Source organism: Anabrus simplex, chromosome 2 (assembly GCF_040414725.1).
Source record: "Anabrus simplex isolate iqAnaSimp1 chromosome 2, ASM4041472v1, whole genome shotgun sequence".
Lineage (NCBI taxonomy): Eukaryota > Metazoa > Arthropoda > Insecta > Orthoptera > Tettigoniidae > Anabrus > Anabrus simplex.
In genome coordinates, this window is record NC_090266.1 from 827,723,155 (window position 1) to 827,931,440 (window position 208,286).

Genomic DNA, 208,286 nt, shown 5'->3' on the forward strand with positions numbered 1-208,286 from the left:
CTTTACGCGATAATTAGGTTAATTTATTTTTATTATTATTATTATTATTATTATTATTATTATTATTATTATTATTATTATTATTATTATTATTATTATTATTATTATTATTATTATCCCTGGCCGCGCAAGATCGTACATGCGGAAGCTACTGCACAACAATATCTCAGATGACTCTATCGCGCTCGGAATCCAACCATACGTCGTATAATCGAGGAATGAACTCTGATATAATGGAATCCCCGAAATTACTGTCCCATCTGATCTCAATTCAAGTATAAAAATTATTCAAATAATCCTAGTTTAACGTTGAGGTCGTGTTACTTTTATTTCTCCTGCCACAAGGAACTCGGGACAGTTGAAACATTTCTCGATGACATTCACTCAAAACAAGCTAATAGATTTAAAACACACACACTCATCATCCCAAACTACCTTCACCAAGAAAGAAGAGGCGGAAAAAATTCTAACTAATAGAAATTCTTCTAAGCAAATAAGTAGAGGCTATATCATTACACTTTACATTTTACAAATAGGAAGAAAGAATAACAATGTTTAAATATTACTTGGTGGTGACTGTCGATCGTAGAACTCGGGCTGATGACCTAGTGCATTACCGCGTTACGCACCATCGCTCCTGGTCTCGCCCGTCTGAGCTGCTTCACATTCTACCCGTTCATTGAGGACATGCTGGCGCGCTGGAAACCACACCATTCATATCGTAGGAGGACAGGCATCCTGACTTGCACTCGAACCAATAATCTTCTCTGTAGAAGTTCTTGCGAAAGCTGAAACTGAAAATTAAGTCTGAGACAAGTCCAAAACACACACCGCTGTTTGACGAGATGGAAAAGCAACTTATCTTTTAATATCTTCAGTTAATTGTAAATAGAATCTGTAAATGTCTGAACTGCTATCTGTAACATGTTGGAAGCTCTAAATAAGACGAAGTTCCCCAGTGAGCAAAGTGCGTCTTTTCACGTCTGTAGTTGAAGTCAGAATAAATCCCCACTCGTCGCGTTCAGAGGTAGAAAATTCAGAGTAAAGTTTCCTTAGGAAAATCCATAATTCACCGTCTTAAGAGAGGGGTGCGTCTTTTCATTATACACGATTGGTCACTTCATTAACTTCACACGAAATTTATCACCTGACTGGCTGCCATAGTCAGACGTCATATAACTTTGCTAGTATCGATCCAGCATTAGACACACATTTCGCCTGATCACGTGGTATTCACGGCTGATTTGAAGGTTACCTGGCTAGCGGTATCTGCTCGTTCCCTCTCGCTCGCTCTTAGCTGGGATTTCCATACACCTGGTAACTGGTTCTAGTCGACTCAACGTGCTAAAACTCCCTTCCTGGTTCACGAAATAATGTTCCAATTCACAGTAGAAATAAAATATTCTCCCTTAAATGATTTTTACCACTTTTGAAGGGGACAGTACCGACTTCTTGAGTTCGTTACAGTATATTGATACTTGTTTATCGCGGCACACAGTGGTGCAGCGGATCCATGACCTGTTGGCCGGAATTACGTTTCTGTGGCTCCCAATCCACATGGAGGTAGCAGACAATAAGTTGTTTTTTAAAGTAATTACCGTTTTGATATAAAAAAGTAATGCCGTTTCTTAAACAACTCTTTTTTACATGTAAGCCTATACCTTAAACCACTTCTCAACGTAAATTCTAGCCATATTAAGGTACTTGTCATATCGTGAAGCCAGCTTCTGAATTCCATTCTCATAGTAATCTGTCGCCTGATGCGCCAGCCACTGCCGCGCGGTCGTTTTTAGATCATCATCATCGTCATCTTGGCGTTGACTTCCTAAATGCTTTTTCAGGTGCAGGAACAAGTGGTAGTCCCCAGCCACTAGGTCACGACTATACGGAGGATGATCAAATAGTCCCCAATCAAATGAATTGATGTGTCGGGTTCGATTAGCCGTGTGAGATCGCACATCGTCATGAAGCAAAAGAATCCCCCCTGTGAGAATAACAAGCCGTTTGTTTTGGATTGTGTGAGCACAAATTCTGATAATCGAAGCAACCTGACAAAATTTGATAAAGAACACTCCTTGAAATTTCAAGCAACTCATAACTTAATGACGCAATCTTAAAGCATCTGTTTCCTCGAACCTTTGTATCAACATTTTGCACCAAGTCTTCAGTAGTGACAGACGGTCGATCTCTACGCTTCTCGTCGTGGAGATTAGTACGACCTTCTTTAAATGCTCTAACCCATTTTCTTACCATTCCTTTCCTCATAGTGTCTTCTTCATACACTTCACTAATCTGCCGATGAATTTAAGAATCGAATCACAGCGCGTATTTCATACTCAGCGGGACCGTAAATTATCAGAGGCATTTTCAATACGCACAAAAAGGACGTAAATATGGGAGAATGCTTCCATAATGGCGTTTGTGGCTAGCCTACAGAAGTACGTACTGAGTGCACATGCTCTGAACGACGATCGAAGCGCTTCAGCGGTCATATTTCCAAACGGTACTTACTTCAAAAACATGCTTCGCAGCTCATAGGGCTGCCAAGGGGGCAGGCCCATTGCCCCAGTTATCTTACTAGGTTCCAGCCAGTGGTTTTCTTTCTCAGCTGAGACATTTGGTAATGTCCCGTCAGGAGCTGGAGTGGCAGGCCACTTATCTTTCAAATAAGCTGAGGCGAAGAAAAGAACTACGAATGTATGGAAGACTTCCATTAGGGTTTCTAGGAAAGAAGCATTGGTGTTATGTCACCCTCGGATGGCATGGCATAGCAATGAATTCCTACATGCCCCCGCCCCCGGTATGGAATTTCAGCGGTCATCTGACCGTGGTTCATATCAGTATGGCGTGCGCGGACCAGGCCGATTTGCGCCGAGCATCAGGCAGTATTCTTGGCATTTGTGGTACCGTACAAATTTTTGTAAAAATTTATTTTTCCTTCTTCTTCTTCTTCTTCTTCTTCTTCTTCTTCTTAATCTGTTTAGCCTTCAGGGTTGGCTTTTACCTCGGGCTCAGCGAGGGATCTCACCTCTACCGCCTCAAGGGCAGTGTTCTGGAGTGCGGGACTTTGGGTCGGGGATACAACTGGGAAGGATGACCAGTATTTCGCACAGGCGGCCTCACCTGCCATGTTGCACAGGGACCTTGTGGAGGGATGGGAAGATGGGAAGGGATAGGCAAGGAAGAGGGAAGGAAGCGGGCGTGGCCTTAAGTTAGGTACCATCCCGGCATTTTCCTGGAGGAGAAGTGCGAAACCGCGGAAAACCACTTCGATGATGGCTGAGGAGAGAATCGAACCCTCTCTACTCAGGTGACCTCCCGAGGCTGAGATGACCCCGGTCCAGCCCTCGTACCACTTTTCAAATTTCGTGGCAGAGTCGGGAATCGTACCCGGTCCTCCGGGGGTGGCAGATAATCACACTAACAACCCCACCACAAGTAAACGACCAAATGAATAAAGTTTTCCTGAAAATGTATGCCTGTCGTGATTTGCGAAATCCTTCATACCTGACAGTGAAATCGGGAAAGGTGCCCGGAACTGCTTTGCACCTGGACGCTTTGACCTGCAATATATATGAAAGAATATGACCAGTGTTGAATAACAAAAATGCTATGAGCGGGACTCGAACCAGCGATCCAGCAATTACGGAGCTGGAACGCTAATCACTCGACCGTCGTCATCTCGTGCTCGAGTCCACAACGCACCGGTACATATTCGACGCGAAAATTATCTTGCGATTTTCTCAGAAACGCCTAAGTAGTACACCTTAGTGATGGGCCGTCTGAGACGAGGTCTCGAGATTTCTCGAGACTAGCGCAAGCATTATTTCTCGCGAGAAATTTCGAGAAATCTCGAGAGCGCACAGTGTGTCGAATCCCATATCTAGGTGGAAAAAATTCACTGTCGCCAATCAAAGCGCAACCTGGCTCATTCGATAGTAAACAAACCAGATGTTGACCTTCAGTCTTTCTTTTCGCTTTCTGGTACGTAGGATGGAGGGGGCAGGTGCTGAAACATCTTCCTTGCAGTTATCAACTCAGTTGATAGGAGGTATCGGAGAGAACCGAACGTTGTGTTTCTAGTAAGTTCAACAAGGTGTTGTATTCTGTGGTTCATGGAATAGTGAAAAGAGGTATGTGTTCTCATTTTAAGCATAATACAAGCGTTCTGCAGTAAACAAGTTATTTACAGTGCGTTGTAAAAGGAAGCAGTTGTAGAAAATTAGATTGGTTTTACGATTTGCTCGAAAAAAACTTTATGAGTGCCTCATAGTGCCACTTTACTTTAAACGTCATTCGATGGGAAATTTAATGTAGATTCAGGATCTGTAGTGGTTTTGTTGCGCACGAATGTGCATGATGGTTTATTTTCTTATTTTCAGTGACTATGTGGGCGTTACCGCGAGAAGAATATTTCAACGCGTGGCGGTCCTGTCGTAAAAAGGGGCATTTAGAAATCATATTTCAATATGTTATGGATAAATTAGAGCCTACAAATCTTACTGACACTCAATTTCTGGAGCTAAGAAACAAAATTAAGTTGATATCCCGTAATATCAACAAAAATGGGAGAGTTCAGGAAGAAGAGAACAACGATTCCGAGAAAAATTCGGTGATTAGGGAAATGTGACGGATTTCATCGTGTTAAGTGAACAAGACGACATTGATCCAGCGTATGATCCAAAAACAAGTTGTGTACCTAACAAAGCCGGCCGTCACCCTAAGGAATTTAAGGACTCTTCCATAAAGACGAAGAAGCAAAATGTTTGTGATATTACCGAATCGCGTAATTTGGAGGAAGTCGCGTTTGCTGCTGAAGATTCTTTTCGATCAAGCGGGAAAAGATGAAGGCTTAATAAAACGATATCGTGTATTACTAGCTGCTCTTTCTTCTGGCTCTGAAATAAATGTGAATAAATTCAAAGAATTTCGTGCGCAAACTGCGGCTTTGTATGTCAAACTATATCCATGGAATTATATGCCCGTAACTGTGCATACCATATTAGTACACATTACTCAAGTAATTAAACATTTTCTTGTGCCAATAAGAACTTTATCTGAAGAAGCTCAAGAAGCTAGAAATAAAGATTGTCGGAGGTTTCGTGAACTTCATACTCGAAAATGTAGCAGCTTAAGATGTTGTTGATTACATCAAATCCCTTAATAAACAAGTACCGAACAATGCCACGTAAAACTCCTGGTAATCTACCTATGGAAGCTATTGAGTTACTTACTGACTCCCAAAATCCTTTCACATCAAATGAAGAAGACCAGTATAGCAACGACTACGATTCTCTGGACTCTACAGACGAATCAGGGGACGATTGAACATTGGACATGTTGTTATTATGAACAGGATGAGATTGATGAGACAATTACTTGCAAATACTGTGATATGATCCTTTCACGTTTTTTATGAAATGTTTCTGAGTGTAATCTTAACCTTTTTTATATGGAAATATTATATATATAATATTGTTTTCGTGTGTAAGGTGTGTTTTACTAAAACTACGTATTTAAAATACGTTTTCAATCTGGAAGAATTTACATACAATTCCCTCAAATAAGGTGTAACAAGAATACTGGACTGAAATTCTCATTGTTATTCATATTTTATCCAGTTTTAAATAGTCTGTTTACCACTGTTATAAACTATAATATACACATCCAAATCGTGTTTTTACTCCCGTAAATGGACGATTCTTTTGTTGCTTTCGGTCATTTTTTAAACCTCCCCTTGCCCCTCGCCCCTATATATTTACCCCCGAACATCTTACACTTTAGACGATGCCAGATATGAATTCAGCGACCTCGAAAACGGTATAGTGCCAACTTTTAATAGGATCCCAGGATTATTAACGACGTTATTAATTTTTTCCACCTAGATCGGGGATTCGGCACACTGTGGAGCGTTGTCCCCACAATGTGCGGCGAGCAGCGTGTCGTAGGCCTACAGGTAGTCGGAGCTGAATGTTGTTTGTTCCGAATATGCGAATAGCCAACCACAGGCCTCCTCATTTTCGTAAATACGTGTCAACAAGCGACTAGGGCGTTCATTTATACCGAGGTCTATTTTGACGTAGTATAACATAATTATAAAGGATACGCATTCGGGCATTGTATGCACTGGTAGGTACACGAATGAGTAGTTTAAGTACAGAACTTGACGGCTACTGTAGGTACACGTAACTGGGTACTAGAGGCGTGCTTTATTCGAACTCAAGACGAGGCAAGATGCGCCTTGCTGCATATGCAACCACCATTAGGCATGAGTGGAATGTGCAATCTAAATTTCTATAGAGTAATCGCGTCATAATTAGGTAGGTACTTCGATATATGGCGGTCCAATGTGAACTGTGTCGAATTGTACGCGACAACTTGAAGACGATGTCCGAAACGCAACGTAAGTCGTGGATGTCGGTTATTTTTAAGAGATGTCATATAGTACAGCCCACTGTGTTGCTTATTCAAAAGAAGTAACATACTTCTGGGATGATCCGGCACTTACAAACGCTTAATATCAATGAAGAGGAATCGTCACAGAACACTCCGGCCCGGTCTGAATCACAAGAAACTATCCTGCCGACAACGATTGTGAGGCACCCAGGTAGGATTACATCCTAATAACAATTATTAACAAATTATACGGGTTATTCAGCTAAGAAGTCCACCTGACATAACTCGTGAACTGTTTAAGTACTGGCATTCTCCATTCACTTTCCTTAATAGTAAGGAGCTCATAGTTCAACATGCAGTGCTTTCATAGGATTTTGACAAAAAATTTCGTCACACACGTTTCCATGTGAGAACTGCTGATGATAACTATCAAGCTTACACTCGTAGTTACTGGGACGTCGCACAGCTCGCAGCACACGAGAGTCGGTCTCGAGAGCGTTTCCCATCACCCCTGTTACACGTTCCACTCATGTGTAATGGGGGTTGCGTATGTAGCAAAGCACATCTTCCCCGTCTCAGGTTCGAATAATGCACGCCTCTAGTATCCAAGTAGGTGCACATCCTATCTACAGTTATTCACAAATTATGCATTGTTATTCACCTAAGATGTCCACCCGAAATAAGTCTTGAACAGTTTAAGATACTGACATTCTGTTTCCACTTTAGTTAATGGTATTAAGGGGTACATAGTTGAACATGCAGTACGTTTCCAGGCGTTTGACAAAATGTATTGGCTCACACGTTTTCATAAGAGAACGTTATTTCACGCAATAACTGTCAATGATATACTATCAAGTTTACAGTAGTAGTTACTGGTACGTCGCACAGCTTGCGCTACAGGAGGATCGGTCTCGGGATTCTCGCGAGAGTCTCGAGATCTGCGGCGTCAGTCTCGAGAGTCTCGAGCGAGAGCGTTGCCCATCACTAGTACACCTTACTACTTGCACATTATGTTGTCCTAACGGACTACTAAAAGTGTAAAATGTTTGAAGATAATCCGTAATCGGAACGTCGTGGTCTCCCCTTGTTAAACATGTGTCGTACGCTACACTGTGCTCTGGTCCTCCGCGAGTACTTGCAGTTGTAAGCGGAGGGAATCGGTGGTGTGCTCTACCGCTACAACCGGATTACTCATCGGTATTACTCGCTCCGCTCCCAGCTCTAGTCAGTAGACCGCGTCATCCATTTCATGTCTGATAGTGACCTGTTTGATCGTGTTTAAAAGGGAAACTTCTATCAGTTTATAATTTTTATTTTGTTAACTATGTTTTGACTTATATTTGTGTATTTGTATTATATTTCTCCTTTAAACATTTAATTTAGTTGAAATATATCATTTCACTTCAAAGGTAATGTCTCATTTAATTGTATTGCATTTCAATCCAATTTTAAGTAATTTTATACGAAAATAAGGCATTTAACTCCCTTATACTGTATACCTGGCTTTAAAATACCTATGAAAAAAGATGAAACTTTCATCATCTTGTCCCAGGTATTTTTGAGAGACGCTGCACTCGCGCAGGCACATTTTGAGTTTTCGTCAGGGGTTTAAATTTAAAAAAGGATTAAACATATAAGTACACAATACGAAGTACATACATCTTCATTATAGACCGTCATGCCTTTCAGTTTTCAGTCTGCAAGCCCCTGTGACTTTACTAAATGCCACCAAAATCCTCCATTTTTAACTAATTCTGTGGCCTCCTTTAGTTCTATACCTCTTATCTTTACATCGTTAGAAACCGAGTCTAACCGTCGTAGTACTGGTCTCCTACTTCTCTTAACATTCATAGGAGAGTCCATTAATCTCCGAGGTAACCTATCCTCCTCCATTTGTCGCAAATGACCCCACAACCAAAGCCGGTTTATGTGTACAACATCATCCATCACGTTCACTCCTAACTTAGCCTTTATCTCCTCATTCCGAGTACTCTCCTGCCATTGTTCCCACCTGTTAGTACCAGCAATCATTCGCTACTTCCACGTCTGTTACTTCTAACTTAAAAGAAATATATCCTAATGCACCCAGATTTCACTCCCATTCGGCAATATTGTTCTGGAAACAGCCGTATGTAAAGATAGTTATGTCCGGGAGCTTTGTTCTTGATCGCAACTGCGAGCTCACTGTATTAGCTTTACTACACATCGATTCAATCTCGCTTACTGGTAGAACACACAGCCTGAAATTATCTACCTGTTCCAGCTTTGTATCCTCAATCCAACATTCAATTCTCTTGGATTTCTTACATACTGACATCAATTTAGACTTGACAAGGCTAATTTTCGTATCATATTCATTGCACCTATTTTCGAGTTCATAGATAATAGACTGCAGGCTTTCGGCACAATCTGCCATTAAACCCAAGTCGTCAGAATAGGCAAAACTGCTTACTGTATTTTCACCCATCTGAATTCCTCCCTACCACTTTATACAGTTGATCCATATGAACTATGAACAATAAATGTGAATGATTACAGCCTTATCTAACACCTGTAAATACCTGGAACCAAGAACTCATTCTACCATCAATTCTCACAGCAGTCCAATTGTCAATATAAATGCATCTGATTTTAATAATCAACACTTAATCCCATAGTCCCCCAGTAAAACAAACATATTTTCCCTTGGTACTCTGTCATATGCTTTCTCTAGATCTATGAAACAACTGTCTATTCAATTGTAGCATTTTTCAATTACTGGATGCATACTGAAAATTTGATCCTGAGAGTCCCTCTGTGATCTGAAACCACATTGCTTCTCCTCCAACCTCCTCTCAACCATTGTTCGCACCCTCCTTTCCAAGGTGCCAGTGAACACTTTGCCTGGTATACCGACCAATGTGATACCCCGATAGTTGTTGCAATCCTTCCTGTTCCCTTACTTATAGATAGGTGCAATTACTGCCTTTATCCAATCAGAAGGTATCTTGATAACACTCCATTCTAATTGTATCACTCGAAGCCATTTCATCCCTGCCTTCCCACTATATTTTTCCATTTCAGGTCTAATTTCATCTATTCCTGCTGCTTTACTACAATGGAGTTTATTTACCATATTTTCCACTTCACCAACATCACTGTCCTCCTCCGCATGAGATTGGTTGTTCGTGACGTCACCAGGAAGATTTCCTTTTTCGTTGAGAAGATTTTAAAAATATTCTTTCCACCTCTCCAGTGATTCCCTGGGATCTATTATGAGTTTAACTGAATTACCCAAAACACTGTTTCCTTTTCCCCCTCCTTTCCTAAGATTCTTGACCTTGAGCTAGCCTTTCCAGGTTATTACCAAAATCTTCCCACGACTTCTTTTTGGATTCAACAACTATTTGTTTCGCTCTGTTTCTTTCATCTACGAACAATTCCCTGTCTGCATCAGTCCTTGTTTGGAGCCATTTCCGATGCGCCTTCTTTTTACGTTTACAAGCTGCCCTCACTTCACCATTCCACCCAGATGTTTGCTTTTTACCATCCTTACACACAGGTGTTTCTAAGCATTCCCTTGCCGTTTCTACTACAGAATCCCTGAATGCCACCCATTCTCTTTCTATATCCTGAATCATGTTGCTGTCCACTGTTTGGAAAAATTCACTAATCATATCCACGTACTTCTAATTTGCTCGCCTTGGAGGGTTTCTACACTTATTCGTCTGCATATAGATTTCACTTTCTCCATCCTAGTCCTAGAGATACTTAGTTCACTATAGATCAGATAGTGGTCTGTATCATCGACAAATCCCCAGAAAAACTGCACATTCCTAACAGATATCCTGAATTCAAAGTCAGTTAAGATATAGTCAATTATGGGTCTAGTGCCCCTACCCTCCCATGTGTAGCAGTGAATAGCCGTATGCTTGAAGAACGTATTTGTAACTGCTAAATCCATACTAGTGCAGATGTCCAGCAACGCTTCCCGTTCCTATTAGCTTTCATATCTTCCCCACATTTCCTAATCACTCTTTTGTATCCTTCAGTTCTATTTCCAACTCTAGCATTGAAATCGCCCATGAGTACTATCTCATTCTTGCTTTTGACCCTGACAACAATGTCACTCAGTGATTCGTAAAACTAATGAACTTCATCCTCACCTGCACCCTCACACTGTGAATACACTTGAGGCAATTCTCGTCCTAATTCCTGTAACTGCCAAATCTACCCACATCATTTGCTCATTTACATGCCTAACAGAAACACTGTTGCGTGAAAAAATATTCCTGATGAACAGCCCTACACCACACTCTTGCAAAGTTGCAGATCCACTGCGGAATATTAGTTATTTATGAACAGAGGGTTAGTGTAAACCACATTAATCTGTAATTCAGTTTCTTCATCTGCATCGTAAATTGTAATTCAAATTTATTTTGCTCGACCATTGGAATCTGTAAAAGGAAAGAAGTAAAGCAGGCTAAGCAGTTTTACACAAGACCTCCAGAATTACATGGAACTGAAACAACAGTAATATGAATTTTCATCTAAACAATTCCACATACATTGAGAGAAAAGATGTTATCTTCCAAACAAAGTAGCGCAAGATAATTTTATAGCATCATAATAATGTTATTTGCTTTACGTACCACTACTTACATTTACGGTTTTCGGAGACGACACAAATAAACAGTCTGCAGGTCTGCAATCCTTGCACTGAAAGCTTCTGTTGTCATGTACACAAGGCACGAAGAAGTTATGTCCAACAGGTGCACTATACTTCTTTCTTTTCTTCTCTTGAATTTGAAACCTTTCCTTTCTTTCCGGCCCCTTGATTAGAATCCCCTACCTTCACAGTACCGTCAGATTCCATAATTACTAATTATGTTTGTTTATAAAGGCGAGGCTGTGATCGAAAATCCCACCTGTCTGTTCATAAGAAAGAAAATGTGTGCCACATTATGAGAAATCTTAAAGGATATGAGAGTCATTATAATCACAAAAAGTCTAAGTGCGTATATTTATACTCTTCGCTTAATACAAAAAACTGGAGAATGTACAACAATGGTGCAGTTATTTAACTCCAAGTCATCTTCGCAATGTTTCGTTGTATTTTTCTGATGAAATTTAACCTAGGCTTTAGATCACCAGCAACAGACATATGCAGTTGCTGTACTAAATTGAATTTCTTCATCAAAACAAGTGACAACGAAAGTAAATCACGGTACATGATACGCTCAAATGCACTTTATGCATTTTATCACCTTCTTAAAGAAGAACAGCCATCAGATACTATCTCTCTATGCTTAGACTTACAGCAAGTGCAACCACTTCCTAGCACACCGATATAAGAGGCATATTACTCTCGACAAATTAGTTTTTACACTTCTTGCATCATGTATGTGAAACAACAAGGCAAGCCTTTTTCCTTTGTGTGGACAGAAGACCACGAGGTGACATAGAGGTATGAAGTGCTCTTCTGCACCACCTGAATGCGCTGCCCAGAACAAAAAACCATCATGTGTTGCATACTTTGATGTATTTCCTGCTAAAAACAAGAGACATTGAATTTATTCAAATAACATTTCCTGTATGGGGACACAACTACATGCCAGAAGACTGTGTGTTTAGACAAGTGGAGATGATGAGAAGGAAGTCAAAAGAAGAGCATATAGAGGTACACTGACTGACAGTGACAATGCAACACCAAGGAGGAGTGGTTCGAAAGGGATGAAAGTTGGGGAAAAAAACAGAGACGGCACGGATGAATAATTGATGTTTATTTCAAACCGATATGCAGGTTACACAATGCGCACGGCATCGACTCAGTAGGATGTAGGACCACCGCGAGCGGCGATGCACGCAGAAACACGTCGAGGTACAGAGTCAATAAGAGTGCGGATGGTGTCCTGAGGGATGGTTCTCCATTCTCTGTCAACCATTTGCCACAGTTGGTCGTCCGTACGAGGCTGGGGCAGAGTTTGCAAACGGCGTCCAATGAGATCCCACACGTGTTCGATTGGTGAGAGATCCGGAGAGTACGCTGGCCACGGAAGCATCTGTACACCTCGTAGAGCCTGTTGGGAGATGCGAGCAGTGTGTGGGCGGGCATTATCCTGCTGAAACAGAGCATTGGGCAGCCCCTGAAGGTACGGGAGTGCCACCGGCCGCAGCACATGCTGCACGTAGCGGTGGGCATTTAACGTGCCTTGAATACGCACTAGAGGTGACGTGGAATCATACGCAATAGCGCCCCAAACCATGATGCCGCGTTGTCTAGCGGTAGGGCGCTCCACAGTTACTACCGGATTTGACCTTTCTCCACGCCGACGCCACACTCGTCTGCGGTGACTATCACTGACAGAACAGAAGCGTGACTCATCGGAGAACACGACGTTCCGCCATTCCCTCATCCAAGTCGCTCTAGCCCGGCACCATGCCAGGCGTGCACGTCTATGCTGTGGAGTCAATGGTAGTCTTCTGAGCGGACGCCGGGAGTGCAGGCCTCCTTCAACCAATCGACGGGAAATTGTTCTGGTCGATATTGGAACAGCCAGGGTGTCTTGCACGTGCTGAAGAATGGCGGTTGACGTGGCGTGCGGGGCTGCCACCGCTTGGCGGCGGATGCGCCGATCCTCGCGTGCTGACGTCACTTGGGCTGCGCCTGGACCCCTCGCACGTGCTACATGTCCCTGCGCCAACCATCTTCGCCACAGGCGCTGCACCGTGGACACATCTCTATGGGTATCGGCTGCGATTTGACGAAGCGACCAACCTGCCCTTCTCAGCCCGATCACCATACCCCTCGTAAAGTCGTCTGTCTGCTGGAAATGCCTCCGTTGACGGCGGCCTGGCATTCTTAGCTATACACGTGCCCTGCGGCACACGACAACACGTTCTACAATGACTGTCGGCTGAGAAATCACGGTACGAAGTGGGCCATTCGCCAACGCCGTGTCCCATTTATCGTTCGCTACGTGCGCAGCACAGCGGCGCATTTCACATCATGAGCATACCTCAGTGACGTCAGTCTACCCTGCAATTGGCATAAAGTTCTGACCACTCCTTCTTGGTGTTGCATTTGCTCTGTCAGTCAGTGTATATAACACAGAAGGTGAGATGAAACTATTAGGTCCAGACTGGAAATTATATAATGTTAAAGAACTGGCACAGTGCTTCAAGAGGTTGGCTAACATCAGTAACATGAAACGAGTGTTTATTGCTGACAAACAGAGCAAAGGTGAAAGGTGTGAGGTCCAGGTTAAAGCTTTGGAGTATCATAGAAATGAGGGTTCCACAGAGTGTCCAGGTTAAAGCTTTGGAGTATTATAGAAATGAGGATTCCACAAAGTATCTGACACTCCTCACGAGGGGCTGGAATGCAGATAAGTGCAGAAGATTCCGCCCGAAAGATATTCAGCCATCACATACTCTTTCAGTTGAGAAGAAAGAAAATGTGAGGAAGCTACTAGTCAAACTCTTTGGTGAGAATTGGCATAACAAGGAAAATCTGAAGTGGTATAAAGAACTCTTAATCAGTGTACCTAGTATTAGTGTTCCAGATGAGGAGGATAATCCAATATTATGTGACTGTTTGGAATACGATAGCAGCTTTCACATTTACCTTATGGGGTACTATTTTGACCAATAAGTTACAGTTGTGATCTGGAGATTAAATTTCCCCATTTTGTTAGTCCTCCGAGTTATATCATGGTTGTGTCTACCTATTTCACAAAATATCTGCAGGTATCTTTTACCATCTATATCCATTCAAAATGCACTATGTCCAGCATTATGACAAACAAAATCAACCATGTTGAGTGTGTTCAATCAAAATCATCTCTGTCCAAACTTTTATGTTAAATTCCTACTATGTGACATAACTAAGATTTGAATAGTTTGACAACATTCTAGACCAACAGATATTCATAATTAAGTATCCTGCAGACACTTGTACTTGTAACATAAAACATATTTTTGTTTATATTTTAAAACTTTTTTTACAATTTGTTTTACATCGCACCGACACAGATAGGTCTTATGGCGACGATGGGATAGGAAAGGGCCAGGAGTGGGAAGGAAGCGAACGTGACCTTAATTAAGGCACAACCCCAGCATTTGCCTGGTGTGAAAATGGGAAACCACAGAAAACCATCTTCAGTGCTGCCGACAGCAGGGTTCGAACCCACTATCTCCTGGATGCGAGCTCACAGCTGTGCGGAATTCGGTTTGAAGGACAAAGTCTCTTTTGAATATTTGATCCTTATTAGTGTGTGTGTGTGTGTGTGTGTGTATGTGTGTGTGAATATAAATATGGGACTAGCGATACATGTGAACACTAGAACCACAGCTGGGTCATTACTGGAATGTTTGCTAATTCATTTATACAGTTCTTTTTATTTTACATGGGTTCCCAAATTTTATGACTTTTCATCAATAATTGTAATAAGCAGACCAGAACTTATCTTACTTTAACTCTTCTGTGCATGACAATTAAGCAGAACAAGAAAGTAAGTTTTTTTTACCTTGCAAACTTATTTAATGAAAATCAGGCTGTACTGTACCATAAACACAAAAAAGTTAAGATACAAGCAGTTTCTCGCGGGAGTGACCAGGGCCTGGTTGACTGATAATCAAGGTGTTGCTGATCCTCAACCTTGCCCTTCTTCAAACTTGTCTACGAAGGTCCCAAGTATTGACCTACCTGAAAAGCTGTCAGGTCAGGTAAAGGATTGTTTCCTTGTGGAAATTCCAGCTAGAGGAGTGAAAGAGAATCCTAAAAGTTTGTACAGTATGTCCCAGCAAAGGCAAATTGAGTGGAACGAGGTATATCGTGAGAGGCTGCTGTGTGCCCCTTCACAGAGGTCATTGCTACATAGCCTACCGTACCAGGAAACCTCATTAGGCATCTTTCAGAAGGTCTGAACCATGCTTCCTTAGCATGTTTCTTTAATTCAAATGTTTTGTGTTGCTAATGCAACGGTTTGATATGCAAATTAGTTCTGTCTACCTCTATTCAAATGACTTATCTACTTCCATGGCTGCACTAGAGAGCGCAGCACTGTTCATAATTTGTACTAGAGATAGTTCCTTTTACGAGACAACTAGTTTCATCTTCTTAGGGCCTGTACTACCACTGTCAGGTAAACAGCCAGATACGTAGGCTGCAGTTTTGCAAACTAGAAGTTAAATATTTTCTTGCGTATTACCAACGGATTTTAACAACGGTATTGTAATGCGGAAGATGTAGTAACATTTTTATTGGGTTGGTAATAAGGTTACTGAAAATATAGTGAAATTTAGCGCGGTGGTATACGTGTTCCCTGGTGTTTTCGTTTGTTTAGCTCTATTCCTTTTGAAATTGTATTACTAGAATCCAATATCAGAATCTTATTAAGCTATAATGTGGAAGTTCAGGTCAAAAACAGAATTAGGACTGAAATATACACATACGAAGGAATGTTAAAATTAATTAACTGTATAACGAAACTGAAACTGTTATAGAAAATAAAACGACTGAAAATGTATCCTGGACGCGAAAGTTAAGATTCAGGTTATGTATAATTTTTTTGTCTAGTACTATTTACGAGGTTGCGCGTTACGGTGAAAGTAAAGTTTATATTCGTAATTAATGCCACTGATGCAGCGTGGGATCATTAATTTTATTATTAATTCAATTTATTGTTTGCTCATTGAATAAGTAGTTAGTTTCTTTCTTTTCAATACAATGTGAGAATAGTAACTGGCAAGCATTTATCCCACTTTAGCGTAAATACTTTAGTAGCATGTTGTTATGAAGTAAAAGAAATATAACCTCCTTAACATCCTCATTCGACGGACGTATCGCCATGAACAACGTCGTATACCTTTACTCCATAATGTGCGTCGCGGATGGATTTGGGATAGAACCTACGCTTTTGACATGCATTTTAATGATCAGGAAATGTGTACTATCACCTCTAGTACCCTACCGAATAATCACCAACACTCATTCTAACATTCACACTGTCAGTATCGGGAAGTAATTATGCAAGCGGCCGGTCGAGTTGACAGTCAAACACCAATAAAAATAAAATGACTCACCTTGTCACACAGTTAGGTCTCACATATATCAAGTAGTAGCGTGCACACTGCACAAACATTTCACACCGGAAAATCAGAGAGAATCACTTACCAAAACCCATCAGGTCCGCGCTTCGAACGACCCAAAATGGAAGCTTCTAGTCGACTCGAAGGGCGTACAATCATTGATGGCGAAGTGCAATAAACGTAGTGCACGAAATATGTAATCAGTCGGAGACCAAAGTTACCAAGATATCATGATCATAATAGCGACCATACGCACTCACACAGATCGTTTCACGCAGCGAAGCAGAAAGAAGCACATCGATCAGTTATCGATGACCGTGAAAACTGTTTTACAAACCTTCGTAAAATCAAAGTTAAAAACTAAGACCAACATATCTAATATGCATACTCATCTTACCAAAAGAATGCTGTAAGAACTTGTTTTAAAAACATCAAATATCCATTTGAAACATAGGAATGCAATTCCGGTCCGTATGGGCAGCATTGTTAATCAGTCTCATGTAAACAAAAGCAAAGATAAGACGTCCCCGATAGGAGCGAAGTCCCAGATAAGAGCGTTAACTGCCTCTACAAGTTTGGCATAGCTAACCTCGAGAATATTCTCCCAGACTGCACATAAACGGAAGTCGTAGTACGTGTTTCCAACCGAACTTCCAGATAAATGTGCAAAAAGCAACATAAATTTAAACCGCACTTTTATCTGGCTGTCGTAGTAGCCTACAGGCCCTGAGTATATGAGTTGCACACAAGCAATAAACAGCAAGGTTCATGGGTAGCCGTGGTCGTTAGGGCATTATCGTTTGCTGCTATGCAGTTTTCGTGGTTTCGAGTCCCATGAGCCGAACTTACTACGACAACCAGATAAAAGTGCGGTATAAATTTATTTGGCAGTTTGGACATTTATCTGGAAGTTCGGTTGAAACCGCGTACTACGACTTTCGTTTATGTGCAATCTGGGAAAATATCCTCGAATATAGCTTATCTGGGACTTGGCTCTTATCGGGGACGCTACTGTAAAGAATCAAGATGGCTACTCATGAAGATGAATCAACATCTGCATGATGCTGTGCGAAATTAAGTTGTTACAATGTAATTTATGTATATATTTATAAAGTATGTCATGCTTCCTGTCCAGCTATCACAGAATTCTTAAAGATTTCCCAAGCTAGCAAGTTGTTGCTACTGAGTATATGACTAGCACACAAGCAGCAAACCGTACGCTTCATGCGTAGCCGTGGTCATTAGAGCAGCATAGTTTGCTGCTAAGTAGTTTTTCGTGGGTTCGAGTCCCAATAATCTTTAAATTTTTTACCTTGTAAATGGTAGTCGGTAGGGTACTAGAGGTGATAGTACACATTTCCTAATCATTAAAATGCGTGTCAAAAGCGTGGGTTCTATTCCAAATCTATCCGCGACGCACATATGGAGTAAAGGTATACGACGTTGTTCGTGGAGATTCGTCCGTCGAATGAGGATGTTGAGGAGGTTATATTTCTTTTACTTCATAACAACTTGCTACAAAATTATTTACGCTAAAGTGAGATAAATGCTTGCCAGTTACTATTCTCACATTGTACTGAAAAGAAAGAAACTAACTACTTATTCAATGAGCAAACAATAAATTGAATTAATAATAAAATTAATGATCCCACGCAGCATCAGTGGCATTAATTACGAATATAAACTTTACTTTCGTCGTAACGCGCAACCTCGTAAATAGTACTAGACAAAAAAGATACATAACCTGAATCTTAACTTTTGCGTCCAGGTTACATTTTCAGTCTTTTTATTTTCTATAACAGTTTCAGTTTCGTTATACAGTTAATTAATTTTAACATTCCTTCGTATGTGTATATTTCAGTCCTAATTCTGTTTTTGACCTGGACTTCCACATTATAGCTTAATAAGTGTCTGATATTGGATTCTAGTAATACAATTTCAAAAGGAATAGAGCTAAACAAACGAAAACACCATGGAACACGTATATAGTAATTGCCACGTAAGGTAATACCCCAGAAAGTAAATATCGCCGCCCGATGCTCTTCTTTTCTCTTTTTTGTAATGGCTGATCACTGCTGCCAACATGCCTGGTTACATATTAAAATCATCAGACATAACCATAACACACTAACCTCAATGTAAACACCGATAATGAATGTTTCCCTACCCTAGTAAATGATAAAAGATAAGATGAAATAAATCAAGATAATTATGAATATCTCCTCAATGAGGAATTAAGGAAATAAACACACTTTCTCACTCAAATTATCTGTCTTTATTTCGATATACAGTAGGCGTACTATAACCATATTCTTGATAAGAGGGGCGTGTTTAACGATGCAATTTATTTAATAAGTCTTTGCAGTGTGATTTTCGAAAGTTCCAGACATCCAATGACTTCCCTTTCTTTTGCGCGAATATTTCCTTCTCTCTTCAATACCGGTAACCAGTAAGGAGAGAGATTATTGGGCATATTTTCAGCCTGCAGGCTGGTTATATCTTCAAGTTTATCAGGAAACATAAAGGAATACTAATGTGCCAAGCTCCGTGAACGGAATTTAGGTCAGCTTTCAAGTTCACTGCGGATTTGAAAATAATAATGTTATAAGTTATACTGCCAAAATTTCGTCCCGCAAGAGTTATTTCATGTACCGGTAGATCTAGACATGAGACTGGCGTATTTGAACACTTTCATCTTTCACACAAACAATGTTATTAAATGCATTATCCGAACATGCCACAATTTTACTTACCTGGTATTAGTCAAATAGATTTACAATCACACAGAAAAAGAAAATATGCTTTAAATATTCTCGCAAATGTATTACTAGTGACTTTAACGGCGATGCGGTGGCAACACGCAATTCACGCTAGAACAGTGATTGAAGGTTGCCAACGTGCCAGATTAACGGTTAATGTAAGACGTCGAATCGGCAAGTAGGATCCCTAAACTGTATGGTTACCGACACTGAAAAAGACCCAACAGCAAGAAAAGTAACTATAAATCGATACCTTAATATTACAGGGGAGAAAGGGTAAGGTTGCACCCTTAGGGTACGTCCTTACACGGAGAGGACTATACCACCGCGCTAAATTTCACTATATTTTCAGTAACCTTATTACCAACTCAACAAAAATGTTACTACATCTTCCGCATTACAATACCGTCGTTAAAATCCGTTGGTAGTACGCAAGAAAATATTTAACTTCTAGTTTGCAAAACTGCAGGCTACGTATCTGGCTGTTTATCTGACAGTCGTAAAGGTGGGCCGGCGTACGGTTGCACATGACAGCTGCGCACAATATTGGTCACACTGCAGTGGCGCACGAAGCGATGTTGCCGCCGTAACAACAGCTGATTGCACGACACATGTGTTTTTAAAAACATGGGAGAAATGTTTTTAATGTCATCGCGATGATACACAATACAAATGAAATCTGCCGACAAAAATTGAACTTTCAACTCACCGATTATTCATCACACAAAATTATACGAGATAAATATACTACGGAGTTCTTATTATCGCGATGTTAGAAAACACGGAAGAAAGCGGCCGACAAGGATCTTACTTCATATACAACTTCACCAATAAATGTTAGAATAATATACACCGGTGCTAACACAAAATGTTTCAAGTAAATTCTATAAAATTTACGAAAATTCAGAAACCTTATTTTCATACCTGATTCACAAAGGCAAAGGCTCGATACCCTCCAGTTCACTGCCATCACTACCGTCGCCTTCGTTGTCACTGTCATCATCGTCTAGGCAGATCATCAACTTCTGAGAGTCACTGATGATGCCATGTATTGCCATTGCCGAATTAATGAATGCTGCAACATGGCTAAATTTCTTCCTGCACAAAGCCGCATCCATTCGAGCAATACTCTCCCGGAACAGTCCTTCCACTTCAGTAACTGTGAAGGACGTGTTATAAGTGCGTACGTAATGTTTCATTTCACCCCATACCGTACCAACTCAATGAGGTTGAAGTGACAGTGGTACGGCGGCAACCTAATAACCTCGTGCCCTTGTTCCTTCGCTACCTCGTCGACTATTTTTTGCTATTTGCTTTACATCGCACCGACACAGATAGGTTTTATAGCGACGATGGGACAGGAAAGGCTTAGGAATGGGAAGGAAGCGACCGTTGCCTTAATTAAGGTTCACCCCCAGCATTTGCCTGGAGTGAAAATGGGAAACCACGGAAAACCATCTTCAGGGCTGCCGACAGTGGAATTCGAACCCACTATCTCCCGGATGCGAGCTCACAGCTGCGCGCCCCTAACCGCACGGCCAACTCGCCCGGTGTCGACTAATTTAGTCATACACATATGCGCTGGGATCTTTCTTTACTGCAGCCATTCCACTTACAGTTCTTTACGGGCGCTCGAAGAAGGGGTCTTGTCCATTATTACGGAGTTGTAACGTGCATTGTCCATAACAATGACAGAAGGGACTTTGAGCTATAAAAATCGTACTCGTGTCTTCGTATTGCATCAGCCTGGAAAGAATTAATTCCTATTACAGGAGATAGCTTAATTCGTTTCTTTCCCGGAGTGCTGTGAAACAAGTCCCTACTATCAGCCCCGTTTTCGCTATTGCTATGTACACCCGTCACTTTTTCCTTCTGTTCTTGGTGGCTAACACCTGTTTGAATGGCAGTACGCTTTGAAAGCCCTAATGTTTGAGATTTGCGATCCACAACATGATCTATAGGAACGGAGAGACGGCTATACAAGCGTACGAATTTCGTCTCCCTCTCGTAAAATTCACGAGTTCTCCGCACTAATTCTAATGCCTGACTATTAAGGGACACTCCCCGGCTCAAAGGATTATCACTTCGCGCTTCATGACTATGTTGTCATTTCCGAGACATCGCACTGCATTCGTTAAAATAAAATTTCACAATTATCTCAAAATGAAAACAAAACCTTCATAAACGCGCGAATCACACCTGACCACGTGCTAGCGGCGACAGACAAAACGGCAACACTTCAATACAGTAGTCAAGCTACTTATAGATGGCACCACTATACTACCTATATTGCCAACAACAATCAACTGAAAATAGTTCGTATTTATTTTGTAGCTCGCTTAAACCTAATAATATATTTTAAATGCTCATATTTGTGTAGGCAAATAAAAGATTATGAACACTATACGGAATTAAATACGAATTAACATGAATAAAATGCGTAACTGTATCTGACATAAAAAGTAGTGGATTGGTGATTCTGACTGACGGGTGACGTTCTTCATTTCATTTTTGTAATGGTGCCAACATGACTTACAACTGTCAAGTGCAACCTTGTGCCGGCTCACCTATAGTACAGGCCCTATCTTTGCTTTTGTTTACATGAGACTGATTAACAATGCAGCCCATACGGACCGGAATTGCATTCCTATGTTTCAAGTGGATATTTGACGTTTTCAAAACAAGTTCTTACTGCATTCTTTTGGTAAGATGAGTATGAATATTACAGGTATGTTGGTCTTAGTTTTTAACTTTGATTTTACGAATGTTTGTAAAACAGTTTTCACGGTCATCGATAACTGATCGACGTGCTTCTTTTTGTTTCGCTGCGTGAAACGATCTGTGTGAGTGCGTACGGTCGCTATTATGAGCATATCTTGGTAACTTTGGTCTCCGACTGATTACATATCGTCGTTGCCGTGACAAAATCTCCTATGTGATAATATTTTGGAGATATACTGACCCGCAGCACATACATTATGAAGAGCGAGAATGCCTTGACCATATTCACACAATATTCCACCTTAGATGACAGAATCTTACCGGCCAAAGTTCTAAGCTAAAATATTTCACATAGGAGGTTTTGTCCCAGCAACGACGATATTTCGTGCACTACGTTTATTGCACTTCGCCATCAATGATTGGTCGCTCTTCGAGTCGACTAGAAGCTCCCATTTGGGTTGTTCGAAGCGCGGACCTGATGGATTTTGGTAAGTGATACTCTCTGATTTTCCGGTGTGAAATGTTTGTGCAGTGTGCACGCTACTACTTGATGTATGCGAGACTAACTGTGTAACAAGGTGAGTCATTTTATTTGAATTGGTGTTTGTCAACTCGAGCAGCCGCTTGCATAATTACTTCCCGATACTGACAGTGTGAATGTTAGAATGAGTGTTGGTGATTGGGCGAAGTGAAAAGATGGCCATTCGATTAGTTTTATTTTCTTTTTATTCTTGTTCTGTACCTTATATTTGTTCGCGGTACAACATTATTTATTTTTGGCCAGGTCTTTAACTTGGATTTTTCGTGCCCGAGTGGCGGCCATGTTTATCTTCTTACATTTTGATTATGGGCATGCCCGTGATCCCCTTTGTTTATTATTATCTCCGTGGTCCAGAGATCTTCCTCTCTGCTCCGTGTTCATACCTTCTTTAATTTCTTGCCTGCCTCTTTTTTGGGTTCTCCTTGGACGTGTGGGCTTTGATCGAGTGTAACAGAGCTATTATTGTGTGGATAGCGGTGCGAATAGAAATATGAGATGAATGAAGTTATTCTCGTAAAAAGATCGAGCTTAATTCAGCCGTGTGCACGGCAGAGGTATAAATCCATGATGTAACGAGATCATTACAAAAACTGTGAGCTTGTTATAATAGGCTACTTCTTGGATATTAGAAAAGGGAAATGTTTAGCTCACACCTCGACTTGAAGTTGATCATTCGTGAAGGTACGTTATGTTATAATCCTTTTATTTTGGTTTGATTACTGGCTTTCAGTTCTTTTATGTTACGTATCTACTTTTTCAATCAACTTTCATTTTAACTTTAAATGATTTTCATTCAGGGTAGTGCTTGGTATATTTCCTTGTTCTTTAATAACGAAGGACATCTCCAGTTCGGGGCTGTTTTCTGTCTTTCCTGTTCGAAGTCCACGCCTCGAATCTCCCGATTTGCGTGTTGTTCTGGGTCAATTACCAACGGTAAAGGGAGGGGTTCGATACAGATCTCAAGTAAATTTAGTCACAAACATTGCATTTGATTCTATCCATGCACTTTAGGATTAAGTTGCTAAGAAAATGGCCAGGCACAGGGATTTGTAGTATGAGGAACATCCCGCAAGCAATATGTTAAAAAATGTCTTTGGATTTTAATACAATCTTCCCTTTCACGAGGGCATTCCATATTCTTAAGCACTTCTCAGTTTTTTTTTTTTTTGCTAGGGGCTTTACGTCGCACCGACACAGATACGTCTTATGGCGACGATGGGATAGGAAAGGCCTAGGAATTGGAAGGAAGCGGCCGTGGCCTTAATTAAGGTACAGCCCCAGCATTTGCCTGGTGTGAAAATGGGAAACCACGGAAAACCATCTTCACGGCTGCCGATAGTGGGATTCGAACCTACTATCTCCCGGATGCAAGCTCACAGCCGCGCGCCTCAACGCGCACGGCCAACTCGTCCGGTACTTCTCAGTTTACACATGCCTTTTAATCTTAGTTAACAAAAAAATGTGTCATCCTGGGGTGGCGCAGCTCTTTTCAGGCACACCCACAAATGGAGGTGAGCTGCATGAACCACATACAAGCCTTCCTGTCATTCTTAAATCTCTGGTAGTACCAGGAATCTAACCAAGGCCTCTGAGGATAGCAGCTAATGGTGCTAACCATTATGCTACAGAGGCAGACTTGCTCTTAGTTAAGCAGGAAGGATGCAGTGGTCACTGTCCTTTAAAAGGATAAAAGCATTTCCAATTACATGGAGTTCAGAGAGGGAAGTCAATTAATACTGAAGAATGTTATGACAATGAAACTAGGCCATTCTCCTTTTCTAAACAAAATTATAAGCCCTTCAAACCACTTAATTATATTTAATCACCGGTTTGAAAAAGCACATTTCTTAACGCTTTACACACACAAATCTTTGACTATACAAATGTCTGCAGAGGACATTTTTGCATTCAGCAGAAGACAGAATCCATTTCCTTAAAAAGCTCTTTTACTTGCAGTGGAACGCCCACCTGGATCAACATTATGATGACAGTTCTTCTCTACATTCCATGAAGACACTTTTCAGTAATTTTGTGTCTATCTAATGTAGTTTTAAATCTGTCACTTGCTATTAATTCATATTAAGACATCCTACTCCAAGACAAGTTTGTTTTACATTCAGAAATGACATACCTGCAATGGTCACATATCCTCCTTGAAATTTTATTAGATGCTAAAATAAACTTCATTCATCAAAAACAGTTGGACACACTTCAGGTTATTTTATTTCCTGGAGCAATCCATCAATTCACAAATTGGAAAGGCATAATTTAACTTGAAATTACTGTTAATGAAATGTTTCAATCTTATAGAATTAGCAAAATAATTCTTTTTCTTGCCAGTTGTTTCATGCTGCACCAACACAGACTCACCTTATGGTGACTATAGGATAGGGTAGGGTAGGATAGGACAGGGCGAGAACTGTGAAAGCAGTGACCGTCGCCTTAATGTACAGTCCCACCATATGCCAGGTATATATTCTACATGTATAGAAATTAATGGCATATATTTATTAATGGAAAATTATATAAGGTACAGCTCATACAGGCAAGACTGAATGTAATATAATCTCACTCATCACAAAATCTTATCAATAAATATAAATAAATGGTTGTTATACTACCTCTAATCAGGGAAAAACCAACAACATTTGGTAAGAGAACAGTCTCAAATTACAACTGTTTATACCAGGTATTGACCTCAATGTTGTTTCCAGAAGCAATATGGCACACTCTAATCAAACGATCAACCAACCAACAAACAAAATTTGAACCAAGTGAAAACTGACAACCAAGAAAAATTATGAAACAAGATAACCATAACATTCTGCATGAATATTTCTCTGAATGGTTCCATCACCGAAAACAACCATGGTATCCACTTATACAGGAAACAAATACACATTCATTTTATCTACAGAACATATCAGGTAGGTAATCTGAACTTGGAATTATGTACATGCATGTAAGAGAAAAAAACACCAATTAAAATGGTTTGTTTACTTCCTGTGTATGAAGAGACTAATACAAAATTCAATAAAAAAGTAAATTTTTTAAAATGGATCACTTACTAAAACAATATCAATTACTCTAAAGGAGATTCTGTTGAAATTATTAAAAGCAACAGCTTTCTTCCCAAAATTTAGGAAGTTGTTACTACATGATCTTGAAAATGTAAGAGAACAGCTTATTTCCAGAAACTCGCTTGATCAACAGGGTGCAAGAAAGGACTATTCGTTATGAGAGAATACTGTGTTCATACCTTGGTAGCATTATTTTAATAAAGATTTGAGACTTGTAGAAGGCCTGTCACAATCTACTGGTTATAAACCTCATAGGATGTAGAATGTAATCAGTAACAAGGGTGAAAATCAACAACTGATATTATGTTTAGACATGCTGCGATGTTAAATTAGGACGTGCAAATATGTGGTTTGTAGAATAATATTTAGCTGAGGGAGGATCTCTTAATGATTTACCTGTTACTGTCCTTCATAAGAATATTACTTCATCTTTTAGAAAAAGTATAAGATAAATATAGGTACATTTTGTTACAAAAATTATCTGAATATTTGTGAATCTTTTACTTGTTTGAATAACAAACTCAGGTCACACTGTAAATAATTAATGAGTGATCCATTTTTCTATTGCTGGAATGTGTAATTCAAATCGATATAATCAATTAAAAACCATTAACACAAAATCATGAGCAAGGGTTGATTTTTTTTTCTAGTGCCATAATGTCTTGGAAGCACTTATCTCAAGAGTTATGATACTGCTGATTCTTAATTAAGGAATACATAATAAAAAGTTGTGTTGAAGTAGATAACAGCTACACTGGAAGTAACAGTCAGTTTTGAACACTACGGCACTAACAAAAATATCTTTCTTCTTGCTGTGATATTTTCATATATATATGCATGCCATAATATCTGTAATACACTTCATGATGTAATATGGATTTACAGTATGCTTTCTGGATTGAATGCTATACAATGCAAAAGTAATTCAAGCAGCTCTAAAAAGACAACTAATTTCAGTGTCTCATACTTTCCAGGATACACTGAGAAATGAAATTTTACAGCCAAGCAACTACAGCAGTCAGTACTAATGTAATGGTATCTACAAACCTGTCTAAGAACACTGTACTCTTCCCAAAATTTTCTTCTTTTACCAAAAAAAGTGGAAAGGAAAATCCTCAGAGGAAGTACTTTACAGACATTTGGGTCACCACATGGATTCATGACATGCATATTCCACTGAACTGAGATTATTTTCCAACCAAGGAATAAAAAATAGCCTTTTCTTTTTCTCCATGTCTATGAGAGAGAGTTGTACTAATAAATTTCTTGACTCACTGTATAACTTCAACATTAAACAAAATTAGTGCAAACAGATTGCTCAAAACCCTCAATTAGGCTTCTGCGAAGACCTATCCCAGAGTTAGAACTCAATACACATCAGCCAGCAGCTACCACTGAGCGCAATGGGCATGATGAATAACATAATTCTTTTCTTCAAAAATAATAAAATACAATGATATCCAAGGGAGGTCTACTCCAATCTCAAAGCATTACACTGATGAGAAAAGAGAAAGGTACATGAAGAGCAAATGAGTAAATACTGCACTGCATTATGAGTTATGATTACTTCGACATGAATCTAATACAGAATGGGTTGATAATAGCACTTAAGTGGTGTTCATCAGAAGATCATTCACGTACACCATTACATCTAGGTTATCCAGTGTGACCTACCAACTTCCAAATTGTGACAATGTAATTTTATTAAAGAGTAATACACAATCCCATACTGCACAATGCATAATGGTTTATGTAACAGGCTTAATCCTAACTTTGACGAGATCAGCACGATGTACAAGTGTGTGCGCGCGCGTTTGAGAGAGAATATAAGTATGTGACTAGTACGAACTAGTCCACATGAACACTAGAACCGCAGCTGGGTCATTACTGGAATGTTTGCTCATTATTTTATACTGTACTGTTCTTTTTATTTTACTTGGGTTTCTGAATTATTCATCAATAATTGTAATAAACATCCACGTGTAATTTCATATTTTTGGGGACAACCCATTAAGAGAAAAATCTACATATATCTAGAACCACGGCTGGATCAGATTCGACCCATCAGTGATAGCGATATATCAGTCCATACAATTTTGCATTTTGTGTACCATTTCTTCCTACTTTCTCAACAATCGCACAACTATGACTGCCAGCTGTGCAGGAAACGAAGCAGCCTCTGATATTTGTTACATTATTCGTACTTGAAAATCACAAGTGTTGATGCAAAACTGCTGGTAACTCATTGTTTGGTGGAATAAGTATGAATGTGCAACTTTTCTAGCAAATTATAGTTGTGACAAGGCTGTTCGATATGGCTATGTATCGACTAATGAAAGAACAAGATACTGACACCCTAAATGACTTTTCGGACAATGACTCCGAGGGCGTGTCTTTGAACATTACGTCTGATGAAACATAACTTTTAGATTCATCATCAGAAGATTATTCTATGTTAGCTATAAGTTTGGTGAATGCTAGTACTTCAGGTATGTATATATTTTTATTTAATAGCTTTTATTCTACTGAGCACTGTTGCAATGGCAATCTGGACTACAATCCCAAAGATCTCTGTTTTGATTACTGGTGCGGCAGTAAATGAGCTGTAGTAGGAGTGCAGGGAACAGGATTACACCTTCCTTGTGATGCCGAGGTTTCAATAAAATTCGAGATAAAAGAAATTGAGCACCCTGTCTCCACAAACTCTTGGCTTAGTTTATCTCCTTGAGATTCCAACCAGTCTCCTTCAGGGCTACAACATATGTACTTTTCTACTGATACGTTCATTTAGAATATTTCAATCACCTAGCAATGATTGATAGAAATTTAAAAAAGGGTTAAATTTATTGCAATACTGATTCCAGTTTACTTTCAATCATACCAGGTAAGGAGCAGGCAGCGAGAGTTCCAGTTCCTCGATGGCAGCGGAGTAATTCACTCTTCCAGCGAGGATGCCATTATCACATAAGTTTATTTCCAAGCATAACTGATATTGTCACAGGTACTAATATTTCAGCTTCAGATGGTACGACCTGGGTAACTGGTGGCATATGGCAGATTCAGGGAAACGACACAATTTGAGAATTGATGTTAAATCTACAAGATTCAAAAGGATAAAAGAAGATAAGTTTGCTTTGATATCCAATATTTGGTATGATATGATTGCAAATCAACACTGTAGCTACATACCACGGCCATGTATAACTACTGATGGGCAACAGTTTCCTCCTAAATGTCGCCGGTAATTTACTGATTTTATGGCCTCATAACCACATAAATATGGACAGAAATATTGGACGGCAGTAGATAAAGACTCAAAGTATATTGAGATTGCTTTCCCTATCTTGGGAGAGATGACACTAGACCCAACGATGAGCATCTTGGTAACTTTGTAATAAAGAAATTGATGGGACCTTACATGAACAGAAGAAGAAATGTCACACATGAAAGTTTCTTTACCTCCTTGTTTCTAGCTGAAACCCTGAAATCCAATTCAATTACCCTTGTCGGTACTATGAACGGAGTTCGTAGGGAAGTACAAGTCTGTGTCAAAAATGTAAAGGTAAGTTGTATACCACAGCAGTGCTGAAGACCAATGATGCTAACCTAATGGTCAAAGAAAGGCAAACAAAAATGTTCTAATTCTGAATACTATGCATACAAATGTTCAAATAGAGGGTGGTAAAAGAAGAAAATGTTATTGCTTTAATTTCCCACTACCTACTTGAATGGCTTTTTGGAGACACCGAGGTGCCGGAATTTTGTTCAGGAGTTCTTTTATGTGCCAATAAATCTGCTGACAAGTGGCTGACATATTTGAGTAGCTTCAAATACCTCCGGAATGAGCCAGGATCAAACCTGTCAACTAGGGCTCAGAAAGCCAGCGCCTTAATCGTCTGAGCCATTGAGCCCAGAAAAAAGAACAAACCAGACACTGTCACTTTCTACAACGGATGCAAGTATGGAGTTGATGTGGTCGATCAAATGTCCCTTAAGTACTCAGTGAAAGCAACATCCATTTAACACTTTTTACAACTTATAGGAATTGGCAGAAATAAATTCGTGGGTGGTGTACAATGCATTAAATGAGACTAAACTTGAAATTTGTACTTTTCTTCGTATGAAGTTTTAAATTTTCTGTTTAATATGTTATAATTCTCTAGAATTTAATATTTAGTAATCAATAACTCCATTCCTTAATCAAAAGTCACATAAAAGCAAGGTAGGTCATAATTGACCCATCCATGGTTCTAGGGGTGAGCCAAACTGCGGCAGTTCTAGTTTTAACAGTAATGTATGGGAAGAAATATAGCACTAAATATTGTTTATAAAAATACATTTCAAAATATAAACAACTGTGCGAGACCAAATACCAATACTTGGTCAAAGAGTTTTATGAAGTAAGAAAATATTCTCCCATTTAATATGCAGTTTGTAACATAATATTGAAGTTTTACACAAATTCTGGGGTATAAGACAATCAAAAATTCTCACTACAGCAATTTTTTTCTTCATGATTTTATGAATACTTTAATGTTCATAGTATTTGAAATTATATTGTTGCCACCATGAATTATTGTATTAACTATAAATTTTATTATTTTAGTTCACGTGTATGTCCTTATATTTTAATACTCCTTTGAAGCAGATTAACACATCTTTTGATCAAGGATAATATAGGCAGGCAAATATTATTTAGAACAAAGCACAAAATCAATTTTCTTATGGGAGTTCCTTTTCACACAGTTAAGTATTTCAGTATGTACCTTTTTCCTCGTTAATGTTTCTTTAACGTGCATATTAAACATTAGTGTAAGAATTGGATGATGCAATCTGTCCTTGGAAGAAGACTACAGAGGAAGTACCTAGTATCTATGTATTTTTAAAAGACTAGAATAAGTTGTTCAAAGGGAGATGTCTGATAAGAGGCACGAGACAGGTACACTATAATGCAAATCTACAATGAGCAATCTCCTCAAAACCAGTAAGCTGATGAACAGTAAACAAAAACTATTCATGGCCTCTAAAATCAGACATCCACTCTCTGAAAAAGGATACTTGTTAAATACGTCACTATATTGCATGTTTCTATTTCTGGGCAAGCAGCAATGATCATAACTCTCAATTTAAATTGTGGAATCTTAAATGAAATAGCAATAGGATGCAATTCTCTCATTATAATGAAATAATCTAGGACTAGTTAAAAAAGTAAGTATATTTTTTAATTCTAACAAAAACAGAGTTCACAGTGTGGTGCTTGAAATTATTTTGTCACAACTTTTATTTTCAAGACTTCCTTCAGGATTTATAATATTTCTATTGCTTCCTGTCAAGAATGTCATGTACTTCTGGCAAGTGGATACAGTAAATGCCTTCCTCAATAACATCTTATTAAATTATTTTTATCAATACAGAGGAAAGGATGCACAAAATAAATTCTTCTACAAAAAATCTGAATGTTACTCTGGAAGAAAATGCACAATTCAAACAGTCTTTCCCTGAGACACATTTCTGTCCATGGCTTTGTTTAAGACAAATAAGCAGAAAAATTGAAAAAGGAAAATACTGTTCATTAACACAGAAAACTCACTTTATTTTCTGGTCAATAACAGAAAAAGTCCATTGAAGAACATGCTAGAAGATGAATAAATTCCACTCAAACTTAAACTAAAATAATAATATAAACGCAAAAAATGCTACTATATCAATACCACAGAACAGTAACAAACGAAAATCGCATAACACTGAATGTACATAGGGGCATGTGAGAATGAGAAGAAAATAAATTACATAATGGAATATAATTATAGAATAAAAACTTCCCTGAATGCCTTATCTTTACACTTTCAATACTATAAATCAGAGTAACAATTACAAAGAATATAATTATTTCTCATAGTATTTCAAACTCAATCACCACTTGTATGAACAACCAATCAATCTGGAGCAACTATAAATGCAAATCATACTACACTGTAAAATGAAATAAAAATAAAAAAGACATTGTTGTCAATCACTTACAGTTTATATTACCAATATAATAGAACACCATAAGGAACTGGCATTCCCATAACATACTTTAACCATAAAAAGGACATTCTTATGAATGTATATATCACAGTATTTAGATTGTACATATCTATGTTGCCAATGCAATGGTCATCCACAATAGGTAACATTTCAACGAATGTACAAATATAAAACTTTTCCATACTTTATACAGTTCACCACAAAATACATACTAAATGTTCAGTCATTCCAATGCAAATCAGACATCTTAACAAGAAACTTCATTCCTGAATGCTTTATCATTTACCAAGAAGAAACTTCCACACCTGGAAGTTTTCAGTACTTAAAGAGACTGGGCACACTAGTGACATCTAACAACACACACTTCAGAAAAATAATCTGCTAAATATTCTTCAACCACAGTAGAAAAAAGTAACATTCCTTCTTTCATCACAAAAATCACCCCTCATTCTCAGCCAACCAAGAATATCTCACATTACAGGCCATTATCAAATTCAGTTTCTTTTTTTAAATTTCACATGGACCCTTTCCACCTGAATAGAACTAAATATGAAACAAAATTAATTTAGTTTCTTTACTTCTTTTTGCTCACTCAGTGGGCGAGTAAGTTCTATATTTTTACCATCCCCGTGACAATCTGTACTCTTCGTGACCTCACGTCTAGTGTCAGTCTGAAACAAAAGAGAAGCTCAGTTTAATTTTTTAAAATTACACTTTACATATTCATATAAACAAAGATCAGTAAGTACTTTTAGAGTACAGGCAACAAAGCAGATAATCTTTAAATATATTTATATGCACTAACCAACACTGCCTCACAGAAAGAGAATGGCTAACTGTGAAAACCTGAACAAGCCTTGTTTAAGTAGAAAGTGTGTGTGTGTGGTGTCTTTGGATCTGCAAAAGCACTTTCACAGCTTTTTCTGTATTATCATTGATTACTACTATGATGATGTGATTCAAAACAGAAAGAAGGAACACAATACATTTCTCACTGTGTATAACATCTTGTGTAATATAATTTATAACTCAATAAGGAATCCAAACCAATGAACCTGACAATATATCAAACAAGGGAGAAAATCCAAATACGTCACACCAACAAAATAATGATGCGGTAATAGTGCATGCTGCAGTTAAGATACCACTGATATGGCAAAGACAGATAAAAATAAATATGGTTAATGCAGACAAAAAAGGACTGGAGAGTGTATCATAACACTGACAGTAGAATGAGTGGATGAAATGTACCAGGGGAGTGCACGCTGTGTAAAAATAGGAGAGAGAAAACAAACTGATTTGAGCAAATGAAATTGATCCATGTAACAAAGCTCACTCTCACCTCTACCCTTCATTGTAGTTATGAATAGAATAAATGACAAGGGAGGCGTAGCTGAAGAAATGGACCGAAGAGATACTGATAGATGACCTGTTATTGAAGGGAAATAGCGAAGAGGATACCCAAGAGCAATTGGACTTGTAGGACTGCATCAAATGAAGTTTAATAGTTAATGATTTTACATCCCACTAACTACTTTTCTGATTTTTAGAGATGCCAAAGTACCAGAATTTTGTCCAGCAGGAGTTCTTTGACATGTCAGGTCAGGAACACTCAGCTACTGTACTGAAAATAGACAATATTACTTGCAACTGTCTGGCCAAGGGTTGGGCGGCAAGTACCAAATCCCATCAACTAAGGGAGAACTAACAGCTAAGGGCAGAGGAGTTCTCCCTTACACGACTTCGTGAAGACTTTGTGTAGGAAATGACACACATTCACAAAAACGCTGCTGCCTTGCAGGTGTGGCAGGGGAATGCCAAAGTTTATGGGTGATTAACCTGACAGAAAATCCTCTACAGTGTTAGGCCTACCAAGCCAACTGAACAGAGAGGAGTTTGTTCCTTTCAAATCCGAAACAAGCCTCATCTGCAAGTGTTAAAATTACCAGACATGACAACTCTTCGTGCAACTCACGAACTTATGATGGGCAACTACCCTAAGCTCAGAGATGCAGGAAGAGACCAACATTACACAGGAAGAAACAGCTCAGAATTGGAACCCTCAATATCCTCTCTCTTATTGGTAAATGTGAAGAAATTGTAGACCTCATGGACAGATGTACATCTGGGATTTTACAGTTGAGCGAGATGAAATGGAAATGTTCAGGGAAGAAAACCTTACAATATGGTTATATATTGTACTGGAGTGGGAACCCTAATGAACCCAGAAATGGAGTTGCCTTCGTTCTCCATGATGATTGATGGACATAAGTTATATGAGTGACAGAAACATTAAAATGAAATTACGTGTTGCCCAGACATTCCATACCTTTCTCCAATTATACACTCCACAGGCAGGCTGTCCTGAAGATGAAAAAGATCAGTTCCTTGTAGATCTAGAGGATCAAATAACAGAAGACAATATCACAATTATGGGAGACCTGAATGCCCAAGTTGGGACAGATAGGCAAGGCTGCAAATACACCATAGGCCCCTATAGCTACAGTGGCAAAAACCAGGAGGGAGAAAAGCTAATAGATTTCTGTGCACGGATAACCTGAGCATAGGAAACTCTTTGTTCCAGAAGAGAGACAAGTATAAAATCACATGCTACAGTTGGGATGGAAAGCAGAGGACAGTAATAGACTAAATAATAACTGACAGATGTGCTAGCCAGTTCATCACCAATGTTAAGGTTATTCCAAGTGAAAGTCTTGGTGACCACCGGCTTTTGATCGTGCAAATTGGGAACATCCATGTGTAGAGTGTCAAGCACAAGAAAATGCCGAAGACCTGGTTGCTACGAGAAGATGGGAAGAAAAGCCGAATACCAAAGGAAGATCTCAACGAAATTACCAAAGAATGAAAAAGGAGGGGCAGAAGAATGGCTGTCATTCAAGAACACCTTGGTTTCAGAAACCAAATCATTGTCTGGAAAGAAGTGCAATATGCAGGGAAAAAGAAACGCCATGGTGGAATGAGAGGGTGAAAACTGTTGCAAAAGAAAGAAATGCAGCAAAGAAGAGGCTAGGTAAAGAAAAACAGAAATCTGTCCATCAAAAAGATGAAATTCAGCACCTGGCACAAGAGTACCGGAACAAGAAACTATATGTGAAGAGGCTGATTAGAGAAGAAGAAAAGGAAAAGTGTCAGGAAGTTGCTTCATAAAGTAGTCAAGAACAGAAGGAGTGAGCATTGCAATATCCTTGTATTAGAATCAGATGATGGGAATGTAGTGAAGACAGATCAAGGCATCATAGAAGAAATGAAGAACTACTTCAATATTTTATTAAATGGAGAAAGTCTTTGAAACAGTATCACTGAAGATTGCAGTTTAAGTGTGAGTGAGGGAGCACAACACCAGCTAACATGGCTAGAAGTGGAGTCTGACAAGGAAAGTATTTGGGCTCAAACATATCTGTATGAAATTTTGGTGACAGGGCCATTACGTACAGCTCAATGTGCTGGTGAGAGTCTTTTCTCCAAAGACTTTGCAAACGTGCTATAGATGTCACAGCAGATGTCACTGTAGAAGCCAAACGCAATGCCGGTATCTTAACTATAAATGCAGGACTTTCAATAAAATGCTCAAAGCAATATGAATGACTACGAAACGCACACTGAAGAAAAGCAAGTTGAACACGTCATAAACGCACATTCCATAATATCAATTCTGAATGCCACGTCAACAACAATTTTGAAGTTGCCCACAAGTTCACCAATATCGTAGCCGGCATTCTGCCACTCATAACGAAGCAGTTGTCTATGTATGTCTGCAGATAATTGATTGCAAATAACAGAATGCAATTTCATGATGATGAATCTGTCAAGCAAATTGGGCTGCAAGTTACTGGAACGTAGTTTAAGAAAGTCTGTTATTCTCATGGCATATATTTTATACTGGCTGAAGAAATACACGTCCAGAGGTTGTGCATAATTATAGTTTTAGGGGGAATGATTTTTAAATGTACATCTTTTCCTCCAGAGGCTTCCAGTAGTGCTTGTTCATCCTTGTGTCCAGAACAGTAGTAGCGACTGTTGGCAAATGTGAATTCAAAACGGACCGGAAATCATCTTCGGATGTTCTTATAAGTTAAGAACTTCATTTTTCCCGTATTGAACTGAGATTCACAATTAGAATTGAGGAAAAGTTCAACCTATTCAATACTACGTATGTCGTATAAGATGTTTACAACATGTTACTTATTGTTACTAGTACCGGTTTCGACGCTTAGTGGCGTCATCATCAGCTAAAAGTTACAAAGTGGGCAGGGTACGTACCACAAAACTGTGTACATAATACAACAATGCAAAGTACAAGTGGTTAATAATTTTTTTTACATTTAGAGCTAAATGAACAATGGGTAAAATATGATGGAGTAATGTAAGGCATAACAGGCGTTATAGTCTAATATGGTATATTGGTGTTATACAATAAAATTGGTCTGATGAATGAGAGTAAAAAATCTTGGAATATATAATAAAACAAAATGAGATAAAATTGATGTCCACTCTTCTGTTATTATCGATGTAGATATGTAAGTTAAGGTCCAGTGTTGTGTGTGGTTGGCAAGGCCATCAAATATTTGATTTATGGCCGGTACGCCTAAAGTTGGGTGGTTGAATAAGGTTGAATTTTAAATTAAAGTTGTCTTAGCTCAACATAGGTAGTAAAGCCTAAAAAGAAAGAAAAGGTAAGTTAATAAAGTGGATTGCTTGAGATAGGGTAAGGTAAGTAGATTTTCCAAAAACAAAAGAATATGTGTTTCTTTATATTTAAAGAAAATTACAAATCCAAATTTTCATGTCTGTAACATCTTCAGTTTTTGAGATATAAGTATCCTCATAAAAGGTACACAACCCCCTTTTCACCTTTTTTTCACACCTCGTACGAGGATTTTCCGAAAACAAAAAAAGCAAAAAAAATGTGTTTCCTTATTTTTAAAAAAGATTCCAAATACCAATTTTTAAGTCTTTAAAATGTTAAGCTTTTGAGATATAGATACACTCATTTTAAAAAACCACCCCCCTTTTCACCCCCTTAGCAACGGAATATTCAAAAATCCTCCCTTAGCGAGCACCTACAATGTAAGATAAATGTCATTTCTTTATGTCCAGTAGTTTTGGCTCGGCGATGATGAATCAGTCAGTCAGTCAGTCAGTCAGTCAGTCAGTCAGTCAGTCAGTCAAGACATGTTATTTTATATATAGATAATAAAAGTTATGTTACATTTTACACAAATTACTACCGTACTACATACATTTATTCTACACTAGTGTCCAAAATTTAAGCATAAGTTAAGAGTAAGCAGGGCAACAGGAAATACACCGCAAATTGCACGATATATGCACCTACCAACCTTACGTGTTTGCTCTGTATAGGAAAGGAGTGTTCCCTGCTTTGACTAGCGGCGTAACCGCAAGGTAAACACAGCCAGTGCCTGCACCCCATATTCCCTCATATGCCCTGTTACAGTGTGCGGAGCGTACCATCGTGGTGAACGTGAAAACATAATGGCACAATGACGCCACTTGGATCCCGTTTTGCAGGGTAGAATACTTGGCCGCCTGGAAGCAAGCCAGACACAAACTGAAGTCGCCGTATCCTTGAATGTCACACAAAGTGTCATTTCCAGGCTTTGGAGACGATTTCGAGACACAGGAGATGTTAGCCGTAGGCCAGTACCAGGTCGACCAAGGGTAACCACCCCACAGCAGGACCAATATCTGGCCTTAACCGTCCGATGAAATCGGAGTGAACCTACAAGACAATTGTCGGCGGAGCTTGCAGCCGTCTCAGGGATTGCCATTTTAGTCCAGTCAAGATGTACATCCGTGCTTGCAAAAGGTCCGGTCGTTCTGAATTTTTATGTTGTTAGGACCTAAACCAATATTAAAAAAACAGATTTGCAATTTCCAAAGTGCTGTGCGAGCGGCGGTGTACCCAAAAAACCATGAAATTTTCAGACTTTTTTCAGTTTTTGCTCAATATCTCAGTGAAGGAAGGGTTTGATCGGTATTGTCACTCTATATACTTTTAAAGTAGACTAAATATGCTACAATTTGAGACCAGGGGGAGCTCTATACAGCCATTGGTTCCCAAGATACAGTTCTTCGAAAACAGGCAACTTTTTTTAAAAAGTGAATTTTTTTCGAAATGGTCACTTATTTTGTGAAATATCTTCTAAAATACGCATCCCACATCAAATATTATATGAAATGAAGTTGTAACAAATTGAATTAGCTTTCACTTGAGACCAGACTGGTACCTGTAGGCCCAGCGGTTCTCTCAAAAATTGCAGATAACAAAAAACAGTCATAAGTGGGTTTTGGGGGGAAATGCAAATAAACTGTTCTCAGGTGTTTTTATGATTTTAGTTATCAAACACTTAAATTTTTTTTTATTGTTAAAAAATTGTTTGATGAAAAAAAAAATAATATACCTATCGGGAATTACGTCATCATCAAACATTGTTTTATATACCTACAAACTAAAATGCTTGTACAAACATCACGGTACCGACTATAAGGACAAATTACATTTACACAAAAAAGAAAACTAATATAAATCATGTAGGTATTGTGTTTAGGTTGCCAAATCATGCCTTTCTTTTTATCTTAGATGGCCCGGGCTTGGGCTCGCGCGAAGATGGTGTCTCGATGGCTGTGATGAATGCTGGGAGAGGCGGCCAGTCTGTAGTCGGGTCATCTTCATCGTCCGAGCATTTCAGCTCTACATCCGGGACGTTAATGCACAATTTGCCACTGCATGATTGGCAGAGGACTGAGCAGTGGAGCCCAGCCTTTCTGCACGGGCAGCTCCCAGAGCACTCTTTCTTGCATTTACATGAAATTTTTCGCAGAAGGGCAGGAGGTGCGGGATCCATGGTGGTGGGGATGGGGGAGAGTCCCCGAGAAGACAGCTTCCACTTCCAATCAGTGGGATTCAAGTTTACTCCCCACCACTTCTGCACTTGAAGGTAGCTTTTTACAAGTTGCTTTACGTCATACTGACACAGATAGGTCTTATGGCGACGATGGGATAGGAAAGGGCTAGGAGTGGAAAGGAAGCGCCGTGGCCTTAATTAAGGTACAGCCCCAGCATAAGCCTGGTGTGAAAATGGGAAACCACGGAAGAACCATCTTCAGGGCTGCCGATAATGGGGTTCGAACCCACTATCTCCCGAATACTAGATACTGGCCGCACTTAAGCGACTGCAGCTATCGAGCTCTGACTTGGAGGTAGCACCTTGCTGCATGGTGGCCCTCGGCATCTTCCGTCGGCGGCAAGCGGACGAGGTTTATGCTCGTTGAAGTGACAAACGTCTTATACCTCAGGCAATCCAAAGTACCCCTTGCGATATCACCCCCATATAGAGCCACAACGCACTTGATGCCTGCTTCTCTCACGGCTTGTGGGGTGGAGTCTGGCCGAAGGGAGACCTCCACTTGCTCAGCAAGTGGTTCACTCTTGCTCAGGAGTGTGGTGATTTTGGTCTTTCCTTGGCCAAAACAGTGCTTGGGGGGGGGGGGGGTATCGCATCCGGTAAACGCGTGGGTGAATAGTACCATCCCTGGTGATCGCTGGGAGTCCTGGTGGTTGTAGAAGGTCGTAGAGTATTGACAGCAACCAGCTTCACCCTTCGTGCTCTTCTGAAGGGAGACTTTTTCCTCTTCAGCGCCTAAACCATTGAGAAGAACGAGCAGGTCAATGTCTTCTCCAACTATGACGACTCGATTGGCTACTGCTCGTTTTGAAAGCGCCGTCATGACGATCTCTCGATCCGCAACTTCTTCGGCAACAGCTACTTCTACTACCTTCTTCTGAAAGGTGTCACAAAGAAGAGTTATTAAGCGCGTCTTGTTGTTCTCATTGCCCAATGCATGCTCTTGAGCAATTTGAATTACTGTGGATTCATCGAACGTCAATTCGTAGCTGGAATGAGCTGCGTAGCACCGGAGTCGTTCCGGTGTTTTGGTGGGGTTTTTTTTTGGTAGTATCTTCGGGGTAGCCGTCAGAAACGATGGAGACGTTCTTCCCAAAGTGGTTATGGACGTAGGTGGTATAACACGCCAAAAGTGCTCAAACTGTGCTCTTCTGCTGCCACACGACCTTGTGAAAGAGGTAGCCACCGTCCAAAACAACGCGAGTGCTGGCATCTATCGGCGTGTCTGGAAAGAGGAGTGAAGGCAGAGTACAGAGTAGACTTTGTGCCCTTGCGCATCCCCTGTTCACTGAACACAGACATCGGGAATGGGGCCAACTCATACTTGAAGTCATCCTTTAAATCCTCAGGACCTGTCAGTAAACCACTACTGATAGAAAGCAAAATGTCAGTTTTGGGAAATGGAGGGTGGAGAGCAAATCAGTTTTTGAATTTTTCCACATCACTGTTATCTCGGACGATTCGAGAAGGTCTCATGTCTACATGCTGCTCTCCAGTAGGATATGAGATGCTGCAAAAACTTTCAAGTTCTTCACATATGTTCACCATAAACACCATTCCTGTTGTCCACCTTGCCAGCACACTGTCGGAGATTCCCCTTCCTTGGGTCAACCCACCATAGGTCTTCATGGATCGCATCAGCTTCTGTTCAGTTGTTAGGTCTGACCACAACCCAGACCAAAACTTGTCAGACCGGCGAATGGTGAATGATCCTTTTGTGAACATGTCTTATTCTTTATCCATCCGTTCTTGTAGAGTCATCATATCCTGAAGGTAGAGGTGCGCGCTCTTAGCGTACAAAAAATGTCCAGCTGCGTGGGCAGAAGGGAGCATCTTGTGGACAGTGTACAAATGAACGTTCCAATAAAAAACAGTTTATTTGCATTTCCCCCCAAAACCCACTTATGACTGTTTTTGGTTTTCTGTCATTTTTGAGAAAACCGCTGGGCCTACAGGTACCACTCTGGTCTCAAATGAAAGTTAATTAAGTTCACTATAACTTCATTTCTTGTAATATTTGACGCGAGATGCATATTTGAGAAGATATTTCACAACATAAGTGACCATTTCTAAAAAATTTCACTTTTTGGAAAAATTGCTTATTTTCGAATAATTGTATCTTGGGAACCAATGGCCATATAGAGCTTGCCCTGGTCTCAAATTGTAGCAACTTTAGTCTACTTTAAAAGTTTGTAGAGTGACTATACGGGTCAGATCCTTCCTTCACTGAGTTACTGAGCAAAACCTGAAAGAAGTCCAAAAATTTCATGGTATTTTGGGTACACAGCCGCTCGCACAGCACTCTGGAAATTGCAAATCTGGTTTTTTAATACTGGTTTAGGTACTAACAACATATACAAAATTCAGAACGACCGGACCTTTAGCAAGCACGACTCCCTTTTAACGCTTAACTTGACTGGACTATTTCCCGGCAAACTGTGTACCGGAGGCTCAGAACAGCAGGGCTGTTTGCCTGACGTCCAGCGGTGTGTGTTCTTAGACAATATCAAAACTGGACCATGAATGAATGGAGGCATGTGCTCTTCACAGATGAATCCCGCTTCAGTTTGCAGAACGATTCCCGTTGCACATTAATCTGGAGAGAACCGGGTAGCCGATACAAACATAGGAACATCATGGAACGGGACCAGTATGGTGGTGGTGGTGGCGGCGTCATGGTGTGGGGCGGCATCATGTTGAATTGCTTTACTGAGACATTCCATATATGCCTCATTTAATCATTTATTGATTAAATACACTGTGGTCGTTATGCATAGGTTTCAAATGGAGAAACTAGGCGAGGTCAGTAGCCCGTTACAAAATCGCTGTGGGGTGAGGTGTCACCAGCAGTTTTCCACTACGCCACTTCAAATATTTTTTTTTAACCAAGCCGTTGCCAGCAAATTCAAGTAAGAAAGCCTCATACCACCGTTCTAGCTAACCAATTGCGAGCTGGGGGCCATGTCAGAAACTGGCCAAGCCCATAACAAGGAAATCAGAGGAACGAATTTCGTTGTAGCAGAGCTGAAATCCTCTGAATTCGATCAGCAAACTTCGTTACCTAGCTGATAATCCACAGGTCTAGGAATACCAGAAATTGAGTATAGATTTATTATTTACTGTCTGATAAACATTGAGTATTTGAGCGATTTACATGTTTATTAGTTCAAAATGCATAGCCGTTTTTACTGATCCAGACATCTGATCAGTGTTGCCAACTTATATTTTCAAGACCCACTAAATACTACTAAAAATCTGCTAAAATTCCCCCAAGAAATCCGATCTCAAATAATAATAATAATAATAATAATAATAATAATAATAATAATAATAATAATAATAATAATAATAATAATAATAATCTGAGGAATATTCTCGGCCCCCGAAAAACAGAAGATGGATATAGACTGAGGTCACGCAAAGTGACACAAGAGCTCTCCAACATTGCAGCAGACACCCGCAAAAGACTTCTGAAATTTTATGGCCACGTCTGCAGACTGCCGGCAAGTAGACTGACAAACAAGATTCTCACCTACATAAAACATCCAAAAAAATATTCCATGGGTACTGGAAGTGAAAAAGGATCTGGAAAAAGACCAGATGAACTCAATTGACACCGCGGATAGAAACCTCTATAGGAAAAAAAATTAATGGATGGAAAGTGCAACCACAGAGCGAAGTGAAAAAGAAGACTGGAGCAAAGTGGACAGAAGAACGAAAAAGGATCCACCGAGAAAGGATGAGAGCAGTTTGGCAACTCAGAAATCAGAATCATTAGAGCTTTGCGTGATCCATTGGGTCCATACGCACATAATAATAATAATAATAATAATAATAATAATAATAATAATAATAATAATAATAATAATAATAATAATAATAATGTCTGTACTCACCTGATCTGCGAGTTTCACTGGGATTAACCCCCTGCCTGCGAGCCGGCGAGCTAAAACTTGTAGGCGTTTTATTGCCAGGTGCAAACTAGGTGAATCCCCTACCTCAAGGGTCACACACAAAACAGGCCAGTTCATTAAACAGTCTTCCTTCACAGCATATAAATACTACTCTCTCCCAGTTTCATTATCTGTCGTCATTCGTCAACTAAGAGATAAGTACCCTTTCCCCGCACATTACAAATTTATGATACCATGATCTCATAACATCAAATCCAAATAACATGTTTTCCTCATGCGACTGCTAGCTCCTGACAAGAAATAAGGAAAAGCTCAGAGACAGACTGGAGTACATTTTTTAAAAAGTAAAATGGATAAAACGCTAAATTCTGCTATAATAAATCTATAATTCTGCCAAAAAATCCACTGTCCGCTAAATGGTATATTTCTCCGCCGACAGTATTCCAATTCCACCAAATTTAGCGGAAAATCCGCTAAGTTGGCAACACTGCATCTGATTGGCTGTGAACTCATGCAGACGGGGAACCCCCGCCAGACAATGAACTTGATGGTGTTATAGTAAAGTAAAGTAAAGTAAAGTAAAGTAAAGTAAAGCCTTTATTTTTCTTCCAGATCTACAGCAATGAGGCCTTATTGATCCATTAAGGGAGAAAAATAATAGTGCCCAACCTAGACAGCTTAAGATGCTATACACACAAAATAATACTCGTATAGTAAACATAACTAACACCAAATGTGGAAAAACAAAGTTGCTGGAAATAATAATAATCAAATGTCCATGAGTCAATGTTATCTTTTCAGATATAAACAAAACCAAAAAATCTCGATATTGCTATTAAGACCAAGGATAAACGAAAGCTAGTAGTACTGAAAATAATAATAATAAAATGTAAAAACTCAATATTGTTATTGAGAAAAGGGATAAAACGAAGACTAAAAGAACTATTGCAACAGGGTAATTCCATCTATAGACTGTATGGCATTAATGGCAATGTGAAAATAAAACTGGCAACATATAACTGAGCAGAGTACAGTGCTGTGTCAGGCTGAGTCTGCACTAGACCACAGACTGTTCCACTTCCGGCCGGGTTCGCACTCAGCACATTCTCTCTTAGACACTGACCCTTCTTATATTTTACTTATATTGCTAACCTGACTACGTGTTATCTCCACTGTAGTGCCCATGTGCAGTTTATTACACTTTACATTTCTTTCTTGTTGATCACTCTTCAACCTCTATTAATTCACTATATTTGTTAACTTTAGAACCCATGCAACTCACCACCTTAAATGAAGCCATGTTCACTCACTTATAACTAGGATAACTAGGACCCCAGCTCATAAACCAACCGTCACCAGATATTATCTTTCTCCTTATCATCTGACCAATTTGTCTCACCCTCTTCCTCATTCACTACACACTTGACCGCCTGGAAACTTGCCTCTTCTATCACACCTGTCGTTTACTCGCTCTTAACATAATTATGAATAACACGCACACACTCCACTATTATCGTGAATACAGCCATTTACTTCTCACTACACATTAACTTTTTGCTTCTTGTCACTATGCCTTCGTCTACTCTGTTCTTTTTGCCCCATAACTCTCTTAGGCTCAGACTTCTCCCTCTCACTAGGGCACCTCTTGCTTCTTCTTCTTGCTTCCCAGTTGTGTTTTCACTTCGTTTGCTTGCTCTTGTTCCGTCATGTGTTTCTACTCCCACAATTTCTCCCTGTATCCTTCTATCTTCTCTCCCACTGGCCTCTGTCCTGGACTCCTTCGTTAATGCCCAGGTCTCCCTGGTTTCCTTCCTTATCACACTCCTCATCTCTGCCATTACCTCCCTGTTCGCTATGGCTAACAAATCTATCAAGTTCCTTCCTTAATGCTGCGAGCTTGGTTCCTTTACCTTATTTTCCTCGTTTCTTTCTTTGCCTCCATGTCCTTCATCCCCCACTTTACAGTCTCTGGCTTGTCTTTCCTCCACTCTCTTTCCCACTACCACTTCGTCATTCCTGTCATCTTCCATTTCTCGTAATTTCTTCGCAGTCCACATTCTAGTCCAAGTACCGTTGGTCACTACTAATTTTTGACCCTTAATATGAGCTCTTAACCCCTGTAATTTAGCCCTGGCCAAATGTTTCTTCAGAGTGTTTACCCCTTCTCTACCAATGTCCTCTTTAATCCAAATTTTTGTGCTCCATATGTTATCTGCACTTCTTATCACTACTTCCGCCATCAAGGTGGAGAATAGCTTCAGTTTTATCGGTCTATCACCCCGTTTTTTACCTATCCTTTCTACATCATCAATATCGACTTCGCTAAAATTAATTCTCATCATTTTCTGGATGACTTCCACAACTTTGTATGTTGTCAGTACTTTATCTTCTGCTTTGTCTTCCGGTACTCCATATATGAATAGGCATTTCTTCCCCCGTTCTCGGTTACAGTCTTCAATTTCCGCTCGCAACTTCACCACCTCTCCTTCCATCTCCCTTATTTTTGACTTGAGTGATATGGTCTCTCTCTCGTTGGTTTCTACTCTACTCATTATCTCGTCTGTTTTTCCCTGTATCCACCGCCTTATATGCTCAAGTTCTTTCATTTGCTCTTTCATCATATTCATAATCTGGTCAAACGGGCATACTACTTCCACCACTTTTCCAATGACCTCCACGTCTTCCCAGTTCATGTTGCCACTAGAAGTCGGGCCGGGGTTTACATCTACTCCTCCTATAACTAGTAGTATCATAATCACCACTGCCGCCAATATCATCTCGTCCATCATTCTTGTTTCCATTATACTTCCTTTATTTCTAGCTATCTCCTTTTTCCCTTTCATCTGCCATCTTCCAATAGCCACACGATATTGATCCACGCCAATCATCTTCCTCTTCCCTCTCGAATTACTTTACTGGCCACCGTTCACATTCCACGCCAGCTCTCCTGACACCTCCACACAATACGTCTGCCACCGAACACTGACTAGGTTAGACTGTGATGGTGTTATGTAAGCTCACTGCTAGGAAGAGTATAGTACGGACCTGCACATCTTCATGGGTGGTCCGAGGAACACTTAACGCTTGGAGATACAGGCATGAGATACTGAGACCACATGTGCTGCTCTGGTGGATGAATTTCTGGCTGGGGAAGACATACATCACATGGACTGGCCAGAGAGGTCCGCAGATCTGAATCCTATAGAACCCTGGGATGCATTGGGGTGGCGAACTGCATCCCGTCAGCCTCCACCAAGACCTTCGCATTGCCCTTTTGGAGGAATGGGATCGACTGCCACAAGAGCTCTTGGACCATCTGATAGAGAGCATGCCACGTCACTGTGAAGCATGTGAGGCCGTTAGGGGTAACCATACACCCTATTAACAGCATATTTTGTTGTGGAAGACCTTGCCAAGTTTTGTTAGTTGTTGTCAAAGGTATACCTTAGTTACCAGCTTTCTGACACTATTTTTGGACAAGTTGTGTGACATATGGTGTGTGATACAGCTTCCATTTGTTCAGCAATCAGTCTGACATTCCGATCAAGCGGTATGGCCTCGTTTAGTGATTATGCTTAACTTTTGGACACTAGTGTATTTGGAGTGCTATGCCATAGTGAACTATGTGACTATAGCAAATTTTCAAATAAACGGCAATGAAGTTTACAACTTCGCTACTCTGTAAATAAGATATATATTGAAATAATATTTTGCACAAAGATAACTCTCTACAGGGGTGGCCTGTATATTATAAAAGCTGCCTCTACATTTACAGTACTTATACAAGTAATAGGGCTTTAAATAAACCTATGTAAACACTTGGTTCTGTGTGGTTTAATACAATATAACAAACATGTCCGCATAATTCACTATGGCTGAACACAGTCTTAAAACTTTTCAGTTGAATGAATAGAAGGAACGTACTGTTATAGTAAAAAGTTTAAATATAATACATATAATTTAACACAATATACAACTGAAAAAAATCTGCATGTTATTACTGTCCCCTTCAAATTTGGCCTACAATAAGTATTTATTGTGTCTGTATGTACAAGGCTATTATTTCATTAGCAAGGGCGATATTTTTCCAATCCTGTGTTGTAGAGATGTTCTCATTTGTACAGAACCAGTCCTACCAGCGAGGGAGCAGAGTATTGATTTTTTTTTATCGAGCTGTCAGCTGTCCCACGTGACCCACTGAGAGTAGTCAAGGTCGCCCCGATCTGAATTACGCATGTCCAAGTCTTCAAATGAAAGGTACTTTCGAGAATTGTAATGGCCTATCAGGTGAAAGACGACAGCCAATTACGAACCACTGTGGTGATGCCCTCATTGTGAAGTGCTTAAATACCCCAGTTTTCAGAAGGAACACACACTGATTCTCGTACTCTTACTTACAGATTTTTCTCACGCTCTTACTTGCTGCTGCTTTCGCCGAGCTCTGACTTACGACGCAAATACTCAGTCATTGGACTTAAATATTTTTATTTGGCAGTACAAATCAACTACCTTCATTAACACCTTAGTCAACGAGTCTGGCAGATTTTCACAAGCAAAGTTACGTGTCATTCATCTTTAAAACTCATCGCGTGTGTGTGTGCAGAATATCTTCTAAAATTGCTTGTTAGTTTCAGCTTCTTCTGTGTTAGAAGAAAGAAGATCGTCACGTGTTTGTTCGAGTGCGTCAAGATGTTTCTACACTTTGAAGAGAAGACCTACCACAACTCTGCATTGAACATCACGGCTACAACGGTGTGTTAAAATGTAGGCGACTTCTGACATGGGGAGATAGCGACGGGACCAGATAATCCACTACCATCATTCATTTAAATACCATTTTTCTAATGTTTATCTGTTCATCTTTGTAGAAATAATGCTTACTTATTCATTAGTGGTAATAGTTCTTTTAGCCTTGCAGTAGTCTTTAATATTTTCATCCTTCTTTCACATGGGATATGGTAGTATTGTCATATGTGCGCGAGTGATTATTGGTCTCTATTGGAATAGTTAGAACGTGCGTGTGTCTTCTACAATTATTATAACTGTCCCATTTAATAGTCTAGTGTGGTTTAAAAATCATTGCCCTCATCAATAATTAATAATTTCATTTGAAATATTTTTTCAGAAGTCGTGTGGGACAGATTTACGGCATGTTTTGTTATGTCTCAAGTATTATTACAATATTATGAGTCTACCTGTTCAATACAATACAATATGATCCACTATTTCATATGGTCAAATATATTTTTTTTAATACATAATACATAAAAGTCAAAGGTACATGTTTTACCCTCCTTACGGGCATCATCAGCCTATATCAATCTTAAAAATAATACATATACTTATAAATTATAGGTTAAAATGTTGAAAAATGATTTCGTAAAACATTATACAATAACATCTAAAACAACGATAATGCACCAAAGTATGTTAAAAGAGAGTGAATTAACAGTTTTGAAGATTAAAACGTGATTAAACATGAAATTTTCAGAGTTTAAAACTAAAATGGATCCATATTTTTATAATATCATTAAGACTGTGATGGCCTTGAGTGTAAACACAATCATCAAAGGGGGATGTTTCTTCAATTCCCAAGTTGAATCCAAGGTGGTAAAATCACTGTCAGTTATTTAAAACGGAAGTGTGAATGTAATAAACAAGTTAAAATGTATATGTTTGGGATATCTGAAAGTCGAGAAGAAAATGGAACTTCTGTAGAGGCGTTGCTTATGATAAAACGTATGTCAAAGCTAGCGGAGTTCGGAAATTATGTGGTAGTCTAATGGATCTAAAAGGTAGTCAAGTTGATGTTATGATTCCGTTGAAACATTTGTTGGAAGAAATGTTCAGGATTTTCTGAAACAAAATGTAGAAGAAAGTTGGTGAATAATACCGTACTGTACAAGAGACTTCCCGTAGCATGGCATATTGAAAAGGCAGTGGCAACACAAAGCGAGACAGCTGGAAATTGGCTTATATTGATATCAACTTTTCTTCAGTTCGCTTGTGTAATGAACGCCACAAAAGAACTGGAAAAGCTTAAGTAAAGATCAAGAACTGGGATAGTACGGAAAACATAAGCAATTGTAATTGAATCGGTGTGTTGGAAAGGTTACACATTCCAAAATGCTTACTTTTCAGGAGAAAGGAAAAACCGTTTTGTAGATAAAAGAAAGGTTTGATCAAAAAAGTTTCTATTAGGTATTTATACATCATATATCTGCGTATTCAACTACAAAGTATGGAAATCATATTACGTACGGTTTTCAAGTTATACCTTTTTTTTTTTTTATGTCAAGGAATATGTCCCTTTTTATACTCAAATTTAAGAAAGATCTTTGAAGAGGCAGATAATGTATAATAAACTCGTCATTTCAAAAGTCTATTAAGCAGTAACACATTACACAAAAATTCGCCCAACCATCATTTCTTTTATAGTTATTCATTGTCATTCCGTCTCTTTAAAAGTGTTTTATTTTACGAAGATGTCTAGCCTCCATAACCCCTAAATGGCGTATGTCTTCTATGTTTAAAATATCGTGAAGATCATCAACGTTAACGTCCATTCCTTCAATGTTGAATAGATAAGTCGAATATTTCACCACGATTATATTAGTGCAGACAGTAAATACCACAAAAATACACTGTTCACTCGTTTCTTTTTCCACTACTCGCTGCTATACAACGCTTATGCACGGGTCCTGGTCTGTATAAGCAATTCAATGAATAACTATAACAGATGTATACACAGGAGGTTTATAGGTTTATACACGGTTTATTAGTAACGAATTTCACATGAACGATTTATAAACCTTGTATAAAAGTTATACACCGTTTATTAGTAAGACGGGTGGTGTGTGGCGAATTTGTAAGTAAATTAGGAGAGGACTCTAGTGATGCAAGAGACAACGAATCTTCCTATCTACAGGGAATCGAGCCTATTGCAAGTTCAGATTAATTAAATACCTGTCACGTAAGTAGGCCTACATGCTTATTTTCCTGGAAAATATATTTCATAGCAGTGATAATGTATTTTTATAATATCAGGCAAAGCAGCTATATCCGTAAATTTACATGTTCATATTTGCGTAAAGACCATGTGGACCTCGCGGAGTGATACAAAATGTTTGTTTATGCCTACATTACTCTTTCGATGGAAGGAATTTTAGTTCATTTAATTTTTTTTCAAAATGAGCCTTCCTAAAATGAGGGTGCGGACATTATTCAATGACGGGGATTATTTGGGTAAATAGGGCATAATAATTTTAATAAAGTGGTCAAAATGACTGCATGGGTGGTTTCGAGTATAAAATATACTCTGATGGCTCCACGACTAGTGATTTTCACCTCTACATTATATAATAATTAACATAATGCAATACATGACAAGGCATTGATAAAATAATCCATTTTAAACTTATTATGCAGATACAATACTACTTACAAGATCTTTGGTACTATCAGACATCTGTGCAAATGACCTAGCACGAGTGACCCACGGGATCAGATATAAATTCTGAAGGAAATCTGTGTTCAACTTCTGTGTAATCACAAAAGATGTTGTGATCAAATTTCCCGCAAACAACAAAGCAAACAAGAAGGCTAATGCAGGAACCTGAAATCAAATAAATAAATAAATAAATAAATAAATAAATAAATAAATAACTACAAACAAAGGGGCAAGAACATATAAGACTATAATACAAGTTAAAATTTGAGGAAAAATTATGGAGTTGGAATTTAAAATTAGAATTTGTTTCTACGCTCCTTTAAGGAAAAATTGTGAACTACGAAGTGATCATACAGTCAAGGAAATTAAACTTAACCCTACGTAAAATCTACGTCAACATAAATTTTACTTGTTTTTATTTCAGAAATGATGACACTTTTGAGATTTACATTTAACTCAACTTTAAGGAAGTTAATCAAATATACTGTAGAATGTTTATTTTGCTCCTTTTGTATGAATGGAGTTAATATATTGACCAAGAAACCTCATTTTTCAAACTGAAAATTAATTTTAATTGTCATCAACTATGAGAGACCAAAATATTTTATGATCTAATACCACAATTTAGAAATTTTGAAGAAAAAAAATTAAAAGACTATTACACGATATTACTGAACTGTTCAAGAAAGACAGAAGTAATCGTTGCCTACGCTATAATACAAGGCCTTGAAATGCACTAATGAAAACGGGTGCCACCTTAGTTCAACGTTCAGCCACTAGGATCGCGCTGTTGCCCCCTTGTGTTCGCATGGCCGTGTATGTCTATAAGTAAATTATATCCTAAATAAAGAGAGCTGAATGTTGTAGGTGTCTACAGTTTTAAAACTTTCCTACTCAGGGGCTTCTTATCGAGTTTCAAAACTTTCTCACTTCTACTTGAGTGGCTCGAAGCAATGTTGTCTAATAGAGGTCTCAGAAATTTTTGGAGTAGAAAAAGAGGTAGTTTGTCGTCTTTACACACTCTACACTTAATTTCACTGATGAACCTGGTTTTCAGAAAAAACGTACACATTTTTAGTAACTGTCGTCGAGGTAAATACTGCACAGTAGAGGTAACAAATTCCGTCATGCGCTGCAGAAGAGCTACAAACGATGATTTCGGGTATCTGAGGGCTCCTCGATCTTGAAAGTGAATAAGGCACAATGTTGGACTTTCACTAGCTGGAGAAGTGATATGTTCTAAACAGCCTTCACAGTCTGTTTGTTCTTCTGCCACACGCACTAAGTATCCTGCTACCATAGCTAGAGAAATACCAGGTATTGTAGCTGTTGAATCTGAAACAAATTAATCATATTTATGTACTAGCGAACACTTAAATAAAAAGGTATTGTTCACACAGATCTGATGTAATTTACCTTGCAAGGGTTTTGTAATGATAGACATTACGTGTTCAGGAAGCTGCGGAATTTGCACATCATCGCGACTTTCATTCCTTCTATATCTTTCATCCATCTGGCACATTCTTGGTTGTAGTAAACTGGTTCGTACATTGCGGATCTTATTTTCATCCCTCAGCTCAACATTGCCATGTTTTGATGCCGCAATAATTCCTGTATGGAGCGTTGTTTCGATTGCATTAAGGCATGACCTTGCGCCCATTGTGTCATAGTATCCCGCTTTGCGTCGTAGGTGGCTAAAGAAAAGCTCGATATCATCGCTTGTTAGATTCCTCGTCAAGACATAATGAAAATTTATACTTATGAGGTATTTCACGCAGGCCACAGTGGATTGGGTAGTCAAGACCAACGCCTGATACGTTTCCCTCGTGAATCTTTTCTCTTTCTCTAGATGCATTTGAATGTTCTTGATATATGACAGGAAATCATTTATTAACCAACTGAGGCGTTCATCTTCAATGCTGTAAATGCCAGTTTATTCTCATTCCTGGAATATGTCCCATACGAGGTGTTGCAGACATCATGGGCATCAAACCACTTCATAAAATGCTCCATGAAAGAAATTGTTTCTTTTAAACTGTTCTTGTCTTTAATGCTCTCGGGACAAACCACCTCGATACCCTTCAAACCAGCGATTGTTTCAGGGGAAAATACAATTTTGGCTCTTGCTACATTCATTTTCTCCAAATTTGTAGGATAAACTACTTTTCTGGTTAGTTTCCTCACCGGCTTCATAATTGAAGATTTCTGGAGTTTGAAAAGAACTCTCAAATGAGCGCCGGTCACGATAGCATTGTTTACAAAGTCTCGTGACAAATGTTGGGATCGCACGTTTTTTATGACGTGACTGGGATCGAAACTTAGGAACAGAGGCCTAGTTTTATCAGCTGGATGTTGTATCTCATGCGTAATGCTTCCTCCACATAATGTTTCGAACATCGAAACATTTACCTGAGAATTGTCGGTCACAATTCTGATCACTCTGAAACCACACTCTTCAACAGCATTTAACGCATCCAAGGTTAATTTTTCAAGTTGTGAGCCCGTAATGGATGAAGTGAAATAGAAAGACACCGGTATTCTGTAATATGTAAGAGAGTCCCTTGAACAAAATGCAGAGTAGTTTATTGGCCAACCTATCTTCGATTCCAAGAGCGTCAATGTCATTCAGTCCAATAAACATATCTAATTTCCTGTCATACACAAGTTTCGGCTTTATGGACATTTCATCTATTATAAGGGAACCAACCTTTTCGTTATCGTTCACTAACGACAGTTTTTCTACCAGTAATCAGGCTTTAGTTAGCGAAGTTATGCCGGTCTCCCCTTTTGAGTATCCAACATACGATTTCAACGTTCTTGGATGAGGAAGATGCAAAATATCGAGTGTTCTGAGAAGCCGATAACCAGTTGGCAACCTTGAAGATAATAGTACACAAATTTTAACTGTAGTCTCCTGGTATTTACATTTCTTTCTTCCAAAGCTCTGAAGTTGTTCTAACAAAAAGTTTACTTTCATATTACATCCCTCAACTTCCTTCTGAATTTTAGAAACTCGACTTGCAAGATTTCTGGGATCCTTCTTTACCTTACTAAGTTCTGCTTCCAAGTCACGAATTTTTACGCGCAACCTCTTAATAATTGTCACGTGCTTTCTATTTCTTCTGATCTCCTTCCTTAATTTCCTGGTAATGTATTTTGGTACTGTTGATTTTAGGACGGGAGAAAACTGTGTACCTACTGTTGTGGTGCCTACATTTATCAGGTCAGATTCTCCAGTATTATCAGGCACAGGAGAATCCGATTGTTCCACACATTTTCTCTTATTTCTTATATACTCATTTTCACTGTCCGTTTTTTCAAGCTGTCTTTTCTTAGGAGCTGTCCTACATTTTAAAGTGACTTGTTTGTGTTTGGGGAACTCTGTAAAAACTGAAGGGACTTTATTAGGCAGGAGCGTCTTTTTAGATGTACTTATACTAAAGTCTTCTTCTCTGAAGTGTTTACTGCACACCCTCGATTTTTCTGTAGGAACCCAGAGAGATCCCGGCTTGTCTCCTCTGCGAGATACAGCAACAAGCCACCGTTCTTTTAAAGCACTATTCACTGGAAACTTGTGAAATGAAATTCCACAAACTTTAATTTGTCGTGAATGACAATAAGGAACACAGCAATAAACCACGATTGAACCTGCGAGTGCTTATTATCACAAGATTACACACATTCACAACCAACTCAATACACACGTTTAAAGGCGCGAACCTGGTAAACAGGGGGCAAGGTAGCGATCCTAGCGGCCCGCCAATGAACTGCAGTGTGACCACTTCTATAGCGTTTTACGGGCTCTATTTCCAGGCCTTGTATTATAGTGTAGGCAACGGAAGTAATACATAATCAATGAATAAACCTCCAGCCATTTATTATGTCTGTCCACTGCAATACAGTACGTGACAAAAACAAACAGAACTGAAATTATAAACCTGATCTGAACATCAAGAGAAGTTATAAGTTGCAAGGCAACAATGGAAACTCTTATCTAACTGCATTGGTAAAGCATGATTTCAAAGTGTGCACCCTCATATTTTGTGTATTGTTCACAATGGTCCTGTATATTGTCGAACACTTTGACAAACAAAGGCTACTGCAAGGACACAAAAATTACTCTTCTCTCATAATTCAGGGCACGCCGAGAGATGACCCACTTAGGAATGTTCCTAAAATGAGGAAAGATAACTATTATCAGTGTTCTTGCAGTGCAACAATCCTGCTTACCAACGCCTGCGCAGAACGTTTGCCTCCATGACGTTCACGTTCTTCAAGCTGTACGTCATGGCTGCCTAAACATACATCTGTCCTGTGGCCTGGCATGAATCATACTACTTGGCTGTACTTCAGGGTCACCTTGCTTGCATCACAAGGCATTAAGGCACGTTTTCCAATACTGTTCTGTCCCACCTATTAGAAAATGCTGATGTGAGTATTCTCTCCCTGAGAGTATAAAATGGACTTCATTTCTTCCTGTAACTGGTCCACAAGGTATACCGACTGGTGAGAGAAAGGGACACAGTTGAAATTTCAGCGCGAGACAAAATACTGGTTGTGATGCAACTAACCTGCAAACCACTAAAACGTTTATCTGAGGTAAGGGAAACAGAAACAGAGACCTAAAAAGTTATCTATGCTTTGTGGAATGGTGTTATAAACTTTCAAAATTTCTCATATCGTGGAAGCATTCCCTGGCTATTTAATCCAACTCCCCCTTTCAAAACATAAGTAGGGACTTTGTATCTAATCCTTCACAATGCAACGATCCCAAGTTGGAATAAGCGATCATCATGACAATATCACTTTGCACCGTGGAACTAGCCAATTCATATACATACACAATCATTATAGACTGTTATGCCTTTCAGTGTTCAGTCTGCAAGCCTCTGTGAATTTATTAAACGTCGCCAAAATCCTTAATATGCAACTAGTGTTGTGGCCTAATTTAGTTCTATACCTCTTATCTTTAAATCGTTAGAAACTGAGTCGTCTTGGTCTACCTCTACTTCTCTTACCCTCCATAACAGAGTCCATTATTCTCCTAGGTAACCAATCCTCCTCCATTCGAATCACATGACCCCACCACCAACGCCGGTTTATGCGTACAGCTTCATCCATCAAATTCATTCCTAAATTAGCCTTTATATCCTCATTCCAAGTACCCTCCTGCCATTGTTCCCACCTGTTTGTACCAGCAATCATTCTTGCTACTTTCATGTCTGTTACTTTTCTAACTTATGAATAAGATATCATGAGTCCACCCAGCTTTCGCTCCCGTACAGCAAAGTTGGTGTGAAAACAGACCGATGGAAAGATAGTTTTGTCTAGGGGCCGACTTCCTTCTTACAGAATACTGTTGATCGCAACTGCAAGCTCACTGCATTAGCTTTACGACACCTTAATTCAATCTCACTTAATATATTACCATCCTGGGAGAACACACAACCTAAATACTTGAAATTATCGACCTGTTCTAGCTTTGTATCACCAATCTGACATTCAATTCTGTTGAATTTCTTACCTACTGACATCAATTTAGTCTTCGAGAGGCTAATTTTCATACCAAACTCATTCCACCTATTTTCAAGTTCCAAGATATTAGACTGCAGGCTTTCGGCACAATCTGCCATTAAGACCAAGTCGTCAGCATAGGCCAGACTGCTTACTACATTTCCACCTAAATGAATCCCTCCCTGCCATTTTATACCGTTCAGCAGATGATCCATGTAAACTACGAACAGCAAAGGTGAAAGATTACAGCCTTGTCTAACCCCTGTTAGTACCCTGAACCAAGAACTCATTCTACCATCAATTCTCACCGAAGCCCAATTGTCAACATAAATGCCTTTGCTTGATTTTAATCATCTACCTTTAATTCCATGGTCTCCCAGTATAGCGAACATCTTACCCTCGGTACCCTGTCATATGCTTTCTCTAGATCTACGAAACAAACACAACTGCCTATTCCTCTCGTAGCATTTTTCAATTATCTGGTGCATACTGAAAATCCGATCCTGACAGCCTCTCTGTGGTCTGAAACCACACTTGTTTTCATCCAATTTCCTCTCAACCACGGATCGCACCCTCCCTTCCAAGATGCCAGTGAATACTTTGCCTGGTATACTTTTTTTTTTTTTTTTTGCTAGGGGTTTTACGTCGCACCGACACAGATAGGTCTTATGGCGACGATGGGATAGGAAAGGCCTAGGAGTTGGAAGGAAGCGGCCATGGCCTTAATTAAGGTACAGCCCCAGCATTTGCCTGGTGTGAAAATGGGAAACCACGGAAAACCATTTTCAGGGCTGCCGATAGTGGGATTCGAACCTACTATCTACCGGATGCAAGCTCACAGCCGCGCGCCTCTACGCGCACGGCCAACTCGCCCGGTGCCTGGTATACTAATCAATGATACACCTCAATAGATGTTTCAATCCTTCCTGTTCCCTTGCTTATAGATAGGTGCAATTACTGCTTTTGTCCAATCTGAAGGTACCTTACCAACACTCCATGCTAATCTTACTACCCTATGAAGCCATTTCATCCCTGCCTTCCCACTATACTTCACCATTTCAGGTCTAATTTCATCTATTCCTGCTGCTTTATGACAATGGAGTTTATTTACCATCCTTTCCACTTCCTCAAGCGTAATTTCACCAACATAATTTTCCTCCTCCTCCTCCTCATGAGCTTGGCTGTTCGCAACACCACCAGGAGGATTTCCTTTTACATTCAGAAGATGTTCAAAATATTCCCTCCACCCCTCCAGTGATTCCCTGGGATCTTTAAGGAGTACACCTAAATTACTCAAAACGCTGTTCATTTCTCTTTTCCCTCCCTTCCTAAGATTCTTCATTGCTGTCCAGAAAAGTTTCCCTGCTGCTTGACATAGCCTTTCCAGGTTATTACCAAAATCTTCCCACGACTTCTTTTTCGATTCAACAACTATCTGTTTCGCTCTGTTTCTTTCATTTACATACAAATTCCTGTCTGCCTCGGCCCTTGTTTGGAGCCATTTCTGATAAGCCTTCTTTTTAAGTTTACAAGCTGCTCTCACTTCATCATTCCAGCAAGATGTTTGCCTATTCCTATCTTTACACACAGTTGTTCCTAGGCATTCCCTTACTGTTTCTACTTCAGCATCCCTGTATGCCACCCATTCACTTTCTATATCCTGAACCTGCTTACTGTATACTGTTCGAAATTTCTCACTAATCATATCCATGTACTTCTGTCTAATTTCCTCGCCCTGGAGATTTTCTACCCCTATTCGTTTGCAGACAGATTTCACTTTCTCTACCCTAGGCCTAGAGATACTTAGTTCACTACAGAACAGATAGTGGTTTGTATCATCGAAAAATCCCCGGAAAACTCGTACATTCCTAACAGATTTCCTAAATTTGAAGTCTGTTAAGATAAAGACTATTATGGATCTGGTACCCCTAGCCTCCCATGTGTAGTGGTGAATAGCCTTATGCTTGAAGAATGTATTCATAACTGCTAAAACCATACTAGCACAGAAGTCCAGCAAACGCTTCCCATTCCCATTAGCTTCCATATCTTCCCCACATTAACCAATCACCCTTTCGTATCCTTCAGTTCTATTCCCAACTCTCGCATTGATATCGCCCATTAACGCTATTCTATCCTTGCTGTTGACCCTGACCACGATGTCACTCAATGCTTCACAAAACTTGTCAACTTCATCCTCATCTGCACCCTCATATGGTGAATACATGGAGACAATTCTAGTCCTAATTCCTCCAACTGACAAATCTACCCACATCATTCGCTCATTTACGTGCCTACCAGAAACTACGTTGCGTGCAATGGTATTAATGATAAAGAGCCCTACCCCAGATTCTGCCCTTCCCTTTCTAACACCCGTCAAGTACACGCGTCCTCGTTATCTCCCCTTATCCGAATATCACTTACTCCTAGCATATCCAGATGCATCCTCTTTGCAGACTCAGCCAGTTCTACTTCCTTTCTTCCATAAGCCCCATTAGTATTGATAGCTCCCATCAAATTCAATTTCGTTAGCCAAGTTGTTTCCAAGGAGTCCCTTGCCTGTCAAATGGGAGTGGGACTCCGTTACTCCCATACGTCCGAGGCTTGATTAAAATGTTCTGAGCTCGGTAAATTCATGAAGCAAGATGCTACCCTACTTGCACAGTCCAAGTGAGGATCTCTCCTCTAAAGGGTTATGGACCTCCGGTAAATTGTATAGTCCTAGCCGCCTGAGCACAAGGAGGTCCACGACTCATATGTCGAGATGCCCACTCCCATTCCTTAGCAACTGGTATCCCGACTCTCAGGACCACTTACTAGGCCACTCAGCCGTTGCCCATGGTTCACGATCTAGGACGTGACTACAGTAACCCACAATATTCTAGCAAAACATTCGGCATTTTTAGGTATTTTTATAAATATTATTTACAAGTACTGTGTGGTTTGCGCTGTGTACATAGCTGCCAACTTTTAGAAATCAAAAACAGGAAGATTTTTTAATTCTTGGATTTCATCACACATATTGTGCCAGGGTCTAAGTGAAAAAAGGACAGGATAAAAGGCATACATATCCAGTTACAATGTGAATTGACCATTAAATTTAAAATTTTTAACTTGAAAAAACATAACAGCGGTTACAAGAAAATATACCTCATCGCTCATTTTATGACACACGCATACGAATAATACAGTAGAACCTCGACATCTCAAACCTCCATTACTCGAATTTTCAGTATCTCGAACTAACTTACATTTTCCGGTCATTTGTCCTATTCTTTACATGTATTTATTTCTCTCTTACTCGAAATTCGGTTACATGAATTTCTCGATTTCTCGAAGAAACATTTCCTCTCTTGAAGCAAAAAATACTCACCAACTCTAATTTTGTACAACATTAACTGTGCAATACGGCATTTGTGGTTTGTGAGGAACAGTTAAGTAAAGAAAAGGTTACAGTGAAGCTGGGAACTAATATGATGGGAACAAAAAAACTCAAACTTCTATTGATCAGAAAATCGGCAGAGCCTTGCTGTTTCTCGGGTGTCAAATACCGGTCACGTTCGAAAGCAAGCCTAGAAGTCGCGGATGACAAGCTCCATTTACGAAACTCAGCTGCGTGATATTGACGAGAAGTTTCAACGTGAAGGGAGGAATGGTTAACCGCAACAAACAGAAGAGACTAACCGATTTTTTCCGAAGGTATTAACGGAGCTATGTTTCTTGTTTCACTACTGTATGTACTCTACCCTGTTTCTAAAAAGTTACTGTCGTGGTCTGCGTTGGCGACGTGTCTGCTGTTGATGTTGCCGGACAGAAGGTGGTGACGGTGGTTGCAGGCCTGTTATCCATCTGGTCACCGGAGCCGGAGAGGGTCCCAGGGTGGACGAGTAGGTCCTGGGATTGGTCCGCGCTGCCCTCTGTCGGTGTTGCTGCTTCATTTCGCCGCTAGTGTTTCTGAGGTGGCCGCGTCGAGTTGTATTGCAGCTTGCCACCCTTTGTTTATCGCCACGTAGAGGAGATTTGCCCGGGTGGCAAAGTAGCTGCGTTGTGCATCGTCCAAGTGATGCCATAAAATAATGTATTCAGTAAAAGCCCGCAGATACGTATGATTGAATTATGTGCTATATATACATGCTCAAAAACGGTGTTCTTTATATCTAGAAATTTCGACAACTTGAAATAAAATTTATCTCTCGAGGTTCCACTGTATATCACACAGACACTCGCAACAAAACGCATAATAAGTTTCCTTTATTAGACTGTAAAATGAACAAATATAATTTTATAGGTTTCTCTGAACACTTGGAGATAAAGTTTATGATTTTTGGCCATAACGTGAAGAGAAAATACCAGAAACTCTCACCGACACAACTCCCTGAAATACATTCAACTCATTAAAATTATGAAGGGGAAATGAACAAAAAGGCACTGAAATACGCGAAGCTACCACATGCAAAACAGATCAATATGTCTCATACATTATTAACATACGACTTTGACATGGGTAAAAGCACAGAACCGCTAGAAAAAACATGTGGCCTACAATTCCAACGAAATTATGCACAGAAAAGATGTTAATAGTGCGCGAACCACACAATAAGAAACTCATTCTTGCGTCTCGAATAACTGAGTCGCTAGCGCTCGTTAGCCTCTCTCGTTTGTAGGACGATTGCCATCCTGAATCCCCAGCCGGAAAGCACACGTGTTGCTGGACCGAGCAGGAAACACGATACACGGAAGGCGACGGACGACACACTCGCGAAATAAAGCATCAAATAAACACGCTTGAAAACGAGGTTGGTAAATTACACAAGCACATAAGAATACCTTTATCCTGGACCATACTGGAGGTTATTATTGGTCAAAAATAAGAAGAATTAAAAATAATCGGAAGACGAGTTAAAAAACGGAAAGTTTCCGGGTATATGGGAAGGGTTGGCATGTATGTGTCGTGTGCAAGAACAGAACACAAAAAGACAGAAAATCATACCATTATTTAAAAAGAGAAGGCTGGCTTTGTATATATGGTCACAACAAAAGAATGCCACCAGAAAGAACAGCTGAGAGAATGAGATGCGAGGCTAAACATTTTGTTGACGTTGTCATCTTCTATGTTATAATGATGTTCAAAAGCATATTTGTAATTTCAGTACTGTCTGGTTTGCTCCATACCGTATTTCACTGAAACTTTCTTCTATTGTAAGATTTCCTTTTTGTTTACTTCTGTTAATTTACTACACTTCAAGACTTTTATTCATTTTCAGAAGCGTGCATTCCCATCTCTTCCTTTAATTATGCTTTCCAATCTCTCAGGATACTCCTAATAATTTTTGCTATCCCTTCCTGTGGAATTTGCTTCCATTCTCTCTGAAGAGCCTCCTGTAGGTCCTGTAGGGTGTCAGGACAATTCTGGCACTCTTCTTCCCAGTTCATCTAAAGAATCCTAACTTTATCCATGTATTGATACATGCAATGGGCAACATGTGGGTGGGTACTGTCATGCATTAATATCTATGAATGGAGCAAAAGGGAAAACATACTTCGTAAGTATTTCATCCACTTAGCATGCTGTTAAGGTCCCATACTCCAAGAATATCAGGTCTGTCCTTGTCGATGTTATTTCCATCCACACCATCACAGTATTTCCACGAAAAGCTGCCCTGGCTGAATATGTGCAGCAGGGGGAATTTATTTTCCCAGCCCCACTGACTCTCTCTGTCTCTCTTCTGTCCGATGTTTGGAGGCAAAATTGAGATTCATCAGTGAACACCACTTGCTTCCACTAATGAACTGTCCATTCACAATGTTCTGTTGCACGAGACTTGCAAACAATGCATTGATACATGTAATTAATCTCATAATAGAACCGTATTGAGGACAATATATTAAAATTATAAAATCCTTTTATTAACAACCACCTACTCAATACAATACATAACTCATTGAATTATAAAATAATCATGAGGTGTCTTAAATAATGGAACATGTTTCGTTCGACATAGCGAACATCATCAGCCGTTAATTTACAAAGATTAGGTCAGGGCCCTGAGCTGAAATGATAAAAAATGTTAAAAGAGTGATAATGCCGTAATAAAAAGTAAAATGATAACATTAGACTTGAAATTGTAACAATATGTACAGATTAACAGCAAGTATTTGTAGTGGAATACATTGAACGATGGTAGTCTGTAAAGTTAAAACGATCATGAGGTTGTTAAAGTAAAAAAATAGATATAGTGGACCTTAAAATATATGTCAATGCGTGAAGCGTGGATTAATTATTGACGATGGAGTTCTTTAAATTGAGCAAAAACAAAAGTCGAAATAGTTTATTGAATAGTACGAGTCAAACTGAACCAGTTAAAAGGCGCATGGCGACGAAACTAAGGCCGATATGACGTGAACTCCAGTAGTTAGGAATTCTGTAGGAGAGCCAAACACAATGCCAGAAGGAAATACAAGTTGAACTAGTCCGTATTTACACGCTAGCAGTAAAATTAATCGTATACAACGTAGCACACCAATGGTGGACTCGTTAAAGAGTAGCTATAATCTTGAAAGTAGGGAGAGTTCCAGCAAACCAGAGATGGATAGAGCAGATTATGGCACAATTGGAGTTAGAAATCTGGAATGAAAGAAAAGGGAGGAAAAGTGAAGTTATGTTATAACGGGGAAAAAAAGAAAAAAAATGAAACAGGAGGCTTACCCTTGGGACTAGTGTGGGGTGTTCGCTAGCGTTGGCTGCGTGAAGCAAACTGGCGAGTAACCTTATTGCTGCTTCTAGTGTTGTATGTATGTATGTATACGTAGAGGCGGGGAGTGAGTCATGTGAGGAGGAGGGGTGACCGATTCCTTGGGCGGGTCGGGTATTCGTGGAGGGGGTGTCGTATGAGAGGGCAGTAGAGTAGTAGTAGTTGTATTATTAACAGTTGTATAATTAAAGATTCTCGTAAAGTCATTATTATTTATATTGAAAAGAGAGTAGTTCTGGAATTTTCTCTATTATTGGACTTTTAATTTCTGAAGTATCATTTAAATTTTGATTTCCGTTAAAATGCTGGTCTAGGAATATGTAAATGTTCTCAAACTCTGTCGTAAGTTTACTTTTATTGACGTATTTCAAGATTTGAAGGTCATTTTCAATTGTAGTAAAACTGTGGCCAGTCTCTTCCATATGGGTGCTCATGGCGGAATACTTTTTATGTTTCGAAGCGTTGTCGTGTTCAAGGTATCTGGTCAAAAAGCTACGTCCAGTCTGTCCGATATAGGAGAACCCACAATGGGTGCATTTAAGCCTATAGATACCAGAGTTCGAGAATTTGTGATTAATGTTAACTATTTTGAATTGAAGAATATATTACGGTTCGTGTATCGGGTTCTATAAGCGATATTAATATCGTATTTCTTTAGAGGGTTAGTAACTTGAAATAGGCCTGGATTCGCGTAGGTGAAGGGAGCATATATATATATATATATATTTTTTTTTTAGGCTTGTCCGGAATCAATTTCGTTGCGGTTTTTAATTTTATCTTGTTAATGATTTTGTTAATCATTAAGGGATTATAGCCGTTAATTCTGGCCAAATCCTTAATATAGTTTAGTTCTTTTTTGTGATTTTCAGTTGTCAGCGGGATTTTTAATGCTCTATAGACAAGACTAAAAAATGCAGCCTGTTTATGAGATTGCGGATGTAAGGAATCGTTTCTTATAGTGATGGGGGCACAAGAAGGCTTTCTAAATATTTGAAAAATGAACTTATTATTCTCTCTTGAAACGTTTAAATCCAAAACGTTTAGAGAACCATTGATCTCGTCTTCCTTAGTGAATTTGACATCACTATCAAGCTCATTAAGGGATGTTAGCACACTGTGACTATCGTTTTTCTGTGTATCTATAATGGCAAAAGACCATTAATATTATTGATTATTTTGTTATTTTCCAAATCATCCAGAAAGATATTAGCTAGAATGCCCGAGATCGGGTCACCCATTGCTAGGCCCTTTTGATGATATATTCTATTATTGAAGGTGAAATAGTTATTAAGTACAAATTCTAACAGACTGATGAAATTATCTATTTCGCATTTGCTAAGGTTACTGTGTTTTAAAAGGTTTGATTTAATAATCTTGACAGTTTTGCTTACCGGAATATTGGAATACATATTGGTAATATCATAGGATACCATTATATGATTATGCTCAAGATTGAATTTCGATAATTTTTCACAAAATTCAACGTAATTTATTATATAGGCTGTATTATTGAATTTAAAGTGTTTACTGAGAAAATTATGCAAAAATTTTGAAACTTTGTAAGAAGGGCTGTTCATGCAGTTGATAATAGGGCGTATAGGTACGTCTTTTTTTATGAATTTTTGGCAAAGCTTTTGCAGTTGGAAGTTTTGGGTTCATTATTATAAGTTTCTGATATTCGTGTTCTTGTAATAAGAACGGCAGATTCTTCAATAGGTTCTTCAAACTTCGTTGGATTTTGGGGGTGGGATCTTTATTAATAATAGTAAAACTGCTATTAGCGAAGAAATCTTCGTTTTTTTAAATGTAATCATCTTTATGTAGTAATACTATGGTGGGACCTTTATCAGCTTTAGCGACGATGATATTATTATTAATTTTATTTCTTACATCATGTATTTGTTTGGTAAGGGTCAGATTCGAGGTAGTTTTCAGTTCCTTCGCCAGAAAAGGGAGCTTTTTCTTTATTTCATATTTAATGTCTTTATGCACTTCTACGGGGAGTTTTTGAATGTTAGATTCAATTTCCGCGACTGTAGTAATCAGATCGTCGGTTTTTTTCGGGTTAGGCCAATTAAATTTCAAGCCTTTATCAAGGAGGGATAGTTCATTATCTGAAAAGTCGGTATTAGATAAGTTCACCGTTGTAGGAAAATGATTTAAGTCGGTGGAAGGGGGGTTAGTTTTACTGTTGACACTACTCTGTTTATTCTTAGTGTTTTGCAATTGTATCAGTTTATTGTCTAAAGTTGTCTGTTTCTTCTTCACTATGTCATGTACCTTTTCATTGACAAACCTGGAGTATGAACTCCATTCTAATGGGGACATACTAGAGGATATTTCAAGATGCGTCTTATAAAGCTGTAGGTTTAGGAACGATTTCTTTTTGTAATGCGCCTTGATTTCGTTTTTTAACCAAAATTCATTAACTTTCTTTTGAGTTTTATGTGAATCAGAAGTCGAAAAGTTTTTTCTTTGAAGGTGTTTTAGAAATTTGGGAATTAGTCCATGCTTCATACATTCTTTTAAAAACTGAATATCTCTAGATATTTTGCTGACATTGACTTTGAGATTAAGATATCTATTCCTTTTTGTAGCCTGGTAGGCAGCTAAGTTACATGTAATTAATCTCATAATAGAACCGTATTGAGGACAATATATAAAAATTATAATATCCTTTTATTAACAACCACCTCCTCAATACAATACATTACTCATTGAATTATAAAATAATCATGAGGTGTCTTAAATAATGGAACATGTTTCATTTGACATAGCGAACATCATCAGCCGTTAATTTACAAAGATTAGGTCAGGGCCCTCAGCTGAAATGATAAAAAATGTTAAAAGAGTGATAATGCTGTAATAAAAAGTAAAATGATAACATTAGACTTGAAATTATAACAATATGTACAGATTAACAGCAAGTATTTGTAGTGGAATACATTGAATGATGGTAGTCAGTAAAGTTAAAACAATCATGAGGGTGTTAAAGTAAAAAAACAGATATAGTGGACCTTAAAATGTATGTCAATGCGTGAAGCTGCCTACCAGGCTACAAAAAGGAATAGATATCTTAATCTCAAAGTCAAGGTCAGCAAAATATCTAGAGATATTCAGTTTTTAAAAGAATGTATGAAGCATGGACTAATTCCCAAATTTCTAAAACACCTTCAAAGAAAAAACTTTTCGACTTCTGATTCACGTAAAACTCAAAAGAAAGTGAATGAATTTTGGTAAAAAAACGAAATCAAGGCGCATTACAAAAAGTAATCGTTCCTAAACCTACAGCTTTATAAGACGCATCTTGAAATATCCTCTAGTATGTCCCCATTAGAATAGAGTTCATACTCCAGGTTTGTCAATGAAAAGGTACATGACATAGTGAAGAAGAAACAGACAACTTTAGACAATAAACTGATACAATTGCAAAACACTAAGAATAAACAGAGTAGTATCAACAGTAAAACTAACCTCCCTTCCACAGACTTAAATCATTTTCCTACAACGGTGAACTTATCTAATACCGACTTTTCAGATAATGAACTATCCCTCCTTGATAAAGGCCTGAAATTTAATTGGCCTAACCCGAAAAAAACCGACGATCTGATTACTACAGTTGCGGAAATTGAATCTAACATTCAAAAACTCCCCGTAGAAGTGCATAAAGACATTAAATATGAAATAAAGAAAAAGCTCCCTTTTCTGGCGAAGGAACTGAAAACTACCTCGAATCTGACCCTCAGCAAACAAATACATGATGTAAGAAATAAAATTAATAATAATAATAATATCATCGTCACTAAAGCTGATAAAGGTCCCACCGTAGTACTACTACATAAAGATGATTACATAAAAAAAAAACGAAGATTTCTTCGCTAATAGCAGTTTTACTATTATTAATAAAGATCCCACCCCCAAAATCCAACGAAGTTTGAAGAACCTATTGAAGAATCTACCGTTCTTATTACAAGAACACGAATATCAGAAACTTATAATAATGAACCCAAAACTTCCAACTGCAAAAGCTTTGCCAAAAATCCATAAAAAAGACGTACCTATACGCCCTATTATCAACTGCATGAACAGCCCTTCTTACAAAGTTTCAAAAATTTTGCATAATTTTCTCAGTAAACACTTTAAATTCAATAATACAGCCTATATAATAAATTACGTTGAATTTTGTGGAAAAATTATCGAAATTCAATCTTGAGCATAATCATATAATGGTATCCTATGATATTACCAATATGTATTCCAATATTCCGGTAAGCAAAACTGTCAAGATTATTAAATCAAACCTTTTAAAACACAGTAACCTTAGCAAATGCGAAATAGATAATTTCAACAGTCTGTTAGAATTTGTACTTAATAATAACTATTTCACCTTCAATAATAGAATATATCATCAAAAGGGCCTAGCAATGGGTGACCCGATCTCGGGCATTCTAGCTAATATCTTTATGGATGATTTGGAGAATAACAAAATAATCAATAATATTAATGGTCTTCGATTATGGTTAAGGTATGTTGATGACACTTTTGCCATTATAGATACACAGAAAAACGATAGTGTGCTAACATCCCTTAATGAGCTTGATAGTGATGTCAAATTCACTAAGGAAGACGAGATCAATGGTTCTCTAAACTTTTTTGATTTAAACGTTTCAAGAGAGAATAATAAGTTCATTTTTCAAATATTTAGAAAGCCTTCTTGTGCCCCCATCACTATAAGAAACGATTCCTTACAGGCTGCATTTTTTAGTCTTGTCTATAGAGCATTAAAAATCCCGCTGACAACTGAAAATCGCAAAAAAAAAAAAAAAAACTAAACTATATTAAGGATTTGGCCAGAATTAACGGCTATAATCCCTTAATGATTAATAAAATCATTAACAAGATAAAATTAAAAACCGCAACGAAATTGATTCCGGACAAGCCTAAAAAACGAAATATGCTCCCTTGACCTACACGAATCCAGGCCTATTTCAAGTTACTAACCCTCTAAAGAAATACGATATTAATATCGCTTATAGAACCCGATACACGAACCGCAATATATTCTTCAATTCATATATAGTTAACATTAATCACAATAAATTCTCGAACTCTGGTATCTATAGGCTTAAATGCACCCATTGTGGATTCTCCTATATCGGACAGACTGGACGTAGCTTTTTGACCAGATACCTTGAACACTACAACGCTTCGAAACATAAAAAGTATAATACAGATGTTGATTCCCAAAGGGAATTTAAAATATTTGTCCCGAATGTGTAAATTTATAATACCAATATAATGGTCCGTTATTGGACATTATAAATTTTCCAGCGAACTCATTCTTGGTTGCCTGCGTTTCGCCCTCGTGTGCTAAGTTAGGCTCATCAGTTGGGACTTAGCACACCACCCACGACGCAAGGCTAGTGCATACCGTGGAGGCCACTGCATAGGCTACTTGAAGCCACCAGCAGTGCCAATGCACTATGAGAGCTATGTCTCATTTCCAAAATTTGATGCCTGCCTGGCCATCAGATAATACAGATGTTGATTCCCAAAGAGAATTTAAAATATTTGTCCCGAATGAGTAAATTTATAATACCAATATAATGGTCCGTTATTGGACATTATAAATTTTCCAGCGAATTCATTCTTGGTTGCCTGCGTATTTTAAATTCCCTTTGGGAATCAACATCTGTATTATCTGATGGCCAGGCAGGCATCAAATTTTGGAAATGAGACATAGCTCTCATAGTGCATTGGCACTGCTGGTGGCTTCAAGTAGCCTATGCAGTGGCCTCCACGGTATGCACTAGCCTTGCGTCTTGGGTGGTGTGCTAAGTCCCAACTGATGAGCCTAACTTAGCACACGAGGGCGAAACGCAGGCAACCAAGAATGAGTTCGCTGGAAAATTTATAATGTCCAATAACGGACCATTATATTGGTAACATAAAAAGTATTCTGTCATGAGCACCCATATGGAAGAGACTGGCCACAGTTTTACTACAATTGAAAATGACCTTCAAATCTTGAAATACGTCAATAAAAGTAAACTTACGACAGAGTTTGAGAACATTTACATATTCCTAGACCAGCATTTTAACGGAAATCAAAATTTAGATGATACTTCAGAAATTAAAAGTCCAATAATAGAGAAAATTCCAGAACTACTCTCTTTTCAATATAAATAATAATGACTTTACGAGAATCTTTAATTATACAACTGTTAATAATACAACAACTACTACTCTACTGCCCTCTCATACGACACCCCCTCCACGAATACCCGACCCGCCCAAGGAATCGGTCACCCCTCCTCCTCACATGACTCACTCCCCGCCTCTACGTATACATACATACAACACTAGAAGCAGCAATAAGGTTACTCGCCAGTTTGCTTCACGCAGCCAACGCTAGCGAACACCCCACACTAGTCCCAAGGGTAAGCCTCCTTTTTCATTTTTTTTCTTTTTTTCCCCGTTATAACATAACTTCACTTTTCCTCCCTTTTCTTTCATTCCAGATTTCTAACTCCAATTGTGCCATAATCTGCTCCATCCATCTCTGGTTTGCTGGAACTCTCCCTACTTTCAAGATTATAGCTACTCTTTAACGAGTCCACCATTGGTGTCCTACATTGTATACGATTAATTTTACTGCTAGCGTGTAAATACGGACTAGTTCAACTTGTATTTCCTTCTGGCATTGTGTTTGGCTCTCCTACAGAATTCCTAACTACTGGAGTTCACGTCATATCAACCTTAGTTTCGTCGCCATGCGCCTTTTAACTGGTTCAGTTTGACTCGTACTATTCAATAAACTCTATTTCAACTTTTGTTTTTGCTCAATTTAAAGAACTCCATCGTCAATAATTAATCCACGCTTCACGCATTGACATATATTTTAAGGTCCACTATATCTATTTTTTTACTTTAACAACCTCATGATTGTTTTAACTTTACAGACTACCATCGTTCAATGTATTCCACTACAAATACTTGCTGTTAATCTGTACATATTGTTACAATTTCAAGTCTAATGTTATCATTTTACTTTTTATTACGGCATTATCACTCTTTTAACATTTTTTATCATTTCAGCTCAGGGCCCTGACCTAATCTATGTAAATTAACGGCTGATGATGTTCGCTATGTCGAACGAAACATGTTCCATTATTTAAAACACCTCATGATTATTTTATAATTCAAAGAGTAATTTATTGTATTGAGTAGGTGGTTGTGAATAAAAGGATTTTATAATTTTAATACAATGCATTGTTGTCGGGTGAGTTCATGGCCTGCAGCATATCCTTTGGAATGGAGACTGGCTTCTTCTAACCTCTGACAGTTATCTCACTGACGTTCACCCTTCAAATTTGCAGCAGTCTATTGTGGATTTCAATAGCAGTCACTTGGTGATCACGGAGAACTTATAGCTCTAAGAACTTATCATCCCTAACTGATGTAGCTTTTCTCAGACCTGATTCCGTCCTCCAAAAGTAATGTCCAGGTTCCTTGTGCAAGCAGTAGTTATCAATACTCATTCGACATAATATATGCTACAACCATTTTCCACCAGGACAACAGCTAGTGCAGTATTGTCATCAAGACTGAACAGAATGTCTTGAGAACTGATTTTAAAACTGATAGATACTGTACATTTAGATATACATTTGATCCAAATAAAAATGTCCCTCATAGGATGAAGAACAGAACTGGATGGATAAAGTGCATAATCAACTATAAAAGCACTTTCTAGACTAAGCGAGAGGCAGACTATGGGAGAGATACAATAGTGGAGATAAAGAGAGCCCCCCCAAAAAAACAAAAAAAAAAAACAAAAAAAACCAAAACCCCCACCTTTAATTATTTTCATACAAAAAATAAACAACGAACAACCTTTCACATCAGGAAAAATAAGACGAAATGTTAAAGTTGCATTATATAGAGAATTTAAAATAATTTCTTTAATATTTACAATGTACTGCAATTTTTGTGCTGCTCAGCGTATGCAAAACATTTTACTGAATTTCACATAAAACACAGTCATGGTTTACAAAATCTGTTGCTTTTTCTGAAAACGGAGCAATAGTGTAAGCAAAAAATATTCAGTCTTTAATAAGTTCATGATGTGATACTACAGCAAACAAAACAATGCATCTTTTCTCGTTCATTTGTGAGGGATCCTAGTGGTTGCCAGATGATGGTATGATTTTCTCTGTCTTTTCATATAATTCCACATTTGGTCACAGTCAAAATTCTTCATATTGAAGAATCTGTGTCTCAAATGCAAGAAATTGTGAGGCACTCCTCAGAGACCTTCATTTTAAAAATGAAGTTATTGTCAACCAATGTTGTTTATTATATTTATTTTTTTTGTTTCCGTTAGGGTCTACTATGTACCACGTTAAACCTCATTCATTTCTAGTTGCTCTTTTGATCAGCCCAGTATTTTTGATCATTTCAGAATGGGCTTCATTACGTTCTTGTGACCAGGTATTGCCAGTCCCTTTCCTATTTGTGTGATCTTGGTTGATTATTTGATCTCGGAATCTCAATTTTGTTGGTCATCCTATAATCATTTATAAATACATACTGCATTCTACAGCATGTACTTCTCCTCTATGCCCTCCTTAACTCCTTTAAGCGAATTCAGTTATCTTCCTGCTCTCCGTGTATTCCAAAATTCTCTTAGCTGTTCTCTCTGGTGGCATTCTTTCGATTTGACCATAGAAACGAAGTCTTCTCTTTTTAAATGATGGTATGACTGTATAATTCCACATTTTGTCACAGTCAGAAGTCTTGTGCCACTTTCCCAGGCCCCAGTATTTTCTCTTTTTTTCCTCAATGTTTTCTAGTAAGCCCTTTCTGTTCAATGAAATTCATTCGATCACATACAAACTTTCTGGCTGTCTCATAGTGTTTTAATATCCGAGATTTGCAGTAATTGAGATTGATTTTTTTGTTTTACTGTACACATTGTGAATTATTATTATTGTTATTATTATTATTATAATTATTAGATGCGAAAAAGACAGAAAATTGATCATGCAAAGCTAACTCAGAAGTTGTGCAATTCCTTCTTTGCCAGGCAGCCTTCAATTTTTCTCTCATCATGGTTCTTTGTTCTTCTGGCCACTTGGCTCCTGTCTTCTTTTTGTGGTTTCTCTCTGACTCTTCTTCCCACTTGATGATTTTCGTTCTGTAGCAGGTTCGGTCTGCAATGTTGGCCACTTTGATTCCTGCTTTTTCCAGGTCTTGGCAGATTTCCGATGTCTACGTATTTGTTTTGATGTTTTCTGTTGCCTCTAGTAAGATTCTTGTCCGTCTGTTTTCTGGAAGGGGCTTGATGTGTCTGTAAAATTTCAGGCGCCTTTTTCTGATGTCGGCCGCAAGGATTGAGAGCTCCTCGGTTTTTGTATGAGACTCTGCAGTCGGTATCCTTCATCAGTCAGTTCTGGGCCGAGAATTTTTCTGATGATTTTACGTTCCTCTTTCAGGATGTCGTCGAGTACTGTTTTTCTGTGGAGATCCAGTGTTTCACTCACGTATAATATTTCAAGTTTGATCACAGTGTTGTAATTTTGAATTTTGGTGAAGGCAGAGGCATTTTTTTGTAAATGTTTTGCGTTCGGCTGAGGGCTCTCTTCATTTTTTAGATGTGGACCTCGAGGGCCTTTGTTCTTTTCCTGTTGGTACTACAATTTCTCCAAGATATCGGAACTCTGTTACTTTTTCGACTGTTAGTGTTCAAATTCTGGAGGCTGCAGTGGTTGCACAGGACCTTGATTTTTGAGGAGGAGATTTTTAGACCGAATTTTTCCGAGCATTTCTTGAAGGTTTAGATTTGATTGATTGCCTGTTAGTTTGTTGTGAAGATCGCGAGATCTGCAAAAGCGAGACAGGAGATTTTTACATGTTTTCTTGTCATACTTAATGGTTGCCAATTTCCTTGAGCTTTTACAGCTTGTTCCTATTCTCTCATGATTTTGTCCAGGGCTATGTTAAAGAGTAGTAGGGTTAAGTCCATCTCCCTGTCGGATACCAGTTTTTATCTGGAAATTTCAAGATATTTTTCCCCAGAATTTTACTTGGGAGGTTGTGGTGGTGAGAGTTAATCTGATGATTTTTTTTAGTCTTGTTGTCCAGTCCATATTCACTCAGTGTTTGGAAGAGGGATTGCCGGTCAATGGAGTCTTATACTTTCTGCAAGTCCACGATGGTACAGATTGTGGGTTGTTTTCTGGTGTGTCGTAGTTTCAAGATGGTTTTCACATCGAGTATCTGTTCTGCACAGGATCTGTGGGGCCTGAAGCCGGCTTGGTATTTGTCTATGACTGGTTCTAGTTGTTCCTGTGCTTTTTGGAGGAGGGCTGCGGAGAGGATTTTGTATGCGACTTGAACCAGGGAAATTCCCCTGCAATTGTTCACATCTGTTTGGTGACCTTTCTGGTAGTTTTTCGGTTGTCCAAATTTCTTGTATGATTTGTGTGAGTTCTTGGAGTGAATTCTTTCCTAGATGTTTAAGAAGCTCTGCTACGATGCAGTCGTCTCCGCATGCCTTGTTGTTTTTCAGTCGTGTGCGTCTGTGTATTATTAATTATATTATTGACTTTGTTTACATTGGATGGCTCAGGCACAGAAGCCTGCAATCATGCCCACCATATTATACACATTACACTATACAACTACACATTCTCAATGTTCTTAATTGCCGGGCTGAGTGGCTCGGACGGTTAAGGCGTTGGCCTTCTAACCCCAACTTGGCAGGTTCGATCCTGGCTCAGTCCGGTGGTATTTGAAGGTGCTCAAATATGACAGCCTCGTGTCGGTAGATTTACTGGCACGTAAAATAACTCCTGCGGGACTAAATTCCGACACCTCGGCGTCTCCGAAGACCGTAAAAAGTAGTTAATGGGACGTAAAGCAAATAACATTAAATTATTATTTAACATTCTTAATTTAGTATATAATTACAGTAAGTAAATTTAACTGAAACAAAAGCTAAAATATATATACATTCTTCATGAAAAATACATTTCTGATTACAACATATTAAATTATGTATCTACTAATTTCTGAAATCTACGTGCCATTTATAGCATCTCTTAATAAATACTTTTCTAATAGGTATGTCTAAAATTGCATCTGGGAAGGAATTTCAGTATTGTATAGCTGAAGGTAAGAACGACTTACTGTAAATTGCCATGCAGTAAATTGAGAAACTCAGCAGGGAAGAGGTTTCTGATATAGTAGATATGCTATTCGAGGAGGACAAGAGTTCATCATCTTATGAATTAACTTAACCACAACAGTTGTTCGAGATAGGCTGAAATATAGCATCACTTAGGCATATTTGGAATAAAACAGAAGACACAAGCATTATAATTTCACTGAAATTTACGCAAAGTGTGCTCTTTACGCTTTCATATATAGTGACCACAGTTGAAGCTGAGCATTACTGAAATTTGTATAAGTAATTTCCTCACATTTAACAGAAGAAGATTTTGTAACCTGAGAGAATGCAAGGAAAAGGACACACTTGACAAATTTTCCTGATGTAGACTGTCCATGTTAAATGTTTATCAAAAAGGTACCTAGGTTTGTTCCAGTTTCATTTATTGCTATTGGTATTGCATGAAAGAAGATTGGAGGCTTTTAACATTGTTCAATTTGGAGTGATTACTTCTGGATCCTTAAACGATTGCTGGTGATTTCAATGGGTTGTTTTTTGTTCAGCCTATGTTTTTCAGGTCATCATTTACTTTACTGAAATACAGACTGTTGTCTTCCAGACTTGTATGTATAATTGAATCGAGCAGTCAAGAAAGGAACCAAGTCAGAAATTGTTACTTTTCAAGAGAGAGAGAGAACCTTTGTACTTTGACAGGATTTGATGAATAAATCTCATTTTGATATTATGTGTCTGGCCAATTAAATCGGCTATGGTAATAGAGTAAACCATACAGCCAGTGTCTCCACGCCAAGTGTTGGGCGGCAGTAAATTGCCTGACCCACTACAAGGACCAACGGCTAAGGGTGGAGGAGTCCTTATGGAAGGGAAATGGGCTCTCAGTGGAGGAAATGCTACTGAAACCCCATATCAACTGTAGCGTCAGTACTCCAGAGGAGCGGCTACAAAAGGCGTCTGTTCTCTATGTTAGGAGCGGCCTACAAGTCTTGGCTGGCAGTAGCTCTAAAATGCGTTTAGGAGTGGACAACCCAACGTAATAAAAGCCTATATGATAAGTGTACTGAAGCATTAGGAATATGCTTGGGCGTTCCCCACAAGCAACGTGCAGTTCATGCGATGCTGGGAGATATGCGAGAAATTGGCGACCATCAACCAAATACATCAAGATAGCGATCATCAATGTAGTGACACTAACAGGTAAAGTGGAAGAAGTTGTAGATTTTATGGTTGACAAAGATATAGATAACATTGCTGGGAATCAGTGAGACCAAATGGAAAGGAAAAGGTGAGAGGAAACTAAGGATACACCTTATACTATAGTGAAGGAAGAGAAGCCAAAAATGGTGTAGGTTTCATTATTGTTAAAGACCTACAGGAATACCTAGAATTACTGGAAAACATGAATGACAGGTTGATTAAGGTCAGACTGAGACTTGAAACTGGTGTTACAGATAATTCAAAGGGTATGCTCTACAAACAGGAAATACTGATACAGATCTAGAGGAATACCTTAAATATCTGGAAGGCCTATATGTAGGACAAACAAATTGTGGTCATAGAAGACTTGAATGCCAAAGTAGGTCAGGAAAGGAAAGGAGATGGAGAGATTATAGGACAATTTGGATATGGGAAGAGAAACAAAGCAGGAGATATTTCGGTAGACTTTTGTGGAAGAAAAGAGCTGATCATTGGAAACGCATGGTTTCAAAAGAAAAACAGTCAGAAGATAACAAGACATAACTGGAATAATAAAATCAAAACTCTGATTACGTTTTGGTCGAGAAAGCTAACAGGAAAATGTTGGTAGATGTAACAGCCCTCCCAAGTGAATCTTTTGAAGGAGATCACAGAGTTGTGATAGCCGAGTTAAAGATGGGAAAGATACAAAGGATGACAGATTAGGCAGAGAAAGCTAAGGGTGCGGAAATTGCAGGACAAGGAAATAAATGAAGAGTTCCAGACACACATTAAAACAAGTATACATAAGGAAGACATTGGAAGGGTCGAAGAAGATGGGCATACTTTAAAACAGTCATGGTGGAGTCTGCAGAAAAAACCTGTGGAAGAGTATCAGGAAGGAAGGAAGATTAAGAAACACCCTGGTGGAATGACAGGGTAAAAGATACAGTTAAACAGAAGAAACAAACTCGGAATAGATGGCTGAGAAACAGAATGGAATGCAAAACAGAATATAGGAACTGCAAGAAGGAGTGCTCCAAGGTGGTTCAAGAAGAGAAAAAGAAATGCTGGCAAAAATTCACTGAATCTCTGCAAGAAGAAACAACTGGAAGCAAAAACATCTTATTCCAGTAGGTAAAAAAGCAGAAAAACCCAGGTGAAGGTGCTAACTTCATTAAAAATGAACAGGAGGAAGTGATGACACAGAAGCAGGATATACTGCAGAGGTGGGGAAAATATTCTGAACAGCTTTACAACGTGCAAAATACCTTGGTACAAGGAGAAACCAAAGAACCAGATTTAGTGCAGATGGAAGATAAAGAAAACGAGGTGTCAATGGCGGAGAATGAGTGGGTCAGTAAAAGAATGAAACGAGGCAACGCACCTGGAATTAATGAGGTCACCATAGAAATGATAATAGCAGCAGGAATAGTTGGTCTACAGTGGTTGTATAGACTCTTCAGAGTGATATGGAGAGAAAAGACTGTTCCAAAAGAGTGGACGAAAGGGGTTTATATATCAATTTTCAAGAAAGGGAACAGGAAGCAATGTGAAAATTACAGAGGAGTGACACTGATACCTCATACAGCTAAGATCATTGAAAGAATCTTTGATAAATGAATGAGAGACAGAGTGGAATTTTTTATTTTCTTTTGCTAGTTGCTTTACGTCACACCGACACAGATAGGTCTTATGGCGACAATGGGATAGGAAAGGCCTAGGAGTTAGAAGGAAGCGGCCGTGGCCTTAATTAAAGTAATTAAAGGTACAGCCCCAGCATTTGCCTGGTGTGAATATGGGAAACAACGGAAAACCATCTTCAGGACTGCCGACAGTGGGATTCAAACCCATTATCTCCCGGATGCAAGCTCACAGCCGTTTGCCCCTGACTCGCCAACTCGCCCGGTGGAGGGAAAATTGGCAGAACACCAGTATGGATTCAGAAGAGGCAGGTCCACATTTGACAATATTTACATTGCCTCAAATGGTGGAAAGGTATTGGGAATATGGAAAGGACATGGTAGGAACGTTTCAAGATATTGAAAAGGCATATGACAGTGTCCCTAGGAATTTGGTATAGAAAACTTTGACAGAGGCACAGATTGGGAATGAAACAATGCAGATGGTAAACAGCATACCTGCCAACTTTTAGAAACCAAAAATAGGAAGATTTTTTAACTCTTGGATTTCATCATATATATTCCACCACGGTCTAGGTGGAAAAAGGTCAGGATAAATTGACCATTACATTTAAAATATTAAACTAAGAAAACATAAAAATGGTTACAGGAAAATTTACCTAATCATTCTCACGAAACATACATTTCTCTCCATAAAATTAATCATTAATATCTTTATGTCACACTGACACACGGAACAAAATGCATAATACCGTATTTACTTGCGTAATTAATGCATTTTTGAGGAAAAATGCAGACAAAACTTTGGATGCATAAATTACTGAAGGAATTCAGATATTTACAAATTATTTACAATTCATTTACATTGAAAAGATACATCAAATATAATATAAACACAATTGGTTACTGAGTAATGTTAATATAAGTAACCATGCCTTGTATAAATCTTATTACAATGAGGGTTCAGTTAACAAGTGTGATGGTGTTGTATTAATGGTAAAAAATGGTTTGGAGCACGAAATGGAAATTATTGAGTATGATGACTTTAAATTTCTCAGAGTAGTAATTAACTATGACAACAAGAAAGTAGCTATTACAGGAGTATATCGGTCACATGAATATCACAAACAGCGGTTTCTCAGTGAGTTAGATCATTATATCCAAGATAGATGCCATGTTGAAACCAAACTGATAATAGGGGACACAAATATAGACCTTTTAAATGAACACGACTGTGACGAATATCTCAACATGGTACAAGAAAGTAATTTTCAGTCCTTAATAAACAATCCTACTTGAGTATCTGGTACAAGTAAATCCTGTATTGATCATGCTTTGATTAAAAGTAGGTTGAGAAATGACGACATTCTGTCTATCATCTCTCAAAGTAAAATTTCAGATCATTATCCTATAATAGTAAGTCTCAACATTCAAAATGCCTCGGTCCCTAATAATATACCAAATTTTCGACGTAAATGTTTTAAAATCGATCATTTTGAGCTAAAAAATCATTTAAGTAAAATAAATTGGGGAGACATCTTAAACAGCAGTGATTTAGATATCAAACTTGATAAATTCGTGAATACAATTAAAAGCTGCATGAGCCTGTCCACTGTTAAATTGAAATCAAACGAAGTCAAAAGAACAGAATGGATTTCTTACGGTTTGGTAAAATCTATTCACACAAGATACCGACTTTATGAACAATATTTAAAAAATAAGGATAACTTGGAAATTAAAGAACAGTACAAGAAATATAGGAACAAACTAAATGATCTAATTATGAAAACGAAAACTGAGTACTATAGGAATCTGATCAATCGCAATTCAAATAACCGGGGTAAGGTCTGGGGCATAGTCAATGAAATAACACAAAGGTCAGTTAGAAAAGAAGAGATCAAGGAAATCAGATATAAAGGGGAAATCTGGAAAGATGACATTAATATTTCTAATAAATTTAACAATTATTTCATTAACGAAACCACTGAGAAAGCAAAGCATCACAGACAGATTTCCGACTCCACATTAAATATTGCTCGCAACCCTCATACTTGCTTCCTTGCACCGGTAACAGAATACGATCTGAAGAGATGTTTGAGTGAAGTACATGAAAACAAAGCTGTAGGAATAGACAATATTTCGGCTCGAATTATTAAAGAAAATATAGAGTCATTAAAGGAACCGTTGCTGAATATTATCAACGATTCCTTCACCTTAGGTTACTTTCCAAAACAGCTTAAAACAACAATAGTAAAACCTCTTCATAAGTCTGGAAATATTTATAACATTAGAAATTACAGACCCATTTCGATAACTACAACAATATCAAAAATATTCGAGAAATGCTTAAAGAACAATATTGATCAATTTTTAGAAAAACACCAAATACTTTCGCCCAGACAGTTTGGATTCATTAAAAATCTCGGAACGACTGATGCCATATCCGCCTTAACAAAGAGAATATACGAAAATCTTAATTCTTCTCTGCTCTCCACAGGGATATTTCTCGACCTTGAAAAGGCATTCGATAGTGTGTCACACCGCTTGCTCCTCCAGAAATTGGAAAAATACGGCTTTAGGGGTAATGTGCTGGATTTGCTTGAGAGTTACTTGACAGATCGAGTACAGTATGTCAAAATTAATCAACATCTAAGCACACCGATGAGGATAATAAAGGGTGTCCCACAAGGCACAGTATTAGGTCCTTTATTGTTTATTCTATTTAGTAACGATCTAGAGAAAACAATAGCAAATGCCGAACATACGCACATCGTAACATATGCAGATGATACAGTCATTTTTGTTGAGGGTAATAGCTGGAATCTCGTCAGACAGAGAGCAACTCCAGCACTGCTTAAAGTTAAAGCATGGTTAGATAATAATGAATTATTTCTAAACGTTACAAAGACAAAATTTATGAATTTTTCTGTAACAGATACACGAAACGATTTTAATGAATTAATTGTACACAACATCAACTGTAAATTTAATTGTAACTGCTACAGAATTTATAAACTAAGTAATATTAAGTATTTGGGATTTTAATTGATTCGAACATGAAATGGAAAAGTCACATTACCGATTTAAGAAAGAAAATCAGAAGAACTATTTATATATTTCATAAATTAAAATACATATCCAGTATGAAATTATTAAGAGAGGTTTATTACGCCTTAGTTCAGTCTATTCTTAGCTACGGAATTTTGGCATGGGGAGGAGCCTACAAAAATGTAATCAATAAAATACAGGTTGTTCAAAACCTTATATTACGAATAATATACCAGAAAGGAAGATTATACCCAAGTAGTCAATTATATGCTGAAGCAAATATATTTAATGTAAGACAGCTCTATGCCCTTGAAATATACAAATATATTAACAAAAACAAAAATATAATTGAGAACATTAAACATGAATATTCAACACGCAGTAAGATGAACCACCGTTGTATGTTATACAAACCCAAACTTAGCATAACAAAGCGCAATTTCTTGTACTTCATTCCAAAATTCTTTAATGTCCTTCCCGGTTCTTCACAAACTACTTCATTAGGTCAGAAAATGAGTCTGAAGTGTCTTAAATCCTTTGTCAGGGATAATAAAACTGTTATGGAAGAAATAACTAAATGAGAATATCACGTCACCATATCCAATTTCTATTCAATGCTCCACCATGTGCTGTTGATCATATCCGTAATTCACTCATACCCGTACTCGTACTTCAGGCATCATTTTAAAATATATTTCTCTCTATATAATTAATATTCTAAATTACCACACACAAGGTTTCACCTTATGTGGTATTTTACTGATATCTACTCGACTCTGTTGAGGTTATACAATAATAAAGTTTTATTATGAATCCACCTGTTCAATACATTATAATGCTGTTACATTTAAAATAACTTTATAATGTATATTATAATGTATATTATAATGTATTGAACAGGTGGATTCATAATAAAACTTTATTATTGTATATCAACAGATTTCAATACGGATTAAAACATGAGATTAGTCACTTGCATCTGTTGAGGTTGGTGTGATTTTGTATAATAATAATAATAATAATAATAATAATAATAATAATAATAATAATAATAATAATAATAATAATATTAATAATAATAATAATAATTTAATGTGTGCAAGAGATAGTTGCAAGTTCAATTTATTTTAAGTATTAATATGTTAATAATAATACTACTACTTCTGTAATATATGTGGTTTAGTTACAAGATAATATTTCTCAAGCAAGAATGTTATTAGAAGAGTTATGTATATATAAAACAGAGTCCTGTAAATATGTAAACGACATGATGAATGAATAAATACTACTACTACTACTAAGTCAGACAATTGGGAATGAAGTACCGACACTGGAAAATATTCTCCCCATTACGAGCTGACAATACGACCTGAAGTGAAATAAACATGAACTAATAAAAGTACAATTAATCATACATCATAACGACATACCGGCAAAAAAAAAAAAAAAAAAAGAAAACTGTCCAACATGAGAAGGGCTGGGCATCGAAGGAGGAACCCTGCTACATTACCCCAAACTGTTCGCATCCAATCTTGTACGAGTGATGTGTCCATCCACCCTTTTTCTTGAATACAAACGTGGATCACTCGCGGAAATTTCGCTTCTGGCATTGTTTTTCGTTTTAGAACAATGTAAGTTGCAAGCTTTTGGCCATCAGATGTTACAACAAGAATTGCAGTACATCGTTGTTTTTTGCTTCCGGTAGCGCGTACAGTAACACTGTATGTTCCTTTCTTATCGATTGTTCAACTTTGTGGCGTATGGAAACTGATTGGCATCTGACCTGCGGTTCCTATAAGAGAGATCAAATATTCCTTCACTTTATGCTTCTTAATCACAAAACGGTGAAAATGGCTGAAATCATTCATCATTTTTCGGCACAATGCTATTCTTCGTCGAAAAGAAAGTCCATTTCCCTTCATAAAATTAATCAAGCCTCTTCTAATCTTCAAATCTGAGACACTGATTCCATGTGCAGCAGCCATTTCTCATTCTTTAAAATACAGCATTTCGTGAGAAACGGCTTAAACAGCGTTGCATAACAAAATCATATATTTAAGCAGATCCTCCTCTACTTGCGGAAACTTGCCACTTTTTGGTCCGCGAAGTGCTTTGCTAGACTTGTTGGCAGCTTGAAGTGCATTTCTGTTACCGCGGTAGCGCACGTTTCATGTGGACACTGAATACCTGTTGTCGGCTGCCCTATTCCACTATGTTTCGGCGTAACTGATCACCGTGAGTTTGTATGATGCAGTATTACTCGAATACTGTGGACTGACTAACAATTTTGAGATCAGATAATGTCCCGTATTCGAAACACTCATAAAACTAGTGCAGTGGGATTTCCTGCCGTCTAATAACAGCACGTTGCCCTGTATTTGGAATGCCCCGCTTTCGTAATAGGAAGCCTGCTATTTGAGTAGTTGACATCTTTATTTCGAAACACATTCGGAGCTGCGAGATGGATGTTCGAAGTTGTGGGTGCGTCAAATACGTCAACATTTCTTTTTCTCCACTTTGGACCCAAAAATATTGGGATGTGTAAATTATGCAAGGGCATTAATTACGCGAGAAAATACTGTAGTTTCCTTTATCAAATGGTAAAATTAACAGAAATTTATAGGTAACTCTGAACACTTTGAGATAATGTTTGTTGTATTTTTCAGCCATAATGAGAAAAGAAAATGCCTGAAACTGTCACTGACACAACCCCCTTAAAAACATTCAACTCATTAAAATTATGCACTTAAATATGCAAAACTACCACATACAAAACAATTCAATATTTCCCATACATTAACATACGACTTTGACAGAGGGGGAAAGCACAGAAATGCAAGAAAAAACACGTGGCCTACAACTCCGATGAAACTATACACAGAAACAATGTTAACAGTACGCAAGCAACACAATAATAAACTCATTCTTTCATCCCGATTAAGTGAGTCGTCAGCGCGCACTAGCCTCTCTTGCTTGTGGAATGACTGGCCGCCCCGAATCCCCAACTGTATAAAGTGCATACGCTGCTGTGGTGGGTGGGAAACACGCTGCACAGAGGCGACTGACAAAACACGAAATAAAGCATCAAACAAATACGCTTGAAAATGAGGTTTCGTAAATTACACAAGCACATAAGAATTTATCCTTTATCCCAGGGGAAGAGGATTTGCCATACTAGAGGTTATATTGGTCAAAAATAGGAAGAGGTAAAAATAAATCTCAACGTTTACGGGTAAATTGGAACGGTTGGCATGTATGTAATAGCATCGTATCAAAATTGCGAAAGCTGTGTTATAACCAAAGTGGGTCAAACTGAATGGTTCAGAGTTGAGACAGGCTTAAGACAGGAGTGTATCGTCTCCCTTACTCTTCATTATCAGCATGGATAGAATTCTACACAATATCAAGGAGATGATGGGCGAACAAATAAAGTCTATGCTCTTTGCTGATGACACTGTAGTTTGGGGAGATAATGAAGAGGAAGTACAGACAGAAGCTGATTTATGGAATAAGGAGACAAGAAATTTTGGAATGAAGATTAGTACTGCAAAAAGCAAGACTTTGAACATGACAAGAGGTAACAGAAAATCCAAGGGAGTGATAGAAATAGGAAATGAACCTCCTTTAGTAGTGAAAATTTTTTAATATTTGGGCAGCTTGATGTCACAAGATGGAAATTTGGATGGAGAAATTGGTTTAAGAATACAGCAGTCTCCAAGTTTCTACCAGTGTGCGAGAGACATTGTATGGAACAAAGATGTGCCAATGAAATGCAAGAAGGTTTTATACTCGCCCTATTATAAACCTATACTGACCTATGCTTCAGCAGCCTGGACGCTGACTAAGTGGATTCCAAAGATATAAGCAGCTGAAATGAGGTTCTTGAGGAGCATACAGGGAAAGACAAGACAATACGAAATGAGGAAATAAGGAGAAGCATGGGAGTGTGTAAACTTCAAGAAGAGATTGATATAGCAAAGCTAAAATGGTTTGGACATATGATGAGAATGCCAGGAGAGAGAATACCAAAGACAAAGTTCATGGATACAGAGACTGCAAAGAGGCCTAGGGGCGGCCTAGAATGAGATGGAGATCTGTTGTGGACTGTATTGCAAATAGAGAAATCAATAGCAGTAAAATACTAGAAGAGGAATGGTGGAAAGATGGAGTAAGGTGGAGGGATTTGGTAAAGTACCCTACCCAGAGAGAATCAGGAAAATGGAATGGATGAAGAAGAGAAGAATGACATTATGCTTACTGTGGTAGATATAAAACAGCAGTAAAAAAAACACCATCCAGAGTAATTTATACATGTTTTGACTTAATTAAACATTTTAGACTTAGTTCCATTCTCCAATAAAGCCTTAACATTTTTGGAGAATCAGAAGAAATATTGCATACCAACTATACCAATCCTTGATATTATCCCCACTATGGCAAACTAGCGAAAGTGACGAACTAAGGAACTTGTAGTTCTAAAATTTTAATCTACATTTTATTATTTATATAATGTCTACGCTCTGACAAATTTGTTCTGTATGGCTAACACACAAAACCAATCATAAAATATAAAAATTGATTTAACACTAATAATCACAACTTCTTCAAGCTCTCCTATCGTTTTGACAATTTGCACATTCGTTAGTTAGCCAGAGGGGGCACGATATACTGTATATGTTAAACATAGCATAATGCATTACATAAGAATTCTTTACTGTTTATCAAATATACACAAATCAAAAACAAGTAGCATATTACACTCGAGCACTAACTAACTGCAATGTTACACCCGAGACCACTAAAATGAAGAGTAAGGATATTTGTAACAGTTCGCAAATGCAAGCTTTTTTTTGCTATTTGCTTTACGTCGCACCGACACAGATAGGTCTTATGGCGACGATAGGATAGGAAAGGCCTAGGAGTTGGAAGGAAGCGGCCGTGGCCTTAATTAAAGTACAGCCCCAGCATTTGCCTGGTGTGAAAAGTGGGAAACCACGGAAAACCATTTTCAGGGCTGCCGACAGTGGGGTTCGAACCCACTATCTCCCGATTACTGGATACTGGCCGCACTTAAGCGAGACTGCAGCTATCAAGCTCGGTAAATGCAAGTGTAAACTGTCCTACAGAACGATTACCTCACTGTTCAATAAAAGAATGTTAATGGTCTGACATATAAGATCATTAACCTTTCAAGCAGTAATGACTGAATAAATCATCTTAGCCGTATGGCTTCCTAAGTGGCCATGACGGAATATTCCGTCATCAAATTGCAAATGCCTTTCAGAGGTGGGCATGACTTATTCCGTCGTAGGATCCGAGATCGCTTTCCTATGTGCTTGTATGTTAGTTTCGAGCTTTGCCCTACAGAATCACTCTCCTAAAACCACATGACCAGGCGAAATGCTTTCGTTCCATGCTTGCAGCGCTACCACACAGTTGTGGATTTCTGAGGACTGCTTTTACGGAAGTGGAAGAAATGCTTCAAGATTGATGAATATGAATGAAGTATTGTAAAACAGAGAATAAGTATAGTGATGGTAATACCTAAGACAATTTCTTTTTACCTGTAAGTAAATATGTTTTTTGAAGAGGAGTTAGTAATGTAATGGCCTGACTGAACTTTACTACAGAGGATTCCTTGGAACTGTAATCATTTTTGTAAGTTAATAATGAGTGTATATTTTTAAAATCTGATAAAATACTTGACTACACACAAGTATGTTACTGTTGGTTTCCCGTTACTTTCTTCTTTCCTTGCCCTTGGCACTGTAATCATTTTGATAGCTTGATAGTGAGACTTTGCTTTTTAAACTTGATGAAAATACCTGACCAATTAAAAGTATCTTGCCGTAACTTCCCGTTGCTTTCCTCAGCAAGCAAGATGCCTTGCCCTTCATATTATGATCATTTTTGTCAGCTTGATACATATTCTGTACTTTTTGAATCTGATAAAAATACTATACTACACAAAGAGTATCTCACTATGTGTTACTTCCTAGTACCTTATGGAAAATGTGCCACTGTGTTAGTAGCTTCTGAAAAGAAATGTACCACTTGAAAGGTTAACCAAACGAAAATTAATTGGCTGTGAAATAATGTCAGAATAAAAATGTTATAACATCCTCATTTGTAATGTATTTCAACAGTTTCCTTGCCTCTGGATTGCTGCCATTCGTTGCAAGGAGACGGTGTAAAATTACCTTACCCAAGATAAAAAAGTATGTTAGTCAATACTGTTTATGAAAGGAAGTGCTAGAAGAACTCCTGGTTTAACTCCAATGTATCTGTATTCTTTAAAAAAAGGAGTAAATGTAACCTTCCAGCACGAGTACTACTATTTGTTGATGTTTCACGGGATACACAACTAACGCATGCATTGTTAAGTGCCAAAGAAAGGAAAGTCACTGACTTACTGCAGTTCATCAGAATATGGATGATGGATGAATTCAGGTTGTTGAGAACAAGTTTTGCCAATGAAATTCTTTTAAAAATTGCATTTATGCCCCAATGATTATTTTTACAGTTTTAGAAGACTCAAAGTGCCAGAATTTTGTCCCACAAAAGTTTTTAATTCCAGTAAATCTAGCGACTTAAGGCTGGCGTACTTTAACACCTTCAAAAACAATCGGACTGGGCTGGGATTGAAACCACCAACCTGGGATCCAAACGCCAGCACTCCACTGTAAGCCATTCAGCCTGACAAGAAAACCGAAGTCACTACTAACCATCTGCCTCGTTAAGGATATCCTAATGTTTACTGCAGGATGTAATTAATACACAGGGCACTAGGAAAGTTTTGCAATATGCAAAAGTGGTTGGCTGGACACCCCTGTTATGGTGAGGGATGATAGGTGTGAAATGAGGTCTAGAAGACAGCAAGGCGGGACCTTCACACCAGTTGTTACCAAGCAGTGGGATTGAAAGCAAGTTAAGATGTCAGTGTGGTCTAAAGGTGAATATCGCGCAATTATCCGCTACAATTTTGCTCAAGGATTAACTGCTGACCAGTGCCTGGAGGAAATGACTCCTGTGCTGGGGAAAGACTGTCCACATCGGACAACAATTTTCCGCTGGTACAAAGAGTTCCAGAGAGGAATTTTTGGGGTTGAAGACGATCCTCGTTCTGGGCAACCATCTGAATCACTGACTGAAGAAAACATCGAAGCTGCGAGGAAAATGTTGCAGCAAGAGAGGCGGTTGACATATCGGCAGGTAGAAGAGTCCCTCCACATCCCTGCACCAGCTATTCATTCAATTCTACACGACCATCTCCATGTTAGAAAGATTTGGGTGCCCCGTTCATTTTCAGAGGAACAAAGGGCACATTGAGTGAAATGGTGCCAAGAAATACTAAAACAGTTTGAAAATGGGACATCGCATAACGTCAATAGCATCGTTACAGGTGACTAAACTTGGCTTTATTATTAAGATGTCCCAACAAAATCCCAGAACAAGGTGTGGGTGTTTGAAGATGAGGCTACTCCTGTGACTGCGCAAAAGTCAAAGTCAGTTAAGACTTTTTTTTTGCTACTGTGCTTTACGTCGCACCGACACAGATAGGTCTTATGGCGATGGGATAGGAAAGGCCTAGGAATGGGAAGGAAGCGGCCGTGGCCTTAAGGTACAAGGAAAACCATCTTCAGGGCTGCCGACAGTGGGATTCGAACCCACTATCTTCCGGATGCAAGCTCACAGCTGTGTGCTAACTGCATGGCCAACTCGCCCGGTCAGTGAAGAAAAGGATGATTGCAGTATTCTTCTCTAAACGGGGCATCCTGAATTGGGTTGTGCTAGAAACACAAAGGACAGTTACTTCGAAATGGTACAGTGAGACTTGTCTGCCTCAGGTCATCGAGGCTCTCAAGCAGCTCCGTCCAAGGTCACGGCTCAACACTTGGCTCTTGCATCATGACAATGCTCCAGCACATTGTGCTAATGTAACAATGGATTTTCTTGCCAGATCAGGGTTGACTGTGCTTGATCACCCTCCATACAGTCCTGATCTTGCCCCATGTGACTTCGCACTCTTCCCAGAAGTGAAGCTGAAAGGGCGGCGTTTTGCATCCGACAAGGAGCTTCTGGCAGCATGGGATCAAGAGTGTGAAAATGTAACCGAAGAAAAGTGGCAGAGTTGATTCAGTGACTGGTTTCGGCATATGGAGATGTGTATTGAGTGTGGTGGAAATTATTTTGAAAAGTCTGAAGCATTCACTCATATTGCAAAACTTTCCTAGTGCCCTTTGTAGTGCTCGAAGTATCGAAGTATACTGGTCAGAATCTTGAAAGAGGCACTATTAAATATCTTAAATTTCAAGTGATTAACAATATTCTGTATAGAAGTCAGTAATGTCATCACACTCCCATCATGCCCCCTATATTCAACTAGTTAATAATAGGATATCCTGAACAAGAAAATTTAAGGGAGCATGACAATATTTCACATGTGACTACCAGAAATTTCTGAACAAGAAATGAAAAGAAAGCACTATTCATTACATCAAGCAGTAAATATTAAACTAAAGTGTATGTGGAAACACGAATGTGTACCAGAAGATGAAAAAAAGGTATAATACCAGTGTTTAAGGAAGGGGACAAGAAAGTTTATGGTAACTATAGAGGAATCACACTTTTATCACAGGTACTTGAAATACTGGAAAGGATATAAGAAAGCAGAATGAGAAGAAAGATTGAAAGACAGTTGCAAGAGGAAGAATATGGCTTCAGGAGTGGAAGATCTACAGTGGACCCACTCTTTAGCACGAGACAGCTGAAGGAAAAGTACTGGGAATATGGAAAGGATCTTGTCAAGACTTTCATAGAAATAGAAAAGGCATATGATAAGTGTCCCCAGAGAGAGGGTTTGGGAAACGATGGTTAAAGAGAGATTTGGAAGAGAATTGTTAAAAATCGGACAAGCAATTTACCGTACAACTGTGTTAGCGGGGTACTGACCCCAGTTGGAAAGACAGAATGGTTTAGGAATAAGACTGGACTAAGATAGGGGAGTGTGCTATCACCTCTTTTGTTTATTATGGTCATGGATGAAATTGTAAAGGAAACAAAGAAAGCCTATGGAGATAAAGAGATGAAGATACCGCGATTTGCATAGGATGTGATCTGGGGAAAGAACAGCAAAGAACTCCAACAACAACTAGATGTACTGAATGAAAAAATTGAGAAGTATGGCATGAAAATCGGTACAGATAAAAGCAAGACTATGGTGATGTTGAGAGAGGAAAGGCAAGGAAAGGGCACTGTGAAAATTGGAAGTCCAAGTCTAGAAATTGTAGATTGCTTTAAATAACTAGGAAGTGAATTAATGCAAAATGTTCAGGTGGACATGGAGATTAGCAGGAGGGTACAGCAGAGCAATGCATTATACCGAAGTGTAAGAAAACTTGCTAGGAGTCAAGAAGTACCAAGGAAAAGCAGAGAGATAATGTACAAAACATACTATGTACCCATACTGACTTATGCAGCTGGGACTTGGACTTAGACTAGCAGGCAAGAGAGTAGAATTCAAGCCAGTGAGATGAAATTCCTCGTAAGTATGATAGGAAAGACAAGGAAAGAGAGTGAAAAATGAAGATGTTAGGAAGTTGGGATAGGAAAGCTAAATGAGAGAATTGAAAAGAATAAACTAAGGTGGTATGGACATGTGAAGAGGACAGAGGAGAATAGAATTCCAAGACAGATGCTGGAGGCAAAGTACGAGGGCAAGAGAGCAAGAGGAAGACCTAGAACAAGGTGGGTTGAATCCGTGAAGAGCAGCATAAGAAGACAAAATTTAGATTGGGACAAGATCATGGAATAGGAATGGTGGAAGGAAAGAAGAAGATGGAGAACTGCCATAAATACCCCGAGGTGGCAGAAGCTGGATAAGGGGAAACGAAGATGATGAGGAGGTACTGCAAAATATTTTAAGAGTAAACAAGCTGTTCTAAGTATACAAATCAAAACCTTAGTGAAAACTCACCTGCCAAGTAGCTTCAGTCATAAAGCTGAGACGATATAGGACATAGAAATTGTATGCCTGGAAAGCATATCCAAAATATAGAAAGGGCACTAAGAAACTAAGGCCCTTCCACATCCAACTATGGAAGCCTTCAATAGTTATATCCATATCATGCCGTTCTCCCAAGGCTTTCAAGCGGTACAAAACACCACGCTGGTACCAAAACTGCAGTGACTGAACCACACCTAAATCAAGAGAATACATTTTAAATATGAGCCAAATTAACATAAGAATGGAAATTTAAATACATTTAGGAAATTCCAAGGAAATATGGAGTTATACTGGGGAGGAAAAAGAATTAAAAATACTCCACACAGATGCAAATGAAATACAATTTATGTTGAAAGAAAGGATCAAGTAGATAGATTGTAGTCAGTGGAACTGTGTTATTAAGTTTAAGCCTTTGCATATGGCGAGAAATATAGCGACTTTCAAAAATTTGTAGGTTTTAAATGTACTTAACTCAGCAAGTAATTTGATTGGAAAACCCAGTTAAATAGGTAAACAAAACATTCATTCCCCCCACCACCACCTCGAAAATAAACATGGATGAAGAAGCTGCCAGAATGAGGAACAATTAATAAACATGAAACTTCGGTAACTAAGATACTTCATTAACCTGTAACTGTGATGTTCCAAATTAGCCAGTTAATAGGGTGCACAATACTTACTTATATAGGCACAGAAGATCATGAACTGAGTCCTGAACTCATACCAAGGTTTAGTAGTGGGCCAAATGAGCAATACAGCAGCAGCTATTGCTGATATGAAGTGGTGTGCTCTCCACCATCCTTTTATTCTGGAACCATTTACTTTCAGAATACTTTCACGAATTGTCAAGGTAGAGTAGAACCAGACTAAAAGAAACATCAATGCTAGTTCCAATATTCTGTAAGAAATGCACAAAATGAACTTAGAAAAATTACACAATTCAGGATAATTTAGAGAAAGAAAGAAAGAAAGAAAGAAAGAAAGAAAGAAAACAAAACATACAGAAGTTACTTGCAAATTACTCTAAGATATGTAAGCTTATAAGTACTGCTTTTAACCCTGTGGGTCCCAAAAGTACAAAAAATAAAAATAAATGCAATTTATGTCCTTAAAAGTTTTAAATACCATTCCAAGAAGTATGGAGTTATACCGGAGAGAAAAAGGAATTAAAAATAATCCACACACATGCAAATTAAATACAATTTCTGTTGAAAGAAAGGTTCAAGTAGATAGACTGTAGTTAGTGGAACAGTGTTATCAGATGTAAGAAAGAGTACTTGTCATTGGTACCAAGCCTTCACATATGGCGAGAAATTCCGTGGCTCTCAAAAATTTGTACGTTTTGAATGTACTTAATTCAGCAACTAATTTGATTAGAAAACAGAGTTTCATCGCCATAAGAACTATCTGTGTTGGTAAGATGTAAAGCCCCTAACAAAAAAAACAAAAAACAGTTAAATAGGTAAGCAAAAAATTAAGCCTTGTTAATAATCCCATAATAAATCTGCATCCACACATGTAGAAGGTACAAAACAACGTTGAAAACTAAGAATAAAACTAAACTGAATACTGAAAAATTCAATTACTTGGTGGCTACCATACCACATTCTAAAGCAAATTATGAAGAATGCCAGCCAGCTCTGCCCCTGGTAGTTACATTCCAACCAGTAATATGATAATTTGACGACATACTGAAAAGTATACACAATACTTACGAGATTACAGAATGATCCTTGTATTAATATTGCTTGTTCTATTCAGATGTATGCAAGATGCTGTTCACTCATACTGGTGGGTTTGGATATTCCATTTGGTATCAGCTCCATGTACTTGAAAAACATTCATCGTAAGTATACTCGGCTGATAACAAAATACAGAGATGCCAACTATTACGATTCAATCGTAATAATTACGAATTACCCATCATAATTACGCCTTTACGAATCACACACCACACATTACGATTCTCTGTTGATTTTATTTTTAAGTGCCTGAAGTGTTCAAAAGGATGCACAAGGAATGCCATTACAGCTTGAATTCTCAGAATATTATTTTTGGATTTCTCAGTAAACATTTATACCCCTTTCCTGTCCCTTGTTTGAGAATATTTCGAGTTTTCACGCGCCGAACGCAGTGTGTGCTTTCTGTACCGGAAATATAGGCACCTGTGAAGTGGTATATCTTGCGGAACTGTTGCCTTTGTTCGTCACATGATCAGATCAGAGTTTTTTGTCTTTGTTTTGGCAGCAAAGTGGTGACAAACTCTGTTTAATTGTGAATACTGTGTGCGTGACTGTTGAAGTATTTCTTGCGATTTTCGTAGCCAAATTTACATATATTGCTCTTCTAGGATATATGCTAATCGTGTGTTATGAAATGCGAAAGGTTTGAAATAATGAAGCAATTTCTACTGCAGGAAAATACGTGTGATTACGTTACCATGACTAGTGACATTAGTAATAAATGAAAAATTGTTCAAAAATTTAGGGAGGAATACTCGAAAGAATGGCCTTGTTTACTGCGTTCCTCAAAATCTCATTCACACGTGTTTTTTAGTGTGTGTAGCCGCGATTTTTCAGATGCACATGATGAGGAAGAACAAGACAATTCTGTGCTAATATGAACTCCGAACTGTTAAAAGCAGGTCACCAGTGTACGTTTACCAAACAGGAACAACAAGCTGCTAAGGGAGCAACTAAAGCACTCAACAAAAGAAATGATCCTTCAACCTTCACTTAGATATCTACTGCAGATCACCTCTTACTTTAGCAGGTTAGAATCCTACACTCTTCATATGCCAGTCATTGAATATGTTACATTTGGTTGAATTTTATGTTAATTGATTTTCAATTATATGTAAGTTAGTAAGATCTTGGGGGAGAAAAAAAATCTACGGCAGCCCCCCCCTCCCCCGCGTGCCCTAACGGTTGCATTACGAATTGCCTCCTCAAAAGTTGGCATCTCTGCAAAATAGGATATCCAAATGCTTTAATGTAAATAAACAAGAGTAGAAGCTAGTAAATTTCAATGTAACATATTTTAATAGAACACACTAGGGTTACTACTGGCTTGCAAAGACTGAAAGACTGGTCACGATAAAGCATACAGACATTCTCCCCCCCCCCCCCCCGCCTTGAAAACGAACATGGACGAAGTAGCTGACAGAATCAGGAACAATTAATAAATGTGAAACTTCGGTAACTAAGATACTTCATTAACCTGTAATTGTGAGTATTTTCAATATGCAACAATTCTAAGTATCCATTTTTCTCATGGTACTCTGAAGTACCCTCAGTCCACTAGTGGCCGGGAACACAATCTAGCAGTTGAAATTTTAAGTACCGTCAGTCCTCTAGTCACCCCTTACATTTAAGTACATCAAAAATGCTGAAGGACAAAAACTTTTACTAACAATATTCTCAAAATGAATGGGAATCAATACCAGTGGTATAAAATCTGCAAATCATTGTAAAATGAACATAATAATAATAATAATAATAATAATAATAATAATAATAATAATAATAATAATAATAATAATGTTATTGGCTTTACGTCCCACTAACTACTCTTTTACGGTTTTCGGAGACGCCGAAGTGCCGGAATTTGGTCCCGCAGGAGTTTGTTTACTTGCCAGTAAATCTACCGACACAAGGCTGACGTATTTGAGCACCTTCAAATACCACCGGACTGAGCTAGGATCAAACCTACCATGTTGGTGTCAGAAGGCCAGCGCCTCAACCGTCTCAGTCACTCAGACCGGCAAATGAACATAATAAAGAAGTAAAATGAAAGCAATCAATCTGTCTGGCAAAAATGCCAAATGGAAATGTTCAAAGTGTTCTACGTGTCTACTTGGTGGTATTCCACAAAGCAGTTCTTCTACTCGTTGACACACACACCTCGTTGACACCTTGTAGTGGCTGCATTGAGAATGTGGACGTGACTGGACCTACTTCATTCTGCACACCTTATATCATCCACAAACTTCCACAAATTTAGGCCAATGAATACCCCTGTTTTCCATTCTGACATATTTTGGGACAGAGTGCTCCATCTTCTTTCTCTTTGCAGACAAGGATGGAGGTGACCCAAGTGTGGTCAAGGAATTCCTCCTGTTTTGGGGGCTTTTCACTGACAAAAGTCCTTTTGCCACCATCCTTCGAAACTGGAGGACTGTTGTCTTACCGAACATTTCACAGTAAATTACGTAGGTATTTACACACGTGAAGAAATCCCCAGAAGAGCCTCGGCCACCATTTCTTCGACTTCCTGTCAACATCTCACAGGGTTCTAAAATGGTCAGTACCGGGCGAGTTGGCCGTGCGCGTAGAGGCGCGCGGCTGTGAGCTTGCATCCGGGAGATAGTAGGTTCGAATCCCACTATCGGCAGCCCTGAAAATGGTTTTCCGTGGTTTCCCATTTTCACACCAGGCAAATGCTGGGGCTGTACCTTAATTAAGGCCACGGCCGCTTCCTTCCAATTCCTAGGCCTTTCCTATCCCATCATCGCCATAAGACCTATCTGTGTCGGTGCGACGTAAAGCCCCTAGCAAAAAGAAAGGTCAGCAAGGTCAACTCCTCCCATACACAGATTGTAGTCATATACAACTACGAAGCATACTGCACTCTGTTTGGATCCATCTATCTGAATTTGTTGCACATAAATTTGTTCTGACCCATGGTAATTGGATGCAAAATGTACAGGTTTGTTGTCTTGCCACTTTAAAAGTCCAATCCAGTATTTGAAAATCTGTAATCATGCTCTCTTCTTATCAGGCTCTTCTCAGTTTTAGATTTTTGGACAACCCTGTCTGTCAGATCTTTCTGAGCCACATGCCAAGGTCTTTTATAGTTTCAGCCTTTCTAAAAGTCAAAGACAGGTAAAATATTTGTCAAAAAATACAATTTTCTTCTTGCCCCACAGATGTTTTGTCAGAGACAAAACCACCCTCTCACCTAACCTGTGCTCTACAAACTCTGCTTCAAGATACCCAACTCTTCCCCTGATAGATTTGAAATGCAAGAATGAATCCCTTCTGGTCAGCTAAACACCAAAGTTTGTAAGCCTGCCTGATAGGCTTGGCAGGGTGGTACTCTTTTAGACAACTGTGTCCTTTGAATAGCACAACAGAATAGTCCACACCTACCTCCCGAGTCCATTCATATACAGATTGAAACTTCTTATTACTAAGAAAGGTCTTACTTTGTGTAGCTTATCCGACTTCTCTATCGACACTGCACTGTTATCATTCACATGAATATATGACATGATCTCTTGAAATCTTGTACTCGTCATTGTATCCGTAACTAAATCCACACCAAGGTCTCTAGCTGATGACCAAAATTTTTTGTAAGATGGTAACCTGTGGTAACCCATCGTAAAATTAAGACTAATAAAAGCTAAGACCTCACCATCATCATTTCTTCTGTCTAGACCACGTGTTTTACTCAGTCTTTTCATCACTATTGCAATCATTCACATCAGATAATGCTCCATTATCTGTTATACCAGCCAGTAAATCGCAAATACCATCCACTGACCTTATGTTTACTCATGATGTATTGTTATACAATTCATGCGTAATTAACAAAACACAAAACCACAGCCTGCAACAATCACATCTGATAACATAAACCATGGTTACCAAAGAGAACAAAAAGCATGGAATGCCTATAGTTCTGTCGGTACTTAGAAGTACCTACATTTCAAAGAATAAAAGCCTGTTCAAGTGACTACAGCATGCTGACTGTTTAACTGTATACTTTACAATGTCTCACACAATAATATGAAAAATAATTACATATTTATGGCTTCCATTAACTAAAGGGAAAGAAATGTCAGTGCTTGGATACAGGATAAAAGTTTGAGTAACTCATGCTAATTCAGTGCTTCTCTCTGGTGTCATTGTTATGAATCACACCACCAAAGATACTCTAATGTCTTCTGTAGGTACTGGAGAGTAGCCACAGAACACAACACAACTGTCCTTGCTTACTATAGTTTTACATAGGACTAAATATCAGCCAGTACTTGAAAGTACCGGCAGGACACAAAGGGTTAAAACTGGACGAGAAGTTTAGGGTGATGATATCACATAAACCATCCACTGAATATACTAAATGAAAGCCAAAATTACTACACTTTAAAGAGGAAATTCTAATATTAATTTCAGGCAGCAAAAGTAAAGAAAAGTATAGTACTCTCACTATGAGGTGACTTCCATATAATTCAGCCACCAGCCAACTTCTGCTCCCCTGACCATGCAAAACATACCAGCAGTTAGTTTCTTCTGAAATTGTACATAATGTTGTGTCTAACGGTTGCTTGTGTATTAAGTAATTGATTGAAAAATTAAGCATTCAGTTGAAGAGCAAATGTGTTTACTGGATTGTTACTTGAGAAAGATAGCTATACAGGGTGGCCACGAAGAGGGGGTAATCCCTCTTATAACCAATAGAAACCCCTAAACCTAGTTAAATAAGTTGTACACCATTTCTAAGAGAGGTTTCCTTGGGAATATATGACATTATGAGTCCAAAGCAGCAGTCTGTGCACCATCATTTTCATGGCAAAGGATAATACGGCGCCAAGTTCTGTGCGACATTCTTCGGAGCATTGATGATGCGACTTTGGTGAAAGCTTGTCTTGACAGCATCTTTCAGTTCACCCGTGGTACTGTATCGGTTTTGTGAAACGAAATGCTTTATGAATACCCATTGCGCATTATCACATGTGATATGGTCTGGGCTTCGTGGTGGCCAGGCAAGTGGAGCCGGCAGCACAGGAGAACCACGACCTATCTATTGCCCTGGAAGAACTTCATTAAGATATTCGCGCACTGCGATGGCAAAATGGGCAGAAGTGTTTGTTTTGGAGGAGGCTCTCGTTGAAATCGTGCCCGAAAGTCAGTACGAACATGTGCTATTGCCTTCCCCGTTTGCCCTCTCTCATGCACAAACCGACTTGCAATAAGACGTTCAGTACTGTAACTGTCGTATCGGCCATCGTTTAGTACACACAATCTAAAACATAGAACAAAACAAAAGTACATTAACATTTATAAGGGGGTAACGGAACTTTGTTGCTACCCTGTAGAATATGCGTTTAGAGATTTGCTTCTAAACATCCTCACTATCATTCCTACAAAATCTACAGTTTTGAAATTGACCAGAAAGTGGTGTTAGGTTCAGCTTGTGATGTACAAAGGAAGCGAAAAAAGACATGTTTCAACTGAAGTTAAACCCTGGGCACGGTCAGAAGCAAGTCCCAGAAAATGACTTTATAGTCTACCACAAACATATCCACGGGGGTAGGCCCACAAAGTGAATGGACTGCTGAAATTTCTACCATATAAAGTAATTATTATGTTTGTTGTTTAAAGGGACTTAACAGCTAGGTCATCAGGCCCTAATGGTAAGAGGTGAACGAAACAAAAAATCTAAAATGAATAATGATGCAAAAATGATAGTGAAACAAAAACTATCAGCAAATACAATTCACAAAGCCTGAATTACTGGGATGATGCATTATTATCTAAAGGGATCCAAAATCCAGGTTGCCAGTCCCTCATAATGGTACTAATCACAGGGGGGCAGAACCATGGTGTTCCTTCTATAGTAGTACTAATCACAGGTAAAGTAGACTCATAGTGTTTCTCTCTCTCTTTGTATTTGCTTCACGTCACACCGACACAGATAGGTCTTATGGCGATGATGGGATAGGAAAGGCCTAGGAAGCAGCAGTGGCCTTAATTAAGGTACAGTTTGCCTGGTGTGAAAATGGGAAACCACAGAAAACAATCCTCAGGGCTGCAGACAGTGGGGATCAAACTATCTCCCGGATGCAAGCTCACAGCTGCGCACTCCTAACTACATGGCCAACTCGCCTGGTGGCATTTCTCTGGTGGTACTAGTCGCATAAAATGTAGACCTATAATATGTCGCGCACAATGGAATCACTCACAGGTAACACAAACCCATGTTATTTTGTACGTAAGGGTACTACTGACAAGCAACACAGACCTATGGTGCGCCGCACATAGTGGGACTAATCACTGGTGCCGGAATTCTCGTGGTGTCCCTCACTAAGTGGAACTATTAACAGGCAACGTATACTCATGGTGTTGCTCACATAGTAAAGATGGTTGGATATAGTGTAGACAGTATGGTTGGATATGGTTGGCAATGTAGACCCAGGGTGTATGACATTATGGTAACAACAACATGTATTAAAAACCCATGGTATTCATCACATAATGGAACTACCCTTAGGTATTGCATACTCATGGTTTTCGCACATAGTGGTACTTACCATGAGTGCCAGCCAAGCCTGTGGTTTTCCTTACATAATGGTACTAATCGCAGACAATGTACACTCATGGCGTTTCTTGCAAAGTGGCACTACTCACAGGTAGCGCAGATCTATTCTGAACCCAGGGGAACCAACACATTCCAGCAAAGCGTTACGGCACATGGATATTAGTTTGCGCAGCCGAATACCCGCTCTCCTGCTTCAGTGGAATACACACAATCGTAGACCCTACTAACCACGGAACTGAGGTGTTCCTCGCATGGAGGTACTAACTGCAAGTAACGTCGACCCACGGTGTTCCTCACGTAAGGGTACTAGGCACAAGTAGTTTCATTGCTCTAATGTCATCATCCCTTGGTCACCCCTTTTTTGACAGGCAGGGGATACCGCGGGTGTATTCTTTGTCTGCGTCCCCAACCTACAGTGGGTCATATACAGCAAGGTTTGTGCAGGAACTTCAGACTGATTTTGCTGCAAGAACAAGGTTTTGTAATTCATTTCGTGGAAGTGTTTACAACTGAAATTTGGATCCACAGCTAATATTCATGTCTGGTGAACCATGGTTCCATCTTTCTGGACACAAATTCTCAAAATGTGCAGTTGTGAATTTTTGCCTTACATCGCACGACACAGGTCTTATGGCGATGATGGGAAAGGAAAGTGAAGGAAGTGGGAGGAAGCAGCCGTGACCTCAATTAAGGTACAGCCCGAGCATTTGCCTGGTGTGAAAATGGGAAATCACGTGAAAACATCTTCGGGGCTGCCGAGAGTGGGGTTCAAACTCCCCATCTCCCAAATGCAAGCTCACAGTTGCGTGCCCCTAATCACATGGCCAACTCGCTTGGTGGACATGTTCTCCACAAAGTCTTGAAGGTTAGCTTTTTCACCCTGACAGAATGGTGCAATTCATCCCACCACCATGTTTGCTTATCGAAGAATTTCCTCCTGGACTTTGTCTTCCCCAAAATGTTGGAGGGTGCCCGGTGTATATGGTTCACATCATCTTCCCATTGTTCTTCCACAGTCCGTTTGGCCTCACTGTGAAATTGGATAATGCAGGTTTCAGGTTGTTTTTATGCAAATTTATTTTCCACAATCAGATTCGTTCAGGTCCTGTTCTGGAAGACATGGTCTGTTTCTTCTTGCTCATTTGTAGTTATAATACAAGCAAGCAATGTTGGGGCAATGCTGTCATATGGAATCACTTCGGTTGTTACTATCTTCAGTTCTTTACGCCTAACTAGTAGTAAATCCGAGTTGCATGGCCACCAGTGGTGTACGTCGCTAATTTTTTTTTTTAAAGAATGTACTGGCCACAGCCAGGTCTTGGGACTCTGCGCAGTCTAGTATGTGACATCCATCATCTCGCACATCAAGTCCTGACCTCTGTGACATCGTACATATCCATCTTTCTGAGCCCCAATGAGGACATTCAAATCTCCTCCAATAAAGGTATTATTATTATTATTATTATTACTGTCAGTAAAAGCAGTTTCAGTATTTTTCGTGCACAAAAGTAATTGTTTATACTTTTTGGACAACACATTGTACTAATACATCAAAGGATGTGTATTTCTCATCCGATTGTGAAGTATTGCTGGGAGTATGAGTGGAAGATTTTTGTTATTGATAGGTTTTATTTGTAGTATGTTATTTACGTAAACTAATGATGATGATGATGATTGCCACCAACCTTTCTTCATCAATGACTGGTTGCTTATGTACCTTAGTGTGCACCTCTTGGAAACGTGTGTTCTGCTACCTTCAGTATATAATTAAACATTGACTCTAGACATGCTTAAATATTCATAAAATCTATCCAGGTACATTTTAAGCTCCTGATAGAATAAACAGAATTCTCCCTCTTCGGTTTATTCCTCAGCGACTGGATGAATGCTATATTTTCTTCTCGTACTGGGAAGTAACCATCGCCATACTGCATTACTTGCAGATAAATCACTATTAGATCCTTTAGTGTACTGTGAAAGCAACTCGCTTACTGACTAAATATTGTCAACTCAATGTATAAAATGGCCGAAAGTGTGGTGAGGAGAAATGCTGAAGTATTTTGTGCTGAGGCAAGGTGCATGGTGAGATGCCCAACGAGATGAACAACTCCAACATGTTTTTGGCCTTAGAGTATGTTACTCCCCCAGTTCGATGTTTCATATGCTTGTCACGACCACATGTCGTGACTCGCCCCTTTCATATCTCAGAGCCAGACTCGAGCGAGTCTCAAATCTGCGACCTCCGAGAATGAGAGATCGGGAGTAATGGTTTAAAACCTAAGCAAATGTATAACAGTAAGAAGTTACAGTGCTTCGAATATTTAAATGAGTGATAATTTTATTCGAGGGTAGATCTCAAATACTAAAAAGGATTTAATTCAATACAATTTAACATAACACAAAATTTAGTGGAAGCAAGTCCTGTGTGTGTGTGTGTGTGTGTGCGTGTGTGCACGCGCGCAACATTCTGAAATATCTGACAAACACAATAGGAAACCTTGAAGGGTAGTTTGAGAAGCCAGTGGAAAGAAGTGTCACGTAGGCCACGCAGTGATTTTGACGCGTCAGAAAAATACTTTGTTCTAGAGTGTTCCACATCACTCCCCCATTGGTTTAGTGGGAGGAACACGCGAGCCAATCAGGTCGAGACACAACAGAACTCTGTGGTTGTAGGGAATGACGTCCGGGAAGGCACCAGAAAAATTTGAGAATGTAGCGAATAAAGATATAAGGTGGAGTTTGGGAAGCGTTCTGGGAGAACTAGTCCAGCTCGCATGACTTATGCATTGTGGCAGTAAGCCAGAGAGACTGAGAGAACGTCCCTAACGGTTAGAGAGGTTCATGACATGGCAGTGTGTCCTGAGAAGGTGCCAAACTCGACTTTGTGGATCTGCACTTTCCTTCGACTAGATTTCAGAATGTCCAAGACGGCTACGGCATCGCAGAGAGAGGAATCAAGAGAGAAGGCAGAAGAGAGAAGAAAGAAGATCCTGAAACAGAAGCTAAGTATTCACCATGTTTCATAGACATATTTCAATTGTAAATTAGCTTGTCTAGAGAGAATTTGAGAGGACAGAGACTTGATAAGACCTCTCTCACATATGAAGTATTGTATACAATTGCAAAGTGCAGTTTTGATTCAATTATGTAAAAGTAAGCGTCTGTAAATTTTTTTTTTAATAATACAGGTAAAAGGAGTTGATGGTACATTGAAATCATACCCTTCGTGTAAGCTCCTGAAAATCGAACCCAAGTTCCCAGCCTGTCCAGTCCTAGGATCATGACATGCTCTCCACATCACTGCACTGTAGTCTTGAATGTTAATTTCGTTATACCCGGTAGACAGGTAAAATGAGGTACGATAAATGATTAAAAGTATGTAATATTTTTAGAATAGTCTAAAGTCACATAGTGGGAACAATATTAGTGTTCAGAATTGTTTGCAGGATGTTCTTTTAGTGCATTAATACCATAAAGGATGCTAGCAGAGAAATATCAACCTCAGCGAAACAAAATAAATATTCAACTGGTATAATTCGTAAATGCATAGCCATGGAAGTAAATTCATAATTATCACAACTGTTGGCATTCCTGCATTTGGTATTTTTTTTGCTAGTTGCTTTACATCACACCGACACAGATAGGTCTTATGGCGACGATGGAATAGGAACGACCTAGGAATGGGAAGAAAGTGGCCGCGGCCTTAATTACGAAATAGCACCAGCATTTGCCTGGTGTGAAAATGGGAAACCACGGACAACCCTCTTCCAGGCTGCCAACAGTGGGTTTCAAACCCACTATCTCCGGCATGCAAGCTCACAGCTACGCGTCCCTAACCGCACGACCAACTCGCCAGTGCATTAGGTATATTGAGAGAGCTGACAAATTGAACTGAAATCAATGGAACAGGAAAGTTATTAGAAACAGTAAGTAAACCACTCAACATAGGCAACTAGGGCCAGGAATACATAACAGAAAACAAAGAGGCAATTGCTACACAAAAGTATACAGCTTACTATATTAGAATTGCTTAAGTTGCAAAATTTCTGATTGATAATCTTTGAATGCCAATCCTCCACCACATATTTCTTACTCTCTTTTTATATATTTTCTTTTACTACTACATTTAACAATATTAACACATGAACATTTTCTAACAAAACAGTCATACATACTATTTGATCAAAAGTATTCAGACACCCCTCAGTTCATATAAACTAGAGCCTATATGTCACTATGATCACCAATGCTGCTATAAAAGGTGGATGAGGATTTTACAGTGCTAAGTACTACAAGTTACCAGTAGAATGGGTAGAGCAAGAGGGTTTAGCGACTTTGAATAAGGAATAGTTAAGGTTGCCACATCACTACGCCACTGGTCAGGGCCATTCCCACACTTTTCTTCAAGTCGACCATTGGGGATGTGACTGAAGTGGAGACAACCACTAGAAAACCACACCCAGATAGGCCACATGAAATGACCAACAGGGACAATCGAGCATCCAACAATGTGGCATGCGAAAATGACATTGTGTGGGTCAACAACTATGAATTCTGCAGTGCCACTAACCATGCAGCTGGCACCATTCTGTGTGTCGGAAGATATAAGGACTTGGGTCTGGTCCATGAACGAATGGAGACATATGATTTAGAGGGAAATTACACTATACAATGTAGCAGTCAGTTGAGAAGGTTTGGATGTAGCAAATGATACATGCCAGCCTGTATAGCGCCTACAGTGAAATCCGGCAGAGATGGGGTGACAGTGTAGGGATGTTCCTCATGGAAAGGACTTTGTTGTCTCATCACACTACAGAGCAAGTTAAAGGTGGAACGATAAAGGATATTTTGCACAGCTGCATTTAACACCTCTGGGATAAACTAGAACAGTGACTTCGCTCCACACCCAAACATTTTTTTATGCAGCACTGCAAGAAGACCTCTGAGACGTTCCAACACGTGTTAGACAATCTCCCCTAAATATTCTGAGCTGTAATGAAGAACGGATGGGCCCATTCTATCCAGTATTAATCCTAGAGATAGTCTCCCAGCTAGTCTGTGTGCTGTTTCATCAAGTGCGATGATCTCTCTGAGAGACAGTCTCCAAATTCAAACTTAAGTGTACTGTGTATCACCACATGGCATCAATGTCAAGTCATACTGGTTCCAGATAGTTTTATCTTTTGTTCTGAAAGACTTTGACACCATGTTTTTTCTGTAACTAAAAGAAAGTGAACAGAAATAACTGAAAACAGGTTGTTGAATAATGAAAATGACACTTTGAACTATGCAAATATGTTTTTTGATACAAATTGTATGTGAAACTATCCTTTTTCAATGCAGGAATGTCAATAAATTTATTAAAAATATCTTATAAAAATAATTTTAATGATTAATTCAAAATAATTAAGTGTGACTATTTTTATCAAAATGATATGGAACAGTCTTTCAGCCTTATATTGATGTATGACACGGTTGCCATGATTATGGTATGCTTTCAGAAACTGTTCTTGCTAATTCTGCGCATTGTAGAAAATTACTGCAGCATGAAAGATAAACCTGAAACAGTACCTAGGTTAATGTCTACTACTGAGCAATACAGCTGATGGCAAAGCTTTTGAGGATTCAACCAGCCTTATGGCTGAGTAATTTAAATTACATGCATGCATACATACATACATACATACATACATACATACATACATACATATTATTACATACAATAGGCAACATATCTGAGGAATATTAAGAGGACAGTTTCAAGAAGGTCAGACGGAGACTTGAAACTGGTGTTACAGATATAATTCAAGCGTATGCTCCACAAACAGGAAATACAGATATGGATCTAGAAGAACACCTTGAATATCTGGAAGGCCATATACAGGACAAACAGTTGTGATCATATGACCATTTGGATATGGGAAGAGAAACAAGGCTCAAGACATTCTGGTAGACTTTTGTAGAAGAAATGAGCTGATCATTGGCAACACATGGTTTCGAAAGAAAAAGTCACAAGATAACAAGATATAGTTGGGATGACAAAATCAAAACTCTGATATATTACATTTTGGTCGAGAAAGCTAACAGGAAAATGTTGGTAGATGTAACAGCCCTCCCAAGTGAATCTTTTGAAGGAGATCACAGAGTTGTGATAGCCGAGTTAAAGATGGGAAAGATACAAAGGATGACAGATTAGGCAGAGAAAGCTAAGGGTGCGGAAATTGCAGGACAAGGAAATAAATGAAGAGTTCCAGACACACATTAAAACAAGTATACATAAGGAAGACATTGGAAGGGTCGAAGAAGATGGGCATACTTTAAAACAGTCATGGTGGAGTCTGCAGAAAAAACCTGTGGAAGAGCATCAGGAAGGAAGGAAGATTAAGAAACACCCTGGTGGAATGACAGGGTAAAAGATACAGTTAAACAGAAGAAACAAACTCGGAATAGATGGCTGAGAAACAGAATGGAATGCAAAACAGAATATAGGAACTGCAAGAAGGAGTGCTCCAAGGTGGTTCAAGAAGAGAAAAAGAAATGCTGGCAAAAATTCACTGAATCTCCACAAGATCCAACCGGAAGCAAAAAGATCTTATTCCAGTAGATAAAACAGAAGAAAAACCCAGGTGAAGGTGCAAACTTCATTCAAAATTAAGAGGAGGAAGTGAGGGAAGCAGGATATATTGCAGAGGTGGGGAAAATAATTTGAACAGCTTTACAACGTGCAAAATACCTTGTAACAAGGATACATCGAAGAACCGGATTTAGTGCAGATGGAAGAGACGGAAAACTACGTGTCCCAGAGATTGAAAATAATAATAATAATAATAATAATAATAATAATAATAATAATAATAATAATGTTACTTGCTTTACGTCCCACTAACTACTTTTACGGACTTCGGAGATGCCGGAATTTGGTCCTGCAGGAGTTCTTTTACGTGCCAGTAAATCTACCGACACGAGGCTGTCGTATTTGAGCACCTTCAAATACCACCGGACTGAGCCAGGATCGAACCTGCCAATTTGGGGTTAGAAGACCAGCGCCTTGACCGTCTGAGCCACTCAGCCCGGCACCCAGAGATTGAGTCGGCCACTAAAAGAATGAAACGAGGCAAGGCGCCTGGAATTGACAAGGTCACCATAGAAATGATAATAGCAGGAGCAGTTGTTCCACAGTGATTGTATGGACTCGTCAGAGTGATATGGAGAGAGAAGACTGTTCCAAAAGAGTGGACAAAAAGGTTCATTATACCAATTTTCAAGAAAGGAGACAGGAAGCAATGTAAAAATTACATAGGAGTGACACTGATACCTCATACGGCTAAGATCCTTGAAAGCATCTTTGATAAACGAATGAGACAGAGTGGAGGGAAAATTGGCAGAAAACCAGTATTGATTCAGAAGAGGCAGGTCTACATTTGACCCAATATTTACATTGTGTCAAATGATGGAAAGGTATTGGTAATATGGAAAGGACATGGTAGGAACGTTTCTATATATTGAAAAGGCATATGACAGTGTCCCAAGGATTTTGGTATGGAAAACATTGACAAAGGCACAGATTGGGAATGAAACAATACAGATGGTAATAGCATTGTATCAAAATTACAAAAGCTGTGTTAGAACCAATGTGGGTCAAACTGAAAGGTTCAGAGTTGAGACAGGCTTAAAACAGGGAAGTTTATTGTCTCCCTTACTCTTCATTATCATAATGGATGGAATTCTACATAATATCAAGGAGAAGATGATGGGCGAGCAAGTGAAGTCTATGCACCATTGTAGTTTGGGGAGATAATGAAGTGTTAGTACAGACAAGTTGATTTATGGAATGAGATAAAAAAATTTGGAATGAATATTAGTACTGCGAAAAGCAAGACTTCGATCATGACGAGAGGTAACAGAAAATCCAGGGGAGTGAAAAAAATAGGAAATGAACCTCTTGAAGTTGTGAAAAATTTTAAATATTTGGGCAGCATGATGTCACAAGATGGAAATTTGGATGGAGAAATTGATTTAAGAATACAGCAGTCTGCAAGTTTCTACTAGTGTGTGAGAGACATTGTATGGAATAAAGATGTGCCAATGAAGTGCAAGAAGGTTTTATACTGACCTATGCTTCAGTGGCCTGGATGTTGACTAAGCAGAACCAAAGTAAGATATAAGCAGCTGAAATGAGGTTCTTGAGGAGGAGCATGCAGGGAAAGACAAGACAAAATAGAATACTAAATGAGGAAATAAGTAGAAGCGCAGGAGTGTGTAAACTTCAAGGAGAGACTGATATAGCAAAGCTAAAATGGTTTGGACACACGAGAATGCCAGGAGAGAGAGTATCAAAGAAAATATTCATGGATACGGAGACCGCAAAGAAGCCTAGGGGACTGCTTAGAATGAGATGGAGGAGCTCCGTTGTGGACTGTATTGCAAATAGGAGTCAATAGCAATGAAGTACTAGAAGAGGAATAATGGAAAGATCGAGTAAGGTGGAGGGCTTTGGTACACTACCCCACCCAGAGAGAATCTGGGAAAAGGAATGAATAAGTTTCAAGAAAGTGTACTTTCAATCAGATAGTGTACATCTAAAGGGAGCACTTAACATATGGGAATGAAATGTCTTATTCTGAATCATATTCATCTGCAAGGTACCTTTTTTCAAGTAGAGGCATTTTTCTCTTACTTGTAAGCTGAAAGATGATGATGAAAGTAACTGAATATTATTTCTATAGGAATATTTTTGTCTTCCAGCCAGAAGCACCCATTTCTTTCACATTTAATAGTTTATAGTAAGGAGCTATACCAAATGGAGTTGCAGTTGTAGCTCCAGTGTACAAAGGGAAGGGTGATAAACATGAAGAGGATAATTACAGGCCAGTCACCTTGACATGTGCTGCTTGAAAGCTCTGGGAAAGCATTCTTTTCAATTTTATCGGACACATTTACAAAATTACTAACTTGTTTGATAGAAGGCTGTTCAGGTTTAGGAAAGGTTACTCCAGTGAGACTCAACTGGTTGGATTCGAGCAAGATATAGCAGATATTTTAAATTCAGGAGGTCAAATGGACTGTATCACTATTGACCTATCCAAGGTTTTAGGAAGGGTAGATCATGGGAGACTCCTGATGAAAATGAGGGCCATTGGACTAGACAAAAGAGTAGTTGAAGGAGTGGCTATATTTCTAGAAAGGAGAACTAGAATTAGAGAAGTGAAGCATTTTCCGATCCTGTAATACGTACACAGTTCAAAAAACTTAGGGGAATATGTTTTGTAACGTCTGGTATGTGAACAATAATGTGACCCCTCAAAACAAAGTGAATAGCGGTGCGTCCGTGTGTAGTTGCGAGGTACACAGACTACTGTGGTCATCTGAGCACGTACATAAACCAGCACATCCCATGAGATATCTTAACGAGGTTCAAGTCGCAAGGGCCGTCACTTTGATCCAGAAAGGATGGACTTTTCATCGTATTGCTGTGGATCTCAATGTCTCTCAGTCAACTATTCACTGCTTGTGGAAACGCTGCAACGAAACAGGCCAGTCCATAGGGAGGGTTAGACAAGGTCGTGGCCACATGAAAACCCCACAGGATGACCGATATTTGACCATCTGCGCATTGCAGCATTGTTCAGCAACTGCCAGAGTACTGCAACAAGACCTCAGGAGTGTCACTGGAGTCACGGTGTCTGACCAGATAGTAAGGAACTGGTTAAAAGAAGTGTCCTTACGACCCAGACTTCCTGTTTGAGTGCCCCGTTTAACGCAGCAACATCGCGTAGCCCGCCTTCTGTTTGCCTGTACCCATGTCAACTGGCAACTTCGCCAATGGAGAACTGTGTTGTTGACAGACGAGTCCAGGTTTCCCCTGACACAGTGCGATGGACGTCAACATGTATGGAGCCGCCGTGGTGAGCAGTAAAATGTTGTCCAGGAATGCGACTGATTCGGACAAGGTTCTGTGATGGTGAGGGGTGGCATTAGTATTGATTGCCGTACGGATCTTGTCGACGTCCGTGGTAAACTTACCACTGCGGGGCAGATACTGCTACAGCATGTGTTGGTTGCTGCATAGGGTGTTGGCCCTGAATTCGTACTTGTGCACGACAATGCCAGGGCTCACGTAGCGCGTATCACCTGAGCTGCCTTGCGAGAACTGAACATTCAAGAGATGGAATGGCCAGCAGTGAGCCCTAACCTTAATCCCATCGAACGTGTGGGAGAGGTTTGACTGAAGTGTTTGTGGGCGTCCTGTTCCACCACAAACTCTCCAAGATCTCAAACAGGCTCTCATTGAAGAATGGGACTAGATACAGCAACGTGACCTCCGTCCACTTACATGGAGTATGCCACATAGGTGCCAAGCTGTGATAAATGCTCGTGGAGGACATACACCATACTGAAGCTCTCCAACTGTAATAAAAATCTATCCTGGGGAATTTGGACATTTCTGTTTGTGTTCTGAAAATTAACGCAAATCCATCGATGTTCTTTTGTATACTTCAATGGTAAAGAAAAGGGTTTAGTTGGTAATATACCTGGGTGTGAGGTATTATTTAATGGAGCATGGCATACATTCAAAAATATGTTCCCCTAATTTTTTTTTGAACTGTGTATACTGTAAATGATAGGAGTTAAGAACTGGAATCACACATAAGTTAAAGGGTAGTGAGTGACTACAAAAAGACCTCGATAATGCTAAGAGATGAACAATGGCCAATGGCACGATGGTAAACGGGATGAAGAGTCAAGTTGTAAGGTTTTTTTTTTAAGAGTTGCTTTACGTCGCTGTGACACAGATAGGGCTTATGGCGATGATGGGACAGGAAAGGCCTAGGAGTGGACAGGTAGCCGCCGTGGCCTTAAGGTACAGCCCCAGCATTTGTCTGCTGTGAAAATGAGAAACCACAGAAAACCATAATCAGGGCTGCCAACAGTGGGGTTTGAACCCACAATCTCCCGAATACTGGACGCACTTAAGCGTCTGCAGCTATCGAGCTCGGCTGTAAATTGACAGAATGGAAGGTCCCCTCAGTTTGAATTACTGTATTGACAGGGCGTTAGTACCTGATGGGAATTCCTGTAAGATCTTCGGTGTTAACATAAAGAGAGATCTTCATTGGGATAATCCCATTAACAAGTTCGTAAATACAGGTTACACATCTCTTCACAAACACTTCGGTGAAAATGAAAAAAGAACACGTCGACGCAAGTGAATATGGCCTGCCATACTTGCACAGGACACTATGAGAGGGCAGTGCATGCAATGATCAAATGCGCAGTACTGCGGGCATATCAGCTGTCATCAGCTGTGGAATGTGGCAAGCTGCGCAACAGTTGGTCACCTGCAAAGCCAGTGGCGACCAGTTTGCCGTGGCATATGGAGCTCCATCTGTGTCTGCAACATTGTTAACAGACTGTGACAGCGTGTACGTGAACTGTTTGTGCAATTGACGGAGTCTGAGCGAGGGTGTATGATGGTCCTGCGGGAGGCCGGGTGGTCATACTGCAGAATTGTGCAAAACTTGGGACGAGACGTCTCCACAGTGCATCAATGTCATCACCGTTGGTCAGCAGAAGGTGCATATGCCCATCGGCCTGGGTCTGGACAGCAGCAATGCACAGATGCACACCAAGACCGTCGCATCTTACAAAGTGCCATACTGGACCACACCACGGCTTCACAACTAATTAGGGATAGCGTTGCTCCAGGGGTATCAGCAAAGACCATTCACAACAGTCCCCGTGAAGCAGGGCTACGATCCTGCGTGCCCTTAGGGCATCTTCCGCTCACACCCCAAAATTGCGCCTCCAATGGTGTTGTGATAGGTGCTTATGGAAGGACGAATGGAGACATGTAGTCTTCAGTGATGAGAGTCACTTCTGCCATGGTGCCAACGATGGTCTTACACATGTGTGGCGTCTTGCAGGTGAGCACCAATGCCTGGAGTGTACAAGACACAGGCACACAGGGTCAACACCCGGCACCATGGTGTGGGAAGCCATATCCTACACTGGCCGTTCTCCTCTGGTGATTGTCGAGGGAACATTGAACAGTGCACGGTATATTCAAACTATCATTCAACCTGTCATGCTACCGTTCATGCACCAAAAAGGTGATATGCTTTTTCCAACAGGACAATGTACGTCCCCATGTATCCCGTGCCACCCAATGTGCTGTCGAAGATGTTCAACTACCCTGGCCAACATGATCCCCAGATCTATCACCCATTGAGCATGTTTGGGACCGGATGAAACATCTTACGCGGTCTGCACGACCAGTAGGAAACCTGGCCGAATTGAAGCACCAGGTGGAAATTGCATGGCAGGCCATTCCGCAAGACTACATTAGTCACCTCTACGATCATCTGCATGGAAGAGTTGCAGGCTGCATTCCTGCAAAAGGAGGGCATACACGGTAATAGCGCTGACACTGCACACACTCTGTCGACTGCACTCAGATGTGTATGGCTCTGTCAGTGTGACTGTTGTATACGCCCTCAAGAATGTGTCAATAGAATTTCCCTCTGCTGGGTCAACGAATTCATGGTGTTCTTTTTATCATTTTCCCAGAGTGTAGTTATGAGGGTATTTAGGGGTTGTAGTAAGGATGTAATGGAGAGAGAGTGTAAATCTCTGGTAAGACCCAGTTATAGTATATGGGACCTACGCTAGGATTACTTGATACAAAAACTGGATAAGATCCACAGGGAAGCAGCACAAATTGATCTGGGTGATTTCCGACAAAAGAGTACCGTTACAAAAAGTTTTAATCTTTGGGCTGGGAAGATTTGGGAGTAAGGAGATGAGCTGCTCAAGTAAGTGGTATGTTCTGAGCTGTGAGTGGAGAGATGACGTGGAATGATATTAGTAGCCAAATAAGCCTGGGCGGAGCATTTGAAGTTAGAAAGTATAAAGGCAACACTGGAATTCAAGAGAGCAATTTGGAGCAAATATTCATTTATATAAAGGGCAGTCAGGGATTGGAATGATTTATCAAAGGAAATGTTCCATAAATTTCCAAGTACTTTGAAATTATTTAAGAAAAGACTAGGAAAACAACTGATAGGGAATGTGCTACCTGGGCAACAGCCCTACATGCAGATAAATGATAAGTGACAATTGATCCATCTTGCTCTAGCACTGAACATTTTCATGGCCTAAATAATGTGAATAAAACATATATGTACATAATTACATTAAATATGAACCCTACTGATTTCGCTCAAATTTTTGTATCAGATTACTCACTTTCACATTTTCTCATTATTAAATTCTTATTTTAATTTTTTATTTATTCCTAGAATTTACATGCTTGGTGAGCAACTTCGATGTGAAGAAGAACAAAGTGTTCTAACACAATGACTTGTTTATTATGAGACAGTGTGCAGCCAGGTACCACAGTGAAAGTCATTTTACGGAAGTAATTAATTCTTACATAGCTCTGCTATTCATCAAGCATGACACATGTGACGTTTTTATTAACATCTCCAGCAGCATTTAAGTTGAAAGAAGTCTTGTCCTCTCCAGATTGATATGAAACGTCATTCTCTTCAAATACATCATGGCTTCCATTATTATTGTTTCCCCTCTTTCAACAGCTCTAAAATTGTGCTCCCGTTCATACTTCCATTCGACCTAACAGCCATTGTGTAATTTCATGCAAAAGATAACCAGATGAGCTGTCATGGAAGTAGAAGAGATCACAAATACCAACAATCTTCAAAATCAGAGGTACATAAAATTTCAAGTGGGCTATGCTCCACATAAGCACTATCTGGGAAAACAGGGCGTTGAGTAATGCCTGACTCGTGAGTGGTAAGGGTTAAAACAAGCCATTCAAAGTTGGCAATTCCCAGTGCTTGGCTTTATAAAAACAATTCTACAAAACAAAACTGTCCTGCATTTAGGACAACATTTGACATTTCTTTGTTTTTACCAACTTAGTAACGGCAGGGAAAAATCTTTGAGCATTCATGAATGTTGAGCATTACTAGACAGTGGTTTTTAAATGAACTTCATATCACATAACCTTGGGAACGGACTAGATCTCAAACTTAGCTAGAGCTGGGCTGAGTGGCACAGATGGTTGAGGCACTGACCTTCTACCCTAACTTAGCAGGTTCGATCCTGGGTCAGTTCGGTTTCATTTAAAGGTTCTCAAATACCTCAGCCTTGTGAAGGCATATTTACTGGCATGTTAAAAAAACCTCCTGCGGGATAAAATTCCAGCACTGCGGAGCTCCGAAAACCAGCAAAAGTAGTTAGTGGGATGTAAAAGCAATGAAATGAAGAAATTAATCAAACTAAGCTGGCAATCCATGCCAAACAGTGAAACCAAGCTTCCATGTCTTCCAGGGTTAGTGACTACGAAATTCATTGTTTTCACTGTGAAATGAAAATCCACAGCCTGTTCCCAGTCATTCGAGCGGGTCAGGAATGGAATGAATGAAGCCCACATCTAGCGGCGAGGATAGGAATTGTGCCGGCTGCCGAAGCCTGTCGCACTTCTCTGGGGCAACGATTAATGAATGACAGATGAAATGAAATGATACTAGAGAGTGTTGCTGGAATGAATGACAGGGAAAACCAGAGTACCCAGAGAAAAACCTGTCCCGCCTCCGCTTTGTTCAGCACAAATCTCACATGGAGTGACCAGGATTTGAACCACGGAATCCAGCGGTGAGAGGCCGGTGCGCTGCCGCCTGAGGCACGGAGGCTCAATGTTTTCACTGTACTTGAACAAGTTACTGTCAACTTCTTACCTCAGTAATTGTGCTGACTGGAGAATGTCACTATTTAACCACCCGACTGAAAATCATTTTCTCCTGAGGGCAAGTGTGTTTTATGTCATTTTGTAACCTGGACAGTGCACTAGGGAGGATTATAAAACTATTCAAAACACTGCACCTGACTGGGCACTTGTTGACTGTGGAATATAAAGTGCTACAACTACAGCTTTATTTGTAAAGGGTGGCATGCTGCATTCACATTGTATGAGTTTAAAAAATGTATGTAAAATTATACTTGGGGTGCGTGTGTACAAGGGGGAATCTTTGTTCTGCAGTTTATTATAACGAAAACAATTTTTGTTCTGCACCGTAAAATGACAGTTTTGAATAGCATATAGCAGGCATGGCTACTTCATTCTCTCCAAGTCTCGCTGATGCCAGAAGGAACCCTTGTTTCTGGCATTGTGGAGATCATCAGAAAGAATCCTTGGTTCTTCTTTTCTTGCTAGTTGCTTTACGTCGCACCGACACAGATAGGTCTTATGGCGACGATGGGACAGGGAAGGGCTAGGAGTGGGAAGGAAGCGGCCGTGGCCTTAATTAAGGTACAGCCCCAGCAATCCTTGGTTCGAGTGTTCTGGCAACTGCCAAAGGATATGAGAATGGTCCACACTCACCTAAGACGAAAACTCTGACCTGACAAAATTCTGCATATATATGCTTTTTCTTATATAAAATAGTGATTAAGTAACGAGAAATAAAGGCACAAGGCATGGTGTAATACAGGATGTCTTCCCGTAGTGGGGGAAAGTCCCAAGCTGCACAAAGTGGAGATAAGGTGTTGCATCTTCCCGCAGTGAGTCAGTATTCATAGGACCATTGCGTGTAGTGAAGCAAAAAGAGGAAAACCGCTCAGAAGTGATCATAGGCAGTGCAAGGTGAATGTGTTTAATAAATGAAGTGAACAGAATCCAGGTTTAATCGTAAAATAGGTAGAGAAACAAAATGCAGATTTGTGTGGTGTGTCGGCTAGTACGGTTCATAACGTGCGGACACAGTTTAGAAAAACAGGGGAAATTAACGCCAGGAAAGGAATGTAAACGACCTCAAAGAGTCTAGAAGTACGACGATATCATCAAAAGTGGTATTAGAAGGAAAATTCATGAAGTCTCTTCAGAATGAACCACCTACTTTACACACTCTTGTTGTATGCAATGCGCAGTCCTGTACATCAGAACACGAGACATTGATGGGGTGAAGGTCGGTACTACCTGCTCGGCGAATCACAACTCTTTCTTCGGCAGAGGCGTGGACATACCATGTTTACATCAGGATTAAACTCTCGTGAAAAGACATATAGCCCAACGCAATAAGGGACTCTTCAGCTTCAAAATATATTTGTAATAGGGTATGCTACCACCCACATGGTACGTATCCATTATTTGGAAATAATTGCAGGGTCATGTTTTTAGAATCCCCTTGATGTCATTAACTTACTTGTGTTTTCTAATTTGCTACTGTTTAACCTTTGTTTCTAAAATTTAAAATTCCTTTGTTATCACTTTTAAACCTGACAGTATTTATTTACTGCACAGAACATCAAAGTTCTGAGGGCAAGACTACCAACCCTCACGTGCCTGCGAGCACGGCTGTCAAGTTGATGAGTCTCCAATTCTTTATTTTTTAAAGGTAGTATCTTAATGTAATATTTATTGTTTTATAGTCTTAGACCTCAATGATCACCATATTTGTAAGGCAGGCGAAGATTTCGGATTAGTAACATAAATAATATCTACATATCACTCTGCAAGAGCCGTCTGTTAATATGGTTCAGCTATGTATGTATCAACATCAAATTTTTGCAGGCTGTTAATGATTTTTATGTTTAATAAATTATATTTTAAGGAACCTTAGAGTCTTATTCGAGAGTACAAACACCACCAAGCTAAATTCCAGGCAGGGCTGTCCAACATCTCCCACATCCTGATGTTAGTCATCCTTTTGTCTATATTGTTTATCTTCCCTTTGCTTATTATTATGCTATTGTTTGTGTGTGTAATGTTACCACGCTACTACACACATGTTGAGTGCTTTTTGGAACAGGAAGGAGTTGGAACCCATCCTCTAACTCACTCACTGAAGAAAGAAAGAAAGAAAGAAAGAAAGAAAGAAAGAAAGAAAGATGGATGATAATTCTTGTTTAATGGGGACTAACATCTAGGACATCAGCTCGTAATGCTACGAAGTGAAACTAATAATAATAATAATAATAATAATAATAATAATAATAATAATAATAATAATAATAATAATAATAATAATAATAACAACAGCAACAAGTTTCCACTGAATAGAACTTAAATTATAACAAAAAAACTAATAAAATAAAATAAAACTAAAAAAATAATCAGTGGATCTACCTAGGTAATTTGCAATACATTATTTTCTTATAAAATTATATAAAAGATTGATTAAAATCGAATACCGCATAGCATTTGAAGTGAAATCATATACAGTATATATCATTCAAACTGAAAGTTAAAAAACACATTGAAATACACAAAGACTAATAACAGAGGCAATGGAATAAAACGTGGTTAACAAAAAAATTAAAATTAAAAACAAATCGAAAATACTTTTATACATGACAAAACAGGCCACTAGGCCTCACAGAATTGTTGACTAGGTCTGCTGACTGTTCGTCATCCCATAGAACGAGGGAGATGTACTCTGAAGTTTTACACAACGGTGCAGATCGGTCAGGTCCATGCACACCGTAAGGATGTGTACCACGGTAAGATGATCGCAAGTACACACCAGGGGGGCTTCTCCCTTCAGTAAGTAGGAGTGCATTGCAACAGCGTGGCCAATACAAAGATGACATAATACCACTATTTCTGTCCATGAAACCAAAGGGAAGTCTTCCATACCTTCGTAGATCCTTTAATCATTCTCAGCTTATTTAGAAGATGGGTGGTCAACCAATCCCTCTCCCTATGGGACATAACAAAATGTCTCGGCCGAGAATGAATATCACGGGCCGGAACAGGCTGGAACCTTGTAAGGCAACGGAAGCAATATACTACCTCCTTGGAGGCCCTAATAAGCTAAAACATTTCCCGCTATACCCATTTGGCATAGGAGCCACAAAAACGCGATTCTGGAGTTAGCACTCCAACATGCCCAGCAAGCAGGTCCTGGATACGCAGCACAACCAATGAAGAAAGTGGCGACACTCATTGGACAGCGTGTACTGCAAAGCTTCAAGGATAGCATAAAGCTCTGCTGTGTACACACTACAGTTTCCGATAGAGGAACCTCTTATTAACAACAATGAACACACAGCCTACATTCGCTTCTGCCCTCAAACCATCCATGTAAACAACTACTGAATATGGATACCGGCCAACAACGGACAGGAAGTGCCTGTGATAGAGGGGTCCGTGTTTTCTTTTGAGCTGGTGTGCAGATCCAGGATTATTTCAGGTAGTCTTATTAACCACGGAGGTACCTTATTTGGTAGTCTGACAAGACAAAGACCTGAAGGTACATCGGACAATCTCTATACTATCCAAGCGAATACCAACCGGCTGCTTTGCTAGTAGATAAGCAGCATACAGCCGACGGTTTCCATTGTTGAATATGTAGGGACAGCTTGGGTGAGGTGGCATCTGTCACAAATTCTCAGCATAACGATTAACCATCCTCTCATATGGTTTACACAGACAGTTATTGAGAGCTCAGGTATTGGCAGCTCAGGTGCAGGGGTGGCACACCACAGTCAACGAGCAGGCCAGCATGGGGCTTTTCAGGAATGCTCCCGTTGCCAAACTAACTCCGCTGTAGTGGATGCTATTTAATTTCAAAAGGACGCTTTGCCTTGACAATCCATATGTCGCACTGCCAAAGTCTAACTTGGATACAATATGTGCCCTATAATATCGTAGGAGCACTGAGAGGTCTGTCCCCCAACGTAGTGCCACCAAGAAGCTTTAAAATATTCAATTTCTTGACATTTCACTGACACGTGTGGCTCCCATGATAATTTACTATCGAAAAGTAGCCCAAGAAATCTCAACAACAGCACGAGCGAACACCCCCCTCCCCCCTAAATAAAGCTCAGGATGGGGTCTGAAGAGTGCGCTTCAAGCAGAAGTGTCTTTGTGGTTGAAAATCGAAAGCCATGTTCTAAGGCCCACTGTTCCTCTCCTAAGCTTGCGGTAATTGTCGCTCCGCGGCAGGCATACTTTGTGAGCTATAATGCAGTGCAAAATCGTCTACATATAGAGACTGTATTATTGCTGAACCAGCAGCAGCGACAATACAATTTACGGCTATCGTGAACAGTGACATTGAGACCAATCCTTGTCGGACTCCATTTTCTTGTGCATGAAACTGCGGATATGCCCTCCCTAATTGGACACTGAACAGTAAAGGGACAAAAAATTTGCAATCAAAACCAGCATGATACCTCAGAACTTCTAATGATGCAGGACTGAAAGGATGCCATATTGCCATGTGGTGTCATAGGCCTTTCCTAAATCAAAGAAAACAGCCACCAAATGCCGTTTATGAAGAAATGTGTCCTGGATAGAAATCTCCAGGCATACCACAATTCAGCGATTAACCATCCTCTCATACAGTTTACACAGGCAGTTATTAAGAGAAATAGATTCGTAACTTCCTGCATACTTACGATCTTTGTCAGGTTTGAGGAGAGGAATTACCATTTCCTCTCATCACTGTGACTGAAACTTACCCTCTATCCACATTCGGATGAACACCCCAAGAAGATATAGTGTGCCCACTAGTAACCAAAATCTGATTTCCCTGTATTTTCCCTGGGATATTCCCATTTTCCCTGCATGATATTTAGTGGGACATGGTACATAATAGTGACACTCAAATATGTTTATCATACCATGGAATCATCATCTTTAAACATATTTTGCATGACCACTTACAATGGCGAAGTTCAAGGGAAAGAGTGCGAGAGGGAGACCTAACAAGGTGGATCGATTCGATTAAGAAGAGTGCAAGAAGAAGAAACCTGCACTGGGACAAAATGGAGGAGGAATGATTGAAGGAGAGAGGAAGGTGGAGAAGTTCCATAAATGAACCGACCCAGCAGGAGCTGGGTAAGGGAATAGGAGGACGGTGACTTACAATTGCATAAAGAACTTGAAACAAATGTATCATAGGTCAAAGAAACTATAACTTGTCATAAAATGCCAATCTGCGAAGTGGGTTATCAGTAATCCCATCGTACAAGCCACTGTAAGAAACATTACAACCAACAAAAATTAACTACATTGCTCGCAGCAAGCCATCAGTCAATCACTCTTCAAATGAATGCCTGTGTTCATCAGGGACCTTATTCTCGAAAGTTGCCAGAGTGGGCTTACCAGTTTCTAAACAAGCTGATAACAAACGCATGGATTAGTGTTCAGAAACTAAGGAATAAGTTCCCAGTTTCTTTAGCAAAAGGAACTGTCGTTCAAATATGCGTGCTGGTCGACGAGTGTGCAGAGAAACAAGCACCACACACACATTCCATTCTTTGTAGAATTCTTTTCTCTGATAATTTCGCTCTTCCATAATCATTTCTCCTTGATACGGAGGCGAAATCCATAATAATTTTGTGCAGTCAATAATAGTTAACACCTCTACGTTATGTAAATTACATGGAGTTATTGTCTTTTTAATTTGTAACACACACCTCAAAAGAGTATTGCACTATCTGTAATTTTTGTGTTCGTGAAGGATTTTCGCTCCAAGAGTTGTTGCACGACAAACAGACATCCGAATTGTGTGTAATGCTACCTGCTAGTAGATGTGAGGTAATACACGTAGTCTCAGAACAGACGAGAAGAGTGCGCTGTTACTATCACTTGTGGACACAACATGACAAGAGAATTTTTGTGTCCTCTGTAGTATACAGGCATGCCTCAAGTCATTTCAAGTTTTGACCATATGAGCATAGTGACATTGTGTCAGCAAGCCCTCTATGCGAGGGCAATTGCCGCCGGCTTGGTTGGTGCACATCTTAGTGATGTTGTCAGGACATACAGCTGCTATTGTGTAACAAAATGTTGAAAATTGTCCTCACAGTGGTAGTCTTCGGTCAACAAAAGCAGCCGATGATCGTTACGTGAGAATCCCGGCTCGCAGGAACCTGGCAAACACCGCAACAGAACTGCGTAAAGTATTATGACAGGCAACTGGTAGGGCTGAGTCTACGCAATCAGAAATAGTCTCCGCAGGGACCACCTACACCCAGAGTTCCTTGGCGAGCACCTGCACGTAAACCCCAACACTACAGTGCCAGGTACAGATGAGCAAGGGAACGCCTGGACTGGACTCTGGAAGAATGGCAGCATGTCTTCTTCAAAGATGAGTGCTAAATATGTCAGACACTGGATAATTGTTGGACGAGGGTTTGAAGAGAGCGAGATAATGCTAGATAAGTCCTGTACGCCACCCAACAAGCCTATCCAGGAGGCAGATTCATCACGTTTTGAGACGGCATTATGCATGGAGATACCACTCGTCACAGCAGAAGGCAATACCACTGGTACACAACATCAGAAAAAAATTCAAGCCCATTTTTCAACCATAGTGCCAATATTTTGACGGCAGATTCGATCAGCCAGATGACAACGGACAGTCGCATCCAGTGTTGCCAACTTATATTTTCAAGATCCGCTAAATACTACGAAAAATCCGCTAAAATTCCGCCAAGAAATCCAATCTCAAATAATGAGCAATAAAAATGAGCAAACCGGGCGAGTTGGCCGTGCGGTTACAGGTGCGCGGCTGTAAGCTTGCATCCGGGAGATAGTGGGTTTGAATCCCACCGTATGCAGCCCACGGGCCTATTCCACAAAAGTATGGTCTTGTACATTACAAGTAAATTCTCTAGCAACTAGTACAAATACCAGAGTTTCTGTTCCACAAAAGAATTTTCTACAGTTGTACTGTACTACTCCATACTGTACCGGGAACGCCGCTACGAGAGAAGTCCGAAGTATGTTTATTGAACTTCGCGTGAGGTGGAAGGTATGCAACCCGCCGAACTCAATGACGTAAGCAGCGAGTGACGTGACCTCCTTAAGCACGCTATACGTGACCATATATGGTAATGTCCTAGCTTACCCGCAAAAGTCTATTTTGCGCTAAACTATCGCTATTTCGACACTGCCATCATAAAAACCATTACTATGGACGCAATCTGTCAAGATTTCAGGGAAATCCACCGAATACGTTAGGAGATATAAGGGTAGATAATACCCGGGTTCTAGACACTTCCACGTGAACGGGTATAAAAGGAGGACCACCCGACCTACGAATTCAGTATCTGTCGCTCCATCGCCTCTGCGACACGGGTGACGGGAGGAGCATTGTGTGTGCCGAACTTATAGTTGAATAGTCTTCGAAATCCAAGTGTTGGAACTTCGTTATTTTCACAAGGTGTCATGTTGGGACTTTGCCATATTCTTCGAGTGTCACATTGGACTTTGTCATTTTCTTAAAGTGAATCTATAATTTATGAAATTAGACTTTTTTTTACAAATATCATTATTCGCTTTGCCTACTGACGGAACAGTTTCAAAGTGAGTGTTATTTCATTTATTCAGTTCATTGCCAATGTGCCAATGTGTTCTAAATCTTCAGAAACTATGCGTTAAGAACTGTGGTGACTGTAATGCTACAGAACATTCTGATTTACTGTAAGCTTTCAAAATCATCCTGTTCTCCGAGCGATTACTGCAGGACGTTTTCGATTCAATGTTAAGAGTGTAGTAACAATCATTGAAAGTTTGTATCTGTTTAAACAGTGCCATTAATGTGTGGAGTGCCGTGCAGAAAACTCACATATGAATCACATCTCAAATCGAACTCTGAACGTGTGCATCCAGAACTTCAGAACATTCCAGAACTTCTCATCCAAGCAGGCATGGTCCCCGCCCAGGCCGTATCCGGCGCCATCTCAGGACTCGGAGTTGCTAACCAGCCACAACACTTCCATGCTGCTGTACGAAGGTGATATCAACTAACACTGGCCAGTGCTCCACAAACCTCCTAGCAATTAGGTAACAGCTCAACAGCTTTTAAGATTCCCTTATACGTAAGACAGCTCAAACACCGATTGCACTGCACAACGTCTTTGACCATTGCCCATTCAACCAACAACTAACTTTTCCACACTTCAACAACAAAAATATACGCAAACCTCTAGTCAACTAGGAAGAATCTAATGACATTTTAACTGTCTTCATTTGAAGCCATTGTTGTTTTAATTCTGTCTTAGCACAGCCTCATTATAATCAATAAAAACTGCAGTTCACTTGCACTATGCACTCCATCCATATAGAGAGTGACCAACGGAGGTGACTACCTCATGAATCCTTGGGCGAATTATTTTGGTTGGAGCCAAAATCACGAATAGATAAAATTGGAATGTTTCTCCTCATCAATTTTAACAATTATAAATAAGTGTACAGTTAATTGTAAATTGTATTTTATTTTCCAACATTTGTATACACTACGTAAAACTACCTTCGAACTCAACTTCAAATAGACTTTAATTACCTTCATTGTTATACTGTACATGTGATGGCCTCGTTTTAATATTAAGAACCACTAACGTATTTTACTATGTGTAACTAGTTAATTTGTTATTTCGTCTAAGATAAGACCTTGTAAATGTTTTTTAATGTACTCTCTCTCGCACATTATGTTCGTAAGTCCCAACCAGACGTCTGGTGTAATTTTGAGGTGCTTTGATATGACTGATGATGCCCCACATGGGGGGCGAAACATGTCTCCATTTTAACGATGTTTAACTAAAAATGTTAACATCCTGTAATGTATTGAATAGGTTGGAGTCCAATAAATTTTCTTATATTATTACTGACAATTAAGTATGGCGGCCGAATATCGTTATTAGCGGCATCTGCTTCCTAATGACAGACCAAGATATGATAAAGATGTTGATTCCCATAGAGAACCTTAAATATTTGTTCCGAATGAGTAAATTTATAATACCTATATATTGGTATTATAGACCAAGGTATGTCAGACTATTGTGGAACATATGCGATGATCGCGGAAGAACAGATTGGGTGATAATAACGGAGTAATTTTCTATCATCAAAGGAATAAAGTGAAAAATAACATTGTAGCATTAAGAAATTCACAGGAATACTAGAGTTCTTTCAATCTTTGCTGCGTAACATCTTAAAATACGATATTATATAAATGAGGCAAGCATAACCTAATTCAAGGAATGGAATACGAAGATAAACAGCTGATTCATGCTATGACGTAGTATGTTTGATATGTCCTCACTTGTAAAACTTGTAACAATTCACTGGTAATACACAAGAGACTTTCAATCCTTTGTGGAACAGAAATGTACAGCTCCATACATTACAAGAACCCACACTAGTAACTTGTAATGTACAAGACCATACTTTTGTGGAATAGGCCCCTGAAGATGGTTTTCCGTGGTTTCCCATTTTCACTCCAAGCAAATGCTGGGGCTGTACCTTAATTATGGCCATGGCCACTTCCTTCCAACTTCTAGGCCTTTCCTATCCTATTATCGCCGTAAGACATATCTGTGCCGGTGCGACGTAAAGCCACTAGCAAAAAAGAGCAATAATAATACTAACTGTCTGCACTCACCTGATCTGTGAGTTTTACTGGGATTAACCCCTGCTGGCGAGCTAAGGCTTGTAGGCGTTTTAGTGCAGACTAGGTGAATCCCCAACCTCAACAGCCACACACAAAACAGGCCAGTTCATTACACGGTCTTCCTTCATAGCATAAATATAAATGCCACTCTCTCACAGTTTCATTATCTGTCATCATTCGTCAACTAAGATAAAAGTACTCTTTCCCCAAGCATTACAAATTTGTGATCTCATATCATCAAATCCAAATAACATGTTTTCCTCATGTGACTGCTAGCTCCTGATAAGAAATACGAAATAGCTTGGAGACAGACTGGAGTACAAAATTTAGAAAAAAACATAAAATGGAGAAAACACTAAATTCCGCTATAATAAATCTAGAATTCCGCCAAAAAATCCGCTGTCCGCTAAATGATATATTTCTCCGCCGACAGTCTTCTAATTCCGCCAAATTTAGCGGAAAATCCGCTAAGTTGGCAACACTGCTCGCATCGCTCCAATCTAGTGAAACTCTTCTTCAGGGAGGCCCACATCCATTGGATGGACTGGCCAGTGGTGTCTCCAGAGTGTTTAAGATATGTTTGAATAAGCAGTGCAACGACGAATGAATTCATCCTGGCCGGAGAGCTGCTATCACAGACTGGGACAGGGTCGACCAGGAAAGATTCAACCGCCTTGTCGAGAGCATGCCATGCCACGTCCGATCATGCTTCACTGCATGGGGTGGAGTAACACCATACTGAGATGCAGAATCAGATTCCCACGTTCCATAGCCAGATGCACGTTGCTGAAGAAGTGTATCTGTTTTGTGCCTGTTTTTTCTTTTCACCAATCGTGTGTATTTGCATCCCATACATTCCCTTCCATTGGTGCAAAACATTTTTTGAAGTGTGTATTACTATAATTTAAATTTTGGTTTGATGTTTATGAGAACAAAGCAATTACAAATTAAAGGCGGAATGTTACTACAAACCTATAATTTTACTATCAAAGTAAAGACCTGGAATTATGTTATCATTAACAATGAATTGTAATTGGGATGGAAGTGTCATGGCGGACAGTGCATAGTCGCACAAAGCAAGGCTCCTGATTAACGTTAAGTTTGAAGTTGTCATAATCTATGATCTTCATATCTGTATTGACGAACTACACAATTAGAAATAGGAAAGGACTTCCCCTATCAATACTTATTTATTGCATTATTATGTTACAGTACCAGTTTCGACCCTCTAAATAGTGTCATCTTCAGCTGAACAATACATTCGCATATAGATCATGAAGCTATGATTAAGATTACATTGTCTGGGGAGTGCTGTATTATAAATATTCGGCCACATCCAAATGGGGCATGTCTAAACGGGAACTGGCGTGTATATCACTATGTGTGACGATACAACTGTATGTCTATAATGATTATGCTTTAGGTCTTAAATTTAGTTTATAAAACACTATCTCCATTTAAAACTAACTTGTAAGTATATAAGATAAAATCATGCCTTTGCTGGCAGGACCTAGTGTTTACAGTGCACTATGTCTTCTGGTATGGCCTAGAGCAATTTTGTTACTTTCATTGATCTGTCTCTGTCTTATCCTTGGCTTTGACAATATGAAAGTGACAGAGATGAGCGATGCTAGTAATGCCACTCCTTGTGCAGCCAGTCCCTGCTATGAATGGTACAAAAATGTTGCTCATAGGGTCAGTCGGTGCATGCATTTCAGTGGGCCTGGCAGACTGATATGTAATAGCAACTTCTGGCTCGGTGAGGAAAGCAACGGGAAACTACCCCGCTCCTCATTTCCCTAGTACGCCTCTTCCGTGATGCCTAGGCCATCTATGACAGTTGATGGCAGAGCTGCTGAGGATCCAACCAGCCTTAGGGCTGGAGACTGAACATACATACACAAGATAAAATCAACATATGTAGGAACACTTCATGCACATGAACGTTTGTGTCTTGCGTGTTATTCAGTTCATCGGTTGACTTTTGTGTTCAAGTCTTATTGTCGTAGTTCTACACTTGGTTGATGTTTTTGGAGCTTGAATGATATGATATATGCTTGTAAAATTACATTATATGTATAAAAGATTTTGTCTTTAAGTATATACATAGAATAAAACACTTTGCAAGTTTAAAAAGAGTGCCAGGCATTTAGATACAATTAGGATAAAATATGTATATTCAGCTCTGCTGTGTATTGAATCTTGTTTTATGTTAAAATTGAATCATGTTGTCCTGTGGCATCCGTAAAATTTGACTGGCATTGGATTCAAAGTGGTGGCTCCTTTCCCATCTGTAGCTGTGCAGTGATGTTATAATTATCTGTGGAAGATAAGATTGAGCTGTGAGTAATATTTTATGTTAGAGGAATGTCTAAGGATTGTGTGTGTGCTACTTTGAATACGTACTTACTGTTATTGGTGTGGCTGAGTTTCGTTTGATATGTGAACTTGTTATGTACTGCTTCGTGTTCGTCTTGGGCTCATACTAGCTGCTGTGAGGGGAAGGGAAGGAGGGGTAGGTAGAGTTGCTGTTGTGTGGGTAGGGGTGGAGCTAGGTGTGTCGTTTAATGTTTCTCTGTCGCATGTCATGTTTTGTTTATTGATTATCTTAAGATAACCGTTTTTTAGGACGGGGATGACTGTACTGAAGACTATGTTAGTTTTTTCTGTAATTTCATTTATGTTGAAATTTGGATTGATATACTGATCTAAAGAAATGTAAAATTCTTCTGTTATGTTGAGCAGGGGGCCTTTGGGGTTTATGTTCAGGATTTGCATGTCGTTCTCGATGTTCGTGAAACTGTGTTTGTAGTCTTCGATATGTTGGCCTACTGAGGAAAACTGATTGTGTTCTACAGCATTCGTGTGTTCATTATATCGGGTTAGAAAGTTCCTACCGGTGCATCCGACGTAGCTTGTCTCACAGTTATTGCATTTAAAACGGTATACCACTGAGTGGTTGTATTTATTGTTGCTGTTGATTGTCCTGACGTGTATGATACTGGTATTGTTGTGTGTAGTTTTAAATGCTATTCTTAAATCACGTTTTTTAAAAACGTTAGTTTTGGGGTATATGTGTACATTATTGAAAGCTAATAATGCATAATTTTTCTTGGGTTTGTCTATTTTTGTAAATTTGGTTTTGGGTTGAGATTTTATTTAGTGAATGATTTTGTTATAAACATTTCTTTCTTGCATCCATTGTTTTTAGCTATGTCATAAATTAGTTTATACAAGGAGTAATTTTAATACCACTTATTCAATACAATTTATTCCACTATAGTGTATACACACAAGACACATGGAAATTACCAGAAATTTGAAGGGTACATGTTTCGCCCACTATTTATTGGGCATCATCAGCCTCAATGAATTTTAAAACACACATGGTCTAAGGAGTCATACTAACTTACGTAAAACGTATTGATGAATATTTACAAATGTTAATACTGTGGATGCAAAATGTTTACAGTACAAAAATATTGAATGAAACAGAACTTATACTAAAATCACTTTGAAAAATAGAAATGTTTGTCTAAAAGTAATTGTCACACATTGTTTTTAAAAAGTAATCCATGTCTGAAACTGAAATGGATCTTTTTGAAGAAAAGCTTGAACAATATATATTACATTATGCAAAACAGAATATCAAAAATAAGGCGTCAACAGGATAAGAACATGACGGTTAAAAGGTACAATATATGCTCATGTTTGAGGCCAATATTTAAAATAAGGATAGAAATATGTAGTTGAATTGGAGGCGGTATAGTTTAAGACATGAGTAGATTGCTCTGTTTTTGAGTTTGTTAATGTGAGTTTTATTGGCAGAGTTATTGTTTTGGAAGTTACTGTGAATTTTGTCGATATATTGTAGGAGCGTTTTTTTAATATCATATCTGACTACATCTCGTAGCTCGTGTGAGATTTTCGGTGATGGTGGTTGTGATGTTGTGGAAGGTTGATGTGTTGCCCCAATTGTGCTCGGGTCCCTTGCTCCAGATAACAGTTCCAATTTCTTTAAAGGCGTGTTTGTGAGATTTTTTACGGGTGGGTGGAATTTGTGTTCAGTAATTTTGTTAGGAAGGGTTGGAGAGTTCGTGTTCGGAATTTTGATTTGTGGGTTTGGTTTGGATGGTTGTTTAAGTGCTTCTAATTTCCTATTTAGTGTATTCTGTTTGTTAGTGGTTAAGTATTTTATTTTTTCTGTCATAATCTGTTGAAAATCATCCCAGTAGCTGTGTGGTAGCCCATTGGATGCTTTTAAATGTATTTGGTATAGTTCGTTGTTGAGATGATGTTTTTTATGGTTTTTGCATATTGCGAGTTTGTATAGTGTGTCTGTGTTTATTTTTATATTTTCTCAAAAATTTAGGTGTTAGGTCATTTATTAGGCATTCCTTCAGAAAAGCAATGCTATTAATCGCGTTCGTTAGTTTGATCTTTAAGTTTCGACATCTATATGCGTTCTGTTTTGCCTAGTTGGCTACGGTATCATAATCTATGATCTTCATATCCGTATCGACGAACTACACAGTCATTCCCACCCTAGAAAAAAGTTACCTTAAGATAATCAATAAACAAAACATGACACATGACAGAGAAACATCAAACGACACACCTAGCTTCACCCCTACCCCCCCACAACAGCAACTCTCCCTACCCCTCCTTCCCTTCCCCTCACAGCAGCTAGTATGAGCCCAAGACGAACACGAAGCAGTACACAAGCAGCTCACATATCAAACGCAACTCAACCACACCAATAACAGTAAGTACATATTCAAATTAGCACAAGCAATCCTTAGGCATTCCTCTAACAAAGTATTATTCACAGCTCAATCTTATCTTCCACAGATAATTATAACATCACTGCACAGCTACAGATGAGAAAGGAGCCACCACTTTGAATCCAATGCCACTCAAATTTTACAGATGTCACAGGACAACATGATTCAATTTCAACATAAAATAACATTCAATACACAGCAGAGCTGAATATACGTATTTTACTCTAATTGTATCTATACGCCTGGCACTCTTTTTAAACATGGACAGTGTTTTATTCTATGTATATACCTTAGGACAAAATCTTTTATACATATAATGCAGCAATTTTACAAGCATATCATATCATTCAAGCTCCAAAAACATCAACCAAGTGTACAACTATGACAATAACACTTGATCACAGAAGTCAACCGATGAACTGAACACCATGCAAGACACGGACATTCATATGCATGAAGTGTTCCTACGTATATTGTTTTTATCTTATATACTTATAAGTTAGTTTTAAGTTGAGATAGTGTTTTATAAACTAATTTTATGACCTAAAGCATATCATTATAGGCATACAATTGCATTGTCACACAGTGACATACACTCCAGTTCCCATTTTGACATGCCCCATTTGGACGGGACCAAATATTTGTTATCATACGGCACTCCCCAGACAATGTAATCGTAATCATAGCTTCATGATCTATATGTGAATGTATTGTTCAGCTGAAGATGACCCTATGTAGAGGTCGAAACCTGTACTGTGGCATAATAACTGCAATAAATAAGTATTGATAGGGGAAGTCCTTTCCTATTTCTAATTGTAAGTTTGAAGTTGTTCTTTTGCCCGCATAATTTTAAATATCACAGAGGAAAATGGGTTCGATTTCAGTCTAGAAGACATTGATAGGTCATACGGGTTGGGGAAGAGAGAAAGCAGTCGTCCAAGACCAATGATAGCGAAGTTTGTGCCCTATCGGAAAAGGAATGCAATGTTCACAAACAAGAAAAAACCGAAGGGCACAAACAAAATTATCAGAGAAGATATCACTCCTCTGAGACTACAGCTTCTCCAAGAGGCAATTTCGAAGTACGGCGGGAAAATACATGGTCGAAGGACAGGAAAGTGATGGTGAATCAAAGTGACAAAAAAACTGAAAACTTCAGATCACAAATTGCCAAAAACTTTTTTTTTTACAATCTGCTTTATGCAGCAATGACACAAATAGGTCTTATGGTGACAATGGTACTGGAAAGGCCTAGGAGTGGGAAGGAAATGGCTGTGGCCTTAAGATACAGCCTCAGCATTCGCCTGGTGTGAAAATGGAAACCCAGGGCTGCTGATAGTGGGGTTCCCGGATGCAAGCTCACAACTGTGCGCCCCTAACTGCATGGTCATCTCTCCCAATTGCCAAGAACTAAACAGCAATAGTTAATCATGAGCATGAGCTAAAACTAGGCAAAAAATACTATAAATCATTACAAATAAGGATTCTAGAATTTGTAAATATTTGTTCAATTTTATTGATAACTTAGATTAGCCTTAACTAAATTCCAGGGAACTAATTCGGTTAGTATTTAGAAACTGTCAAGTTTGCTTTTCTTATGTTAAAGGAAACAAACGTCTAATTACAGTGCGGAATTCCCCCCCCCCCAAATACAGCCCGGTCAAACTCTGACCACCCCTTCCCAAACCACTGCTAACTGCCCCAACGACATTCACCTGTACTTTTAGGCTCCCAGTAGGTGGGCCACCTGAACATACAGAGCCCTCCTCCCCATTTCACTGAATTCTCAGAAATATTCTCAAACAACAACTTCCATGCCAAAATATCTGAGTCATGGTTAAAATCAAGTATCCCATCTTCACTGGTATGTATGGAGGGTTACACACTGATAAGAAATTATAGATTAGAAAAAGGTGTGGGTAAGCATAGGGATATATCTCCGCAATATCAAATTCAAAGAAATACGCAAAACATCAAGTAAATTTCACAACGGGTTAGAATTCCTATTTATCGAGTAACAAATTTGCAGTGTTAAGTGTTTAGTGAGTGTTGTGTATCATGCACTGAAGACGAGAGCTGTTGAACACCTGGAGGAAAAGCTGCAGGACCTATTATCCAGGTATGACCATGTGATTTTAATGGGTGACTTTAACACCAACATGATAAAATATTACTACTGAATGCAGACGACTGAAAAACATCCTTCCCCTAAATCCTACACACCGCAGAGCTAATTCCCATACACTACTGGATCTAATCATTACAAACATTACTGACAGAATGCACACTAGTGGACAAAGCCAGGTCCCGGACTTTCACAACATGACTATTTACGCAACATACTCGCTGAAGTGCCCCAAACACGAGCCTAAATGAATTGCCTATCAGGACTTCAAAAACCTAAATGAAGAGGCGTTCATTCGGGACACACTCAAAACACCGTGGCACAACGTACAACTCGTACATGACATTGCAGACAAAATAATCCTATTTAACGAAATACTTTTAGGACTGTATGAGAAACATGCCCCTCATAAGGACAGCACGAGTAAAACGAAAACCATCACCTTGGCTGACGCGAGACATACGGGCAAAAATGGAGAAAGAAATGCAGCTTACAAATATTATATAAAAAATCCAACTGCAGACAATTTAAAAAAAAAACACAACAGAAAATTGCAAACACAACTCAGACCATCAGGAATGCCAATGTACGGAAAATTCTTTGCAACACTGGTTTGACAAAAAAATAAAATGGATGAAAATAACACTGACTTCCCATTAGATGAATTAAATAAATATTTCTGCTCACAAAATTCACACACAGACGAACGAACATGAAAGGTAACAATCGACAGACTACATCTTAATGACGTCAGAAATGCAATCCATGAAATGAAGGCAGAGGCTTCTGGATGTGACGGAATAAAATATGACATTCTTAAAAAACTCTCTGAATTTGCTCTCCCAACAATTACACATATAATACATACCTCATGCATAACAGGAATATTTCCCAATACAGTAAAATCTCGTTAAGTCATTTCTGCAGGGGACAGGGAAAGAACATGTTAAGCGAGAAAAGGTACAACTGAATACACAAATAAAAACTATCCAACGGGATATGTAAACAGTCATATGTACGCATACATTGAAAGATTAAAGGATATCTACCATTTCTAGAGATAAACTCGTGTCCTCATCCCGAGGTCGGGCAGCTCTTTTCAGACACACCCCCAATGGAAGTGAGCTGCATGTACCATTTCAACCACATACCAGCCCTCCTGCCATTCTTAAATTTCTGGCAGTACTGGGAATCGATCCCGGGCCCCCGAGGTTGGCAGCTAATAACACTAACCGTTATGCTATAGTGAGATGAGATTATTAAAAAGGCGCAAGGATAGACGAGAGAACAAATATGAAAACATTTTCCACTGGAGTTTATTAACACGCGAGACGTCATACCCGCGGCAATTTGCCGCACTTTTAAATATTTGTTAATAATTTTGTTGCTAGCCACTGTAGGGCTTAGGGCTCTCATTTCATCCCTCCCCTCCCTCTCTCACGCCTGACGTTGATTATCGTCAGTGAATTGCCTGCTGCGTTCTGGAGTAGTTTAAGTTTTCTTTCACTCTCAAATCTGCCGGGGCATATTGCCTTCATGCGACCCCTCGCGTAGTGCATTCTTACATGACTGCATTTCCAAGAAAGTCTCTTAAGTAAAGATCATGAGGTTTATGGTGGCTTTCAGTGAAGTGTGGTGCTGTAGTTTTATCTTGAATTGTGACCAAACCATTCATTGAAATGTACAAATGGAAACGTTGCGGCAATTTTCTCCAACTCTCGTAACTTTACCAGATTTTGCGACAAAATTAATTTTTTTACACTGAGAAAATAATGTTACTGGGTAATTATGTTAGTACTAGTTGAAAGGCAGTTACACAGGTTACATATTAATATTTTTATCAGAGCATTCACCGCCAAAGGAAAATAGCAGCTCATTAAAATATGAAGCGTGAGCAATTTGCCTTCGCGCAACCTCTCGTGTTCTAAAACGGGTCCGACCTCTCACGTGTTAAGTAACAGGAGTATTAAAAGGTGTGTAACACACCAGACAAATCTGGTCACACTCTTCGACGATGAATTATTTGGAGGTTAAATTCTTCCATGTGCGAGAGAATTATTTTGACTGTCATCATGAATTCGACAACACTTCGAACGCCTCATGTTAACTCGAAGGTGCAAGCTTCTATATATTACAGATTATGAATCCCATGTTATATCCGCATTGACAGTTGAACTTCTTACAAAATTGTACAAAAAATACTTTATTTCTCCTAGTCAATACCATATATATTTTATGTCCAATTAAAGCGAAACTTCACACAAATAGACTTGTTTTGGCCAGGCATAGGTTCATCCTCAGTAAGACACGTAAAACGAATTTTAAAACATACGAAACACACAAAATGAAATGTTAGTTAAAAAGTTTTTAAAAGGCATGATGAAAGTTTAAAAAACTGAAATGTTGATCGTTAAAACAGTCTTGAGCTGGAGGTCTTTTTGTTTCAATGATTTTGTTGTCCTTCGGTGTGGTTCAACTGGTATCTGTATACTGTTGGCTTAGTTGTTTTCCGACATGGGCTGATATACATAAGCATTTTCGAAGTAGAACGGTCTGAATTTTAGTCTGTAAAATGGATAATACAAATCGAATTAAGGTTGAAAAATGGTGACTAACAGGAACGACATTTAGATCAAGTTATGAGGGAAAAAATTAACTCATGTTACGTGGCCCGCTTGTATCACTGGTGTTCTCTGACTATGGAGTCCAGCTTGTCGAGACGCAAGACGTGTTGCTATAAGGAAGTGGAGTGGAGAAATGGGGCGGGCCTTGCGGGAGAATGGGAGTGTGTGGAATAATGGGGGCGGTGACTGAAACCGAGTGTAATAATAACAATTATTGTGAGTTCTTATGTTCTTGCTTTTCACTACAAGTGATCAGAATAAAAATTTCGCACTTCTTTTTTTCATTTATCTCATTTAAGTTGAGGGCTGGGTTCTTATATTGATCCATACTGATGTCAAAAATCTGTAAAATGTTGAGTAGTGGACCTTTTTGTTCATGTTGTAGAATTTCTAGATCTTGATCTACTGTAGTATAATTGTGATTATAGTCTTTGTGATTTTTACTCATAGCAGAGAAACAATTATATTTTAAAGTGTTGCGATGTTCTGTATATCTCATGAAGTTCCTACCAGTTTGTCCGACGTTATTTGACCCGCATCCCTGACATTCCAATTTATATATCCCAGAATTGTGTATTTATTCCTAGTATTTACTAGAGAGTTAAATGATACTCTCAGTGTTGCTGGTTTTGAAAACAATTTTTAGGTTCTGTTTTGTTAGGACGCTAAATGTGAATGTGGCATATTTTTCTTTAGTTTTTGAATCTTTCGTTGAAGTAGTTGTGGGCTTGTTAGTATGTTTATTGACTAGCTTATTTATAAATTTTGTGCTGAATCCGCAGTTCAAAGCTATTTTGCGAATGGTCTCGATTTCTTTTTTCAAATTTTTCTTTGAGAGGAGGATTTTTAAAGCTCTTTCCAACATGCTATTGTAGGCAGCTTTGTGAGCTTCAGGATGTATTGAATTTTGTTTAATGGCGTTAACACTGTAAGTTGGTTTCTGGTAAATGTTAAATGCCAGGTGATTATTCTTACAATGTGACAGTGTTATGACTAAATAATTAAGCAAGTTATTGTTCTCCATTTCCATACTGAATTTAATATTCTGATCTAAACTGTTGAGTAGTTCCAAAATTTCCTTTCCTTCGTCAACGCTGCTATCTATGATGGCTAGCACATCGTCGACGTGACATGTCCAGTATTTTATAGCTTTGATCTTATCTATGTTGTTTGTGTGTTCTAAGTGGTCCATATATATGTTCGCCAAAATACTCGAGGAAGGTGCTCCCATAGATAAACCTGTCCGTTGGTAGATTTTATTCTCAAAAATTAAATAATTATTACTTAAAGAGAATTTTAATAGACCTATGAACCAATCTATTTCACCAATGCTTAACTTTCTGAATTTTGTTAAATTATTCCGTATCAAATTTATAGTGGTTTTCACGGGGATATTGGCATACATACTGACGACATCAAATGAAAGGACCTTGTGGTGTTCTGGTACCTTTATATATTTTATTCCTTCGCAAAGTTCTATGGAGTTCTTTATCGTTGTATTCGCTTGGTAATGACAATGTGTACCAAGGAAATCGTGAATAAATTGAGATGATTTGTACATCGGGCTACCCCTAAAATTGATAATTGGTCGTATAGGGGTGTTAGCCTTATGAGTTTTTGGTAACGATTTCGCTATGAGTATCCTAGGTCGCCCACGGGCGTCAAATCGAAAGACCTGCACCTGGCGAGCCGAACATGTTCTCAGACACTCCCGGCACGAAAAGCCAAATGCCATTTTATTATGGGTAACTTAGGGTTCATGGCAATGAGTTTTTCTTTTCAAATTAATTGAAAAGGAAAGTACTATTATTGACTACTGATTTTAATTCTTTTTGCAGGTTATTTATGGGATCCTTCTTGTAACTTCAAATTTGTTTTCTGCAAAAAATTAACCATCACAAAGACTATAATTACAATTATACTACAATAGATCAGGATCAAAAATTCTATGCAAACAAAAAGGTCCACTACTCAACATTTTAGAGAATTTTTACATCAGTCATCTTCATTTCCCGTTTACAGCTTCCTGGGTCAGGTTGTGAATCCAGGATCTCCATTGCTGCCTGTCTCTCCACCAATCTTCTCTTTTTTTAAGAACGTCTTCTGGTTTTCCTCCCCTCTTCTCTATGCACTCACACACCTCTTTCAGGGTCTTCCTCGTGGTCTCTTTCCTGTTAACTTCTCTGAAAAAGCTTTTTTTGGCCCTCTCTCTTCTCCCATTCTCATCATATGCCCATACCAGTTTAGCTTTGTTGTTTCTACCCTGTCTTGAAGTTTCAAGATTTCTGTCCTTTTCCTTATCTGTTCATTTCTAATTCTATCCTTTCTAGTCTTGCCCTAGATACCTCTTAGAAATTTCATCTCCGCTGCCTGTATTCTATTCTCCTCTCGTTTTGTTGTAGTCCACGATCCAGCTGCATAAGTTAGTATGGGTTCATAATAGGTTGAATATAATACTTTCTTACATTTCTTCAGGGCATCTTGGTTCCACAAAATACCCCTTACACTTTGGTAGAAACTGTTTGCTTGTTGTATTCTCTTCCCAATTTCATAGGTTATCTTTCCATCTTCTGTGATCACACTTCCCAAGTACCTGAAACTTTTAATAACTTCCAGAATTTTACTATTCAGTTTTATCTTTCCTCTTCCTTCCTCTTGTCATCACTATTGCTTCAATTTTCTCTGTGCTAACTTTCATCCCAAACATTTCTATCTCTTGATTCCATACATCTACTTGTTTTTGCACTTCCGTTTCATCCTCACCCCATATCACTGTATTATCTGCAAACAATATGGCTTTTGTTGCCTGTCTTCCCAATCTCTGCTTAATGTTCTTATGAATTTCATCCATGACTACGATGAATAGTATGGGGGATAGTACACTTTCCTGTCTAAGACCAGTTTCAAATTTAAACCATTTTGTTTTCCCTATACTAGTTTTCATACTACTAGCACAGCTTTTGTACATAGCTTTTATCATTTGCACTTCCACTCTGTTAACTTGTTTTTTTCCTTAATGTGTCCCATACCAACTGTCTGGGCACAATGTCGTAAGCTTTCTCAATGTCAAATGTCATCACTATGTCTTTTCCAAACTTCCATCTTACAACAGTATGGATCAATATAAGAACCCAGCCCTCAAATTAAATGTGATAAATGAAAAAAATAATATGGGAAACTTTTATTCCGATCATTAGTAAAAAACAGGAACATAAGAACTAACAATTATTACACTCGGTTTCAGTCACCGCCCCCATTATTCCGCACACTCCCATTCTCCCGCAAGCCCCGACCCATTTCCCCACTCCACTTCCTTGTAGCCACACGTCTTGCATCTCGACTGCGGGAGCAAATCAGTCGAGAGCTAGACTCCGTAGTCAGAGAACACGGGTGATACAAGCGGGCCACGTAACGCAAGTTAATTTTCGTTCTTCAAAAATTAATCTAAATGTTGTTCCTGTAAGCCACAATTTTTCAACATTCATTTGAGTTTTATTATCCATTTTATAGACTAAAAATAAGACTATTCAACTTCAATAATGATGCTGATGATGATGCTTGTTGTTTAAAGGGGCCTAACACTGAAGGTCACCGGCCCCATTCTCTTCAATAATGCTTATGTTTATCAGCCCATGTCGGAATACAACAATGAAGCCAAGAGTGTACAGATACCAGTTGAACCACACCAAGGGACAACAAAAACATTGAAACAGAAAGACATCCAGCTCAAGACTGTTTTAACGATCAACATTTCACAGTTTTTTTTTTTTAACTTTCATCATGCCTTTTGAAAAAAAAAAAACTAACTGGCATTTCATTTTGTGTGTTTCCTATGTTTTTTAAATTCATTTTACATGTCTTACTGAGGATGACCCAATGCCGGGTCGAAACATGTCTATTTATGTGTGAAGTTTCGCCTTAATTGGACGTAAAATATATAATATTGACTAGGAGGATTAAAATAGTTTTGTACAATTTTGTAAGAAGCTTCAATATACGCACAACCACGGAAAGATGTGGATGCCTGTCCACTCCCTAGATTTTAATTGTTTTTGTTGGTAAGCGATTTCACCACTTATTCAGTATTCATAACTGGGCTACCACAAGAAAAATATGCACCACGCTAGTCAAGTTAACACAATTATATTCCTTATCTGTAGGTAAGCTATCACCATCCGAGCTCGATAGCTGCAGTTGCTTAAGTGCGGCTAGTATCCAGTATTGGGGAGACAGTGGGTTCGAACCCCACTGTCGGCGGCCCTGAAGATGGTTTTCCGTGGTTTAGCATTTTTATACCAGGCAAATGCTGGTGCTGTACCTTAAGGACATTGTTGCTTCCTTCCCACTCCAAGCCCCTTCCTGTCCCATCATCACCATAAGACTTATCTGTGTCAGTGCGACGTAAAGAAACTTGTAAGAAAAAAAAAAAAAAAAAAAAAAAAAAAAGCTAACATGAAACAAATATTAGCTATACTTTTCTGTATCACACAACACAATTAATTTGTAACTTCTGAATTGAATGCAGGATAGAAGTACACGTACAAACAGGCTTACTGGATCATTCAGCAACATCACCGAAAATCGGCAAACAAAACTGAACTTCCCTGCAGCTAACGGCTTGTTGCTGGAAGGTGTAATTTTACCCTGTAACATTCAGAACTACAAGTCATTTTTCCGCAACTTTCCTTCGCCTGCCTTCTGTGGCGATGACTGTGTTTGAAACCACATTCATTTCACAAGGGATGACAAAAAAACATTCCAACAGCTACGAAAAATTTGATAGCACTAAGTGTTAATAGCAAAAATTTTTGATGTGGTAAGTGAGGTATTATTATTAGATTTAACATGACTGGAATCAGGACTTCGAATTCACGATGTGCTAAGTGAGAAAATGTCTTAATGAGGAACAAACTAACAAGATTATAAAGGACGGTCTCCACTGATTAACATTTAACAACAACATGTTAAATGTTAAAGTGTTGAATGTTTATAGGTCGGCCGCTCGTTCTTGGGCGGTGCAATTCACGTGCGCAGTGGTCTCTCCACGCATAGTGAGCCTATAAGTTTCTTCCCACTACGGCAACCAGTACATTTGACGTGCGCAGTGATCTCCCCGCGCAGGGCATGCGCATAATAATTATGGCCTCAGTTCTCTCCTCGAACTGACAGCGTGCGGACACCAGAGTAACGCGAGCGGTAAGAATAGCGACTAGTGGTTCGTTTTTACTTCCTTACAATGCCTCCCGTTCATTCGAAACTAGGGTCGAAAACCTTGCATAGTCAATCACGTGAAATAATTTCGAATGTACACGAATTTATGAAGAGAGAAGCAGCGGCCGGTGAAGTGATGATCCCTTTGAAAAAGGTTCAGGAAAGGGTCGTAAGGGCGACTCGTGTGTCTGAACGATCTGTGAGACGGATTATTAGGGAAAGAGAAGCCGCTGAAGAATCGGGAACATCATTTGGAACGCCTGGGAAAAAGCACGCAGTAAGGAAACGTATTACTGGTGTGGATGACTTTGACGTGTCTGTGATTCGCCGTACAGTGCATGACTTTTATCCTGTAGAGAAATGTGCGCCAACAATCGGCAAACTCCTTCCTAGACTTCAGGATGAGGATAGCATAAAGTTTACAGGAGGGAAAACAAGTTTAAAACGCATATTGAAGAATATGGGTTTTAAATGGAAAAAGACAAGAAACAACAGGGCTGTTCTGATAGAACGGCATGACATTAGGTCTTTGCGTATACAGTTCCTGAATGGAAGATCTTCCATTCTCAGTTCAATACGGACAAAAATGAAATTCTTAGATTTAAATACAGTTCCTGAAGGCGATGAAGAAATATCGAGAGGAGGGTCGTCCCATAGTTTATGAAGACGAGTCTTACATTCATAGTAGCCACTCAAGCCCTAAGAACTGGAGTGATGACACGGCAGCAGGTTTGATGACACCTGTATCGAAGGGCAGTAGATTAATAATCGTTCATGCCGGTGGCTCGTCGGGTTTTGTACCGAACGCTCTATTAATGTTCAAATCGGGGCGGTCGACGGGAGACTACCATAATGAAATGAACTCTGAAAATTATCAGCGCTGGTTGACAGAACAATTAATACCAAATTTACAACCTAAATCTGTGCTGGTAATAGATAATGCTTCTTACCATAACGTTCGTCTGAACAAAACTCCAACCTCTAATAGTAGGAAAGATACCATGAAAGCATGGCTTAGAGGGAAAGGAATTTCGTTTGAAGAGAGTATGCTAAAGGCTGAATTGTACAACATTATTAAATTGCACAAACCGCTCCATCAGCAGTATCTCATAGTTGAAATTATGGCAAGACATGCGCACACTACCTTGAGACTACCCCCATATCATCCTGATTTAAACCCCATAGAAATGATATGGGCTGACGTGAAACAATGGGTAGGAAATAGAAACACCACTTTTAAAATGGACGATGTTATCGCTTTGTGCAGGGAAAGATTATCAGAAATCGGAGAAGAGGAATGGAGAAAGGTTTGCCGTCGCACAGAGGAAAATGAATTAGAATATTATGCACGGGAAGGACTAATCGAAGATGCTATTGAAAGAATAGCGTTCACAGTTAATGGCAGTAGTGACATTAGTGACAGTGACGGTGACAGTGAATCAGAAGAGAACATACAATCAGGAGACAGTGAAGAGACAGCGATGTCAGGTGTAGAGGAACTGAATTAAACCCTCCACTATTAGCTCCTGTGAATATTAGTATTAGTACTTTACCTCAGCAGAAAGTTAGAAATATATTATTCTTTTTTTAGTTAACTGGAACGTACAGTAATGCCTACTTGCGATGTGAATCTTTTAGTGTAAAGAATAATGTGTATAAAGATTTCGTGTGAACGGAAAGTTGGTTTGCTTTGCTTTGCTCTGACCGCTTCTTATACAGCCTGCAGCTTGGCGACGGACGGACAGACGAGCGGAGCGAAGGGCGCCCGAAGACTGGAATGGGTAAGTCACGTGATAAGTCACATGATCTTCTATACTCGCTCTATTGTTCCCTTGCTTAATAAATATGTTAAACTTAACTTTCTTTGTTTATATTGTACCGGTTACGACCTGTACATGAGTATTTTTTGAGTATAAATGACATTTAATTATCACGCGTAATGTTCTGAGCACGCCTGGTTTGTTTACCGTCAGCGGGGCAAGCAAGCAAGTGAAGGACAGCTGTGAGCTGTGACGTAGCCACAGGGGCTAGCTAGACCGCCCGCCCGTCACACCACGTGTTCCCAGCCTGGACTCGTATATTCTAGATTCCACGTCACAACTTCACGAATGTTCGACGGGGAAAATTTTGTAACTCCCATAATAATTACGCTAGTGGCTTGAGCGATATGTCATCTTGTTTGGGATCACCTGAACGTCGCAATGCTCGAGTTTCAAGTAAATCCATCGAGGGATTTAGGAGATATTCAGTCAAGCCGTATTGTGACGTAGACGTCCCGGATCGAATAAAAGGAGGGCCCACTGTAGCCTGTTCACTCAGTTACAGCTGAGTAGTCAGCGTGGACACTCTCGCTGCTACTATCGTCGTGTAGTGACAGTCCCGACGAGGAACTCTGTAATTTTCTAAGTATTCATAAAGTGAACTTGTATTTTTTTTTTTTGAGTGTGGGAGAAAGAATTCTTACAAGTATTCTCAAGTGGACTTGCAATATTTCGAGTGTCAAAGAACATTTTCTAAGTCTTCATAATTGAACTTACAATATTTACGGGTGTTCGAGACTGGAATTTTTCCAATTATTCATGAAATGGACTTGTATTATCTACATGTGTTAAAGAACGAATTCTTCGTAAATTAAACCTGCAATATTTGCGAGTGTTAACAGACTCATTCTTCTAATAAACAGTGATTTATAAACTTTGCTAGTGATGATCTCTGAATGTGCTCAAAGTTCCCGTAAGCATAAATTTGTGATTTTGCCGGTACTGATTCAAAGACTTGTACATTCGCCAGTGTTGATTCAAAGACTTATAAATTTCGCCAGTGATAGACTGTAAATTTATTCATGTGGATGGACTTGTGTTTTTCGTACATGTTCACTCAAAGACTTGTACATTCGCCAGTGTTGATTCAAAACTTTATAAATTTTGCCAGTGATAGACTGTAAATTTATTCATGTGGATGGACTTGTGTTTTTCGTACATGTTCACTCGAAGACTTGTACATTCGCCAGTGATGATTCAAAACTTTATAAATTTTGCCAGTGATGAACTTTAAATCTATTCAGATTTTCATGTGGATGGACTTATGTTTTTCGTCTGTGTTCATTCAAAGACTTGTACCTTCGCCAGTGATGAACTTTAAATTTGGTCATAGATTCATGAGAAGGGACTTGTGTTTTTTTTTGCCAGTATTTATTCAGAGACGAAGACTTTTGCTAGTGGTGAACTCTGAAATTATTTATAATCCTCGTATACAGAGACATATCATTTTACGAGTGTAAAATTTTGAAAGTCTTGACAAATAATAACCAGTGACTTCGCTAATAGGTTAATCACCCAAGGTTTTTATGAACTCAGATTTATCAGTACTGCGAGTGACCTTGGAGACATCGACCCGCTCAGTCACATTGGACTGAGGTAGCAAATGATTATCTGCAACATCACCAGGATCATCGGGGTTCAACCTGGGCCTCGAAAGTTCGAGGCATCTCTAACAACCCAGACAGTCCAGCCGCTTCTGTACAGAGTCCCTGGAATCTTCTGGAACGTGTTCCAACCTGCTCGGCTTGGTGAACTGGAGAATCCGAGCCATATTATAGGACTATGTGGAAGACAACTTATATCTACCTGGAGGTGATGTGCAATTTCATGTCTTATATGAATAAATTCATGTTCAAAGTTTTCTTGTAGATAGGACCCTACCTCCTGTACCGAGCCCTAGCTACTAGTCACCCAGTTTTTGCCCTGAGAACTATATACTTGCTTACTTTAAAATATAATCTCTCTTACCGGTACAATATGTAGGTAGTTCATATCAGTTTGCGGTAATAAATTTAGGTGGTGTCTAGTATTTTCAAACAAGGGCAATAGACTCAGATGAAGAGGATTTGGCCTTTGTCATTGCCACTGTTGCTTCTTGTTATGATTTACAAATGCAATATTATTAGACATATTTCCTCCCCTCATCCTGCTCATTGCTTCAAAAGCAAAACACTATGAAGTATAAACTTTGTCCGTTCCCCCCCCCCCACCTCAGACTTTTTCCGATTTTTTGAATACTCGACTGTACTGGGAGCGGAGGTACGCTAGGTTTTTTCGATGCACTCGCGGGAATAATTATAATTTAGAGTTCCTGGAAACTGTTGGCTTTCTTCGCTTTATCTCTGTATTCCTTTGATGAGACATCCCACAAACAAGGCCTTTCTATTATATCATTAATGAAGTCCAAAGGAATCTTGCTCCACTCCATTTCTGACTATACATTTTAGTATAGTGCAGACAGAACGACACGCGTGCGCGTACCGGTACGAGTACTGTATTTGTAGCTTATAACAAAGAGAATGAGTGTTGCGGAGTGTTGTAACTATAATCCTACTTCACGAGAAGCACGTCGTTTGGCTATCTGTTGACATGGAAACGGCAAGGAAGTTGCTGAAGCTGTGCCAACATCTCATGAACAACGAATTGACTTTACATATTTTCCACTTGGAGCGGAAAACATGCTAACATGTTAAAAGTGTTAACCTCAACATTCTGAGTTAACATGCAAAGTCAATTGGAAGACACAAACACAATATACATGTCAATTGTAACATGTTAAATTTAACATGTTGGTGTTAAATGTTAATCAGTGGAGACCGGCCTTAAGGGAAAGTGCCATAATATGATTGATTACAAAAATCAATAATCCAACAAAACCCACTTTCGACCAATTTGCATATGTCCTCGTCTTAGTGAAATGTTAGAAAAAGTCGTTCACAACCAGATGACAAATTACCTTAACAAACACAATTTATTTGACAAATACCAATCAGGATTTAGACGTAACCACAGCAATACTAAAAGTTACAAATTACATTTAAGTAGGCATGGACAACAGACAAATGACTATCCTTTTATTTTTAGACCTAAGTAAAGCATTTGACTGTGTGGACAAAGAAATAATATTAGCTATGCTAGAAGCATAAAAATTTTCCTCAAGCACACGGACATGACTGCAAAAAAAAAAAAAAAAAAAAAAAACTGAAGTTGGCGTAGTTCATGGCAGTGTTCTAGCACCACTACTATTTTCACTGTACTTGAATGACCTACCAGAATATATAAAACTTGTAAATAGCATTTCTACGCAGATGACATTCAAAACTGTATATACAAACCCGAAAGACAACTGACTAGACATTAATTAGCTAAACAATGACCTGGAAAATATTATAGACATACTGGACCCAAAGTAATTCTCTTAAAGTCAATCCATTCAAATCGTAAGCAATTATAATAGGATCCCATAATAATCATACGAACTGAAATGAGTTAAAATTTCCCCAATCTTATTCCACGCAACACCAATACAAATAAATGAAACTGTAAGGAACCTTGGCCTCATTTTTGATAAGTATTTAAACTGGATGGAGCAGACGACGAAAATTTGCCAACAAGTATTCTCTTCTTTGCACCACCTTAAAAGCTTACGGCACCTCTTTCTACTAAATATAAGGAAATTACCTGATATGAGCTTAATTTTACCCATCTTCGATTATGCTGACATAATATACTACAACCTTAACACTACACTTAATGCTAAACTTCTGTGGGCTTATAATACATGCGTCCTTTTTTTATTATATATGCCCAGGTATTGTCATATATCACCCTGTCTTGCAACAGCTGTCATGGTTATATTTGGCAGGGAGAAGAAACTTTCACCCGGTTTTGCTTGTCCACAACATCCTCCGTACAGACACACCAAGTTATCTGAGAACTGATCTCAAATATACTCCTACACTTTGCAGAAACTACAACGCACCATAAAGTCAAAACGCCCTAACATGGTGTGGACTTTACCGCAATGTTAGGTTCTAAGCAACGAGACTCTTATTAACCTACACTCATATCTCCATCCATAGGTGGAGATAGATCCTAGACGAGGTGATGTATGCTTTGAGGTTATAGAGGTTTCAGCGGGGTTTCCTCCTGTGAGGGGAGCGCACAGGTTTTCCACCAAGTGGATCTGCTGGCAGTGAAACAGACCTTCATGATGGAGTGCATGTTTCCCTATTTGCAGGAGGAGTGGGGGGAGCACCTGGTAAGAGAGTCTTCCTTCCTCGCTTTCTTTTCTTTTTTCAGACGGGCTGAGAGATGTATTCCCAGCCCCGGTCGATGATGCCGCCTCCGACGGCTTGGCAACAACTTTCGTCAACCTCTTGGGGGAGGAAGACTTGGCCTTCCCCACCTACTGTGCCGGCTTAGGATTCGTATTAGAAGTAATGAATTTCACTTTGGTATGTGGTGGAATGATTCTTCTTCTTCATAGTACCGTATCAGTTCCCCCTGACGTTGGCGATCACTGTGGCGAATGCAGAACGATCTCTAGCTAGGTGGAAAAGTCTTTCAACACTGTGAATTCCAGTCCATTCTTTGATGTTTCCAAGCCATGATGTTCGCCTCCTCCCGACACCTCTTCGACCCTGTATTTTGCCTTGTACAATCCGCTGTAAGATGAGGTAACGGTCATTTCTAAGGATGTGGCCAAGGTAAGAGATCTTCCGGAGTTTTATTGTTTGAACGAGTTCCCGACTTGCTCTTGCCCTTCTGAGTACTTCTTGGTTCGTTAGTCGTGCAACCCACGAAATCCTGAGCATCCTACGGTGGATCCACATTTCAAAGGCTTCCAAGCGTTTCACTGATATGTTCTTGAGAGTCCATGTTTCCACACCATATAGCAAGGCTGACCATATATAGCACTTGACCATCCTCTGTCTAAGTTTTAAATTTAAGTAGTCATTGCAAAAGAAAGATTTCATTTTTGTAAATATTTTTCGTGCTATTGCTATCCTCTGTTTCACTTCTTTCTCGGGATCAAGTTGTTCAGTGACAATGGCACCCAGATATTTAAAAGTGGTTACTCTCTCAATCTGTCGGTTGTTTAGTTGTAAGATTGCCTCAGCATTGGCACGTCTGCTGAAGATCATGAACTTGGTCTTGTTTACATTTATTTTTAGTGGAATGATTACATATAACAAATTCCAACTTGTAAGTCAGAGAAGTTCGACCTATATGTCACTTTAAAAATCATATGAATTTTCTTAAATTAAAAAAAAAACATTACTGTAATTTATTTTAAAATTAGTCTGTACACGTTTCGTTTTTCATATAAAACACCTTCAGCGGCGATCTTGATTTACAGTTAAAATATGCACAAAAAATAGGTTACATAATAAAACACAATTAACTACTGATTAGCTGGTGCACAAGACCGCACAACCTTCTGTATGGTCGAATGCTGGGTGGACCCCACCTTCGAGCTTTTACTCTTTGCGGTGCTGCTCACAGGAGCAACTGCCACACCGGGCACAGAGATCTTTGCAGGTCTTGACGAACAAAACAACGAATCTGGTAGACTCTGTGATAACACGTTAAAGTCTAGTGTTTTCGAAACAGCATTCACGGAATTAAACTTACGGCACGCTGCCTGGTTGGAGAGACCATCCACGATCTTGATCTCTTGAATCTTCTTCTCTCTGAGATAGACTGGACAGTTTCTATCTTGAGAATGAAGACCAGAGCAGTTGGTGCACTTGTTTGGGGGTGTGCACTCTTCTGCACCATAAGCCTCTTTTCCACATGTACCACAAACAGGCGGATTAGAACAAGATACCATGTGTCTGAATCTTGCGCATTGATAGCACCACATCGGAGCCAGGATATGCAGCCTTACATCGAAACAATAGGTTGTAACCTTGAATCCAACACCGACAATTTAAGGCAGACAATGAACGTACCCATGGCAACGTCTCCACCATTGACTTTGCACGTAATGTGCTCGACATGTGTAACGCCACGGTGCTTCACGTCGTCCATCAACTCATCAGTGTTCAATAAAGAGATCACAGTGGCAGGTGGCTCTACGAACAAGATTCAAGGATTTGTGCTCTTCCAATTCGATGGAGATTTTGCCAAAGTGGTCGCACTTGAGCAATTGATCAGCTTGAACTGTAGTGTACGTCTTCAGTAACAAACTACCATTGCGCATTTTCTTCAAGTCCTCAAGTTCGCCGTAGACAGCTTCAATGTGCCTACTAAACAAGATCTATTTCACCAGCTTAAAATCTAACCCATCACTTCTGGTAGCAACCAGGAACCTAGAGAAGCTGGATCCCACGCTTTTATGCTGCGCTTGTTCCCTGGGGGTTGACCCTCTGAGGGAATCAGAATTTAAAGAATTGGGTGGGGACCACCTTGGGCAGATTTGACAAGTTTATTTCCAGCCATGCCCAAAAACATCCTTCCCAAATGCCCCCCACTCCGATCGGGGGCCTCTGTAGACGAACCAAGCAGCCAAGGCAATACTCACGTGGTCACAGCAGGTATTGCCCGGGGTCTGATGTCGGATGATGCCTAATATAGTCTAACTGAGGCTACGAGCACTAGGAATCCCTTCCTTGAATCACCCGCAATAGCACATACCCATAGCGTACACCGTGATAAAATTTAATTTTTTTAAAGTTAATAATTATATGTCCTGGCATTCGGCTGTGCAGGGATCTGCACTGTCCGGCAGATACTACTGCCGAGAACATAACGCTCACACCCAACTGGACTGGGGATACCATCTGGGCTTTTGAACGTAATCACACACGTAACAGGCCCCTCCTAAAGCAACACACACTTCAAATTTTGAATCGGTCTGCAACTAATTCTCAAGAATAAATAAAGGAGGCACCGATGACCACATGAGCCTTTTACCTTGTGAATGTATTCAGCCCCTCCCATCCAAAAGGGGTACAACACAGGGTACAACAGACACAATCCATTTCCACACCTGTCACCCCTTTTAGTCACCTCTTATGACGGGCAGGGTATACCATAGGTGTATTCTTCATCTGCGTCCCCCAACAACAGAGGGTGAGACACACTGGATCACAGGACAATTCAGTAAATTATATTTCAACAGGACTTTAACCATAGGAACTTTGAAGTACATGGCCATGGAGGGCGAGACCTAGTTGGATCATCCATTGACATAGCCGGTCTCGAAGGCAACGATTACCAATACAGTCAAATCCCAGGAGTGAAAAACCAACTGTGTCTGGAGAAAGTCCTGCCTTGGACATTCTTTCAGTTGGTCTAAACTACAATGAGTGAAAGCCTATACATTAAGATTTATTCAAAACGATTATGATTGTGGATTCGACCTGCAATGCTCCACCTTTCTAGAATTATCTTCAAACAATAATATATACTGACCAAGGGGCTGCTTCCAAAGCACAATCGTGAATCAATTACGTAGGTGGTTTGAAAAGTTCTCGGAATGTACTAGAATTAAGTATCTTAGCTCGGTGGAATTGCTTTTATTTTTCAACGTAGTCTCCCTGTAGACTAATGCATTTGGTCCAGCGATGTTCCAATGCCTTGATCCCATCTCAAAAATGAGATTCCTCCAGGCCTGCAAAATACCTCTCCAATTCGGCTGTCAGTTCTTCCCTTGTAGAAAATCTCCGTCCACCGAGGAAATTTTTCAGCTTGGGGAATAGATGAAAGTCTGATGGTGCCAAATCAGGTAAATAAGGTGGATGTGGCAACAATTCGTATCCCAGTTCATGAAGTTTTGCCATTGCAATAACACTTGTGTGCAGCGGAGCGTTGTCCTGATGAAAGATGACTTTTTTCCTCGCCAAACCAGGCCTTGTTTTGCGTATCTTTTCCTGTAGTTGGTCTAGGAGGTTTGCATAGTATTGCCCCGTAATTGTTTGGCCAGTAGGAAGATAATCTATCAGCAGAATGCCTTTTGCATACCAGAAAACTAAGGCCATGACTTTTCTGGCCGAACGCACTGCCTTTGCTTTCTTTGGTGGTGCTGAATCAGCATGTTTCCACTGCTTTGAGTGCTGTTTTATCTCTGGGGTATAGTAGTGGACCCAAGTTTCATCTGTAGTCACAAACTGGCGCAAAAAATCTTGTTGGATGCACTGAAAACGGGCCAGACTTTGTTTGGACATTTCCAATCTGGTGCATTTATTGTCCAATGTCAAGAGCCCATCCTGCGGATAATTTTTCATACCCAATTCTTTGGTTAAAATATAATATACCCATTCAGAAGACATCCCTACAGCTTCAGCAATCTCCCGCACTTTCAGTCAACGATCCTCCATGACCATTTTATGCACTTTTGCGATAAATTCTGGGGTCATAACACATCATCCAAGCTCTCCCGACCAAATTTAAACTCGCTGGTCCACTTGGCAACAGCTGAAAATGAAGGAGCAGAGTCCCCCAGTGTGTTCTGAAAGTCGGCATGAATTTCCTTTGCTTTCATACCTTTCTTTACAAAGTATTTAATCACTGCTCGAATCTCAGTTTTTCCATTGTCACAAATCACTACACAGGAACAACAACAAAGAGTCGTCACTACCACACTCCTGCAGCTAGAGCACTGACGCGCCACGTGTTCACTCACAAAGGATGCGTGATTATTGCGCCGGAAACTCGTTGCTCTAGCACTGACATCTAGCGGTGATTCCAAGAACTTTTCAAACCGTCCTCGTACGCTTGTTGTCTAAAGGGGTCCAAAATCCAGGTCAACAGCCCCTCATAATGGTACTTATCGCTAGGAAAGTAAGAACCATGGTATTTCTCATGTAGCGGTACTAATCATGAGTAACGTAGACTGAGTGTTCCACACATTGTGGTACTACTCACAGGTAATGTAATACGCATAAGTAATGCAGACCTATGGTGTTTCTCACATTACGGCACCACTCATAGGTAACACAAATCCATGGTGTCCCTCACATAGGTATACTAATCACACGGACTCCTACTATCCCGTGGTGTTCCTCACATAGTGGGTACTTTTCACAGGGAACGCAGGTCCACGGTGTCGCTCATATAGTGGCACTAATCACAGGCAACGCCCAGACCCGTGGCGATTCTCACAATGGAACTAATCTCATGCAAGGTAAGCCCATGGTGTTTCGCATATAGTGGTACTAATCACGGGTACTGTAAAACCCATACTGGTTCACCCTCTGTTGCTACTAATCACAAATCTATCGCATACTTAACATAGCAGTACTTCTCGCACGTAAAAGCAACCCATGGTGTTCCTTGCGTGATGATACTAATTACAAGTAGCCTCATGGTTCTCATTGAGTCATCCTTTGGTCGCCCCTTTAAGTCGCCTATTACAACAGGCAGGGGATACCGTAGGTGTATTCTTCGTCTATGTACCCCACCCACAGGGGTTAGATTGATTCAAAATCTTCAATGTAAGGTTACTAACAGGCACTATGTATCACCGAATATGGCTGAGCTGACCGATTCCTTGTAGACTGTCGTACATGTTGCAACCTTCTAACTTTGCTCATGAATTACACGGCCTTCAAAATGGGAAAAAATGATCCCACCATCCATTACTTGACAGAGACAATGTGATCAGGGTGAACATTAAACCTAAAAATTCATCAGCCCCTTATAACCCAAAACATCCTCTCCTACTGTCCAGCTCCATGACTAAGTCATTAGTGTGCTGGCCTTTGGCCACAGGTTCGATTCCCGGCAGGGTCGTGAATTGTAACCATCATTGTTCATTTCGCTGGCACGGGGGCTGGGTGTATTTTGTCTCTTCTTCATCATTTCATCCTCATCACGACGCACAGGTCGCCTATGGGTGTCAAATCAAAAGACCTGCACCTGGCGAGCCGAACATGTCCTCGGACACTCCCGGCACTAAAAGCCATATGCCATTTCATTTCATTTTCTCTCCTACTGCACCCTAAATATCATATCACAAGACCCATCATCCTGCATGAACATCGTAGACTTTTACATGCTGGAATTCAATTGTTGGTAGCTTCTTTAGATCGGATGTTCTGGTCTAACGTTGAAAACCCTGTAGTGAGGCAAGTCATAAGCTAATGTGGTACTTGTCTCAAATTAAGGGAAAAACAGCCAACCAACTCATGGATCAGTTACCCCCAGGAGAGGGCCAACTCCAGTAAACCATTCATTAACAGAAGAACTGACTATAGAGGTCCCAATGGGGTGACCAATGATAAGCATAGCACAACTAGGAGCAGGTCATGCAACAAATTTTACGCTGCACTCTTTACATACATGGCCATGAAGGCACTTCAGCTATCTGTCAACAGAGGCTCTACGGAGATTCATCTCACAATGTGGACAGTGAAGTAATATTTATAGTGACAACAGAACTGATTTGTTGAAATAATGAACAAGCTGTAGGAGTTGCAGCATATGATGGGATCCCTCAGTTATCAGTCTGCTGTAAGAGTTCACATTCAATCCACTTCATTCCTGGAAGAGTAGTATCCATTCCTAAACCACACTGCCTTAAGAACTTCATAGTATCCCCTTCAAATTTGGGTCAGAATAAGCATTTTATTATGTGTCTTCAATGGCTAGAAACATTCATTTCATTGGGAGTGCAGTGTTAAATTTTAAATTTTATTCAAGAATAGCTCTGTATTCAGTCTGACGCATTGGCTGAATGATCAGGGTACTGGCCTTCAGTTCAGAGACACCCGAGTTCGATTCCTGGCCAGGTCAGGGATTTTAATCGCTTCTGATTAATTCTTCTGGCTCAGGGACTGGGTGTATTTGTCTGTCCCAACACTCTCCTCATCATATTCATACAACATACCACACTACTTGTACCAGTAGGTACACCAGCCCCGTTCATTTAAATGAAGCGCCTTGAAGAATGCCACCTGATATATGAAGATCGCAATTCTAGCGCAAGAAATTTGGACTTTTCTCTACAGATGTGTCTAAAAAAAGAAAAACTTATGTCATGCCCTCTAGTGTGAAGAGGAACTATTAAAATCCTACAGTATTTTTTAATTTTCAGGTTTACTATACTGAATTGATTAACCTTTGTTTCTTGGTATGTTAAAGTTGTGAATACCTTGATCTCTTCCCACCAACTGAGGATGATGCCAATAGAAAAGTTTGTATATTTATTTTGTAACCAATCAAATCTGTCTTGTGGCTATTTAATTACCCAATGAAAATGCGGGGGGGGGGGGGGTCAGGCTTTAGCCCAGAGCTCTCCAGAACCTTTCTATTGGGTATAAAAGCTGGCACATTTTTCGACCAGGTTATCTTATTGATCGTCCAGTCTACTATAAATAATGGTGTGTGGCCTCTTAGGGGGCGTTAAGCAGGTCTTTCAATTTGACGCCGTATAGACAACCCACGCGTCTGTAAGGAGGGGGTCCTATCTACGATGAATTCTAATGCTGAAGATAGCACACACACCCAGCCCCCAAGCCATTGGAATTAACCAATTAAGGTCAAAATCACCGACCCGGCCGGGAATCAAACCCGGGACCCTCGGAACCAAAGGCCAGTACGCTAACCATTTAGCCATGGAGCCGGACGTCCAGTCTACCGAGTGTGTGCTAATAGAGAAGGCGGGGGCGTCTCTCCCATCATCGAGTTTTCCAGCTGATTAAGGTAACGGCAGCCACCTTTTAACTATGTGATAGCCTCTGAAAGCTAGCTCGAGGGGAAGGTTTCCAATCTTTAATTATGTAACCTTAAATTTCCAAAAATTTAAAATTATATTTCTAATGTCAATTTCAAACTAGCTTAAAAGAACTTAGCTGAAATTAGGGAATAGAGAGTGTGATACATTCTCGTATTCCCTTTCAACTTGATTCTGAGGTGGCTATGACTTTGTAACAGTTTCATATTTCTGTAACTTAAGTTTCCTCCATCTAGTCACCTCATTAGCATAGGATTAGCCTCTGTTACTTCGGGCCAGAAACCAATAGGGTTTTAATCCTTAATTGCAAATTTCAAGGAGTGCAAGTGTCCGCATCCACCTCATTTTGATTTTTGGGCCAGTAACGTTAACCTGTTCGGTTTTTTTCCTCACAAAGTCCTGGTAGATTGGGTATTTGATACCCCTTTGAAATTCTATTTCATTCTGTTGAACATTTAAGACAGTATATGCTGCTTGAATCGTAAAGTAAGGTTGTGCCTTTGATAGGCCTGGACATGTTGAAAATTTAAATTTTATAGAGCAAAGACGCTCTGGGTGTTAATGTAAATGTTGAAGGATGCCATTGGAAGGCTGTAATGGTGTAATGTTCAGAGAATAGTCTCCTAGACAATCTTGTGGAGCAAAAGGTGCTCTTGAATCATTGTATACTTTGAATACCCTGTAACGAAATTGGGAGGTTCGTCTCCCTGACTGTTTTTGAAGGAGCCACGGCGCTCACGGAGTATATTATTAAGGAGCTCAAAGCTCACAGTTGTTAACTGTTATTCGATTTTCTAAAATTATTATCCAATCTTATGTTCTTTTCTACCTGAATTTTGTAGTCTTATTTTGAAAAGAAAAAAAAAGAAAAAAATACCTTAGAAAGAAATACACTGGAACCTCGATTCTCCGTTTTTGGAGGGACCACGAAAAAAAAACGTACAACACAGGAAAACGGAAAATCTGGGAACGAATGAAATATCAACAATTTGGCTAAACATCACAAAAATTAAATATGTATACTTATAATCTTACAAAGACCCCTAGACCAAACCAAACTACAGCGCCGATGGCCCATCCACCTACCAAGCGACCGCCCTCGGTCCGAAGGCCTGCAGATTGCTAGGTGACGCATGGTCAGTGCGACGAATGCTCTCGGCCATTATTCTGGGCTCTCTAGACTGGGGTCGCCATCTCACCATTCAATAGCTCCTCAATTAAAGGCAATCGTAGAATGAGTGAACCTGGAACCAGCCCTCATATCGAGGTAAAAATGCCTGACCTGGCCGGTAATCGAACCCAGGCCCTCCGGGTGAGAGACAGGCAAGTTAGACCGCGGGGCCGGCTTCAAACAGTACCGGTACGCGACTTAAAAATCTCGAAACTTTACATTCAGTTTTACCGGGGAAACTTTGTCAGTTTTGCTCTGAAAACTACTTTCAGTTCAGCAACTTTGATCACTTCGATAGGCCTAGACATGTTGAAAATTTAAATTTTATACAGCAAAGACGCTCTGGGTGTTAATGTAAATGTTGAAGGATGCCTTTGAAAGGCATACCCGTAACAGTAAGCCAAACAACAATCGACCAAAAGTAGTTTTTAATTCTCTAATCTAATGAAATATAGCACATTAGATACAAAAGCACCCAACATGATGGCGAAATCCTCTTTTTTATCTTCCATTGTAATTTGGTCACCGGTATACTGTTCGTAGTCAGTTTATGGAAATCTTGTACCACGTAAATTAGGCCTACATCGGATTTTCAAGGTTATGTTGAACTCAAGAATATGGTTTTGAATTGTTTCGAATTTAAGTATTGATCTCCAAGTTCTCGAACGCATTAAATTCAATTCTGCCCGTCACTAATCACAAATTGGAAAAAGAAAAAAATATCATTACCACTTCCGAAATAACGAATATTCGCGACCTTGAGCTCAGCTGTACAAGTCGTTTCGAGTGCGAAATCATACAAAGCTTTAAATGGAACGTGCGCAAATAAAACGACTGCGGTTTTTACAACACTTTAACACAAAAACGTGAAATTCCCTTTCTTATGTAAGGACGAAAGCAGTAATAGGCAATCCCAAAACCTCCCATGGCTTTAAGTATGTAAGGTGCAACATCTGTTCTGGTCTCGATAACATAATCGTGTACGATAATATTAAAATACGACTGTAAATTTGAGTTACTTAAGAAGGAGCAGTTTCGATTCCTGCCTGAAAGCCCAGTGACTATACAGTGCCCTGAGGGAAATGCCGAAAACCTGTTCGGCGATACACTCGAAAAACGTAAAAAAATAAACATCTAACCCTGGACATAATGTAGACGTTTTGCAAGTACGAACATTTAACAAAATTCGTTCCGTCTTCAAGTAGAGCTGTCAAAATGCATTCTGTCTCCTTCCAATTGTTGTGGACACACTCTGCTTTATGATTTCCACGGATCCTCGAAACAATACCACCCGAATGTGATGCTATCATGGTCCCTTATGCAAGTTCGCCACCGATCGCTTTTCCAGTACCTTACAATACTTCCTCAAATTTACCGCAATGACGAGACATTAACAACAAGATCCGTAAGTATGCGCAGCCGTCCTTTCGTGAGATGCAGTTTCTTGAAAAATGCGAGGATTTAGCGTTGATGGGACTGAAATTTCTGGACGGTTGATCCGGGAAATCGTTTCTTCGAGGAACAGATAATGCAGGATTTTTACAACTTGATTTAATGAGGATGCTCATGGAACCATGTAATTTGAACGAGTAATATGGAAAAACGTAGTTTCCGGGAATGTATAATAGAGGTTCTACTGTATAACCATAATTTTAAAGTTTTAAATCAATCTTCTGATTGCCCTTTTGTGACCCATTCATGCCCGCACCTTCTTTCACCTCTGTGATCCACAAAAACACGGCAACACTACCAACCACCACAGAAACGTGCAATAGCGATTACATCCTTCCATATAGGGTTTGGGCATCCAGCCGTAAAACAGGGCCAAATCCACATGTGCAGGGAAACAGAGGTAGCAAAAGAAGAAGCATAGCTGTGTATTCAGTCAGAAAATTTGTTTGACCAGTTTTGTGCCAGTGCAGGCTTGATTATTTTAGCCTGTCGATCAATGCCATATGCTAGTCACGTGACCAACGAGGAAATTTTCAAGGTTGCTGTAAACTGTACACTGCGCATGTCGAAGCTCGCTCTGAGCCCAGTAATTTCTAGAAGGATTACAGCCTATCACAGAACATCAAGACGACCAATTATGTGTTAGGGAAGCGCCACACCCCCCACAGCTGAGGACATACAAGCTCGAGAACACAATGAATAAATCCCTTCTTTCCTTCTTACGTTAATCCTATCGCTGCAGATTTTCATGAGCTTCAAGTTAAGTGTCTTCGTCAAGATTTGAACAATCTCTAAAGCTGTTTGTGTTAGTTTCACCCATCATCGAAAGTATACTTTTGTAATATTATTACTGTCCATCTATGTAGAAATAGTATGAATCTCTTCATTTGCATTAATATTTCCATTAGATTAGTGCAATTCTGCAATATTTTCACAATTTTCTACTCTGGTGTCATGGTAGTGTTGGTACATTGAGTGTGAATGTAATTTGGAGTCTATTAGTGCAGTATGCTCTAGAATGTCTTCCAAGATCATTTCTAATATCCATTCAAATGCTTAAACTTAATATATAAAAGTAATGGACCTCTCGGATAAAATATAATTTAATTAAAATAATTCCAGATTTATAAAGTTGTGTGGGACAGAATTTGTGTTGTGTCTTATATGACAAATTTCAGTGTGCATTTCATCTCATGTGTTTCTATGGTTTTATGCAGGATAGCGTCATCGAATTCAGAATTAAATTCAGATTTATGGTAGAACTAAAAATCACCACTAATAATAATTAAATTTCAAGACCGGGTTAAACAAAAGCTTAACGGCCATGAGTGATAAATAATATTTGTTGTTCTTGTGAGATATTTAATGTGTGTTCTGTTAATGAATGATGAGCCTGGAATATGGCAATCCTGAGGGATTAATTTGTGGATTATTTTGGAGAATCATGTCTCTTGGGTTACCATGCCTTCTGTGAATTTTGAGCACGTGTTAAGTGATATTTATGAGATTTAGGGATAATAATTTATCGTGACTCATTTAACATGTGTCCGGGAACATTGATGTCTAACCCTACTGATGTGTGTGATGATTGTTGACCACTTCTTCTGATTATAAAACTGTTGAATTTCTATTGATCGACGTTGTAATATTCCTGCTATTTTCTTTAAAAGTGGCTGCCAATATTCAATCACAACATGTCACTAATTGTCTAACGTAATGACTTGCCAGATACAAGCATTTGACTATTCCATTGATAGGATATTAGAATAAAAATCAGAATGTAAAATTAAATTCTGGAATTCATCTGTAAATAGTATAGATAAAATGTGTATAGTGGGGGACGAAACATGATGACCTCGCCTCACACCACTAACCTCCAGAGGCAGCTCGGTGTCTATTAGGGGCTAATAGGATTTACTACGTCTGCCGTAGTCAAGAGTTGCCAAATCGTCTACCTCACGAGCACCAAACGAGCCAGAGCAGGAATAAAACATTTTTATGGAATTTATTATTTTCGACGTAAACTAAATAATTATTATTATTATTATTATTATCATCATTGTAGCTGAGGAATTTAGTAATGAAAAAAATAATGTTAATATTGTAGCCTATTATGGCGATCTCAAGTAGGTTATGAGGTAACGAAGAGAGACCCCTGAATACTAAAACGCAAATTTAAAACGACCCATAAAACTGGACTATCTCAGTGAAAGTGTGACAGGCTAATAACCCAAAGTTGGGAGGAGCTGTGGGTTCAAATCCTGCCGGCTGTTCTTGAAATGATTTCTGTAGTTTTCCATTTCACGTATATGTCGTAACACTGTAAGGCTGAAATAGCCACATGAATAATAATAATAATAATAATAATAATAATAATAATAATAATAATAATAATAATAATAATAATAATAATAATGGTAAAATAATAAAAAATAATGTCCTGCTGTTGTTGTTGTTGCTATTATCATATAATTGTTAACAGAATGAATGTTCGAATTACCCAATTGTATCCCACCAATAGGCTGCACAGTTTGTAATGTAAACCATTTTGAAAAGTGAAAATAATATTCATACTGAATGAAGAGACAACTGAATTATTATTAACTATTCATAATTTGTATAATTATTGGCTCCTGCGTGGCCCAGACGGTAGCTTCTGACAGTTAAGGGTAATTAATACACTTTAAAGGCGTTAACTCCCACTTTAAGTTGTTTTGCAAACAATAAATAGCTTCAAATAGTTTGGACTATTGTTATTTATTTACTTTATTGTACTTAACTATCCATAAATATTTGTAAAAAGGAAAAAACACATTTAATTTGACGTGTAGGTCCACAGAAAAACTAGGTATTATTACTATTATCATCATTATTCAACAACACCAACAACAACAACAAGACTACAACAAGCAATTCCATGGAAAAAAAAATTACAATAAATACTACTAGTTTAACATTCTAAATCCAGTATCATCATATACATAACCATTAATCCATTAAATTTCTCCTTATTAAAATTTCACCTTAATCCTCATCCTCGTCTTCCTCCACAGAACCAAAAGAATCTATTAGCTGTATACAAAACCTCTCATTGTCAAAAATGGACTAGATGCTCTTGTAGCTATTTTCTATTTTCTCCACATGGCTTATGTAATTTCTCTAACTTTCAGGTGTCACGAGCAAACAAGCTTACTTCCGTGATTGAATAATTTTGTTCAGTGGTTTCTTTCTTAGATTTTGTGAAGTGGTCCTCCTTTTTATCTCCGCCCACACTATCTCAATGGGATTTTAAATGCAGTGGTATGGCAGTATGCGCAAGACTGTGTCCATAACTAGATGCCAATTGGCCTACAACATACTTTCTTTCTCCAATAGGTGTGTTCTCCATAATAATTTCAAGGGGTACTTGTATTATAGGAAAAGGATGAGGGACAGGAATATTTTTATCGATCATATATTGAAGGATTCGATCTTTTTTCCAAGATTGATTGGGTTAAGGGTTAAATGCACGGCCGTGGTAGGAGGCATTATCCGTAACTATTACAGATGGTCCTAAGCATCGTAGTAACTTCTCTATAAACCAGTTTTCAAATATTTCCAATTTCATGCTGCCATGGTAATCCGCGGGAGCATCCGCCATATTAGTATGTGTAACTAAAAGAGCATCACTAGTAAAACCAACCATCCACCGCAATGAATAACGATTCTATCGCCTTTGTTGAATGGGGTTGTTACAGCACAATTGTTAGAACCATCTGTGCAGTTCTTCATTCAGCAACAGTTGCTGTCGAGCCACGTTTCAACTAGGTATACGTCAGCATAACCTTGGGCCCCAAGATCTTCAATATCTTGAAGATATCTGTACTGCCAAGCAATTATTTCAGGTGTTTCAGCTTTTAAGCACTTTTTAGGTACAGACAGGTATTTAAACCCCATACTTTTCAGAAGACGACAAAGTGTCTTCACTCCATGAGGAAACTGGTAATCTGTCCCAGCTGTCTTCTGTTTCACTGATTCTGTTAGGTCACCTATTGTTGGAGATTTACCGTCCCTATAATACTAAAAAACTGTTCGACGAAGCAGGTGCCGAGTGAAATCGTCCATTTTATCAAATTTAAATTTCTGCTTCTGAACTTTCTTTTTAGTGGGGATTACTTAGATATTGACAACTGATTTTAAATATTTTTTTCACCATAGTAACAGATTCCTGTCACTTCCGGTGCTAAATTATTTAAATTTTTACCAGTTATAACACCGCCATTTCCTAAAACACCTCGTACGAAATGTTTTATGTTCCTCACCAACATCAGTTTGTTTTATTAATTTAACACCTCTGCCAATCACATTTTTGTCACTTTTAGTTTGAATTCTTGGTGAGGAAGGAGAAGATGAAGGTCCAGGCAGCTGATTTAATTCCGCTTCTTTACACTGTGATTCTGGATTTACCCACGGCCGGAAGAATACCGACATATTACTGCTCTTGCGCTAAATTGATAAGTTATAAACATTACAAATATCAGTTATTTCATATCTTACTATTTATACTGCTCACTAAGTCACTGCACTGTACTAAGCATGAAGAAAGAGTCAAGACTGAAGAGAGTTGTTTGGCAACCTCTCCATACCAAGCAAAGATCACATGGAGCTCATTAACTCAGCAGGGTGGAAGGTGGGATTTACAGCTGGCCTCCAGCTCGCTTCCAAGAACTGCGGTCATCATGTTTTCTCCCCAACTATATTATATGTGTGAATGTAGAATGAATGATATAGTTAGAGATATTTTTCTCATGTGATTTATTGAAATGTGGTTTTCACCTGACCGCGTGTTCACCACAGTGGGCTCAGGTTATTTGAGTGTTGTTTGTGCTAATTTATCTTGTGGAAAAATGAAATGAAATGGCGTATGGCTTTTAGTGCCAGGAATGTCAGAGGACAAGTTTGGCTCGCCAGATGTAGGTCTTTGACTTGATGCTCATAGGCTACCTGCGCGTCATGATGAGGATGAAATGATGATGAAGACAAGACAACGCATACACCCGGCCCCCGTGTCACCGAAATTAACCAATTATGGTTAAAATTCCCGACCCTGCCGGGAATCGATCTCGGGACCCCTGTGACCAATGGCCAGCACGCTAACCATTAAGCCATGGAGCCAGACTATCTTGTGGAAATAATTGTGTACGCTGCATACGACAATGTTGATATCTCAAGATTATTATCTAAATTGATGGACCTCGGCCTTCCTCATCCGCTCATCAAGGGCATTTACAATCTTCTACACACCACATGGATATATGTGCGTTATCATGACAAACTACTTGGACCACGGAAAGTCTCACAAGGTCTGCCTCAAGGTGCTGTGCTTAGTCCCCTGCTCTACACCATTTACACCAGTGATCTAGAGACCATATTTTCACCCAGGATTAAAATATTACAATATGCTGACGATGTGTGTGTATATACTAGTGCAAGCTCTCTCCAGACTGTAGAAGCCCACATGGCTTTAGCTGTATATCAATTAGACCATTGGCTCCTTGAAAATAATTTATCCCTATCGCCTTCCAAGTCTCAAGTAGTGATATTTACGCGAAAATACCTGAGAGTCCTACCCTTAACCTTGAACTTGGGTCCATACAACATCAGAGTCAAACCTCAGGCAAGGTTTTTAGGTCTCACATATGACACTCGACTGACATGGTCGCCACATATATCTGAGCTTACACCAAAACTGGAAAGATCTATGAATATTCTTCGTGCTCTCACCCGAACATGGTGGGGAGCTGATCCCTGTGTTCTCCTTCTCCTATATCGCAGTTTGATCCGATCCAAAATGGATTATGGGAGTATGTTTTATCATAACGGAAGCAAAATCGCTTTGCGCAAGCTGGACAGAATACAATATAGCTGTGTCAGAACCTGCATTGGAGCAATGGCTTCGACACCAACAAATGCGTTGTTACTAGAGTGCGTCGAACCTCCTCTTGCTGTACGTCGACAATATTTAGCAGACAAATTTGTATTATCCAGGATGTACAACAATGAACCACCAATCTGCAGCAGTCTGGATGATTTAGAAACAGTTATGAGAGAACACGGACACCGGAAATGGATGAAAAATATATGCCTTCTGAACAGTCTTCAGTTTCTACGCCCCATGCTTCCATCGTCAACACCCCACAAGTCTTGCCTTGCTTTTGAGATTCCGTACTCCTACTTATTGTTTTCTGTTCCAATACATCTTTTTACAACAGACTTACTTCCTCTAACCACAGTTCAGTCTTACTTTGTGGAATATACTCAAAGACAGTGGCCCAATGCTCTTCAAATCTTCACTGATGGCTCAAAAATACCCTCACCACCTGCAGTGGGATGCGCTTTTTACTGTCCCGCAACTGAAGAATCTCGTTTATTCACTTTACCAAATGACTGGTCTATTTTTACAGCAGAAGCTGTCGCTATTTCCGAAGCTCCAGCATACAGTTTAAGAGTTAAACCTTCTGCAGTTCTTATAATTACTGACTCTCTCAGTGTCTTGAAGACTTTACAGTCACCTGCTACATACAAACTAACGGTTCATCAAATTCAGATCATTCAGAGAATTCGACAACTTACTCGCCTCAATATTGCTGTACACTTTCTTTGGATACCTAGTCATAAAGGTATCAAACACAACGAGCATGTTGACCGGCTCGCTAGAGCAGCAACGCATTTGGGCGAACGGTTAGATTCACCAGTGTCTATTCGAGACTACGTGCCACGTATCAAGCAGCGTTCCTGGACGCAAATTGAAGAAGAATGGTATATTACAAAAGGGCAACGGGGAAAACAATACGCTGCAGTCCAACCATACCCTCCTCACTCACCTTGGTTCTCCAAATGGAATGCTTGTCGCCGATACATCACTTCTCTTATTCGCATGAGGTTCAACCACGGCAGTTTTGCAAATCATCTCTATCGGATAGGAGTCCTAAACTCGCCCTACTGTTCCTGTGACCGCCAAGCAATCGCTGACCTCAACCACATCTTCTTCTCGTGCCATCTTTATAATGTACAGCAGGAAAAATTTATAACAACTTTACTTTCATTGAACTTCCAACTACCACTCAACATCCAGTGCATTTTATCATCCCAACAACCAGAAGCGTATAATGCAATCGCCTTATTCTTAAAAGACACCGATTTAAGATTATAAAGTTTGATGTGATACTACTTCAGAAAAACTACGTAAACATACTACAGTAGCAGTGTCCCAATTTGTTCCTTTTTTTTCTCTTCGTATGTGTGTGCGCGCATTCTGTACGGGCTCGGAACGTAATACCATTATAATACTATGGAAGATTCATAGGTGTATATGTATTCTAAATGTATATTTAATGTATATGCTTTGTTATCTAATGTATATCTAGCTGGCTGTTTGGTCTGGCACCTAAAGCCAATAAATTAATTAAAAAAAAACAATTTATTGTATTCGAGATTCATTTGAAGCCAACAGTACTGTTCAGGATGTGCATAAGAAAAGGTCTGTCCAACCAAAAACATCAATAAGTCCAGCTCCCAGCGCTGTTATGGTGAAACATTTTACTAGGTCACCTCAAAACTCTGAATCAGAGTGTAGGCGAATGCGGGGTAAGCCAATCAATCGTACAACGAATTCTGAAAGCTGCAAAGTGGAAAGTGTACATTACAAGATCGCTGCACACTATGAATGAGGAAGACCTGGATCGAAGGATGGAGTACGGCGAGTGGCTTGAAGGCATGTTTTGCGAAGATGAACGGTTTGCAGGGATGGTTATCTGGTCCGGATGAGGCGCAATACAAACTGTACTGTACTGTAAACCGCCACAACTGCGCGTACTGGGCTCTTGAAAATCCTCGCGTACACATGAACAAACATGTTAATCTACCCGGTGTTAATGTGTGGTGTGGTCTGTCATCGTGCGGTTTGACTGGCCCATTCTTCTTTGATGGTACCACACTGGTGAGGGGCATCATCTCATGCTGCAAACATCAATTTTATCTGTCATCCAAGAGATGCTTGGAAATGATTTTACCCATAACAAGATGGTGTCCCGCCTCACTACCAGAGAGATGTTAGAGTCTATTGGATGAAAATCTACCTGGACGATAGGTCGAAGACGAGCTGTTGAGTACCCACCACGGTCTCCAAACCTTACACCTCTTGACTTCTACCTATGGGGGACCTTGAAAAATGAAGTATATCAACAGAAGCTAGATACAATGAACGAGCTACAAGAAACCACTGAGGCGTCCTGCGCTGCTATCACAACGGCAACACTGACAGCCGTACTTCGGTGATCAGTTCAGCGGCATCGATGTTGTTTGGCTGTTAATGGGGGTCACTTTGTACACACAAAATAACCTTCCCCCTGTGCAAGAATTGTAAAAGTATGTCATTTTGTTTCATTAATACTATCAAAGAGTGTCTACATTTTTCTGGACCCCTCTGTATATCCCGAGAACTAGCTGGGTGCGAGATCATTTTAAATACTTATTTTGCAATTTGCTTTATGTTACACTGACACAGGTAGGTCTTATGGTGATGATCAGATAGGAAGTGGGAGTGGGAAGGAAAATATTGAGGCCTTAATTGAAGTACAGCCCAACATTTGCCCAGTGTGAAAATGGGAAACCATGGAAAACCATCATCAGGGCTGCTGACAGTAGGTTTGAATCCACAACCTCCCGAATGCAAGCTGAGCAAGTAGAGACAAACTTGCATCATACTGTACAAGAATGCTTTTGTATTCGTACATCTTGCGTACAATTTGTGCCAGTGGCTAACACCAATACAGTTCATTATTTGCACGACGTTACTCTGGAGGTTGTTACACTGATCAAATTAAATGAGTCCTGTCCACCTTTGTGCATTTTTTTTTTAGTGTCCAATGATCAGAGTATGATTTTATTTTACTTTTAGACCTGTCACACTGCAAAATTCTCTCTCAATTGGAAGAGATGAGCAGATCCTATTGAACACTACATATTACAATCAATTTTGACTTACCTTACACTGGCGAAAATATTTGCAGTAGCTAATAAAAGGCATATGATGCTCAATACTAGTTTAAATTTTTCATATTCATTTTTGTATCGAAATCTGTAAATAGAAAAACAAAAAGATCAGTTAAGTCCAATTAATTAATGCACAAGTAGATCTATGATTATACATCAGCAGTATACGCACTTGTCATTTGTATTTAGCATGGAGACATTTACACTTCCTAAGATCACACTGAGATACAGCCCACTTTGCTTGGGAAGACCCTGTTCCATCTCGCTAAGCTGTTCCTTTCTGTCCCTTATCTTCTTCTTAAGTCTAACAGCGTCTTCAACATCATAATCTTGAGACATGACATGAAGTCTGAAAAACAGAAAAATATGTTTATGAACAGAATAACTGGAACAGCCAGCAACTGCCGAGTTCCGTAAGTCTATTAAAAAGGTCTTTCAGTCAGCAAAGCAACTGATGACTCGCAGGGACTGAGCTTCATTGGTCTAGATTCGTGTTTGCTCAGTCCTGTGAGATAATAGGAGATTTGCCTAATCCAAAATGCTTGCTATCTTTGTATGGTAAACCAGTATTAACTTACACGAGATTCATTATGCTGACCATAACATATCCAGTCCTCCATTAAGGGAGGCAGCCCCAGGTCAGCAGACCAACAGCTAACTAGGTAAGTGATGCCAAAGTGTTTATGGTAAAAATGATGTTAACTTCAATAAAAATTTCAATGAAAACCAAAGAGCTAAAAAGATCATTTGTTAACTAAAGAAAAACACTATTAATTTACATATATAACTGAATAAAACATTTATACTTCTAACCTAAAAAATTCTGAAGCCAATTTTAATTCAAGAAAGACATTTTTATTAAGCATGAATCATCAATAACCCTCGCATAGAACTGGTACAAATTACAAACTACAGTACACGTATTTAACCATGTAATGGACATCAAAACTTGGACCATCCACAATGTGAAATAATCATGGTATTAATCGCGATATAGCAAACCAATAGGGATTACAAATGAAGTATTTATTGTTTTGCTATAAACAAGTCTATGATCGATCCAACAATAGCTAGCATCAGCCTTTTTTTTTGTTGCTATTTTGTTTTACGTCGCACCAATACAGATAGGTCTTATGGCGACGATGGGATAGGAAAGGCCTACGAAAGGGAAGGAAGCGGCCTTAAGATACAGCCCCAGCATTTGCCTGGTGATGAAAATGGGAAACCACAGAAAACCATTTTCAGGGCTGCCGACAGTGGGGTTCGAACCCACTATCTCCCGGATGCAAGCTCACAGCTGCATGCCGCTAAGCGTATGGCCAACTCGCATGGTAGTATACAGTGGTAATGTATATTTTCTGCAGATACTTCTCTACAGTTTGTGCTCTAAATACACTGGATTACACATTGTCCATACAATCTAGACATCTTAGAACTGTTCAAATACCCTATAACACTACTTTTTACTTTGGGAGACTTTCTCCACTTCATCACATTCACCATCGTTTCCTCCCATTCTGGAACCGCCTTTTACAGCTTTAATGATGATTCGATCTGAAGAGATTTCATTGGTTAGTATTTCAGAGTCCACATTGATAAAATCACCAATTTCAACAGAATTTTCACCAACATATACAAGCAATTCCTTCAGTGTTACGTCATCTTTCTCCAATGTTACATACATGTTATCCAAACTAGCATGGCAGAAATAGTTCTGTATAGTGACCAACACATTGCCCCATGCCTTATGCATAAACTGACTGCATTCAGAATATTGATAGATACCACAGAAGCACATCACGGTTTTTAGCTTGCTCGATTTGCTTGTGGAAAATAAGTAGGCAAAATGAACAGCTTTGTTTGTGAATAAGCAGTCATAAAATGCATAATGGAAATACACTTTTGAGATAGATTACTTAGGCCTTTGGAAAATCTATGTACAATCATAGTAAATCTAAAATTACTGGAAATTCTAGCTTTATTAATACGATATCTAAATTAAATAAATTACAATACAAACATCGTACCTATTATTGACAATAACAATTAAAAAAAAACAGCAGCAGCACTACGAAGGGCTAAGAAAAGCGTGAAACACAAGGTATGTTTTCCTATAATTTCGAGTTTACTGTTCCATTCTATTCTCTCCATCACTTCTTGTTCTCCCCTCTCCCCTCTGTTCTATTTCTTTTCCTTCATCTTCACCCTCTCAAACCATATCACAGTTGTGGTGAACAATGAGCACTGTATTTTTTCTTTTTTACAATTTGCTTTACATCGCACCGACATCAGATAGGTCTTATGGCGACGATGGGATAGGAAAGGGCTAGAGTGGGAATGAAGCAGTCGTGGCCTCAATTAAGGTACAGTCCCCCGCATTTGCCTGGTGTGAAAGTGGAAAACCATTTTCAGGGATGCTGGCAGTAGGGTTCAAACCCACTCTCTCCCAAATACAAGCTCTTAGTTGCGAGCACTGTACTAACCACTTCTCAATAAACTTGTGCATCTTTCTTGCACCACCACGATTGATTTAGAGGAATTTCTTTCGCTTGAGGGCCTTATGGTTCGTATGCAAAGAATAGGACGAGACATGACCAAATCTGGAGTACACATCACTCATTTTCTGCCACCATCACAATAGATTACATGATTCATCTCAAGGAATCATAAAGTTGAAACACAATTCATTCATATATGCTTAACTTTCACATCATTCCTGGAAATCTGCATCAATGAGATTTTCTTTTTTTCCTTTATGCCAGCCTGCCTGGTGGCCATGATTGTTATGGTGTCAAGTCTTTATGATCTGGCACCATGGTTAGCTGGTTCAAGTTCTGTTTGTGAATGAAAAAAGTCCCCACCAGAATGTTGGCCAGCAGAAAAAGTGGCAAACAATTACTAAACACTAGATTGCATGCCAAAAGCATGGATTCAATTCCAAACCCCTCTGCAGTGTTCATGTGGCTTGAGGGCATCGTCCGTTGAATAGCGGCGTTACACATTGAGCACAATCCCCGTTGGTATTACTCGACATAAGTAACCTATGTGCTCACACCAGATTTTGACCACCCCCTACCTCATCACACACCCAGGCGTGCATGGGTGTCGACTACAAAGACCTGCATCAGGCCTCACTATAGACTACAAGACAATATAACCATATATTGTTATTCCTTTTTGTTTGGGTAGGTTTGCTGTACAAAACCTCGGAAACTAAAATAGTAGTAGTAATAGTAGTAATAACCTAGAATTCATCTTTTTCTTCTTCATGGAATTTTCCCAAAACCTGCGGTCAGCATGTTGTATGGAATTAGCCCATGACCAGTTGCCTTTCCTGATGCCAATCCTATGTGGAGGGACGTATTCATTATTACTTGTTTCTGTGGTGGTTTGCAGTGTGATCCATGAAGACATGACTTAAAAAGAACAAAAACACCCAGCCCAGAGCTAGAGGAACTAGACACAGTTAAGATCCCCCAACTAGCTATAACTCAAACCCGGGGCCCTTTGAACCGATGCTGACAATTCACCCACAATGCTGGACATAGCTGAACTGTAAAAATAACACACACTAATTAATGAATTACCAAATTATCTTGCTTAAAAGTTTTGAGCACAACACTAGCTTTTTCCTCCTCAGAGAACATTCTGCAATGTCGAAAAGGAGGCCACACAGGAACATTGCAATTTAATAGTAACTATACAGTTTTTAAAACTTTGCTTGTAAATACATGTTTGTTGTTTTTTTTTCAGTGTGCTTATATTCCGTAATATATGAACAAGAATTTTTTTTTTTTTTTTTTTTTTTTTTTTTTTTTTTTTTTGCTAGTTGCTTTACGTCGCACCGACACAGATAGGTCTTATGGCGACGACGGGACAGGGAAGGGCTGGGAGTGGGAAGGAAGCGGCCGTGGCCTTAATTAAGGTACAGCCCCAGCATTTGCCTAATGTGAAAATGGGGAAACCACGGAAAAACAAGAAAATCAGCTATTATAATTTTGTTAGTTTTTCAGCTGTAAGAGGGGAGAAAAATAATAAGAAGTACTGGAGTGAAAGAGATAAAGATTTATTTTTAAAAATGCATCCTTTGAATACTCTACATTAAGTTTTTCTTTTCTATCTCTCAATTTATGGTAGTTTCTCCAAACGATTTTTAAAATGACACCAAGTAGAGTGCTGAAACAGGGTTCACATTAATGTATCCTAAAAACATCATCAGATAAACAATCCTAGCCAACTCTGACAAGGTTACAAGCCACCATGCAGCTGCAAGCAGTGCAGCTTGTGGTAATCAGCAAGAACAGGCAAAAGCATAGTGAACCGCACATTCGTAAGGTGTTCAGCAATAGAAGGAAACTTGCATGCATGTTACAATCTAAGTCAAGCAGGAAGCAAGCCTTGTGAACAAGTAGTAAGTACACTCTGTATGAAGAGTCAGTTCTTTCCTGTAATAGTTCTTGAAACTCTCAAATAGCTTACACAAACAGTAAGACAAATAGGTCTGCAACTTCCTGCATACGTAGGATTTTTGTCAGACTAGAGGATAGGAATTACTATGCCCTCTTGCCACCGAGACAGAAACTCACCCTCTACTATCCAGATTCGGTTGAACACAAAAAGAAGATGTAATAGACTATCGTCACCAAGGTGTTGCAACATCTGGTTATGAACATTGTCTGGCCCAGGAGACGTGTCCTTACAAAGAGCCAAGGTACTGCGGAGTTCCCACTCTGTAAAGGGCACGCTATAGTCCTCTGAAGCTTGAGTGGCAAAACTAAGGTGATGACATTCTGCCTCCCGCTTCAAAACAAGGAAAAAAACAATGGTAATTCCTGGAGCCAGATACATCAGCGAAATGACTGGCTAGATGTTAAGCAATCGAGAGTGGTTCAGTCACGATACTGCCTGCAATGGAAATTCCTGGTAAAAAGGATGATTCCTGGATAAGCAAAATACATTGAAGTTTAGTCCACACTTGAGATGATGGAGTATGACGCCATAAAAGACACATACCTCTCCCACCAAGCTTTCTTACTTTGGCGAATATGAACTTGCGCCTTAGCGCAGAGTTTTTTAAATGTTACCAAGTTGTCTACAGTCGGCTGCCTACGATAACGTTTATGCGCGCGACGGCGTTCTTTTATAGCTACTGCAATTACTTGGTTCCACCAAGGAAGAAGTTTTAGGCGAGGAGTCCCTGAAAAGGAGGTAATAAACACTTCAGCAGCAGTAAGAATAACTTGTGTTATGCAAGTTATTTCGCCGTCTACGGTCCACCTGGTCTCGTCATGAAAGACGGGCTAGTGATGTGAACTTTGGCCAATCAGTATGTTTGAGAATCCATCGAGGAGGAGCCTCGACAGATTTTTGTTTCAACAAGGTAAGAATAATTGGAAAAAGGACACTGTCACAGAGATCATTGTGTGTATTCCACCGAAACAGCAGAACCAACGTTCAGCTGCATAGACTTACATCTATGCGAGAGTATGTGCCGTAACATACACCGAAATGAGTTGGTTCACCCGTGTTCAAAATACATAAATCCAGCTCTGTTACTAATGTTTCCAACTCCCTACCCCTGCGCCAAGGCGTTTCAAGGCCCCATATGGGGTGATGGGTGTTAAAATCTCCCAATAAGAGAGAGGGAGGGAGGTGGAAGCTGATCTATAAGATCAATTACATCATTTATGTTAAGAGGCTGGCCTGGTGGAAAATAAACATTGCACACAGTTGCTATGACAGGCAGAGGTACCCGCACCACAACTGCTTCCAGTGGGGTTCACAGAGGATCCTCTTCACTATACGTATCAGAATGAACAAAAATACCCACGCCATCAGACGCCCGGTGTTCTGTCGAGTATAATCTGAAATTTCTCAAGACCGTAAGTTGACCTGATCCGAGGTTTGTCTCCTCAATAAAGACTAGACTTGCCGCGAACTCACTAACGAGCTGGCGTAGCTCAGCAAGTTGCCCGCCATAACCATTACAGTTCCACTGTAACAGTGCCATAGTGTGGAATATGTCCCGCTACGAGGGGAGTGGGCAGGTTTTGGAGCAGGTAGACCTGCTGGTGCAGACTCATACTCTCCAGATGGAGGGCATGATTTTCCCTTCATAGAAGTGCAGGACAGCCCTGGAATATGTCCCGCTACGAGGGGAGTGGGCAGGTTTTGGAGCAGGTAGACCTGCTGGTGCAGACTCATACTCTCCAGATGGAGGGCATGATTTTCCCTTCATAGAAGTGCAGGACAGCCCGGTAAGGGCGTTCCTCTTCTCCGCCTTCTTTTCATGTTTACACGGGCTCGGTAATAGTTTACCAGCCCTGGTAGACGATGCCACCTCCACCGGCTTGGGCACGGCTTTCACTGACCTCTGATTGGTGGGAGACTTGGACTTCCCCTCCTGCTGCGCCGGCTTAGGAGTCCCACCCGGCACAGACTTCTTTGTGGTCGAAGGTGGGGTGGTACCCCCCTTCGAGCTTTTACTCCTTGCGGCTTCAATCGCAGGAGCAACAGCTGCCATGGGCGCGGCGATCACATCAGATTTAGATGATATAAACTATGAATCTGGAAGACGTGCTATGTTCATATAGTTTAACGTCTTGGTGGGTGCATTCATAGCATTGAACTTATGGTGTGCTTTCTGGTAGGAAAGACTATCCAGGGTCTTCATCTCCTGGATCTTCTTCTCACCGAGATATACTGGACAGTTCCGATCTCAGGGCGAGTGAAGACCAGGGCAGTTAGTGCACCTGTAGGGAGTTGAGCAATCCTCTGTGTCGTGAGCTCCTCTGCCTAATGTACCACCTACAGACTGATTAGAGCAAAGAAATACCATGTGCCCGAACCTCTGGCACTGATAGCAGCGCATGAGATGAGGGATGTACGGCTTAACATCGCAGCAATAAGTTGTTACCATGACTTTTTCTGGTAACACTGACAATTTGAAGGAGACAATGAACGCACCAGTGGCAACGTCCTCGCCGTTGACTTTGTGCGTAATGCACAGGATGGGTGTCACGCCACGGTGCCCCATGTTTTGCATCAACTCATCGTCAGTGTTCAAGATAAGATCACGGTGGAAGATAAATCCACAAACCAGATTCAAGGTCTTGTGCTCTTCCACTTTGACGGGAATATCGCCAAAGTAATCTCACTTGAGCAACAGATCAACTTCCACGGCAGTGCTCGTCTTTAGCAACAAACTACCGTTGCGCATTTTCCTCAGTTGTTCCAAGTTCGCCATAGACACTTTTCTATGTGCCTGCTGAACAAAATAGACTTCACCAGCTTGAAGTTACTCACATGAGTTCTGGTGGCAACCAGAAACCTAGGGAAGCTGGATCCCATTCCTTCACGCTGTGCTTGTTCCCAGGGAGTTGAACCCCTCAAGGAATTACAAGACTTTGGTGGGAGACCACTTTGGGCAGGTCGAAGACGTTTCGAAGCCATGCCCGAAATCATCCTTCCCGAATGCCACCTACTCCGATCAGGGGTCTCTGTAGCCAAACCAAGCAGCCAAGGCAATACCCACCTGATCGTAGCCGGTATTGCCCAGGGTCCGATGTTGGAAAAATGCTTAATACGGGATGACTGAGGCAATGAGCACTACGACTTCCTTCCTCCAGTCACCCTCAATAGCATGTACCCCATAGTGTGTACAGAGCACTAAATATAGAGAAAAAATAAAAAGCAATAATAATATGCCTTCTGGCATTCCGCTGTGCGGGGACCTGTGTTGTCAGGCGGATACTACTGCAAGGGTACACGACGCTCCCACCACCCGATCCCTGGGTGGTCACAAATGGGCTTTCGAGCGTAATCGCACACGTAAGAGGCCCATCTCCAAGCAGCATGCACATCAAGAATTTTGAACCGGTCTACATCTAACCCTCAAAGAACAATAAAATAAAGAGGGAACCAATGGCCAGATGACCCTTTTAGTCGCCTTCCACGACAGGCAGGGATTACCTGTGAAGGTATTCAGCCCCTCCCATCCGCAAGGGGTCCTACACATTATACCAATGCAATCCATGTCCGCGCCTAGGACACCCCTTTTAGCCGCCTCTTACGACAGGCAGGGGATACCGTGGGTGTATTCATCGCCTGCGTGCCCTACCCACAGGAGCTAGGTAACAACTAATAGGGAATCTGCCACCTGGCCAACAGCCCTAAATGCAGATCAATGACCAGTAATTGTCAAACTCCTGAGTCTCGTCAGGAAGCTTGGCTAGGTGCTTAACTTTGGTCTTCAGCACTGACCACAAAGAGCAACCCAGAGCAAACCTTGAAATAGCAAACCATTTCAGCTATACTTGGGCAATGTCCTTTCCATCTACTGCACAAAGTTTTTTTTGTTTGAGGCCTATTTTATCCATTACACTCTGAATCTTGTCCTTGTTTTTAACAACATTGCTGACAGTTCATTTACTCAAGCCAAACTTCCACCCCACATCTCCTTGATAAAATGCATGCTCACAGCCTACTTTTGGTCGTCCTCAACAAGCACATTCCCTCTCCAAATTGATGAGGATTAGTAACTCTGCACTCGACCTTGAAAAGTCTCCAGAAACTTATCTGACCCTGCTGCTTCCGTATTCTCAGCCACTCTGTAATTTCTATCAAAACAAAATCTTCTGGGGACATCTTTAGAACGTCTAGTTCATATAAGAATGTTTGTGAAGAGGAACTGTAATTTTTCTTTTACAGTGATGATCTTCCCTGGATGTTCATTGGTAAGCTAAACAGATGTCCTTTCAGTAGGACAATCATTCTCCTTTTTGCGAATCTCCTTCCTACCAAAATTTGCGAGTATGGCAGGATGCCCAAATGTCCCCCGTAGTCAATTGTTAACTTCAAACATCCCAGGTTTTTATAACACAGCAAGATTGATACCTGTTTGGTAGATTTGCCGCTAGTCTGTATAAACGCTGTGAAATAATTATGTGCATATGCAGTCTTCAGTCACAGAGATGAATGAGCTTCACAAACTCTGGTTCGCAACACTCACACATCTCTAATTCTTTGGATTTGTTTCCAACCTTTATTAACAACATCAGTTTGGTCAGTCAGCTACAACAGCATATTCATTACATGCAAACTGTAACGGACAATAATATTAAAGAAATTTGTTATACTAAACAAGAAAGAACACCAAAACCGAAAAGTACTTTCAACTGTAACTTACAAGAAAGATATACATTCAAGAAGACAAATTAGGACATTGATATCTCTGAACGAAAGTAGCAGAAAACTACTATTTTTTTTTTTTACTAGTGGTTTTACGTCGCACCGACATAGATGGCTCATATGGCGACGACGGGATAGGAAAGGCCTAGGAATTGGAAGGAAGCGGCTGTGGCCTTAAGGTACAGCCCCAGCATTTGGCTCGTGTGAAAATGGGAAACCACGGAAAACCATGCTCAGGGCTCATGTACAGATAAGAAAGGATTTCCACCTTATCAATACATATAACCAACTCTCACTCAACATGCCCAATTTGGACACAATCAGATATGGTGTTTCCTCACGGCATCTTCCTTTAGATAGGGTAATGTCAATTATTGCTTGATATACATGTAAAGGTATTTATGTTCAGCTGATGATGACCAATCAGGATCGGAACCGGTACTGTAAGCTAATTCTTACAATAAACAGTATTGATAAAGTAGAAATCCTTTCTTATCTGTACATGTGTAATCTGTCAATACGGAAATGAAACTCATAAATCAAGATCTTCAGGGCTGCCGACAGTGGGATTCGAACCCACTACCTCCTGGATGCAAGCTCACAGCCGCATGCCTCTAACCGCACAGCCAACTCACCCGGTGCAGAAAATTTCAGTGTCACATATGCTGGAGTTAGCAGCGTAACATAACATATAGCATCTCAAAAGTTATAAATCTGCTGAAATGAGATGAAGTTCTTCAAAAATACAACAACAATATCCAGAAATCTTGAAATCACTGCATATGCAGAAAATTAAGTTTCCGTGGAAAGGACTGCTTGTCATAACTAATTCAAGTGCATTTTGAGCCAAACTTCTCATGCGCCCATACTAAATGGGAGGCCATTGTTACAAACGTATATGCATTTTTTCAATGCAAGAAGTAAAGCCACAATAGGAGGGGCACGTTGCTTTTCCATGCGAACAGACTTCAAGTATGTTAGGAAAAACTTAAAACAGTCCACCTTTTCAATACAAAAATGTTATATTTATTTATAACATATATTTGCACTTGGAAATAGTTTCGACGCTGTGTTTGCGTCATCATCAGCCAAAATGTGGGAAATAGGCAAGATGTAGGCATTTATATTACACAAGGCGTTACATTAAACAATACACATCTTATAAGGAGATAAAAACAGGGACGAATGTAGAAACAAATGAATCGTTGAGAAAACAAAAGTTATACATATTAAAAATAACCTTAACCACATATAAAGTGTTCTTCTTGAATGACTCCTGAATATAAAAAAACACACGCGCACACATTTCTGGAGAGCCAGCAGGCAGGACAAAGTAAAGTGAAACCTTAAGAGTTCTTCTGAGAAGAGTTCCTCATTTTTTCTATGTTCCGACTAACTAATGAAGTCTTCCTTGAGTTCCTGATAAACATACACAACAGGAAATTCTCCTTAACTCTCAACAATAGCTATAAAAGACCAACGGTAAATTGTATTTTAAATACTGCGCAGAGATGTGGAAGCATGATCTTGAACATGATATAACTTCTTCATTTAACCACCTTTGAAAGTTTCTCTCTATATTACATAGCTTCATTAACACACCATTCTGTAGATGCACAAAATAATCTGATAATCTGGTAATCTTCACAGGTCCGGTATTCAGCTCGACAAGAATATGAAATATGTATTGTGTAAGAAATTGGGTTAAATGAAGGAGTTATATTATATTCAAGATCATGCTTTCACGTCTCTGCACAATATTTAAAAATGAAATTTACCGTGGTCTTTATAGCTAATGTTGGAAGTGAAGGAGGATTTCCTGTTGTGCATGTTTGTCAAGAACTCAAGGGAGACTTCATTAGTTAGTCGGAACATAAAAAATGATGAACTCTTCTCAGAAGAACTCTTAAGGTTTCACATTACTTTTTCCTGCCTGCTGGCTCTTCAGAAATGTATGCTCGTGTGTTTTGTATTCATGAATCATTCAAGGCAAATATTTTCGCACTGCAAGTTATGTGGTTAAGCTTATTTTTAATATGTATAACTTTTGTTTTCTCAACGATTCATTTGTTTCTACATTCGTCCCTGTTTTTATCTCCTTATAAGATGTGTATTGTTTAATGTAACGCCTTGTGTAATATAAATGCCTACATCTTGCCTATTTCCCACATTTTGGCTGATGATGACGCAAACACAGCGTCGAAACTAGTTCCAAGTGCAAATACATGTTATAAATAAATATAACATTTTTGTATTGAAAAGGTGGACCGTTTTAAGTTTTTCCTAACATCCTTTCTCAGTTCAATACGGACAAAATGAAATTCCTATGTTTAGACTTCAAGTATTTTTTTTGCTATGGGCTTTACGTCGCACCGACACAGATAGGTCTTATGGCGACGATGGGATAGGAAAGGCCTAGGAATTGGAAGGAAGCGGCCGTGGCCTTAATTAAGGTACAGCCCCAGCATTTGCCTGGTGTGAAAATGGGAAACCACGGAAAACCATTTTCAGGGCTGCCGATAGTGGGATTCGAACCTACTATCTCCCGGATGCAAGCTCACAGCCGCGCGCCTCTACGCGCACGGCCAACTCGCCCGGTAGACTTCAAGTAAACGCCACCCTTATTTCCCATTCTTTTTCTATACTATGAACCATACAATGGTGTGGAAACAAAACTGATCTACAATAGCAGCCAGCAGAAACCTTAGGCAATATTATTTGGGTACTGAAGTACAGTGCTGGCAGAAAATTACCTACAATAATTGAAATTAACTCACAAGCAAGGTTACTACTTTCCAAGGTGATAAAAAAAAACAAAAATTTTGGTAGAGTTTAAAGAAATGGACAAACAACATATCCAGAAAATTAAACATTTTTGGAGAGACAACTACTAGGCATAGAATGTGGTGGACATATTAACAATGCAATACCGTCAGCCAACAATTGCTTGCCCATTGAGACTGTGATAACGAAGATTTACTCCTCCCTTCACATATAAACAGCTAGGGTGAAACAACTAAAAGAATTCTGTTCATTCATGGACGTTTTACAATTGGCTTTATGTCGCACCGACACAGATAAATCTTATGGTGATGATGGGATAAGAAGAGGTTAGGAGTGGGAAGGAAGTGGCCATGGCCTTAATCGTTTGTGGATATTAATCCTAGGGTACAGTCTTATGCCTGCAGTAACAGAATCTTCCATGTATATTCAGGCTTAAAATCCCACTTTCTCAGTCAAAAACAGTGCCCCTTGTTAGAGAACTTCTCTTCAAGGATCCTCTCCTTCAATTGCGGCTACATTTCATTTATACACTAGCTTCCCTATTTCATAATGTTGTACTGACGGTGGAAGGTGACTAAAACAATGATGCATGCAATGAATGACTTGAGAAGAAATTTTCCTGAACAAAAATCACTTCCGTCTGTTAAAAGTAAAGCGAGCGCTCTTAACATACTGGAAGAAGATGGCTTGATTAGAAAACAAAGTGTACAGGAAACTGCTATGATATTCTATGAAAACTTAATTATGTTGATATTTAGGTATGTGAACACTTCAAAGACATTTTACAGTGGGCTCCATTGAACCATGTTCTTATAAGGTCTGAGCAACGAGTAGAACAACATAGAGGGGCTGTATGCCTGAAGTCTGCACTCCTCGCGGAGGCAAGTACAAGAAACAAAGTAAGTTAGCCTGAGAACATTACTATCAGGTAACAGGAAGATTGTGCGCGGGGACTGAACATCATAAGTTTTAAGAAGTGAAAAGTTAGATTTTCACCTTCAAGTATGCCAGCCGTATGCTCAGCGTAATCTGAGTGTACTGTAGTGTTGCGTATGTATGGTAATTGATGATGATCCCTTTTTTCAGACTTATGTTATGTGAAGTTTTCTTGGTACCTGTTTATCTTTTGCCCTTGAGAGTTCATTTTGTTATGAATTATTCAATGAATACCCAGATATTCAATTTCATGGGATAATAACTGGAGATTTTAATCTACCATCAATAAGTAATAATATGACATAACGCTGGCAGGTCCTTGTTGCTGGGCTCTTGCAAAGGTTTTCATCATCATTCTCTCCATATAGATTTTGAAACTATCTATTATACAAATAAAATTGATAACCCTGAAAGAATTAAGCAACATTTCTCAAAAGCAGATTTTCATAATCTTTACAACAAAATAATAGAAAGTGAAAACTAGGTGTATCTATAAAATAATAAACATTTAAAAAAAACTGAAGATCCTAATCAAGTTGTAAAATACTTGTATATAGCTTTTGACAAGATACTGGATAAGACTGTTCCAAAAATTAACATTAAAAAAAAAAAAAACAGGAAAGCATATCCACCTTGCTTTACAAAGGACACATTTGAAACCACAAAATGGAATATTGGAAATGTGTGAAGAATTCAGAGGACAAGATCATGTTTAAAGAAATGAGAAAGCTTTCAGAATCAATAGAAAATGCATATACAGACCGTTCAAAAGAAGGTCCACAGAATTTACAAATATACACCCATCACCAATTTGGAACTTCATTCAAAATAAATGGAAAAATAGATCAAACCCCATGGTCATGACTAAACTGCATACCTTGGCAAAGAACTAAGCAAATAGCCAATGACCTTGTGACATCGGTAAGGTTTATGTAAGCAATAATTCCAGAGGTTATGAGGTAGGAACTCCCATGAAAACTACTGCATTTCTCAGAGCAGGGACAATGAGAATAACTACATGTGGAACATCACCAATAAAATCGCATATAATATCAGCAAATGCTTTGTGATGACCCATTCTAAGTGAATGATCCCTTTCAGTGTGAGTACTTAATGTAAAGAATTTAAAACAAGTCAAATAAGTAAATGACCTAGGAGTTACAATAAGTAGTAATCTATCATTCAGTTCACATATTGAAATAATAGTAAATACAGCACCCAAACAACTAGGTTTTATTGAACGAAATGCGAAGCAATTTTAAAAAAATTTGCGTGGTCAAAATTACAATGAAATGGCGTGTGGCCTCAGGAGAGGCCTGGTGTCAGTCTTTTGATTTGACACCCGTAGGCGACCTGCACGTCCTGCTGAGGATGAAATGATGACTAAGGTGGCACATACACCCAGTCCCCGTGCTAGGGGAATTAATCAATTATGGTTAAAATTCCCAACCCTACCGGGAATCGAACCCGGGATCCCTGTGACCAAAGGCCAGCACACTAACCCTTTAGCCACAGAGCCGGACAAAATTACAATATGCATTTATCATATGGATGCCAAGTTACAAACGATATATAAAACTGAAAAGGTTCAGAAGAGATTCTTACAGTTTATTACAAGAAGCATCATCAGTGAGCATATATGTTGAGAATTTTATATATAGTAAAACCCTGTTAAGAAGTTCCTGCAGGGAACAAGGAAAATGAATGTGTTAAGTGAGAAAACGTACCAGAATACACTAATAAAAACTATGCAGCAGGGATATGGAAACACTAGATTTGATCTTTTACGTTGCATATCTGCGGGTACAGTGAAAACTATATCTACCACTTCCAAAGATGAGAAAAGGGTATTAAAAGGTGTGAAAAACACGAAAGAACAAATATGAAAACCTTTTTCACTGGGGCTTACAACAACAGTCCACTGAAAGGAGTGAAAAATACCAAACAACAAATATGAAAACATTTGCCTGGGGGCCCATAAAAATATCACACTTTCTAAACCAAATGTTAGCAGAAGGCTTTTATTCCAGAGCAGAAGGTCATTAAATATTATATTATGGTCACATTCCTAGACTATGAATTGGAGATTACACTCGAACATGTGCAACTGGACTTTGGCCGCTGTTTTGAATCCAACAAGGCTTCGACTGACCTGAACGACTGAGGTGAAACTTAAAAGAAGCAAGTTTGAACATTTGCGCCACTTCTGTGAGCTTAAAGATGCAGAAGCCTGTCTACTTTCAGACAGGTTTTAATTGTGTCTTCATTAGTAAGAAATTTCATGACTTTTCCTTATCCATAACTAGGCTATCACAAAAGTATGCACCATGCTAGTTAAGTTCACTTGATTATGTCACCAATCCACATGTAGGCTATCATGCGACAAATATTCGCTAATCTTTACTGTACCATTCAACACAAAGATTTCTAAATTCCGAATGGAAATTATTTTCTGAATGTAAGTTTTATTCACCCCCTAATCAATACAGTATGTTTTACTAGGACTAGTTTAGGCCGTTGTAAACAGCCATCTTCAGCTATTCATAAAACGTCAAGCAGAATTGAATCTTAAAAAGCTATGACAATGAACACAGTCACAAAAACTAACATATGTACACAATTACAATATTCAAGGTTATGAATTTCATTATTGGTTCTGGATTGAATTAAGATTACATATAACTTTACAAAGTTATTCCACCTACTCAATACAGTACAATAATTGCAATGTCTATAAATACATTACAATATGTTATCAAGCCTCCTCTGCGAACCATGTGACCTAGCCGCGGTGGGGAGGCTTGCGTGTCCCAATAATGCAGATAGCCGAGCCGCAGGTGCAACCATATCGGATGGGTATCTGTCGAGAGACCAGACTAACGAATGGTTCGTCGAAAGGGGGGGTAGCAGCCTTTCGGTAGTTGCAAGGGCGGCAGTCTAGATGATTGACTGATACGGCCTTGTAATAATACTCAACAAGGCTTAGCTGTGTTGATACTGCTACACGGCTGAAAGCAACGGGAAACCACAGCCGCAACTACCTCCCGAGGACATGCAGCTCTCTCTGTATAAATGATGTACTGACGATGGCTTCCTCCCGGGTAAAATATTCCGGAGGTAAACTCGTCCTCCGTTCGGATCTCCGGGTGGGGACTACACGAGAAGGGGCGATCATCAGGAAGATGGATACTGACATTCTGCGAGTCGGAGCGTGGAATGTTAGAAGTTTGAATCATTGTGGTAGGTTAGAGAATCTGAAAAGGGAGATGGATAGGCTAAAGTTAGATGTAGTTAGTATAAGTGAAGTACGTTGGCAGGAAGAACAAGATTTTTTGGTCAGGCGACTACTGAATTATCAACACAAAATCAAACAGGGGAAATGCAGGAGTTGGTTTAATAATGAATAAGAAAATAGGGCAGCGGGTAAGCTACTACGACCCGCATAGTGAAAGAATTATTGTCGTCAAGATAGACACCAAACCAATGCCCACCACAATAGTGCAGGTCTATATGCCTACCAGTTCAGCGGATGAAGAAATCGAAAGAATATTAGGAGATAGAAGATTTAATACAATATGTAAAAGGTGACGAGAATCTAATTGTGATGGGAGACAGGAATGCAGTGGTAGGCCAAGGAAGAGAAGGTAGTACAGTAGGAGAATTTGGATTGGGACAAAGGAACAAAAGAGGAAGTCGGCTGGTTGAATTCTGCACTGAACATAATTTAGTCCTTGCCAATACTTGGTTCAAACACCACAAACGACGGCTGTATATGTGAATGAGACCTGGAGACACTGGAAGGTATCAAATAGACTTCATAATGATCAGGCAGAGATTCAGAAACCAGGTGTTGGATTGCAAAACTTTCCCAGGAGCAGACGTGGACTCTGACCACAACTTGTTGGTCATGAAATGCCATCTGAAGTTGAAGAAATTGAAGAAAGGAAAGAATGCAAAAAGATGGGATCTAGACAAGTTGAAAGAAAAGAGTGTGAGGGATTGTTTCAAGGAACATGTTGCACAAGAACTAAATGAAAAAGCTGAAGGAAACACTATAGAGGAAGAGTGGAGAGTCATGAAAAATGAAGTCAGTAGGGCTGCTGAAGAAATGTTAGGAAGGAAGAAAAGATCAACTAAGAATCAGTGGATAACTCAGGAGATACTAGACCTGATTGATGAACGACGAAAATACAAGAACACTAGAAATGAAGAGGGCAGAAAAGAATACAGGCGATTAAAGAATCAAGTGGATAGAAAGTGCAAGGTAGCTAAGGAAGAATGGCTGAAGGAGAAGTGCAAGGATGTCGAAGGCTGTATGGTCCTGGGAAAGGTAGATGCTGCATACAGGAAAATCAAGGAAACCTTTGGAGAAAGGAAATCTAGGTGTATGAATATTAAGAGCTCAGATGGAAAGCCACTTCTAGGGAAAGAAGACAAAGCAGAAAGATGGCAGGAGCATATCCAACAGTTGTATAAAGGTAAAGATGTAGATAATTTGGTTCTGGAACATGAAGAGGCTGTTGATGCTGATGAAATGGGAGACCCAATTTTGAGGTCAGAGTTTGACAGAGCTGTGAGTGACCTAAATAGGAACAAGGCACCTGGAATTGATGACATTCCCTCTGAATTACTGACTGCCTTAGGAGAAACCAGCATGGCAAGGTTATTTCATTTAGTGTGCAAGATGTATGAGACAGGAGAAGTCCCATCCGATTTTCGGCAGAATGTTGTTATACCTATTTCCAAGAAAGCCGGTGCTGACAGGTGTGAAAACTACCGCACCATTAGTTTAGTATCTCATGCCTGCAAAATTTTAACATGTATTATTTACAGAAGAATGGAAAAACAAGTTGAAGCCGAGTTGGGAGAAGATCAATTTGGCTTCAGAAGAAATGTAGGAACACGTGAAGCAATCCTGACTTTACGTCTGATCTTAGAGGATCGAATCAAGAAGGACAAGCCCACGTACATGGCATTCGTAGATCTTGAAAAGGCATTCGATAATGTTGATTGGACCAAGCTATTTATGATTCTGAAGATGATAGGGATCAGATACCGAGAACGAAGAATTATCTACAATCTGTATAAAAATCAGTCTGCAGTGATATGAATCGAGGGCTTTGAAAAAGAAGCAGCAATCCAGAATGGAGTGAGGCAAGGCTGCAGTTTGTCCCCCCTCCTTTTTCAATGTTTACATAGAACAGGCAGGAAAGGAAATCAAAGAGAAATTTGGAAAGGAAATCACAGTCCAAGGAGAGGAAATCAAAACCTTGAGATTTGCCGATGATGATATTTTATCTGAGACTGCAGAAGATCTCGAGAGGTTGCTGAATGGTATGAAGTCTTGGGTAAGGAGTACAAGATGAAAACAAATAAGTCCAAAACAAAAGTAATGGAGTGCAGTCGAACGAAGGCAGGTGATGCAGGAAATATTAGATTAGGAAATTAAGTCTTAAAGGAAGTAGATGAATATTGTTACTTGGGTAGTAAAATAACCAACGATGGCAGAAGTAAGGAGGACATAAAATGCAGACTAGCACAAACAAGGAAGAGCTTTCTTAAGAAAAGAAATTTGCTCACTTCAAACATTGATATCGGAATTAGAAAGATGTTTTTGAAGACTTTCGTGTGGAGCGTGGCATTGTATGGAAGTGAAACATGGACGATAACTAGCTCAGAAAGAAAGAAAATAGAAGCTTTTGAAATGTGGTGTTACAGAAGAATGCTGAAGGAGAGATGGATAGATCGAATCACGAATGAAGAGATACTGAATCGAATTGGTGAGAGGAGATCGATTTGGCTAAATTTGACAAGAAGAGATAGAATGATAGGACACATCTTAAGACACCCAGGACTTGTTCAGTTGTTTTTTTTTTCTTTTTTTTTTTGCTAGGGGCTTTACGTCGCACCGACACAGATAGGTCTTATGGCGACGATGGGAAAGGAAACGCTTAGGAGTTGGAAGGAAGCGGCCGTGGCCTTAGTTAAGGTACAGCCCCAGCATTTGCCTGGTGTGAAAATGGGAAACCACGGAAAACCATTTTCAGGGCTGCCGATAGTGGGATTCGAACCTACTATCTCCCGGATGCAAGCTCACAGCCGCGCGCCTCTGCGCGCACGGCCAACTCGCCCGGTCAGTTGGTTTTTGAAGGAAGTGTAGGTGGTAAGAACGGTAGGGGTAGACCTAGGTATGAATATGACAAGCAGATTAGAGCAGATGTAGGATGCAATAGTTACGTAGAAATGAAAAGGTTAGCACAGGATAGGGTGGCATGGACAGCTGCATCAAACCAGTCTATGGACTGATGACTGAAACAACAACAACATGTTATCAAGGGACTAGTTTCGACCCTATGTGGGTCATCATCAGCCTTCGACCACAAAGAAGTCTGTGCCGGCTGGGACTCTTCAGCCGGCGCAGCAAGAGGGGAAGTCAAGACTCCCACCCGTCTGAGGCCAGCGAAAGCCGTGCCCAAGCCAGCACCATACTTACCAAATTTTATTTTAACGCAGCAATTTACGTATTTTTTTGAACATTTAACTAACTGCTTGTTACCACGTTTAAAAAACAAGACATTAGTAAAGATCTACAATAAGGATTGATTATAAGACTTTGTCATAAGAGTACTTATAACTACTGTGTTCTACTTGCAAGTCATTTTATTCACATTTGTACCTGAAACAGTATCCTCTTATTTACATATAAGAACAATCAGGATCCTGATATATCTTTCGCCCAGGTATGAGATTTTTAGGCTGATTATGCCCTCATTATGCGTGAAACATGTCCCTGTAAAAATTCAAGATGGCGCGTGTTGTGTAGGAGAGCTCCATGTTACCAGCCCGAATTAGCAAGATAATTAGCAGACAGGTCCATTGAGTGTGTGTCAATAATTACACCAGACAACTGACACCTAGTTCTAGTAAAAACATGTCCGTAAAAAGTGCAAATAAGCGTGCGTCGGACTTTGAAACGAAGTTTGATAAACGGATGGATGAGTTCCAAGCTCGCTTGGAACTGTTGACATCAGCCAGTGCCAGCAGGGCTGCCAACTCTAACGACCACGCCGATGAAAGTCTGTCTTCCCTCTGTTCTGAGTTCAAAGACTTCCGCCAGTACATCTCGGCGGAAATTTCTTGTGTAAAGGAGGAGTTATTAGTTGTGCAACAGCGTCTTGACCAGCACGAAGCCAGGGCTGATGAAGCCGAACAATACAGTAGACGGAACTGTCTACTCATACACGGGGTGAAAGAAGAACCGGCTGAGAATGTCTATGCCAAAGTGATAGAGACAGTAAAATCTAACCTACAAGTGGACTTATCGATGGATGACATCGATCGCTGTCATAGATTGGAACCTCTACGCAGATCAGCTGCGGAAGTCGTGACCTCGGGAAACAGGCCGATTATAGTTAAATTCGTCCGGTTTCATGTTCGCGATCGTGTCTGGTGCGCTAAGAAGCTCTTCAAAGGCACCAAACTATTGGTTACGGAGTCATTGACTGCTACAAGAAAAGATCTGTTAAATATAGCCCGAGACCAGCTCGGAGTGCGTAACGTTTGGACCCAGGAAGGAAGAATCATAGTTCTAGGCAAAAACAAAGAAATTTACAGTGACCACTAAAGCGGAACTAAATGCTGTCATTTCAGGGCTAGGTGATTAGTAGCGTACATAACTCATGGACTTACATTTTTATTATAAGTGGTTTTATTATAAGATTAGTGTGAGTGAATGTTTAAATGATTCAAGTGGCTTACGTAGGCAAGAGGAAACCATGGCAAGTTGCCTTCTGTTTATTTTTGATTATGGCTAACACAGGTAATAATGTAGCTTTCTCCCTGGGCAAGGTAAACAATCTTCACCTTGATACTGAACCCTCCCACCGTTCTCTTTCCCTGACTCCTTCTCACTCCGCACGCAGTCACCTGGAGAGAGAATTCACGTCCTTTCCCCGCTCATTACTGTGTGCCCATGTCAATGCTCAGTCTATAATTGCCCATCACACTGAGCTGAAAGCTATTTTTGAAGGAAGCATGGTAAATGTTGTAGCAACACAGTAAATATAGAAGGATTTAATGCACTTTTTCACAATAGACCGAAGCGCCGTGGAGGAGGAGTAGCTCTATACTACAAAATCAATTTAACGGGGAAGATTATACAAACTTCGACATTATCTACTGTCATCTTAACTGAATATATGTTTGTAGAACTATCTGTTGATAAGACTAAAGTACTGATTGGAGTTGTTTACAAACCACCAAAAGCAGGAAACTTCACCACTTCGAAGAAAATTTACGAAGACTCGTACCTACCTACGAACATGTACTCATATCTGGTGACTAACACAAACCTGTTAATAGACTCCACTGAAGCAAATCGTTTACAGAACATATTGCCACTTAACCCCACTCACCACGTGCACACTGCTAACGGATCCTCACACACTCTAATAGATTTACTTATCACAAACAATCCTCAGAAAATACTAAAACACGGACAAACTTCTGTACCTGGTATATCATACCACGATCTCATATATTTAGCTTATTCTTTGAAAGTTCCAAAAACAAAGCCGAAGTGGATAACCTATAGAGACATGAAAAAGTTAAATCCTGAACAATTAATACAAGATGCTAATCTCTGCCCGTGGGACGAAATACTGCACATGACTGACAATGACGAAAAAGTAAAGAGGTTTAACACATTATTGTTGGGATTGCATAACAAACACGTACCTAAACGTACTGCTAGGGTGACTCGCAATGCTGCTCCATGGTTATCAAATGACATTAAGTCCGCAATGGCTGAACGAGATGCACTACACAGATGTTACAAGCAGACATTATCAACTGAAGATTTTGAAAAGTACAGTGTGCTTAGAAAGAAAGATCAACAAATAATCAGAAACAAAAAATATGCGTACTTCCAACAAGTAGCCAGTAACTTGAACACAAAATGTACCTGGAGACAACTCAGATCTGTAGGTATTGGGAGGCAAACTACAAACTCCAATACGCATGACAAATCCGTATGAATTAAATGCCCACTTTACTAGAGAAATAGTTAATACCGACCCTCATATTATACAAACAACAACAAATTCTCTTCAATCTACTCCATTACCACAACGGCATTTGTTCAAATTTCGTAAAATAAATGAAAATGATGTAAGAAGAAAACTAACATCTATCAAATCACAAGCAATCGGAGTGGACGACATCCCGATATCCTTCGTCGTTACCTTGATAGATGTAGTATTGCCAATTTTAACCCACATATGTAACTCATATCTTTCGGAAGGCTACTTCCCAACTGTTTGGAAGGATGCTTTAATTTTCCCAGTACCAAAAAAATCTCTAGCAAATTCTCCATCCGACTATCGACCTGTCTGTATACTTTCTTCACTTTCGAAAGTCTTAGAGAAACTCATGCATGAACAACTGCTCCAATACTTGACGCACCATTCGTTACTTGATCACTTGCAATCTGGATTTAAAAAAGGACATAGTACATCTACTGCTCTTCTAAAAATTACGGGTGACGTAAGAAAAACAATGGACAAACGTAAAGTGACCGTGCTCATTCTCCTAGACTTCAGCAGTGCTTTTGACACTATCAGTACGGACATATTAATAGCGAAATTGCATTCCTTCCATCTTAGCCACGCTGCTCTCAATTTGTTCGCTTCCTACCTCCATAACCGACGACAGTGTGTTGTCATGAATGATAAGAGAACGGAGTGGAAGTACAAAGTTAATGGTGTGCCACAAGGTTCTATACTCGGCCCCCTGTTATTTATTTTATATTTAAATGACATCTCTTCTAAGTTGAAAAACTGCAACTACCATCTCTATGCCGACAACCTTCAAATTTACTGCCACACAAAAGTGAATGACATAAATGCAGCTATTGAAAATATGAACCGAAACTTAGAGCAGATCAGCTGTTATGCAGCTGAGAATTAGCTCTCCATCAACCCAACGAAAACACAAGCTATCATACTAGAGCAGAGAAAACGGCTTGCCCATTTACACAGTCTACAAATTCCAGTCATTCAACTAAATGGCGTTGCTATCCCATTCTGAAAATCAGTAAAAAGCCTTGGAGTCACTATAAATGAAACTTTAAACTGGGATGAGCATGTCACTAACGTATGCAGGAAAGTTCATTCATCACGTCATCCCCTTAAGATTCACCAGACCATATTACCTCTCAACTTAAAAATAAAACTGGTTCAAACATTGATACTTCCAATTTTTAACTATTGTGATGTTGTGTTGCTGGATGCTACCAGTGAACAAAATAGGAAATTGCAGAGAGCCTTAAACTCGTGCATTAGATTTATTTTTTCACTGAATTTTGCCTCGCATGTATCCCCTTTTTATGCACAACTTTCTTGGTTAAAAGTAGAGCAGCAGAGAAATCACCATGTATCAACCCTTATCTATCGACTTTTGACTGAAAATATACCTGAATATCTCTCCAGTCATTTCCGTTTTCTATCTTCCTTTCATGACCGTGACACGCGATCTGGATCAACAATTGCAATACCTCCACATCATACATCTGCCTTCAGTAATTCTTTCCTTGTGTCGGGCGCTAGAATATGGAATGCTTTACCCCCTGAAATTAGAAATTGTTCCTATTAATTACCTTCAAAAGACGGTCTAAAGATTTCCTCTTGAATACGTAGGCTATATCATGTAGTTATGCGTGAATATGTGAGTGAATGTCTGGAGCAAATAGTTCCCAAAAGTTTACATAAATTACCGTTATATTATATGAATTCCACCTAGAGTAGTTATTGAATTTATTTTTCTAACTTTAGACTTAGGATGTAATCTTTTAGTTTTAGTCTATATTAAGTTATATTATTATTATATTATATACAGTGTGTTAAGTTTGAATATAAAGTTTGTATTCAGTATTAAGCCGCATAATGTAGTTAAGTGTAAGAGAGGGCCAAGATGCCTAACTTCGCCACAAATAAAATCATCAATAAATAAATAATAAATATATCTAATATGTTAAGAACTATTTCTTAAATATAAATAAAAAACTCTTATGTACTGAACAGGTGGAATTTATAATCTAGTATTATTATTTGACTTTAAGTTGTAGCCTATGTTCCGAGCTGTCAGCGGAGAGATGGCATGGAATGACATTAGTAGACGAATAAGTTTGAGTGGCGTCTTTAAAAGTAGGAAAGATCACATATGAAGATAAACTTGGAATTCAAGAGGACAAATTGGGGCAAATATTCATTTATAGGAAGGGGAGTTAGGGATTGGAATAACTTACCAAGGGAAATGTTCAATAAATTTCAAATTTCTTTGAAATCATTTAAGAAAAGGCTAGGAAAACAACAGGTAGGGAATCTGCCACATGCGCGACTGCCCTAAATGCAGACCAGTATTGACTGATTGACAATTGAAATCTCGAAATATTTCATTATTCTAACCTAGTTAATGTTTCTAATCCCTTCGATAAATCAGGTGTATACAGATTTCACTGTAACAACTGTGCCAGCACATATATTGGCCAAACAGGAAGATCCTTTAACCCAGGAGAACTCGCACTGATATTTTTTCGCCAGAACTCGCGCGCGGTCTTTTCGACCGCATAGAATCCATGGGTCATTATTTAATGCACAAATTATTTTTTCGAACACAATACATCGAAACGTCATATCATAGCTTTATTACACAAATGTATGTCTAATCAGCTGAGAAAATATTCTACAAGGCACAAAATAAAGACATATTCATTTCAATTGACTACTTTGAACATCTGTCCGTCAGAACTTATGGCTACCGATGTTTAAAAATTGAACTCTGGAAATGTAAAATGCAAACAATAATAAACATTAAAGAATGAAAACCCACTCAAGTCTCAATGCACCAGTCATTAGTAATTTTCATCACCTATGGCTGCTTCAAAACAAATCTCGGAACTAAACACTGAGTGCAATATAGGAAAACCGTTCAGAACTTGCCAGATCTCACAAATGCTGAAGAACTTGGTCATCATCCCCCTCCTCCTGTACGATTTCAACACTTTTCTCCGCGCACTGGACACATGATGGCCATGTGTGCTCTTTACATATGAAACGTGAACATGAAACGCATTTAGTTTTGGTTTTCCGATTCTTCTTTCTGTCACAATAAGCACAGCGACCATTGTCTGTCTGATTTACAGTTTGGTGACGTTGGTCCTCTTTTTCAGTACCCAAAATCCTACGCAAACGTATCTTTACGGAACACAAACAAAAGAACAACGCCAAACACAAGGCCTCGCGCGCGGTGGAAAAGACCGCGACTTCCGTCGAGGACAGAGTTTCGTCCTCCCGGTAACAATGGACAACAAATTTAGATTAACTGTTACGGCACTAGCGTTGTCAACTCTCCAGCGAAGGATAAGAGAAGCAAGAGCAAGACGAGATGTAAGTTCGTTGCAGATTACAAGTGAATAAACGAATGTGCGGTCGAAAAGACCGCGCGGCGAGTCCTCGCGGGTTAAGATCAGATACAATGAGCATGTCAATGCTATTAAATACAGGAGATTTTCAGCAATAGGGCAGCAATAGACGACTATAAATGTAGCTATCACGATGCTAATCATGATATATACATCATCGAAATAATAAACAGAGGTCCGTTACTTAACGGAGGAATGTTTCATTTTACTAGATCAATATTATAACCCTAGCTTCAACCTTAACAACTTGTCCGAAAAACCTACAATTTTATTTGATACACTTACTTCTGTAATTAATAATCTAAAAATACCAAAAGATCAATCAGTATACAAAATAATACGTAACATGCTAGCCTACTACTCCCACCATAATCCATGCCCTCCCGTCCATTGCCCTCCATCTACCGCCGCCACCACTTCCCCTACATAACATGCTCCGCCTCTCTGCTTGGGCTTGTGGTCTGTTATTTCGCATGGCAGTTCCTCTTCAACTTTACTTTCGTCAACTTGGTGCTCGAGGTGAGTTTCTATTTACAAAAGGAATTTCTCCTTGTCTTCACTTCCATCGCACTAATACGCAATTTACTTTCTTCTTTTAGGTCCGTCTTGGTTCGAGATCTATGAAACAAACATAACTGTCTATTCCTCTTATAGCATTTTTCAACTAGCTGGCGCATACTGAAAATATGATCCTGACAGCCCCCCTGTGGTCTGAAACCACACTGCTTTTCACCTAACTTCCTCTCAACTACTGATAGCACCCTCCCTTCCAAGATGCCAGTGAATACTTTGCCTGCTATACTAATCAATGAGATACCTCGACAGTTGTTGCAATCCTTACTGCTCGTCGCCATAAGACCTATCTGTGTTGGTGCGACGTAAAGCAAGTAGCAAAAACAAAAAATTCTTACTGTTCCCTTCCTTATAGATAGATGCAATTACTGCTTTTGTCCATTCTGACCTTACCAACACTCTATGCTAATCTTATTACCCTCTGAAGCCATTTCATCCCTTTTTTTCCCCACTATACTTCACCATTTCAAGACTAATTTAATCTATTCCTACTGATTTATGACAATAGGGTTTATATACCAGATTTTCCACTTCCTCAAGCACAATTTCATCTACATTATCCTCCTCCCCATGAGATCTGTTTGCGATGACACCAGGAGAGGTGGTTTTTTTTTTTTTTTTTACGGTGCACCAGGTTTCCCTGCTGCTTGTCTTAGCCTTTCCAGGTTATTACCAAAATCTTCCCAAGACTTCTTTTTGGATTCAGCAATGATGGAATAGGAAAGGCCTAGGAGTTGGAAGAAAGCAGCCATGGCCTAAATTAAGGTACAGCCCCATCATTTGCGTGGTGTGAAAATGGGAAACCACGGAAAACCATCTTCAGGGCTGCCAACAGTGGGATTCGAACCCACTATCTCCTGGACGCAAGCTCACAACCGTGCGCCTCGAACTGCATGGCCAACTCGCCCCATAAGGTGTCTAACACTGAAAAGATTTTCAAAATATTTGTTCCACCTGTCTAGTAATTCCCTGGACCTATGAGTTCACCTGAATTACCCAAAACTCTATATTCATTTCTTTTTCTCTTCATTCCTCATTACTGTCCAGAAAGGTTTCCCTGCTGCTTGTCCTAGCGTTTCCAGGTCATTACCAAAATCCTCCCAAGACTTCTTTTTGGATTCAGCAACTATTTGGTTTACTCTGTTCCCTTCATCCACATACAATTCCATGTCTGCATCACTCCTTGTTTGGAGCCATTTCTGATAAGCCTTCATTTTACGTTCACAAGCTGCTCTCACTTCATCATTCCACCAAGATGTTCGCTTGTTCCCATCTTTACACACAGCTGTTCCTAGGCATTCCCTTGCTGTTTCTACCACAGCATCCCCGTATGCCACTCACTCTCTATATCCTGAACCTGCTTACTATCTACCGTTTGGAACTTTATACTTATCATCCTGGAGATTTTCTACCCTTAGTTGTTTGCATTGATTTCACTATTTATATCCTAGGCCTAGAGATTCTTAGTTCACTACAGATCAGATAGTTATCTGTGTCATCGAAAAATCCCTGGAAAACCCATATATTCCTAAAAGATTTCCTGCATTTGAAGTCTGTTAAGATATAGTCTACTATGGATCTGGTACCCCTACCCTCCGAAGTGTAACGGTGAATAGCCTTACGCGTAAAGAATGTATTCGGAACTGCTAAACCCATACCAGCAAGTCCAGCAAATACAGTACTTCCCACTCCCATTAACTTCCATACCTTCCCCACATTTACCAATCAGCCTTTCGTATCCTTCAGTTCTATTACCAAGTCTCGCATTGAAATCGCCCATTAGTACTACGCTAACCTTGCTGTTGACCTGCCTATGATGTCACTCAATGATTCAAAAAACTTGTCATCTTCGTCCACATCTGCACCCTCACAGGGTGGTATCTCTAGGCCTAGGATAGAAATAGTGAAATTAACTGTCTGCAAACAACTAAGGGTAGAAAATCTCCAGGACAATAAGTATAAAGTTCCAAACAGTAGATAGTAAGCAGGTTCAGGATATAGAAAGAGAGTGGGTGGCATACGGAGATGCTGTAGTAGAAACAGCAAGGGAATGCCTAGGAACAGCTGTGTGTAACAGCACTGAGATAATTCTCATCCTACTTCCTCCAACTCCCAAATCTACCCACATCATTCGATAATTTACATGCCTAACAAACTATGTTGTGTGCAATAGTATTCCCGATGAACAGCCCTTCCTCACACTCTGCCCTTCCCTTTTTAAGAGAACCCGGACCCTGAAAATGACGAAATTTTGAATTTTCAGTTTATTCTGAAATAAAATGCTACAGCTTTTCCTCTTTACAATGGCATATTAATCTTCCCAGTAAGTCAACTCCAAGTACGAAAAAATATGTTCTTAATAATGTGCTGCAGTGGTTGTGTCGCCACATACAATTTCTATGATACGTCTTTAGTGGAAAGATCATTTTTCAAATTTCCTGGTCTGTCCAAAGAGATTATATTAAGTATGTAGAGCATATTTATTGTGTTGGCTTCTTGATTTGACAGGCTTCTGTTATGCCTGCATCGCTGTATTCCTTTGATATATTTATATTGTGTAACTGGAACTTATCGAACATGCCTCGATTTAGTAAGAGTTTGTATAACGAAAAAGCCTCCTTGGAGATGCACCAATGGAACTGAGAATTCTGCATACCATAGGAAGTGATTTTGAAACTACGAAGGTTATGCATGAAGTGATATCTACCCCTGTCTCTAGCACAAGCAAGATCAACAGACAAATACTCCCATTCATTGGAACAGTGTATTGATGATAATATGAACAAAATAATTAACATTTCATTGCTATAAAAGGCGATAGATAATTCAATATTGTGTAAAAAATGTTGCAAAGTGATCCATGTCACCAAATGCCAAGTGACACAAAGGACTTCAAAATCAAAATGGGAGTATGAATAATGAAATTTGGACTAGAATCCCAGAAAATGTGTTCGTGAAAATCTATACCCTTTATTTTGGAGTATATGATGCTCTTGATACATACAACAAAGGTAAGATTATAAAGTCTGATGTGCTGCAGACGTGATGCCTGGAAAATATATGGCCACTGCTATGATGTCTACAAACAATGAGAGGAAAATGAATGCTGAAAGGAAAGAAAAGAAGTCTGAGAGACCAGCCAGATAAAGGATGAAAGGTGAAAAAAGGCCAGATGAGATGTCTACTGACAGTGAAAACACCTCTTATGGTGCTGGACTCCACTAGAAAGTTAGTTAAACTTTGAACATCGTTTCCACAAGTTTACTTTTTTTGCCTTCTAAGGAACAATTTCTCCTAAACTTTCAGAGATAAAGACCTCAAATTTTCAGGAATTGTAAACAATGCCAATATACACCTATCATAGCCCTTTTGTCCTACTTAATTGACGACAGATTTTATGTCAAAGATACTATGTCAAAGGTGTGAATTATTTTCAAAAATAAAATAATATCTTTCTAGAAAATACCCATACATTAAAATCCCTATTGGTACATAATCGTAAATAAATGTAATATAGTACTGTAAAAGTTTCATCATTCTGGTGTTAATAGTATAGAAGGAAATGTTCCTTACATTTAACATTGGAGGTTTAGGAAGTTCTGGGTTCCCTTAAAACCCATTAGTACACTTTATAATCTGCTCTCTCTTCATCGTTATCTCCCCTTACCCAAATACCATTTACTCCTAGCACATCTAAATGCATCCTCTTTGCTGACTCAGCCAGTTCTACTTTCTTCCTTTCTTCCATAAGCCCCATTATTATTGGTAACTCCCTATTGAAACCCACTTCTTCCACAAAGTTGTTTCCAAGAAGCTCCTTGCCTGTCAAATGGGAGTGGGAATCCGTTACTTCCATAGGTCAGAGGCTTGCTAAGAATGTTCCCAGCGTGCTCAGTGAAAATTCTGTGAAGCATGATGCCAACGTTACTTACACATAGCCCAAGTGAGGATTTCTCCTCTAACGGGTTAGGGACCACGGTAGATTGTATTGTCTTAGCCGCCTGAGCACAAGGAGGGCCCTGATTCAGAATATTGATGAGATGCCGACTCCCATTCCGTAGCAACTGATATCCAGACTCTCAGGACCACTTACTAGGCCACACAGCCATTGCCCATCGTTCACGAATTAGGAAGTGACTACAGTAACCCACATCGTGAACCATTTATTATAATTTTTTTAAATCTATTGTTAATTTTTATAATTTTCATTACCTTTTATTTTGTAATGTCTGTTTTAATTGGAGTGCAACTGTTACAGCTGTATGTCGTATGAATAAAAAAATAAATAAATAAATTTCCAGCAATCTTGCAACAAGTTCTCGAATATTTCGAGTGCTCCCCGTTTATTACTATGATCTCTGAAAAGTACAATAAAATATAACATAACTTTGTCCTTTGGTAAACTTTTTGTGCAACTTGCTTTACGTCGCACCGATACAGATAGGTCTTATGGAGACTAAGGGATAGGAAAAGGCTAGGAGTGGGAAGGAAGCAACCATGGCCTTCAGGTATGGCCCCAGCATTTACCTGGTGTTATAATGGGAAACCACAGAAAACCATTTTCAGGGTCACCGACAGTGGGGTTAGAACCCATTATCTCCCAAAGGCAAGCTCACAGCTGTGCACCCCTAACTGCACAGCCAACGTGCTCGCTCCTTTGGTGTCTGAATAAATTATGTCATAAAATAATACTGTACACCACATCAATAATAGTATTTTGATCTCATAACCAATCTGTACTACGGAAGATATTTCAGGTATATGAGTAAATGTTCTTCCCTGGTCAAAAATAAATATGGCTGTTATATTCATAGGTCTATCACTGAAGTCAAGGGTTCACTACATTACAAAAACATTTAGTGTAAGTTTTAATTTAAGTGAATCGGGACCAATTATTTTTGTTCACTACAACCATCGCCCTCTACTATGACTGCACTAATACGCCTTCTCATTCACCCAGTCCTAAGTGTAAATGAGTGAACGCAGCGTGGTTACCAGTTCAGACGCTTGCAGCGCTGAGAAGTTGGCATTAGTCTGCTTGACTAGACACGCTCAGCGATCATTGCTAGGAGTGTTGCTGTAATTTAAGCCTGTGTTATTTGGTTATTTCTTTGGTCATGAAATATTTTAATGTTTATGTACATAATATGGTTTACTGCTGTGTGCCTTTATTTAGGAGCAACAGTAGACCGAGGAATGGCATTTCGTTTCATGAATTCCCTTTGAACAAACGTCAAGAATGACTACATATTATCTCAAGAGAGGATTTTTCACCGAATTTCAGCAGTAAATCCACACATTCACGCTACATAGAAAATATAAACTGTGAGACTGGAATAACACCTTTAGTAAAGGAGAAAGTCAGCACCTAAATGAAGCCGAGAGATTGTGTTTGTTGGCAGTCCACTGAACAGCAGATGTTATATGACAAGAAACTCAACACCTTCTTTGAACAGAAAGACGTTTTGTTCTATGTTAAGTGAATAAAAACTACTCAAGATGATTGGCAAGCAAACTAAAGTAAAAATCCAACTACCCTGGGTCAATAACCTTCTCCATTTTTTTAAAATTTCTGGTGTGACTACAGTACAAAATACAGGCTAACAGCAGCATTTTTCTTAACTAGGAGGCTTTCAGGTCCAGGGCTACATACTTTAATAGTCACAACAATAAAGGAAGTCAAAAATTGCAGTTTTTTCGTGTTGGTATTGTGAATCATAAGACTAATGTCAGCATGACGAAAAGACTGTCCTTTTCAAAAGACATTAAACCAAAGATCTGTCCTCCTGCTCATAGGGAAAGGCCTTTTTTCCTTGCTTTAGACCAATGGCACATTCTCAAAAACTGAAGAAATTCTTTACTCAAAAAATCTATGTTCAATGGTTCCCAATGCATAAGTGGTGATTATAATAAACTATCAGTTATAATCAAAATAAACTGTGAAACCGGTTTGTTTCCTTACATGCATACACATCGAGCCATCTATGAGAAAAGGAAGATATTTTCACGACTGAAGTAATAACAGCCCTGTAATATTTAAAAGATCATTCATGCCATAAGGATGCACAAAATTTTGATAATGCAAGCGGCACTCTCAAATACATGTAATCAATAAAGAAACTGTTTGACATACATGATGCCAGTAGCACTTGTGTAGCAACATTGCAGCCGGACAAGATGCATTTCTTCAGCTTGGATGGCAAGAGATTGCAGTGGCTGGGAAATGGTTTTCTCCAGTACCTGAATGAATTCAAGACCTCCAGTGAGCAAGCCGGAAAGGAATTCCTTAGCAAGGAGACGTATAAGGCCATTCTGTTGACTACAGCATTAACAGTGGTGTGTGTCAAGTACCTTCTTCAGACAGCATACCTGCCAACTTTACAAAGCCAAAAATCAGGAGATTTAGAGATGAAAATCAGGAAAAATCGGGAGGAATCAGGAGATACAATTGCTCAAAACTGGTTATTCTACATATCTTACGCAATACAGGAGTACTATGGTACCGTATATTATAACACTTATTGTCTCAAAACACGACTGTTTTTATATGAGGCTCACAGGAAGTATGTGAGCGAGATAATCGGTCTCTGATAAGCCTACCGAAAATAGTATGAACTCATGCTCCAGACGTGTGAATCAGTCATGCGCTTAGATGCTATTACTTAGAAAATGCATAGATTAATATACAGCATCTCGCGCCGGCGCGATTATGAGAAGCGCAATATTATTTTTATCAAGTAATAAATTAAAACTCGCCAGAATTGTCTCCAAATGGCTCCTAAAATCATTAGGAAATTCTATCACTAAACTACTAAAACAGACTCCAAATCTAGCGACTAGTCTCTAGAATCGACTAGACTGATGCGAACGAACAGGAACATAACACGCGAGAACGAGAGATTGACAGTCGATATACGCGTCGCGATACACAGGTTTCAATAAACATCGCACATTCGTGCGCATTTCTCGTATTAATAAACGTCGAATTTTTTTATTTCAAAGAGGCCAATGAGCAAAGGACTTCGGCCACTTGCGTACAAAGCTGAAATGGTGGGATTTGAAAACAAATGTTCAAAGTTCACTAAAATAAGTTAAAATCGGGAGAAATATTAGAATAATCGGGAGGCGGGAAAAACTGTCGAAAATCGGGAGTCTCCCGCCTAAATTGGGAAAGTTGGCAGGTATGAGACAAGGTTAAATTATGTTCTGACCCGAGCATTCAATAGTAACTATAGAGATGGTTTTCAGTGCTCTGCGGCAAATGTCAGGCAGCAATGATAAGCTGGTCACTAGAGCTTTCTTCTTTGGTCTCAAGCACTTTTTGAAAATGGGAATTTTGGCTAATCCTGCAAGTAGAAACGTGGAGGTGGAGTCAGGCACTTTTGTTATCGGAAAAGCTGAAGAGACTCTTCCAAACACGCCCCAAGATCAGCAAAATGCAGCACATTTATCGGATCAAGTCACGTGTATCCGTAAGGATATCAACAAGTCCCCTGGTAAGTCAAAAATGTGCCTACAGTAGCTAATGTTTAAATATATTGTACAATAACTATTTCTTCATTATTCGTCTGAAGCTTGATTTAAAATCTCACAGTTCTGTTTTTCCTGCTCTGTGCTACCCTTCTATGAAGGTAGCATATCTATCTTATATAGCAGGTTCTGTTGTTCGAAAAAACCGAGTGTGACATCTCCTTGATTCTTGTGACAAGACGATGGTGTTAATCCGTGCTAATGGACTTTATTCAAATGGGAGATGAAAACAGCAGGCTGCAGTACCCATCTGATTTGCTACAATGGATTTTAAAAGTTATTCATTATTTTGTACTGAAAGCACAACCACGTTTGCATAAAAATCCTGGTGCATCTACTGTATGAGTGACTACTTAGTGAAGGATCGTCTTTACTTCAGTTGTCCTGAAATTGGACATTCACAGTTTTGCGTGAAGTTATTTGCGAGTATGCTATTCCTGTATTCTTAAATAGCATAGCCACATCAACAACAGAGATCTCTGAAGGCGAGACCATTAAACAGAAAGGTATTGTGTAAGTAACTGCAAAATAGATACACTGATCAGCCAGAACATTATGACCACCTACCTACAGTACTATCGATATAAACCCGTCCAGGTGATAGCAGCAACACCTGACGAGGATTGACTGATAGACCAAAACGCACGGTGCATGTAGTCCTGAAATCAGACATGTGACCCAGTGTAGAATAGGGAAGGGATGCGATCAGAGTTTGACCACGGGCAGATTGTGATGGCCCGGAGGCTCGGCACAAGCATTTCGGAAACTGCAAGACTTGTCGGGTGTTCCGAGGATTGCTGCGGTGAGCGTCTTCAACAAGTGGCGAAACCACGTCCAAACGTCGAGGGGTTGGGCGGCTACCCCTCACTACAGATGTCGGACGTTGTAGGCTGGGCAGACTGGTAAAACAGGACAGGCGGCGAACTGTGGCGGAACTAACATCAGACTTTAATGCTGGGCAGAGTACAAGTGTGTCTGAACACACAGTGTACCAAACACGGATGAACCTCCGCAGCCGACGACCCATGCTTGTGCCAATGGTAACACCAAGACATCGGCAACTACAACTGAAATAGGCACATGACCATCATCACTGGACGTTGGCGCAGTGGCAGAGCGTTGCATGGTTTGATGAATCCCGATACCTTCTTCATCATACCGATTGGAGGGTGTGAATCAATCTTCTTCCAGGGGAACAGCTCCTTGACACCTGTACTGCAGGATGGAGAGAAGCTGGCACCGGCTCAATTATGCTCTGGGGAACATTCACGTGGGCATCCATGGGTCCATTGGAGATTGTGCAAGGCACCATGATAAGTATCATACACTGGTTGCAGACCACGCACATCCCTTCATGACAATCATGTTTCCCAACGGCAGTGGCATTTTTGAACAAGATAATGGGCAATGTCACAAGGCCAGGAGTGTCATGGAGTGGTTCGAGGAACACAGTGGCAAGTTGCAATTGATGTCGTGGCCCCCCAAACTCATCAGATCTTAACCCGATCCAACACATCTGGGATGAGACTGAACGTGGCATCAGAGCTCATCACCCCCTTCCCTGGAATTTATGGGAATTAGGTGACGTGTGTGCAGATGTGGTGCCAACTCCCTCCTGCAACCTATCAAGGCCTCATTGCTTCCACGCCAAGACATCGCCGCTGTTATCCGTGCCAAGGGCGACATACCAGCTGTTAGGTGGGTGGTCATAATGTTCTGGCTGATCAATGTATATGACTTCTTTCTTTCCTATAGTATTTACTACCTTTTAACATCATTTTGAACGTATTTTTCACTCTGTAGGGATACGCTCTTCACTTCTTTATTCAAGTGTAAGGTGCGATTTAAATACGTTTATCAAGTACAGTAGGACTCCGTTTTAACCTTCCCGCTTTTAACGAAGATTTTCATAAGGCCCAGTCAAATCGCCATAAGCCCAATGTTATCTAAACCCCCTTCTAACGAACCCCGACATAAGTAAAAGTCGGTCTTTAAGGAATACACTTCACATATATTACCATCGCACATCCCGTTGGAAAATATGCAATAAGATACGTTTTTCTAAACTGGCTCGAAATGTTGATTAACTTCCGTCTTCACGTTAAATTACAGCACTCCTTTAGCGATGTGTGGAACCATAAATTGGCGCAGACTTTGGAAATCACTGTTATCAGCAAGCAGCAGTCACTGTCATGCTAGATGCTGTCCACTGAACTGTACGCAGGACCAGAATGACTGCTGTATGGGAGCGAAGTGCGGCTTCCGGCGAGACTAGCTGTACGGCCTAGAGGCATGACTACAATTTATTAAAATTCGTATCCACCTTATTCAATATTCAAGGTGGATACGAATTTTAATAAATTGTAATCTTGGTTCAATACGGACGAATAATGAAATTTATATACTTAACTAGAGGCATGACTGACGTACGCATACATGCCGCAAGACACATGTAACTTCACAAAATATAAACATTTAGGCGGAAGATCTCTTGAAAATTTCACATGATTTACAGTGAAAGATATATTTCAGAAGATTAGAAGCATTTAGAAAATCAAAAGGTATTGAACAAAATGAAAAATATTCTAGAAAAAATTACAGAATAAGCAGTAAGTCGTACCTTCCACAGCTTACGCTGCCTGAACTGTCATCGATAGACCCCAAGTGTAAGCGTACGAAATGCTACAGGTTTTACGTCGCACCGACACAGATAGGTCTTATGGCGACGGTGGGATAGGAAAGGCCTAGGAGTTGGAATGAAGCGGCCGTGGCCTTAATTAAGGTACAGCCCCAGCATTTGCCTGGTGTGAAAATGGGAAACCACGGAAAACCCTTTATAGGGCTGCCGACAGTGGGATTCGAACCCACTATCTCCCGGATGCAAGCTCACAACCACGTGCCCCTAACACCACGGCCAACTCGCCTGGTCGTACGAAATGTAGAGCTGTTCAAGCTCTACAACAAAGTCCGCGAGGGCATATACTTATCAACGATTTGACCTTTAGAGCAATTTTAGTTCATAGTCTGTAGTAAAAAATATACTTTCAAATAAATAGAGATTTTCCACAACTTTTACATCCAAATAAAGTGTCTAACCTCCTCTAGGATACATTAAGGATTAAAATAGTATTTTAAGTATATAATTTGCATGAACAGTTCGGGAGTTAGGACCGTTTTAGTCTGGGTGGGTCGCTAGTTAACCTTAAAATACCTATGAAAATGATTAATTTCATATCGTACATCAAGCCTGCAACATTTCTACCATCATATTTTTCAGCCTCTGCAATAACGGCAGTCAATAATAACAATACATTTTAAAATATATGAATCCCATAATGAATTTAAATATCCCATGTCCAGTAATTATCTTAAAAAGGAGAATCTTCACTAACGATAGTTAAATAGTTATGTCTCCATTGAGGTCAGCTGCCTTAACCTATAGCTGCAGCGCTGCTACACCAGCTAGACATTTCCGTCTTGCAGCACCAATCGCTGCTTAGGAATCACGCGGAGCGTGCAGACTGAAGAATATCAGCAGCTTCATTCACTGTTTTTGTTTCCGTGTTGCAAGTTGTGCTACGAGTTACTTGTGTCTGTGATAAGTGCTGTACTGCGAGTTAGGGCAGACTACATTCATTATGGCTGTTAAACATAAGAAGCTGACTCTTCAACAAAAGATAGACATCATTAGTGATCTTGAAAGGGATAGCCAAGTACCTTTGTCACATATGGCAAAAAAATATGACTTGGCACCCTCTACGCTATTTGGCATCATGAAGCAGAAGGAAGTAATTCTGACCGTGGAAGTGGAGTGCGGTTCTGGGGCAAAAATATGGAAGAATATTCGTTCTTCGCGTACAAGGAACTTGAAAACATTTTAATGAATTGTTTTGTTGGAAAAAGGAGTGAGAATGCCCCAATTGATGGGAATATACTTAAACAAAACACACGAGAAGTCCCACTTAGGCTGGGTTTGGTCGATTTCCATGCTTCTAATGGCTGATTTGATCGTTTTTAAAAAACAGTACGATCTTTCGTTCCAAAACGTGCGGCGAGAGTGCAGAAGTTAACGACGATAGTGTTGTGTACTGGAAAAAAGAATACGTTACCTCAACTTCTTGAAGCATGTGATGCTAAGGATATTTTTAACACCGATGAAATGGGAGTGTTTTACAATTTGTTCCCATCCATGCTGTTCGTGGAGAAAAATGCCACAGCGTTGTGTGTTAACAGCGACGGGAGTGAAAAATTACCCCTACTAATAACTGGAAAATTTAAGAATCAAAGATGCTTCAAAAACACCCGTACACTCCAATGTAAATATGATTTTAACAAATGTGCATGGATGACATCTGAGATATTGCTAAAATTTTCACGAAGCTTGGATGCTAAGACAGGATCAGCAGGAAGGAAGATAGTGCTGGTGATAGATGTCCAGCTCATCCTTCAGATACATCTTTCCTGCGGAATATCAAAGTGGTTTTCCTTCCACCTAACTGCACTAGTCACCTGCAGCCTTTGGACCTTGGCATTATTCATTCTGTGAAAGTGAAGTACAGGAAGGCCCTGGTTTGACGGGCTATTTCTTTCCTCGAAAGAAATGAGGAAAGAAAAGTGAATATACTCCAAGCCATGCATATGTTTGTAGCGGCATGGCAACTAGTTACAACAGACACTATTTAAAACTGCATGCAGGTTTTGGTGCCATTTCAGAAGTTCTTAATGAAGATGACACTACTGATGACATTAGGGAATATTGGGGGGTTGTATCAAAGGACTTGAGTGACAACATTCGAAGAATTTGTTACTTGTGATGATATCCTAACCTCAGCACCAGAGATGGATGTTGGAGACCTTTGTGACTATGCAAAAAGACTAAGTACTGAAGAGGAAGAAGAAGAAAGAAGAAGAGGAAGATCCAGCAGAACCAACTTTTGGGGCAGCAGTGTAGTGACTGGATATTGTCCGCTGGTACTTCTCCTCCAACATTGATGAAGACCTCATTAACAGTCTCAACCAAATTGAGAGAAAAATTATTTCCGCGAGACATCTGGGCAAAAGGAAGCGAACTCCTGTACTGGACTATTTCAGAAAGTAAAGGTTAATATGCTTATTCTCATGGTTCCCATGGTCTATTTTTCACAACTCTCTTTAAAATCATGTTAATTCTCTGTTCCTTCCATTTAAAACTGCAAGTCAGTAATACCTACTTCCCTTTTCCTTCCTGCAGTTTGTGCTCCCAATGGTACTCTAAGGAATTTGTTACATCTGCCGTTTTGTAAATATTTTCTGTTATTCTTGTGTTAATTTGAGTTTTTAGTATTAATATGTTCATTTAGTATTTCTTGACATTACATTAGTTGAAGACACAAATGTATTATTATTTCTTGTGATATATAGCCTATTTTTTTAAAACCTCTTTTAAGGAAAAACCCATTTTTAAGGAATATAAAATCCCCCTATACTCCGTACGGCTCTACTTCTAAATTGACGTTTTAGCAGATTTTCGCTCTGTCTGGTGGTTATGCGCTGAAGCATAGACATCCAACCAATCCCAAGCTGCCATTCATATCGATTTATATCGGCAGAGCACGATCTCGAAACTTAGTTGCCAACTCTAACCTATCTAGCTCAGCGTGTTTGGTATTCGGTACGGTTCGCGATATTTTGCATTTTCCTTCAATATTTAGTGTGTTTTTCATATTGTTGGAGGGTTCCAGTGACTCTGAGATCAGTAGTGTGTTCCCTTTGTAGGCCATAACCTCCTTTCTGTGCCAGCCATTAGCCGTTAATGTGTTATTACCTCATTCTCTTTTATTGTTAATAATGTATTCTCTTATAGTGCCAGATACTGTTAGAAAGTGTAGTTCTTGTGAATTTGTTTTCAATCCATATTCATTCGTTTTTCTGAGTACTGTATTACAATTTGAAGGACTGTTTACCGCGGTCATATTGCATCAGCTGTTCTCGCTGGCGTAGCGCGCTGGCAACAGAGGGAAGGCGATGCTCATTTGTTTTGCGAAATTTCAATTTAGAAGTAAGGCCGTGCGGAGTATAAGATTCGTTAAAAAGGGGTTGTACTGTAATTGGCAATATATTAAACATATATATAGCAAGTATTATCCGCACACTTTATCTTGGTGCATTTGTGTACGGGGGTGAGGAGTAAGGAGGGAGCTGTCCCGGTATCGATATTGCTGCCTTGTGCTGCCAACTGAATGAAAATGAAATCTGAATTGAATCGAGAATATGATCGATCGATATGAAATTTCTAAACAGTTATCATCTTAAACCAACAACTATGTCACATACACATTATATAACATTATATAACATTTCTCCATGCGAATCTTGTTCCTAGCATGAATTCTATACTTTGGCTTTGTTGTGTAAACAACAACACCACTAGTACGTAAAGTGTACGCCAGATGTCGCACAACGATGCTTAAGCGATTCATAGTTTGTGTTTCAAAGGTTGCCAGTACGAATCTCAAAGATCGCCGAGGTCGACCGATTCAGCACTAGGGTGTAAATGCGCCAAGATAAAGTGTGCAGATAATACTTTGTAGTGCTGTAATGAACAATTGTGTTTCAATGTCAGCGATTCAGCGTTCCGCGTTAAAAATGGGAACTAGTCCCATATCGCTCATATTGCTGTACTGGGAAGCCATATTAGCACAGTCATAGTAGAGGGCGAAGCTACAACAGAGTCGACTGTTCTTCCTTATAAGAAAAATTAGAAAAAACATTACCCTATTGAAGAGGTTATTTTACCTTAATGCAATTTGATAAATTTAAGAGTAAGTTCAGGCAAGCACTACTTCCCTCAACCTTTCTAAGAGCAGTAAGCAACTAAGAAAATTTCAGTACAGGAAGTGCATGTGTGCAGTGATTAGAAATATAATAGATAATATCTGACAGAAAAAATTCTGAAACAAATGATACAGTCATTACTGGCACAAACAAGGACGCTTTCAAACATGGACTGATAATTAAAAAGGAGTTACGTAAGTCAGGTAATAACTATATTATAAGTTTTAGTGGATTAGAGGTGGAGATCGAACTAAAATCTTATGGCATGAAAGACAACTATCAACTAACAAGCACCCCTCAAATGTTTTGACTGCAAATCAGGCTTATGTTGGATAAGTTCACCTCCTCAATTACAAATACCAGGCCTGCTGTAAGTTGAGAACTATATGCAAGCGTAACAGATGCTTAAGATGTCAGGAAAGAATCATAAGGAACAGGACTGCTATAATTTAGTACTCACTTGTTCATGGATTTTTCAATGAGAGAAAGACGATATCTTTGATGAGCTATATTTTTTTCACAAGCCTTCTGCAGATCACCTACTGTCTCCAGCTGTTTCTGATATTCTCTGTTTAATTTCTGAAAAAATAATTGCAATTCTGTACATTTAAGAACTGGTACAAAAATCTACATATCAACAATATAGTGCCATTGTAACTGTTGTTAAAAGTTATAATATTTACAAATTAAAGAAATCATTTTTTAAATTTAAATCAGATTTCTCAACCACCAGCAATCTCCCTTTCATTATTATATTAACTTTAAACTGTGCATTGGGTCTTTTAACATTTCACATGTCGATACATGCAAGAAAAAATGGCTGAAAGAGAAGTACAAGGATGTTGAAGGTTGTTTGGCCCTAGGAAAGGTAGATGCTGCATACAGGAAAACTTTGGAGAAAGGAAAAGTAGGAGTACGAATATTAAAATCTCAGATGAAAAACCACTTCTAGGGAAAGAAGACAAGTCAAAAAGATGGCATGAACATAGGCCTATACAACAGTTGTATCAAGGTAAAGAAGTAGATGATAGTGCTCTGGAATAAGAAGCTGTTGATACCGACATGGGAGACTCAATTTTGAGGCCAGAATTCGACAGAGCTTTGAGGGACCTAAGTAGGAACAAGGCTCCGCGAATTGATGACATCTTCAGAATTACCGACTGCCTTAGGAGAAACCAGCATGGAAAGGTTTTTCCGTTTAGTGTATAAGATGTACGATACAGGAGAAGTGCCATCTGATTTTCGGCAGAATTTTGTTACACCTATTCCCAAGAAAGCCCTGACAAGGGTGAAAACTACTGCACCATTAGTTTAGTATCTCATGCCTGCAAAATTTGAACATGTATTATTTACAGAAGAATGGAAAGACAAGTTGAAACTGAGTTGGGAGAAGATCAACTTGGCTTCAGAAGAAATGTAGGAACATGCGAAACAATCCTGACTTTACATCTGATCTTAGAGGACCGAATTAAGAAAGACAAGCCCACGTACATGGCGTTCATAGATCTAGAAAAAGCATTCGATAATGTTGATTGGACCAAACTGTTTGAGATTCTGAAAGTGATCGGGATCAAATACCAAGAAAGGAGAATCAGTCTGCAGTGATAAGAATCGAGGGCTTTGAAAAAGAGGTAGCAATCCAGAAAGGAGTGGGACAAGGCTGCAGTTTGTCCCCTCTCCTTTCCAAAGTTTGCATAGAACAGGCAATAAAGGAAATCAAAGAGGAATTTGGAAAGTGTATCAAAGTTCAAGGAGAGGAAATCAAAACCCTGAGATTTGCCGATGATATTGTTATTTTATCTGACTCTGCAACAGATCTGGAGAAATTGCTGAATGGTATGGATAGAGTCTTGGGGAAGGAATACAAGATGAAAATAAATAAGTCCAAAACCAAAGTAATGGGGTGCAGTCGAACGTCAGGTGATGCAGGAAATATTAGATTAGGAAATGAAGTATTAAAGGAAGTAGATAACTACTGTTACTTGGGTAGCAAAGTAACTAATAATGGCAGAAGTAAGGAGGATATAAAATGCAGGACTAGCACAAGCAAGGAAGGCCCTTCTGAAGAAAAGGAATTTGTTCACCTCGAACATTGATACAGGAATTAGAAATGTGTTTTTGAAGACTTTAGTCTGGAGCGTGGCAACATGGGTGATAACGAGCTCAGAAAGAGAATAGAAGCTTTTGAAATGTGGTGTTACAGAAGAATGCTGAAGGTAAGATGGGTAGACAGGATTAGGAATGAAGAGATACTGAATCTAACTGGTGAGAGGAGATCGATTTGGCTACATTTGACCAGAAGAGACACGCAGGTCTTGTACAGTTGGTTTTTGAGAGAAGTGTAGGTGGTAAGAACGGTAGGGGTAGACCAAGGTACGAATATGACAAGCAGATTAGAGCTGATATAGGATGTAGTAGTTATGTAGAAATGAAAAGTTTAGCACAGGATAGGGTGGCATGGAGAGCTGAATCAAACCAGTCTATGGACAGATGACTCAAACAACATAACATTCTTAAATACTGGTAAACTGTATATCGGTTAAAACAAATCGTTGTAAGATGGCTTGCATTTGCGAATGTAAGTTTTAGTCTCGTGCACTTACTACAAAACCATATTTTAGATAAGATCTCTCAGAATCTACATTTACGCAGTTTTAGAATGCCACCACACAAATTAATAAAGCCTTCAGATTTGTACTCCTTACCTCTGTCAACCAAACTAACAGCTGCCTTGGGCACATTGAATTTTGAAGCAAAACTTCTATGGTAGTAGAATCGAATGACTTGTGTAACTCGTTCCAAGTGAGACAAAACACAAAATATCAGCAGATGTAAAGCAATACGAGCTCTGCAAACTGCATACCTTTCTCTTGCACCAGTATTTTTACATACCCTTCCTCCTCAAAACCTGAGCAGATAATACGAGGAAACTGAAGGGAGTTCGGGGCCGAGCAGATTAATTGCCAGACCCCTTCCAAGAATTAATGCATTTGTAAACAGTTCTCTCCTATCTCACAAATCTCCTGCAGGTAATGTAGACCTATACCTACTCCCTTTTCAATCGCCTTCAGCTGTCGTATGCTCAGTCATCAAATGCCGAAGTCTTTCTTTCCCCCCTTTTGCAATAAAAACAGCACATATCAGAGTGTCATTTACTCTCGTGCTTCTCAGCTATGAAATCAACTCAGTGAAGATATGAAATGACTTCCCAAATTTTGCAAGCTGTCCACTTGTTGTTCCCAAATTTTATCGAGAGATCATGAAAATGAACCGAGAGTTCACTTTTGTAATTTGTGTTTATGTATACACAATTAAGTTATGTAAATGTCTTTCGTGTACATGTACAAACTTACACAGTAGCATGGCTGCAGTTAAAATGAACAAGGTAAAAGTATGGCAACCACAAAAATCAGGAAAATGTTATTTCTCGGATTAAGATGTTGGTTGAGTTATTTACAAATTTCTTGCCAGCCTTAGAGCTGAAGACTGAACATACATACATTATCGATTCAATTAAGATTTCAATCCATTCAGTTGGCAGTATTACCAGAACCAGGAGAGCTCCTTCCTTACCATGCAACACTGTACAAAAATCGATCACTAAAAAGTGTGCAAGTAATAGGTTAATCTAAAAAAAGAGTTTGTATCTAACCTGAACCAAATTGCTCCCAAAATGCTGTTTTTAGTGCAATAATAGAAATAACTGGCTTCTGAAGTAGTGCATGTACAGATAGTGGGTCCTCTTAAGTGATGATGATGATGCTTACTGTTTAAAGGGGCCTAACATCTAGATCATCGACCCCAGTCCTGTTAAGTGGTACGTTAGATAATTTAGCGTGGTAAATATGTTAACTGCACAGAAGCAACCATTATAAAGTTCATTCATGTGTAATATAGGTTACTTCTGCCCCACGGTGATTGAACGTTTTAAGTAGTGGAATCCTGGTACATAACTTACACAGTGGTAGCTTGTCAGTGAGGTGAGAAACATTTGTTAGCAACAGGTTAAACTAGAATCTGGTAAAGGACATATCGGAAGCAGCATACTTTGCGTATGGTGCAACACATTTCCAATGTTTTGACCCACAGCCCCCATTCCATTTGTAACCAAGGGCAAGAGTCAGCAATATAGTAAAATGAATATCAAAAGACATGAAATACTTATGAAAAGGTCCAGGATCCAGAAAAGCAACTCCATACAACTGTTTTACTGTATATACATATACATTTCAATCTGTTGGACTGATTTATTTCAACATGGCTCCATTGTAAGCACATGTTTCAATATCCAACATAAGAAAAACTGCTTCATCACAAGCAATTCCCCAGCTCTGAAATTAAACTGAGCTTAGTTCAGTTGTTACAAGTGCGACATTCTGAAATAAAACAGGAACTTACATCTAACGTAACTATTCAACATATAAAACGCATTGTATAAAATGAGAAACTATGACAAGAGTACAGACAGTCAAGTACAAGAGCTTTTCACACATAGTACACTAATTTAATAAATCTGAATGTAACATGCATGTTACTAGATATAGCCTATGTTAGTCACCCAAATTTAACAAAATTTAGAATACCTTTTCTTAAGTCCAACTGAGGTTTTATACTTTCAGCAACGGTAATAAATTGTAGAGAAGTGAATTTCTCAAAAACTTCAAAAATCTGAAATGGATTAAAACCATTCAAATTACTAGCAACTTACTTCCAGCTGCCTAAAATCTGTCGCCAACTCATTAAATTCACTCCAGCAACCGCTTAAATCCGGGAACTCCATCTCAAACGACCAATGCACAAAACTTGGCTCGAGGTCCTGGTGGTCGATGGGACCGAAGTCCAAACTACAAAATCCAATGATCCATGTTACGACAGAGCCTCTTAAAAAACAAAACAAAGGAAATAACAAAACAATCCACAAATACATGCAATAATCTTAAACAGAACTGAAAGACCACGCCACAGGAATTTTAACCTTCAAAATTTAGGAGTTACAGTCACCAACAGCTGCCGATACAATACAAATATTCAACCGGCACGACACACAATTCGCACTTGTTTACTCTGAAGAAACACCTGAATACTGCGCCCAATGGGCCTACATATGCGTGCGTATGCGCTTAATCAGTTGCATGTATCTAGGTAATGAAAATGCACGATGTTACGCCTCGCAACCGAATCCCAATCATTAATTAATTCACACGGCTCATGAAATCAGCTTTTAACGTCTAGCAGTAGCAATCAACCACAAATATTACAAAACATTGACTGCAGCGCTACGGAATAAAAGAGATCAACCGTCTGTCCAGCCAGGGGAAGTTGTCAATTAACGTCGACTCCCGGGGACACACAAATATTTTTAAAAAAGTTTTAAAATAACAACTAACAATTTTTTTTTTCCATCTAGTATTCCATGTCTCTGTGGAGATGCTTTTGCTAAATTTCAGGTGAAAAATCAATGCTATTAGTTCAAAATTTGGTCGTCTCAAATCCTGAGTCGTCATGTGGCATCCGTGGTATAAAATGTGCTCCATATATCCTTCTTGTTTGAATAAAGTGGCAGAAAGATACAGAACATATTTCTGGACAGGTTAGTGCGTTTCGCCTTTATCCTCGCATCACACGTTGTTCAAACCTAGTCGGTGGATGTTGCATTTACTATGTAAGAGAATTCAGCACAGCGTAGGTCATCGACACAAACAAGTTCAAACCTTCCTGGGAAGAAGAGGAATTAATGGTTCAAGAAAATCACGCAGAAAAATGTTTACTATGTAATAAAATATTGAATCGCATAAAAAAATTAATCTGCAGCGCCATTATTCCTTGTGTCATGACAGCAAGTATGACAAATATGAAGGCCGAGAAAGGACAGCTTTGCTAGAAGAACTTCAAAACAACACGTTTGAGGAGGTACGTATATTTCATATTATACTACTCAACTCTTTTTAAACAGTGAGTTCCTCTCATCGCTTGTATTACAAAGTTTGATAATTCCTCAGAGATGATTTATTTAGGTACTTATCTAATGCTGTAATTCATTATTTTAAACAGGAGGATATGCATCCCAGTGAACCTGCTATTCCGGTTAGCTACAACA

General features: G+C 39.4%; 1 protein-coding gene across 2 annotated transcripts; it reads right to left on the reverse strand.

The window, feature by feature from the left end:
* Positions 1-24,973: 24,973 nt before the first annotated feature.
* On the reverse strand, positions 24,974-207,425 carry LOC136864489 (transmembrane protein 120 homolog). Of its 2 annotated transcripts, XM_067141525.2 has the most exons (9): positions 207,165-207,425; positions 206,898-207,033; positions 202,650-202,768; positions 162,059-162,235; positions 161,879-161,971; positions 89,917-90,134; positions 89,207-89,430; positions 49,904-50,074; positions 24,974-32,269 (listed from the first exon to the last, which is right to left on the reverse strand). In XM_067141525.2, exons 2-9 carry the CDS (start codon positions 206,967-206,969, stop codon positions 32,159-32,161), a joined length of 1,185 nt encoding a protein of 394 aa, XP_066997626.2. In that variant the 5' UTR covers positions 206,970-207,033; positions 207,165-207,425; the 3' UTR covers positions 24,974-32,158. The 2 variants fall into 2 exon arrangements, with proteins under 2 accessions (XP_066997626.2, XP_066997627.2); XM_067141526.2 differs by lacking the exons at positions 206,898-207,033; positions 207,165-207,425 and adding an exon at positions 206,773-206,791.
* Between the last annotated feature and the right edge of the window lie 861 nt (positions 207,426-208,286).

Bases quoted from the DNA above. Each gene is read 5' to 3' on its own strand.
- LOC136864489 (XM_067141525.2), bottom strand. From the start codon at position 206,969: ATGGAGTTCCCGGATTTAAGCGGTTGCTGGAGTGAATTTAATGAGTTG. The intron at 202,769-206,897 runs GTAAGTTGCTAG...TTATTTTTTCAG, and splicing joins CAGATTTTAGGCAGCTGGAA to AAATTAAACAGAGAATATCA. The intron at 162,236-202,649 runs GTGAGTACTAAA...TCTGTTTTTCAG, and splicing joins ATTGAAAAATCCATGAACAA to ACTTCATGTCATGTCTCAAG.